At 43.5% G+C, this 288,358-nt stretch overlaps 7 protein-coding genes and 1 pseudogene across 18 annotated transcripts in view; 5 read left to right on the forward strand and 3 right to left on the reverse strand.

Annotated features, from left to right (window-relative positions):
- Positions 1-7,245: 7,245 nt before the first annotated feature.
- On the reverse strand, positions 7,246-13,512 carry LOC135504275 (protein ILRUN-like). Its single transcript, XM_064922677.1, has 5 exons — positions 13,161-13,512; positions 11,601-11,755; positions 11,185-11,382; positions 9,555-9,868; positions 7,246-9,407 (listed from the first exon to the last, which is right to left on the reverse strand). The coding sequence occupies exons 1-5, from the start codon at positions 13,316-13,318 to the stop codon at positions 9,372-9,374; spliced, it is 861 nt and encodes a 286-aa protein (XP_064778749.1). The 5' UTR covers positions 13,319-13,512; the 3' UTR covers positions 7,246-9,371.
- A 4,024-nt stretch (positions 13,513-17,536) lies between these two features.
- LOC135504276 (U1 small nuclear ribonucleoprotein C-like) lies at positions 17,537-20,797 on the forward strand. Its single transcript, XM_064922678.1, has 6 exons — positions 17,537-17,617; positions 18,360-18,402; positions 18,559-18,667; positions 18,795-18,884; positions 19,757-19,867; positions 20,042-20,797. The coding sequence occupies exons 1-6, from the start codon at positions 17,589-17,591 to the stop codon at positions 20,152-20,154; spliced, it is 495 nt and encodes a 164-aa protein (XP_064778750.1). The 5' UTR covers positions 17,537-17,588; the 3' UTR covers positions 20,155-20,797.
- A 198-nt stretch (positions 20,798-20,995) lies between these two features.
- LOC135504277 (bridge-like lipid transfer protein family member 3A) lies at positions 20,996-83,836 on the forward strand. The gene is made up of 21 exons (XM_064922679.1): positions 20,996-21,158; positions 44,901-45,063; positions 46,269-46,307; positions 46,485-46,576; positions 46,753-46,942; positions 57,992-58,132; positions 58,349-58,519; positions 63,019-63,202; positions 63,533-63,619; positions 66,517-66,735; positions 66,952-67,088; positions 68,164-68,305; positions 68,494-68,687; positions 69,012-70,285; positions 70,435-70,598; positions 70,920-71,068; positions 78,106-78,256; positions 80,079-80,335; positions 80,521-80,629; positions 80,766-80,854; positions 81,422-83,836. Exons 1-21 carry the CDS (start codon positions 21,115-21,117, stop codon positions 81,536-81,538), a joined length of 4,113 nt encoding a protein of 1,370 aa, XP_064778751.1. The 5' UTR covers positions 20,996-21,114; the 3' UTR covers positions 81,539-83,836.
- An 898-nt stretch (positions 83,837-84,734) lies between these two features.
- taf11 (TAF11 RNA polymerase II, TATA box binding protein (TBP)-associated factor) lies at positions 84,735-86,546 on the reverse strand. Its single transcript, XM_064922680.1, has 5 exons — positions 86,070-86,546; positions 85,827-85,957; positions 85,636-85,723; positions 85,425-85,521; positions 84,735-85,286 (listed from the first exon to the last, which is right to left on the reverse strand). The coding sequence occupies exons 1-5, from the start codon at positions 86,232-86,234 to the stop codon at positions 85,156-85,158; spliced, it is 612 nt and encodes a 203-aa protein (XP_064778752.1). The 5' UTR covers positions 86,235-86,546; the 3' UTR covers positions 84,735-85,155.
- A 1,329-nt stretch (positions 86,547-87,875) lies between these two features.
- On the forward strand, positions 87,876-203,121 carry LOC135504279 (ankyrin repeat and SAM domain-containing protein 1A-like). 8 transcript variants are annotated; one of them, XM_064922684.1, is made up of 26 exons: positions 87,876-88,304; positions 123,220-123,300; positions 123,480-123,636; positions 124,743-124,808; positions 134,408-134,704; positions 135,667-135,742; positions 135,896-135,997; positions 136,140-136,226; positions 136,389-136,558; positions 138,815-138,877; positions 139,245-139,371; positions 140,444-140,490; positions 141,676-141,793; positions 148,963-149,489; positions 167,975-168,022; positions 170,319-170,388; positions 175,067-175,182; positions 191,230-191,328; positions 191,457-191,603; positions 191,690-192,106; positions 192,212-192,283; positions 192,399-192,485; positions 192,959-193,096; positions 197,055-197,237; positions 198,669-198,769; positions 199,705-203,121. In XM_064922684.1, exons 1-26 carry the CDS (start codon positions 88,129-88,131, stop codon positions 199,718-199,720), a joined length of 3,588 nt encoding a protein of 1,195 aa, XP_064778756.1. In that variant the 5' UTR covers positions 87,876-88,128; the 3' UTR covers positions 199,721-203,121. The 8 variants fall into 8 exon arrangements, with proteins under 8 accessions (XP_064778756.1, XP_064778757.1, XP_064778753.1 ...); XM_064922685.1 differs by having other exon boundaries at positions 201,190-203,121; XM_064922681.1 differs by having other exon boundaries at positions 198,669-203,121.
- Positions 203,122-203,564: 443 nt separating this feature from the next.
- LOC135559333 (uncharacterized) lies at positions 203,565-207,880 on the forward strand (annotated as a pseudogene).
- A 2,062-nt stretch (positions 207,881-209,942) lies between these two features.
- On the forward strand, positions 209,943-220,202 carry LOC135504284 (specifically androgen-regulated gene protein-like). Of its 2 annotated transcripts, none has more exons than XM_064922691.1 (4): positions 209,943-210,113; positions 216,370-216,555; positions 217,749-217,926; positions 218,101-220,202. In XM_064922691.1, exons 2-4 carry the CDS (start codon positions 216,451-216,453, stop codon positions 219,741-219,743), a joined length of 1,926 nt encoding a protein of 641 aa, XP_064778763.1. In that variant the 5' UTR covers positions 209,943-210,113; positions 216,370-216,450; the 3' UTR covers positions 219,744-220,202. The 2 variants fall into 2 exon arrangements, with proteins under 2 accessions (XP_064778763.1, XP_064778765.1); XM_064922693.1 differs by having other exon boundaries at positions 218,104-220,202.
- Positions 220,203-226,410: 6,208 nt separating this feature from the next.
- The window catches only part of LOC135504285 (signal peptide, CUB and EGF-like domain-containing protein 3), a 141,261-nt gene continuing 79,313 nt past the window's right edge, over positions 226,411-288,358 (reverse strand). For 2 of the 4 annotated variants that reach the window (XM_064922694.1, XM_064922697.1), the window contains 19 exons: positions 276,520-276,666; positions 275,483-275,599; positions 258,403-258,450; positions 253,924-254,040; positions 250,232-250,354; positions 240,595-240,711; positions 233,483-233,605; positions 233,237-233,350; positions 233,017-233,112; positions 232,651-232,803; positions 232,196-232,357; positions 231,867-232,073; positions 231,388-231,549; positions 231,066-231,233; positions 230,808-230,969; positions 230,320-230,517; positions 229,809-229,961; positions 229,628-229,707; positions 226,411-229,487 (listed from right to left, as the gene is read on the reverse strand). In XM_064922694.1, the coding sequence (XP_064778766.1) occupies positions 229,335-229,487; positions 229,628-229,707; positions 229,809-229,961; positions 230,320-230,517; positions 230,808-230,969; positions 231,066-231,233; positions 231,388-231,549; positions 231,867-232,073; positions 232,196-232,357; positions 232,651-232,803; positions 233,017-233,112; positions 233,237-233,350; positions 233,483-233,605; positions 240,595-240,711; positions 250,232-250,354; positions 253,924-254,040; positions 258,403-258,450; positions 275,483-275,599; positions 276,520-276,666 (2,600 nt within the window). In that variant the 3' untranslated portion in view covers positions 226,411-229,334. The remainder of the gene's footprint in view (positions 229,488-229,627; positions 229,708-229,808; positions 229,962-230,319; positions 230,518-230,807; positions 230,970-231,065; positions 231,234-231,387; positions 231,550-231,866; positions 232,074-232,195; positions 232,358-232,650; positions 232,804-233,016; positions 233,113-233,236; positions 233,351-233,482; positions 233,606-240,594; positions 240,712-250,231; positions 250,355-253,923; positions 254,041-258,402; positions 258,451-275,482; positions 275,600-276,519; positions 276,667-288,358) is intronic. The other 2 variants (XM_064922695.1, XM_064922696.1) reach the window with 2 other exon arrangements.

Consider the following 288,358-nt stretch of genomic DNA (forward strand, 5'->3'; position numbering starts at 1 on the left):
ATTATGAAGCAAAAACTGTTTTTGATTTTTATTCTAGCAAATGTATTCAAAATAAAAACTGAAATATCACATTTACATAGGGGCAAGAAAAAGAATGTGAAACCTTTGGAATTACCTAGATTTCTGCATAAATTGGTCATCAAATTTGATCCGATCTTCAACAGACAAACATAGTGTGCTTAAACTAATAACACACAAACTACTGTAATTTTCTTGCCTATATTGAATACGTAATTTAAATATACACAGTGTAGGTTAGAAAAAGTATGTGAACTCCTAGGCTAATGACTTCTCCAAAAGCTAATTAGAGTCAGGAATCAGCTAACCTGGAGTCCAATCAATGAGATGAGATGGGGATGTTGGTTAGAGCTGCCTTGCCCCATCAAAAACACTCACAAAATTTGAGTTTGCTATTCACAAGAAGCATTGCCTAATGTGAACCATGCCTTGAACAAAAGAGATCTCAGAAGACCAAAGATTAAGAATTGTTGACTTGCATAAAGCTGGAAAGGGTTACAAAAGTATCTCTAAAAGCCTTATTGTTCATCAGTCCACGGTAAGACAAATTGTTTATAATTGTAGAAAGTTCTGCACTGTTGCTACTCTGCCTCGGAGTGGCCGTCCTGCACAGATGACTGCAAGAGCACAGCGCAGAATGCTCAATGTGTCACGACTTCCGCCGCAGTCGGTCCCTCTCCTTGTTCGGGTGGTGTTAAGCGGTCGACGTCACCGACCTTCTAGCCATTATTGATCCATTTTTCATTTTCCATTGGTTTTGTCTTGTCTTCCTACACACCTGGTTCCAATCCCATTCATAACATGTTGGGTATTTAACCCTCTGTTTCCCCCTCATGTTCTTGGCAGAGATTGTTTGTTGTATGTAGGTGTGTTATTTGTTCTGGTGTGCGACGGGTTTTGCACCCTATTATGTAACTTTTGTGTACTTTGGTTGTCGGAGGTTTTTTGAATGTTTAGCTCCGTTTTTACCAAGTTCATTCTCCTGCACCTGACTTCCCTGCCACCAGCACGCACCGCATTACACAATGAGGTTAAGAAGAATCCTAGAATGTCAGCTAAAGACTTACAGAAATCTCTGGAACATGCTAACATCTCTGTTGGCGAGTCTACGACACGTAAAACACTAAGCAAGAATGGTGTTCATGGGAGGACACCACGGAAGAAGCCACTGCTGTCCAAAAAACATTGCTGCACATCTGAAGTTTGCAAAAGTGCACCTGGATGTTCCACAGCGCTACTGGCAAAATATTCTGTGGACAGATTAAACTACAGTTGAGTTATTTGGAAGGAACACATAACACAATGTGAGGAGAAATAAATGCACAGCACACCAGCATTAAAACCTCAACCCAACTGTAAAGTATGGTGGAGGGAGCATCATGGTTTGGGGCTGCTTTGCTGCCTCAGGGCCTGGACAGCTTGCTATGATCGACGGAATAATGAATTCCCAAGTTTATCAAGACATTTTGCAGGAGAATGTAAGACTATCTGTCTGCCAATTTAAGCTCAATAGAAGTTGGGTGATGCAACAGGATAATGACCCAAAACACAGAAGTAAATCAACAACAGAATGGCTTCAACAGAAGAAAATACACCTTCTGGAGTGGCCCAGTCAGAGTCCTGACCTCAACCCAATTGAGATGCTGTAGCATGACCTCAAGAGATCAGTTCACACCGGACATTCCAAGAATATTGCTGAACTGAAACAGTTTTGTAAAGAGGAATGGTTCAAAATTCCTCCTGACCGTTGTGCAGGTCTGATCTGCAACTACAGAAAACGTTTGGTTGAGGTTATTGCTGCCAAAGGACGGTCAGCCAGTTATTAAATCCAAGGGTTCACATACTTTTCCCACCCTGCATTGTGGATGTTTACACGGTGTGTTAAATAAAGACATGAAAACGTATAATTGTTTGTGTGTTATTAGTTTAAGCAGACTGTGTTTGTCTCTTGTTGTAACTTAGATGAAGATATCAATTGTATGCAGAAATCCAGGTATTTCCAAAGGGTTCACATACTTTTTCTTGCCAATGTAAGTATTCAGACCCTTTACTCAGTACTTTGTTGAAGCACCATTGGTAGCGAATACAGCATCGTGTCTTCTTGGGTATGACTCTACAAGCTTGGCACACCTGTATTTGGGGAGTTTCTCCCATTCTTCTCTGCAGATCCTCTCAAGCTCTGTCAGGTTGGATGGGGAGTGTCACCCCACCACTATTTTCAGGTCTCTCCAGAGATGTTCGATCGGGTTCAAGTCCAGGTTCTGGCTGGGCCACTCAAGGACATTCAGACTTGTCCCGAAGTCACTCATGCGTTGTCTTGGCTGTGTGCTTAGGGTCATTGTCCTGTTTGAAGGTGAACCTTGGCCCCAGTCTGAGGTCCTGAGTGTTCTTGAGCAGGTTTTCATCAAGGATCTCTCTGTACTTTGCTCCGTTCATCTATCCCTCGATCCTGACTAGTCTCCCAGTCCCTGCCACTGAAAAACATCCCCACAGCATGATGCTGCCACCACCATGCTTCACTGTAGGGATGGTATTGACCAGTTGATGAGCGGTGTATGGTTTCCTCCAGACGTGACCAGTGGTGTAAAGTACTTAAGTAAAAATACTTTTAAGTACTACTTAAGTTGTTTTTGGGGTATATGTACTTTACTATTTATATTTTTGCCAACTTTCAATTTTCTATGTTCCTAAAGAAAATAATGTACTTTTTACTCCATACATTTTCCCTGACACCCAAAAGTACTCGTTACGTATTGAATGCTTTGCAGGCCAGGAAAATGGTCCAATTCATACACTTGTCAACAGAACATACTTGGTCATCCTTACTGTCACTGATCTGGCGGACACACTAAACACAAAATGTATTGTTTGTAAATTATGTCTTAGTGTTGGAGTGTGCCCCTGGCTATCCGTCAATAAAAAATAAAACATATAAATATGCCGTCTGGTTTGCTTAATATAAGGATTTTGAAATGGTTTATACTTTTCTTTTGATACTTAAGTACATTTTAGCAATTCCATTTACTTTTGATACTGAAGTATATTTAAAATCAAATACTTTTAGACTTTTACTCAAGTAATATTTTACTGGGTGACTATCACTTTTACTTGAGTCATTTTCTATTAAGATATCTTTACTTTTACTCAAGTATGACAATTGAGTACTTTTTCCACAACTGGACGTGATGCTTGGCATTCAGGCCAAAGAGTTTAATCTTGGTTTTATCAGACCAGAGAATCTTGTTTCTCGTGGTCTGAGAGTTCTTCAGGTGCCTTTTGGCAAACTCCAAGTGGGCTGTCATGTGCCTTTTACCGAGGAGTGGCTTTCGTTTGGCCACTCTACCATAAAGGCCTATTTGGTGGAGTGCTGCAGAGATGGTTGTCCTTCTGGAAGGTTCGCCCATCTCCACAGAGGAACTCTGGAGCTCTGTCAGAGTGACCATTGGGTTCTTGGTCACCTCCCTGACCAAGGCCCTTCTTCCCCGATTGCTCAGTTTGGCCGGGCGACCAGCTCTAGGAAGTAGGAAGAGTCTTACTGGTTCCAAACTTCTTCCATTTAAGAATGATTGAGGCCACTGTTCTTGGGTACCTTCAATGCGGCAGAAATGTTTTGGCACTGTTCCCCAGATCTGTGCCTCAACACAATCCTGTCTCGGAGCTCCACGGACAATTATTTTGACCTCAAAGCTTGTTTTTTTTCATCTGACTTGCACAGTCAACTGTGGGACCTTATAAAGACAGGTGTGTGCCTTTCCAAATCATGTCCAATCAATTTAATTTACCACAGCTGGACTCTAATCAAGTTGTAGAACATCTCAAGGATGATCAATGGAAATAGGATGCACCTGAGCTCAATTTCAAGTCTCATAGCAAAGGGTCTGAATACTTATGTAAATAAGGTATTTCTGTTTGTGTTTTGTCATTATGGGGTGTTGTGTGTAATCAATTTAGAATAAGTCTGTAACGTAACAAAATGTGAAAAAAACAAAGGAGTCTGAATACTTTCCGAATGCGCCCTATTCAGATAAAATAAATTAAATTCCAGCCATTACAATGAGCTTTTCCTCCTATAGCTCCTCCTACCAGCCTCCCCTGGCACACACAAACACTGTCTGATAATTGACTGGGATTGGGCCCTGGACTTGAGGTTAGAGAGACTGACCAGAAATATTGCTGGTTCAAGCCCCGAGCAAGGTGATAAATAAAAATGAGAAGCTGGCTTTTGCTAAACATACATGAGGTGTTTAAGGTGTTTAACAATGTTTATTCTCTTCAACCTGAGGCAAAGACATTACAAAACACATTGATTAACATTGTGATAGTAGGACTAGCACAACAGAACATTAAAGCAAAGCAGTTTTCTGCCAGAAACCAACTCACAAGGTATAGATCCAGGTATTCTCTAAATGTGTTTAAAACCCACTTTCTTGATATACTCAAACTGGGTTTGTGGCATCCAAGATAATTAATTTGACCATTTTCTATTGTCTGATGTGGTCACTAGCCAAACTATGTTTTCTCATGACAACAGTTTGCGGTGAAGTTGAGGATCTGCAACTTTCTGATGAACTGCTGTTAAAAGTGATGTCGCCAGGATAACATGACATTAGGAAATGCAGACTTCCAAAGGGAAGTTTAAGATGCAAATTCACCTCTTTCCCAATCTGTAAATCTTTCTGGAACTTCTACCAATCTTCCATCTACCACAATCATGCCATTCAAATCTACTTGGAAAGTTGTCATGAGTTGAAACTGTCATAGTACCAGGGTATGTTTTTATTTGGAAAGGGGGGCAACTTTAGGTCAAACTATTTTGAAGGGATACAGAGATGACAAGCACGCGCTTTAGAATTGTTTGAGCAGTCTGGCGAGGTTGAGAACTAACTAACCAGTCAGGGTTAGGGGTAAGTTACAGCCAGTGTTCTTGATTAACATACATGCTCAGAGCCAGGGGACAAAGGTATAACACAAGAGGCTAAAGCTTAGCCCACAGAATCACAATGACAAATTAATTGAGGGACTTGTGTGTTCAATCAGGCTATGTGTGAGAGCTGTACTGAAAAGACGGAGACATTTATGAAATGTTGAAAGATCTGTCACAGAAAAGGCGATATCTTTCATTTAAATGTTCAGAGAAATTGTGTAACAGCAATATTGAGAGAGAGCACAAATATTTGCTTAAACAAAAGAGCAATGTTTGTGCAGTGCTGTTGAAATATTCTAAAAGAGCTACCATGTGCCAACACAGTTGGATGAATCATCGGAGTAAGTTAATAGACATATCTAACATCTCAGTGTTGGTTTGATGCCAATGACAGATTATGCCCCTTGCCTATAGCAATTAAAATATTAAAAAACCTGTTATTGAATTTGCCGATGCACAGTTTCAATGGGCTCCACCCTGAAACATATACTTTATTTTTGTAATATATTTTCATTGAAGAGTTGAAAGTGCAGAAGAGTGACCCTGTTACACTAACTAGGTAAATCAACATTGTTTCTACGTCATTTCAACAACAACAAAAATCTATGTGATGATGTTCAATCAATGTGGGAAAATGATTGGATTTGCAAAAAGTCATCAATGTAAGGGAATTTAGTATTTTTAGTCATTAACTTGCTTCATAAATTTGAAGAGCACATGCAATTGATCTAAGATATTACCAAATGCCTTCAGGGGAAAACTGTAACATAGGCAGATTAGCTATGACAGGAGGTGTGGTTCTGGACAATGACACTGCTGTCACATTGACAAAGTACAGTCAATCATCCCTGGGTGCAAATGAGTTTTCTGCCGTTTGTTGCTCAACTGCCCCAATGCAATGAAGTAAATAGTAAATATTTGAAAAATGCAATCATGCAAGCCAGGTTTTCAAAGTCAATCACTGGTTGCAGATGGAAGGTGCAGAAGAGTAACACTGTTACACTGACTGAATCAACGTTGTTTCTAAGTCATTTCAACAACAAATATATGTAATGACGTTTAATCAACGTGGGAAAATGATTGGATTTGCAAAAAGTAAACAATGTCAGGGAATTTTGTCAAAATTTAACGGAAATCAAAACTAACCGTTGAACTGGGTGGGTAACCTCTTCCATCCACTCAACCTCTGATCCAACCTACTATTTCATATTATCATAGTAAGTAACTCATCTTGTCTTCAAACGTATTTTCACTGTCATTATCACGCTCTGCTATAGCCTTCTCCCCTGCTGTCTCAGGTGGATGAGCTCTAAGATATTTACATAATGCTCAAGGTCGCCAACATTCAAATGAGCAGCGTTCCCTGAGGCTGTATGCTCAGCAGATAAACAGAAACTAGTGAACTGTAGCATTTTGGCAAGTTAGCCCCGCAGACCTAATGATTGTAACCAAAAACCTCTTTAAACTGAAAAAGCACTTTGGTTGAAACACCCACCCACCCTGTCCATCAATTATGCCCTGGGGGTTTGACACAGCATACTGTATGTGGAAGCTATCCCCCTTTTCTTCAGTCAGAGCTCTACACTATCCATTCCTTATACCTATGCAGTTTTACCTTACAATAAGGACGTTTATATCCTGGTCTAATTGGACATGTATTGGCTATTCATAAGATTGGCTGACTTTTCAGTCAAATTTGACCATGCCAAAAACATGTAGATCAATTGCTACCTGAGATTCAATCACCCACAAGGTGACTGATGGCTGGGATTAATTTATGAATGAGGCTCTGTTACATTTGGTGCAGGGAAAATAATCCATTATCGTGGAGTGGGAACCTAAACAAAAACCAGTGACCGTCGTCATAACCTGAGTTTAGGACATTTGATTTGGACACCTTATTGACATTAGTAGAGGAAAATGTACAGTTGATGAATGCAAGTTATTCATTCTCAAGTTGCTTGGTAAATATTACAGGCATCCATTTCCACTACCTATACACAGTAAATAAATGTTTTTTTGTCCTTATGCGTCTTTAGTGCATGATTAAAGCTAATCAGTTGAAGAAATTAATCTGGAGAGAAATGTATTACTGTAACAATACTCAAGGCAAGATAAATTAACATTCCAGTTCTTTTAAAAATCATAAAACTGAATATTAACTCTAAAATAAAATACATTTACATTTAAGTCATTTAGCAGACGCTCTTATCCAGAGCGACTTACAAATTGGATAAAAACATTTACTGAGTCTATATATCTAAAGTACGTGCAAAATAAAGACCACGGAGAAATGCCCAGCATTTTGTTTTCAGTGATAATTTAATCATACAAACGTTCGTTCAAACATACAGGAAAAATGCTTTCATATCTTTGCTGACTCTGTCTCATAATTGTTCTGCTGTAGAATTCCAAAAGTCATCCATTCACCATTCTAACCCCTGAAAACTTCACAGAAAAAAAATCTATCATACCCCCTCAAAAAAAGCAATGTATCACTCAATATGTGACATCCGACTGTAAACAAAAAACATACCAATGTGGGGTGTGTCATAAACGGTACCCTATATAGTAAGGAAACTATAAAGGGAATAGGGGGCAATTTGAGACACAACCAAGGAGATTAATGGGCAGTGTATACCTGTTACGACGAGGAGAAACATTTGTCATTAACTTGCTTCATAAATTTGAAGAGCACATGCAATTGATCTAAGATATTACCAAATGCCTTCAGGGGAAAACTGTAACATAGGCAGATTAGCTATGACAGGAGGTGTGGTTCTGGACAATGACACTGCTGTCACATTGACAAAGTACAGTCAATCATCCCTGGGTGCAAATGAGCTTGCTGCCGTTTGTTGCCCAACTGCCCCAATGCAATGAAGTAAATAGTAGATATTTTAAAAATGTAATCTTGCAAGCCAGGTTTTCAAAGTCAATCACTGGTTGCAGATGGAAAGATAACAAAACCGAGGAGGACCACACATGTAGCCTACCAGGCATGTAGTGTTCCAGGCATGAAACTGAAGCATAAAGACAACTGGCATCATAAGGAGCAATAGTAAAATAACTCACGTTTGGGCTGGAGGCCAAACTACTCAGTGCATAGAGATTAGCCAGTTAGTGCAAGTAATTTAAAACATTCTTTAAAATATAGTCTTTAGAGGGACTAACAAAATGAAGGCCTGTATATTTGAATAAATGGTTGAGTTTAACATTGTCTGAACAAGAGGACACTGTAATTGTAATTTCAGAATTTTCTCTCAAGAATAGATTCATTTTCCTGGGCTTTGGAATAAATAATAATGAACAAAAAGAGTTAGAAAATCTGAAACCCTTAAATGAAGCTGTGTCTTCAAGGCAAATGTATAAGATCTTTGGGCAGATAAAACAAAAATGCTTCAAAACAACATAGCTCTACATTCAGCAAATACATTCAACTCAAAATGACCAAACCAAGAAATGACACTGCTTTGCAACATGTGAACTTTTGCAATCTCACAGAACAAAATGATGAAGCCCTATTAAAACAAATTGAACCTACAGTGTGGTGATATAATCTACTTTCCAAGTATTGATCCTGACATGGAGGGTCCTTTGAGTAAATGTTAGTTAATGTTTCTTTTTTTCACCAATTGGTAAGTGAGAAACTGCAATTTTGATAAAGACCTCCCTCCAGTGGATGGATATACTATAGCTCAACTTCAGAGTAACAGAACCAACCAACAATCAAAAGTGAAGCTGCAGCAAATGGGATTTGCATGTGAATAAGCTGTTCTTCCTTTGTTGTTACCAGAAAAACATCCAAAACAATACATTCTTATCAGGCTGCTAAATTTGCTGAATTATTCTCCTGTCCCTAAAAAGTATACACTGTGAAATTAGGATTTTAAAAAGTATGAAAAGAGAGATTACTTTTTTTTTTTAAGTCAGTTTAGGAACTAGAGGATCAGTACGCAAAATAAATGGCTTTTCCTCCCTAGTCTGTCTCTTTCAGGTTGCATAAACCAAGCAAACACACATACCCACTCACATGCACACTCCGACGCAAACACACACTCCTCCTTTCATCACTGTAGTCTCAACAGCATTCAGACATGACAACTAAATAACTAAAAATAAAGACCAGAAAAAAAAACTTGTATCTCATCTCTTTAAAAAAAGATTTGTAGCACTCATTTTTAACTTAACATTCACACATGCATACACTGGATGTGGGATCTTGTTGGTTGAGTCGTATGCTGGGAGAACAGAGCAGCTTTGTCTTCTGGTTTCCGTTTGTGTTGCGTAAAGTGGAGGGGGAACTTTGCATAAGTGTTTGTATGAATCTCAGGATACTCTACCAGCCACAAGTAAAGCCTCCTCCCACAATAGATGTTGTGGATCCAGGAACACAGTGCTGCCTGAATGTGACGATGTTTCCCATGTTTTAAGACTGCCCAAAAGGATAGGGTTCGTGAATACCCTGTGGGTAAAAGATAAAGAAAAATTTTGTGGATATAGATTTTTTTTATAAGTACAAAGTTGTGATTGTACTGATGAGCTATGGTATAATTGAACAATGAAGGGTATCCCTAAAAGGTTTGCAGTTGCTTCACATAGGCGGCCTTACCTGACTGTAAGTCACTAGGTTGCTTTGGAGCCCGTTTGTTGCTATATTCACAGAGTTGTGTGACAGTCCATTTTGCTCTTGCTGCATTCGGTCCGGGCCACCCTCCCAGACGTCCGCGGGGTCCTTGAGGCCGCTATCGTCACGGTGACTGTTATCGTGGGCACCGGCGTGTTTCTGTGGCGAGGCGAAGGGGTTGTAGTCTCCCTCCACGTTGCGGGCAGGCTGGGTGTTGAACTCGGCCTGGAAGGAGGACATCTGCTGCGTCACGCCAAGGAGGCCTCCCACCTCCACGCTGACAATTACCCAGATCACATCTACAGTGGGGAGAGACATTAACACTCCACATTTTTCATTGGTAGAATTGGTGCGCTGAACGTTAAAGCAGCAGAAAATAAGATTTAGATACAGCCTATATGAATTCTACCTCATTTTAAAGCACATATTATGCCCTATAAACTAATATGTAACACTGTAAAGACATTAGTTTATTATAAAAGCTCAAATGTTGATACAAATCCCTGTTATTATTACAAAGTCATTTGTGGAATATTAGGTTTCTGTGCCCCCAAATGTTTGGATATACTGGTAATGTTAGCTAGCTAGCCAATTAGGCAGCATGACTGAACAAAGTGTAAACAAATGATTTATGGTTTATGAATGTAAAATGCATTCCCGGATAATAGGAAGATAAAAAATGTTGCGCCTGTAATATGGGTCAGATCTTTTGACCTCGGGTACGTTTGTTAAATCACTTTTGTCATCTACTCCGATTACAGAGCACTGTCGGTTAAGTGTGCCTGAGTGCAGAATAACTGATTAATTTACGAACCGCAACACACGTTAAATATGACAGGTGTCAGTAAACGTCGGCAAAAATGTTTTCAAATAAATTGCTGCCAGCAGCAGTCACAGTAACTAAAGCTCTAGACAACATGAAAACAGTCTAACCAGCTCTGCTATGGCAAGTAAATTGGTCAGAGTGGGGTGATCTCTCATTTGTGTCTGGAAGTAGATTCCAAGCTAGCCAACTTTAGCCAGTTAGATTTGGCCATTGACTGCCGTTGTGAGGTCAGAATGCTCGGATCAACCCTACTCATCGGCCAGTGTCCAGTGTGCGCTCTGAATGCTCAGAGAACGAAATGCTCTGAATTTACAAACGAACAATCTGAATACACTCCACGTACGAACGGCACAGAGTGCACTCTGACACACTGGAGGCCATCAGCAAGCCGTTTTCACTATAGTAATGTTGCAACCAGGATGCTTTTTGTCTAGGGCACTCGGAAACAACAGTACAGCGAAGCCTTATCATTATCAACAATTATTATCTGGGAGATTTTTTTCCTAGTTGCACAGTGCTCCCAAAATTTATCCTGGTCGCACAGCAAAATATTTTGTCACACTTCAGAGCCCTAATTAGACCTTGAATATATTCAAGTGATGTAAACGCTAACTTTGGTGAATTCAACATTAGACTGCGGTAACTAACACTTTACATTAAAGTATACTTTATAAAGGATGTATAAAAGTTTTAAACGATAAATTAATTTACAGATTATTATAATTGTTTAAATTGTGAACAACAGTTGTGTGCTTATCATTAAGCTGGTTGCCAAATGAAGTTTCTCACCCCCATAGAAGAGTCCGGTGGCTGTGCACATCCTCCACTGGCCCTGGTACATGCCAGGGGAAAGGGGGCTGCGCATCTGTACGCTGACATCAGCCATCTCCTGGGGGTTTAATGAGCGCACCATCACCATGTTCACATGACCAAACTGGTCCCCTCCAACATACTTCAGACATACCCCAGGGGGCCAAGACTCTGCTCCTGCAAGAGACAAATAAACAAAACATGCATGATGAAATTAATAAACAATAACCTCAATTGCCAGCTCCAGTGACTACCAGTAGCTTGTTTGGGATGCTGTTTACTACTAGGATGGAACTTCAAAGCCTGAAAGCTAACAGTAAGGCCTTGTCAACACTGTTGTCAACACTGTCTATGACTGAGTGCAGCTCCTAAAGGTTTTTTTCATTACAACCAACCTGTGTTCTGTATCCTCCACGTCTTAGTGAAGGGCGTGTCAGGGGGCACAGACTCCCCCTCCCCGATCGTCACATCCCCAACAAAAGACATGCATGGTGCATTGATGTTGGGGCTTTCAAAGTCATAGTAGGCTCCGATGGCTGCTTGTAAGTTCCTATAAGAGACGTAACAATTTAGGGAAAGGAATGAATATCAGTTAGTAGAATACAACAATCCCCAGAGGTTAAAAAGAGGGGGAAACTAGAAGCAAAAATCAATATCATATTTTTACCAAAAGGCCTGCTTATTGAACTGGCCAAAAACAGAATGCATGGAGAAAATGTATGGATGACCTATGCTCCTTATGAAATAAATTGGTTTAAGTCAAGTCAGTATGTCAAATATGAATCTCAGCAGTGAAACTTGTATTGCCTCTTGGATCCCTCCCGTGACACACGGATATAATGACAGGGGGCCAAGCCTACTTAAGCCACCACCCCTAAAGGCCTTTACTAACAAACTGGTCAACAGGAATTAAACCAAATATTATAAATATTTCTGAAATTCTCTGACATAAGAGGGTTTTCAAACATTCCTTCCTCATACAATTTGGCCAGATGTCCGAGTGGACATTGACCTTTTGAATTATGCATGTTTGTCAGAGCAACACTACAGAAATCTGAATGTGCAGCAACAAACCTACTGTCATAATATAGCTGTGTGTGCAGCGGTTCTAATTTTAGACAGCTCATTCTGGAAGTGCAATTACTAACTAATTACATTAAAAAACTAATTGTGACACGTTTCCACTGCAGAACACAGTTGTGTGGGGGCAAAGTTTCCACCAGTAACATTGTTGCCCATGAAACTTGATTTGCACCAAGTTGTTACATAACACAGGCTGCAGCATGTTCCCTGACCTAAAGGAGGGTCTTGGAACCTTGTCGTGAGGCAGGCCGTGCTATCAGAGATCCTTGGAATGTCCCTACTCCATTGAAGTTTACATTTACAATTGTTAAGTGTAGTGTTTAGGGTAGGTACGTCCCAAATATCCCGTATAGCACTAGCGATCTTGTAATGACTGGGCACTTTCATGTGGTAAGAAATTCATAGCTGAAAAAGAAAAGCAGAATGGACAAACGAACCTCGTTGGTTGAAGCCTTCTGTTGTAGTTAGTTAGCTAGCTATGATTACTCTAGATAATTATACTAGGCTCAGTTAATTCAAGACATTATAATTAGTCTGACCAAAACACAACTGAACACTGGAAAATAAAGATATGTAATTGACACGTTCCCCTGTATAAAATGATAGAAAATAGACCCAGATTTGATCAATGATTTTTCAACCAAGGAAGGACTATCCTGGCTGTAGCTAATTAGCTAGCATGCAATCCAAATGTCAACCCAATTTAATTACATTTCCCAATTAAGAATATACACGACAATATAGTTTTGTCTCGTTAAATTGTAAATAAAAAAGAAAGTCACAAATAAACCGTGTTGGCTGACTATCCGTCATGCAACTAACAAAATCCTAGTATTAGCAATCACAGAGAGGCCACAATTCCCCGAACTCACCAATTGGTCATGTCCAAGAAGAAGGCGCATCCAGCGGGGTTCAGTTGAAACCCAAGCATTCTCTGAAACTCGGCTATGAGTATGTCCTTATCGGTAGTGCCCATGCAGCTAAATTTTTGCATTAACTCCGGGTCCAGGTCCAAATCCATGCCCTCCATCGTGGATTTCCCTGGACAGAGACAGGGTTCCTTTCCTAATTTAGTCCGAGGCCTCAACCTGTCATAACAAACTCAACAACAACCCAAATGCGCATGTCATTGACAATTATGTGACGACGTCAACCCATGGCCTGTTCAAGATGGTCGATGTAGCAAGATAATCTCCAACAAAAACATCTGAGTATGTATCAGACTGTCCGCGATTTATTTTAGTACACATAATAGATTATTTAATATGTACATCGCTTTAATATCAAACAACATGTGGTGAACACATACACCTTGTATTTTGTAATCGAATCCACGCAGCGCCTAGCTCAGGCCGACCTTCTTGAACTAGGCCACAGTTGGCGTTCATAAATCCACCATGGAGTGCGCTCTGGGCCGTTCGTAAATTTAGAGCGTTGTCAGATTGTTTGTTCGTAAATTCAGATCGTGTCGCTCTCAGGGCGAGCGTTCTGACCTCACAAAGCAGTCAAGCTATCTAGTTTGCGAGATACAATACTTTCTAACACGTGGGTGCGTTCGTAAATTCACCCTGGCTATTTATTCCGATTTCAAATCTGAGTGTGCTAGAGCGCAGAATAACTGATGAATTTACTAACATGCAACACCCGTTGAATATGACCGGTGTTAGTAAACAACGGCAAAAAAAGTAATTCAACTGTTCAACTATTGTCTTTCACTCTTTAAGTCAACTACTCACCACATTTTAAGCACTGCAGTGCAAGCTAGCTGTAGTTTATGCTTTCAATACTAGATTAATTCTCTGATCCTTTGATTGGGTGGACAACATGTCAGTTCACGCTGCAAGAGCTCTGATCAAATCAAATGTATTTATATAGCCCTTCTTACATCAGCTGATATATCAAAGTACTGTACAGAAACCCAGCCTAAAACCCCAAACACCAAGCAATGCAGGTGTAGAAGCACGGTGGCTCGGAAAAACTCCCCAGAAAGGCCAAAACCTAGGAAGAAACCTAGAGAAGAACCAGGCTATGAGGGGTGGCCAGTCGTCTTCTGGCTGTGCCGGGTGGAGATTATAACAGAACATGGCCAAGATGTTCAAATGTTCATAAATGACCAGCATGGTCAAATAATAATAATCACAGTAGTTGTCGAGGGTGCAACAAGTCAGCCTCTCAGGAGTAAATGTCATTTGGCTTTTCATAGGCAATCATTGAGAGTATCTCTACCGCTCCTGCTGTCTCTAGAGAGTTGAAAACAGCAGGTCTGGGACAGGTAGCACTTCCGGTGAACAGGTCAGGGTTCCATTGCCGCAGGTAGAACAGTTGAAACTGGAGCAGCAGAACAGCCAGGTGGACTTGGGACAGCAATGAGTCATCAGGCCACGTAGTCCTGAGGCATGGTCATAGGGCTCAGGTCCTCTGAGAGAGAGAGAGAAAGAAAGAGAGAATTAGAGCGAGCATACATAAATTGACACAGGACACCGGATAAGACAGGAGAAATACTCCAGATATAACAGACTGACCCGAGCCCCCCGACACATAAACTACTGCAGCATAAATACTAGAGGCTGAGACAGGAGGGGTCAGGAGACACTGTGGCCCCATCCGATGATACCCCCGGACAGGGCCAAACAGGCAGGATATAACCCCACCCACTTTGCCAAAGCACAGCCCCCACTCCACTAGAGGGAAAACTTCAACCACCAACTTACCATCCTGAGACCAGGCCGAGTATAGCCCACAAAGATCTCCGCCACGGCACAACTCAAGGGGGGTCACCAACCCAGACAAGAAGACCACGTCAGCGACTCAACCCACTCAAGTAACGCACCCCTCCTAGGGACGGCATGGAAGAGCACCAGTAAGCCAATGACTCAGCCCCTGTAATAGAGTTAGAGGCAAAGAATCCCAGTGGAGAGAGGGGAACTGGCCAGGCAGAGACAGCAAGGGTGGTCCGTTGCTCCAGAGGCTATCCGTTCACCTTTACACTCCTGGGTCAGACTACACTCAATCATATGACCCACTGAAGAGATGAGTCTTCAGTAAAGACTTAAAGGTTGAGACCGAGTCTGCGTCTCTTGCATGGGTAGGCAGACCATTCCATAAAAATGGAGCTCTATTGGAGAAAGCCCTGCCTCCAGCTGTTTGCTTAGAAATTCTAGGGACAATTAGGAGGCCTGCGTCTTGTGACCGTAGCGTACGTGTAGGTATGTACGGCAGGACCAAATTCGGAAAGATAGGTAGGAGCTAGCCAATGTAATGCTTTGTAGGTTAGCAGTAAAACCTTGAAATCAGCCCGTGCCTTAACAGGAAGCCGTGTAGGAAGGCTAGCACTGGAGTAATATGATCAAATTGTTTGGTTCTAGTCAAGATTCTAGCAGCCGTGTTTAGCACTATCTGCAGTTTATTTAGTGCTTTATCCGGGTAGCCGGAAAGTATAGCATTGCAGTAGACTAACCTAGAAGTGACAAAAGCATGGATTAATTTTTCTGCAACATTTTTTGACAGAAAGTATCTGATTTTTGCAATGTTACGTAGATCGAAAAAAGCTCTTGCAACAGTCTTGATATGTTCGTCAAAATAGAGATCAGAGTCCAGAGTAACGCCGAGGTCCTTCAGTTTTATTTGAGACGACAGTACAACCATCAAGATGAATTGTCAGATTCAACAGAAGATCTCTTTGTTTCTCGGGACCTAGAACAAGCATCTCTGTTTTGTCCGAGTTTAAAAGTAGAACATTTGCAGCCATCCACTTCCTTATGTCTGAAACACAGGCTTCCAGGGAGGACAATTTTAGGGCTTCACCATGTTTCATCGAAATGTACAGCTGTGTCATCCGCATAGCAGTGAAAGTGAACATTATGTTTCCGAATGACATCACCAAGAGGTAAAATATATAGGGACAACAATAGTGGTCCTAAAACGGAACCTTGAGGAACACCAACATTTACAGTTGATTTGTCAGAGGACAAACCATCCACAGAGACAAACTGATAATCAATTTGTCAGAGCTAATGGTGGGAGGCTTCGGCGTCTCAGACCCCGTAACGGGAGGAGTAGAGTCCAGAGAAGACTCAGCCTCTGATTCTGACTCGCTGCTGAATTGGGAGAAACGGTTGAAAGTTTCTGTTGGCTGAATGAGCGACACCGGTGGAGCATTCCTACAGCATTTCCTTCCAGTTGTCCGGCTGCGGGAACTGTGTGAGGGGATTTATACTACTATCTGTACTTACTGGTGGCACAGACGGTGTTTCATACTTTCCTACACTTAAATTACCCTTGCCTAACGATTGCGTCTGAAGCTGGGCTTGTAGCACAGCTATACTCGCCGGAAGGCGATCGTTCTCCTGTATATTATGAGTACAGCGACTGCATTAGAAGGCATCATGTTAATGTTACTACTTAGCTTTGGCTGGTGGAGGTCCTGACGAACCACGTCCAGATACTGCGTCCGGAGTGAAAAAGTTGAATGAAAAACGTTGAGCGAGGGAAAACAAGTCTCCAATTCAAACCACAGGTTTTCAATCTGCAAAGGTAGGACAGAAGCCAGCTGTCCTCTAGCTACACTATGACACTACCCTACATAGTGCTGTTAAGGCTACTGGAGACCTTCATTGCAAAACAGGGTGTTTAAAAAAATTATTTGGTGACGTGAATATATTTAGTAAAGGTTTATTTTCATGAAATTCCCTGAGGAGGATAGTATTCCCCTTCCTCCTCTGAGAGCCTGCAATGGTCCCCATTTAGACTTGGTCATTGTACTTGCCCTATCAGAGCTGGTTTTACGGTTTTCATGTTGTCTTGAGGGTTAATGATTAACTGTGTAACTGGCACCAATTTATTTCTGTTTTTTTTTGCTGATGTTTACTGACACGTGTCATAACAACAGGATTCAAGGTCGTTCGTAAATACATCAATTATTTTGCGCTCTGGTACCCTCACACCAGAGTCCTCTGAAATTGGGAAGATTGCCAGAGTGAATTTACGAACGCACCCGCGTATATTGTAGATGTGCTAAGATTATTAGATTTCAGAATTTTTTGCACTGGAAAGGGAATTATTAGAAATGCACGCAGCCTTCACAAGATAATTCAAAATGGCCAATACAGTAATGTATAAAACGTTGATGATTCAGTCAGTGCCCTGCTGGTATAGTTTGTATTATTTGCAACACCTGTAGTGGGGGTGGTGGCGCTGCAGTTATTATGAGGACTCATTATGGCGCACCTCTTTCCTTGAAAAGAGTCGTCGTCGTTTAGTTAGGCTTCCGGTAAAGGGAGGTTTTTAACATATTTCAGTGCATGTTAGCAAGGCTGCTCAAAATGCCGAAGTAAGTATTTATATTTTGTCTCCCTGTAGAGTATTTATTCTCTTTTGAAGGTATTTGACCTTAATGAAGACTGAACATGTAGATCTAATTTAACGAATCGAAGTTATAGTACATTATTAAACCGGCATCAGACATTTCAGCTACCTTTTGTTTGGGTCGTCACTAGTTACCACAGCCTCAAAGTCATAAACCCCGCCTATTTCTACAATTTCACGTTTTCAAATTGTCACGTGCAGAATTACGGTGAAATGTGTTTTTTTTCAAGCTCAAAACCCAACAATTCAGTAACCAATAACAATGTAATACTACAAATATAAGTAGATAAAAAAAACTGAAATAAGAACTCGAGAAAGTATTTATACTATTATATACAGGGTCAGACTTACCATATTTACAATGTTCAGGGATACAGGAGTGATCTCTTCTTACAATTTGACCTTAAACACATCCATAACCACACTGCTAACCTTATGCCTAACCTTAAGACTAAAAATAATGTTTTTGTTTTCACGATTTGACCATCTAGCCAATTTTTGACTTTGGCTGTGTTATCTCTGTTGGCTGGGAAGAAAGTGTTAACCATCATTCATATCTTGTCTGTTTTGTTCCCAGTGATTGAGTTCTATTATGGGGAGCTAATACATTTATTCAGACTTTTCTGCCCAGCTGCATATGTTTTTATACTGTCTGGTTCTGCCTACACAAATTAATCTACCATTCAATATGTCTGTTTATCATCCAGGTTTTATTGTGATTACTGTGATACCTACCTTACTCATGACTCGGTAAGTCTGCATAACATTGCTAGTGGAAGTGTTTCCTGATTGCATGTGGTTGATTCTGTCATTAAGCTGAATGTGATTTTTTTTTTCTTCTCTTCTATCGCCCTGTTATGTATAAGGAATGTTGGTCAACATTGATGAATGTTCTGTGTTTGGCAGCCCTCTGTGAGGAAAACGCACTGCAGTGGCCGCAAACACAAAGAAAATGTAAAAGACTACTACCAGAAATGGATGGAAGAACAAGCGCAGAGCCTCATTGACAAAACAAGTGAGTAACACACAAAAAAAGACTGACCTGTCTTTTACCTTGATGTGTTAAGTCAATACTGTCCTAGGTGAACGGGGCCTGAAGGCTAATATGTCAGGAGCTCTAACTTTGTCATTGTTTCTCTTAGCCGCTGCCTTCCAACAAGGGAAGATGCCCCCAACACCATTCCCAGGAGCCCCACCTCCAGGGGGTGCCATGATCCCTCCACCAAACCTCAGTAAGTGCATCAGTGTCATGTAAAAAGAACAAAAATATAACACAACATGTAAAGTGTTGGTTTCATGAGCTGAAATAAAAGATCCCAGAAATATTCCACATGCACAAAAAGCTCTGAAATTGTGCACATTTGTTTACATCCCTGTTAATAAGCATTTCTCCTTTGCCGAGCTAACCCATCCACCTGACAGGTGTGGCATATCAGGAGGCTGATTAAACAGCATGGTCATTACACAGGTGCACCTTGTGCTGGGGACAATAAAAGGCCTCTCTAAAATGTGCTGTTTTGTCATACAACACAATGCTACAATGTCTCAAGTTGAGGGAGCATGCAATTGGCATGCTGACTCCAAGAATGTCTACCAGAGATATTTCCAGAGAATTTAAATATTCATTTCTCTACCATAAGTTGCCTCCGCCGTTTCAGAGAATTTGGCAGTATGTCCTACCGGCCTTGCAACTGCAGACCACGTGTAACCACGCTAACCCAGCACCTCCACATCTGGCTTCTTCACCTGTGGAATTGTCTGAAGGGGGGGGTGCTGTGGATTATTTCTGTCTGTAATGAAGCCCTTCTCATGGGGGGAAACTAAATTTGATTGGCAGGGCCTGGCTACAGAATGGGGGAGCCACATTTATTTCAATTGACTGATTTCTTTATGGACTGTAACTCAGTAAAATCTCTGAAATTGTTGTATGTTGCACATTTTTTTTCAGTTCACATTTGTTAGGATGCAAAGATCACATCCAAGAGCAACCAAAAGTATTTTCTTGGAAAGCAAATCTTACAGCCAATTTACTTTATATAAGAATATTTTGCTGCTAATGGTCTGAGTTTCCTGGTGGTTATTGTCGTTCATGTGTCACCAATAGATGGCCCCCCACGTCCAGGGATGCTACCAACACCCCAGATGGGTGGTCCTCCAATGATGCCCATGATGGGTGGAATGGGACCACCTCCACCTGGAATGATGGGTGGTCCAGGTAGGATAACCTCAACTCTTATTTCTGTGGTATACATGCTCTTCAGTTGTTTGAGTCTACGTATGCTTCAGTTTGCCAATATTGTTGAGGAAACATACCACTATCTAAATACTATAATCTGAACAAATAAATGATTGAAACTACCTGTAAATGCTTTCTTTCCTACATTCTCAGGTATGCGACCTCCAATGGGTGGCCGAATGCAGATGATGCCTGGACATCACATGATGCGACCTCCCGGTCACCCAATGATGATGCGGCCAATGATGGCACGGCCAGACCGATAAACTCTCCCGACTCCCTCAAACACACCATGGGTTTGTTCCACATGATCAGTAAATCTTATTTTCTCACTTATAAAATCGGTTTGATTAGGGAAATCGATTGTTGAATAAGGTGGTCTCAAATATAAAATGTTTGTCTCTGACAAGTGCCACAGTTTCTCACATATAGCTAGTTCATCGTATAATTATTGGTAACTTAGCGTCAAACTTCTTCTAAGTAGATTTCAAGATGAGGCGCATTACTGATCCTGTGGAACAAACCTTTTGGCAAATCCCTCCACTCTACAACTGTTTCTTGGACTTCACTTTACATAATACTGTGTTGGTTATCTTGCCTTTGCTGTACCATCCATTTTCCCTGGATGGATTTCATTTTTATTATTCTATAGATTTTATAATGTTCCCTCTGCTTATTCCCATTTCCCTGCTCATTGTTATTTTGGTGTCTTGGCAAGTGCCAAAGACAACGGGAAGTTATGAAAATGTTGTTGAATGTGTTTTATCATTCACCTAGAGGTGTATTATAAGGTCTCCCGTTTTATTTTGTTGGCAGGACCAGTCAGATGAGTCAGCAGCAGTTTCTTTTTTACAATTTTATGAGCTTTGAATTTGTTGTATTACGGTCTATTAAACGAAAAGCAAAGTTCTCTGTGGTCGTTAATGTTTTAATCTCTGAACAACACCGTTGTCATTTTTATACCTAGCTCTTTATAAATTCAGCAGGGGGCGCTAGAATGTAATATTTTTGACCCAGGCACCTAAACCCAAGGCAGCATGTTTTTGCTCGCTATGTCTTATGGGAAAAATACTTTTAGACAAATGACTGTGCAATCGTAATGAATGAGAGAAGGCAGCCAGCTGGGCATTTCACTGAAGATAAGAGGGCGTGGAATGTGAAGAGATGCAAATAAGCTAGCTACAAATAAACAATTCAGCTAGCGATCTTATTCTCCCAATACCGCTATGGCAGGAATAATAAAAAAACAAATATTGAAACATTTGTCCAGGTAAGGAAATATTGCTTGCTAGCTCGGCTAACGTTAACCATCTTGATTTGACTGGCTAGCTACGTGGACTAACTAGGTATTTCAACCAGAGATGGCCAAATAACTATTCATTATTTGTAACAGCCAACGGTGTATTTTGTGCTTTATACGTCTGCTGGCAAACTCGCTAGCGAGTAGTGCAAGTCAGATTGATGCATGCCAACAGACGTTTTAGCTATTGGAAGAAGAGATACGAGAGATTCTTAATGTCAGTTACCTTGCATAATTAATATTCCTGACTGTAAAGAAATGAAACCAGTATTGTATAATGTACAGTATAATGGTACCATTTCTCCGGAGTATGACTAAATAAGAGTATGAATGGAACCCATGTTATGTTTACCTTCAAGTGCTCTGCTTGGAACATAACACTGTCAGTCAATTAATAGACGCTGCTTTTATGTAGACTTTTCAGGACCTGACAGCAGTACAGGTACAATCTAAGCTCCTGAACGGGGTTTAAACAATTGTCAAACCTCTGACATCCTTGCTAAGCAATTGAATAAGTGGAAATACTCCTTTAGAGAGAAATTAAGCTCAGGTGATTTCAGGACTATTACTACACTAATATTCCTTGTTTGAGTCAGAAAATAGTATCGGAATCAGACTGGGTCCTTGTAGTTGGTCACACCACACTGGGTGCTTGTGAGGACACATGCCGACTGGGTGTCATTCCAAGTTGGTGCTGAATGGCTGCCAGCCCTTCATCCAGTGTAATTTGTCATCACTTATTACAGTGGTTAGACTAACTTGGCTCTACATCGCACAAGGATTTCATCATGTAATAGAATTAACATCAATCAGTAGGGGCTGGGATATCCCAGGGACCCCACAATACAATATTATCGCGATTCTTAGGTGTCGATACCCCGTACCAAAAAAAAAAACAGGCTTCTGGCAAACCTCTGGCCAGTTTTCTGCAAGCCCATATTTTCTCATGCAAATTAGTTTTGTGGCAAATTTGCGGCGACGTGAACTTCTGGCTAACAATTCTGGGGAAATTGTGGCGAACATACTGTTTGCTGCAAACCCAGTCCGAATATGGAAAATAGATCCGTTTTTTTGGTTACTGTGTGTTACATTTCAATTATATCTACACAGGGGTTCAACTTTGGTTTTAGAAGTGTGGGTGGACAATTATTATAATACAGTTTTTTAAAATCCAATCAGAGCTGACAGCTTGGAGGCGTCCGCATGGTCCAAAAGCACACCATTGTCTCGTTTTGTATCACATGTATCACACAATGTTGTATCTACACAGGGGTGCAACTTTGGTTTTAGAAGTGTGGAGGGACAATTATTATAATACCGTTTTTTAAATCCAGCCTAGCCGACCGCTTGGAGGCGTCTGCATGGTCCTAAAGCACACCGTTCCTCGTTTTGTATCACATTCCGATGATAAAACTGGGGGGGACACACGTCCCCAGTGAAAGTTGTGCCCCTGTATCTATATAAACCAAATCACAACTTTAAATGAACTTGCTTCTCACAGAGAACTAAACATACTAAATATACTAAACAATATGTATTCAATGTCTTAACAGAAGTAAATCCAATACCGCTTGAAATCAGAATGCTAATGAAGAAAAGAGCAGACTGGATATTTCCCAAATAAATTGTTTATTTAATATTTGTATGGAGCTACAACATTTACATGAGAGATGTGGCTGACCGCCTCGATTTGGTCTTATGTAGCACAATTTGAAATTGTTTTTTTACATTGGATGAAGGTAGAGACAGAGCTAGAAAATTGTATATCATACACTGTAGTTGAGGAACAATGGGAAAGTAATTATGCTTTGTAAGTTGATAAACTTGAAACCTCACTTTTGAGAAAATGGCCCTTGAATGTTTTGGTACACCTACTGGAGAGCTCTTTGTCTACACTCATTCAGCATCGTTCACACACTCTTAAGCCTTAATCCCACCTAGGGTTGCACATTTTGGGGAATATTCAGAGGTGAAAACTTTCTGTTGGAATTAACAGGAATATATGGGAATTTACCGGAAATATATGTGCCGACAAAGATGGCCGCCTCGCTTCGTATTCCTAGGAAACTGTGCAGTATTTAGTTTTTTACGTGTTATTTCTTACATTGTTACCCCAGGTAATCTTAGGTTTTATTACATACAGTTGGGAGGAACTATTGGATATAAGAGCAACGTCAACTCACCAACATTACGACCAGGAATACGACTTTCCCAAAGCGGACCCTCTGTTTTGCCCACCACCCAGGACAATGGATCGGATCCCAGCCGGTGACCCAAAACAACGACGCCGTAGACGGGGCAGATGGAGTGGTCTTCTGGTCAGGCTCCGTAGACGGGCACATCGCGCACCGCTCCCGAGCATACTACTCGCCAATGTCCAGTCTCTTGACAACAAGGTTAGCCTTCCAGAGAGACATCAGAGACTGTAACGTTCTTTGTTTCACGGAAACATGGCTCACTCGAGACACGCTATCGGAGTCGGTACAGCCAGCTGGTTTCTTCACGCATCGCGCCGACAGAAACAAGCATCTTTCTGGTAAGAAGAAGGGTGGGGGTGTATGCCTTACGATTAACGAGATGTGGTGTGATCATAACAACATACAGGAACTCAAGTCCTTCTGTTCACCTGACTTAGAAATCCTCACAATCAAATGCCGACCGCATTATCTACCTTGAGAATTTTCTTCGATTATAATCACAGCCACATATATCCCCCCCAAGCAGAAACATCGATGGCCCTGAAAGAACTTAATTTGACTTTATGTAAACTGAAAATCACATATCCTGAGGCTGCATTTATTGTAGCTGGGGATTTTAATAAGGCTAATCTGAAAACAAGGCTCCCTAAATTCTATCAGCATATCGATTGTGCAACCAGGGCTGGCAAAACCCTAGATCATTGTTATTCTAACTTCCGCGACGTATATAAGGCCGTCCCCCGCCCTCCTTTCGGAAAAGCTGACCACGACTCCATTTTGTTGCTCCCTGCCTATAGACAGAAACTAAAACAAACAGGAAGCTCCCGCACTCAGGTCTGTTAAACGCTGGTCCGACCAATCGGATTCCACGCTTCATGATTGCTTCGATCACCTGGACTGGGATATGTTCCGCATTGCGGCGAACAACAATATTGATGTATACGCTGATTCGGTGAGCGGATTTATTAGCAAGTGCATCGGCGACGTCGTACCCACAGCGTCTATTAAATTGTGGATTGATGGCAGCATTCGCGTGAAACTGAAAGCCCAAACCCCTGCTTTTAATCAGGGCAAGGTGACCGGAAACATGACCGAATACAAACAGTGTAGCTATTCCCTCCACAAGGAAATCAAACAAGCTAGGCGTCAGTATAAAGACAAAGTAGAGTCGCAATTCAACGGCTCAGACACGAGAGGTATGTGGCAGGGTCTTGCAGTCAATCACGGACTATAAAAGGAAAACCAGCCCCGTCGCGGATCAGGATGTCTGGCTCCCAGACAGACTAAACAACTTCTTTGCTCGCTTTGAGGACACTACAGTGCCACTGACACGGCCCGCTACCAAAACCTGAGGGCTCTCCTTCAATGCAGCCGACGTGAGCAAAACATTTAAACGTGTCAACCCTCGCAAGGCTGCAGGCCCAGACGGCATCCCCAGCAGTATCCCCAGAGTATGCGCAGACCAGCTGGCTGATGTGTTTACGGACATATTCAATATATCCTTATCCCAGTCTGCTGTCCCCACATGCTTCAAGAGGGCCACCATTGTTCCTGTTCGCAAAGAAAGCTAAGGTAACTGAGCTAAATGACTACCTCCCCGTAGCACTCACTTCCGTCATCATGAAGTGCTTTGAGAGACTAGTCAAGGACCATATCACCTCCACCCTACCTGACACCCTAGACCCACTCCAATTTGCTTACCGCCCCAACCGGTCCACAGATGACGCAATCACACTGCACACTGCCCTAACCCATCTGGACAAGAGGAATACCTATGTGAGAATGCTGTTCATTGACTACAGCTCAGCATTCAACACCACAGTACCCTCCAAACTCATCATTAAGCTTGAAACCCTGGGTCTCGACCCTGGGTCTCGACCCCGCCCTGTGCAACTGGGTCTTAAACTTCCTGACGGGCCGCCCCCAGGTGGTGAGGGTAGGTAACATCAACTCCAACCTGCTGATCCTCAACACTGGGGCCCCACAAGGGTGCATTCTCAGCCCTCTCCTGTACTCCCTGTTCAGCCACGACTGCGTGGCCATGCACGCCTCCAACTCAATCATCAAGTTTGCAGACGACACTACAGTGGTAGGCTTGATTACCAACAACGACGAGCCGGCCTACAGGGCGGAAGTGAGGGCCCTCTGAGTGTGGTGTCAGGAAAATAACCTCACACTCAATGTCAACAAAACAAAGGAGATGATCGTGGACTTCAGGAAACAGCAGAGGGAGCACCCCCCTATCCACATCGACGGGACAGTAGCAGAGAGGGTAGAAAGTTTCAAGTTCATCGGCGTACACATCACGGAAAAACTGAAATGGTCCACCCACACAGACAGCAACGTGAAGAAGGCGCAGCAGCGCCTCTTCAACCTCAGGAGGCTGAAGAAATTCGCCTTGTTACCAAAAACACTCATAAACCTTGACAGATGCGCAATCGAGAGCATCCGGTCTGGCTGTATCACTGCCTGGTACGGCAACTGCTCCGCCCATAACCATAAGGCTTTCCAGAGGGTAGTGAGGTCTGCACAACGCATCACCGGGGCAAACTACCCGCCCTCCAGGACACCTACAACACCCGATGTCACAGGAAGGCCGAAAAGATCATCAAGGACAACAACCACCCGAGTCAATACCTGTTCACCCCGCTATCATCCATAAGGCAAGGTCAGTACAAGTGCATCAAAGCAGGGGTCTGAGAGACTGAAAAACAGATTCTATCTCAAGGCCATCAGACTGTTAAACAGCCATCACTAACATTGAGTGGCTGCTGCCAACAATCAGTGCCTTGCGAAAGTATTCGGCCCCCTTGAACTTTGCGACCATTTGCCACATTTCAGGCTTCAAACATAAAGATATAAAACTGTATTTTTTTGTGAAGAATCAACAACAAGTGGGACACAATCATGAAGTGGAACGACATTTATTGGATATTTCAAACTTTTTTTAACAAATCAAAAACTGAAAAATTGGGCGTGCAAAATTATTCAGCCCCCTTAAGTTAATACTTTGTAGCGCCACCTTTTGCTGCGATGACAGCTGTAAGTCGCTTGGGGTATGTCTCTATCAGTTTTGCACATCGAGAGACTGAAATTTTTTCCCATTCCTCCTTACAAAACAGCTCGAGCTCAGTGAGGTTGGATGGAGAGCATTTGTGAACAGCAGTTTTCAGTTCTTTCCACAGATTCTCGATTGGATTCAGGTCTGGACTTTGACTTGGCCATTCTAACACCTGGATATGTTTATTTTTGAACCATTCCATTGTAGATTTTGCTTTATGTTTTGGATCATTGTCTTGTTGGAAGACAAATCTCCGTCCCAGTCTCAGGTCTTTTGCAGACTCCATCAGGTTTTCTTCCAGAATGGTCCTGTATTTGGCTCCATCCATCTTCCCATCAATTTTAACCATCTTCCCTGTCCCTGCTGAAGAAAAGCAGGCCCAAACCATGATGCTGCCACCACCATGTTTGACAGTGGGTATGGTGTGTTCAGGGTGATGAGCTGTGTTGCTTTTACGCCAAACATAACGTTTTGCATTGTTGCCAAAAAGTTCAATTTTGGTTTCATCTGACCAGAGCACCTTCTTCCACATGTTTGGTGTGTCTCCCAGGTGGCTTGTGGCAAACTTTAAACAACACTTTTTATGGATATCTTTAAGAAATGGCTTTCTTCTTGCCACTCTTCCATAAAGGCCAGATTTGTGCAATATACGACTGATTGTTGTCCTATGGACAGAGTCTCCCACCTCAGCTGTAGATCTCTGCAGTTCATCCAGAGTGATCATGGGCCTCTTGGCTGCATCTCTGATCAGTCTTCTCCTTGTATGAGCTGAAAGTTTAGAGGGACGGCCAGGTCTTGGTAGATTTGCAGTGGTCTGATACTCCTTCCATTTCAATATTATCGCTTGCACAGTGCTCCTTGGGATGTTTAAAGCTTGGGAAATCTTTTTGTATCCAAATCTGGCTTTAAACTTCTTCACAACAGTATCTCGGACCTGCCTGGTGTGTTCCTTGTTCTTCATGATGCTCTCTGCACTTTTAACGGACCTCTGAGACTATCACAGTGCAGGTGCATTTATACGGAGACTTGATTACACACAGGTGGATTGTATTTATCATCATTAGTCATTTAGGTCAACATTGGATCATTCAGAGATCCTCACTGAACTTCTGGAGAGGGTTTGCTGCACTGAAAGTAAAGGGCTGAATAATTTTGCACGCCCAATTTTTCAGTTTTTGATTTGTTAAAAAAGTTTGAAATATCCAATAAATGTCTTTCCACTTCATGATTGTATCCCACTTGTTGTTGATTCTTCACAAAAAAATACAGTTTTATATCTTTATGTTTGAAGCCTGAAATGTGGCAAAAGGTCGCAAAGTTCAAGGGGGCTGAATACTTTCTCAAGGCACTGTACTGACTCAACTCCAGCCACTTTTATAATGGAAAAATTGGATGTAATAAATGTATCACTAGCCACTTTAAACAATGCCACTTCATTTAATGTTTACATACCCTACATTACTCATCTCATATGTATATACTGTACTCTATACCATCCATTTGCCTATGCCGTTCCATACAATCACTCATTCATATATTTTTTTTATGTACATATTCTTATTCATTCCTTTACACCTGTGTGTATAAGGTCATTGTTGTGAAATTGTTAGGTTAGATTACTCGTTGGATATTACTGCATTGTCGGAACTAGAAGCACAAGCATTTCGCTACACTCGTATTGACATCTGCAAACCATGTGTATGTGACAAATAAAATTTGATTTGATTTTGATTAATATTAATACCATTTAAATGTAGATGGTTTTTGCATTGGATATATTTACCATATCATATGGAGACAGAAACATAAACCTTTATCATAAGTAGACAAAATTGCAAAGGGTTAAAAAAACAATTAGTTCTGAATTGAACTTTAAATAAATGAGTTGACTCATCACATGGGATGATTTTACTAAACGACAAAAGAAAGGGAATATTGAATGATCCCCAATGATCCATCGCATCTCCCAAAAACGTTTTCAATATACATCTGTAAAATGATAGTCGAGAAACTAATGCTTTGGTTGTCTTCCTCTCAGGCTTCCATGTCTTCTCCCTAGACCTCCTCAATGTCTACCTCTTGAACATGAGGCCTCATCTGTACTGTCACTTTCCAACCTTGTTGAGGATGTTTCGTTGTCAGCCTCAAATTTGCCTGGATGGCCACCAATTTCTCAACCCTTGTATTGGTCAGCTTATTGTGTGCTTTGGTGTGAGTGTTCCCAAACAAGGACCAGTTCCAATCTGAGGCTGATGTTGGTGGGATTTGGAGGATGATGGAGGCAACAGGGGAAAGAGCCACAGAACCACAAAGTCCCTTCCACCAGGTGGCTGATGAGATATGTTGGCACGACTGCCATATTACAACTCCATCCCAAAGCCCTTGCTTGGAAGTGTACTTCACCAGACTACCAAGATCCTTGCCCTCATCCAGGCCAAGGTGGCGAGACACGGTAGTGATGACACCATAGGCCTTGTTGATCTTTGCACCAGACAGGATGCTCTTGCCAGCAAACTTGGGGTCCAACATGTACGTTGTGGCGTGTATGGGCTTCAAGCAGAAGTCTTCACGCGTTTGGATGTATTTCAGAACTTTCAGAACTTTCCTCTGCTTGGAACAACAGTAATGTGGGCAGGGCAGTATGGATTTCTTCTCTTACATCTGCAAGCAGTCTGAACATCAGACAGGATGGCATTGTCTCCCTCAATCCGTGCAATGGCTACTGCTATAGGTTTCAGGAGTTTCAGGCTGCTTACCACTCTCTCCCAAAATACATAATCAAGGAGGATCCTGGACTGTGATATGGACATTTCTTGGAGAGACTCCTTCCCCTCCAGGAGACTGTCAAACATGATGACAACACCACCCCAAATGGGTGTTGCTGGGCAGCTTCAATGTGGTGCTCTTATTCTTCTCACTTTGCTTGGTGAGGTAGATTGCTGCTATAACTTGATGACCCTTCACATACCTAACCATTTCCTTGGCTCTCTTGTAGAGTGTACCCATTGTTTTCAGTACCATGATGTCCTTGAGGATCAGATTCAATGCATGAGCAGCACAGCCAATGGGTGTGATGTGAGGGTAGGACTCCTACTTTAGACCAAGCAGCCTTCATGCTCGCAGCATTGTCTGTCACCAGTGCAAATACCTTCTGTGGTCCAAGGTCATTGATGACTGCCTTCAGCTCATCTGCAATGTAGAGACTGGTGTGTCTGTTGTCCCTTGTGTCTGTGCTCTTGTAGAATACTGGCTGAGGGGTGGAGATGATGTAGTTAATTATTCCTTGATCATGAACATTCGACCACCCATCAGAGATGATTGCAATACAGTCTGCTTTCTCTATGATTTGCTTGACCTTCACTTGAACTCTGTTGAACTCTGCATCCAGCAAATTAGTAGATAAAGCATGTCTTTGTTGGAGGGGTGTATGCTGGGCGAAGAACATTCAGAAATCTCTTTTAATACACATTGCCTGTGAGCATCAGAGGTGAACCAGTTGCATACACAGCTCAAGCAAAACATTCATCAGCATCTCTCTGACTAGGTTCTTCCATTGAGTAAAAAAACTTCTGATTCCAGGAGGACTTTGAGCTGTTGCTATCGATAAGATGTCTGATTCATCATTTTCACTTCGAATAGAAGTAAGAGGGACTTTTGTCAGAGGTTGATTGTTGTGACTGCAGAGGGAACTTTATGCACTTGGCCAAATGATTCTGCATCTTTGTTGCATTTTTCACATATGATTTGGCACAGAATTTGCAGATGTACACAGCTTTTCCTTCAACATTAGCTGCAGTGAAATGTCTCCACACATCAGAGTGCCCGTGGCATTTTCCTGTAAAGATATTTTTTTTGTAAAGAAAAACAAATACAATTCTATGTACAGATAAATATTTAAGCAGTTAAACAACTCCTTTGTAAGAGACATGTTTTAAAATGAAACATGTATGGAAACAGGTGAATTAACACTCAGTTAGCAGGCTCAAGCAAGCTAAAACCCACATGGTAGCAAAAACTAACTAGCAGGAATTGTTAACAAGTTAGAAATGATTTAAACACACTTTTCCTGGTTACATGAAAAAAAACACTTTGCTGTAGGCTACTATTTACTAGTTAAAAACTCTTTGGGATAGGGGGCAGTATTTTCACGTACGGATGAAAGGCGTGCCCAAAGTAAACTGCCTGCTACTCAGGCCCAGAAGCTAGGATATGCATATAATTGGTAGATTTGGATAGAAAACACACTAAAGTTTCAAAAACTGTTAAAATAATGTCTGTGAGTATAACAGAACCTATTGGGCAGGCAAAACCCGAGGACATACCATCCAGGAATTTGTTTTTTTCACTGTGTTTTCTATTGGTTTTCTAACTAGATGTATGAGGCACCTGGTTGCAGTTCCTCTGGCTTCCACTAGATTTCAACAGTCTTTCGAAATTGGTTGATGTTTTTCCTTTGAGAAATGAAGAAGTATGACTATTCAGAAAGAGTGTCAAGCCAATGATGAAACTGGCTCTCACGAGGACTGCAACAGGATTGGAAGACCCATAGTTATCTCTGCTGCAGATACGTTCATTAGAGTTACCAGCCTCAGAAATTGTAGCCCAAATAAATGCTTCACAGAGTTCAAGTAACAGACATATCTCAACATCAACTGTTGCTAATTTGATGGGTCATGTAATAATCCAGCCAAAGTGGAGTCTTTTGTTTAGACATGTAGTTAGCTAGGTAGGTAGCTAGGTAGCTAAACGATGAACCGATGTAACCCCAACTCGTACTACTACCAAACATTGTCAGTTGTAGTATGAATCTGCAGGTTGCTAAAGCTAACAAAATAGGTTCAATGTTAACTAGCTAACATTAGGCTATAACTAGCAATGCAGATACATTTCTGATTTGAATAATATTACTGCACAGATCATACATGTAATGTTAGCTCGTGAGCCAGCAAGCTAACGTTAGCTAGATAACTAAAAATACGCTTTAACTTGCAATAAATGACTTTGACAAAATTAGAAACTTAAATATGGAAAATGTAGCTAGACTCTTACATGAACGCTTCACGGCAGACTGGAACCATTTTTAACTCCGGTTCACACTGACCATAGCGTGTGCAGAATGTAGCCCATCACTTTTTCCTACTGATTTGTTGATAGCACCTTCTAAATTCAGGGCATCAATGTTGTTGAGAAAAGTAGCAAAAAAATGTTTTTTCTCGATGGCTAACGTTATATCTTTCAAAAACGGTGCGGTATAAAGGACTGTCAACACATACTGTGAACAGCTCATGTTATATACAGAAGCGAGCTACATGGCAGACCAATCCAAACTCCTCTCCCGGCATGTACAGCCCATACATTATCTTCGCCAATTATGGATAGTGGGAAGGTTCCTGTCTTTTTCCATGGCTAAACCAACTAGGCACGTAATTTAACAATTTTATTTGTATTTATGGATTAAATAACGAGTCACAAATGTGAACACTTTGGAGATGTTGATCTTGGGATGTTTTTAAAGGGGCATATACATAATTTACATGAGCCAAGTGATTACTGAGCAATATATTTCAACCAATGGACGTTTAAAAGATAAGATAATTGACAATAAATAATTAAAACAACAAAAACTAAATTGAACCCAGTTCAGAACAATTGCCTTTTTGAGTGGATGTTGGAGATATACTTGTTGAATGGATGCACTGAAATGATCCAAAAACAAAAACAGGATACTGAAACATTTTATATTTTGGCATCTTAAAAGGTAGACTCAGCGGCTAATTGGCGGGTGGGTTTGGCTTTTGAAAAACTGGGTCAGCTGTTATGTTGCTATGCTTCTCACTGAAACTGGCATTCTTTGTATGTTTCAGCAAGGAAATAAAGTTTCTGCCTTGTTAAAATGTGTGGCCACAGTATACACAATTTTTCTCCAGCCAAGCCCTCAACACAATTGATTCAAACTAATTAACTAATTATGATATTTAATCTAGACTGGGGACTTCAAAAGAAACGCAACATAAAATTGAGTTCTGCATAATATGGAAATTCATATTATTTTTCCAAAATGAATAATTGTTAACTGACATCTCAAAGACATGCATGAAGCCTTGACCTGGTGCACATTTCTCTGTCCTTAGTTTGATTAAAGGCCTCAATCTGTGTTTTTGCCTTGTAACTGATGGCTTCTAGAAAGAGAGAAGGAACAACCCATGATCAAGATGAGTAGCTACTAGTTTACAGCAATGAAAGATCGAATTGTTGCAAAGAATGGGCTACATTCATGAGAATAATACATGCATTTGCTTACCTTATCAAGCTTGAAGACGATTCACTCAAAAGTGTTATGAGTAAGTGCACTACAAACATCTTTCCAGGGTGTTGATGCATCCTCCTCCCAATACAACCTCTTTCAACACCATGGGTAGGGGAAGGGTATCCATCTGCAAAAGTGAAGTTTTGCTTTGATGTCAAGTCAGCTCATATTATTGCTACCATAGCTGTTGTGCTAGCTAATATGCTACTGAATGGTGACACTAGCATATTACATGCATATTGGTATTAAAAGACAGTAACGTATTCACCTAAAAATGTAAATGATTAGGGAAATCATTAGTTAGCTAGCTATTACAATAATTGTGCAATAATATAATAGCTAATATCATGTCTAATATCATGTCTAGATAAGCGCCAGTCAGTGACACAAACATATTGAAGCTGGTATCAACAAAATGTGTATCTCTCTATCCCATAAAACATTACATTGCTAACACTATTTTAAAATGTCCAGTGAGTGTTTAACTTATTACAACTTTGGTAGGTAGCTAGATAGATGGCTTGGTTTCCATTTTCCAACAAATCTTTCTAATCCCCTTGATTGGTGTTGGAACTTATGTGTTCCCCAGAAACGGCTTCTGGTAAACTGTTTGCCGCAAGTGGCAATAAATATTGTTGCCACAGATTCAAATAGAATCTTGAGAGAATTGTTTGCTAGAAAAAAGACTCTGGGTGAACTGTCTAGTGGCAATAAATATTATGGTTGCCAAAGGATTGCTGCTAATGGCAAACATTTACAAACTTTTGGCAACATTTTGTGGCACACTATTTAGTTTGCAGCAAGTTTGCCACAAACTTGTGGGAAGCTTGCCGCAACAAATACATTTTTGTACAGGACAATATGTATTGCAATTCTCACGATTTGATATGTATTGCGATTTGATAGTGTGATTTTTCATTACAATTAGATTTCAACATGTTGTTCACCATAAGGCTCCTGAGTGACGCAGCGGCTAAGGCACTGCATCTCAGTTTTAGAGTCATCACTACATATGGCATTGATTGGGAGTCCCATAGGGCGGTGCACAATTGGCCCAGCGTCGTCAAGGCTTGGGGAGGGTTTAGCTGGGGTAGGCTGGGGTATTTGTTGATGTCACTTGTCTAATTGTTTTCTCCCTGCCATACAGAGGAGCTGAAGCTGGGCATGCATCAGTATGATGATTTGGGTATCAGACTTTCTGTGTAAGATTAGATTGGGGCAGGGGTATTCAAGTTTCTTATCTACCTGATAGGCTGCATGCCACTTACTGAAGCCATTACGTAGTCACTTGTCTTTAAATGTAGTCTACAGCTGCACGCCTTTGAATTTTGAGTTGTGTAAACACGTTAAGCTTTTATTTGCAGCAATATCGGTTTGTGCCTAGGTCTCTGACTGTCCTCTGTTTTTTAATGCCTGGCAAATTGTTAATCACTGTCAGTAAGGGCAGGGTTTTTTGTGTTGAAATGTGATGAGCTCATTCAGCTGTATGGGGAAAAGGCTAAGACTGGAGAGTGTGGTGTTTTTGTTCTTAAGACATTGGCCTATTTCCAGTGTGTCAGTCTGACACATTTTGGCTTTGCTCTGTTTGTCCGTTGTGGTGACTGAATAAATGAGAAAGATTGCGTACTAGATGGGAGGAGGTGAATGAGCCAATTTGCAATGGCATTGAGAACATCTAGCCTCTGGATTGCATGCTGACAAATGTTACACTTAAACATCCTTACCTTCTCTCTCCGTTATGGGACAAAATAAATGAGGATAATTTAAGGGCATGGTCTATTCATTGCTACTGCTTTGGTGATTATAGGACATTGTATTCAGACTTTGGAGTAGCTTAGTGAGTTATTTAATCAAAGAAGCAACGTTGTTTTAGACTAGCTTATTTTTATGGGGAAATCTCTTCTGTTCTCTTTGAATGCTCTCTTTGGGAGTGCATTAGTATGACTCATTGCCTGCATTGGGCTATTGTTTGACTGTTTCCCTTACCCCTCCTTGCATACACATTTATAATAAAGGCTTGTCAGAAAACATACCTCTCTCGGAGTGTTACCACCTCACAAAGAGACTACTTTGTGTAATAGTTTGCGTGGCTGGCTGGTTCAGTCCTGTAAGTGTGAGGAAGATGCAGACGCCATGTTTGAGCTTGTCTTTGGTCACTCAGTCCCGTTATACCCACTCAGCAACTCCCCTGCCTCTGGCTTCAAAACTCCCCTTCACTCCAGTAGCGTTGTTGATGTGGCCCTGCTTTGTTGGTAGTGTTGGGAATTGCCAGGGACCTTACTATACAATATTATCATGATACAATATGTATTGCGATTCTCACGATTCTATACATATTGCGATTCAATTTTGCGATTTGATGTTCCAAACCAAGGTAACACGCACACCTTTAGCCAACATATCAAATTGTGTGGACAATATGTAATTTGGAGATTGTTTGCACATTGGGAAAATGTCGGCGAGACATTAGAATAAAATGTTGATGTCTGGCCAACGTATAAACGATGTAGAACTGCGGAATTTACAATGTTTAGATATTTAGATATTCTACATACATCTGCAAGATGTCTTGCCAATGAGCAACACTGTCTTAACGGCATCTTCCAGATTAGTATACTGTATACATTGTGCCAAAGTTGGGCAGACCTACAGTGCCTTACGAAAGTATTCGGCCCCCTTGAACTTTGCGACCTTTTGCCACATTTCAGGTTTCAAACATAAAGATATAAAACTGTATTTTTTTGTGAAGAATCTAAAGGCACGAACCACCACATTTAACCACGGCAAGGTGACTGGGATGTGTACAGTAGGGTTGGGCGATATGGACAAAATATATCATATTACAATTTTTTGAAGGTATTTTACGTTTTTGAATAATAAATGTTCTAAATATGCTTTCTGAGTATCTCATGACCCTAGGGTGGCAACACAAATTATAAGTGATTTCAATGGGGCTTTCTCCATTTATACTATTCAATCCAACTCTAACCAAAAATAATTTTCAGCATTTTCATAAATTTCTGCATTTCCTTCACTTTTATCATAATCTCCATACTGTGTCACGCAGCATGGTATGGGCAAAAAATCTAGGCGTAGTTAATTGGTGTTGGAATCATGGAAATATAATGATTATTCTAATTCTATAGTTGGAATATAGTGGGCAGCACCTTGAATACATTGTTTGACCTGACAACAAATGAATAAGCCAGTGAGGAATTATTGACAGGGTAGGAACCAAAGTGTTGATCAGCGTTTCCAGGTGACCCTAATTAGATGTTACATTTCATGTTTTCTTACTTCATGTAGCTAGCTAGTTAACCAACATATTCATGCTTTGCCTATTCCTCTCTGACAAGTTATCGGTGCACAAACATGCTTATAAAGGTCTATACCAGCACTGGTACCGGGCAGTATAAGCTAACTAGCTACGTTTGCTCTGACTCTCAGCTAACTAGCGATTAGCGGCTAACACAAAAGACAAACTATTAAAGAGTAGTGTTCAGACAATAAGATACACAAACTAATAGTGTAATTATAGAAGACCTGTGGAAAACAGCATGTCACCAACATTGTTGCATCATTTTGATCTTGGAGAGTGAATGGCAAGAAAGTGCTTGTAACTCTGGTTGTGAAACTGCTCTCTCCTTGAGTGACGGGGGAAAGGCTTGGTGTGGTTAGCGGCATGCAGAGGGAGAGACTACTCAAGTAGCAAACAAGTAAAATATATAAACAGACATTTTACATGACGGAGTTGCTTATCACATTTAACAAACCAAACAAATACAAATACCATTATAGAAGGTAAAGTAAAAACTCCAACCGGTCTGTGCATAAATACCGGTATATAGTAAAATACGGTATACAGCCCAGCCCTAGTGTACAAACCAGATATGACTTCCGTAAGGCCGTACGGCCGGGACAAAGTGGAGTCACAATTCAATGGCTCAGACACGACGTACAGTGCATTCAGAAGGTATTCAGACTCCTTGATGTTACAGCCTTATTCTAAAATTGATTAAATTATATTTTTTTCTCATCCATCTATGCACAATACCCCATAATGACCAAGGGAAAATAGGTTTTTAGAAATGTTCACAAATGTATTAAAAAATAAACTGAAATACCTTATTTACATAAGTATTCAGACCCTTTGCTATGAGACTCGAATTTGAGCTCAGGTGCATCCTGTTTCCATTGATCATCCTTGAGATGTTTCTACAACATGATCGGAGTCCACCTGTGGTAAATTCAATTGTGTATATAAGGTCCCATAGTTGACAGTGCATGTCAGAGCAAAAACCAAGCCACTATGCAGAAATCGCTCCGCCATTTCCTGGTTGATGAAGTTGTAATAGTTTGCCTAATTTCAGTTTACAGTTGAAGTCAGAAGTTTACATACACTGAGGTTGGAGTCATTAAAACTAGTTTTTCAACCACTCCACAAATTTCTTGTTAACAAACTATAGTTTTGGCAAGTCGGTTAGGACATCTACTTTGTTCGTGACACAAGTAATTTTCCCAACAATTGTTTACAGACATAATTCCAGTGGATCAGAAGTTTACATACACGAAGTTGACAGTGCCTTTAAATAGCTTGGGAAATTCCAGAAAATTATGTCATGGCTTTAGAAACTTCTGACAGGCTAATTGACATCATTTGAGTCATTTGGAGGTGTACCTGTGGATTTATTTCAAGGCCTACCTTGAAACTCAGTGTCTCTTTGCTTGACATCATGGGAAAATCTAAAGAAATCAGCCAAGACAAAAAATTGTAGACCTCCACAAGTCTGGTTCATCCTTGGGAGCAATTTCCAAATGCCTGAAGGTACCACGTTCATCTGTACAAACAATAGTATGCAAGTATAAACACCATGGGACCACGCAGCCGTCATACCGCTCAGGAAGGAGACGCTTTCTGTCTCCTAGAGATGAACGTACTTTGGTACGAAAAGTGCGAATCAATCCCAGAACAACAGCAAAGGACCTTGTGAAGATGCTGGAGGAAACAGATACAAAAGTATCTATATCCACGGTAAAACGAGTCCTATATCGACATAACCTGAAAGGCCGCTCAGCAAGGAAGAAGCCGCTGCTCCACAACGGCCATAAAAAAGCCAGACTAAGGTTTGCAACTGCACATGGGGACAAAGATCGTACTTTTTGGAGAAATGTCCTCTGTTCTGATGAAACAAAAATATAACTGTTTGGACATAAAGGCCATTGTTATGTTTGGAGGAAAAAGGGGGATGCTTGCAAGCCAAAGAACACTATCCCAACCGTGAAGCATGGGGGTGGTAGCATCATGTTCTGGGGCTGCTTTGCTGCAGGAGGGACTGGTGCACTTCACAAAATAGATGGCATCATGAGGAAGGAAAATGATGTGGCTGTATTGAAGCAACATCTCAAGACATCAGTCAGAAAGTTAAAGCTTGGTTGCAAATGGGTCTTCCAAATGGACAATGACACCAAGCATGCTTCCAAAGTTGTGGCAAAATGGCTTAAGGATAACAAAGTCAAATTTGTGGGCAGAACTGAAAAAGCGTGTGCGAGCAAGGCCTACAAACCTGACTCAGTTACACCAGCTCTGTCAGTAGGAATGGGCCAAAATTCACCCAATTTATTGTGGGAAGCTTGTGGAAGGCTACCTGAAACATTTGACCCAAGTTAAACAATGTAAAGGCAATGCTAACAAATAGTAATTGAGTGTATGTAAACTTCTGACCCACTGGGAATGTGATGAGAGAAATAAAAGCTGAAATAAATGATTTATGCCACCTCTGCATTTATTTCACATTCTTAAAATAAAGTGGTGATCTTAACTGACATAAGACAGGGAATTTGTACTAGGATTAAATGTCAGGTATTGTGAAAAACTGAGTTTAAATGTATTTGGCTAGGGTGTATGTAAACGTCCGACTTCAACTGTACTATATAGAATATGTGTGAAATTCATTTTTGATTTAGAATAGACCATTATCATGCAGCTGTATTGAAACAGGGGCAGCGGGAGAAAATACATGTCATCATTGCACTTAAGTAGTGAATGGAGGACGCTTTTCCACACGTGTTTTTTTAATGCCAGCCAGATAGTCTATACTGCTGTTGTAAGTACAGTGGGGAGAACAAGTATTTGATACACTGACTATTTTGCAGGTTTTCCTACTTACAAAGCATGTAGAGAGAGGTCTGTAATGTTTTATCATAGGTGCACTTCAATTGTGAGAGATGGAATCTAAAACAAAAATCCAGAAAATCACATTGTATGATTTTTAAGTAATTCATTTGCATTTTATTGCATGACATAAGTATTTGATACACCAGAAAAGCATAACTTAATATTTGGTACAGAAACCTTTGTTTGCATATACAGAGATCATACGTTTCATGTAGTTCTTGACCAGGTTTGCACACACTGCAGCAGGGATTTTGGCCCACTCCTCCATACAGACCTTCTCCAGATCCTTCAGGTTTCGGGGCTGTCGCTGGGCAATACGGACTTTCAGCTCCCTCCAAAGATTTTCTATTGGGTTCAGGTCTGGAGACTGGCTAGGCCACTCCAAGACCTTGAGATGCTTCTTACGGAGCCACTCCTTAGTTGCCCTGGCTGTGTGTTTCATGTCGTTGTCATGCTGTAAGACCCAGCCACGACCCATCTTCAATGCTCCTACTGAGGGAAGGAGGTTGTTGGCCAAGATCTCGCGATACATGGCCCCATCCATCCTCCCCTCAATATGGTGCAGTCGTCCTGTCCCCAGAAAAGCATCCCCAAAGAATGATGTTTCCACCTCCATGCTTCACAGTTGGGATGGTGTTCTTGGGGTTGTACTCATCCTTCTTCTTCCTCCAAACATGGTGAGCCAACACACTGACTCAACTCCAGCCACTTTAATAATGGGAATTGATGGGAAATGATGTAAAATATATCACTAGCCACTTTAAACAATGCTACTTAATATAATGTTTACATACCCTACATTATTAATCTCATATGTATACGTATATACTGTACTCTATATCATCTACTGCATCTTTATGTAATACATGTATCACTAGCCACTTTAAACTATGCCACTTTGTTTACATACTCATCTCATATGTATATACTGTACTCGATACCATCTACTGCATCTCTACTGCATCTTGCTTATGCCGCTCTGTAACATCACTCATTCATATATCTTTATGTACATATTCTTTATCCCTTTACACTTGTGTGTATAAGGTAGTAGTTTTGGAATTGTTAGTTAGATTACTTGTTGGTTATTACTGCATTGTCGAAACTAGAAGCACAAGCATTTCGCTACACTCGCATTAACATCTGCTAACCATGTGTATGTGACAAATAAATTTGATTTGATTTGAGTGGAGTTTAGACCAAAAAGCTCTATTTTTATCTCATCAGACCACATGACCTTCTCCCATTCCTCCTCTGGATCATCCAGACGGTCATTGGCATACTTCAGACGGGCCTGGACATGCGCTGGCTTGAGCAGGGGGACCATTAGAAAATGGAAGAAGTTCAAGATGACGGTCAAATCACCCTTGGTCTGGGGCTCCATGCAAGATCTCACCTCTTGGGGCATCAATGATCATGAGGAAGGTGAGGGATCAGCTCAGAACTACACGGCAGGACCTGGTCAATGACCTGTAGAGAGCTGGGACCACAGTCTCAAAAAAAACATTAGTAACACACTACGTGGTCATGGATTAAAATGACCACGTAGTGTGTTACTAATGTTTTTTTTGAGACTGTGGTCCCAGCTCTCTACAGGTCATTGACCAGGTCCTGCCGTGTAGTTCTGAGCTGATCCCTCACCTTCCTCATGATCATTGATGCCCCAAGAGGTGAGATCTTGCATGGAGCCCCAGACCAAGGGTGATTTGACCGTCATCTTGAACTTCTTCCATTTTCTAATAATTGCACCAACAGTTGTTGCCTTCTCATCAAGCTGCTTGCCTATTGTCCTGTAGCCCATCCCAGCCTTGTGCAGGTCTACAATTTCATCCCTGATGTCCTTACACAGCTCTCTGGTCTTGGCCATTGTGGAGAGGTTGGAGTCTGTTTGATTGAGTGTGTGGACAGGTGTCTTTTATACAGGTAACAAGTTCAAACAGGTGCAGTTAATACAAATAATGAGTGGAGAACAGGGGGGCTTCTTAACAAAAATAACAGGTCTGTGAGAGCCGCAATTCTTACTGGTTGGTAGGTGATCAAATACATATGTCATGCAATAAAATGCAAATTAATTACTTAAAAATCATACAATGTGGTTTTCTGGATTTTTGTTTTAGATTCCGTCTCACAGTTGAAGTGTACCTATGATAAAATTACAGTCGTCTACATGCTTTGTAAGTAGGAAATCCTGCAAAATCGGCAGTGTATCAAATACTTGTTCTCCCCACTGTATAAGCAATGTGCCTAATATTAGGGTTGAAAAATATTAAGTTGAGAAATAAATATAGTAGGCCTAGCCTATAGAAAGCTGATGGGATCTTTGTCTTTTTTTTGCGGCCATCACTCTGTTTTCTCCCGCAATTACATAACCTATAGAAATGTTGCGCAACCTGAGCTCTCTGTCTCTCATGTAGTAATTGATTAGATTTTCGATTACATTTGCATTGATGTCAGAGTGGTTAGAGGGACAATAGAGTGCTGAATACCAGGCAGTTAGCAAGTTTGGTAGGCTACTAATTACTAGCAGCAGCAGAGCTTGGAGAAGCCTAATTACCGTTGCTAAACGGTCACGTGGTATTTGACTGCCTTCATGACTCGTGACCACCAGTGGTGGTGATATGGTCACCGCAACAGTCTTTTTGTTCTGTATCTATGTTCTGTATCCCAGTTGTTCATTCTAAATATTCCATTGCCATATTGGCTGGCAATGTTCTTATCCCTTGCTTTCTAGCTAGCCAACTATGGCTAACTTACAGTCACATCAAACAGTGCAGCCAGAAAAACAGCAAAGTCGCTGCATTTGTTTAAGTTGTTTTCTGGAGACAATTATTTGGATACATCTATAACAATGAGCTAATGAAGTGCAATTTCGCCTGGCATAGAACATTTGCTCACTCGTCAGGACACTGTTGTTCAGAGGAGCTAGCCAACAACACATCTAACACACTCACTTCAAACAGAAGCTGGAAAGACTGCAAGCTAGAAGCGCTTAATTTCGTTTACCTTTTATATATTTTCATAAAAATGATGCCAGCTGATTCATGATTTCAACTGGTTGAGAAACGCTGCCTGCCTGTCTTGTTTCGTCCCGACACGTTCATTACTATGGGACAACTGGAGATTGAATTTGAATATTGAAACAATGTTGCAAATGTCAGAAACACAGACAGCAAGGTTTATACAAATCTCCGCTGTTGAAACTAAATGTTAGTCTAAAAGAAATGTGAGATAATGTCCAGATGCTTTTTATAGTGGAGATCAAGTTTATAACTTCCCTGCCTGGGCTGATGAGACAGTGGATTGCGCAGTTAGATGGAACAGAGTAAATAGGCATTTTAACATTATAGATTTAGCCGGTGGTAACCTGTGGAATAGACACCGACTGGAATGCAGTTTTAACCAATCAGCATTCAGGGTTAGATCCACCCGTTGTATAAATGTGTATATACTGTATTCTAGTCATGGCTTATTCTATATAACTACTGCTATACACAACTACTCTATTCATATACTGTCCATACTGCCTATGCACATCATTATGTATGTGTGTTTACTGTATATGTATATACAGTGCCTTCAGAAAGTATTCAGAGCTCTTGACTTTTTCCACATTTTGTTACATTACAGCCTTATTTTAAAATATAACGGTTAAGTAAAAAAATCCTCAGCAATCTACAAACAATACCCCATAATGACAAAGCGAAAACTGTTTTTTAGAAAATTTTGCAAATGTTTTACAAATAAAAAACATATACCTTATTTGAATTAGTACCATGATAGTCTGTGTGGTGTTCCAGACTACAGCCTATCAGGGTTAAATTTCATTTCAATTCTAGTCAATTCAGGAAGTACACTGAAATTCCAATTCTCCTCAGTGCTTTTTCATTGGGAAAAATGTGATTTTGGTTTACTTTCTGAATGTAGGTTACCGTAATTGAAATGGAATTGTGTCACGAACCTCGCCGAGGATGGTGCCTCTTCCTGTTCGGGCGGGGCTCGGCGGTCGTCGTCGCCGGCCTATTAGCTTCCATCGATTCCCTTTCCGTTTGTTTTTGGTTATTGGTTAATTGGGTACACCTGTTTTGTATTAGGGTTTGTTTGTATGTTATTTAAGGGCACTAGGCCCGCTGGGTATTTGTGCGGGCTTGTTTCTTGTTACTCTGTGTTGGATGGTGTTATTTTGTTCTTGTCGTTATTCGCTGGACTATTTCTGTCCTGTTGTTTGGACTGGCAACTTATATACGCCCTGTGTGTTGGCGTGACCGTTTTGTTGCGCTGGTGAATAAATTTGACAAACGACTGAACCCTGCTCTCTGCGCCTGATTCCACCCACCACTCCTAGTTATGGTAACAAATTGACCCAAACGCCTCAGGCTGTTCTTTATTATTTTCACTGCTCTTAAAGGAGAGAAATACCATATTAAAATGCAAACTCAGTATTGTTAAAAGGGTTGAATCCCCAGCTAGGACATGTTGGATCCTGTGTGCGCTGTTTTGAATGAGGAATGTCTTTTATTTTCTTCTCATTATTGAGCAGGGTTAGTGTACACATAAAAGCTACTGGGTGTGCAGGCTTTTGCCCAGCCCTGCTTTAAAGGCTGGAACAAAACCCTGCATACCCTGTAGGTCTTCAGGAGGAGGCTTGGACACCTCCCTGGTGAAGGTCTATTTTCAGTCTTGGACATTTCATCATAGGGTGCTAAAGTGGTCTGTAGGAGTGTTGGGTGGATTGAAAGAGAGAGAGGTTCCAGGCTGTGTGCACTCAGTGGAACAAGGTTCTGAGTGCACAGGCCTAGTCATAATGGAGTAGCTTTAATCTCATTACAGCAGTCTAGTCAGTGACAGACCAGTATTGCGACTGGGATAGAGATTAAGGTATGGTTGAGGGGTGGAGTGGTTCACCTGTTCACCTTATAGCTTAGCGCTCATTAATGTGGGCTGGTTAACCTCGCATAACACTGTTCTTTACAGCTGATGACTGGTAATAGTCAAGCTCCTTTACTGGAAGGCTAATTCAAATATTGTTGGACTGAGGTTGATGCTTTACTCTGATGGTATCTCAGCTTTTCAAATGAAGCCCTCTTGTTAAAGGAATTCTGAGACTTACTACATACCAAAGGCAGCACTAGGCTACTAGAAAAGCCCCTGACAACATCATCTTGAACCAGTGTCTCACTTGACTCAGTAGCATTACAATATGTTACCCAGACAGTGGACTGGTGAGTCAGTCCAGCACTAGAGTCAGACCTCTTGTGCATTGGCATTTAGCTCTGTCACCACCAGCCAAAGCCCAAGAAACACCAGCCTTTGTGTTGGAGTCTGAAATGTCAGGTTTTAGTTAGACGAATGAGTGTGGAGTAAAGGTCATAATTTTCCAGTCTTGGTGAGTGTGGTAGATTTGAACTATAAATGGTCTGTTTGTTGCCTCATCATCTTTTCAGAATACGTTACAGCTAGCTGAACACCACTGCTGTTTCACTGTGTGAGGTTTTGCTCTGGCAAATGACTCAGCAGTTCATTTTTAGCTCTGATGGAGGGTAAGGTCATCGAAGCCAGATGGGGAAAGTCCTATGGTGGGAATCTGGCAAAGATACGGTCTGTACTGCAGCCTGGGATTCAATTAGGCCTACAGCATGAAGCTCACAATTACATCCCACTGCCAATATCACTGCAAAAAGCCGACCTTGGTCAGGCTAGCATCTAATTTTAACCTCATTTACACTGTCCTCACATAGCCTCCGAACCCTCGTAAACCACACATGCATGACATGTAAACTATTTTTGGGGATCAGTCTGGTTTTTATGCCATATTCTTATGCCATCTAAGTGACTCAAACATTATGACAAAATCAATGGGGTCTCCATGCTGACAGTTAGTATAGTATGTCCAGGTTTCATGGTAGAGTTAGTACAGCATGACCAGGTTTGATGGTTTCTTGAACTTACCCCTCTCTCATTCCTTTGTATGAAGGTTCACCAAGAACCTGTCTCCAGACAAGATAAACCTGAGCACACTGAAGGGTGAGGGTCAGCTGTCCAACCTGGAGCTGGATGAGGAGGTGCTGCAGAACATGCTAGACCTGCCTACCTGGTTGGCTGTCACCCGGGTCTACTGCAACAAGGCTGCAATCAGGGTGAGACAACTGTTATTCTTTTTATTTTCTCCGCAACTCCCCAACGGGCTCAGGAGACGAAGGTCCAGTCATGCGTACTCCGAAACATGACCCGCCAAACCATGCTTCTTAACCTGGTAGCCAGCCGCACCAATGTGTTGGAGGAAACACTGTTCAACTGGCGACAGAGGTCAGCCTGCAGGCGCCCGGCCCGCCACAAGAGTCGCAGAGCGCGATAAGCCAAGTAAAGCCCCCCGGCCAAATTTCCTGCAATTATATACATTTTGCCATGGCTTATGCCGTTTTCTTGTGCTATCTGAGTGTCTCAAACATTATAACAAAATCAATGGGGGCTCCATGCCATAAAAGTTTTGGAATTTTAGATTCTCTCTGACTCCTAGTTTTTATTGATGATTGTTAGTTCTCAAAGATGATCTTATTTAAAAAATATTTAGCTCTTTTATCATTTCTACATACTTTATATATGGTTTTAGTTGTCTAAGTTGAACTGACAATGTTTTACCATCCCAATTTTTTTCATATTTCTTGGCGGCAACTATTTAGCAGCGAGGGCCCGCCACTGCTAAATGAATATAGGGGAAACACTTGGTCATATTTGCTGACCAAAAGCAGATTAATATGAAAGCATGAAATCACGACCAGGCAAAACGTATGGTGAGCGGTTTGACAAGACCATGTCATTGGGGTTTCACAGTGTAGCTTTTAGCTACAACAATGAACGCCGCAGAGGGCATAGGCTACATACACTGGCAGCATGGCAGAGATAAGCAGCATTACTGTCCAATAACACTAAGATCAGTGGACACATCTCCAGGCCCACTGCTAGGCTCAGATAACAGCGAAAGAGCAGCATGAGGGGGAAGGACACAAAAGGCCAGAGGCGAGCACAGCACAGCACCACACCGAAGCCCTGAATAACCTGCTCAACCTGTTGTTTAGAAGGATGTGGACAGCAGATCAGATTTGGAATTAGCTGGGTTGTCTTTGTATGGCCCAGATCAGATGTCCCCTTATTATTGTTTTATCTTTAAGATTACTATTTTGAAGCCAGTCTAGGTCGGGTATAAGTCTACAAGGAGAAGCCTAAAAGCACAAGCCACTCTGTGTGTCTTGCACACAGTGAATGATAAACAGTCCAGTAGAACAGTGCTGAGGAAAGTGTTTGTGCCATCCTGACTGGTCCCCTGCTGTTTTGTCTCCATCAGATACAATGGACAAAGTTGAAGACCAGCCCCATCTGCCTGGTATGAATTCTACCCTTTGTTCTATTCCTCCATGAGTTTCTGTCCCGCTCATTCTCCTTCTCTTTCTCCATTTTATTTCTCCTGTAGTAAAGTGTATTGGTTTACTATTGTAATACTACATCCACCCCTGCTGTGCTGAACTATGGTAACTATACACACTTCTTCCAACCCCCGCAGTTCCTGGACAAGGTGGAGGTGGAGATGAGAACGTGTGAGGAGCCCCGTGCACCAAATGGCCCCTCCCCTATTGCCATCACTGCTGGCCAGAGGTAAGCCTTACCTTTTTTGTCTGTTTGGAACCTTTTTGAGGGGAATTTGTGATAGATCCATTTATTTTATACTATTATATACTGTATATAACTGTTGCTCTGGACAGATATAATTTACTGAAAACCCACTGTCTTCGGTCATATTCTCATCTGTCTATTGTTGTGTCTTGCTGCAGTGAGTATGGCTTCGCTGAGAAGGTGGTGGAGGGTATGTCTGTCATTATCAACTCCATCACCATCAAGGTGCAGTCCCGTGCCTTTCACGCCTCCTTCGAGCTCTGGCAGCTCCAGGGTAACAGTCTCAACCCCAAATGGCAGAAGACTGACCTCCGCTACACTCGCATCACAGACCCCAAGAGAGGAGAGGTATGCCCACAAAATAAGGTTTCATGTAGCGGTTAGTACAGTATGTCAAGGTTTCATGTTACAGTTAGTACAGTATGTCCAGGTTTCATGGTACAGTTAGTACAGTATGTCCAGGTTTCATGGTACAGTTAGTACAGTATGTCCAGGTTTCATGGTGCAGTATGTCCAGGTTTCATGGTGCAGTATGTCCAGGTTTCATGGTGCAGTTAGTACAGTATGTCCAGGTTTCATGGTACAGTTAGTACAGTATGTCCAGGTTTCATGGTACAGTTAGTACAGTATGTCCAGGTTTCATGGTACAGTTAGTACAGTATGTCCAGGTTTCATGGTACAGTTAGTACAGCATGTCCAGGTTTCATGGTACAGTTAGTACAGTATGTCCAGGTTTCATGGTACAGTTAGTACAGTATGTCCAGGTTTCATGGTGCAGTATGTCCAGGTTTCATGGTGCAGTATGTCCAGGTTTCATGGTGCAGTTAGTACAGTATGTCCAGGTTTCATGGTACAGTTAGTACAGTATGTCCAGGTTTCATGGTACAGTTAGTACAGTATGTCCAGGTTTCATGGTGCAGTATGTCCAGGTTTCATGGTGCAGTATGTCCAGGTTTCATGGTGCAGTTAGTACAGTATGTCCAGGTTTCATGGTACAGTTAGTACAGTATGTCCAGGTTTCATGATAGTTAGTACAGTATGTCCAGGTTTCATGTTACAGTTAGTACAGTATGTCCAGGTTTCATGGTACAGTTAGTACAGCATGTCCAGGTTTCATGGTACAGTTAGTACAGCATGTCCAGGTTTCATGGTACAGTTAGTACAGCATGTCCAGGTTTCATGATACAGTTAGTACAGTATGTCCAGGTTTCATGGTACAGTTAGTACAGTATGTCCAGGTTTCATGATACAGTTAGTACAGTATGTCCAGGTTTCATGGTACAGTTAGTACAGTATGTCCAGGTTTCATGATACAGTTAGTACATTATGTCCAGGTTTCATGATACAGTTAGTACAGTATGTCCAGGTTTCATGATACAGTTAGTACAGTATGTCCAGGTTTCATGATACAGTTAGTACAGTATGTCCAGGTTTCATGATACAGTATGTCCAGGTTTCATGATACAGTTAGTACAGTATGTCCATGTATCATGATACAGTTAGTACAGTATGTCCAGGTTTCATGATACAGTTAGTACAGTATGTCCAGGTTTCATGGTACAGTTAGTACAGTATGTCCAGGTTTCATGGTACAGTATGTCCAGGTTTCATGATACAGTTAGTACAGCATGTCCAGGTTTCATGGTACAGTTAGTACAGTATTTCCAGGTTTCATGGTACAGTATGTCCAGGTTTCATGGTACAGTTAGTACAGTATGTCCAGTTTTCATGGTACAGTATGTCCAGGTTTCATGGTACAGTTAGTACAGTATGTCCAGGTTTCATGATACAGTATGTCCAGGTTTCATGATACAGTTAGTACAGTATGTCCAGGTTTCATGATACAGTTAGTACAGTATGTCCAGGTTTCATGATACAGTTAGTACAGTTTGTCCAGGTTTCATGATACAGTTAGTACAGTATGTCCAGGTTTCATGATACAGTTAGTACAGTATGTCCAGGTTTCATGATACAGTTAGTACAGTATGTCCAGGTTTCATGATACAGTTAGTACAGTATGTCCAGGTTTCATGATACAGTTAGTACAGTATGTCCAGGTTTCATGATACAGTTAGTACAGTATGTCCAGGTTTCATGATACAGTATGTCCATGTTTCATGATACAGTTAGTACAGTATGTCCAGGTTTCATGATACAGGATGTCCATGTTTCATGATACAGTTAGTACAGTATGTCCAGGTTTCATGATACAGTATGTCCAGGTTTCATGATACAGCTAGTACAGTATGTCCAGGTTTCATGGTACAGTTAGTACAGTATGTCCAGGTTTCATGATACAGTATGTCCATGTTGAATGATACAGTTAGTACAGTATGTCCAGGTTTCATGGCACAGTTAGTACAGTATGTCCAGGTTTCATGGTACAGTTAGTACAGTATGTCCAGGTTTCATGGTACAGTTAGTACAGTATGTCCAGGTTTCATGGTACAGTATGTCCAGGTTTCATGGTACAGGTAGTACAGTATGTCCAGGTTTCATGATACAGTATGTCCAGGTTTCATGGTACAGTTAGTACAGTATGTCCAGGTTTCATGGTACAGTTAGTACAGCATGTCCAGGTTTCATAGTACAGTTAGTACAGTATGTCCAGGTTTCATGGTACAGTTAGTACAGTATGTCCAGGTTTCATGGTACAGTTAGTACAGTATGTCCAGGTTTCATGGTACAGTATGTCCAGGTTTCATGGTACAGTTAGTACAGTATGTCCAGGTTTCATGGTACAGGTAGTACAGTATGTCCAGGTTTCATGATACAGTATGTCCAGGTTTCATGGTACAGTTAGTACAGTATGTCCAGGTTTCATGGTACAGGTAGTACAGTATGTCCAGGTTTCATGATACAGTATGTCCAGGTTTCATGGTAGTTAGTACAGTATGTCCAGGTTTCATGGTACAGTATGTCCAGGTTTCATGGTACAGGTAGTACAGTATGTCCAGGTTTCATGATACAGTATGTCCAGGTTTCATGATACAGTTAGTACAGTATGTCCAGGTTTCATGATACAGTTAGTACAGTATATCCAGGTTTCATGATACAGTTAGTACAGTTTGTCCAGGTTTCATGATACAGTTAGTACAGTTTGTCCAGGTTTCATGATACAGTTAGTACAGTATGTCCAGGTTTCATGATACAGTTAGTACAGTATGTCCAGGTTTCATGATACAGTTAGTACAGTATGTCCAGGTTTCATGATACAGTTAGTACAGTATGTCCAGGTTTCATGATACAGTTAGTACAGTATGTCCAGGTTTCATGATACAGTATGTCCATGTTTCATGATACAGTTAGTACAGTATGTCCAGGTTTCATGATACAGTATGTCCATGTTTCATGATACAGTTAGTACAGTATGTCCAGGTTTCATGATACAGTATGTCCAGGTTTCATGATACAGCTAGTACAGTATGTCCAGGTTTCTAGTACAGTATGTCAGGTTTCAGGTATTCAGGTTTCATGGTACAGTTAGTACAGTATGTCCAGGTTTCATGGTACAGTTAGTACAGTATGTCCAGGTTTCATGGTACAGTTAGTACAGTATGTCCAGGTTTCATGGTACAGTTAGTACAGTATGTCCAGGTTTCATGGTACAGTTAGTACAGTATGTCCAGGTTTCATGATACAGTATGTCCAGGTTTCATGGTACAGTTAGTACAGTATGTCCAGGTTTCAGGTATGTCCAGGTTTCATGGTACAGTTAGTACAGTATGTCCAGGTTTCATGGTACAGTTAGTACAGCATGTCCAGGTTTCATGTTACAGTTAGTACAGTATGTCCAGGTTTCATGGCACAGTTAGTACAGTATGTCCAGGTTTCATGGTACAGTTAGTACAGTATGTCCAGGTTTCATGGTACAGTTAGTACAGTATGTCCAGGTTTCATGGTACAGTATGTCCAGGTTTCATGGTACAGTAGTACAGTATGTCCAGGTTTCATGATACAGTATGTCCAGGTTTCATGGTACAGTTAGTACAGTATGTCCAGGTTTCATGGTACAGTTAGTACAGCATGTCCAGGTTTCATAGTACAGTATGTCCAGGTTTCATACAGTTAGTACAGTATGTCCAGGTTTCATGGTACAGTTAGTACAGTATGTCCAGGTTTCATGGTACAGTATGTCCAGGTTTCATGGTACAGTTAGTACAGTATGTCCAGGTTTCATGGTACAGGTAGTACAGTATGTCCAGGTTTCATGATACAGTATGTCCAGGTTTCATGGTACAGTTAGTACAGTATGTCCAGGTTTCATGGTACAGGTAGTACAGTATGTCCAGGTTTCATGATACAGTATGTCCAGGTTTCATGGTAGGTACAGTATGTCCAGGTTTCATACAGTATGTCCAGGTTTCATGGTACAGGTAGTACAGTATGTCCAGGTTTCATGATACAGTATGTCCAGGTTTCATGATACAGTTAGTACAGTATGTCCAGGTTTCATGATACAGTTAGTACAGTATGTCCAGGTTTCATGTATGTCCAGGTTTCATGATACAGTTAGTACAGTTTGTCCAGGTTTCATGATACAGTTAGTACAGTATGTCCAGGTTTCATGATACAGTTAGTACAGTATGTCCAGGTTTCATGATACAGTTAGTACAGTATGTCCAGGTTTCATGATACAGTTAGTACAGTATGTCCAGGTTTCATGATACAGTTAGTACAGTATGTCCAGGTTTCATGATACAGTTAGTACATGTCCAGGTTTGATGTTTCATGATACAGATACAGTATGTCCAGGTTTCATGATACAGTTAGTACAGTATGTCCAGGTTTCATGATACAGTATGTCCATGTTTCATGATACAGTTAGTACAGTATGTCCAGGTTTCATGATACAGTATGTCCAGGTTTCATGATACAGCTAGTACAGTATGTCCAGGTTTCATGATACAGTATGTCCATGTTTCATGATACAGTTAGTACAGTATGTCCAGGTTTCATGGTACAGTTAGTACAGTATGTCCAGGTTTCATGGTACAGTTAGTACAGTATGTCCAGGTTTCATGGTACAGTTAGTACAGTATGTCCAGGTTTCATGATACAGTATGTCCAGGTTTCATGGTACAGTTAGTACAGTATGTCCAGGTTTCATGATACAGTATGTCCAGGTTTCATGGTACAGTTAGTACAGTATATCCAGGTTTCATGGTACAGTTAGTACAGCATGTCCAGGTTTCATGTTACAGTTATGTCCACAGTATGTCCAGGTTTCATGGTACAGTTAGTACAGTATGTCCAGGTTTCATGGTATAGTTAGTACAGTATGTCCAGGTTTCATGGTACAGTATGTCCAGGTTTCATGGTACAGTACAGTATGTCCAGGTTTCATGGTACAGTTAGTACAGTATGTCCAGGTTTCATGGTACAGTTAGTACAGTATGTCCAGGTTTCATGGTACAGTTAGTACAGTATGTCCAGGTTTCATGGTACAGTATGTCCAGGTTTCATGGTACAGTTAGTACAGTATGTCCAGCTTTCATGGTACAGTTAGTACAGTATGTCCAGGTTTCATGGTACAGTAAGTACAGTATGTCCAGGTTTCATGGTACAGTATGTCCAGGTTTCATGTAACAGTATGTCCAGGTTTCATGGTACAGTTAGTACAGTATGTCCAGGTTTCATGGTACAGTTAGTACAGTATGTCCAGGTTTCATGGTACAGTTAGTACAGTATGTCCAGGTTTCATGGTACAGTATGTCCAGGTTTCATGGTACAGTTAGTACAGTATGTCCAGGTTTTATGGTACAGTTAGTACAGCATGTCCAGGTTTCATGGTACAGTATGTCCAGGTTTCATGGTACAGTTAGTACAGTATGTCCAGGTTTCATGGTACAGTTAGTACAGCATGTCCAGGTTTCATGTTACAGTTAGTACAGTATGTCCAGGTTTCATGGTACAGTTAGTACAGTATTTCCAGGTTTCATGGTACAGTTAGTACAGTATGTCCAGGTTTCATGGTACAGTATGTCCAGGTTTCATGGTACAGTTAGTACAGTATGTCCAGGTTTCATGGTACAGTTAGTACAGTATGTCCAGGTTTCATGGTACAGTTAGTACAGTATGTCCAGGTTTCATGGTACAGTTAGTACAGTATGTCCAGGTTTCATGGTACAGTATGTCCAGGTTTCATGGTACAGTTAGTACAGTATGTCCAGCTTTCATGGTACAGTTAGTACAGTATGTCCAGGTTTCATGGTACAGTAAGTACAGTATGTCCAGGTTTCATGGTACAGTATGTCCAGGTTTCATGTAACAGTATGTCCAGGTTTCATGGTACAGTTAGTACAGTATGTCCAGGTTTCATGGTACAGTTAGTACAGTATGTCCAGGTTTCATGGTACAGTTAGTACAGTATGTCCAGGTTTCATGGTACAGTATGTCCAGGTTTCATGGTACAGTTAGTACAGTATGTCCAGGTTTTATGGTACAGTTAGTACAGCATGTCCAGGTTTCATGGTACAGTATGTCCAGGTTTCATGGTACAGTTAGTACAGTATGTCCAGGTTTCATGGTACAGTATGTCCAGGTTTCATGGTACAGTTAGTACAGTATGTCCAGGTTTCATGATACAGTTAGTACAGTATGTCCAGGTTTCATGGTACAGTATGTCCAGGTTTCATGATACAGTTAGTACAGTATGTCCAGGTTTCATGGTACAGTTAGTACAGTATGTCCAGGTTTCATGATACAGTATGTCCAGGTTTCATGGTACAGTTAGTACAGTATGTCCAGGTTTCATGGTACAGTTAGTACAGTATGTCCAGGTTTCATGGTACAGTATGTCCAGGTTTCATGGTACAGTTAGTACAGTATGTCCAGGTTTCATGGTGCAGTTAGTACAGTATGTCCAGGTTTCATGGTACAGTTAGTACAGTATGTCCAGGTTTCATGGTACAGTTAGTACAGTATGTCCAGGTTTCATGATACAGTATGTCCAGGTTTCATGGTACAGTTAGTACAGTATGTCCAGGTTTTATGGTACAGTTAGTACAGCATGTCCAGGTTTCATGGTACAGTATGTCCAGGTTTCATGGTACAGTTAGTACAGTATGTCCAGGTTTCATGGTACAGTTAGTACAGCATGTCCAGGTTTCATGGTACAGTATGTCCAGGTTTCATGGTACAGTTAGTACAGTATGTCCAGGTTTCATGATACAGTTAGTACAGTATGTCCAGGTTTCATGATACAGTTAGTACAGTATGTCCAGGTTTCATGGTACAGTATGTCCAGGTTTCATGGTACAGTTAGTACAGTATGTCCAGGTTTCATGGTACAGTATGTCCAGGTTTCATGGTAGTTAGTACAGTATGTCCAGGTTTCATGGTACAGTATGTCCAGGTTTCATGGTACAGGTAGTACAGTATGTCCAGGTTTCATGATACAGTATGTCCAGGTTTCATGATACAGTTAGTACAGTATGTCCAGGTTTCATGATACAGTTAGTACAGTATATCCAGGTTTCATGATACAGTTAGTACAGTTTGTCCAGGTTTCATGATACAGTTAGTACAGTTTGTCCAGGTTTCATGATACAGTTAGTACAGTATGTCCAGGTTTCATGATACAGTTAGTACAGTATGTCCAGGTTTCATGATACAGTTAGTACAGTATGTCCAGGTTTCATGATACAGTTAGTACAGTATGTCCAGGTTTCATGATACAGTTAGTACAGTATGTCCAGGTTTCATGATACAGTATGTCCATGTTTCATGATACAGTTAGTACAGTATGTCCAGGTTTCATGATACAGTATGTCCATGTTTCATGATACAGTTAGTACAGTATGTCCAGGTTTCATGATACAGTATGTCCAGGTTTCATGATACAGCTAGTACAGTATGTCCAGGTTTCATGGTACAGTATGTCCAGGTTTCATGGCACAGTTAGTACAGTATGTCCAGGTTTCATGGTACAGTTAGTACAGTATGTCCAGGTTTCATGGTACAGTTAGTACAGTATGTCCAGGTTTCATGGTACAGTTAGTACAGTATGTCCAGGTTTCATGATACAGTATGTCCAGGTTTCATGGTACAGTTAGTACAGTATGTCCAGGTTTCATGATACAGTATGTCCAGGTTTCATGGTACAGTTAGTACAGTATGTCCAGGTTTCATGGTACAGTTAGTACAGCATGTCCAGGTTTCATGTTACAGTTAGTACAGTATGTCCAGGTTTCATGGCACAGTTAGTACAGTATGTCCAGGTTTCATGGTACAGTTAGTACAGTATGTCCAGGTTTCATGGTACAGTTAGTACAGTATGTCCAGGTTTCATGGTACAGTATGTCCAGGTTTCATGGTACAGGTAGTACAGTATGTCCAGGTTTCATGATACAGTATGTCCAGGTTTCATGGTACAGTTAGTACAGTATGTCCAGGTTTCATGGTACAGTTAGTACAGCATGTCCAGGTTTCATAGTACAGTTAGTACAGTATGTCCAGGTTTCATGGTACAGTTAGTACAGTATGTCCAGGTTTCATGGTACAGTTAGTACAGTATGTCCAGGTTTCATGGTACAGTATGTCCAGGTTTCATGGTACAGTTAGTACAGTATGTCCAGGTTTCATGGTACAGGTAGTACAGTATGTCCAGGTTTCATGATACAGTATGTCCAGGTTTCATGGTACAGTTAGTACAGTATGTCCAGGTTTCATGGTACAGGTAGTACAGTATGTCCAGGTTTCATGATACAGTATGTCCAGGTTTCATGGTAGTTAGTACAGTATGTCCAGGTTTCATGGTACAGTATGTCCAGGTTTCATGGTACAGGTAGTACAGTATGTCCAGGTTTCATGATACAGTATGTCCAGGTTTCATGATACAGTTAGTACAGTATGTCCAGGTTTCATGATACAGTTAGTACAGTATATCCAGGTTTCATGATACAGTTAGTACAGTTTGTCCAGGTTTCATGATACAGTTAGTACAGTTTGTCCAGGTTTCATGATACAGTTAGTACAGTATGTCCAGGTTTCATGATACAGTTAGTACAGTATGTCCAGGTTTCATGATACAGTTAGTACAGTATGTCCAGGTTTCATGATACAGTTAGTACAGTATGTCCAGGTTTCATGATACAGTTAGTACAGTATGTCCAGGTTTCATGATACAGTATGTCCATGTTTCATGATACAGTTAGTACAGTATGTCCAGGTTTCATGATACAGTATGTCCATGTTTCATGATACAGTTAGTACAGTATGTCCAGGTTTCATGATACAGTATGTCCAGGTTTCATGATACAGCTAGTACAGTATGTCCAGGTTTCATGGTACAGTATGTCCAGGTTTCATGGCACAGTTAGTACAGTATGTCCAGGTTTCATGGTACAGTTAGTACAGTATGTCCAGGTTTCATGGTACAGTTAGTACAGTATGTCCAGGTTTCATGGTACAGTTAGTACAGTATGTCCAGGTTTCATGGTACAGTATGTCCAGGTTTCATGGTACAGTTAGTACAGTATGTCCAGGTTTCATGATACAGTATGTCCAGGTTTCATGGTACAGTTAGTACAGTATGTCCAGGTTTCATGGTACAGTTAGTACAGCATGTCCAGGTTTCATGTTACAGTTAGTACAGTATGTCCAGGTTTCATGGTACAGTTAGTACAGTATTTCCAGGTTTCATGGTACAGTTAGTACAGTATGTCCAGGTTTCATGGTACAGTATGTCCAGGTTTCATGGTACAGTTAGTACAGTATGTCCAGGTTTCATGGTACAGTTAGTACAGTATGTCCAGGTTTCATGGTACAGTTAGTACAGTATGTCCAGGTTTCATGGTACAGTTAGTACAGTATGTCCAGGTTTCATGGTACAGTATGTCCAGGTTTCATGGTACAGTTAGTACAGTATGTCCAGCTTTCATGGTACAGTTAGTACAGTATGTCCAGGTTTCATGGTACAGTAAGTACAGTATGTCCAGGTTTCATGGTACAGTATGTCCAGGTTTCATGTTACAGTATGTCCAGGTTTCATGGTACAGTTCGTACAGTATGTCCAGGTTTCATGGTACAGTTAGTACAGTATGTCCAGGTTTCATGGTACAGTATGTCCAGGTTTCATGGTACAGTTAGTACAGTATGTCCAGGTTTTATGGTACAGTTAGTACAGCATGTCCAGGTTTCATGGTACAGTATGTCCAGGTTTCATGGTACAGTTAGTACAGTATGTCCAGGTTTCATGGTACAGTATGTCCAGGTTTCATGGTACAGTTAGTACAGTATGTCCAGGTTTCATGATACAGTTAGTACAGTATGTCCAGGTTTCATGGTACAGTATGTCCAGGTTTCATGATACAGTTAGTACAGTATGTCCAGGTTTCATGGTACAGTTAGTACAGTATGTCCAGGTTTCATGATACAGTATGTCCAGGTTTCATGGTACAGTTAGTACAGTATGTCCAGGTTTCATGGTACAGTTAGTACAGTATGTCCAGGTTTCATGGTACAGTATGTCCAGGTTTCATGGTACAGTTAGTACAGTATGTCCAGGTTTCATGGTGCAGTTAGTACAGTATGTCCAGGTTTCATGGTACAGTTAGTACAGTATGTCCAGGTTTCATGGTACAGTTAGTACAGTATGTCCAGGTTTCATGATACAGTATGTCCAGGTTTCATGGTACAGTTAGTACAGTATGTCCAGGTTTTATGGTACAGTTAGTACAGCATGTCCAGGTTTCATGGTACAGTATGTCCAGGTTTCATGGTACAGTTAGTACAGTATGTCCAGGTTTCATGGTACAGTTAGTACAGCATGTCCAGGTTTCATGGTACAGTATGTCCAGGTTTCATGGTACAGTTAGTACAGTATGTCCAGGTTTCATGATACAGTTAGTACAGTATGTCCAGGTTTCATGGTACAGTATGTCCAGGTTTCATGGTACAGTTAGTACAGTATGTCCAGGTTTCATGGTACAGTATGTCCAGGTTTCATGGTACAGTTAGTATAGTATGTCCAGGTTTCATGATACAGTATGTCCAGGTTTCATGGTACAGTTATTACAGTATGTCCAGGTTTCATGGTACAGTATGTCCAGGTTTCATGGTACAGTATGTCCAGGTTTCATGGTACAGTTAGTACAGTATGTCCAGCCTACAGAGTCACTGTATTTGCTTTTCAGGCCAGCAATAAATATCACTTAATTAGGCAAATTGTTCAGCGTTTTATTGGTCATGATTTCCAGCCCCTCTATTTGAGATCAGGAAATGCGTCTGCGTTATCCTTAGAAATGACCTCATTTACATGGTCTCCCTGTTTTTCTCGTAAAGAGACTTTTAGGCCAGTGTACTTGTAGCTCGTCCCATACACTAGTTCCCTAATATGTATATACGTGTGTCTGTGTCTTTGTCTGTCTGTGTATGTTTTGTGCAACTCCCCAGGTTTTGACGTTTAAGGAGATCAACTGGCAGAGTCTGCGTATAGAGGCTGATGCCATAGAGAGTGAAGACCAGGACCTGGGCAGTATCCCACTACGCCTCATTACCAACCAGGGACGCATCCGCATCGCCCTGAAGCGCAGGGTAAGACTGGGCCATGGGTAGGCCAGGAAGGGTGGGGTTTACTTGATGTGACGTTTCCCCAACAGTTTAACCACGTTACATTTTCTTTTTCAAAAGCAACTGTTCTCAAGGTGCTTCAGAGTAAATAAACACACAGTCATTGTATGAATGGAAAATTGCTTCCTCTGTAACATGATTACTAACTAGGTTTCTCCTCTGTCTTTAATCATATCCCAGGTGAAGGACTGTAATGTTCTGGCCTCGAAGCTGCTCTTCATTTTGGACGACCTGCTGTGGGTGCTGACGGACTCTCAGCTCAAAGCTGTCATCCACTACGCCAAGTCCCTGAGTGAGGCCATGGAGAAGTCTGCCCAGCAGAGGAAGAATATGGCTGCAGAGTCTCTACAGGTACCGTCCTCCCGCCTTCCTTTTATATGTGTTAACAACAGCACAGAGTCTGCAGCCTGCACTTATTTTGTGCTACAGTTCTATTTCAAATGTAGCTATATTCAGTGGTGACCCGTCATTCAGGGTAGGTGGGGCAGAGCCTGAACCCAATCTGTTTTGAGCCCTGCATATTTAGCTAAAACAAATAAAACATGTATTTATTCTCCGTGTGCCTGTTTTGGATGTTATTTTGGCATTCATTCATGTCACATATCATTTTGCAAATAATGTAAAAAAATCAGCTGATCGTCCTCACATTGGCAGACCATGTGTAACAACACCTGCACAGGATCGGTACATCCGAACATCACACTTGCGGGACAGGTACAGGATGGCAACAACAACTGCCCGAGTTACACCAGGAAAGCACAATCCCTCCATCGATGCTCAGACTGTTTGCAATAGGCTGAGAGAGGCTGGACTGAGGACTTGTATGCCTGTTGTAAGGCATGTCCTCACCAGAAATCGCCGGCAACAATGTCGCGTATGGGCACAAACCCACCGTCGCCGGACCACCCACTGTGGAGAGAACTGCGGTTGCGGGCGGTGCAGTTGCCGTATCAGGCGGTGATACAGCCCGACAGGATGCTCTCAATGGTGCATCGGTAAAAGTTTCAGGGTCTTCAGGGGCCGAGGACCTGGAAGTTTTTCACCTTCTCCACTGCGGTCCCATCGATGTGGATGGGGCGTGCTCTCTCTGCTGTCTCCTGAAGTCCACAATCAGCTCCTTTGTTTTGTTGACGTTAAGGGAGAGGTTATTTCCCTGCCACCACTACTCCCTGTAGGCTGTCTCATCACTGTTGGTAATCAGGCATACTACTGTTGTATCATCTGCAATCTTGATGATTGAGTAGTAGGCATGCGTGGCCACGCAGTCATGAGTGAACAGGGAGTACAGGAGGGCGCTGAGCACACACCCTTGTGGGGACCCTGTGTTGAGGATCAGCGTAGTGGAGGTCTTGTTTTCTACCTTCACCACCTGGGGGCAGCCCGACAGGGCGGGGTTCAGACCCAGGTCCCCAAGCTTAATGATGTGGAGGATACTGTGGTGTTGAAGGCTGAGCGGTAATGAGTGAACATCATTCTTACATAGGTATTCCTCTTGTCCAGATGGGATAGGGCGGTGTGATGGTGATTGCATCGTCTGGGGCTGTATGCAAATTGAAGTGGGTCTAGGGCAGGAGTGGGCAATTCCAGTCCTCGAGGGCCTGATTGGTGTCACAGTTTTGCACCAACCTCAGCTAACACACCTGACTCCATTAATCACCTAATCATGATCTTCAATTTAGAATGCAATTTGATTAATCAGCTGTGTTTGCTAGGGATGGAATCAGGCACTCGAGGACTGGAGTTGCCCACACCTGGTCTAGGGTGTCAGGTAAGGTGGAAGTGATATGATCCTTAACTAGCCTCTTAAAGCACTTCATGATGACAGAAGTGAGTGCTACATGGTGATAGTCATTTAGTTCAGTTACCTTTGCTTTCTTGCGTACAGGAACAATGAAGAACATCTTGAAGCAAGTGGGGGCATCAGACTGGGATAGGGAATAAATGAATATTTCTGTAAACTGGTCTGCGCATGCTCTGAGGGAGCGTCTATGGATGCCGTCTGGGCCAGCAGCCTTGCGAGGGTTAACACGCTTAAATAAATGTCTTACTCATGTCGGCCATGGAGAACGAGAGCCCACAGTCCTTGGAAGCTGGCCACGTCGGTGGCACTGTGTTATCCTCAAAGCGAGTGCAGAAGGTGTTTAGCTTGTCCAGGAGCAAGACACCGTGTCTGTGACTTGGCTGGTTATCATTTTGTAATCCATGATTGTCTGGAATCCACCACCACTCTCACCTTACCAGGATCCATCTGGACACTCCCAGCAGAGATGATGTACTCAAGAAAGGGGATGGCGGAGCGATGGATCTCTCACTTCTCTGCCTTGATAAACAGCTGGTTGTCCAGGAGGCGTTGAAGAACCTGTCAGACATGGAGCACACGTTCTTGGGGGGAGCGAGAAAAGACAAGGATGTCATCAATGTAGATGAAGACGAACTGGTTCAACATGTCGAGGAGAACATCATTCACCAGAGCCTGGAACACAGCAGGGGCGTTGGTGAGGCCAAATGGCATGACCAAATACTCAGTGTTGAAGGTGGTCTTCTACTCATCCCCCTCCCGTATCCGCACCAGGTGGTAGGCGTTCCGTAGATCCAGATTGGAAAACACGGTGGCCCCCTGGAGCAGCTCGAGGCCGAGGAATGAGTGGTTGCGGATAGCGGTTCTTCACCGTTATGTCATTGAGTCCCTGGTAGTCGATGCACGGGCAGAGAGGACGAATGACATATAAATCCTGCAGCTAGGGAGTCCCCAATGTAGGTGTCCATAGCCTTGGTCTCCGGTCCCAACAGCGTGTACAGTCGTCCCCGGGGCGGAGTGGTGCTAGGTAGAAGGTCAATCCCGCAGTCATATAGTCGGTGCGGTGGATTCGAAGTGGCCCGGGCCTTGTTGAACACCTCCCGAAGGTCCTCGTACTCCACGGGAATGGTGGAGAGGTCCGGGGCACCTTCCGAGCCCCCAGGAAGACGTCCCAGGGCAGGTTGCGCTGACCTCAGACACTGGGCGTGGTAAAACGGACTCTAGCCCATGATGGCACCAGTAGATGAGGGGATTGTGTCGCTGGAGCCAGGAGAATCCCAATACCACGGGAATCTGAGGAGACTTGATGAGCAGGAATTGAATAATCTTGCTGTGATTCCCTGACACCCGTAGGTTGATGGGAGTGGTAATATGAGTGACCTGGCCTATAGAGCGCCTATCCAGCGCTCTAACTTCCATGGGAGTGGAGAGGGGCTGAGTGGGGATGTTCAGCTCGGAAGCCAGGGTAGCATCCAAAAAAACTGTCATCGACCCCAGAGTCAATAAGGACCCGGAGAGTTTTAGACCGGCTTCCCCACAGCAGAATGCCATGAACAGGGGTGCGAGCAAGGGAAGTGGGAAAGTTCTCCATATGACCCACCAAAGTACTCATTCCTACCAGTGAGCCTGATCTCTTTAAAGGACAAGAGGACACAAAATGACCAAGAGTCCTGCAACACAGACAATTCTTAATGTTGATCCTGTATTGCCGTTCCGCTGGCGATAGCCCAGCTCTGACTAGTTGCATAGGCTCGGGAAGCGGTGACTCAGCCGTCTCCGGCGACTCTGGGGGAAGGTCTGGAGGCCTCGGGTTCTCTCGGCAACGGGATCATCGGAGACTTCCGGGACGACTCGGAGGCAAGGTGGAATCCCTGGACGTGCGAGCGAAGTTGAATTTCCTTTCCCTCCGTTATTCCTGTAGTCGCCCATCGACTCGGAAAGCGATGAGGGATTTGATATCCTGAGCAGCAAGCTCGTCCATGACCTCCTCCGAGTCTCTGTGCAGGAACATATTGAACAGTGCTTCCTGGTTCCAAGCGCTCTCCGCTACCAATGTGCGGAAATCCACCGCATAGTCAGCCACACTGCAGGAATCCTGCCGAAGCTGGATTAGCCCCCGGGCAGCTTCTCTCCCGGAGAATGGGGCGTAAAAAAACATTCTTCACCTCTCCCACAAACCCCTCCTCATAATGCATGTAACCCCAAACTGTTCACACCCCATTTGTTAGAGTAAATTAAACATTTTTTGATACTTGATTGACTCAACAAAATCAATGGGGGCCCTCTTGGGGTCGAGGCTTTGCATCAGGATAAAGGTAAGACCCAGATGCAGACCGTGTCGAAGGAATAGGACGGCAGGCAGGCTCAGGGGCAGGCAGAGTGGTCAGGCGGGCGGGCTCAGGGGCAGGCAGAGTGGTCAGGCGGGCGGGCTCAGGGGCAGGCAGAGTGGTCAGGCGGGCGGGCTCAGGGTCAGGACAGGCAAGGGTCAAAACCAGGAGGATGAGAAAAGAGAGACTGGGGAAAAGTAGGAGCTGATACAAAAAAACGCTGGTTGACTTGACAAACAAGACGAACTGGCAACAGACAAACAGAGAACACCTGTATAAATACACAGGGGATAATGGGGAAGATGGGTGACACCTGGAGGGGGGTGGAGACAATCACAAAGACAGGTGAAACAGATCATGGTGTGACATCCTTGGGCACATAATCTGGCCATGGTAATTAGAAGATTTAGATGACTGGTTATTATATTTTACCTACAAAGCTAACATGAGCTAGTTGATCAACTGGACATTTCTGACAGGTTATAAGTAGCTCCATAAGTTCTGTCAGTGAATGACAAACTGCCCATGCATTACCACATTTCAAACTCTAACTACTCTCAACAGCAGTAGCCTAAGGTAAAAGCCTGACTAATTTCCAAAATGTGTTGGGACGCATGGTTGGTATTGACCCCGTTCTGGGTCCGCCTGTTGAGTATGGCTGGTCTAGATATTATAATAGTCTTTGTGATAGTTAAAGATAATAATGGTATGATTTTGTGTTACAGACTGCACCCCCATCCCCTGGTATCCACAATCTATGGACAGACCCTTCACCCCCTCCCAGCGTTGGTGTACCCAGTACCCTGGACCAGTACTTTGATCAACATGACGTCAAAGAGTCCTCCTACCACACCTTCATCTCTCGTCTAGACCTGCACATATGCAACGACAGCTCCTCAGCAGACCCCGGTTAGTCCCACAGACACCCCAAAAATGTCAGTGCACAGAATTAGCCTATAACAAAGGTCAAATAAGGGGTACTTATATTTTCCCTGTTTCACACATGTACAAGTGTGTAACCTGTACAAGTGTGTGGTGCGAAATGGACATTTGTTTTTGCATATCCTACTCCCCCTGAGACACCCTCAGAGAGTATGACCTTTTCTGCCTGTAGAGATCCAATCTATACTTTCTGGTTGTCCTAATACCCTTTAATTAAAACAATTAGGATCTTGATGGTGGAATTTAGTTGTCAGAGGTGAACAAAGCTTTTGACCTCTGACTTCTCATGTCACACAGATGAGCCTCCACCTCCAGGCTCCCAGGGTGCAATGCAGTTGACCTTCCGCAAGCTGGGTTTTGACTACTACCCCATCCACCGGCCCGGTGAGTGTACTTCAGTGTTTCCGCTGCAGTCATTTATATATTGTGCTGTGCTACGGCAAAATAATATGAAACATGACAAAATATTTCTGCCGAGGCGCACTTGGAAGATGATAGAACAGTCCACATTTACTTCTCCTTTACAAACAAAACGAGTAAAGAATAGAAAAACCAGACAACCCCATAGTGGAATAGTTAACCTATTTATCTTGTCAACTTGTTGTTGTGTGTGCTATGTGAGAGAGAGATTCCTTTTGAGCTTTCACGAGTGCCATAGGGAGGGAAACATGCATTCTGACAAGCAGTCAATGCACAAAAATGCAGTCATGGGGAAAACAACAGTTTTAATTAGAGGTCAACCGATTCATCGGCACAACAATCGGTTTTCACAACAATCGGTAATCAGCCTTTTTTGACGGCGATTATGGCCGATTACATTGGCTGACATTGGCCGATTACATCTTTGCTAGAGCAGTCTGACTGAGCGGTGGTAGGTAGCAGCAGGCTCGTAAGCATTCATTCAAACAGCAATTTACTGCGTTTGCAAGAAGCTCTTAGCAATGCTTGAATCACAGCGCTGTTTATGACTTCAAGCCTATCAACTCCTGAGATTAGGCTGGCAATATTAAAGTGGCTATAAGAACATCCAATAGTCAAAGGTATATGAAATACAAATGGTATAGAAAGAATTCATAATTCCTGTGGCTGAACATGAAAGGGGTTCCTTCGTTATTTTACCATTCATGTCTTCCATAGGGTATGTCTTGATCTACTTCAAATAAGGTCTGCATTTCGTGCAGGCTTAAACCGCCTAGGTGTTTTGAAACTCTTGTAAATCTCGCTAGGATAAGGTAATGTTTGTAAACATATGTTAATAAATCCACCCCACAAAAATAATATTTGTTTATATTTAGCCAATATTGATCAGAGTTACCTTGTCCTGTGGATATCTACACAGATATCAAATTGACAAGGTGGTGTAAGCCTACATGAAACACAGACCTTATTTGAAGTGAATCTAAAACTATCCTCTGGAATAAATGAATGAAGGAACCACGTTTCAGATTTTTTTTGTATTATTATTATTTTTTTAACCTTTATTTAACTAGGCGAGTCAGTTAAGAGCAAATACTTATTTTCAATGACGGCCTAGGAACAGTGGGTTAACTGCCTATTCAGGGGTAGAACGACAGATTTGTACCTTGTCAGCTCAGGGATTTGAACTTGCAACCTTCTGGTTACTAGTCCAACGCTCTAACCACTAGGCTTCCCTGGAAGGTGTCATGGGAATTATGACTCACACTTTGGTAGTCAATTCTTACCATACCCATTATTAAAATATGATTTCCTGCATATAGAAATGACAGTTTTTGTTTTCAACATTCATCACAGGTAACTTGTCTTGGATGTGTGCTGAGGGTAGTTTTCCCGTTGGAAGGTGACACTTCACCCCAGTCTGAGGTCCTGCCTTTGAAAAATATCTCCACAGCGTGATGCTGACACCACCTAGCTTCACCGTAGGGATGGTGCCAGGTTACCTCCAGACGGGACTCTTGGCATTCAGGCCAAAGAGTATAATCTTGGTTTCATCAGACCAGATAATCTTGTTTCTCATGGGTTGAGAGTCCTTTAGGTGGCTTTTGGCAAACTCTTGGAGACCTTCAATGCTGCAGACATTTTTTGGTACACTTCCCCAGATCTTTCCCTCGACACAATCCTGTCTCAGAGCTCTACAGACAATTCCTTTGACCTCATGGCTTGGTTTTTGCTATGACATGCACTGTCACTGTGGAACCATATATATACAGGTGTGTTCCTTTCCAAATCATGTCCAATCATTTGAATTTACCACATGTGGACTTCAATCAAGTTGTAGAAACATCTCAAGGATGATCAATGGAAATAGGATGTACCTGAGCTCCGTTTTTTATTTGTAACACGTTTGCAAACATTTCTAAAAACCTGTTTTTGCTTTGTCATTATGGGGTATTGTGTGTAGATTGAGGATTTTTTATTTCATTTAATCCATTTTAGAACAAGGCTGTAACGTAACAAAATGCTTCTCAGTCCTACTTTAAAAAATGACCCCCCCCCCTTCCCCGCAACCTTTTCGTCCCACTGCTACAACATTTTCCAGAGGAAACACTGGTGTACTTCCCCCTTTCTGTCAAGAGACTCGTGCTCCTATTTGTTATAATTAGAGTTCATGTTTATTCACTGCTGTCTAGATAGTGCTCCCACTGAAAGTTCAACCTCCATTCAGACTTCTAGTAAGCCTCATCGACATTCATTCATGCAAACTAATAGCCTGGATGGAGAAGGTTGCATGCCCATTGCTATTATTCTCAGTGGAATTTCTCAACTATAGAATGTATAACGCACCACAATCCCTTCCAGAACTCTGCACTTCACTTCATCGGTACTACTGGTCTGTTACACAATTACAGAAAACCCATTTTAAGGGAGAGCGGATTGGTTTGCTTGCGCAATCATGCAAAATCCCAGATCAAATAGTAAAACAGAATCTTTGGAGAAGTTGATATGTATAACTGGTATGTTTTTTAATATTTTGATTAGTATGAGAGATGGGATTCTTTCAATAATAACCCTGGGGATGCACTGAACCCTATTGTATAACTCTAATGAATGACCTTTGTATGACATAACGTAGGGCTCCCGAGTGGCGCAGCGGTCTAAGGCACTGCATCTCAATGCTAGAGGCGTCACCACAGAGGCTGTATCACAACCGGCCGTGATTGGGAGTCCCATAGAACTTCGTACAATTGGCCCAGAATTGTCCGGGTTAGGGTTTGGCCGGGGTAGGCCGTCATTGTAAATAATAATTTGTTCTTAACTGACTTGCCTAGTTAAATAAAATAAAAATAACATTTGACCTGCAGCTGATGGCTGTCAGCACTGGGAGCGTCACTGTGGAGCAATGGAGGCCCGAGCCCAGTGGGCTTGCAGACTGCTGCAGGAGTTCCAGAGGAGGGTGGAGGCGTCAGGTATCCCTGGTCCACATTCTGAGATCCCCAACCAGGCCAAGGACTCCCCCGCCAAGAGGGCTCACGGTGAGATCCCCAACCAGGCCAAGGACTCCCCCGCCAAGAGGGCTCACGGTGAGATTCACAACCAGGTTATCTTACTGTAGTATGGATCTGATACACCAACAGACAGACCTGTACCTAGTGATGAGAATAGCTACCTTGTGTAAGTTAAGTTATTAATAAGGAAAGAGAGAAGGCGTTGATAGATACTGAACAGGAATGTTTGATGTGGTCTTTTTGTCCTCACTGTGCCATTATCAGGCCCCAATTGTCTCTCTCTTGACACAGATGGACAGCCCAGCCCCCCTGACAGGGATCAGAGCTCCAGGAGGAACTCAATAACACCTCATCCCCCGGGGAATCCTCTGAAGAGGCTCCGCTCTAGCTGTGTGGTGGTACGAATGGACGACCTTGATATCCATCAGGTGAGACTGTGCTTGCTTTCTGTTTTTAGCCAGCTAGCAAGTAGCCTACAGCCTATTGGCAGGCACAAAAATAGGTAATGTAAAACAAACCTAAACTTTCATTACATGTAGCTATTATTAATAAATATGCAGTTGGTTTTCTTTCAGATTAGTTTACAGTGGGGATGTTTTCAACATCATTCTTATTTGCCTTTACCACAACTGGGAAGACAACAGAAATAACATCTCTGCTGTCGCCCCTTGTGAATGTTGCTATTTCATGGACAGGCAAAGTATCATGTCACCAAAAGGTGTGCGTTGCTCCAAAAAATCGTATTCCTCCCAAGTGCAAATCGATGTGCATGAACTGTGTGGACCGCTTAAGATAGGAAATCCTTTTCACCTCGTCATGCTCGACCACCCTAAAAGCATGTCAGCTGTGATGTAGATAACCCCTGCCACCACAAATAAAGCTCAGTAGATTCTTATTATCCAGCCATAGAAGAAAACTGAATTAAAATGCAGCATGACATGATTATGGGTATTTTTGGGTTGAGTTGAAAGTTGTTCCTTTTTTTTCTCTGAAAAAAACAAACAACATTTTTGCATTCGATGATGTATAGCAGGGTTCCCCAATTACATTCAGCCATGCGCCAATATTTCCTTGAACGATCGTCGGGGGGCCGGAACATAGTTAGATAATTTGTACACTGCAAATTGACCGTAAGAAAGTCAAACAGATATCGTATTTGACAAAAACAGAATTATTTCAAACCTATTTACATTGAGATACGATCACATATGCCTGTATTTATGCATGTGAATACTTGGGAACAGATTTAATAAATTGAAATCACTTTGAGCTTGGGGGTCCCAAATAAAATCACCCCCGGGCTGAATTTGGGCCGTCTTACGGAACCCTGGTGTATAGTTAGTACTGCATTGAGTAATTAAGATCCTCGTGAGTTCCGTTCACTCTGACAGTCAGAAAACTCATTACTTCACTCCTGCCGATTGTTACATTTTCGATGTGAGAAAAGCACTTTAGAGATCAATTTCATATGAATCATTATTGCCACCCCATCCCCTCACACAGGTGTCTACAGGGGGACGCCACAGCAAGAAGACCCAGTCCTTAATATCCTGTAACCGCAAGGCCCTGAACCTAGCAGACAATATACCAGCCATCCACCTGCAATTCACTGAGTATTACTTCCCTGACAACCCTGGTTTGCCTGGTATGAGCTGACCACATTGTGTGTTTATAGTAAACTGGTATTATCTTAGTAAATTACTGAAACAGTATTTTCTTGCAGATTCTCTGATTTAATATTCTGTTTTTTTGTGGAACAAAACAAACCATTAGAATATTATCTTACAACAACTGAACAAATGCTCCTCTCTCCATCCCCCTCTCATTCCCCAGTACCCAACACTAACCTATATGCCCAGCTGAACGGCCTACAGCTGTGCCTAGACCCAGCCAGTCTGCTGTGGGTCAACCTGTTCTCGCGGGGCCTGCTGCGTACCCTGGAGCAGGTCAAAGCCTTCTACCAACTCCAGGACGGCAGCAAAGCAGAGGAGCACGTGGACATCCGCATGGACACAGCACAGATCAAAGTGAGATTGAATGAATGAAACCAGGCCAAGTTGTCAGGAGGAAGAGAGCTGCATCGTTGCAGGCTGTGTCCCTTTTAGCAGCAGAGTATTGCAGCTCATTATACAACTTCTAAGTCATTGGAAATGACAAACAGTTAGTGTTGCTCATGAAAATTGGTTGAAAATGTATGCCCTTCACCATTTTGTAATGTGGCTTGTGTCTTTATGATGAGCAGTTTTCTCTCTAGGGGCACATCATGTAAACGTTGGAGTTTATGTTATTGTTAGGTTAATGTATCAGGTCAGTAGATGACTGTTTCTGTGCCTCGCCCTGTCTGTCTGCAGTTGATTATTCCCCTGGAGTCATCCATCATGGACCACCAAGACAGGCCCCAGTCTCTGAACATCACTGTTCCCCAGACGGTCCTCAGCAACACCTGCCACTCCCCACACGGCACCCGGGCCGACCTCAACGCCACCTACAGCAGCTTCTCCACCTGCCACTTCTTCCAGTCCGCTCCCCCCTGCTCCTTCCCCCGAGACCAGAGCGCCTTTCTCCCCCTACCCTCTGCCTTCCTCCAGCACTCCCTGGAGATGGAGCCCCTGCCCTTTTCTGAGATGAGGCCCCTCCGGGCCAAGGACGTCTGGTCCCTAAGTCTCTCCCGCCTGTCCGTGAGCTTCGAGGGGGCACGGAAAAGCAACAAGGGCAGAGCTCACCCCTTCGTGGAGCCTTTCACTATGTCTGTGTGGATATGTCGTCCATGTGCGTTTAAGGGCTGTTCCCTGGTCTCCTCTCCCAGTGAACCAGCTCCTGTAGATCTCAACCATGGATCCTTAGAGCAGGAGAACCAGCTCCCTTCCAACCCTGACCACCACAACCAGGACAGTAAAAAGGAGGCTCCAGTGGCCTCTATTCACTTCCTGGCCCAGGCCATCACACCGGTCAAAGTGTGGCTCAACCACTACCAGTATGTGGCCCTACTGCGGATGAAGGACACCCTGGCCAGGCTGGGGGGCGAGCTGGGCCGGGACACCAGGGACGCTAAGCAGGCCAGGGGCCAGGAGTCTGAGCCCCCTACGATGTGCCTAGCCCTCCTAATGGACTCAGTGGAGCTGGGGCTACTGCTACCACCTGCAGCCATGGATCCAGAGGAAGAGGAGGCCCACACCCCAGGATCTGAAAGCCCCAGCCTGACAGACTCTGACCTCTCCCCCACTCACCAGGCTACATCGCCAGGCCCTCTTGAGGACAGTGGGATAGGAAACGGTACTGCCACCGTCAACAGCTCTCCTCCCATTGAGCAGGAAGTGGATGGTGTGGTAGAGGAGGCCAGCGAGGCAGTAGAGGTCATGGAGGGGGAGACAACCCAGGAGGATGGTCCTGTCCCCTCTCCTCCCTTCTCCCCTGAACACCATCCCTCCCTCCTGTCTAGGGACCCCTCTACCTTCAGCCTGGAGGAAGAGCTGTCCAATGCCCTCACCGCCACCAAGGATGTCACCAAAGATGCCTTTAGTGCCTCCCTGGACCTGACTAAAGGGGCGTTCTCCATCACAAAAGATGCCTTCAGCTTCATGAGTCGTGGGTCAGGGATGAGCAAGCTGTTCACTACACAGGCCAAGTAGGTTTCCCAGCATGCTCTCCTGCTTTGCTGTTGTCATTACACCATAAGGTTAAGGTCTATCAAGTCCATAGTGTCAACTGTATGGATGTGTGGTTTTACTGGTGTGAATGACCATAAAGGCTGTTTTCTGTTTTCTGTTTGTGTAGGGAGCAGCGCCCCGAGGAGGGATGCCCTATGGCCAGTCTGCGGCTCCAGTCCATGAAGCTGTCTCTCTCACAGTACTCATTTGACAGCGCCATCCTGGACGGAAGCCTGCCCGACGACCACCTCTCAGTGGACAGCGACTCTAGTGACAACATTCTCATGGATGGTAACTCCTCATCCAAACTCCACAACATAGATGCATATTGTATCAATATTTTATTGATTTATTCAGATCCCTGTTAGCTTTTGCAGAAGCAGCAGCTATTCTTCCTTGGATCCAGACAAAAACAGAAAACATGACAAGTAACAAAACACTGATAGACAAGAACAGTCACACAAAGACAGAACATTTGAAAAGAAACAGTATCTATCTCGCTAGTAACAGGGTTTCAAAACAATAGTCTGCTTAGTCTTGAATCCCACTGTCAAAGTCTGGCCATAAGTAAGAGTTTTATTTGCCCCTGTGTGTTCTGTTCTGTGATTTCAGAGTCAGGAGTAGAGTCCATGATGCGACCCAACAGCACCCTTGGGCCCATGGACAGTGGAGGCAGCGCTGCCCCGGGGACAGAGGGAGGGTCATCAGCCGACCTGAGCAGCTCCCTGTCCCAGAGCATTGAGGACATCACACAGGACACAGTAGGTCCCACTTTACATACACACACTGTCTAGTGTGACATTACAGAGACCGACAGTAGAGGCATTGTCAGAAATAGGGCTGTTACGGTGACCGTATTACCACCACACTGGCAGTCACGAGTTATGACCGCAGTCAAATTCCACTTGACCGTTTAGTCATGGTAACTAGGCTTCTCCAAAACTGCGTTCTGATGCTGCTGATGGTCATTAGTAGCCTATCAAACTTGCTAACTGCTAGTCGCTAATGACCTGGAACTCAGCGATCTGTTGTCCCTCTAGTCACTCTGACATAAAAGAAAATGCAATCGAAAATCAAATCAAACACTTCATGAGAGCCCATTACTATATTTATTTCTTAACTCTCCTAATATTAAGCACATTGCTTTGCTTTACAACAGGAGTATAGCCTACATGACTGGCATTAAAATGCACCGTGGGAAAAGCGTCCTCCATTCACTATTTATGTGCATAGATTACATTTTCTTTCCCTGCCCCTGTGGTGACAGGCGCATGATAATGGTCCATTCTAAATCAAATCAAATTTCACACATATATTCTTTAGTATATGTAAAGACAAGATTAAATTAAGAATAGTCTGATGGGTGACCAGATTAGCCTATCACTTGTGAATGATGCCCAGCATCAAGAAACAGCATGTCTTTTTTTGTGACTTTTTAGTTGCACATGTCAGTAGCCTTGCCCATAGGCCTATATGTTTTGTTAAGGTTTGGCCAAGTAACTCCAAACGTAGCCTCTAGACCTAGGACCCCTGGAACATGGTTAGAGAGCACAGAGCCTCTAGGCCTAGGAGCCCTGGAACATGGTTAGAGAGCACAGAGCCTCTAGGCCTAGGAGCCCTGGAACATGGTTAGAGAGCACAGAGCCTCTAGGCCTAGGAGCCCTGGAACATGGTTAGAGAGCACAGAGCCTCTAGGCCTAGGAGCCCTGGAACATGGTTAGAGAGCACAGAGCCTCTAGGCCTAGGAGCCCTGGAACATGGTTCGAGAGCACAGAGCCTAGTGAAACATGTTCCTATAAACCCAGGTTTCTCGTGCTGCTATATTTATTGCTCGCTTCTTAAAATTAAGCACATTAATCCACTTTACAACCTGGCATACATAGGCAACGTGTGAGTTTCAAGTTAGGGGAAGCAAATTTTCACCATAAAAAGGAACCTTCATAATAAAGCATTCCAGGCATCATCTCATTTACAGACTTATGTAAGATTTTATTTCACCTTTATTTAACCAGGTTGGCCAGTTAAGAACAAGTTCTCAATTATAACTGCGACCTGGCCAAGATAAAAGCAGTGCGACAAAAACAACAACACAGAGCTACACATGGGATAAATAAACGTACAGTCAATAACACAATAGAAAAATCTATGTATAGTGTGTGCAAATGTAGTAAGATTAGGGAGGTAAGGCAATAAATAGGCCATAGTGGCAAAATAATTACAATTCAGCATTAACACTGGAGTGATAGATGTGCAGATGATGATGTGCAAGTAGAGATACTGGGGTGCAAAAGAGCAAAACAATTAAATAACAATATGGGGATGAGGTAGTTTGGCTGGCTATTTACAGATGGGCTGTGTACAGGTACAGTGATCGATAAGCTGCTCTGACAGCTGATGCTTAAAGTTAGAGAGGGAGATATAAGTCTCAAGCTTGCAGTTCGTTTCAGTCATTTGCAGCAGAGAACTGGAAGGAAAGGTGGCCAAAGGAGGTGTTGGCTTTGGGGATGGCCAGTGAAATATACCTGCTGGAGCACGTGCTATTGGTGGGTGTTGCTATGGTGACCAGTGAGCTGAGATAAGGCGAGGCTTTACCGAGCAAAGACTTATAGATGACCTGAAGCCAGTGGGTTTGGCGACAAATATGTAATGAGGGCCAGCCAACGAGAGCGTACAGGTCGCAGTGGTGGGTAGTATATGGGGCTTTGGTGACAAAACGGATGACACTGTGATAGACTACATCCAATTTGCTGAGTAGAGTGTTGGAGGCTATTTTGTAGATGACATCGCCAAAGTCAAGGATAGTCAGTTTTACGAGGGTATGTTTGGCAGCATGAGTGAAAGAGGCTTTGTTTGTGAAATAGGAAGCCGATTCTAGATTTAATTTTGGATTGGAGATGCTTAATGTGAGTCTGGAAGGAGAGTTTACAATCTAACCAGACACACCTAGGTATTTGTAGTTGTCCACATGTTCTAAGTCAGAACCGTCCAGAGTAGTGATGCTAGTCGGGCGGGCGGGTGCGGGCAGCAATCAGTTAAAGAGCATGCATTTAGTTTTACTAGCATTTAAAAGCAGTTGGAGGCCACGGAAGGAGTGTTTTATGGCATTGAAGCTCGTTTGGAGGTTTGTTAACACAGTGTCCAAAGAAGGGCCAGATGTATACAGAATGGTGTCGTCTGCGTAGAGGTGGATCAGAGAATTACCAGCAGCAAGAGCGACATCATTGATGTATACAGAGAAAAGAGTCGGCCCGAGAATTGAACCCTGTGGCACCCACATTGAGACTACCAGAAGTCCGGACAACAGGCCCTCCGATTTGACACACTGAACTCTATCTGAGAAGTAGTTGGTGAACCAGGCGAGGCAGTCATTTGAGAAATCAAGGTTATTGAGTCTGCCGATAAGAATGCGGTGATTGACAGAGTCGAAAGCCTTGGCCAGGTTGATGAAGACGGCTGCACAGTATTGTCTTTTATCGATGGAGGTTATGATATCGTTTAGGACCTTGAGCGTGGCTGAGGTGCACCCATGACCAGCTCGGAAACCAGATTGTCTAGTGGAGAAGGTACTGTGGGATTCAAAATGGTTGATCTGTTTGTTAACTTGGCTTTTGAAGATTTTAGAAAGGCAGGGAAGGATGGATATAGGTCTATAACAGTTTGGGTCTAGAGTGTCTCCCCCTTTGAAGAGGGGGATGACCGTGGCAGCTTTCCAATCTTTGGGGATCTCAGGCAATACGAAAGAGCGGTTGAACAGGCTAGTAATAGGGGTTGCAACAATTTCGGAAAATCATTTTAGAAAGAGAGGGCCCAGATTGTCTAGCACAGCTGATTTGAAGGATCCAGATTTTGCAGCTCTTTCAGAACATCAGCTGTCTTGATTTGGGTGAAGGAGAAGCGGGGGGGACTTGGGCAAGTTTATGCGGGGGTGCAGTGCTGTTGTCTAGGGTAGGTGTTAGAGGTCGACCGATTAATTGGAATTGCCGATTTAATTGGGACCGATTTCAAGTTATCGTAACAATTGGACACCGATCATGGCCGATTACATTGCACTTCACGAGGAGACTGCGTGGCAGGCTGACTTCCTGTTATGCGAGTGCAGCAAGGAGCCAAGGTAAGGTGCTAGCTAGCATTAAACTTATCTTATAAAAAACAATCAATCTTAACATAATCACTAGTTAACTACACATGGTTGATGATATTACTAGTTTATCTAGCTTGTCCTGCGTTGCATATAATCAATGTGGTGCATGTTAATTTATCATTGAATCATAGCCTACTTCGCCAAATGGGTGATTTAACAAGCGCATATGCGAAAAGAGCACTGTCGTTGCAAGAATGTGTACCTAACCATAAACATCAACACCAATACACAAGTATATATTTTTAAACCTGCATATTTAGTTAATATTGCCTGCTAACATGAATTTCTTTTAACTCGGGAAATTGTCACTTCTCATTGAAACAGCACTTTCGTGTGTTTGCCAGCAGCTCTTCATGACTTCAAGCCTATCAACTCCCGTGATTAGGCTGGTGTAACCGATGTGAAATGGCTAGCTAGTTAGCGGGGTGTGCGCTAATACCATTTCAAACACCACTTGCTCTCTGACTTCGAGTAGTTGTTCCCCTTTCTCTGCAAGGGCCACGGCTTTTGAGGAGCGATGGGTAACGATGCTTCGAGGGTGGCTGTTCTTGTTGTGTTCCTGGTTCGAGCCCTGGTAGTTGCGAGGAGAGAGACGGAAGCTATATGTTACACTGGTAATACTAAAGTGCCTATAAGAACATCCAATAGTCAAAGGTATATGAAATACAAATGGTATAGAGAGAAATAGTCCTATAATTACTATAATAACCTCAACCTAAAACTTCTTACCTGGGAATATTAAAGACTAATGTTAAAAGCAACCATCAGCTTTCATACAATTTCGTGGTCTGAACAAGGAACTTAAACGTTAGCTTTTTTACATGGCACATATTGCACTTTTACTTTCTTTTCCAATACTTTCTTTTTGCATTATTTAAACCAAATGGAACATATTTCATTATTTATTTGAGGCTAAATTGATTTGATTGATGTATTATGTTAAGTTAAAATAAAAGTGTTAATTCAGTGTTGTTGTAATTGTCATTATTACAATAATTGGTATCGGCATTGAAAAATCATAATCGGTCAACCTCTAGTAGGTTTAGCCAGGTGGAAAGCATAGCCAGCTGTAGAAAAATTCTTATTGAAATGATCATTTATCGTAGATTTATCGGTGGTAACAGTGTTTTCTAGCCTGGGAGGGGGTGCTCTTATTCTCCATGGACTTTACAGTGTCCCAAAACTTTTGTAATTAGTGCTCGAGGATGCAAATTTATGTTTGAAAAAGCTAGCCTTAACTTTCCTAACTGACTGTGTATATTGGTTCCTAACTTCCCTGAAAAGTTGCATATCGCAGGGGCTATTCGATGCTAATGCAGTACGCCACAGGATGTTTTTGTGCTGGACAAGGGCAGTCAAGTCTGGGGTGAACCAGGGGCTATATCTGGTCTTAGTTCTACATTTTTTGAATGGGGCATGCTTATTTAAAATGGTGAGGAAAGCACTTTTAAAGAGCAACCAGGTATCCTCTACTGACGGGATGAGGTCAATATCCTTCCAGGATACCCGGGCCAGTTCGATTAGAAAGGCCTGCTCGCTGAAGTGTTTTAGGGTCAGTGTTCGTTTGACCGCGGACCCATTACGGACGCAGGCAATGATGCAGTGATCGCTGAGATCCTGGTTGAAGACAGCAGAGGTATATTTAGAGGGCAAGTTGGTCAGGATGATATCTATGAGGGTGCCCATTGTTACGGATTTAGGATTGTACCTGGCAGGTTCCTTGATAATTTGTGTGAGATTGAGGGCATCTAGCTTAGATTGTAGGACGGCCGGGGTGTTAAGCATATCCCAGTTTAGGTCACCTAACAGTACGAACTCTGAAGATAGATGGGGGGGCAATCAATTCACATATGGTGTCTAGGGCACAGCTGGAGGCTGAGGGGATCTATAACAAGCGGCAATGTTGAGAGACTTGTTTCTGGAAAGGTGGATTTTTAAAAGTAGAAGCTCAAATTGTTTGGGCACGGACCTGGGTAGTATGACAGAACTCTGCAGGCTATCTCTGCAGTAGATTGCAAGATAGCCTACTATTATTCATAATGTAATGAGTAGATTCGATAGTCATAATTTAGTCTAGTAATATAACTCAATCACTGTTTGTAAAAAAAGACTGTTTGATCGCTGAGCGCATATAGCTTAGAGTTGGCCTAGGCTATACCAGATACGTTTCTTCTTTCTTTGCATGGGAAAATGTGGCTTTTTATAAACACATTTCATGCAATTCTACTACACCCTATATGACTGGAGACATTAGCAGAATGTTTTTTAATACAATAAATTACACGGTAGCCTACTCTGGTGACACTGACAAACAGATCAATAAAGACGACGTTGTCCATATAATAGGCCTACAAGATAGGGAGATAGGGAGGCCTACGAGATAGGGAGGCCTACGAGATAGGGAGGCCTACGAGATAGGGAGATAGGGAGGCCTACGAGATAGGGAGGCCTACGAGATAGGGAGATAGGGAGGCCTACGAGATAGGGAGACACAAATGGAATATGGAAACTAGAGGAGGAAATTATTGTCAAAAAAACAAACTTAAGTAGCACTGAATCATCAGTGATAAATAGTGAATATGTGCAATGCGCACTCACTAGGGATATTGCCATGATCTCCACTGGTGCCAATAAGATAGGCTATAAAGTTGTTTGCTCAATTAGGTTGAGAATTTTTATTTAAAATACAGATCAGTCTTTTCTTTGTCTTCTCTTTACAGCAATAACCATTTGCTTTCCAAACAATGTTTTTCCTACGATTTGTATTTTAATTTATTTCTGTATAGACAGGAGTAGGCTATATCATTTTGGCAATTCAATTTACTTTAGGAAAATGGATGCGCTGCCTATGCTTGCATATTAAAAACGTAACCACACGTAACCTCCATTCGCAATGTTTTGTTGTTGTAGGCCACCCATAGTCTGGTGGGTGAGAATATTATCAAGTGCTTGTCGAATTGAGCAGAGCAGAGCTTTTTTCAAATTATCATTAGAGTTGCATCATGCAACCTTAGAATGAATAATAAATCTAAACATCTAATCTAACTGTATAGCATAACTAACATTTGCATCACAACTAAAGTTGCATAAATAACTCCAAATTAAGTATATAGGAGGGCCTGTTTCTCAACACAGAAAAGCTGCCTGTGTTCACTCCCTCGGAAATCATTTGGAGAACATATCCTTTCAATGGATTCTTCATACTATAAAATAATATAAAAATAATGCCATGGAATTCTAAGCAAATGAACTAGTGTAGCCCACAGGCATATGCTATTCTGTTCTTCTGAAATAGGATACATTTTCTTATGTTTCTTTAGACCTGTCTAAAATAAATAATGGATTTATTGTGATGGATTTGTTAAATAGATTAGACTTTTTAAAATGTAGATGTTCCAATGGTCTGCATTAGTGGCTTGTGTGGAAGCCAGGAGATGATAAACATGTTTATGTTAATTAACGGTCAATTAACGTGAGACCAGCAGTTATTTGCATGATAATCACTGGCTGACAAAATTTAAGGACCGCCACAGACCTAGTCAGCACTCTCACTGTATATGCATGGGAGGGATGCTCGGCAATCATACCGTACTTGTATGTTGGGTAATGCATAATTCTTATTGTGGGTAACTACTTGTCCTGTACTGTGCTGTGCAGGCATCTGTGTTGTTGCTGGTGCTCAGTGGTATTGCCTGTGTGACGGACCTGAAGGGAGAGGACCTGGTGGTGGCAGTGGAGGTCCAGCATCTCACCTCCAGACAGATGGGCAACGTAAGGGTCTCTGACCTGCTGGCCAGACAAATTTCAGGTAACCTCAAGTTACGGGAAAAAAACTATGGTTCTATTTCATTCTGGATGACCGCCAGTGGTAGTGCTTTCCCTGGATTTGGATAATAAACAAAGCCTCGTGACAGTCATCCAGAATGAAATAGAACTTATCTAGCTAAAGACACTGCACCTTACTGTAGCATCAGTCTAACTGAACAACTGTCACAAGCCACTGTCACTCAACGTCTCCAATAATAGCTGTTCTTTTTGTTAAAGAATGCTCCCAACCTACTCTTACTTTCTCTCTTCCATCGGTGAATCATTCATACTCATATAGTCACATAATGACTCATGTAATCATCTTACGCTCTCGATCCAATGTTACAACTGAAGACTCAATGCTACTTTTAGACAATCACGTGAACAGAACATCCACTGTCGACCCCTCAGCCATAAACCTGATGCCCCAAAAGGCCATCCAACATCACCTGGACGAACCACATAGATCTTTACGAGCATCTAGGCAACACAAACTAGTCAACATCCTACTCAATGATGGAATTCAAGGCCAGATCCACTGTGGTGGTGATAATTCTGAAGCCTTTCCCATCTCCAACAGCATCAAGTAAGAATGTGTCTTGGGGCCCGGTGCTGTTCAACCTCTTTTTCACTGCCCTCGTCAACCACACCACTAAGGACCTCAACAAAGGCATCTACATCAGATACAGGGATGAGAGTTCAATCTACGACCTGCACAGGCTCAGAGCAAAGACCAAAACACAAGAACATCTTGTCCGTGAAGCCCTCTTTGCTGATGACTGTGCCCTAATCGTGCAAATGGAGGTAGACCTCCAGTCTTTCGCAGACAACTTTGTTGAAGCTTGCAAGAGTTTTGGTCTTACCATCAGCTTAGGAAAAACTGTAGTCTTCAGTCAACCATCACCCCTCTCCAACCCAGTGGTCCACAGCATCCACCTAAGTGGATCTGAGCTCCAGAATGTTGACCACCTCACATATCTGGGAGGAGCACCATGTCCAAGGATGGCTCACTCAACCAATAAATAACTAGCAGAATCCAGAAAGAAAGCCAGTCATTGGGAGGCTGAGGAACAGGATACTAAATCATCACACTTTCCACAAATATGAAAATCTACAATGCAGTAATTGTCACAACTCTGTTGTATGGCTGTGCAACTTGGAACCTGTAAAGTCTCCAGGTCAAACAGCTGGAGACATTCCATACACAATCTTTGAGATCTATAATGGGTATCCAGTGGCAAGACAAGGTGTCCTACCTGGAGATACTGCAGAAATCTAACAGCACCAGCGTTAAAGCTAAGATCATTAAGACACAGCTCCGATGGACCTTCCACACCATCAGGATGCCCCAACATCGTCTCTGAAGAAGGATCTTCTTTAGCGAGCAGCAGCAGGGGCACCATGAGACAGGCCGACCCAAAAGGTGCATAAAAGACAACCTTAAACACAACCTCAATTTCTGCCATATCCAGCCCAGCCAACTCACAGACATCACCTCTCACCGATCCACCTCGCACTCCAAAACCCACACAGCAGTAGACCACTTCGAGAGGGACAGAAACAACCGTCTAACTGCAGCCTGATCAAAGTACCATTCCCGCACAACCGGACCCACAACACCAGCGGAAGCACATGTCTGTCCTTCATGCTTCAGAGTCTGCGCTTCAAAACTCTGACTCCTGAGCCAGTCAAGAACCCACAATTAACCAAGTGACATGCACAAGTCGTCATCGTGGAAACCAACAGACTGGCAGGGATCCATATCTGTGGTACCCATTCTCTGACTATATAACTCACGCTTTCCTTGATGTCCTAATCTCCAGGTGGGTCCACCCTGGGACAGAGACAGGGCTGCAGGTCAGCTCCAGTGGTGGGCATGCGAATAGAGATGGGTCCCTCTGCAGCACGGCACGGTCCCCTCTCTGCGTTGGTAGGTCACCTGGAGCTGGGTGTGCAGGGCTGTCGGGCGGAGCTCCTGGCCTCCACCCTGGCTACCCTGGGGCCCTTCCTGGAGGATGAGCTCAGTGCTGATGTCCAGCCCATGAAGATCCGCCTGGACAATGTCACCATCACTCTGAAGGTCAGCTGGGGGCACAGGGAGACTATGGAACTCTGTTGGGGTCAAATAACATCATTTGACGTGCACCCTATGGTTTTTATATGTGGTAAGACCCCAACAGCGATCCATAGGAGACCGATTGAATAAATGACAGTTAGTCTGTTATCCATGCCATCCATGGAGCTAACCAGTTCATTCCTGTTTAGGATGATGGTCCCAAGATCTACCCGACGGCCCCCCAGACCCAACCTGCCACCTTTAGCATAGACCAGGTGGTTCTGGAGCGCTCTGATGATGGCTTGTTTAGAATCAAAGGTGATTGGGGGAGAGGACACGGACATGCCTTTGAGTATCACTATGATTACAATTATTTTGTCTCTCACTGCTTGATTGATTTGGAATAACAGTTATGAGTCATCTGTTTTTTAAATATATATTGTCGGTCTTGCAGGTGGTGCAGGCCCAGACGCTGCAGGTGGTGCTGTGGTATGTTTGGAGAAACCAGACAGTTCTTGTTCTGTCCAACCACAGCAGAGCATGGTATGAGCTTTCAAAAACCTAAATACTTACATTCGCTATAATCACTGACTCTCTGGCTCACTCACCCATTACAGATTATTACAGGGTTAATGAACTCAAGATAAACAGACAGCACAAGCTGTTAACAAAAACATGATTGTGTTAGAGTGAGTAAGGATTAGGCAAGTTCTCACGACCATGTAAAATGAAAGCGTAGCATAAATGGTCCCTTCAATAGTTGCATTGTAATTACAGTAGCTATATATTATTTTTACCTTAAATGTGTGTGAAACCGTTGATTTAGAAATACAAACTCATAGGGCTTAGCTGGAATGCTATAAGTTAAATGATGGATGATTAGATGAAGGTAAGTCCACAATTCCATCTATCATCTACTTATACAGATCTGTATTCCTGTTGTAATTGTTGTAGTTCTCCTGTTCTTGTTATCTTGTTAAGGCTATGAGGATCCAAATCAAGGCAGCAGGTATTCAAATTATAGCTGAATAGATATCTGGCTACTTGCCCTAGCAGAGAAACGTTATCTAGAAGTGAAAACTAATAAAGCCAACAACATTTTCCCTTCAGAGTCCATCCCTGGGGTCCCAGCTATTGGAGGCTCAGTTGGCCCTCTCTCAAGCCCTCACTGACCGAGAACGTCTCCTCCTGGAGGTCAGGAAGTACGACCCCATGTTTGACCTGTGACTGCATTACTCCCCCAACCAGCAGAGGGCGATATACTGACACTGCATCAATAAGGGAGTAAAGGAACTGAATGAAATGTCTGGACTCAGGCATATGACAATTTGTAAACATCAAAGATGAGCACCCAATGGTGAAATCCACCCTGGTAGTTCGAAAGCTCAAGCTCTTCTAATGAATTGTACAAACAGTGTGTCACTTCCAGAGAACACATAGGGGGCCCTTGTATTAACAAGAAGCCCCACTGGAGTCACTCTTTACACTCTACGGTACATAACAGGCACTAGTTTCAACTGACAATCTAAACATGTTCCCTTCTGCTGTACAAAAGCAGTTTTAATTTAAACCACCATAGAGAATAGTTAACTCATTGTTGGGCTGCAACTCAATTGCCATTAATCTTTGATTTGAAGAACACATGCCAAAATGTGTCTAATAGACTGAGTGGTAAGAGCCCGGAATGCTGATTGGCTGACGGCCGTGGTATATCAGACCGCATACCACGGGTATGACAAAACATGTATTTTTACTCCTCTAATTACGTTGATAACCAGTTTAAAATAGCAGTAAGGCACCCCGGGGGTTTGTGGTATATGACCAATATACCAAGGGCTGTGTCCGGGCACTCCGCAATGTGTTGTACATAAGAACAGCCCTTAGCCGTGGTATGTTGGCCATATACCAAACCCATTGTGCCTTATTGCTTAATTATATGCACTGTGTCTTATATGCCAGAGAACATTCAGAGTTGTAATTGATGTCTGTTGATGATATGTTTTCATGTACAAATCATTCACTGTCAGGCATGCTGTGTGAAGATCACTAGTGTTTTAGGAATCTTGGTGTGTGGGTTTACAAACATCCACAAAGCTTCAAAGATAAAACTGCCTGTCAATGTTAAGTAGGTCCTGTCCATAGTTGTACATAACTGTATAGTTAGGAGCTGGTATCTTAGATGCATTAATGTAACCATTGTTTAGAACCATAGTGTATTAAATAGAAGAGTAGGGAAATAAAAGCACTTTGACTTCAAGCAGTACTGCACTGTATCCATGGAGCTCCTGTGAATGGGAGCACAAGACAAACCTGCATATCTATCCCTTTGATTGATTGGTTGTGTATCAGAGGGTAGGGCAAGCTGTCTCCACACTGTTCAGACTTTTTCAGACCCCAGGTCATTCCCCAGTGTTATCTTTGCATCATAAAAAAAGTATTACATTTTTTGACTGTAAAACTATATTTGTATTCTTTGTTTAATGTTCAGATGACGCATGCCTTTTGAGGAAAGGTTCCACAATTGTTGCGGTACGTTAACTAATTTAGTTTGTTACATGAGGTGTACCCTGCCCTCAGACCGGTATTACTTGATCTCCTGAACTCACTCATCTGCATGGAGAAACACACATTCTAGGCATTTACTAATACCTCACTGCATGGATGAAATGTAGTGTTATTCTTTTGATATGAACTTTTACAGGCATGTAACATGAATTTTTCTTTTTGCAGCTATTGTCTTTTTTAAAATGATTTTCCATTAGACAGTGTAGCTACTAGCCATTTCAAACAAACACTAGTGGCACAGCCATCATATCAAAGAATAGAGATAATGAATCTTAATTGTCTATATATGCACAATATATGTATAATACTAATCATTTTATCTACAGTAAAACTGACAGGTGCATTAATGCCAATTTGTTAATGTATTCCACCCATTGGGTACCTTTCTATTACTATGTAAAAGTTGTGAAGCCTTTGTACTAATTGGAATAATTTCTAGTATTATTTAATGATGTGGTTATGTTTTAATTATATATTTTTGTAGCAATTCTAGGGTATGATGTGGCAGTGACATTAGAAGTATTTAAATGCTATTATTTGTATGTTTTTTGTATTTAGATTAGTATTTGGTCCTGATGAGGGAGAGGAGAGACATTGGAGTAACGTTACTTAGATCCAAGTCACATTCCGCAAAACAAGTGTGAGTTTTGAGAAACTCAAATGGATCAAGAGACTTGTTTGTGTATGTGGTACAGTGCTAACAAGTTAACTCCACAACCCTCAGTTGAGCTTTAAGCATCATACTCTTCTGAGTGGTAGCTTGAGACCTCTGGTGGTCAGAATAATATGCCACTGATTTTCTGGTTGCCTTCCAATATGAATATGAATGACAGTGTTACTTTCTAATTGTGGGAAGTAGCATGAAGCAATAGGAGGAAGTCTGTTTTGCCCATATTCTGAGAGGGAAGTTTTTTTTTATGTACGAATGCCTAAGATTATCAAATAAAAAATAGTCTAATGGTTCAGTTTTTTTCCCATCCTGCATGTTTTGTATTTGAAAATTCCCCCAAGGTCAGTCAGTGTAACAAAGCAGTGATTCCATTCTCAATAATATCAGCACCCCAATTTTCTTGCTGATATTTGCTTTTTGGCATGGCCTTGGCTGTCAGTGTGATGGGGAATGAAATGTACATCCCCAGTTGGAAGGAGGCAGTTATGTTGACTGTGACTAAGTGTGTCTAAAAATCAACCCTCACCCCCTCCTTAGAACCCTGTAAGTACCTCTGTTCACAGCAGGGTGCCCACTCTGCCCCCAGCCAGCTCTCTCCTCACTGCCTGTCAAGTTACACTTCTACTGCATCCCTTATCTTGCTTGGGTTACCATGATGTATGAGACTGGGACACCGGGCACCTCCCTACATGGGCTGCTTTCTCTTCGTCATCAGAATGACTTTGCAAAAATATTATCAATGTTGTGGAAGGAGTGCATGCATTGTAACTGAACTGATTGTTCTTTTGCTCTATACCTTGTGGATTATTTGCACTTAAGTGTGGTATGTTCACTAGAAATTGCACTTGCTTAATGTGAATCACTTAGAGGATCATCCCTGATATTTTCCTGACACTAAGTGGGTGGCCCTCTGACAGTATTATGTAATATTTGTGTAACACTTGCTTAGAAGTCATCACATCATTGAATAAGACTAAACTTGGTTCTGTGAACCAAATTAGTATGTGAAATGTTTCAAAGTGATAAACTATTGAACCAACTTTGTCATTATTTGTGTGCTATCTATATTCAGTGTATGGTGGTGGGTGACTATTTACTCAGTATGGTTGTATTATGCATTTATTGGCCAGTGAGCAGGTTTAAAGTTAGACACATGCACACACAAAATCGTCTTCATCTAACAGAAGATAAATCATTAACAAATGTGTCCTTTTATTTATTGAAATATGGCCTAAAATTATTGACCTGAGGTCTAATAAAATGGTTTAACTGAAACAACATTTTCCCAGGAAGTACTAGAAGTGACCAGTTTTGGATACTTCCATGCTTCACCAACAGCTCAAATAAAATGTATTTTATAACATTGACACAAATCTTGATGCTGTGGTCATTTTATTATTGACCAATAGTATATCCAAGAAATGCCCTCAAATATAACAAAGGTTGATTTTGGAGTTCCTGACAACAGTATACTGCACTTGCCTTCATGGCCAAACCAATGGACATTGGAATAGAGAATGAACATGAAAGTGGTGTGTAAGATGCCACCATCTGAAAGGTGAATACACCACCGCTTGGATCTATCTATAATCAGCAGGGCATGAGTGGCTCAGTGAAAGAGGATGTTCTTGTGCTTGGTGTTGGGGATCTGCTCTCTGCTCTTCAGCCTCCTGACAGCCTCCCTCATGTGCTTGGGCTGCAGGGGAGGCGTGTCCCCCCACTTCTCACACACATCCAGAGCTGCAGGACCAAACAGAGAAGCATGTCAGAGTAGTCAAAATGCTTCAAAGCCTTCGTTGGTGAAGATACAAGACAAACGATCCAGATCTCATATCTGGCCAACTAGTCAATATTAACTCAGTGGTGTCCCTCACTGACCTTCCTCCACTATTTCTCCAGCGAAGACCTTGGAAATACCAGACATGGCGATAACCACATTTTGAGAGACTGAGGATCCTGTAATGGACTGTATCAGCTGTATCAACCAGGTAAAGAAAAGCATACATTGAAATACAAGCATGAGTGAAATGTAATATTAAAATGGAACTGATTCTGATGAAATATAATTACATGTGCCTAAAGGTCTTACCCTCTTGATGGCAGCTTTGGGGAAAGCAGAGCGTCTATACATCTCATAGCGGTTAAGCTGCTCCTCAGAGAAGGATGAGACCAAAACCCTGGACAACACCAGAGGGAAAAATATTAACGTATGAATGCTTGTAACATAATTGTCATAGTGCAGTTACCAAACAAACACAAATTACAGTATCAGAATCTTACTGCATCTTCTGTATCTCATCCTCGTCAACCTTTTGCCGCTTCTCCTTTTTCTTCTCAGGCTCAACTTTTAGTTTTTTGGAAGCTGGTTGATCTGAGGTTCCCTCATCCTCGTCATCTCCAGCAACAGAATCCTTCAGCAGGTCATGCAAAGTAAACAAATGATTGTAGATATATATACTACTATATCTTGAATGTGGATGTAGGGCCAATGTTTCAATATAGTTATTCTAACAAGCCACTTACCTGTTTGTGTTCGCGTTTGAGTGATTGTGAGGAGGAATCTTTTGATTCGGTGTCTGCATCCGAAGTCACAGGCACTTCTTCAGTGTCTTCGGTTTTAGGGCTTTCTCTAGCAGCCAATGCATTCTCAGAGTTGGATTCAGTCTTTATCCTAGCTGGGTCTGCCATAACTCATTCGAAATCTTACCACACCAATATAATGTATAATTATGCAACAGTCAAAACGGAAATGTTTGACTCGAGAAACATCAACAAGTTAGCTAACTGCTAGCAAACAACTCCACAGCCACCTTCGCTCACTTATACTATCCTCGTGACTTACTATCCTCGTGGAATTCTGCATACCACGTTTATTGATAAAAAAAAATAGAACCGTTACTTTAGCAAAATATTAGCTAAAGCGCGAATGAGAAATGTTTTGAAGCATCATTAAAAAACAACATGGAGAACATTCAGGCCGGAAGCTGCTGCTGAAATCAACTTCCGGCTTAAACCCTCTATTGTCCTTTAAAGGGATAGCATTGACAACAATTATATATATGTGGCGGTGACATTAGAAGTATTTAATTATAATATATATATATATATATATATTATAATTCTGTCATTTCTTTGTCATTTGAGAAAAAAATTCACATATTCCGTTATATTTGGTCCAGTGCTTTATGTACAGTGGCGTATTTCCATTCAACTAGTCATACTTGTTACAGTGTTTGTTTAAATGGGAAAGAAAATACTAGGCTCTTTTTTAGATGATCAGTGCTCTAACTAAATGTAATTTGGTAATCGACGTTTTAAACTATATTAATATGTCAATAGCCTCGATAATTAACTTTAAAATAAATTTAACTCTCTGGAACCCATAAGGATATTTTTTGTTTTATGATTGCTCCTTCAGCGTCTCTCAAAAAATGTCAGGAGAAAGAGAGAGTTAGCGTTGGACATGTAACCGAAAGGTTGGGTTCGAATACCTGAGCTGACAAGGTGAAACATCTGTTGCTGTTCCCTTGAGTAAGGCACTTAACCCTACTTTTCTCTAGGGGTGCTAACCTAATATGGCTGACCATGTAAAACAGCACATTTCCCTGCACCTGTCCAGTGTATGTGAAAATAAAACATTTACCTTTATTATTGCACCCCTATGGGAGGGCAGCTCAGCCCAGTCCAAGCTCATCTCTGTCCTGACCACCCAATGGTGGAACCAGCTTCCCCTAAAGCTAGGACAGCAAAGTCCCTGTCCATCTTCTGAATGCATCTGAAACACTACCTCTTCAAAGAGTATCTTAAATAATCCCCCTCCTCACCTTGAACCACCCAGCCCTTTCTATCGCTGACTTTAATGATAGCCACTTTATTGAGGAGGTGTTTTATTTATTTAACCTTTAGACTAGGCAAGTCAGTTAAGAACAAATTTTCATTTACATTGACGGCCTACGCCGATCAAACCCTAAACCCGTGTACTTATTATGCCTGTCATATGTGGTTGTCCCAACTAGCTATCTTAAGATGGATGCACTAACTGTAAATCGCTCTGGAAAAGAGTGTCTGCTAAATGACAAAAATGTAAATGTAATGACCATGTACTGTGCACTTCAGCACTTATATATTTTGTACATTGAAAAATGTTCTGGATGAATTATGTGCTTTTATAGTTGTAGGAATATGATTATTATGTTCTTCGACATTGGTAGTAGAATATAATGGAATACAATAATCACCAACTAAATACAATAATGCACGACTATGAACAAACTGATTGATCGACATCGTCAGATAGGGGCAGTTTTGAGGAAGTGACGCGCGCTTGAGACAGGGCGAAGGAAGTTTCATTTGGCTCTGTGGTGCTTAACTAAAGTTTTCCCCGGAGTCACAGTGGGGGATTAGACATTCTGTGAAATTGTAACGCTGGAGAGACTGATCCAGCGGTGGAGGGAACCATCGTTTTCTTCGGCGTTGAAAGAACAAGTACGTCTGTGAGATTAGTAGAGGACCGCAAAGGATTTTTTCTCCCACTTTCCAACCCCCTCTTTCCCAAATCCTCCGACCCCCTTCTCGATCCGAGATGGGGAAGGAGCAGGAACTGCTAGAGGCGGCGCGCACAGGAAATCTTGCCGCCGTGGAAAAGCTTCTCTCTGGGAAACGACAATCGACTGGAAGTGGAAGTGGATCATCGGGGACTGGTGGAAGCAGCAATAGCAGTGGTCACAATGCTTCGCACCCGCTTTCCAGCCTTCTCAGGTAGGGGAGAGCAGCGGATGAATGGAAGGCAGAGCGAGATGGTTCCGACCGAGAACGGTCGGTGGTCATAAAGTGTGTTGTAAACGGCAAAGCCACATTAAGTAAACAACCCCCCTGATCAATAATTTTATTGTATTTTGCAATCACAGCAGTAGATATTCATTTGCTAATTTGCATCCATGCAGTGGACCCTTGCCATGTTTAATAATAACACATTAACGTTGCATGCGCAATGGAGTGCCTCTTTGTTAGATGATCGTCAGTGCAAAATACATAAATAAAATGCCACATGCAGCAGAAACCTTCTTACGCAAGATATTCATATGTTACCAGTATGCCGTATTGAAAACTCTAGTCCTCCATTTAATCGTAGCTAACTAGTCAATGGTTTTGGTTTGTCTATACATTTTGGACCGTTGTCATTGAGAAAAAATGTCTACAAACGCCCAAACATAATTATAGTATTTTATCATATTGATGCCCGACCCATTCATTCTCATATGCCAAGATTAATTTGGTTCACATAAACCGCGATAAAGGCAATGAAACACGAGCTGTCAGTGAAATGGAACATTCTTCCCCTGGCATTGTTGTTCCATGCCCTCCCGGAGCTAGTCTCTACTAGCAAGTGGGTGGAATGCAGTGTGTCGGCGGCCTGGGCAGTTGCATGCTGTTTTTTACTTGATCATGCAGGGAAAAATATTGGTTTATTTTAACCACAGTCCATCTTGCTCAGGGTTCTTTGTGCTGATAGGATTACATAGGCATAGATGAAGTGAGTGCACTTGAATGCCCACTGAGTGGTGACAATGTCAGAAGTAATAATGTTGGTGGCACCTCTACTACAGCCCTTTCAGGTAAAGGTTGCAAGAGAAAGGGAAACATTGAAAACACAATGACCTAGGCTACCTCAAGCCCTATGAGACTGTCAGTGCCATTTCCACTGGGCTTGGAGTCATTCATTGCCCTGGGACCGGTGGTGCCCTTTTGTCTACTCAGTAACATACTCCAAGGGGCTTTAAACCTTCCATGTTAATGGTCCTTTGCTACTTGGCAAGCTAGCAAAGGGGATGTTGGGTTGGTAAAGCATCTCCTGACCTTAACCTCTTACAGAAAATGCACAAGGACCAACTGCCCACCCATACACAGTAAAGTTTAACATGGAAGAAGATTGGAGGTAACATGGAACTTCCTCTTACTCTCTCAAAAGGTTTTATGCCATGATATGCCTTCCATCTCATGTCTTTGGGTAAGAAACCGTGTTAACCACGGAAAGGGCTTTAATTTGTTATTTTTCATTCTAGGACCAAATAAACCGATGACAATCAGAATGCTGGCGACATACAGGTGCGCAGCAGCCCTGTCAATCAACCTCCTACAGTGGGGAGAACAAGTGTTTGATACACTGCCAATTTTCCTACTTACAAAGCATGTAGAGGTCTGTAATTTTGATCATAGGTACACTTCAACTGTGAGAGACGGAATCTAAAACAAATCCCAGAAAATCACATTGTATTAAGTAATTAATTTGCATTTTATTGCAAGACATAAGTATTTGATACATCAGAAAATTAGAACTTAATATTTGGTACAGAAACCTTTGTTTGCAATTACAGAGATCATACATTTCCTGTAGTTCTTGACCAGGTTTGCACACGCTGCAGCAGGGATTTTGGCCCACTCTTCCATACAGACCTTCTCCAGATCCTTCAGGTTTCGGGGCCGTCGCTGGGCAATACGGACTTTCAGCTCCCTCCAAAGAGTTTCTATTGGGTTCAGATCTGGAGATTGGCTAGGCCACTCCAGGACCTTGAGATGCTTCTTACGGAGCCACTCCTTAGTTGCCCTGGCTGTGTGTTTCGGGTCGTTGTTATGCTGGAAGACCCAGCCACAACCCATCTTCAATGCTCTTACTGAGGGAAGAAGGTTGTTGGCCAAGATCTCGCGATACATGGCCCCACCCATCCTCCCCTCAATACGGTGCAGTCGTCCTGTCCCCTTTGCAGAAAAGCATCCCCAAAGAATGATGTTTCCAGGTTGGAGTCTGTTTGATTGAGTGTGTGGACAGGTGTCTTTTATACAGGTAACGAGTTCAAACAGGTGCAGTTAATACAGGTAATGAGTGGAGAACAGGAGGGCTTCTTAAAGAAAAACTAACAGGTCTGTGAGCTGGAATTCTTACTGCTTGGTAGGTGATCAAATACATATGTCATGCAATAAAATTCTAATTACTTAAAAATCATACAATTTGATTTTCTGGATTTTTGTTTTAGATTCCGTCTCTCACGGTTGAAGTGTACCTATGATCAAAATTACAGACCTCTACATGCTTTGTAAGTAGGAAACACTGCCGATTTTGCAGGTTTATCAAATACTTGTTCTCCCCACTGTATAAGCCTCATCAGGGTGCCTACGTCTCGTGGCTGAGACAAGTGTTTGCTAAAATCCCCAAGGTGATGCATCGCTGTGCTACTCATGCCAGGCTGTACACTACACTGACTGTACTCTAGCTAATTACATTAAACCTTCTTAATCGGAAATTCAGAGATGTCATGATTCAGTCAAGGCTGCCTCCATCCCTGCCTCTCTGTTACTGATCTGTGGGCGGGCATGGACTGAAGAGCCCATTGTATCATCTGTTCTGGCTCGCTTAATCAATGGCTGCCAACCTTCCTCTTGGAAATGATTGGCTAGCACTTGTTGGAAATAAATAAAAACGATGGTCTAACCATTGACTGTTAAAAGCTTCACTACTGCAGCCTGATATCACTCAATTCTCTGAAAGGCTGTGGGCCCTTCAGCCTTTAAAATATACCATTAGCATTGCCTCTAAGTATATGTGAGCTATACAGATTTATTGACATGTTTACCACAGAGAGGCTCAGGGGTAGTGTTTGCTGTTGTATGTGACATTTAATTTAGCACATGTAATGAAAATGTCAATACGTTTAGGGGCATGAATGTGAATTACCATTCGTTTGACAACACTGTTTGTAAGGTTTTAAATGTTATCAAACTCAACCGTTTATCATTTCCAGTGATGAAGACATGGATGTCTCATGGTATGGGGTGGTATGCAAAATTGGTCAACTTTGAACACCTTGACATTCAGGTCAAAAAATACACTTTCTGACCACTTCTTCCATGGGCAAACATACATGGTCATTACATTAAATAAAAATGAATTCTGTCATAAAGTGATTAAATTCAAATGGATTCACCCTAAAGATGGTTGGTTGGTCTGTGTAGTGTGCAGCTTGCTCAACTTATTTTCATGATGGAAAAGCACTAACCTATAGGCTTAGGCCCAAGTCTCTGCATATTCTACTTTCATGTTGCACATCTTCCCACCAGCTACTGGAACACTGACATCTGTTTATAGCACAGGCACAGCATAGGTAGTTGCTCTTCTTTGCATAACGCATGCAACAGTTTCTTTTTATTCCCACATTTACTATCATCATTGGCGAAGGTGTGTTGTGTTTGTGCTGAACGTTTTGCAGTTCTTTCTTTGGAATGGAGCACGTGTTGAGACTTGTTGCTTTTGTAACCAGGCAGGAGCACAGCTTTGCTCTGCAGATTGTCTACTTTTCCTGAATGCCTGAATGGAAAACTCAATTGGACAGACACAAGCCCATCATGTTCAGAAGCCCCACATGTGCTTTGTATTACTCTGAAACAGAAAGATAATTGAATGGAATGGGACTGGCACTGGATGGCATTCCCCGCAGCTATCATGGTAGGAGACAGGCAACATGACCTGCTCCCTGCTCGGCATCAATAACAACCTTTCAGACTGAACAGCAGCAGAGTGGTACCTGATAAGACTTCCTGATCACCAGGTTGGATTCAATGACATTTCACTGTCAATGCCAGAATAACCATGTGCTATTCAGTTTGCATTTCAATATAGTTGACCACCACTGTTTTTTGACTACCACTGCTCGTCCTCTACAATAAACACGTGATTGGCCCTAGGCCAATGGAGGTGCTTTAATCCAGTGGTTTAAGACTAACTAAAGAAGCAGAAGTGGTGAAACAAATGACTGAATCTGAATGTCATACATTAACTGCAAGCTATGCCTTTACAAATAGTGTACTGGACATTTACTGCAACATAATGCCAGGATCTCACTTGGGCTCCATGACCCGTCTCGATCCTGGAGGTCCACAGGAAGAACTCCTCTCCGGAACTTCCTGTACCAGGTTGTCCAAACAGCCCCAGCTGCTGTGGCTGGGCCAGGGCCGGGGTAAGTTGAGTCCATGGCAGGCCAGGGAGAGCAAGAGAGAGCCTGGCCTTCCCACTTATGGGAAATTAACAGAGGAATGCATGGAGGAGCACGAACCGAACTGACACTCACCAAGCTTAGGCCGATGAAGGGCTGTGTATTGTCTCTTAAATTAACAGCAAGCTCCTTTATCCCATTGACACAACATCTAGAACAGCCATTTTTAATATTTTTATGAGTCCTCAAGGACCAGTCTGAGCATTTTCTAGGCTCAATGTCCAAGTGAAGAAAGAGCTGTCAGCTGTAGAAAAGACATTTTTAATACATTCTCTTTTCTCCAAATGGACTCTTTTTATATATATATTTATAAATATATATATTTTTTAATAGTACTATAGGTAGAGATGTAACGATTCACCGATACGCATCAGTCCCCGATGCAAATGGAAGGTCTGGGGGACCCAAACCTATCCAAATGTATCACGCATCGGTCAGAAAATCTTATGAATCGCCTGTTCACTAAATTGTTTTGCTCATATTACTTTCTTTTTACCTTCCGAAAATGCCTAATATTTTGTGACAACTGATGCGTCCTCTTCCTCAGTGTCGAACTGCATGTAACTGTTGACAGTCATTGATCATCAAGTAGTTTTGAATGCTGAACAACACAGGCAATATCAGTAGCCTGGACAAACAGTGCGCTGCTTCACATGCTGACCATGCTAGCTAGCTAGATAGCTACCTAGATGATTATTAATGACTAGGGTTGCACATTTTGAGGAATATTCAGAGGTGGAAACTTTCTGTGGGAATTTATGGAAATTAACGGAAATGCATTACCGTTCAAAAGTTTGGGGACATTTAGAAATGTCCTTGTTTTGAAAGAAAAGTTTAAAAAAATTGTCCATTTTATAACATGAAATTGATCAGAAATACAGTGCAGACATTGTTAATGTTGTAAATGACTATTGTAGCTGGCTTTTTTTTTAAAAATTTATGGAATATCTAATATCTAGGCGTACAGAGGCCCATTATCAGCAACCATCACTTCTGTGTTCCAATGGCATGTTGTGTTCGCTAATCCAAGTTGATCATTTTAAAAAGGGTAATTGATCATTAGAAAACCCTTTTGCAATTATGTTAGCACAGCTGAAAACTGTTCTGATTAAAGAAGCAATAAAACTGTCTTTTAGACTAGTTGAGTATCTGGAGCATCAGCATTTGTGGGTTCGATTACAGGCTGAAAATGGCCAGAAACATAGCACTTTCTTCTGAAACTCGTCAGTCTATACTTGTTCTGAGTAATGAAGGCAATTCCATGCGAGGAATTGCCAAGAAACTGAAGATCTCGTACAACGCTGTGTACTACTCCCTTCACAGAACAGCTCAACACTTTTCGAACCAGAATAGAAAGAGGAGTGAGAGGAACTGATGCACAACTAAGCAAGAGGACAAGTACATTTAGTGTCTAGTTTGAGAAACAGACGCCTCACAAGTCCTCAACTGGCAGCTTCATTAAGAAGTACCCGCAAAATCCCAGTCTCAACGTCAACAGTGAAGAGGCGACTCCGCTAGGCAGAATTGCTTAGAATCTCAGACTGGCCAATACAAATAAAATATTAAGATGTGCAAAAGAACACAGAAACTGGACAGAGGAACTCTGCATCTGCTCCTCCCCTCCGGCGTACGATGTCAGCAGAATACTAACCACTGGTCCTGGCATTCATCATTACAAACACCTGGCACTCATCATTACGCCCACCTGTTAATAATTTATGATTGACACCTGGACTTCATTACCATCATCATTTCCTCCCCTTTATGTCAATCTCTTATGTTCACTCACCAGTTGGTATTATTTTTGTGTACTGGTGTGTAGCCACATGGAATTGTCTCCTTCCTGGTTTTGTTGTTTTATTAAATGTTCACCTGCTTCCCGACTCACAGATCCATTATTACATGAGTTCACGTGGAATGATTTCACTGAACAACAAAATAAATGGAATATCGAATGATCCCCAATGATCCATCGCATCTCCCAAATAAGTTTTCAACATACATCTGTAAAGTCTAGAAACTAAAGCTTTGGTTGTCTTCCTCTCAGGCTTCCATGTCTTCTCCCAGGACCTCAATGTCCACCTCTTGAACATCAGACTTTGAGGCTTCATCTTGACTGTTATTTTCCAACTTTGTTGAGGATGGCTTGTTGTCAGGCTCAAAAAGCTTCATTTGCCCGGATGGCCACCAATTTTTCAACCCTTGTATTGGTCAGCCTGTTGCATGCTTTGGTGTGTGTGTTCCCAAACAGGGACCATTTGCGCTCTGAGGCGACTGATGTTGTTGGGATTTGGAGGATGGAGGCAACCGGGGAAAGAGCCTCAGACCCACAAAGTCCTTTCCACCAGGTGGCTGATGCAATATGGCAGTTGTGCCAACATGTCTAATTTCCATCCCAAAGCCCTTGCTTGGAAGTGTACTTCACCAGACTGCCAAGAACCTTGCCCTCATCCAGGCCACGGCGGCGAGACAAGGTCGTGATGACACCATAGGCCTTGTGGATCTCTGCACCAGACAGGATGCTCTTGCCAGCATACTTTGGGTGTATGGGCTTCAGGCAGACGTCGTCACGTATTTTGATGTATTTCAGAACTGCAGTTTCTGCTTGGAGCAACAGTGAAGTGGGCAGGGGAGTACATGTTTCTTCTCTAACATCTGCAAGCAGTCTGAACATCAGACAGAATGGCATTGTCTCCCTCAATCCGTGCATTGGCTACTGCTATGGGTTTCAGGAGTTTCAGGCTGCTTACCACTTCCCCCAAAATACATAATCCAGGAGGATCTTCTTGATGGGGCTTTCTGTATCGGCAGACAGTGATATGGACATTTCTTGGAGAGACTCCTTCCCCTCCAGGAGACTGTCAAACATGATGACAACACCATCCCAATGGGTGTTGCTGGGCAGCTTCAATGTGGTGCTCTTATTCTTCTCAATTTTCTTGGTGAGGTAGATTGCTGCTATAACTTGATGACCCTTCACATACCTAACCATTTCCTTGGCTCTCTTGTCACCAGTTCAAATACCTTCTCTGGTCCAAGGGCATTGATGACTGCCTTCAGCTCATCTGCAATGTAGAGACTGGTGTGTATGTTGTCTCTTGTGTCTGTGCTCTTGTAAAATACTGGTTGAAGGGTGGAGATGATGTAGTTAATTATTCCTTGCCCACAAATATTCAACCACCCATCAGAGAAGATTGCAATAGTCTGCTTTCTCTATGATTTGCTTGACCTTCACTTGAACTCTGTTGAACTCTGCATCCAGCAAATGAGTAGATAAAGCATATCTGGTTGGAGGGGTGTATGCTGGGTGAAGAACATTCAGAAATATCTTCCAATACACATTGCCTGTGAGCATCAGAGGTGAACCAGTTGCATACTGTACACAGCTCGAGCAAGAGCATTTATCTAACTACGTTCCAAAAAAACTTCTGATTCCAGGAGGACAATGAGCTGTTGCTATTGATAAGGTGTCTGATTCACCATTTACACCTCAAATAGAAGTAGAGGGACTTTTGTCAGAGGTTGCTTGTTGTGAGCACTGCAGGAACGTTATGTACGTGGCCAGATGATTTTGCATCTTTGTTGCATTCTTCACATGATTTGGCACAGTATTTGCAAATGTACATAGCTTTTCCTTCAACATTAGCTGCAGTGAAATGTCTCCACGTTAGATAGTGCTCGTGGCATTTTCCTGTGAAGATTAGAAAAAAATGAGTAAAAAAACCATACAGATAAATATTTAAGCAGTTAGATTAAACAATTCCTTTGTAAGATACATGTTTTAAAATGAAACATGTATGGAAACAGGTGAATTAACACTCAGTTAGCAGGCTCAAGCAAGCTAAAACCCACATGGTAGAAAAAACTAACTAGCAGGAATTGTTAAAAAGTTAGAAATTATTTAAACACACTTTGCTGTAGGCTACTATTTACTAGTTAACAAAAAATCATGTATGTCATATAAAATATATTCACCCCACCCAGTATTGTAATCAAAACTTACCAGAAAGCATGTAGTCCCTGGCTCAGCCAGTGTAGTTGTGTGGGCCCAATAGCATCTCATTAGAATCAGCTATACATGTGATGGAACAATGCACTGTGCATGCAGAGGTTTGCATTTCCATTGAATTTGGAATAGTTTAACCAAAATATGACACTAGACCTAGAATTGCCTTGTGTATCCCACAAAAGTGGTTCACTGTTATAAGCTAACTTAAGTAAAATTCCCAAAATTCCCGGGCTTAACTTTCCCAACAATCTCTTTAAGTTCCTGTTGTCAGACTGCTCTACTTTGTGACGCAATTTAAAACTAACTTGTTGATTTGTTCTGTGGCAGATTCAAAGCCATATTAACTCATTGCAGAATATATCCATAGTCATGAATTAATTAAATTTATTTGATGACAATGCATCTAGTCACCCATCAAACATCTGAACTCCCAACAGTTACATTGATTTAACAAAATCAAAATAGTAAATGATGCAAAGATATTTCTATTATATACAGTAGGGAGAACAAGTATTTGATCCACTGCTGATTTAGCAGGTTTTTCTACTTGCAAAGCATGTAGAGGTCTGTAATTTTGATCATAGGTACACTTCAACTGTGAGAGACGGAATCTTAAACAAAAATCCAGAAAATCACATTTGTATGATTTTAAAGTAATTCATTTGCATTTTATTGCATGACATACGTTTTTGATATATCAGAAAAGCAGAACTTAATATTTTGTACAGTAACCTTTGTTTGCAATTACATAGATCATACGTTTCCTGTAGTTCTTGACCAGGTGTGCACACACTGCAGCAGGGATTTTGGCCCACTCCTCCATACAGACCTTCTCCAGATCCTTCAGGTTTCAGGGCTGTCGCTGGGCAATACGGACTTTCAGCTCCCTCCAAAGATTTTCTATTGGGTTCAGGTCTGGAGACTGGCTAGGCCACTCCAGGACCTTGAGATGCTTCTTATGGAGCCACTCCTTAGTTGCCCTGGCTGTGTGTTTCATGTCGTTGTCATGCTGGAAAACCCAGCCACGACCCATCTTCAATGCTCTTACTGAGGGAAGGAGGTTGTTGGCCAAAATCTCATGATACATGGCCCCACCCATCCTCCCCTCAATACGATGCAGTCGTCCTGCCCCCTTTGCAAAAAAGCATCCCCAAAGAATGATGTTTCCACCTCCATGATTCACGGTTGGGATGGTGTTCTTGGGGTTGTACTCATCCTTCTTCTTCCTCCAAACACGGCGAGTGGAGTTTAGACCAAAAAGCTCTATTTTTGTCTCATCAGACCACATGACCTTCTCCCATTCTTCCTCTGGATCATCCAGATGGTCATTGGCAAACTTCAGACAGGCCTGGACATGTGCTGGCTTGAGTAGGGGGACCTTGCGTGCGCTGCAGGATTTTAATCCATGACGGCGTAGTGTGTTATTAATGTTTTTTTTTTGAGACTGTTGTCCCAACTTTCTTCAGGTCTTTGACCAGATCCTGCTGTGTAGTTCTGGGCTGATCCCTCACCTTCCTCATGATCATTGATGCCCCAAGAGGTGAGATCTTGCATGGAGCCCCAGACCGAGGGTGATTGACTGTCATCTTGAACTTCTTCCATTTTCTAATAATTGCGCCAACAGTTGTTGCATTCTCACCAAGCTGCTTGCCTATGTTAAGGGAATTATTTTATCAACACTTAAGTAATTGAAGCCAGCATTTTCTATTGTTCTATTGGTTTTCAAATCAACTTTCTTTCATTATTCAGCAGGCAAAGACACAATCCTAGTCATATTAGCTACCAATGCTAGTTGGTGCATCTTTAGAGCTCCCCTCTTTCAAAATTTCGAATGGATATTTACATCTATGTCACATGAAACTGCTCACATGGGCTGTGCGCTTTTTAGAATGGTGTGTTCCCGCTAATTGCATTTTGTAAGGTTCGCGTGTAGCCGACTGCCATGTGCGCATTGCTGCGCTTATATTGTGAAGAAATAATAATACTTTATCAACATTAAGCTTAACGTTCTGATCTGTTGCATTATTATTGCATTGCTTATTTTTTGATGTTCAATAGTTGTATAAATTTTGTATCTATCGTCCCAGAACTGTCCCAGAGTCTGTTTGAAAGGTCTCAATTTTGTTTGATCCGCTCTCTCTCCCTCTGAAACTGTTGATTGTTTCTGTCCCATTCTGTGTTGGCTCCTGTAGGCTAATGATTGGTAAGACTGGGGGTGGTCAGGATACAACGAACGAGGCAAACTAGAATTATGACGTAGAAGTATGTAGCTAGCGAGTGCTAGTTAATTTGTTTGTTCTCACTCTACTTGCCATGACTGCCTGCTGCAGCACTCTCTCTACACCAATGACGTGCTCAATTCACACATTTACATTCACAGATGAGGGTTGGATTAAGTTGTTCAAGTAGGCCAACTAAAATATGTAAGCAAGGCATTTAGCCTCTTTTAGTCACCATTAGTAATGTGAAGTCCTTGCCCTGAGTGACTCAGAATTAGCTTAAATCTGCATAAAAACTGCATTTGAAAGAAAAAATATAGGCTAAACAGAAATTGCAGAGTGCAGACATCAGATGAACCCTAACCCGTAACCACAGAGGAAGGTGTGTGTGTGTGTGTGTGTGTGTGTGTGTGTGTGAGAGTGTGCCAGCCAGGGTCAGGTTACTCAGCTGTGGAGGTCTCTTCTGCTCAAATCAGAGTGGTGATCACAATAAGCCTTAAGCTGTAATTGTGAAAGCCACAACGGTTGCAGCAAGGGAATGTGCGACCTCAAATGTTCTTGCAGGGTTTCTGGATGGTCTCTGCGTAGTTTGGACTACCCTTGAGCTGTTATCTCTCGTCAGAATTTTGCCCTGTTAGCAGTGTTTGGGAACCTACTCTAACTTGCTAGCTAACACCTCGAGACAAAATAGCCAATGCCTTGTTTGCACATGTTAGCTTAGGCTACATTTGTTGTTCAATAACAACAAATGTGGTTGCGGTGGGATCAATGATACACATATGTAAACTGATATGCTTGCCTATTTTTTTTTAAATTTTATTTCACCTTTATTTAACCAGGTAGGCTAGTTGAGAACAAGTTCTCATTTGCAACTGCGACCTGGCCAAGATAAAGCATAGCAGTGTGAACAGACAACACAGAGTTACACATGGAGTAAACAATTAACAAGTCAATAACACAGTAGAAAAAAAGGGGGAGTCTATATACATTGTGTGCAAAAGGCATGAGGAGGTAGGCGAATAATTACAATTTTGCAGATTAACACTGGAGTGATAAATGATCAGATGGTCATGTACAGGTAGAGATGGGATGAGGTAGGTAAAAATGGGTGGGCTATTTACCGATAGACTATGTACAGCTGCAGCGATCGGTTAGCTGCTCAGATAGCAGATGTTTGAAGTTGGTGAGGGAGATAAAAGTCTCCAACTTCAGCGATTTTTGCAATTCGTTCCAGTCACAGGCAGCGGAGAACTGGAACGAATGGCGACCAAATGAGGTGTTGGCTTTAGGAATGATCAGTAAGATACACCTGCTGGAGCGTGTGCTACGGATGGGTGTTGCCATCGTGACCAGTGAACTGAGATAAGGCGGAGCTTTACCTAGCATGGACTTGTAGATGACCTGGAGCCAGTGGGTCTGGCGACGAATATGTAGCGAGGGCCAGCCGACTAGAGCATACAAGTCGCAGTGGTGGGTGGTATAAGGTGCTTTAGTGACAAAACGGATAGCACTGTGATAAACTGCATCCAGTTTGCTGAGTAGAGTGTTGGAAGCAATTTTGTAGATGACATCGCCGAAGTCGAGGATCGGTAGGATAGTCAGTTTTACTAGGGTAAGTTTGGCGGCGTGAGTGAAGGAGGCTTTGTTGCGGACTAGAAAGCCGACTCTTGATTTGATTTTCGATTGGAGATGTTTGATATGAGTCAGGAAGGAGAGTTTACAGTCTAGCCAGACACCTAGGTTCTTATAGATGTCCACATATTCAAGGTCGGAACCATCCAGGGTGGTGATGCTGGTCAGGCGTGCGGGTGCAGGCAGCGAACGGTTGAAAAGCATGCATTTGGTTTTACTAGCGTTTAAGAGCAGTTGGAGGCCACGGAAGGAGTGTTGTATGGCATTGAAGCTCGTTTGGAGGTTAGATAGCACAGTGTCCAAGGACGGGCCGGAAGTATATAGAATGGTGTCGTCTGCGTAGAGGTGGATCAGGGAATCGCCCGCAACAAGAGCAACATCATTGATATATACAGAGAAAAGAGTCGGCCCGAGGATTGAACCCTGTGGCACCCCCATAGAGACTGCATGAATGGCTTGTCCACTTTGTGCAATTGAGTGTTCATATCTGTATTTGGGAGAGAGGCAGTGAATCAGAGAGAAGGATGTCGTGATGAGTAATCACTCAGTCATGTCAGCCACTCAGGTGAGCATGGTGTCTCCACATACCATATAGCTCTCTGTCACTCTGAATTCCCAGCATCTGTGTGTCTGGTTTAATGTTAACAACATGACACTACCCACCCAGGCATGTGGTGAAGCAGGAAGAGAATGCTCATGAAATGGTAGTTTAATAGAGTGCCTTGCACCTAGGTATTTGTGGAATAGCTGCCGCCTGTCTGTCTCCAGTAGCTAAGAGCCAAGTTATGAGTTTGGCAAATAGCATGCAGCAAGTGTCACGTTCAGGGGATGGAAGGATGACCTCTGTACGGTCTTTCGATGTTGTCGTTCCACCCAGGAGAGTGAAGTGGTAGCTGGGAAATCCAACACCTGTGTTGGCATTCTTGGAGTATTTGAGTTACGGGTGACACTTACAGTGTGAATTCCAGGCCATGTACGGTTTACGACCAACATGTTTGTCTTGTCAGAGAAAGCACTAGGCTAATAGATGCTGCTGACAGCTCTCCTTTATGCATGATGAATTCCACAGTTGTGTGGAGGGTAGGGGTGGGGGGAAGACAGATACTTCTGTGAAGAGGACTCTCTTGGCCCTGTCATGTACAGTGGCGGATTCTCTTTGCTGTGACCATGACAATTGCTGCCGCTACACATCTCTAAATAGGTTGTTTCACTGCAGAACTGTGATTGCGATTGCTGTTCATCTTTCAAAAAGCAATAGACTGTATGTAAGAAAAAGGCTAATTTAAGTCATTGCCTTAAATGATCATCATTGTGGACTGGGAGCCTAAACAGAATATAACTTGCCCATAATTGGGTTATCAAATTTGATTTTGCAATTTGGGTGGGGGATTTTGGGGTAGTTTCCAGAAAAAAATGCCTTTCCACAAAATGTTTAAATTCCATTGTTATTTTCTCAGCCCAAAATGAGAAGGCAGAAATAGAAACTAATCTTGACAGGAAAACTACAGTGCGTTAGTTCCAAATAAGAACATGGATCCCGACAGAAACCAGTGTTATTTATAGGCTCCCATTGCATTTACTGTGTTAAAACAAACAGAAAAGGCCTCCGCCTCTCCACGATGGGCCTGGTGTTTCACAAGAGAAACAGACTAGAGGTTGACCGATTATGATTTTTCAAATACCGATACCGATTATTGGATGACCAAAAAAGCCGATACCGATTAATCGGCTGATTTTATTTATTTATTTATTTTACGTTTATTTTTATTTGTAATAATGACAATTACAACAATACTGAATGAACACTTATTTTAACTTAATATAATACATCAATAAAATCAATTTAGCCTCAAGTAAATAATGAAACATGTTCAATTTGTTTTAAATAATGCAAAAACAAAGTGTTGGAGAAGAAAGTAAAAGTACAATATGTGCTATGTAAGAAAGCTAACATTTCAGTTCCTTGTTCAGAACATGAGAACATATGAAAGCTGGTTGTTCCTTTTTAACATGAGTCTTCAATATTCCCAGGTAAGAAGTTTTAGGTTGTAGGAATTATAGGACTATTTCCCTCTATACCATTTGTATTTCATTAACCTTTGACTATTGGATGTTCTTATAGGCACATTAGTGTTGCCAGTGTAACAGTATAGCTTCCGTCCCTCTTCTCGCTCCTCCCTGAACCAGGAACACAACAAAACAGGAACACAACAACAACAACCACCATCGAAGCAGCATTACTCATGCAGAGCCAGGGGAACAACTACTAGAAGGCTCAGAGTGAGTGACGTTTGAAACGCTATTAGCGCGCGCTAACTAGCTAGCCATTTCACTTCGGTTACACCAGTCTCATCTCGGGAGTTGATAGGCTTGAAGTCATAAACAGCGCAATGCTTGACGCACAACGAAGAGCTGCTGGCAAAATGCACGAAAGTGCTGTTTGAATGAATGTTTACGCTCCTGCTTCTGCCTACCACCGCTCATTCAGATACTTAGATACCTGTATGCTCAGTCAGATTATATGCAACGCAGGACACGCTAGATAATATCTAGTAATATCATTAGCCATGTGTAGTTAACTAGTGATTATGATTGATTGATTGTTTTTTATAAGATAAGTGTAATGCTAGCTAGCAACTTACCTTGGCTTACTGCATTCGCGTAACAGGCAGTCTCCTTGTGGAGTGCAACGAGAGAGAGGCAGGTCGTTATTGCGTTGAACTAGTTAACTAGTGGGTGGGTTAACTGAACAAGGCAGTTAACCCTAGGCCGTCATAGAAAATATGAATGTGTTCTTAACGGACTTGCCTAGTTAAATAATGGGTTAAATGTTTTTTTTTTAAATCGGCAAAATCGGCGTCCAAAAATACCGATTTCCGATTGTTATGAAAACTTGAAATCGGCCCTAATTAATCGGCCATTCCGATTAATCGGTCGACCTCTAAAACAGACACCTCTAATCAACCCTTTCCGATGTGTTTGTTTGTACGACCCTTCTTTCACCCCTTACAGCCTCAACAGCACTGGAGGACAAATGTGCGTGTCCCTAGTGTGAAATACAGTGACGTGCGCATAATTATTTGAAAATGTGTGTTTGTAACTAGGTCCAGAGACATACAGTAACAGTTTCATCCAGGCATGTGTCCCAGCCCAGGTGACAGGTAGCCTAGTGGTTAGAGTATAGGACCAGTAACCAAAAGGGTGCTGGATCGAATCCCAGAGCTGACTAGATACAAATCTGTCGTTTTGCACCTGAACAAGGCAGTTAACCCACTGTTCTCCGGTAGGCCATCATTGTAAATAAAAATTTGTTCTTAACTGACTTGCCAAGTTAAATAAAGGTTAAATAAAAAATAACGAAAAAGCTCCTGCCCCAGATATTGGGCACACACTGGTTGTTTCAAATAAATGACGTTCAACCAACGTTGAATTGACGTCTGTGCCCAGTGGGTATGGTCTCCCTGGACTTCACTGGCTGGTGTCTCTCCGTCTCCCTCCCTGCTGCTCTCAGCACTCTCCTGCCCACCTGCTGGGACCGCGGCAAGACTTCTGAAAGCACCATCCCCTACTCTCAGACTTCAAACATGTTTTACTTGGAGTCAGAAGAGAAAAATGTATTTCCTCAATAATAAGCCACCAATTATCCTCAGCTCGTTTTAACTTCTGCTTTGCTTTCACTTTCTAGCCTTTGCTAGCCCAGTCTTATTTATTTAGTCTGAGGAAGTCTTTTTTTTAAAATGAATACATGTCAGCGCTAAAATGGTTGTCGTGAACAAACCAGCCTAATCTGTATTCTCCAGAGTCTATTTGCACTTCCCACCATCATGTTGAGGTTTCTTCAGTGTATTCTGGATGTTGGTATGATGACTAATGGTTGACATTTATTTTTTATTAGACACTTCCTTTCCCTGGCCTGATCTGTTGAGATGAAGTAATTCCCCCCACCCCCCCCCCCACCTCTCTTTACGTACAACATACGTCTGATATGGTGCTGTGGCCAACATCCAGCAGCGTAGGGAGGAAACGCAGAGATACGAGATGAAGGCTTGGGTCCTGTGAAATTACTGTCGGCTGATACATAGGGTTTCCATTCCATCGCTGATTCATCATTCAGGACCGGAGGTGTTGCTCTCACATTGCAGCTTTTTATAAAGATATTACATTTTCTCTATACTCAGCCAAAGCATTAGTTGGCAAAATAACTTAGACTTTGCCGAACTAGAAAATACACAAGTTCTTGAGCTATTTCCAGATGGGAGAAGTGGGTCATCGGCATCACTGGGAATTGCTGCTGCCTTGTCCGTCCAGTTGGATTGTAGCTGAAACTAAACAGCAGCTCACTATTTCAAACAAAATGTTGATAGAGGTTATACAGTGCCTTCAGAAAGTATTCACACTCCTTGACTTTTTCAAAATGTTGTTTTTGCAGCCGGAATAAAAAATGTATTAAATTGAGATTTTGAGTCACTGGCCTACACACAGTACCCCATAATGTCAAAGTGGATTCATGTTTTTAGAAATGTTTACAAGTTAATACAAAATTAAAAGCTCAATTGTCTTGAGTCAATAAGTATTCAACCCCTTTGTTATAGCAATCCTAAATAAGTTCAGGAGTAAAAGTATGCTTAAGCAATTACATAATGTGTTGCATGGATAACAAAGAAAAACACTGTCAACCTTTGCCTTGATATCAACTGAGTAGGTGTCAACTTTTGACTGGTTCTGTAGTTACTCCACAATACTAACCTAATATACAATGTGAAAAGAAGGAATCCTGTACAGAATAAAAGTATTCTAAAACATGCATCCTGTTTGCAACAAGGCACTAAAGTAATACTGCAAAAAATGTGGCAAAGAAATTAACTTTATGTCCTGAATACAAAATGCTATGTTTGGGGCAAATCCAACACAACCCAACACATCACTGAGTACCACTCCTCATATTTTCAAGCATGGTAGTGGCTGCATCGTGCTATGGGTATGCTTTTCATCGGCATGGACTAGGTAGTTATTTAGGATAAAAATAAACTGAATCGAGCGAAGCACAAGCAAATTCCTAGAGGAAAACCTTCTGCTTTCCACCAGACACTTGGAGACACATGCACCTTTCACGAGGTCAATAACCTAAAGCACAAGGCCTAATACACAAATACACTGGAGTTACTTACCAAGACGACATTGAATGTTCCTGAGTGGCCTAGTTCGTTTTTTCTTAAATCCGCTTGAAAATCTTTAGTAAGACTTCAAAATGACTGTCTAGCTATGGTCAATAACAAACTTGACAGAGCTTAGAGAATTTTATAAAGAATAATGGGCAAATATTGTACCATTCAGGTGTGCAAAGCTCTTAGAGTATTACCCAGAAAGACTTACACCTGTAATTGCTGCCAAAAGTGATTCTAACATGTATTGACACAGGGGTGTAAAGACTTGTGTAAATTAGGTATTTCATTTTCAATACATTTTCAAACACTTCTAAAAACAAGTTTTCACTGTCATTATGGGGTATTTTTTGTAGATGGGTAAGGGGAACAAATAATATTTTAATACACTTAGAATTCAGCCTGTAACACGCATTCGGAATAAGTCAAGGCATATGAATACTTTCTGAAGGCAAAGCTTACTTGGATTGTAAGATTGTCAGGGATGTGTAGTTACTGCTGTGGCATCTGTTGGGAAATCAGTGTGGGAAATGCCAGCCTGTCTGAGGGACATGCTGAAAGAAAGAGTGACATTTAATTTATGATTTTTACACCTCACCTCTTTCAAATTGTGTTTTTTCCTTCCTTTTTGGTGCCAGCATTTCTTTGTAAAAGGATGTGGGGTTTCTGGTTTTCCTTTGGCCCATTAACATGCTCTGCTATCAGAGCGGCGTGTGGTGTAAGCGGTTTATCCTTGCCTTCTGCTGCATCACAGCTGATGTGTGAAACAGACGCTCACTGAGAGCTGTTCACGTGCAATAAAGACTCAATCGTGATGCCCAGGCTGAACTGTTGCAAAGTATTCTGAGTTATTAACAACTAGCTAAAACTGTCCACTAACTCTACTGAACAAAAATTGAAACACAACATGCAACAATTTCAATGATTTTACAATCAGAATGAGGTTTCCCCCACAAAATGGCTTTATTACAGACAGAAATACTCCTCAGTTTCATCAGCTGTCCAGGTGGCTGGTCTCAGATGATCCCGCAGGTGAAGAAGCCGGATGTTGAGGTCCTGGGCTGGCGTGGTTACACGTGGTCTGCGGTTGTGAGGCCAGTTGGACGTACTGACAAATTCTCTAAAACGACGTTGGAGGCGACTTATGGTAGGGAAATAAACATTACATTCTCTGGCAACAGCTCTGGTGGACGTTCCTGCAGTCAGCATGCCAATTACCTGCTCCCTCAACCTGGGGCATTGTATTGTGTGACAAAACTACACATTTTAGAGTGGCCTTTAATTGTCCCCAGGACAAGGTGCACTTGTGTAATGATCATGCTGTTTAATCAATTTCTTGATATGCCACACCTGTCAGGTTTATGGATTATTTTGGCAAAGGAGAAATGTTCACTAACAGGGATGTTTTTATGCGTATGGACATTCTTGGGATCTTTTATTTCAGCTCATGAAACATGGGACCAACACTTTATGTATGTAGCGTTTATATTTTTGTTCAGTATATGATGGCTAATGAGCCTATACTGCTGAAATTGTATTGATCTCATGGCAAGGATGTTCCCCTTGTCAAAATACATGTTCTTATCCTCTAAAGATCTCCTTGTAAGTGATAGGACTACTTGTCAAGTCAGAGCTTTGTAAGCTTTTACTTATGATGTGTTTTTCTGCTGTATGCAATATTATGGTAAAGCAAAGCGTTGTGTTCTTTCCTGGAGAAATGCAACTTTAAATGGCAGAGATGGAAACCACAATATTAAACAAATCTTTCATGGTCTGAGCAAAATGACTTGCTCAGACATCAGACTTGAATATAAGACCATTCATTTTCAGTGTTGCATCATTATTCCAGTCCCAGACCTGACAGGCACACTTGTCAGTCTTGCCTCAAGCTACTGGTCTTCTCGGATACCGAAATTGAGATTCAAACCGAATTGGATCCACAAAATATTTTTTTGTGGGGATTTTTAGGACGCTGAATCCGCTTTGGCCTGCGATGAGGTTTTTCAATTATATATTTTTGACTATTTTCTACATTGAAGAATAATAGTGAAGACATCAAAACTATGAAATAACACATGGAATCATGTAGTAACCAAAAAAGTTCTAAATATAAATAGAACCAATATATATTTTTGATTATTCAAAGGAGCCACCCTTTGCTTTGATGACAGCTTGGCACGCTCTTGGCATTCTCTCAACCAGCTTCATGAGGTAGTCACCTGGAATGCTTTTCCAACAGTCTTGGAGTTCAAATCAAATGTATTTGTCACATACACATGGTTAGCAGATGTTAATGCGAGTGTAGCGAAATGCTTGTGCTTCTAGTTCCGACAATGCAGTAATAACCAACGAGTAATCTAACCTAACAATTCCAAAACTACTACCTTATACACACAAGTGTAAAGGGATAAAGAATATGTACATAAATGTATATGAAGGAGTGATGGTACAGAACGGCATAGGCAAGATGCAGTAGATGGTATCGAGTACAGTATATACATATGAGATTAGTAATTTAGGGTATGTAAACATTATATTAAGGAGCATTGTTTAAAGTGGCTAGTGATATATTTTACATCAATTCCCATTATTAAAGTGGCTGGAGTTGAGTCTGTGTGTTGGCAGCAGACACTAATGGTGGCTGTTTTAACAGTCTGATGGCCTTGAGATAGAAGCTGTTTTTCAGTCTCCCGGTCCCTGCTTTGATGCACCTGTACTGACCTCGCCTTCTGGATGATAGCGGGGAGAACAGGCAGTGACTCGGGTGGTTGTTGTCCTTGATGATCTTTATGGCCTTCCTGTGACATCAGGCGGTGTAGTTGTCCTGGAGGGAAGGTAGTTTGCCCCCGGTGATGCGTTGTGCAGACCTCACTACCCTCTGGAGAGCCTTACGATTGTGGGTGGAGCAGTTGCCGTACCAGGAGGTGATACAGCCCAACAGGATGCTCTCGATTGTGCATCTGTAGAGGTTTGTGAGTTATTTTGGTGACAAGCCAAATTTCTTCAGCCTCCTGAGGTTGAAGAGGCGCTGCTGCGCCTTCTTCACGACGCTGTCTGTGTGGGTGGACCAATTCAGTTTGTCCGTGATGTGTACGCCGAGGAACTTAACTTACTACCCTCTCCACTACTGTCCCATCGATGTGGATAGGGGGGTGCTCCCTCTGCTGTTTCCTGAAGTCCACAATCATCTGTTTTGTTGACGTTGAGTGTGAGGTTATTTTCCTGACACCACACTCCGAGGGCCCTCACCTCCTCCCTGTAGGCCATCTCGTCGTTGTTGGTAATCAAGCCTACCACTGTAATGTCGTCCGCAAACTTGATGATTGAGTTGGAGGCGTGGGTGAACAGGGAGTACAGGACATGGCTCAGAACGCACCCTTGTGGGGCCCCAGTGTTGAGGATCAGTGGGGTAGAGATGTTGTTACCTACCCTCACCACCTGGGGGCGGCCCGAGTTCCCACATATGCTGAGCACTTGATGTCTGCTTTTCCTTCACTCTGCTGTCCAACTCCTCCCAATCTAAATTGGATTGAGGTCGGGTGATTGTGGAGGCTAGGTCATCTGATGCAGCACTCCATCACTCTCCTTCTCGGTCAAATAGCCCTTACACAGCCTGCGGGTGTGTTTTGGGACATTGTCCTGTTGAAAAACAAATTATAGTCCCACTAAGCCCAAACCAGATGGGATGGCGTATCGCTGCAGAATGCTGTAGTAGCCATGCTGGTTAAGTGTGCCTTGAATTCAAAATAAATCACAGACAGTGTCACCAGCAAAGCACCATCACACCTCCTCCATGCTTCACGGTGGGAACCACACATACAGAGATCATCCTTTCACCTACTCTGCATCTCACAAAGACACAGCGGTTGGAACCAAAAATCCTCTGAACAGTTGATGTTGAGATATGTCTGTTACTTGAACTCTGAAGTATTTATTTGGGCTGCAATCTGAGGTCCAGTTAATTACAGATTTCTGAGGCTCGTAACTGAATGAATTTGTCTTGATGGTTTTTGCAACTGCACTTGAAGAAACTTTAAAAGTTCTTGACTTTTTCCAGGTTGACTGACCTTCATGTCTTAAAGTAATGATAGACTGTCATTTCTCTTCACTTTTTAAGCTGTTCTTGCCCTAGTATGGACTTGGTCTTTTACCAAATAGGGGTGGTATACAGAAGATAGCCCGAACTTGTCACAACACAACTCAGTGGCTCAAATGCATTAAGAAGGAAAGAAATTCCACAAATGAACATTTAACAAGGCACACTTGAGTGCAAAGCTGTCATCAAATCAGTGGGTGGTTACTTTTAATAACACTGTTTTGGTTACTACATGATTCCATATGTGTTATTTAATCATTTTGATGTCTTCACTATTATTCTACAATGTAGAAAATAGTCAAAATTAAACAAACAAAACCTTGAATGAGTAGGTGTGTCCAAACGTTTTGACTGGTACTGTATATATAAACATATTGTTAGGCTATTTCTGGAACTCAATTCTAACTCATTATAATAGCCTAAAATTGTTAGTTCTAAATTAATAGTAGGTATAAAGCCTTGGCCCAGCGTTGTCCGGCTTTGGCTAGGGTAGGCCGTCATTTTAAGTACGAATTTGTTTTTAACTGACTTGCCTAGTTAAATGTAGAAAATAATAATAATTATGTAAAATCCACAAAACCAGAGTATGAGTGAGTAATCTTTATGCTGACAAATATCAAACTTGACTAAAGTCATTCAACATTAGTTAACAAAATAGCATATGGGCCTACAAAATAAGCCAATCCTCAACAAATAAGTAATATGTAAACTAGCACATTTTATAAATGAAACAAATACATTAAATAGCTCAGGCCTTCAAAATATGGGCCAAGAGCAGCACCAACCTTTTTCCCTTCTGTATCCAAATCAAATCAACGTGTATATGTCACGTGCGCCGAATACAACAGTGAAATGCTTACTTACAGGCTCTAATCAAATCAAATCAACCAATATTGCGGAGAGAAAAAAGTATATGTGTGTGTGTGTGTGTGTGTGTGTGTGTAGGTAAGTAAAGAAGTAAAAACAACAGTAAAAAGACATTTGAAAATAAGAGTAGCAAGGCTATATACAGACACCTGTTAGTCAGGCTTATTGAGGTAGTATGTACATGTAGGTATCCTTAAAGTGACTATGCATATAAGATAAGCAGAGAGTAGCAGAAGCGTAAAAAGAGGGGTTGGCGGGTGGTGGGACACAATGCAGATAGCCCGGTTAGCCAATGTGCGGGAGCACTGGTTGGTCGGGCCAATTGAGGTAGTATGTACATTAATGTATAGTTAAAGTGACTATGCATATAAGATAAGCAGAGAGTTGCAGCAGCGTAAAAGAGGGGTTGAGGGGGCACACAATGCAAATAGTCTGGGTAACCATGTGGTTACCTGTTCAGGAGTCTTATGGCTTGGGGGTAAAAACTGTTGAGAAGCCTTTTTGTCCGAGACTTCGCACTCCGGTACCGCTTGCCATGCAGTAGTAGAGAGAACAGTCTGTGGCTGGGGTCTTTGACAATTTTCAGGGCCTTCTTCTGAAACCACCTGGTGTAGAGGTCCTGGATGGCAGGCAGCTTTGCCCCAGTGATGTACTGGGCCGTACCCTCTGAAGTGCCTTGCGGTCGGAGGCTGGTAACAACATCTTCTTCCTGTCCCACAACGAGCTATAACCTGTTTCACAGAGTGTGCACTGCGCAGTGGCTCGTGTTCATAAAGAGAATATGTCGTTTTGTCACAATGATATTTTCACACATTTGGTTTGATGAAACCAATAATTTTAATAGAATAAAACATAAATATGTGAAATTTGCATTTATGTTGTTTAGGAACTAAAGTTTTCAAATATTATTTTGGATCCTGTTGGCATTTCACATACAGTATTTTCACACAGGTCCGAGGACGTGGCCACAGAGCTGGATTCAACCTGGGATCAGAGGGTTAACTACAACATTTTGGATCTGACCCGGGATACGACCAGGTTGAATTCTAAATGTTGTATTTCTCGGGTATTCGGATTCGGATAGATCCGTGAAGACCTCATGCTTCTGTATTGTACACACCCGAGCTCATTAAGTCAATGTGATTGAGTATAATCCACTGTAGGAGCTAGGACATTGGCAGGTAGAGAAGTGTCAGTCTCTCTAATGGGGACTGGAGGCTGTACAATACAGGTTGGACACTCACTGAAAGGCATGCTGAGCTACTGTTTGGCAAATGGTGCATCTGGTCTCAATGTTTGGCCGGCAGTCTTCCTTCCACTTAATTAAGCCCTATTGCCCTGGCAGTGCCCTGGCCCCCGCCATGCGCCATGCGCCCTAGGGCACTGCCTCGCCCCTAATCCCTATCTGTGTGGTCACACTGCTTAATTGGACTGAGGACAAATCTGTTTATTTGACAGATCTCAGCCTCACCTGGTCTTTCCTCCCAGCAGCACAGCATCTAAATCCCTTTAGTCCCAGTGGGACTCCTGCTTTCCCTTTCCACTGCTCCATTCACCTCACCAGCTGTTCTTTTAGTTGTCATGTTGTAAAATGGAGTTTTTTTAACATTAGCTACCACCTTGAAAACCAGAGGGTTGTTTGGCTCACAGTACTCTAGATGCTGCTGTAGTGGATCCTGAAGAGACATAGACAAATGGCAAGTAGAGGGCAGCAACAAAGGCTACAAAAGGGATTTCCTTTCAAGTTTTTAGGAGAGTGACACAGAGGAAAAAGGCAATAAATGGGTTCCATGAAGATGTCTTGTGCATCCTTGAGTGGCTTCAGCAGTCCTCTCCTTATACATAAAGATTGCAAGAAAGAGGGAGAGGAATGGTATTATTATCATTTGTCCTCTTAGTCGCAAGGCTTTGTGCAACGCTGAATTACAGCCTGTAGAATCTCTTTGACTTCAGCCTCGTCAAGTTGATATTCCCCCAGGGAAATTAAGGATTAGCTCTTTCCTTTCAAAGTGGAATTCCCTCAGTCCAGTTGTTGGTTCTGAATCGCTCTAGCTATAAGAGGATGAAGTGGATTGTCAAGTGCCACTACCTCATGCCCTTGAGTTCTGCCCTACTCAGATGCTCAGGGGAGGTGGTGAGCCTTACCCAAAATCCTTGTTCACACTGCAGGCCTCAATGCTCAATTTAGTTTTGTTTTTCAAAATACATTTGAAACAAATACTGACTGTCCAAACAGCACGTTTCAAGTGACTAAATCAGATTTGTGTGTGTTCAGACAGCAGTCATTTGCTGACACAGCTACTCCAGCTGTCATAGTGACGGCGGGTGTGTGCACAGTGGTGTAGGCTGATTGGTGGTGCTCATGTTCCCCATCACTCAGAAGTTATGTAGCAAGCTACGGTGACAACAATGCCTGCTGTGGACGTGTCCCAATTGCTTTGAATGTTCAAAATCATAGTGTAAGAACACTTTTAAAGCCTTTTTATTTGTAAACAATTAACAACAAGCTAGCTAGCTTCCACGTCATGTTCTTGTCAAACTGTCAACAGAGTAGCTAGCAAGCAAGAAGATATGTCAAATAACAGTCTATGGCCAGGAATCAGATTTGTATTTGACTGTATGTGGCTTGAAATATCCGATTTCCTTTTGGCTGTTCAGACTGCGGGAAAAATAACCGATTTCAAATCGGAAATGCAAAAAAAATAGTGTTTGAGTCATTTCAAACTGCCAATGTGAACAAAGCTTTAGAGGTGGCAGGAGAAAGGCCTCTTGTCGCCACGCTTTAGGCTTCATTTCACACTGCTTCCAGTCATTGTCTCTATTGCATACTATAGGCTAACAGCCCTGCATACTTCCAGTCATTGTCTCTGTTTCATACTATAGGCTAACAGCCCTGCATACTTCCAGTCATTGTCTCTGTTTCATACTATAGGCTAACAGCCCTGCATACTTCCAGTCATTGTCTCTGTTTCATACTATAGGCTAACAGCCCTGCATGCTTCCAGTCATTGTCTCTATTGCGTACTATAGGCTAACAGCCCTGCATACTTCCAGTCATTGTCTCTGTTTCATACTATAGGCTAACAGCCCTGCATACTTCCAGTCATTGTCTCTGTTTCATACTATAGGCTAACAGCCCTGCATGCTTCCAGTCATTGTCTCTATTGCATACTATAGGCTAACAGCCCTGCATACTTCCAGTCATTGTCTCTGTTTCATACTATAGGCTAACAGCCCTGCATGCTTCCAGTCATTGTCTCTGTTTCATACTATAGGCTAACAGCCCTGCATACTTCCAGTCATTGTCTCTGTTTCATACTATAGGCTAACAGCCCTGCATGCTTCCAGTCATTGTCTCTATTGCGTACTATAGGCTAACAGCCCTGCATACTTCCAGTCATTGTCTCTGTTTCATACTATAGGCTAACAGCCCTGCATACTTCCAGTCATTGTCTCTGTTTCATACTATAGGCTAACAGCCCTGCATGCTTCCAGTCATTGTCTCTATTGCATACTATAGGCTAACAGCCCTGCATACTTCCAGTCATTGTCTCTGTTTCATACTATAGGCTAACAGCCCTGCATACTTCCAGTCATTGTCTCTATTGCGTACTATAGGCTAACAGCCCTGCATACTTCCAGTCATTGTCTCTATTGCATACTATAGGCTAACAGCCCTGCATGCTTCCAGTCATTGTCTCTATTGCGTACTATAGGCTAACAGCCCTGCATACTTCCAGTCATTGTCTCTGTTTCATACTATAGGCTAACAGCCCTGCATACTTCCAGTCATTGTCTCTATTGCATACTATAGGCTAACAGCCCTGCATACTTCCAGTCATTGTCTCTGTTTCATACTATAGGCTAACAGCCCTGCATACTTCCAGTCATTGTCTCTGTTTCATACTATAGGCTAACAGCCCTGCATACTTCCAGTCATTGTCTCTGTTTCATACTATAGGCTAACAGCCCTGCATGCTTCCAGTCATTGTCTCTATTGCATACTATAGGCTAACAGCCTTGCATACTTCCAGTCATTGTCTCTATTGCATACTATAGGCTAACAGCCCTGCATGCTTCCAGTCATTGTCTCTATTGCGTACTATAGGCTAACAGCCCTGCATACTTCCAGTCATTGTCTCTGTTTCATACTATAGGCTAACAGCCCTGCATACTTCCAGTCATTGTCTCTGTTTCATACTATAGGCTAACAGCCCTGCATGCTTCCAGTCATTGTCTCTGTTTCATACTATAGGCTAACAGCCCTGCATACTTCCAGTCATTGTCTCTATTGCGTACTATAGGCTAACAGCCCTGCATACTTCCAGTCATTGTCTCTATTGCGTACTATAGGCTAACAGCCCTGCATACTTCCAGTCATTGTCTCTATTGCGTACTATAGGCTAACAGCCTTGCATGCTTGCAGTCATTGTCTCTATTGCATACTATAGGCTAACAGCCCTGCATACTTCCAGTCATTGTCTCTATTGCGTACTATAGGCTAACAGCCCTGCATACTTCCAGTCATTGTCTCTATTGCGTACTATAGGCTAACAGCCCTGCATACTTCCAGTCATTGTCTCTATTGCGTACTATAGGCTAACAGCCTTGCATGCTTGCAGTCAGACTTGCGTATGTAATCAAGCAGGCAGCACGACCAGAGCAGTTTTTTGAGTTGGCTATGCATTATTTGAAGTAAATTGTTATGTAAAATCTATTTCTAATCTGGGACAGCAACTAGCGAGCGGACAGTTTTTGTGTATGTATGATGTGTTCAGTGGGCATGAAACTGGAAATGTGCACATCCAGTCAGTCCAAGGCAGTACTCTTCGCTACTTAGCTGAGGTGCATTGCCGGTGTGGAGGGATTTGCATTGGACCTCTAGAGTGATTTCCTTCCCCTAACAAAATTCTATCCTTCACCATCATATCCTCCTCACTCACTCTGCTAGTGTAGCTTCAGCCTGTACCACCGGCATCCTTATCAATTATGGCTGACTGAGATGCCTTTAGAAGGCAGGCCTATAGGTCCATACAGGCCTGTAATTGGGGTTGACTGTATGGGAATGACTGGACTAATGCACAGTGAGTGCACAAAACATGTCCATGAGATAGACTGACAAGGTGAATCCAGGTGAAATCTTTTATCCCCTATTGATGTCATTTGTTAAATCCCCTTCAATCAGTGTAGATGAAGCTTAGGAAACTGGTTAAAGGATTTTTAATACTTGAGTCAATTGAGACATGGATTGTCTGTGCCATTCAGCTGGTGATTGGGCAAGACAAAAGATACAAGTGCCTTTGAACGAGGGAGGGCAATAGGTGCCAGGCGCTCCGGTTTGAGTTTGTCAAGAACTGCAACTCTGCTGGGTTTTTCACGCTCAACAGTTTCCCGTGTGTATCATGATTTATATATATATTTTATTTATTTCACCTTTATTTAACCAGGTAGGCCAGTTGAGAACAAGTTCTCATTTACAACTGCGACCTGGCCAAGATAAAGCAAAGCAGTGTGACAAAAGTCAACAACACAGAGTTACACATGGGATAAATAAACGTACAGTCAATAACAATAGAAAAATCTATATACAGTGTGTGCAAATGGAGTAAGGAGGTAAGGCAATAAATAGGCCATAGTAGCGAAGTAATTACAATTTAGCAAATTAACACTGGAGTGATAGATGTGCAGATATGATGTGCAAGTAGAAGTACTGGTGTGCTTTTGCTATTTTACTGGTGTGCAAAACAGCAAAAAAAGTCAATTAAAAACAATATGGGGAGGAGGTAGGTATTTCGATGGGCTATTTTATAGATGGGCTGTGTACAGCTGCAGCGAATGGTGAGCTGCTCAGATAGCTTAAAGTTAGTGAGGGCGATATGTCTCCAACTTCAGCAATATTTTAAAATGTATTTATTTATTTTGCAATTTGTTCCAGTCATTGGCAGCAGAGAACTGTAAGGAAAGGCGGCCAAAGCAGTAGTGGGTGGTATATGGGGCTTTGGTGACAAAACGGATGGCACTGTGATAGACTGCATCCAATTTGCTGAGTAGCGTGTTGGAGGCTATTTTGTAAATGACATCGCCGAAGTCTAGGATCGGTAGGATAGTCAGTTTTACGAGGGTATGTTTTGCAGCGTGAGTGATGGAGGCTTTGTTGCGAAATAGGAAGCCAATTCTAGATTTAATTTTGGATTGGAGATGCTTAATGTGAGTCTGGAAGGAGAGTTTACAGTCTAACCAGACACCTAGGTATTTGTAGTTGTCTACATATTCTAAGTCCGAACCGTCCAGAGTAGTGATGCTAGTTGGACGGGAGGGTGTGGTCAGCGATCAGTTAAAGAGCATGCATTTAGTTTTACTAGCATTTAAGAGCAGTTGGAGGCCACGGAAGGAGTGTTGTACGGCATTGAAGCTCGTTTGGAGGTTTGTTAACACAATGTCCAAAGAAGGGCCGGATGTATACAGAATGGTGGCGTCTGCGTAGAGGTGGATCAGAGAATCACCAGCAGCAAGAGCAACATCATTGATATATACAGAGAAAAGAGTCAGCCTGAGAATTGAACCCTGTGGCACCCCCATAGAGACTGTAGAGGTCCAGACAACAGGCCTTCTGATTTGACACACTGAACTCTATCTGAGAAGTAGTTGGTAAACCAGGCGAGGCAGTCATTTGAGAAACCAAGGCTGTTGAGTCTGCCGATAAGAATGCGGTGATTGAAACGTGTCGAAAGCCTTGGTCGATGAAGATGGCTGCACAGTACTGTTTTTTTTGTTGATGGCGGTTATGTTATTGTTTTAGTACATTGAGCGTGGCTGAGGTGCACCCGTGACCAGCTCTGAAGCCGGATTGCACAGCGGAGAAGGTACTGTGGGATTCGAAATGGTCAGTGATCTGTTTGTTAACTTGGCTTTTGAAGACTTTGGAAAGGCAGGGCAGGATGGATACAGGTCTGTAACAGTTTGGGTCTGGAGTGTCACCCCCTTTGAAGAGGGGGATGACCACGGCAGCTTTCCAATCTTTAGGAAACTCGGACGATACGAAAGACAGGTTGAACAGACTAGTAATAGGGGTTGCAACAATGGCGGCGCATAATTTTAGAAAGAGAGGGTCCACCACCCAAAAGACATCCAACCAACTTGACACAACTGTGGGAAGCATTGGAGTCAACATGGGCCAGCATCCCTGTGAAACACCTTTGATACCTTGTAGAGTCCATGCCTCAATGAATTGAGGCTGTTATGAGAGAAAAAGATGGTGCAACTCAATATTAGGAAGGTGTTCCTAATGTTTGGTAAACTCAGTGTATGTGACACTATATAGGGAAGGATGAATTTTCCAGTGTCTCTTCTTTGGCCTACAGAGCCTTGGCCTGTATTGTTCTGAAAGCTAGAATGCAGACACTTATTTAACGGGACTGCTCCGACTGGGTAATTGCAGGCTGCTCTCAGAGCTATTATGGGAGATTTATTTTAGGGGGCAAAAGCGGCCATTACAAAACAAGAGGGTTCTCATCAGAGCGATGCTCCTGTGGAGCTGTGCAGGGATGAAGGGAGCATTCTGTTTCCTGTGTCCTCTTACTGCCTTGTGCCCCCCTCTCCAATGGCCATGGTGATCAAATCAAATGTATTTATATAGCCCTTCGTACATCAGCTGATATCTCAAAGTGCTGTACAGAAACCCAGCCTAAAATCCCGTGTAGAAGCACGGTGCCTAGGAAAAACTCCCTAGAAAGGCCAAAACCCAGGAAGAAACCTAGAGAGGAACCAGGCTATGTGGGGTGGCCAGTCCTCTTCTGGCTGTGCCGGGTGGAGATTATAACAGAACATGGCCAAGATGTTCAAATGTTCATAAATGACCAGCATGGTCCAATAATAATAAGGCAGAACAGTTGAAACTGGAGCAGCAGCACGGCCAGGTGGACTGGGGACAGCAAGAAGTCATCATGTCAGGTAGTCCTGAGGCATGGTCCTAGGGTTCAGGTCCTCCGAGAGAGAGAAAGAAAGAGAGAAATAGAGAATTAGAGAGAGCACACTTAAATTCACACAGGACACCGAATAGGACAGGAGAAGTACTCCAGATATAACAAACTGACCCTAGCCCCCCCGACACATAAACAACTGCAGCATAAATACTGGAGGCTGAGACAGGAGGGGTCAGGAGACACTGTGGCCCCTTCCGAGGACACCCCCAGACAGGACCAAACAGGAAGGATATAATCCCACCCACTTTGCCAAAGCACAACCCCCACACCACTAGTGGGATATCTTCAACCACCAACTTCCCATCATGAGACAAGGATGAGTATAGCCCACATAGATCTCCACCACGGCACAACCCAAGGGGGGGGGCGCCAACCCAGACAGGATGATCACATCAGTGACTCAACCCACTCAGGTGACGCACCCCTTCCCAGGGACGGTGTGATGTCATCATGTTGTCACTATCATCGCCCCAGCCATTAGACCTTTCTGAGATTGAACATGTCAGCATTGTTAAGTATGTAAGTGTGTGCATTGCGTGCCTGTCTTCAGTTTCTTTTTTGTTTTCAGCGTTGATGATATGGATTAATGTTACGTCACGTGAACATCAATGTTCATCTTTTAATCTGGCACATTCCAGGGGTTTTATCATAGATCGATGACATGGTTGCATGGTGGTGCAGCAGCATCATCCTCCCTACTGTTGGTAGAATCCCTCTCTTGGTTCCATTTCAGTGCTCTCATCTCCTTTTCATTTATATTCACGAGATCCATCCCATCTCTTCTCTCTCTCAGACCTTTGTTTTTCCAGTGCTAGGCTGGATTTTCTTTTCAAATTATTTATTTTAGGAAGTGCTCAGTGCTCAGTGTGCAGTCAGATCCCATTGTTACTGTTGACCTGCTGCTGGCATGGCATGCTATCCTCCCAGCGCCCAGGCTTCCTTTGCCTGTTTAATTACTCCCTCTCTCCATTTCTCTCTTTCTATCTGCTGATTAAAAGAAACAAACCATCACAGCTGACAGCTGAGTTCAGCCTTAAGTGTATGAGAGATCTAGGCCTATATATATCCTCCAGTCCAGACCCTTCAATTCAAGCAGTGGAGGATAGAATGAAGTGAGTGGTTGATAATTACATTAATGCATAGGGGTGGATTTGGCGCATGTGCACTTTGTCAAAAACAATACATAGATTATTTCCAGACAATACCATTTTTTTGATTATAAAAAAAAGAAAAGAGGGAAAAAAGGGCTTTTTTTGGAAGAGCATACGGGGCGGCATGGCAGTAAACGATAGTTTCCCAGCAAAACTCCATATTTGGTGAATAATGAAACATTTTGACATTATTACACTTGCAAAGGTGTGTAATGGGAAAATGAATGGTAGTTAACTGGGCTAGAGAGGAGACTCGTCATTCATTGTCTCCTCCTCTACCCAGATAGGGGTTCAATGCGACCCCTGAGCACTAATTATGCGCACACCGAAATGAGGTGCTTTTTACATGACATGTTTTTGCATATTCATTGTTGGACATAAAAGACTGTTAAAAACACCAGGAAATCAGCTCCAATTGATTTTGATTTGGAAATCTGTTCCCAAGTATTCACACGCAGAACCCTATAGGGCAGGGTTTCCCAACTCGAGGCTCACGGGTGGTTTTATTTCAGTTAAACATACAGAACCAGGCAAATATTTTGACACACCTACTTATTCCAGGGTTTTATTTTATTTGTACTATTTTCTACATTGCTGAAAATAGCCCATATTAATATATGTAGCCTTAGAAATAAGGTTCATGAAATCAATAACTTGCTCACATCAGATAACATTCATATTAGCCATTTCTGAAACTCACTTAGATAATTAATTTGTTGATACAGCAGTAGCAATATAAGGATAACAACATCTATATGTAACAGTTTAGCTTGTGTCCCTCTCCTCGCCCCTACCTGGGCTCGAACAGGGACCCTCTGCACACATCAACAACTGCCTCCCACGATGCATTGTTACCCATCGCTCCACAAAAGCCGCGGCCCTTGCAGCGCAAGGGAAAAAACTACTTCAAGGTCTCAGAGCGAGTGACGTCACCGACTGAAACACTATTAGCACGCACCCCGCTAACTAGCTAGCCATTTCACATCAGTTACATATAGAAGAGACTGAAATACTTATGGGGGAGGTATTGCTGTATATATTTAGAGACATATCCCTGTAATGCTTAGAGAAGATTTTATGTCAAGTGTTAATGAAGTGTTGTGCTTGCAGGTTCACTTGGCACATCTACAGCCTTTTCTTTTGGGGTTTTGCTATAGGCCACCAAGTGCTAACAGTCAGTATCTAAATGATATGTGTGAAATGCTTGATAGTGTATGTGATGTAAACAGAAAGGTCTACTTTCTTGAGGACCGGAATATTAACTGGTTTTCATCAAGCTGTCCGCTCAAGAGGAAGCTTATTAATGTTACCAGTGCCTGTAATCTGGATCACAATATTAATCTACCTACCAGGGTGTTTACAAACACTACAGGAACAAGATCATGCACTTGTATCGATCACATTTTTACTAATACTGTAGAACCTTGTTCTAAAGCTGTATCCGCACCTATTGGATGCAGTGATCACAATATAGTGGCTATATCCAGGAAAGCCAAAGTTGGTTCAGATGGACTTAGGTTGGAGTCATTAAAACTCGTTTTTCAACCACTCCACAAATTTCTTGTTAACAAACTATAGTTTTGGCAAGTCGGTTAGGACATCTACTTTGTGCGTGACACAAGTAATTTTTCCAACAATTGTTTACAGACCAATCATTTCACTTATAATTCACTGTATAACAATTCCAGTGGGTCAGAAGTTTACATACACTAAGATCACTGTGCCTTTAAACAGCTTGGAAAATACTATGTCAGGGCTTTAGAAGCTTCTGATTGGCTAATTGACATCATTTGAGTCAATTGGAGGTGTACCTGTTGATGAATTTCAAGGCCTACCTTCAAACGCAGTGCCTCTTTGCCTGACATCATGGGAAAATCAAAAGAAATCCGCCAACACCTAAAAAAAAAATTGTAGACCACAAGTCTGGATCATCCTTGGGAGGAATTTCCAAATGCCTGAAGGTTCCACGTTCATCTGTACAAATGATAGTACGCAATTATAAACACCATGGGACCGCACAGCCATCATACATCTCAGGAAGGAGACGTGTTCTGTCTCCTAGAGATGAACGTACTTATGTGTGAAAAGTGCAAATCAATCCCAGAACAACAGCAAAGGACCTTGTGAAGATGCTGGAGGAAAAAGGTACAAAAGTATCTGTATCCACAGTAAAACCAGTCCGATATCGACATACCCTGAAAGGCCGCTCAGCAAGGAAGAAGCCACTGCTCCAAAACCGCCATTAAAAAAAGCTAGACTACGGTTTCCAACTGCACATGGGGACCAAGATCGTACTTTTTGGAGAAATGTCCTCTGGTCTGATGAAACAAAAATAGAACTGTTACACCAGCTCTGTCAGGAGGAATGGGCCAAAATTCACCCAACTTATTGTGGGAAGCTTGTTGAAGGCTACACGAAACGTTTGACCCAAGTTCAACAATTTAAAGGCAATGCTACCAAGTACAAATTGAGTGTATGTAAACTTCTTACCCACTGGGAATGTGATGAAAGAAATAATACTATTATTCTGGCATTTCACATTCTTAAAATAAAGTGGTGATCCTAACTGACCTAAGACTGGTGATTTTTACTAGGATTAAATCTCAGGAATTGTGAAAAACTGAGTTTAAATGTATTTGTCTAAGGTGTATGTAAACTTCCGACTTCAACTGTAGTCATTGGCCCAGAATTTCCACATCAGTGCATACCAACTAACTAATACCAGTAAGAAGGTAAACCTACTGTATGTAGAGATTGTACTGGACCTATAGCCTATAGGCCTATTTCTATTTTTTATTTTAAATCTGGCCCGCAAATTGCTGTTGACAAACAAATCGGTCAGAAAACAAATCTGTGCAGCCATAATTATTGCCCACCCCTGTTCTATGTGGTGATGTAAAAAGCCTTCACGAGTGTAGGGCATTTCAAGTCTTTTCAGTTAGCCTATTCATTCTGCTTAGTTCACCTAAAAGAGCCGGCTCCAAACAGCTCTACCTTCAGTTGCCATGATTCTGTTAAATATACATGGGTGGGGCGGGGCAAAGACTGGCTTCTGCCTGGGGCCTCCAAATCACTAAGTCTTCCCCTGGTGACACCAACTTTACTGCCCTCCTGCTGTGTCATAGTGTGGGTGTGTGTACATACCAACCCCATCCGTCCTCTGCTGCCTGGTGCTGCTGGCTTGGCCCATGCTTCCTCATTCCTTTCCCTCTCACTCAGTGCTGTGGTTCAATTCCTCAGGGAACGCCTCTCACCTGGGTGTGAGCTGGCCTGGGCTGGGCTGTGAACCTGGGCTGGGCTAGGCTGTAAACCATGGTACACAACTTATAATGCAGCATGACTGCCAATGACACTGAGGGGCTAGGACCTGCCGTTTTGATCGGCAACATGTCACAATGTTTGCCTTCTGAACTTGTCTCTCTGCTCACGCTAGCTTTAGGCTCTTCCCTCAGTTGCATTTTACTGTTATATGATCTAATATTCCCTCTCTCTCTCTCTCTCTCCCCCACAGTATCTGGCGGGGTCCTAATGTGAACTGTGTGGACAGCACTGGATACACTCCTCTACACCATGCAGCCCTAAACGGACACAGGTAGATCTAGAGCTAGCTCTGCTCTGTTGTCATGGGAGTTTAGATTAACTGACAATGATGTGCCTGAGGTCAGCTAGTGGGAAATACCATATTTGTGTGGTTAATATTGATATAGTACACTGTCATCAGCCTACATAATGTTCAACTCTTCTGACAGTGTCTGCCTGTCCATTCCACAGTGAAGTTGTGGAGTCACTGTTACGTAACGAGGCCTTGACCAACATCGCCGACAATAAGGGCTGCTACCCCCTGCACCTGGCCGCATGGAAGGGGGACCAACGGATCGTCAGGCTGCTCATTCACCAAGGCCCCTCACACCCCAAACTCAACGAGCAGGTCTGACTCCTCCCCCCGCTAAGTGTGGCTCCCTTCTTCTCACTCCATCTGTTCCCCTGATACCTCGGTCTTCCTCTGCTCACAGCAGCAGTGGTTTTTGATCTGATCTGTGTAACAGTGTGATGGAAGGAACAGGTCGAGTGCAACACCACATAACCCTTCACTATTTCCCCTGTTAACTAGAGTCAGTGAACGTTAGTGTTACACCCAGTTCTTGTCACATGGATGGACATCTATCCTATACAACTCATCATTCATATACAGTGTCGACCTCCCTATGCTCATTTCTATAGACTGTATTTTTAACTGGGTCCACTGTGGACCGTGTTCCTCGCCTCGCTCTGTCAGTGGTTTGCAAATACCATTTGCCGTTTTTGAGAACATATATATATATATTTTTTAATACAAATGAAAGTAGGGCAGGGCTTGTTCATTCAGTGCAAGACCATACACATTAACTGCATTGCGTCATGAGTTTGACTGCACTAATATTTGTCTTGAAGTGACTTGACACCAGCCAAGTGAATGTGTCATGTTTGAACTAATGGATTGTTCTGTTTGATATGTAATGTGTTAAGTCCAGGCATGGTGTGTCGAGACTGTCCACTGCGTAACCACCAGCAACACCTTCAGTATTTACCTTGTCCTGTCTGTGATCTCGTGTTTAGTATCTTTACCATTTTGGCAGAAATGACTCATTATGAGGCAATTGAACAAAATCAATCATAGCCATAGAGCCAAGATCCCATTGATAAAGTACGACTTCCCAGTAGTACTTCCCAGTAGTACTTCCCAGTAGTACTTCCCAGTAGTACTTCCCAGTAGTACTTCCCAGTAGTACTTCCCAGTAGTACTTCCCAGTAGTATTTCAGTTTATTAGTCTGTCACTGGAGCCATGATATTGGAATAATCCTCTGATTCATTGCCAGTTCATTTTGTGTCATTTCTGTCAGCCATCTCTATGCCTGTTCATGACATCTGTTTGTTCATTAACTCAACTTTGTCCATATTTCTGTTAATTTATTTTGACTCAGCCTTGCAACTGACTGTCATGCATTGCCTGTGTGTGAGTGAAAAACCATTGCTTCATTTTTCTTCCCTCCTAGAGCTCCTCTGTAGAGCACAAAGAGTTGAAACGCTGTGGGCCCTTTGACCTGCATATTAATGCCAAGGTGTGTACTCAGCCAGCCAGGCAGACAAACAGACAGCTGCTCAGAAGGCTGCTGCCCTCTTATTCTCCTCCCTGCTTCCATTGTACTCACACAACTAGTTGCACACAATCTCTTCGCCATGCATGGTTTTGATGCTTGGGTTTGATGCATGGTTTTGGTGCTTGGGTTTGATGCATAGTTTTGATGCTTGGGTTTGATGCTTGCTTAGCTTGCACTGGCAGTCTGTTGGAGAGATAAGGGGACTTGCTTTGACCTTTTCTGGGTACATTTCTTGTGATTTCTTGGGGTTCTCTCTAGATACTTTCACCTGGTAACTGAGAAGAATTGGAAAGGTGGATTTGCAATGTTATTAGTACTACTGCAGTTGTGTTCCATAGTCAGTTTTCCTGTTTATAAAGTCACGTGATGTTGAAGGACTCTGATGAATGTCTCTTTGGGACCGTCCTCTCTCATTAGTTGTAAATATGAACAAGGCAACAGTAAACATGTCTTCCCCACGAATGATGCAGCCCCCTGTTGGGCAATTGAGATTATGTGTGACCACAGATTATCCATTATATTAACCAGATTGAAGTGGCCACTGTAACAATTAAAAATGTGTTCTTAAAAAATGGCATTTAGCAAGATCAGGTGGGACCATTCTAGCCAATGAGAGGGCAGATATGCTTGTGAACAACAGGCATAACTCTGATATAAAGTGTTTTTTCTAAAAGTTGTCTGGCTGTCACGTGTCCTACCTATATCCGTACACTTGTAACAACCTAAGCACTGTGAAACTTCTATTCGATTAAATAAGCCACACCTAGCAAACAAGCCATTACATTTTTTGTTAACCAAATTTGACACTCATTGACCTCCATACAAAACGTCCTCGCTTGGTGAGCAAAAAAACCTTTAAAAAATAAAGAAAGAAAAAAACCTGTTGGAGAAGACAGATTTTGGTCCTAGTTATCCCTCTCGCTTCCTCTCTGGTGTGACAAATTTCAGTTAATTACTATAGCTCCCGCCTTGGGCCAATCAGTGTCATTTTGTAAATGCTGGATCTCTATGGCTGTGTTTCCCAACCCTGGTCCCCCAGTACCCCCAACAGTACACTGCTCTATGGCAGAAACACTGCTCTATGGCAGAAACACTGCTCTATGGCAGAAACACTGCTCTATGGCAGAAACACTGCTCTATGGCAGAAACACTGCTCTATGGCAGAAACACTGCTCTATGGCAGAAACATTATTCACCCAAGTTTTGTAAAAATGGGGCCATTGCTGTCTGAGAGATCGCGTGTGACTAACGTATGAACAGATGGACGGAGACCAATCCACAGTCCCCTCCCCGATTTTATCATAGGGAACAATTAGTCCCTTGGGGACAGAACCACAACATAGAATAGAATGGATGTGATTTCAGTGACAGGTGTTGCGTGTCAGTCATTTCTGACCTGTGTGTTTTCCTTGGTGTTTCTCTCTACATTTGACCTTGTTCTAGACGTGTATGTGCTCATGCTTGTCTAGGGTCATTACGTCCTACTGTATGTGTAGAAGCCACATTCACGCGTAGACAGTCAAGCTCAAGTCAGAGTTTTCCCCCTGGAGATTTTGAATTATTGAACCGTTAACACTTCATCAAGCTTACTGACAGAGGCAATGTTACCTTCACATCAAATTGAGGCTAACACCATCACTGGAGTGTTGAGAGGTCAAAGCTTGTGTTTTGAGGAAAGCATCTGGAAATCAAACTATTTTTAAAATGGTGTCCCATTTCCTCAGTGCTAACTCAAGCCTCTTAGCTTCGGTTGCCTTAAAGCGACATGCAGCATGTGTTTACCAAACACTGAATCCTCATTACATGTCCTCTAGTGCTGTATAATTGTTGCTCCTCTTAATGCAAACGTTTAGGATGTGGTTTAGTTGACAGACTGACCATTTGACGTCTGTGGGGGTTAGCTTCTCTGTTGCTTTTGGAATACAGCAGTATGGGGTCCAATACCTGGCCACAGCAGACCTAAATAATGGATAAGCTGTTATGAACAAATCAGAAACATGGATGGATGCAGGCTGGATGGATGCTCTGGCAGTGATGGCATCATGTGACTGTGGATCTCTCTTTGGATCCCCCAAAAGGGTTACTAATATCTCAGTGTTGTTGTAACAACCAGAGAAATGTCTTCCAAGGAGAGGGTGCTTTTCTGTGTACCAGTCTCTTTGTATCAATGTCAGGCAGAGTGTGCTCTCTGCTCAGTGTGTGTGTGTGTGTGTGTGTGTGTGTGTGTGTGTGTGTGTGTGTGTGTGTGTCTCTCTCTCTCCCTCTATCTGTTTTTCTGCTTTTGAGTCTGCGCCACTGTGGAAGAGAGCAAGGGATGTTGTCATGGCAACGGTGTCACGGCTGATTGGTCTTGCAGCAGCAATGACTGACCCAGTGGAACACTCAGCAGGAGAGAAGATAGGGGTGTGTGTCATGGAGTTAGCTAGCTAGAAATGGAAGGGGTGGTTGTGGGCAGAGGTTTATGGGGGAGGAGGGGGCTTTAAGTGCAGGCTCTCCCCCTCAGGGAAGCACCATAGCTCAGCTTGGACACAGCTCAAACAGCCCCTCTCTCTCTGTCCTCCTGGCCTTAGTGCTGCCTAGCTGTAATGTTCATTAAGCGTTGCTGCAACGTTCTCCCAGTGTTACCATCTCCAATGGGCCTGCCACTTGATGATATTCCGATAGTGCCCCAATTGATTTGGTAACATTTGATTTGGAAGGAAAAGTGATTTATCATGGAAGCTTGATTGTAATATACAAATAAAATATAACACTTAGTCATCATTTCTCTGCTTATTGTTATTTCCCACCTCCTATTTTAAAAACAATTTCTTCCATCGAAAAAGCCTGGTGTCTGATAGTGGTATTTTCAAGAAACGTGCGGTACTGCTCTTGAAATATGTCAAACCTGCAAGTCTAACAGTCCTCTGTCTCCAATATAGGTCACCTGCCTAACAAAATGTACTGTACCTTCAGATGGTTGGCTGACTGTGGTAAATATCAACACAGTCATGCAACCAGCTTCCAAGCTTTATACTACACAGAGGGAGAATGAGATGGCAGTTGCGCGAAGTGAAATGCACAGTGTAATACATCCTGTACACACTGCTTGCAGTAGGCTAACAGTGCCCTGAAAATAACACCAGAGAACCTAAAAAGTGAACCGTGTGAAATTTCAGACAGGCTGCGATTCACACCAGGTATGAGAGCTAATATTGAATGACAATGCAATGTGCCTTTAAAAAAAAAAAAGATTTTGCCTTCTAATTGGATGGGCCAGCTTGTCTGAAGAGTAGGGATATTTTTTAAATGTTTTTATTTAACCTTTATTTAACCAGGTAGGCCTGTTGAGAACAAGATCTCATTTACAACTGCGACATGGCCAAGATGAAGCAAAGCAGTGAGACAAAACAACAACACAGAGTTATGCATAAATAAATGTACAGTCAATGACACAATAAAAAATCTATGTACAGTGTGTGCAAGTGTAGAAGAGTAAGGAGGTAAGGCAATAAATAGGCCCTAGAGGCAAAATAATTACAATTTAGCATGAACACTGGAGTGATAGATGTGCAGATGATGATGTGCAAGTAAATATACTGGTGTGCAAAAGAGCAAGAGGATAAGTAACAATATGGGGATGAGGTAGTTGGGTGTGCTATTTACAGATGGGCTGTGTACAGTGATTGGTAAGCTGCTTTGACAGATGATGCTTAAAGTTACAGAGGGAGATAGAAGACTCCAGCTTCAGCTCCAGATTTTTGCAATTCGATCCAGTCATTGGCAGCAGAGAACCGGAAGGAAAAGCAGCCAAAGGAAGTATTGGCTTTGGGGGTGACCAGTGAAATATACCTGCTGGAGCGCATGCTACGGGTGGATGTTGCTATGGTGACCAGTGAGCTGAGATAAGGCGGGGCTTTACCTCGCAGAGACTTATAGATGACCTGGAGCCAGTGGGTTTGGTGACAAATATGTAGTGAAGGCCAGCCAACGAGAGCATGCAGGTCGTGGTTGTGGGTAGTATATGGGGCTTTGGTGACAAAACGGATGGCACTGTGATAGACTACATCCAATTTGCTGAGTAGAGTATTGGAGGCTATTTTGTAAATGACATCACCGAAGTCAAGGATCGGTAGGATACCCTCGTAAAACTGACTATGTTTGGCAGCATGAGTGAAGGATGCTTTGTTGCAAAATAGGAAGCCGATTCTAGATTTAATTTTGGATTGGAGATGCTTAATGTGAATCTGGAAGGAGAGTTTACAGTCTAACCAGACACTTAGGTATTTGTAGTTGTCCACAAGTCAGAACCGTCCAGAGTAGTGATGCTAGTCGGGCGGGAGGGTGTGGGCAGCAATCAGTTGAAGAGCATGCACTTAAGAGCAGTTGGAGGCCTCGAAGGAGTGTTGTATGGCACTGAAGCTCATTTGGAGGTTTGTTAACACAGTGTCCAAAGAAGGGCCGGATGTCTACAGAATGGTGTCGTCTGCGTAGAGGTGGATCAGAGAATCACCAGCAGCGACATCATTGATATATACAGAGAAAAGAGTCAGCCCAAGAATTGAACCACATGGTACCCCCATAGACTGCCAGAGGTCCAGACAACAGGCCCTCCGATTTGACACACTGAACTCTATCTGAGAAGTAGTTGGTGAACCAGGCGAGGCAATCATTTGAGAAGCCAAGGCTATTGAGTCTGCCGATAAGAATGCGGTGATTGACAGAGTCAAGCCTTGGCCAGGTCGATGAAGACGGCTGCACAGTACACTCTTATCGATGGTGGTTATGGTATTGTTTAGAACCTTGAGCGTGGCTGAGGTGCACCCATGACCAGCACGGAAACCAGATTGCATAGTGGAGAAAGTAGGATACCCTCATAAAACTGACGGTGGGATTCGAAATGGTCGGTGATTTGTTTGTTAACTTGGCTTTTGAAGATTTTAGAATGGCAGGATGGATATAGGTCTATAACAGTTTGAGTCCAGAGTAGCTTTCCAATCTTTGAGGATCTCAGACGATACGAAAGAGAGGTTGAATAGGCTAGTAATATGGGTGGAAGCCTGCGCATTCTCATTGGCTTCAGCTGAGCACCTGTGTCCGGCTCTGTCGACTGCCACACATCAGATCCGACACCAACCCTTTTTCTCCATCATATCTCCTTAAACATTCCTACATACATCCATGCAAGCTAGAGCCCCTCAGAAGGGCATCTGTCCATTTTGATGGACAGCTTTCTTTTCCTTCATCCTTTATGCATAATCACATCCAGCATATGCTTGATTTTCTGCTGTAGATGGAGTTGTTGCTTGTGGCCAGTGGAGGAGAAAGCTACCATCTACTTTCCTGATGATTTAAACTGTTCGCCACATACTTCAGTCTGATACTGCCATCGTTGAAGTCATTTGTGGTGATGTCAAAATGAAGGGTGTTGTACAAAACAAAGTCATCAGCGATTGGCTCATCTCTAACAAGTCAAAGTAGCAAAGCCAATGACAAATTTTCAAAACGCTGCTTTACCCACTTGAATTCTGGCTCTGGAGAAGAAACTAGCGTCCGTGGGCGTTAGAATGCGGTGATTGACGGAGTCAAGCCTTGGCCAGGTTTGGGTTGCCTGGCTACCCAATCTGCTGTCTTCAGTTTCCAGGCATTTGAGATGAGCTTGCCTCTGTGTGGACATGTGAGAAACAGGGATTTACAAATATGTGTGCATACTACGAATAGTCGCGTGCAGCGTTTGGGCAACCCTGTGGCCACAACAGCTGCTTGTCCCTTGCCCCACCCCCCTTAACCAGAGGGCAGAGCATGACGTAACCCCTCCTATTCCTCGCTCCGCCAGCCCAGCGAGCACATTACATGCCAGAGGTCACTAGTCTCTCCTCGTTAGCATCTCAGCCAGTAGCCCTACAGTACATACAGTCGGACTGCAGCACGTTTCTTCTCTTCCGGAATTGGAACATTCTAGTGTGAGTGTGATTGGCATCACAACAGTGCAGAAGTTAGGCATCATCTCCAGATGTTCGTGGTTAGTGTTCTGTTCAGATTTAATCTGAGAAAGCACTTTAATCTGAGTGTGTTTGAAACGCACTGGAGTCTAGATTAAGATGAAGCTATCATGCTATTTTTATAAAAATAAATTAAATGTATAACTTGGAAAGTCAGTTTAGAACTAATTCTAATTTTCAATGACGGCCTCGGAACAGTGGGTTAATTTAAAATTGCCTTGTTCAGGGATAGAACAACAGATTTTTGTCTACTCGCGGATTCGATCTTGCAACCTTTCGGTTACTAGTCCAACGCTCTAACCACTAGGCTACCTGCCGCCTATTGTGCATCTACCACTGTTGTTCACACAGGCTTCATACTGTGTACTATCCTGGATTATATCATAGTGTACTAATCCTTCTCTTGATTGTAGCTGCCATCACATCAGTCAACTCTCCAATGTGGATGACCAGGACAGGAGTGTATGTGTGGCCATCTACTTTCTTATGTTAGCATTTGAACAGCTGTTGGTTTGCAGGCTCACGTGGACCCCTGTGCAGTAGGCTAGTGTGGAGTGAAGGGGGCGTCACAGGAAAGGTCTGATTCACGCTGCTCACCCTACGCTTTGCTCTGCTGCTGCCCAGAGAGGCCAGCCGTGGCTAATATGATCAGATGTTGTCAGACTCAAAGCCACGGAACGAACCACACTGGCCACACCACTGAGACAGAGAGGAGGGGATCCTCTGGAGTCTCAGACTTCATTGGTGATGATGTGGTTTTTGGTGTCTTATTAAAACTAGACACGGATCATGTGTTCATGATATGGCAAATATGTCTCTCTTTTTGCCATAAATCTTGAGGAAGTCTTGGTTTTTGCAGGTGGAATTCAATCGACCATAATCCGAGCAGTTAGCCAGCGCACATAGAGGTTGAAGCTGGTTTCTATTTGGATATTGTTATTGCATATTTATCCAGGCTGTGCAAGTAAACCTGTATACCCAAGGCTATAAAACCCAAGGCTATAAAACATGTTCCTCTGAAGTAGCCTGCATCTAACAGTTGAGAGTTGAATCTATTAAAAAGCTTGTGATGACAAAACAGTTGACGGTGCGTCACAGATGCGAGACACCATGCTCCTTTGTGTGTGGTCGTTTCATGCTCCTTTGTGTGTGGTCGTTTCATGCTCCTTTGTGTGTGTGGTCGTTTCATGCTCCTTTGTGTGTGTGGTCGTTTCATGCTCCTTTGTGTGTGTGGTCGTTTCATGCTCCTGCAGCAAACTGGGAAAGAGAAACAGAGATGGACAGAGAGAGGGAGACTGAGAGAGAAACAAAGATCAAACCTTAATTTAGACCAAAAACACAGAGGATAAGCAGGAAGGAACAAATCCCAAACCTTGACTGACAAAACCTTAGCAGGTTTGTGGTTTATTTCCCTAACAGAGGCTTTTTGTTTTGGAGTGTTCTTCTGCTCCGTGGTCTTTGTTTAGTGTAGCTCACACAGGGTCAGACCAAGCCTTTCTCAGCCGGCCTCTCTCTCTCCCCGTCTTTCCAGAAAGGCAGGTGTTGATTGTACATTTTTATTTCTCCTCCTTTCTTTCAGCTCAAGCTGTAACCTGTTTTTGCCAGTGTAGTAAGACCTCTCTCTCTCTCTCTCTCTCTCTCTCTCTCTCTCTCTCTCTCTCTCTCTCTCTCTCTCTCTCTCTCTCTCTCTCTCTCTCTCTTCTTCTCGCTCTGTACCTTGAACAACACAGGAGTAGTTACCTACTGATCTTTGTGTTAGTCAGAGGGGAGGGGCCAACACCTGTCCTGGGTGCCCTGTAACCTCCCCCCGACCCCCGTCTCCATGATCCTGCCTCTGATGGCAGAATAAAGACTCAGCTGGCACCTCACCCTCCAGGGAGCAACCCAACCTAGCACACAGTGTGTGGGTATTCTCCTGCCAGCTGTCGGCTGCTCCTAGGTGTCTGTGGCATGTGTGGCATGACTGGCACTCCGGGCATGTTACAGACTGGCATTGTTGACACACCCTGGTACACAATTGTTGTTGACTGGCACAGAGTGGCTAGCCTTGGGGGAGGTTATGGTTGGTCTCTTACAACAGTTATTCATTCATTACCTTTAGGTTTGTACTGTGTTTACAAACTGTCAAACCTGCATGTTGTACACAGCATACGGCTAATGTTGTCAGCCCACTTGAGTTGACACTGGAATGACCTGTGTGTTAGCTAGTGTTCCCAGTCTGCCCTTCTCGGAATATGACCTAGAATATGACCTAGCCTTTGTGATGAATCTGAGAGAGAATGTAGTGTCATTACATATAAATTGTTCTGAGTTGGATATGCGTTGGTTATTAAGACCATTGTTTTGTCTCCGCTGATGTATCAGGCTGTATTGTAATCTCCCTCTTCTGGCTGCTGGTGGGAGTACTTGGTAATGAGAAGTAAGGAATGGAGATTTGAACACAAGTCCACTCTACTGAATATGCTGCTGACACAGGCTAGATATGATGTTTGTGATTATGTTACAATGTCAACATACATCTGATCATCTCCCAAAGTATTCTGATAGTATCTCTGATATTCTCTCCATATGATATAGAGATGACATTTGGCTACAGAATATGCTGCAACTCACTCTGCATCAACTTGTTATGGGCGGGTTTTGTGTATAAAAGCTGTGTTTGTAATGCTATTGATTTAATGTTGTTCGAGTGAACATATAGTTTTGATCCTTGCTCTATGCGCTTGGAGAATCTCTTTTTTTTAAGTATATATATTCCATCCGTTTCACTCATAGTATGTATCCCTGTGCAGTCAGAACTTTGACCTCAGGATTGCCATCATCTCTGTTACTAGCCAGTTCCTCTGCCGCTGTTCTGCTCTCAGGACCATAGATTGTATTGACGTATGAGCCGTGTCTCTCGAGCACTATCTCGCTGGGTCACCCTGGTAACGCATGCCTCTGCATGTGAAGCACTGCATGGATCACACTCACGACACTGTCAGTCACCACACCACTCAACTCTCTCACACTGGTTGTCACCCCTACCTCTGTCTGCACGAAGCAGTTACTTAAACAACCAAGCAACACATGACATATTGTCATCACAGAAGTGTCTTTCCTTATTATCGTGGCCTTTACTAAATGTCAACAGATTGTCCTTTCGTCACATTTACAGCAGGTCATGCCCTATAAGAAGCAGGTGTTAGACAGTTCTACTCAACAGGGACTGTTCCCAGTCATGACTTCAGTCCCCACCCCCCAGCATCCTCCCAGCATCCCTTTCTCTCAGCTAGCCAGCGCTTTCCTTGGGCCTCATCATCCTGATTGGTGCTCTTCAGTGACCTTTAGACATACTGGCTAATATGGTGGTTGCTAAGCACGGATTGGCTTAACCGACGTGACACAATCATGAGTCCTCAAATCACTGCTTTCTGGAAGCTGGACCATGACTCACTTAATGCTCCCTCCCTTCTTTCCTCCCTCCTTCCCAATATCCACCCCCACCTCTTTCTCTACTTCCTCTATGTGGATGCTCACCCCCTGCCTCCCATCCCTCCCCCTTTCCTTTCTGGTCCCCCTTCCTCCCCCCTCCAACAGAACAACGACAACGAGACCCCTCTCCACTGTGCCGCGCAGTACGGCCACACCCAGGTGGTGCGTCTGCTGCTGGAGGAGCTGACCGACCCCACCATGAGGAACAACAAGTTTGAGACGCCGCTGGACCTGGCGGCGCTCTACGGCCGTCTGGAGGTGGTCAAGCTGCTGCTCACCGCCCACCCCAACCTGCTCAGCTGCAACACCAAGAAACACACGCCGCTGCACCTGGCCTCACGTAACGGTCACCTGGCCGTGGTGGAGGTGCTGCTGGACGCTGGCATGGACATCAACTATGAGGTGAGGACTGAAGAGAACACTGGGTCTGTTGTCTCTCCTGCCTGTTCAATGATCAGGTTCAGTGTGTTGTTGTGAGAGCGTAGTTATGTGGATATATAGAGACTGAATGTGTCCATAATGTTACGTTGTGTACACACCTTTGCAGAATTTAGGCCTACAAACTCATAGGCTCTTGACTCAAACCTCTTGAGCTCTTTATTTAGACTAAAGAACCAGTGTTTTATTTGATTTAACCTTTATTTAACCAGGAAAAGCCAATTGAGACCCAGCGTCTCTTTTTCAAGGGAGACCTGGCCAAGAAGGCAGCAACAATCAATACATTACATAATTAAAATATACAACAACACAACATAATCCAGCATAAAAAAGCATTTACATTCCTCCGTAACAGAGTTTCCCATCAATATTTGACTGTTTAAGGGGGCTTTTGGCCCTCTTCTTATACCAGACTGTGTCATACATCAGTCGTGTCCTACCTCCACTTCCCTCATCTCTGCTCTGTGGCAGGTCTGGGCCACCAAGAATCCTTCAGGTCTTGCGTCCTGCGGTTTCCATTAGCATGGCGCAGCGAGCTGGAAAATAATCTAGTTTGATTCCTCAACCAAATAATTTGCCATAGCAAAACACACCGGGGTTGGTGTCCGGCAGCGGATGAATAACCAAAGCCAAACTTCTATTTCACGCTGATCAAACCTGTCCTGTGTATTCAGGAAGTATACTGCTGGTTTAGCTTGAAGCTGTATGCCCTAGCTGACCAAGATGAGAGGAATCAGAATCAAAGCTTGGTGGCGGTCTAGATAGCAGGTCTTCATCTGTTCCTCTCAGCAGGGAGGGTTCGGGTTCGAGATCTGACCTCTGCTGTTCTGTATGTTGCTGACCTGGAGTCTACTCTGATGTCATGTTTTGTTGTTGCTCAGCCACAGCATTGTTTTGATTATGGTCTGTTTGTTGCCTCTCTGCAGACGGAGAAGGGCAGTGCCCTCCATGAAGCGGCACTCTTTGGGAAAACCGATGTGGTGCAGAAACTTCTGAGGGAAGGTCAGACACTGACGTCTCCATTTAGTCAACATGCTTATAAGATACAACACGTTTCAACCCGCTGAATAATGCAGATATAACCCCCTGCTCGTCTCTCTCTCTTCTCCTAATCCCCTGCTCTGTCCTCTGTGTCTCTTCCCCGTCCTGCTCCAGGGGTTAATGTCAACATGGTGGACAACAAGGGCCTGACTGCGCTGGACACTGTCAGAGAGATGCCCTCTCAGACGAGCCGGCAGATAGCAGCTCTAATTCGGGGTAAGAAAAACAGACATAAATGGTTCCCTATGGGATTATAAAGAAAGATGACCTTACCTTAACCACAAACTGATTTCCCAAAATGTTTTTTTCTGACTAATGATATTATTTGAATGACCTTTTCTTCTTTATCTCTCTGCAGGTCATATGTCAGGAAATCCCCCTGTTTTGGACTTGCCTCCTCCCCCTCTCCCTCCACCTAATGAGAGCCCTAGTCCGAGGAAAAAAGGTATGTCGTATCTATACAGAAAACCTAAAGTGAAGTGAGCCGTTAGAGGATATGGTGTTAACGCGTAACCACCAGCCAAGGCTCTCTACCTGTGTGATGCTGTGCATTGCCACCTGTATTTGTATGAGTATCAATATGTGTGTTAAAATGTGTGTGTTGTAGGTGAGATGGAGGTGGTGAGTGCACTGCTCTCGGGGCTGGCCCCGGGGCCTGAGGAAGAGAGCCCGTATGAGGCTCTGTTTGAGGCCACCTCCTGTCATTCTCTAGACAGCCTGGCTAGCGGGAAGTCATCCGACAGGGACTCTGGACGGCCTGACAGTGAAGCTGGAAAGGTTGGTCTGGAACTCTGCCTTCCACCACAGAAACACACAACATGTGACTCAAGAAGTTTGCGTGGCTGGGCATCTAAAATATTTTTTCTCCACTAGAGGGCAATAGTTCTCTGCATTTAATTGTTGTTGAGTGGACTGGATTTAGAAATGATGACAGCATATCTCTTTATCACTAGAAAAGCCTGGGACAATGATGAGTCTTTTGGACGTCAACATTCTAACAGTCTAATTAAATACATTTCATATAATAATTTGGTTGTGTTTATGAAGGTCTTACACGACGAAAGACAATGTATTTCAAAGTACACAGTAGCATTTTCATTAGTTTATGTAACTCTAGGCTATGTGTACAAATGAAAACCACTAAAACACCACAATTCAATTGTTAAAATCCATTAAATAAAAAAAATCGTTATTAATTTGTTAAGGACCATTATGAAACTAAGAACAGAATGGCATATTTTGAGTTTAAATGTATTACTGTACTTTGAGTGTTGCGAGTGCTTGTAGGGAGTTTATGGAATCGCCATCATTCTGCCAAAAAGGCCCGCGAGGGTGTGGTATGTGGCCAATATACCACGGCTAATGGCTGTTCTTAGGTACAGTGCAACGCGGAGTGCCTGGAAGCAGCCTTTAGCCGTGGTATATTGGCCATGTACCACAACCCCCTGTGGTATATTGTCTGATATACCACAGCTTTCAACCTATCAGCAACCAGGAGCCAAACTACCCCGTGTATAATTTGAAATAATAGAGCTCAAGGGTTCATTTCTAAGAGTGATTTGGAAACTGCAGAATCTGCTAGACATCAAAACATCTTACCTGCTTGTGACCCTGTAGAAGTTTGAAAAAGTAACTTTTTGGCTCTCTGTTAAACTGCCCTGTTCATCAGATTCTTCATATATATATATATATATATAGATATATATATATATATTGGGGCGGCAGGGTAGCCTAGTGGTTAGAGCGTTGGACTAGTAACCGAAAGGTTGCAAGTTCGAATCCCGAGCTGACAAGGTACAAATCTGTTGTTCTGCCCCTGAACAGGCAGTTAACCCACTGCCGTTGAAAATAAGAATTTGTTCTTAACTGACTTGCCTAGTAAAATAAAGGTAAAAAAAATATATATTGATACTATTCACACCCATCAGACTATTGTCTTAAGCTAACTCTTAAGCTCGTTATATGTGTGAAATTAGTTTCGATATACACTCACCGGCCAGTGTATTAGGTACACCACCCCATTCACAAAAATGGATCGCTCCTACAGACGGTGAGTAACATGGCCGTGGCTTGCTATATAAATCAGGCAGACAGGCATTGAGGCATTCAGTTACCTGTTCGATTGAACATTTGAATGGGAAAACGAGTGACCTAAGCGACTTTGAGCGTGGTATGATCATCGAGTCCAGGCGTGCCGGATCCACTATCTCAGAAATGGCCTCGACAAACAAAAATACAGCTTGTTGATGGGAGAAGTCCAAGGAGAATGGCAAGAATGGTGCAAGCTAACAGGCTGACCACAGACAAATAGCTGTGCAGTAGAACAGTGGTGTGCAGAACAGTATCTTAGAATGCACATCTCGTAGGTCCTGGTCACGGATGGGTTATTGCAGCAGACGACCACACCGGGTTCCACTCCTAGCAGCTCCGGTGGGCATATGATCACTAACACTGGACCATTGAGGAGTGGAAAAACATCACCTGGAACATCACAGCGAGTTCAGTTTACTTGAGTGGCCAATGCAGACCCCAGACCTCAACCCACTAGAGCCTCTTTGGGATGAGATGGAACAGGCTGTTCACAGCTTGAATGTACCTCCGTCCAAATTGCAGCAATGGCGTGATGCCATCACGGCTGCATGGAGGTAAAGGGGTGTCCGACCCGGTACTAGATGGGTGTACCCAATAAACTGGCCGGTGAGTGTAGTGCCATTGAATGAGGGTAAGCATAAAAAACCAATGTCCTCTTAAAACGGCTTAAAACAAATTCTGCTTGTGATCAAGATGAAAATAATTACAGTGTGTTATCTAGACTTACTTAGGAAAAGTACGTGGGCGGGGGGAGGACATGACTAAAATGTATAATTAGAAAAGTACATTATTTTTGCGTCCACATGACACGCTCTCAGCTTTTCTAGTGTTAAAGCAAAAATCTTTGTTTGCTCCAGTTCAGCCAACCTTCTACAGTACTTCAAGATATGTGTCAAGCTAATGTCTGAGTCAGTGATTTCGTTCTCTGTTTGTCAATTACAGAAAGACCGGCTGGCTCACCAATCCCAACCTGCCCCAGGCCATGTAGAGGAGCTTAGCTCAGAGGTCAGAATCTATGGTCATTAAAGCTCTGTTTTGATGGACCATGTTGTACTGGTTGGGTTAAATGCGGAAGACTCATTCGGTCGAAGGCATTCAGTTGTGCAACTGACTAGGTATCCCCCTTTCCATTACTTTTGGCCAAAGCAATCAATTAGTTCCTGCTAGTTTTGTGTGTAAGGAACGAGCGAAGGACTGTGTGGATGACCGTAAGGTCTAGTACAACCATGAGAGGGCACTGTGGAGTGACTTATCTCACTGTATGAGTCCTCAGCATCACAAGACAGTCTGAGATTAATGCTGCACAAGCCTAACAGAGGTGGTATGGGTGTTCTGTACTGTGCTGACCCTGTCTCCCATCTCTCCCTCACAGGCCCTATTCACTAACAGCAGCATCGATGAGAGGGGGAAGACTGAGGAGGAGGATCACACTTATGAACTGCTGCTGTCCGCCCAGACCAAAGTCCCCCAGTCCGCACTGGACCCCCCATCCCAGAAAGGTGCACACTTAGACAGGACAAGGGGTGTAGAAAGTGATTTGGATTGGATCAAGGATGATATTCAAATCCCTTCATGATTCCTAATTGATGGAATATGATGTGTGATGATAAAACACTGCACCCCCAGCCTGAAGAATAAGGAGCACTTGCAACCTCTCCCCCACTCCACCCACATGCCCCCTCCCTGGTGCTTTGCAAAGTGTCACCCCTCATTCCTAGCAGCATTACACCAGGGATGGAAAGGAGAAGGGGTCAGTTTTCCAACCGCTCCCTAAACCCCTCCTGCTTCCACTCTGTCTGGTTGTAAACCCTTTACCCAAATACAGCTCAGGTTTAACCTCAACAGCATCAGTAGGAGAGAGCTTGGAATATGCTAATGTGTGATATCCTACTCAGGATGGTCATAGCTGTATCAGAGGACTCATTCCTTAGCTTTGGCTTTTGAATGACGGTGCGTTTCATTGGATTAAATGGGATTTAATTAACAGCACATTGGAGTCCCTGTCTGTTGATATGAATGTTTTTAAACCGTCCCCCAGGCTTTCTGTTCTGTCACATTCCTAATAAATGAATTGTGTGTCACTAAACAGTGTCATAGAAATTAATGTGGAGAGCCTGATTGCTGATGTAATCACTTCCCCTTTTATTTTGATGAATGACTAGATGTCCAGCCCTTGACTTGCGTTCTCTGTTATGTTGTTAAGATGTTTAATGGGTTGGTTTGAGGAAGGCTAATCTTTGCTGGCTGCTTAATTGTCTGCTCTTCTTTCTGTTTTAAAAGTGTCTGTCTGAGTGTCTGTCTGAGTGTCTGTCTGAGTGTCTGTCTGAGTGTCTGTCTGAGTGTCTGTCTGAGTGTCTGTCTGAGTGTCTGTCTGGCCATTGTCTTCAATACTACCCACAATACCATGTGCATAAAACATGAGCTTTATTATACTTCCCTTTCCTATTCACTTTGCATAATATCATCCCTGGCAGTCTTGAGATTGAATACATTGAATAGAAATTAAATATGATAATTGTACTACCTTACTCATGATGACCTAACTAACTGCTGTCTATCCTGCCTCCCCAGATGGGAACACTACAGTCAAACAGTCTTCCAACAGTCTCCTACCTCAGGTATGACCTGCATCTCCTCTCATCCCTCCATCTCTCCCCTCATTCCACCATGGCTGCCATGCTGCCTGTCATCTGACTCATCTGTGCTCTGGAACGCTGTGTGATTACTAAGATGTTATTTACCTCTAGTAGCTGCATATCAGGGCACCAGGTAACCTAGCAGTTGGAGCATTGGGCCAGTAACAGAAAAGCCATTAATAGGAAAAATCTGCCGATGTGCCCTTGAGCAAGGCACTTAACCCTGATTGATCATGTGGCCGTGACCCCACACTCTAAGGGTGTCTCAGGGAGATTAGGATATGCAAAAAACACATTTCCAATTCATAATTATGATAATGCTCTTTTCTCCTGTGTCACACACTGCTTACACAGAGAAAGACATGGACAAAGACCTAAATAAAGGTCCCTGGGCACCTCTACGTTCTGCTTTGACATGAAATCGAACCATGGCGTCTGACCTTTTCCCCAAAACATTTATTTTTCCACCATGGTACTGTTCCATCCTGCAAGGATGAATATCTTACATCCAGGTACTTCATCAGGAAATATGTCTCCCTGACTGAGGTCCTCTGTCAGTCTGTGTCTCTGTTTAGTAGCCAACCCTGGCCACCGGGACTCCTGGAGAGTTCCAGCCTCTCTCCTCCCTCTCTCCGCCTCGCTTTCCTCTCCATCTTTTAATTCCCCTTCTCCTATCCCCGTCTCATCGAATGTAACTGGAGGGCCCTATAAAGCTGTCTTTTCTATTTATTATCCTATCATATCTATTTATACTGCCTTTTTATTATACAGTTAGCTGCCACAGGGTTTTATTTGCATTGCTCTCCCCCCTCCTCCCACAACCTCATCTCAAATCTGGGTTTTTTTTTCTGAGGTTCTTATTTGGAGCAACTGTACCTTTGCTGCCTCATTTTTTTCCCAACGAGTCTCTGTGTGGCTGACTGGCTCGCTGGCTGAATGGCTGGTGTCCTCTGTGTTCTAATCAGCAGCCTGCCATCTGAGGCGATCATCCATATTAGGAATGATGATGCACGGCAACGTGGAAGCAATCACTGGGACGCTTTCTTAATTTAATATCATAGTGTGGGGCTAATTCAGGCTGTGCTAATCGTCTGCTATGCTGTGATGGTGGTTTTAGTTGGGATTGACAGCTGTTAGTGTGCTCATCTCTCCTCTGGTCTCCTCCAGCAGCAGAAGCCCACTGCCCCTAGTGACCTCAGACCACCAGGCGAGACGGACAACACTCTGAAGCTCCCCGGACCTTCTGTGGTTGGCCCTGGACGGACGGGACTCCGCTCCACTGGCGGTGAGTTCCACCCTCTACATGCGCTACCTACTGGATGGCAGTCCCAGGTGGGAGAGATGTGCTTGTTTCTAAGCTCCACATTGACCATAGATGCAGTAAAGGGCAACGTTCCCTCTAAGCTGCGCGTGGGCGTGGGCACACAGCTCCCACGGGACTGCCAAGCAGAAGAAATATCAGCCTGCAGAGAAGCGCGAGATTGAACTTCACTTAACTTTCTAATTTTCCAATTTAGTTAACACTGTCAACGTGTCCCTCTATTGTGGGAATTGCCAATATAAGCCAACTTCAATGCAACAAACTGAAACGAAACCAGACTATGCAAGACTTTAGTATGCAAAACTAACTATGCAAGAGACTTTCTTGTAGGCACCGGAGTAGGATTCTATTGCATTGACAGGCAAGACTCAGCCCATACTATAAAGACCAGTGCTGCTTAACCGATCAGAGCTGCAGTATACCTATATGCAAATAGACCGTTGCCATATATGGATCTGTGCCATTCCTTTGAACTGGACCGTGTTTACACCATAAGTGGTGGTGAGTAGATGTTTGTTTTGAGATCAAAGCGAGAGCTGCATGTAGCCACGTGTGAACATTCGTTCATATTCTTTGCTAGTAAGTGAGTTTTTAGCCTAGTTATATCACAGCAATGGGGGAGTGGTTGCTTCCTACAAGACCACAAAACATGTCATTTCTAGCCATCTTTGAAAAGTGAGTCAGGTAAAGAGCATTTATTTTTCAGTCTTAAAGGGACAGTGTTGTATTTTGAGACAAGCTTGAATAAGCTAAGTAGCCAGTAGGCAGAGGGTAGCAATTTGTCTGATTCTCTGTAACAATGGTATCGTAATAATAATTAACTTTATTTTGTCAAGTGTTTTCTTGCCTAAAACAACACATTTTCAGTCACCTCCTTGTCTGAATGACAAGTGGATTAACAGGTTAATGTTAAACCCTGCATAAGTGTCACAGAATGTAGGTCTTACATTAAATACCACACATTGGCTGCTACTGTAGGCTGAATGATAGAACAGCTATTTCCATGTTAAAATGTTATGGGATAAATTTTCTCCAGTATTTTTGATAGTGGGCCGCTATGATAGGCCTACGTTATGATCAAATAGCCACAGCAGCCTACTGTTATAACTGTAACTCAAAGCGGGTACAGCCTAAGTGTTCACAATAAACGCGCGCCAGAAGTTGCACAGAATTTTCACAAAGTTCAAGTTTGCGCTCAGCAGACCTGAAATTTGCTCAGTGCCGGAAAAAATTGGAAATGCCATGGGAACGTGTGGAGGAAAGATGCCATTGGGGAAAGATCTCAAATGTCCTCATTGCCCCCCAGCAAAATGATCCTACATTTAGGCTGTTGTTTATATGTGTATTTCACACTATGTTGAGGTAAACATTGGAGGATAATGCTGTATGGATGTCAACCCCAATACATTTTTTGGGGAGATTTTCACAAATCAACTGCATTACATTTAAAAACGACTTTGACTACCACCACTGATTTCGCTAGGCTATCAGTTTATACGAACACAAGTTACCATTTAGCAGTCACTTCTTCTAAACCTGAAAAGATCAGATTTGTTAAATGTGCTCCAATCCAACATCCTTCTATCCCCATGGTCCCAGATGTCTCACTGCTATACTCTAGTTACAGATACTGGGTTACGAGCAGCTCTGTGCTCTTCTCTGACTCCGAGGAGCCAAAGGAGACAGGACATTTGCTTGAGAAACACGCCAGACTTGGCCGAACATAACCCGTGCATGTCGCTGTAACTGTAATGTAAGAAATGCATTAGCATCTGACTGCAGAGTGAGATTGCTAGGGTTGGATTAGTGCTGCCTGGGAGTGTATGATTGGCATTCCAGAGGCCCAGCAGCTCTGGGCCTGGATTAGGCGTGTTTAGATCAGGCTGAATTGACATTCTCTGCCAAGCCAGCTGAAGAAAACTAATCTGGTTTGTTACATGGAACAGAATTCTTGGTCAGATTTGACCATACACTGTATTATTATCTAAGAACCTCCAGCCTACTTACACTACTAGAAATGCAACGTTGTACACTTTATGCATTGGTTGGAGATTGGACAATCTTTATCTTATCCTCTTCCATCTTGCTGCCTAGTTCTTTGTTTATCTTGCTGCGTTTGCCCGTTCTCTCATACGAACACCATAGCAGGCTCATGCATATCCAAGCAGGGCATAATCATGCAAACACAGACACATAGCGACACATAGCTAAGCATGCTGTGTCTGTGATAGATGTGTGCTGTTTGGGGACTGTGTCTGTGATAGAGATGTGTGCTGTTTGGGGACTGTGTCTGTGATAGAGATGTGTGCTGTTTGGGGACTGTGTCTGTGATAGAGATGTGTGCTGTTTGGGGACTGTGTCTGTGATAGAGATGTGTGCTGTTTGGGGACTGTGTCTGTGATAGAGATGTGTGCTGTTTGGGGACTGTGTCTGTGATAGAGATGTGTGCTGTTTGTCTGTGATAGAGATGGACTGTGTCTGTGATAGAGATGTGTGCTGTTTGGGGACTGTGTCTGTGATAGAGATGTGTGCTGTTTGGGGACTGTGTCTGTGATAGAGATGTGTGCTGTTTGGGGACTGTGTCTGTGATAGAGATGTGTGCTGTTTGGGGACTGTGATAGAGATGTGTGCTGTTTGGGGACTGTGTCTGTGATAGAGATGTGTGCTGTTTGGGGACTGTGTCTGTGATAGAGATGTGTGCTGTTTGGGGACTGTGTCTGTGTCTGTTTGGGGACTGTTTGGGGTCTGTGATAGAGATGTGTGCTGTTTGGGGACTGTGTCTGTGATAGAGATGTGTGCTGTTTGGGGACTGTGTCTGTGATAGAGAGAGATGTGTGCTGTTTGGGGACTGTGTCTGTGATAGAGATGTGTGCTGTTTGGGGACTGTGTCTGTGATAGAGATGTGTGCTGTTTGGGGACTGTGTCTGTGATAGAGATGTGTGCTGTTTGGGGACTGTGTCTGTGATAGAGATGTGTGCTGTTTGGGGACTGTGTCTGTGATAGAGATGTGTGCTGTTTGGGGACTGTGTCTGTGATAGAGATGTGTGCTGTTTGGGGACTGTGTCTGATAGAGATGTGTGCTGTTTGGGGACTGTGTCTGTGATAGAGATGTGTGCTGTTTGGGGACTGTGTCTGTGATAGAGATGTGTGCTGTTTGGGGACTGTGTCTGTGATAGAGATGTGTGCTGTTTGGGGACTGTGTCTGTGATAGAGATGTGTGCTGTTTGGGGACTGTGTCTGTGATAGATGTGTGCTGTTTGGGGATGTGTCTGTGATAGAGATGTGTGCTGTTTGGGGACTGTGTCTGTGATAGAGATGTGTGCTGTTTGGGGACTGTGTCTGTGATAGAGATGTGTGCTGTTTGGGGACTGTGTCTGTGATAGAGATGTGTGCTGTTTGGGGACTGTGTCTGTGATAGAGATGTGTGCTGTTTGGGGACTGTGTCTGTGATAGAGATGTGTGCTGTTTGGGGACTCTAATATAAACAGGTATGCCCAGTCCCTCTCCATTACCATCTGAAAGCAGCTGCCTCTCAGGGATTGGGATTAGGGCCCTGCTCACACTCCCTGCTACTCTTAACCCCCACCCCTTCACATCTCTCCCCCATCGAGGCTGTGTGTGTGATGGAGACATGCCTTGTCAGCAGCAGCATAGAGCAGGCAGAGCACCTGTCACACACACACACACTGCCTTCCTCTGAAGGAAGGAATCACAGAGGATGCCCAACAGATTCCACATGCCTCCTGTTTCACAGGCATCTAACATCACAGTGCCCTACTCTCACGCACAGTCAATTGGGTGTAGAAGAGATTTCACATACTGAAAAGTGATAAAGTTATCTGCCATAGACATATCTTATGACTAGCAGGTTATGTGGCCTTGGACAGAGTGAACTCACACAGGAGAGGCTAGCATCACTAGATAGATGATAGCCTGCTAAATTCTCAGTGCATATATTTTTGCTAGCTTGACTGTAGTGAGAACCACAGCTGTGTTTAGTGGTTTCTGCCTGCTGTGGGACCTGTGGAGAGTGGAGCACACTGCCCATCCTGGCCTTGCACTTGGCCAATAGTGAATGACTAGAATTGGGATGTTCCCGAGCACCCAAACAGACTAATCAATGTATGTCAGTTTAACATCAACACTGTCCATTACAAAGTGCTGTCCTTCTCAGTTTCTATCACATATACACAGGTTCCCCACTAACGTATAACGTCAATTGAATAATTTGGACTTTTCAATTAAGAATGAGGTCAGAATCTCAATAGTTTTGCGCCTGTAGTTTTAAATGTCACTCTAACACATGACATACAGAGCTAAAAATGCTCTCCACTCTGGGTACAGAAAAGCAATTTCCCCAGGGGCTGTAAATAAATAAATACATACTGTCTCTCTGTGACATCAATGCAACAATAACTGTAGAATTAACATGACATCACTGCTTACAAGGCCACCAAATGAAACACACACACACACACACACACACACACACACACACACACACACACACACACACACACACACACACACACACACACACACACACACACACACACACACACACACACACACACACACACACACACACACACACGTGTTCTCTCACCAGTGACCTCATCCCTCCATAAAAGCAGTGTAAATATCCATATGTCTCTCATTGGGTTACTGAGTATCTCAATGTTTCCAGCCCCGGTCGGACCGTTGGATCATGGGTGTTGTAGTCTGGGTCCTGTTGGTTGAACACACTAGGGGATTGTTGAAGGGAGCCATAGTGATTTGCTCATTGGTCATTCACACTCTCCAGCTGCCAAGGACAGGGTGGGTGTTTGGCTGTGGTCTCTCCATATGTTTACACACAGACACACAGACACACGCACACACACACACACACACACACACACACACACACACAACACACACACAGGGTTCATATCACACACACACACACACACATATCACACACACACACACATCTTTCCATCTTTCCAAATTGAGTAGTAAGCAGCTGAGCGTAGATGGGCACAGGGCGTTGGTACTCTGCCTCACTCTAAACGGCCTGTAAGCTAAACAGTGCATAGAGCAAAGTGTACCAGCTCCTAGTTGAACTGTATTCATCACTACCAAGCTGACATACAGGGTGGAGTAACTATTACTATTTCACCTGGACAGATATTCATCTCTAACGGAGCTCTTTTTAGAGTTGAATGTATTGTTTTGAGATCAGTTTGAATGACTGAATGGTATTGGAAACACTATGTCCTGTTGAGAGAGAGCTTCATTAGAATGCTTGGAGTAACTGCAGTCTTTTTTTGTAGCTGTCTTTTTCTCTGAAGGACAAACTAAAACACACTGAAGGGGCCACTGCCCCGCTGTGACGTCACTGACACTGTCCCAGTTTCCCTGTCACCAAACACCACAACCCTCTCACCGGAATTGGCAATGAGGACACACACAGGGCAGCACGACACAACCCATTTTCCAACACACACACACACATGAACAATGTGTCAGAAGCCTGATTATCAGGATGGTGGCTGAGACAGAGTGGATGGAGTGATCCCAGAGTTACAATCCCAGAGATGCAGTCAGCGGCTAGTGAGTTGGGACAGGCAGGCAAAGAGCTCACACAGCTACAGCTCTACGTAGCTTTGGTTTACACAGCTCCGGCTCAGGGAGAAGTACAAGAAGGGAGGGACAGAGGGGAAGCTTGACAGGCAGAAGGGGAACAGAGGCACAACCTGGCTCAACTCTCATCCGGTGGTCGATTTGATGGTGGAAAAACAGGCTTGGGTGTCAGTGTCTCCTTCAAGGGGGAGAGAAAGAGGGCCTGTTGTTGTGAGGGGAAAAGCATATTGTTTTCAACCGGATTGGCTGTACAGGATCTGTAAGCAGAGATTGGTTTCATGCTATAGCTCGAAGCAGAAGAAGTAAGTTCCTGTTTGTTCTTGTGTTTCTGTCTGTGTCCGTGTGTGCGTGTGTCCGTGTGTGCGTGTGTCCGTGTGTGTGTGTGTCCGTGTGTGTGTGTGTGTCCGTGTGTGTGTGTGTCCGTGTGTGCGTGTGTCCGTGTGTGCGTGTGTCCGTGTGTGCGTGTGTCCGTGTGTGCGTGTGTCCGTGTGTGCGTGTGTCCGTGTGTGCGTGTGTCCGTGTGTGCGTGTGTCCGTGTGTGCGTGTGTCCGTGTGTCCGTGTGTGCGTGTGTCCGTGTGTGCGTGTGTCCGTGTGTGTGTGTGTCCGTGTGTGTGTGTGCGCAGATTCTGCAGAATGCTTGTTGTCTTGCTCCCATCCGGTTTCTTCCTTTGCTGATTTCCTGTGAGGATTCCTCAGTGCTGTATCATTTCTGTGGAACTTGACCTCAAACAGGGGCTGCTGCTGGTTATCTCAAAGGGAGTGAGACACACACAGAGACAGGCAGGGATGGAGGAGTGGGAAAAACTGGCAGAGCATTGAGTAATGTAACAAACCTCCAAACATCCAGAGAGATGGCTGCAAGCTGGGATTGGAATTATCTGTCTTCCAGTGCTTCGGACAGCATTCTGGAGGTCCGTCTCTCATTATGTCTCATGCTCAAACAATCACAGATCTGTTTCTGGGGCTGTGGGGACGTTGTTATTAGTCCTGCTAGATATCTACCTTCAGTCTCAGTCCAGCCTCCTGCCTGCCTTGACTCACTACTCCTTACTCATTACTCCCTGCTCTTTAGTCTCCCCTCCTAACTTTCCTGGTCTCATCTCTACAGATAACTCCCTGCTCTTTAGTCTCCCCTCATAACTCTCCTGGTCTCATCTCTACAGATAACTCCCTGCTCTTTAGTCTCCCCTCCTAACTCTCCTGGTCTCCTCATCTCTACAGATAACTCCCTGCTCTTTAGTCTCCCCTCCTAACTCTCCTGGTCTCCTCATCTCTACAGATAACTCCCTGCTCTTTAGTCTCCCCTCCTAACTCTCCTGGTCTCCTCATCTCTACAGATAACTCCCTGCTCTTTAGTCTCCCCTCCTAACTCTCCTGGTCTCCTCTCATCTCTACAGATAACTCCCTGCTCTTTAGTCTCCCCTCCTAACTCTCCTGGTCTCATCTCTACAGATAACTCCCTGCTCTTTAGTCTCCCCTCCTAACTCTCCTGGTCTCATCTCTACAGATAACTCCCTACTCGGCCAGGACCTAGTTGCAGTACCTGAAGTGTTCACAGGCCTCTTGCACGGCTCCTCGCCTGTCTTTGACTGTCAGGTGGAGCCCCTCAGCAGGCTGCCAGGTGGGGTACTGACACAGTCCAGCCAAGGCCAACAGCCGGCGCCAGCTCCAACGGTACCCACCAAAACAACAGAAGCTCCGCCTCTGCCTCCTCCAAACATCAACATGGCTGCCATCCTGACAGACTGTGACCCCAAAGCCATCTATGCCACAGTGTCTAAGGGGGTGCCCAGGGACAGAGACAGAGACAGGATGAGGGACTTTGGGTCTGGGGCTGTGCCTGCTGGCAGGATGCGTCCCCCTGGGGACCTGAAGCTGGCCCGCAGCCTCTCCAAGTCGGACTCGGACCTGCTGGTATCGCCGCCTAGCGAGGAGGAGGGAGGGCTGGGCAGCCGGAGTGAGTCCGTCTCCAACTGCAGCGCAACCAAGAAGCGGCTGGAAAAGTCGCCCTCTTTCGCCTCTGAATGGGACGAGGTAAGACCCTTGCTTCACTGTTCTGTTAGACATATGTTATAATATGGTGTTCTGTATTCATAGTTTATACACTCACCTGGGTGAGTTCTCAGGGATGACTTCTATACCATCACCATATAGTATTACAGGTGAAAGGACACTACATGGTCACATTATAGCCCTCCTCATGGAGCTGTTGTCTAGTTATCGAGGGGTTAACCTGTAGAGTAGAATGACATCATGGAACTGTTGTCTAGTTATCGAGGGGTTAACCTGTAGAGTAGAATGACATCATGGAACTGTTGTCTAGTTATCGAGGGGTTAACCTGTAGAGTAGAATGACATCATGGAACTGTTGTCTAGTTATCGAGGGGTTAAGCTGTAGAGTAGAATGACATCAGAGAGCTGAGAGACTCGGGAACATTAGGCCTGCATGAGTGAGATCCACACACACCCCTCTCTTTAGCCATGTTTTCTCATTCATATCTGCGGTTTTTCTGCCCCTAAACTATGTATTAACCCTGCTGAAATAGAAGCCAAACCCGCTCTATCACTGTAGTGAGATGTTAATATTCAAAATTGTATATAGCCAGCTATTCAGAACTGAAACACCCTGTCTGAGGGGCCGATAACAAAGAATAAAGAGCCAGGGAGAGGAGAGAGATTAGAAGTGACTGAAAGATGGGGCTAAAAAGTGAGGAGGATCTGAAAAAGAGGATAGATAGGCCTAGACAAAGAGTTGGAAAGTGAGACGAGGAGAGCGGAGGAGAAGGTCATTGAGTGGCAGCTCTATCCTCCCTTCAGGACTGACCCCGCCTCCTCAGGTTGCCATGGTGTTACACTCCAACCTAATCTGGGCTCCCCTGGAGATGGGCAACTGTTTTTAGGGTTGCCTTGAACACACACACTTTTCATTCAGTATTCTAAAATAGAGCCATTTGGAATAAGTGTTATCCACAGCGTTGCTTACGCGTGTAACTGCACAATTATGGCATTTTGAGATGCAATCTGCATGGATTGTTAAATCCACTTTAAATCTTCCACTATTTACATCCTTTGTCTGCGAACTGGCAGTGTAATGACTCCACATGACTCGATTCCCCTATTATGTCTGTGTCAGAATCAGCCATGATGCATTTGTGATGCCGAGCAGAGGGAGTCAGCCAGGGGCTCAAGTAACAGGCTCTCCACAGTGACCAGATCGCGTTGCTCTGCGGTCAGTCGGTGTACTTTTACACAACCCTATACCAACAGGCACTGAAGCCGTGATAACGGGAAAGTTGGAGGTCGATATCCTGGTTTCTCGTCTCTGTGGTTAGCATGCAGGTGGCCAGAGCAGAGCCTGCCTGTGTGCCCGACCTTGTGTCCTACACAGAAGTATGCTTTTAGATGACCCCTCTCCCTGACCTCTCCAAGAGGGGTGGTGGAGCAGGAGAGAATTGTATTTTTGTTCCATCAGCCAAAATAATTGATAATCAACCCAGAGTAGAACCTTTTGTGCCCCACCTTCACCTCAGCTGAGAGGAATGACAACAAGAGCTAGGCTATAGCTGTATCCAAGTTAGCACTTTATTCCCTATATAGTGTAATACTTTTGACCAAGGCTCTGTATAGGCCTAGGGAATAGGGTGTCATTTAAGACGCACAGCTCAGACTCAGCCCCAGTAGTGTAGTTGTGATGACAGCTGTAGAGAGGAAGTGGATGGACAGTCCGTAAGTGTGACACGCACCACCACTCAGGGAACTGAATCACAGATCATTATCTCAATAGCCTGTTTATTTGAGCCATTGATGCCTCTCTTCAACACAATAAACACGCTATTTTATCTACAAAAGGCTATTACATTCAATGCAAAGGGAATGTATTTATTTATATACAATTTATTGGCATGGGAAATATATTGCTGAAGCAAGTGGAATAGATAATAAACAATCAAATTAACAGTGAAAAGTTTTAAAATAATAGACATTTCAAATGTTATATTATTGTCTATGTGCAGGGTTGTAACAATGTGCAAATAGTTGAAGTACGAAAGGGAAAACAAATACCACTCTGTGGTAGCCCATCTGTGGTATGCCATCTGTGGTGTCCCATCTGTGGTATGCCATCTGTGGTATGCCATCTGTGGTATGCCATCTGTGGTGTCCCATCTGTGGTGTCCCATCTGTGGTATGCCATCTGTGGTGTCCCATCTGTGGTGTCCCATCTGTGGTGTCCCATCTGTGGTATGCCATCTGTGGTATGCCATCTGTGGTATCCCATCTGTGGTATCCCATCTGTGGTATTCCATCTAATAGATATGGGAGTTAAGTCAAAGCTTTCCTTAATTTTGTGTCAGTCACAGTGGTCAGGTATTCTGACACTGTGTATTCTTTGTTTAGGGCCAAATAGCATTCCAGTTTGCTTTGTTTTTTGTTTAGTTCTTTCCAATAAATCTTTTCGTTTTCTCATGATTTGGTTGGTTCTAATTGCGTTGCTGTCCTGGGGCTCTATGGGGTGTGTTTGTTTGTGAACAGAGCCCCGGAACCAGCTTGCTGAGGGAACTCTTCTCCAGGTTCATCTGATCTTTTAGGTGGTTGTCTTTTCTGGATTTTGATAATTAGCTGGTATCGTCCCAATTCTGCTCTGCATTCATTATGTGGTGTTTTATGTTGTACACAGAGAATGTTTTTCCAGAATTCCACATGCAGATTTTCAGTTTGGTGTTTGTCCCATTTTGTGAATTCTTGGTTGTTGAGCGGTCTCCAGACCTCACAACTGTCGAGGGGAATGGGTTCTATAACTTATTCTATAAGTATTTTTTTTGCCAGATCCTAATTGGATTGTTGGATTTTATGTTCCTTTTGATGGCATAGGCCCTTCTTGCCTTGTCTCTCAGAAGTTACCTGTGGTGCTGATGTTTAGGCCAAGGTATGTATAGTTTTTTGTGTTCTCGAGGGCAATGGGTGTTTAGGTGGAATTTGTATTTGTTGTCCTGGCAACTGGACCTTTTTTGGAACACCATTCATTTTGTCTTACTGAGATTCACTGTCAGGGCCCAGATCGGACAGAATCTTTGGAGAAGATCAACGTGCTAATCTAGGCCCTCCTTGTTTGGAGATGAAAGCACCAGATCTTCAGCTAACAGTAGACATTTGACCTCAGATTCTAGTTTGGGTGAGGCTGGGTGCCTGCAGACTGTTCTAGTGCCCTTGCCAATTTGTTGATATATACTATATGTTGAAGAGGCTGCGGCTCAAGCTGCATTCCTGTCTCACCCCACGACACTGAGCAATGAAATATGCATTTTATTTGTATACATGGATTTAAGGTTTTTCTTCAGCACCACTTTCCATCAATGTATATAGCAGATCCTTATTCCAAATAGAGTCAAAAGCTTTTTTGAAATCAACAAAGCATGAGAAGACTGTGTTTGTTTGTTAATTAGGGTGTGCAGGGTGAAATATGTGGTCTGCAATACAGAAAAGTGTTAAAGTCAATTTGACATTTGCTCAGGAAGTGTAGGTGTCTGCTGTTAATGATAATGCAGAGGATTTTCCCAAGGTTGCTGTTGATTTCATGGTCACATTTCTCTCCACTTTTTGGGATTTGGGTCATCAGCCAGAGCTGAGGATGATGTTAAAGAGTTTAGCTATAGCCAATTGGAATTTGTGGTCTGTATATTTTAGTTCAATTTGGATACCGTCAACTAGGGATACACCGATATTACATTTTTGGCCGATACAGATGACCCATATTTAAAATTTGAGCAGCCTTTTAAGCATTCTAGTACAGTTAAATAGTTGAAAAACACACACACACTACACATCCTGACCGAAAACTTATTTTGTTGGCATTTACATATGTCCCCAGTAAAACATAATCAAAACCTATTTCTTTCACTTACTTGCTGTGCTGTTTCATTGTTAATTTGTTCAGTCTCAAACAGGATAAACCCTGTTTCTTGTCTGCATCGAAGTAGCGGTCCTTGTACCTTGCATCGAGAATGGTGGCGACACAGTTGAGGCTCAGAGAGAATGCCACCAAATCGCTTGTTCACAGTCTCTAGTAGAGTACATTTCCAAGTTAACCCAATGGTTTGTGTTGACATTTTTGTTGAGCAGGCGTTTCAATGACATGACAGAGGGTATCACGTCTGCTGCAGACACAGTTGAGCTTATTCCTCCAGTCAGTTGTTCGAATGGAGCTGGGAGTGTTCATGTTGACTTGTTTCAAACATGTTCTCAAATGCTATTGAAATAGCTGCAGCGTTATGAGAGAACCAGCACATTCTTGAGCATGCAATGCGGCTTTCCTCAGTACAAAATCCTCGTCGACCCTCTGTGCTGTCAGACTAATAATGCTCATGGGGTTGACATCACTGGTCCAAATGTCAGTCGTGAAGCTAATAGCAGTGACGCCCATAGCAAGTAATGTTAGCTCATGGATGTGAGTTTAAAAAATACTGTGTAACTCCGGTAGGGCAACAGCTGAAAAACAGCGCCTACTTGGTAGTGTGTGCCGGTGCTCGACCAGTCGGCAAAAGCCAACATCACCCACGACAGAGAACGGTTGATTGTCAAGGGCAATGAATGCTATTATCTTGGCTTTAATGGATTTCGTCTTTGAGTTGTCTCCCTGTAATTTTATTACTCTTTCAAATAATTTGATTTGCTCGATTTGTTGACTGCTCGATCCACACGGCAGACATTGTGGGCTAGGTTAGGGAATGCTGTGTTGCACGTGTAAAGCTATATTTTTTTTGCCAATGTTGCCATTTTTAGCTCAAATCGGCTGATTCCGATATGCTTACCGATATATTGTGCATCCCTACTATCAACACCGCAGACCTTTTTGGGTTGGAGGCTTTGTATTTTGTCCTGTAGTTCTTTCAATGTAATTGGAATAACTACCAGTCTATTTATTTTATTTCATTTATTTTATTTCACCTTTATTTAACCAGGTAGGCAAGTTGAGAACAAGTTCTCATTTACAATTGCGACCTGACCAGGATAAAGCAAAGCAGTTCGACACATACAACGACACAGAGTTACACATGGAATAAAACAAACATACAGTCAATAATACAGTATTAATAAGTCTATATACGATGTGAGCAAATGAGGTGAGATAAGGGAGGTAAAGGCAAAAAAAGGCCATGGTGGCAAAGTAAAAACAATATAGCAAGTAAAACACTGGAATGGTAGATTTGGGGTGCAAAGGAGCAAAATAAATAAATAAATTAAATACAGTAGGGAAAGAGGTAGTTGTTTGGGCTAAAATATAGGTGGGCTATGTACAGGTGCAGTAATCTGTGAGCTGCTCTGACAGTTGGTGCTTAAAGCTAGTGAGGGAGATAAGTGTTTCCAGTTTCAGTGCTTTTTGTAGTTCGTTCCAGTCATTGGCAGCAGAGAACTGGAAGGAGAGGCGGCCAAAGAAAGAATTGGTTTTGGGGGTGACTAGAGAGATATACCTGCTGGAGCGTGTGCTACAGGTGGGAGATGCTATGGTGACCAGCGAGCTGAGATAAGGGGGGACTTTACCTAGCAGGGTCTTGTAGATGACATGGAGCCAGTGGGTTTGGCGACGAGTATGAAGCGAGGGCCAGCCAACGAGAGCGTACAGGTCGCAATGGTGGGTAGTATATGGGGCTTTGGTGACAAAACGGATTGCACTGTGATAGACTGCATCCAATTTGTTGAGTAGGGTATTGGAGGCTATTTTGTAAATGACATCGCCAAAGTCGAGGATTGGTAGGATGGTCAGTTTAAAAGGGTATGTTTGGCAGCATGAGTGAAGGATGCTTTGTTGCGAAATAGGAAGCCAATTCTAGATTTATATTTGATATGGGTCTGGAAGGAGAGTTTACAGTCTAACCAGACACCTAAGTATTTGTAGTTGTCCACGTATTCTAAGTTAGAGCCGTCCAGAGTAGTGAAGTTGGACAGGTGGGTAGGTGCGGGTAGCGATCGGTTGAAGAGCATGCATTTAATTTTACTTGTATTTAAGAGCAATTGGAGGCCACGGAAGGAGAGTTGTATGACATCTATAACACTCTGACAGTGGGAGAGAGAGGAAGGGAAGATTGTTTCACTTTTGTATCGAGACTCCAGTCATAACATTCTGTTTGTACAACTGTAAGACATATTAAATGTATTCATTCAGCAGTTAAATTACTTTCATGAAGCTACTGGTCAAATGTTATGCTGTGAACTTCATGAATACATCTGTGTCGCAGCTGTCGTCAAGGGCATTCGCCTTCTAAATAGATGCAGTTCATTAGAAGTTGCACATAATTAACTTTGTCCCATTACTTCAAAGTGCTCTGTCATTCCAGTCCCCTCCTGCAGGCACAGTGTTAGTATTATCAGTGTGGTTCTTCTCTCTGTTGTAGAGCATTCAGTCCCAAGTGGGTAATGGGGTCACCAGACTGGAACAGCTTGCCGACTTGAATCTTTAGTTTCCCTGCTGAAACGTTCAGCAATATGAGGATACTTTATACCCTCCTGATGATACTGTAGGTACTGGGACTAGCCTACATTATGAGTGACACAGGAGCCAGATCCGACTCTGTACACTGTAATCACCAACAGCTTGATTGAACACCTCACCTTATGAAGTCCTGGAGCTGGAAGATGGGATTCGGCCTTTCCTAGAGGCTGCCTGTGGATTAAGTCATGATGCAGTTGTGTGGCGATAGGAAGAGGAGATGCCACTCCACAGCAGCTCCCTACTGATCAGAGCCGCACCAGCTATACTCCTGCAGATGTTATTTCCTGGTCGGCTCATCCTTATTATACAGTCTGTCTATTCTATGTCTATTCTACAGTTAGATATTTAGATCTGATTTGACTGAGCTTAATAAGAATGTCACGTTGCAAATCACAACAAAAAAGGTAAGGCAAGGATGTAATGTAAACTGAACATTTTGTGTAAATTGAAATCTCGTTACACTGCTCTCCTTAAATGTCCGTCAATGAGAATAGCCTCAATGGATTGGGTTGCATAATGTAGGAGTTGAACCTAAGCAGCTAAGGAAAGAAGAGAGTTAAATAAACTTGGAGACTAGTGTTCCATTGCCTGTGGCAGGATCTAGTCACAGAGCAGCTAAAGATCCTGGAACTAAACACCTCCCTCTGCAACTGGATCCTGGACTTTCTGATGGGCCTCCCCAGGTGGTGAGTGTAGGTAGCAACACATCTGCCACGCTGATCCTCAACACTGGAGCCTCTCAGGGGTGAGTGCTCAGTCCCCTCCTGTACTCCCTGTTCACCCACGACTGCATGGCCGGACACGACTCCAACACCATCATTAAGTTTGCAGATGACAGTGGTCGGCCTGATCAGAAAAGGAAAAGGAGGACCTAGCACACCCCCATTCTCATTGACGGAGCTGTAGTAGAATAGGTTGAGAGCTTCAAGTTCCTTTCTGTCCACATCACCAACAACATAGAATGGTCAAAACACACCAAGACAGTCGTGAAGAGGGCACGACAAAACCTATTCCCCCTCGGGAGACTGAACATATTTGGCATGGGTCCTCAGATCCTCAAAAGGTTCTACAGCTGCATCATCGAGAGCATCCTAACTGGTTGCATCACTGCCTGGTACGGCAACTGCTCGGCCTCTGACCACAAGGCACTACAGAGGGCAAGCTGCCTGCCACCCAGAACCTCTACACCAGGCGTCAGAGGAAAGCCCAAAAAATAGTCAAAGACCCCAGCCACCCCAGTCGTAGACTGTTCTCTCTGCTACCGCATGGCAAGCTGTACCGGAGCCCTTTGTCTAGGACCAAAAGGCTTCTCAACAGCTTTTACCCCCAAGCCATAAGACTCCTGAACGGGTAATCAAATAGCTACCCGGACTATTTGCATTGTGTCCCGCCCATCTTAATCTTTTCTTTTTATTGGCAAGTCTGAGATGAGGCATAATCTTTGCAACTCTGCCTAGAAGGCCAGCATCCCGGAGTCGCCTCTTTACTGTTGACGTTGAGACTGGTGTTTTGCGGGTACTATTTAATGAAGCTGCCAGTTGAGGACTTGTGAGGCGTCTGTTTCTCAAACTAGACACTAAATGTACTTGTCCTCTTGCTCAGTTGTGCATCAGGGCTGTTCAATTGGCAATTTCTTTAGCCTTGATTTCTCAGAACAAGAATAGACTGATGAGTTTCAGAAGAAAGTGCTTTGTTTCTGGCCATTTTGAGCCTGTAATCGAACCCACAAATGCTGACGCTCCAGATACTCAACTAGTCTAAAGAAGGCCAGTTGTATTTCTTCTTTAATCAGAACAACAGTTTTCAGCTGTGCTAACATAATTGCAAAAGGGTTTTCTGATGATCAATTACCCGTTTAAAATGATCAACTTGGATTAGCTAACACAATGTGCCATTGGAACACAGGAGTGACTGTTGCTGATAATGGGCCTCTACGCCTATGTAGATATTCCATAAAAAATCAGTTGTTTCCAGCTACAATAGTCATTTACAACATTAACAATGTCTACACTCTATTTCCGATCAATGTTTTTTTAATGAACAAAAAATGTGCTTTTCTTTAAAAAACAAATACATTTCTAAGTGACCCCAAGCTTTTGAACGGTAGAGAACATATTACCTCAATTAGCCCAAATAACCGGTGCCCCTGCACATTGACTCTGTACCGGTACCACCTGTATAAGCCTCGCTACTGTTATTTTCACTGTCATTTTACTTTTTTTTTTTTTGTATTTCTTTACTTATCTATTGTTTACCTAATAGCTATTTTTTGCTTTAAAATTGCACTGTTGGTTAGGGCTTGTAAGTATCCATTTCACTGTAAGGTCTACCTACACCTTGTATTCGGCACACGTGACAAATAAGCTTTGATTTGATTGATGGAGTTGTGTTCTTGTGTGACAGAATCTAAGTTGGTACGAGGAGACCTTCTGTTGTGTTCATTTACGTACTGCAACCTCTTAAGTGCCCTGACCTGTTTTGAGTACTTGTACTTCCTATGAGTAGTGGCAGCATTGCTTCATATTTGAACGTTTAAAAGACCATCTCTTTTTTTCTTCACACACCTTTCATGTAAAGGTTTGACGGTTACCAGAGATCTCAGTTCCTATAACGCCCATTATTGCCGCCTTGTCTGTATTCACAGACTCCCTGTCGCTCTCTCTGTCACCCCCTCAGCCTGAAGGTTGTCAGCTGGTCAGGTAGGATCACTTATTGGTGTAGCAGACAGTGTATCGGTGTAGCAGACCGGAGAGTTGACAGTTTTCTCAACAACCTAGCAGAAGTGAATGCTAATGCAGAAATCCTGAGCTGCAGAGTTCAAGATAACAGCCAAACGTTGCCTTTCAACGCATCACTCGGATTGGCATGTAGCCTGTCAGTGATGCGTATGTGTGTGTAAGAGGGAGTACGGTATGCAAGTTCTTTCCTTTGGCAAGAAAAAGTTCATTTTCAGATTTCATTTATGTCCTCGTTTTCATGACTTTTCTATTTCTTCTTTTTTTTGTCTATTGAATAGGTAATAGGGCTGTAATGCTCAGTCACCTAGGAGGGGTTGCCCTGGGTTACATTATACCTAACTCATTACCCATTGGACAGTTTTCTTAAAGGTCTAATGCAGACATTTTTATCTCGACATCAAATAATTTCTGGGTAATGATTAAATACCTTACTGTGATTGTTTTCAATTAAATTTGCCCAAAATAAACACATTGCTTCTTTGCAAAGAGCAATTTCTCAAGCTGAAACTCTGTTCTCGCACTGTTTTCAAGAAAATCTCAAGTACTCGGTCTGCACCATTGATGGAATGTTTAACAAATGAAAGCAATATTAAGCAAAAGTCTGTTTTCTAACTTTCCCCATCCTTTGTTTTAGTTATTTAGAAGCCTGTGAATATCCTCTGTAAATAGGTCAGTTTTTAAAGTGTAGCCCTTCTCTATTTTCTCTATCCCTCTCTTATCCGTCTCTCCCTCCCTACTGTTGCTGTGAGGAGCAGCCAGCCTGGCTGCGGGCGGCCATCTTGCTGGTCACGGCTGGCTGCTCTGGAACACTCTACTGAGCTGTGTGACAGCGTGTGGACGAGGGGGTCCCAGGGCACCAAAAAAAAGCTATTTCATTGTGTGCCTGGGTCTGCTAACTCCTCCTTTTCTCACACCCTCTCCTCTTTACACACACAGCCTGCCTTTACAGACGAGGAGATGTTTACTTGCATGAGGTCTTGGCCTGCGCATCTGCATTTAAGTGTGTGTGTGTGTGTGTGTTATGTTGTGTGTGTTTTAAAGCCCATGCTAATGCAGGTTTGTCTCAGTCTTAGGATCATACTGAACATGACAATCCAGGGGATACATTGTTTGGGCCAGTTAGAATTGACCCACAGATGGGAGGGGATAGAGAGAGAAGAATTAGAGCGGGAGAGCGACACATAGACAGAGACTGAGAAGAAAGGATAGTCATCTAACAGCCCACTTCACTTTTGCTTCGTTTCTTGTCCTGCTCCCCACGGATCCCATGGCCACTATGAAGCCAGCTTTTGTGAGTATATTGATTATCTTTACACAGTGTCTTTCAATTTTCCATTAATAGAAATGATGTTGTAGTCTACCTCTTTCTTTTAGGATATTTTTTTCATTAATATTGTAACATTTTCTTTTCCATCTTATTAACTAAGCCAAGGATGGTTTCCTACTTTAGCCAACCTCATTGATCAAGACTTCTGCCTAATCTTCTGTGGCATTTTAAACTCCACAGGCTGTTTTTTGAGAGTATATCAATGTTGCTATTATTGTTTTTCTGTATCTGTTAGCACTCTGTTTGTTTGGAGAGGGTTAAGCTCTTTTCCCAGATTCTCCCTCTGAGAGAGGAGATGGCCTGAGACTCTGTAGAAATAAGAGAGTTAAATCCCCATGCTGTGGGTTAGGACCTGCTGCTGGGAACAAACCAAACTCTGTGCGGTGTGTCATCGCCTGGGGTGACCAACGGTGGGTCACTCTGGGGCAGTTGGTGGAGACTATTGATTGTGCTGTGTACCAGTGTCAGTGTCGATCCCGTGGCACCTGTTCAGAGGGTGTTGTGTTAGTGTTTAGGCCCTCTGAATGGCCTCTCCAGGCCGTGCTCTCGGAGCCAGCTTGCTAATGTGAGGCTCGGCTCCTAGATCTGGGCACGCTTTCCATTTGGAAGACCTTTATTTTACCTCCAACACACTCTGCCAGTTGGCCCTGGGTCTCGGTGCCTAAGGGCTCTCTCTGTCTTTGTCTCTCTCTCTATCACTCTCACTCCATTTCCATCTCGCTCTCTCTTCCTGAATTTTTTATCTCCATCACTCTGACTCCAACCCACTCTCTCCTCAGCTGTTGACCTTTAACACCCCCCTGACCTCTGACCTCTTCTCATCCTATCAGGTCGATAGTGCCCATAGACACTAGAGAGCCCCTCTCACAATGGATGTGTCTCTAGGACCTATATATGGATTAAAACCTTCTCTCTTGTCTCAGCTCTGTGTTTGGTTATGAGTATCTATCCCAGTGAGAAGCTTCCTTGGCTGTGTATGTAGGCCTATAGGCCGTACCTTGAGGAACCACCAGGCCGTCATATCCTCTGCTCAGATCAGGATGTATTTACTTAGTCTCACAGTATATTAGACCTGTCTGTCACAGCCAGCCAACTGCAGCCTTGAAAGCTGATTCTTATGTTGGATGAAGGGTGCCAAAATATCAAGGTTGAATGGTGCTAGCACCGTGTAGTGTGTGTGTGTGTGTGTGTTGGGTGCATATGTGTACCTGTGTGTGTCGGAGCACAGCTTGGTGTGTAATACAGCTGTGTGATGTACAGTAATCAATCATTTCTTCCGATTGGCACCTTTCGGGTCCCATATGCTCGGAGGAGGTGTATTCAGGGTATTGTCCTGAATCACAGGCTGGTAGACCATTACAGAGAGGTACAGGGTTTGGCAGTCAGGTTCTAGAGGGGGAGATAGAATCCAGACATCCATGAAAGAATGGAGCATAACATTACTCTAGCAGTTTCCCCTGAGAGCCACAGCTCCTAGCCAGATTACCAGACAGCAGTGTATAGCACAGCCACTCAGACAGACAGAGGATGCTGGCTGGGCTGTATTGTCCAAAACTGCTCATTACTGGGAACTGATGACACTCAAGGGTTTTATTCTGCAGGCAAACAGAGAGCCTATAGATCTGAATGAAGGCCACACTGGGCAGGCCACACTTAGAGCTTTGTGTAACTACTTTACAGGAGACCTAGCATTCCTCCACAGAGTGATAATTGTCCCAACTCATCAATCTCTCCGTTTAATTGCAACATCAGGTTTGGAAGGGAAGCAATGCAATGCCATTTATGGACACTAGAGTGGAGCTAAATTATATTTTACACAAGCTATAAAGAGATATTTAGAAAATAATGTACTCATCCTGTGAGAATGCCAGTATTAAGGAAGGTATCCTTATGGACCTTTTTGTCTTTTATTCGGCATGATATATGGTTATGACATCCATTGTTATAGTTATTTTATTTATTTCTCATTCCCAACGCTCCTCCTCCCCGAGAGAGTTCTACATAATAGACCTGTCCTGTTTGAAAATAAACATCCCTGCTCATGAGTGTCTAACACACATTCGGAAAGTATTCAGACCCCTTGACTTTTTCCAAATGTTACAGCCTTATTCTAAAATTGATTAGATTAAAAACAATCCTCAGCAATCTAAACACAATACCCCATAATGACAAAGTGAAAACAGGTTTTTAGAAAACATAAATACCTTATTTACATAAGTATTCAGACCCCTTGCTATGAGACTTGAAATGAAGATCAGGTGCAACCTGTTTTTATTGATCATCCTTGAGACGTTTCTACAACTTGATTGGAGTCCACCTTTGGTAAATTCAATTGATTGGACATGATTTGGAAAGGCACACACCTCTCTATATAAGATCCCACAGTTGACAGTGCATATCAGATCAAAAACCAACCCTAGAGCTCCGAGACAGGATTGTTTATAGGCACAGATCTGAGGAAGGGTACCAAAACATTTCTGAAGAACACAGTGGCCTCCATCATTCTTAAATGTAACAAGTTTGAAACCACCAAGACTCTTCCAAGAGCTCTCCGACCGGCCAAACTGAGCAATCGGGGAGAAGGGTCTTGGTCAGGGAGGTGACCAAGAACCCGATGGTCATTCTGACAGAGCTCCAGAGTTCCTCTGTGGAGATGGGAGAACCTTCCAGAAGGACAACCATGTCTGCAGCACTCCACCAATCAGGCCTTCATGGTAGAGTGGCCAGATGGAAGCCACTCTTTAGTAAAAGGCACATGACCGCCAGCTTGGAGTTTGCCAAAAGGCACCTGAAGACACTTAGACCATGAGAAACAAGATTCTCTGGTCTGATGAAACCAAGATTGAACTCTTTGTCCTGAATGCTACTAAGTGTCACATCTGGAATATATCTGGCACCATCACTACGGTGAAGCATGGTGGTGGCAGCGTCATGCTGTAGGGATGTTTTTCAGCGGAAGGGACTGGGAGACTAGTCAATATCGAGGCAAAGATGAACAGAGCAAAGTACAGAGAGATCCTTGATGAAAACCTGCTCCACAGCACTCAGGACCTCAGACCGGTGCGAAGGTTCACCTTCCAACAGGACAACGACCATAAGCACATAGCCAAGACCATGCATGAGTGGCTTTGGGACAAGTCTGAATGTCCTTGTCCAGCCAGAGTCCGGGCTTGAACCTGATTGAACATCTCCGGAGAGACATGAAAATAGCTGTGCAGCAATGCTCCCCATCCAACCTGACAGAGCTTGAGAGGATCTGCAGAGAAGAATGGGAGACACTCCCCAAATATAGGTGTGCCAAGTGTGTAGCGTCATACCCAAGAAGACTCAAGGCTGTAATCGTTCCTAAAGGCACTTCAACAAAGTAATGATTAAAGGGTCTGAATTCTTATATAAATGTAATATTTCTGTTTTCCTACAAACCTGTTTTTGCTTTGTCATTATGCGGTATTGTGTGAAGATTGAGCGTAAAAAAACAACAATTTAATACATTTTAGAATAAGACTGTTACGTAACAAAATGTGGAAAAAGTCAAGGGGTCTGAATACTTTTCGAAGGCACTGTACATAGATAGGCTATCTATAATGGGGGAGGGATCTGTCATTCCATGGCGTTTTCATTGTAAATAGAACAGTGCCAGTGACATGGAGGGGACTAGTTAAAGAGGAGGGAGGGGCAGAGCGAAAAGAGTGGGATCAAAAAGCTGAGTGAACCCCCCCTATTCCACAGATGGTTCAGGCTAAACCCTCTTGTCCCCTTTCTTTTGAGCATGCATGTGCCTCATCCTTAGTGAGCACACAGAGAGGAGAGCCAGTATGGAGGCTGCCAGTTAAGGCCGATATGGAGAACCAGCAGATGGTGATGGGAAAGGTAGTTTAGTCCCATCTGTTTCAAATTAGGCTACCTGAATGAGTCAGCCAGCGTGCCAGCCAGCTTGTCGCTTGCTGTCATAGTCCCATTTGCAACCTGTCGCATGTTTTTACAGGTTAAAATGTGTTTATGCTTGTTATGCTATGTTCATTTCTGTTGGTGAGCAAGTTTCAAGTTATTGTCACATGCCACAAGTACAGTGAAATGCCTTTCTTACAAGCTTTTTCCCAACAATGCGGTAATTAATATCAGTAGTACTATAAAGTAGAACAAAAACACGAGAAAGAAAAACACAAGAAGTAAGTAAGCTATATACAGGAACAGTTCCAGGGTCAGTGCCAGTAAGCTACAGTACCAGTCAAAAGTTTGGACACACCTATCATTCCAGGATTTGTCTTTATTTTTTATATTTTCTACATTGTAGAATAATAGTGAAGACATCAAAACTATGAAATAACACATATGTACTCATGTAGTAACCAAATAAAAATATATAAAAATATAAAAATATATTTGAGATTCTTCAAAATAGCCACCCTTTTCCTTGATGACAGTTTTGCCCACTCTTGGCATTCTCTCAACCAGCTTCATGAGGTAAAGTAGTTACCTGGAATACATTTAAATTAATAGGTGTGCTTTGTTAAAACTTCTTAGGGCTGCAATCCCGTTAACGGGATCGATATGACAACAGCCAGTGAAAGTGCAGGGCGCCAAATTCAAAACAACAGAAATCTCATAATTACAATTCCTCAAACATACATGTATCTTATACCATTTTAAAGGTAATCTTGTTGTTAATCCCACCACAGTGTTCCATTTCAAATAGGCTTTACAGCAAAACGCCACAAACTATTATGTTAGGTCACCACCAAGCCACAGAAAAATACAGCCTTTTTTCCAGCCAAAGATAGGAGTCACAAAAGGCACAAATAGAGATAAAAAGTCATCACTAACCTTTGATTTTCATCAGATGACACTCATAGGACTTCATGTTACACAATACATGTATGTTTTGTTTGAAAAATTTCATATTTATATAAAAAAATCAGTTTACATTGGTGCGTTACGTTCACTAGTTCCAAAAACATCCAGTGATTTTGCATAGCCACATCAATTTTACAGAAATACTCGTCATAAATGTTGATGAAAATACAAGTGTTACACATGGAATTATTGATATACCTCTCCTTAATGCAACCGCTGTGTTAGATTTCAAAAAACTTTACGGAAGAAGCAAACCATGCAATAATCTGAGAACGGCGCTCAGGAAAAAAAAAATATTTATCCGCCATGTTGGAGTCAACAGAAATCAGAAATAACATTTTAAATATTCCCTTACCTTTGATGAACTTCATCAGAATGCACTCCCAGGAATCCTAGTTCCACAATAAATGTTTGATTTGTTCGATAATGTCCATTATTTATGTCCAAGTAACTACTTTTGTTTAGTTAGGAGTTTAGTACACAAATCCAAACGCTCGTGCAGGTCCAGCCGAACGTCGGACGAAAACTTCAAAAAGTTATATTACACGTCGTAGAAACATTTCAAACTAAGTATAGAATCAATCTTTAGGATGTTTTTATCATAAAACTTCAATAACGTTCCATCTGGAGCATTCCATTGTCTGTAGAAAAGCCATGGAACGCAAGTCGCTCTCATGTGAAATGCACGTGACCAGGACCTGGCTCTCTGCCAGACCACTGACTCAAAGAGCTCTCATCCGGCCCCACATCACAGTAGAAGCCTCATTCAGGTTTCTAAAGATGGTTGACATCTAGTGGAAGCCCTAGGAAGTGCAACAACCAATATTCAATATTCAATAGGGCTGAGTTCAAAAACTACAAACCTCAGATTTCCCACTTCCTGTTTGGATTTTTTCTCAGGTTTTTGCCTGCCATATGAGTTCTGTTATACTCACAGACATCATTTAAACAGTTTTAGAAACTTCAGAGTTTTCTATCCAAATGTTCTAATAATATGCATATATTAGCAACTGGGACTGAGGAGCAGGCCGTTTACTCTGGGCACCTTATTCATCCAAGCTACTCAATACTGCCCCTGCAGCCATGAGACTTTAAAAGTTCATTTGTGGAATTTCTGTCCTTCTTAATGCGTTTGAGTCAATCAGTTGTGTTGTGACAAGGTAAGAGTGGTATACAGAAGATTGCCCTATTTGGCAAATGACCAAGTCCGTATTATGGCAAGAACAGCTCAAATAAGCAAATAGAAACGACAGTCCATCATTGCTATAAGACATGAAGGTCGGTCAATCTGGAAAATGTCAAGAACTTTGAATGTTTCTTCAAGTGCAGTCGCAAAAACCATCAGGCGCTATGATGAAACTGGCTCTCATGAGGACCGCCACAGGAAAGGAAGACCCAGAGTTACTTCTGCTTCAGAAGACAAGTTCATTAGAGTTTTCAGCCTTGGAAATTGCAGCCCAAATAAATACTTCAGAGTTAAAGTAACAGACACATCTCAACATCAACTGTTCAGAGGAGACCTGTGAATGAGTCCTTCATGGTCAAATTGCTGCAAATAAACCACTACTAAAGGACACCAATAATAAGAAGAGACTTGCTTTGGCCAAGACACACGAGCAATGTACATTAAACCGGTGGAAATCTGTCCTTTGGTCTGATCAGTCCAAATTTTTGGTTCCAACCGCTGTGTCTTTGTGAAACAGATGATCTCCGCATGTGTGGTTCCCACCATGAAGCATGGAGGAGGAGGTGTGACGGTGTGGGGGTGCTTTGCTGGTGACACTGGCAGTGATTTATTTAGAATTCAAAATGTATTTAGAATTCAAGAACACAACTCAAGAACACTTAACCAGCATGGCTACCACAGCATTCTGCAGTGAATGCAGAATTGCACTTAGTGGGACTATCATTTTGTTTTTCAACAGAACAATGACCCAACACACCTGCAGGCTGTGTAAGGGCTATTTGACTAAGAAGGAGAGTGATGAAGTGCGGCATCAGATGACCTAGCCTCCACCCAACCTCAACCGAAATGAGATGGTTTGGTATGAGTTTGACCGCAGAATGAAGGAAAAGAAGCCAACAACTGCTCAGCATATTTGGGAACCCCTTCAAGACTGTTGGAAAAACATTCCAGGTGAAGCTGGTTGAGAATTCCACAAATTAACTTTTAACAAGGCACACATGTTAATTGAAATGCATTCCAGGTAACCACCTCTTGAAGCTGGATGAGAGAATGCCAAGAGTGTCCAAAGCTGTCATCAAGGCAAAGGGTGGCTACTTTCAAGAATCTTAAATATATGACTCGTACTGTATATACAGGATCAGTTCCAGTATCCGTTCCAATACAATATTTGCAATGTGCAGGGATACTGGAGTGATAGAGGTAGATATGTATAGGGGTAAGTTGATTATGCATCAGGATGTATGATGCACAGAGTAGCAGCAGCATATATGATAATTGTGTGTGAGTGTGTGTGTGTAGAGTCAGTATGAATGTGTGTTCTTGTGTGAGTGCGTGTGTAGAGTCCTGTGAGTGTGCATAGTGTCAGTGAAAAATGTTAATAGAAGGGTCAAGGAGATTTCCGGGCCTACCTTCAGCTCCAGTATTGTTCTAAATGGAAGAAACGACATGAAACAGTTTTTGACACCTGGAGAGTAAAACCCTCAGTAAAACGAGAGCTATCTCTGACGGTACTGCATGGAGAGGTGTGTGGGTGTTTCTAATAGAGCGGTGTCCTGCAAGTGGAGTAATACGCGCACACACACGCGCACAACCACACACTTCAGCTCTTTAAATGATCAGCCGGATGGCTGCATGATGCTGGTTCATAGTTTACAACATCAAAAAATGTAATTCTGCAATGATCTAATATGCATTAAGATCTGGGCATCGCTTATCAACAAAGTATTCTCACAATTGCAGTTTGTTTCTTGATGCAGGATGTTCTCCTTTTCAATGAGGATGTTTGTCATGGAACTTTGTTTTATGTTTTCCATTTTGAATGTTCTTCAAATGTAGGAGGTCAGGTCTGGTCTCTCACATTTTGCTCTGCTGGGCCAAAAAATGAGAATGTGAAAATGAAAACCAAACAACAACCTGACTCTCTCCCAGCAGATACCTCCCACACTACCTCCTCGGAGATCTCAGTCCTCTGAAAGTGTAAGAGAGCACGTCCTTCATATATCTCCGTTGGTGTTTGTTTTGGTCCTGTGGTACTCTTCTCTTTCTGGTGTGTGTCTTTCCTTTTCTTCTTGGTCCTACTTATTGATGGAGGTGAATAGGATTGTTCTTTTTTGGGAATAACCTTTCTGTGAGACTCTTGTTACTCTAACAATCTAACCTTTTTAGTCTGTTGTTCACTGCTTTGTCTGTAAGGCAAGACACCTACCTAAGTAGGCTCCACTGCTTGACCTAGTCAAGTCAACTTCTTTTATTGCGCCAATTGTTAGTTACCTCTTCTCATGATGATTTAACCGTGATCACTCTGAACGCTAATTTCCACTATCTTTTTTTGCTGGGAAATATACATAGACTGACTGCTCACCAAGTGTCAAACTGACTACGGTATCCAGTTAAAGTCATTTCCAAGGTAGCCCTCTCATGTGGAATTGGGACAAATGCATTTCATTCTCCTCCTTTTAAATGTAAGGTTACATAATAGAGGCCAGGCCTGTTCTTTGTGCATTGACCTGAGAATCTGGCAATCACATTTCATTATTCTGGTCCGATGTGTAGAATGTGGGATTACTTCCCATCTCTTCCTTTTAGTTCTAGTGGTTGAGAATGGTAGATAGTATTATTAAGTTGTTAACAATAGTTTATATAAGGCGTCCTGCTCTCCTCGTGCCTCCAGGCAGCAGCATGCAGTGTCTACCAGAGGCAGGGCTCTACATTGTGACCATTGTACTTGCATATGCGCCTAAATATTTTCCTCTGCGACCTGGAATTTTAATTTAGGGGCACCAGTGCGCCTAGAAAAATGTAAGGATTTTTAGCTTTAATATCTCAAATATTTGCCATTGTGCTCCTAAATCTTGTCTTGCATGTCTTTGCATGCGGCAAATTTTTTACTTAAGCGCACAGGTGCTCCTTGTAGAAAAGGTCAGCGTAGAGCTCAAATCAGACATGCTGACGCAGAGTGGTCCATAGCTAGTCTCTGCACTGCATCAAACCTCTCACCTGGATAGAGACCAGGCTTTTTCATAAACTATAAAGTGCTCTAGGTCGGGAAATTCCATTGCTTTTAGAGTTTTAGCCTTTTTCTTTACAACTGTGCAAAAGCACTGCTGACATTTACATCAAAACCTTACAATTATTCCTGTGTGAAATGACATCTCTCCTTGAAAATGATCACTGATTGAATTAAGTGTTAGTCATGTGGAACAGCCATCTGTTCCAAACTAAAGGGGCCTCATGTAAAGAATAGAGCCCGTCTCTCATGACGGAGCACATTTGTCCTGCAAGTGGAGACTGAAGTGTTTGGGGGACACTGATAGTGGCTGACAGCTCTGACAGCAGTGTTTGTTGGTCGACTGTCTCTGCCCTGGGTCCACAGAACTAGAATGGGGGATTCTATTTCTCCTGTTGAGTCGGCCTATCTGGTGTGTGACATTTTTAATCTTTCTGCTGTATGGCCTGTTGATACTGCTGCTTCGCTGTTGAATGAGTGTGAGGGAGATGGGTTTGGGACAGGTGTGTGTGTGTATGTTTCCGGTCTTATGCGGATTCGTGGTGAATTATACCTTATCAGAGTACCTGAGCATCATCTATAGTTGGATGATGGATGAGATTGGGGAGGTTTGTTCTGTGTGTGTTAGAGGCATTCTTCGTTGGGGAATAATCAATAACAAGTCCTCTTGGGTTCGGGTCGATTGCCATATTTCTGTCGTATATTTAGAAAGGAGAAAGAAGGAAACAGAGTTCTCTGAAGTAGGGAAATAATAGCTAGATCATATGCAGCCCCAGTTCTTTTCCTCTCACGAAATGTGTGTTCTTTCCTGTTGAAGTCTGATTCCGTTTGACATCAGGTACTGTAAATGAATTAATTAAAGAATGGCTCGCTGGCTGCTGCTGTAATATCGAGCCTAACTACATTGTTACAATGCTTTGGCTGCAGGCTGCAAAGGCTCATAAGACAGAAATGTTGAAATTAAATGAATTAGACTTCCCTGCAGTCCCTCTAAAAATGAAGTTGTAACATGATACTCAGATGCGTAGCCATTTTTGATCAATTCTTAATAACATTTCTATGTATTGGTTAGCCCATTCTCTTTTCACAGCCCCCGGTCTCAGACAAGTCTGGTCAGCAAGATGATGCATTATTTAACGGTTCATTTACAGTTACTGTACTGCAGTGTGGGATTCAATGCATGTGGGTAACTATTGTCCCTTTGGTGAGAGGTGTGGCAGCCATCTTGTCTTTCCCTCTGACACTCTGCTCTGTTCCTCTCCTCAGATTGAGAAGATCATGACACTGATTGGAGCAGGCATCGATTTCTCCAGAGACCAGCAGTACGCTACCCCAGGTACGGTAAGATGACAGTCCCCTGACTCAAAGCATTTTATGTAACTTAACATGCAGTCTTATCATAGCATATGCAATGCATCCACTTACTCTGCTTTGTGAACATGGTACAGGTTACATTTCCCCTGTCACTTTCATTTAAGAACATCCCAACCGAATGTCAACTTTTATTTCCCTGGTCTACTATTGAAACTCTCTCTTTCTGGTCAAGACTCCCATGATCCATCTTTCCAAAGTCCAGCTTTGTATTATCTTTCCTATAGTCAGTTCTGCGTGTTGTTGGGTATAAAGAGAATCAATACATTTGATAGTTTCTTTCCTCTAGGTCTTTATCTTCCTTTACCATCTTGTGTAATCCCAGTTAGAATGGTGTGCTCTGTGATTCCAACAATGTGTCCCTGGTGCTATAAGGTAAAACCTTTTCATTACACGCCTGGCTGTTTTGGCCGAGATAATTCAACAAGTCAATTTCTTTCCAGTATGTTCCATTTCACTGCTTTCTGTTTTCTCCAAAACCATGGCCATTAGTCTTAATAAAGTATGTAATTCAGTTGGCATTGTTGTTCACGCCTTGGCATCCTATTTGTGCTTGTGTGTGTCTTTTAGTCATTTAGGGGACCCACCACCACCACTTCATGTGTATGTTGTTTGGGCTTTGTAATGGTCCCTGGAGACCAGTCATTTGAGCCATGTGAATAGCTTCAAGCCGGGGAACTGAAAGATACTGTAAATGCATGAATCATGATACCCACACTGACGGCATAGAGGGAAGGGGCATAGCTAGTCTGAATGCATTCAACCAAAATTTGTCTTCCGCATTTAACCACCAACCCCTCGGAATCAGAGAGCATGTCGGAAGTGATAAATGGGTTGATGTTAGTGATGACTGAGTCAGACACACAAATGTAAGGATTTTAGCTTTAATATCTCAAATATTTGCCATTGTGCTCCTAAATCTTGTCTTGCGTGTCTTTGCATGCGGCAAAAAAAATTAAGTTAGGCGCACAGGTGCTCCTTGTAGAAAAGGTCAGCGTAGAGCTCAAATTAGACATGCTGACGCAGAGTGGCCCATAGCTAGTCTCTGCACTGCATCAAACCTCTCACCTGGATAGAGACCAGGCTTTTTCATAAACTATAAAGTGCTCTAGGTAGGGAAATTCCATTGCTTTTAGAGTTTTAGCCTTTCTCTTTACAACTGTGCAAAAGCACTGCTGACATTTACATCAAAACCTTACAATTATTCCTGTGTGAAATGACATCTCTCCTTGAAAATGATCACTGATTGAACACAAATGTACCATCCGGGTGGCAGCTGGCTCTTTGAATAGCACACGAGGGACCTGTTATAATAGTGAGTGACCAGAGATTACATTAGTACCAGTGAAGGACATGGTCATATTTTGAATATAGATTAATAGTTGAGTTTATTCAGCCATTGTTAGAAATTACTTTCAACAATTCCCAGTGTGTTCTATGTAACCTAAGTAGAAGGTTTACTGTAAGGACATGAATCCATTGGCTCACACTGTGGCTGTCCTTGGTTTAAGGCTGTCTCAGACACTGTTTTCTGACCCAGATTGGTACACCACTTCTGCCAAAATGTCTTCACTGGGGGTCCGACACTGTACCCCCCACTCGCTGGTTTTGCCCTCGATTCCTTTGTGGCAGCAGGACAATATGGCTAAATTTGGAAGGAACCAAGTGTATTTCTGTACATTAGATTTACTATAGACCCATTTTAACAGATATCTGTGCAGTCACAGAATGATGTGCACTGAATATACCACCTACGTTAGCCCAAAGTCTGCTACTCTCCTGTAAAGCTGTCCTTTAGCTTGTAAAGCTGTCCTTTAGCTCTGATGGATAGTCACTCAGGGACCAGGGGACTGTGGGAGTGAACCAGAAGCATGGCCTCCATTCCTGTCAGCCTCCTCCTCCATCCTCCTCCTCTGCTCCTCTGCACAACATGCTGCTTCTTTACAGTCACAGAAGGAAGATGAACCAGCCTTGAACGTTAAGCCCACGGCGATGTTCCAATGAAGAAAGAGAAAAAAGGAAAACCGTTGGCCATCTCGTTATTGCATTCTGGCAGTTTTTCGCTTGTTTGTTGTGGTCTGCATTTGGAGTGAGCTGTTAAAATATTGAGAGGCATGTATTTCAGGGAATGAGCTCATTTTACCTTGCAAACTTGCATTAAGGCAAGAATAAGGCAAGAATAAGGCAAGCCCGCTGCAGTAAAGCTGTTGCCCAGGACGGCTCTGCTGCGCTCTGTGGGCTGCTTGGGTTGTTAACCTTCCTCTGTGAGCCTAAATCAACTAAAGCATATTTTCCACCAGCCACACCCCTTAGCACCATCTCAATGAGTTGGCTGTCATGGGATCATGGGACCTGCTGCTAGGAAAGGCTTCTTTGAGGAAGGCTGTCTTTCTGTTGCACACCATGTGAAAAGACTGTTCTGTCTTCTGATCGAGTTCAGTGTATTCCTTCTCCACAGTGGTGGTGGTAGATAGCGGCGGAGCTCTGAAGTTCCCCATTGCTGGTCCCTATAGAACCTGTCCCAAGGCCCTGTCCTATTCTTCTCTGCTGGCAGATGGAGAGATATAGAAAGAAAAAAGAAAGGGATGGTGATCAAAAGATCAGGGACTAACAGAGGACAAGTGAAAGCAGTGAGGGACAGGGTTCCCTGTAGCTGAAAGGAATGGCAGCAGCTCCCACTCAGACAATGAACATCAGCCCTGTGGTGTCTCAGAGAAAGAGAGAAGGAGAGAGTGGAGAGAAAGGGAAGGGGAGGGAGTAATGGATGAAGAGCAAGCGAGTTGGAAGTCGGGAGTCAGAGTGAGCGAGAAAGAGAGCGAGAGAGCGAGGAATCTCAGGCAGCAGTACTGTGAACAGTCCAGACAATGGAAGGACACCACCTCGAGCATCTCTAGGATTGTGTGCGGACCGTCCGTTTGCCTGAACACCTTGAGTGGAGTATCTGAGTTAAAGCAGAAAGGAGCCTGCCGTTAGACTCGAGCAGTGACAAACAGACCGTGTGCCTGAACAACTGCAGTCTCAAAGCTTTCATGCCGGCAGCATAGGAGTTTAACCTGGAGACTTGCAGCAGGTCTTAAAAGCCGCATGAAGTAGTGGACTCTGGATACTTGCTAGATTTGTTCCTAATCTGAAGTGTAGTGGCTGTGGACAGGACTGAAGTGTGTGTGTGCTGTGAGGACTAACATGTGTGTGTGTGTGTACAGTATGTTCTGTGTATTATGACAGGATCAGAACTCTGGGTTCACTCTGACAGGACAGGGTCAGGGGTTGTAGTAGCGTTTCTATAGGTTAACAACGTATTGATTGTAATATAGATTGTTTTGCATTAGATATCTCTGTATTGATGACTTAAATCTACTGTATCTATTACATCATTTCGGAACAGAAATAACTGATTCTCAAGATTGGCCTGAAAGCAGTGAGTGCCCTAATTTTTTAATATTGAAATAATTTGCAGTTAATTTGAAGGATACTAGACCAACTGTTTGAGTGGTGATGGCAGATGGCTGCACAGGGGGACAGATTATTTTTGCTGGAAAGTTTTAATATCCAGCTGTGAGTTAAATGAGTGATGTTGATTCCAAGTCATGCAAGCGTGTGACCATTTACAGCCTAAATCGTTAGGATTAACTCAAAGGTGCATGTTTTGAGTTAGCTTTGATCAGAAGGAGTTACTTAATGTATTAGATTAAATTGTTTACAGGTCCAGAGTGAATGCCCCATCTCAGCACTTACCCACCCCACTCCAGTGTCTTCTGTTTCAGGAGTCACATGTAGACATTCAGTTCATTCTAAGCACAGCTAGTAACCTTGATTGATTCATCATAGCCATCTAAAGCTAATTACTGTCACTCTGTTTTCAATTATCACTGCGGTCTGTCGTTCCTCTCTGCCACGCTGGGTTTCCTGATTCACACATGTAGTCCAGGTGGGAGACTCCTGCCTGGCGTGTGATCTGCTGACCGTGTGGAGAAGTGGCGAGAAACTGGGATGGGCCACGGATGAACTGTCTTAATCGTTCGTCTCCTGCTGCTCCATGCAAGTTCTAAAGAACTTTTCACTGGGAGAGAAACCCCCCAACTGCTGTGATACGCTTCTCTCTCGTTTCAGAGATCCTCTCCCTCATTAACAACTGGAGCAAATCAGCGGGAGGAGGAATCAGCAAGCTTGCAACTTTAGACAGAATAGCCTATTTCCTGTTTCAAGGGAACCCATCTTGTGTAAATAGAATGTAGTATATGGACCATTTTTGTCTAAGCAGGAAAATGTTACATGTGTGGCTGTTCTCGACCCTGTTGAATGTATTTCTGTTTTTGAGTGCTTTTGAGCTGGTAACCAGAGCAGAGTGGACAGAGCATTCTAGCTGTTAACTAGGAGAGGGGACCAGAAGCCCCTCGCCCCCTGAGACCCAGTGGTCTTTAACTCGATCCCAGGTGAAAGTGGTTTGGCCCCCGCCATTGTGCGGGAGCCACTGCCTGCCCACTGTGGTGCCACCGTCACGCTGTCTCCCCTGCCCTCGTGGTGCTGGTGCACTCGGTTCTGCTGGCCCAGGATGATGTGGCAGTGCCATGTGTCGTCGTCAGAGTGCCGCTGCTACCGACTCAAAGGCTTCTCCCTGCTCAAGCGCTTCCCTCTGTCTGCAGGTGGGGCGGTTGGGCGGCTGCTGGATCAGCCCGTGGGAGACTGGCTGGAACACGTGGGGCTGCCGCAGTACGAGAGCAAGCTGCTGCTCAACGGCTTCGACGACCTGCACTACATGGTGAGTCAATCTCACACACACACCCCTCCTTCCTCTCTCGCTGTCTCTCTCTCTCGCTCTCTCCTTATCCTCTTAAATTGTACCTACCTCTCACTCCTTTGTGGGCTAATCTGGGGCTGTCTCACCCCTGTCTTCCTATCTCTCTGCCTCTTTCTCTCATCTTCTGGGACTCTGTCTATTCTTTTGTTCTGCCTGCCTACCTCCTTTCAAAGTCAGTCAGACCTCAGAGAGTCAGTCTCCTCTTCTTCCTTCAGTTGGTATTAATCAAGTATCGATGCAGCCATCCATTAGCCTTAGCAGATCCCATTAGCTTTCCCTGTAAATTCCAATTTACTGAAACCCCCCCTGAGATCCCTGCCTCCCCCTTTCATTCAATCACATGTTCCTGATTCTCCTCTGTGCAATAAGACCCAGGTCCTCAAGGGGTCCTGTCCTTCCTTGTGTGATGTCTTTCTCAGAGATCTCATTCACGCCAGGAACTTTTTGAAGAATTGCCGTTTCACACAGGTTAAAGCCTATGTTGCGTAATTGATTGCATCATTGTGTTTCATGATTTAAGCTTCATCTTGAAAATAATTGAAAAGGGTGTTTATGTATGTAATGTCACCAAATATTCCATGCAATTTTCCTCATTGGATAATTGAATACAGTTAATCAGATTACATGTGTGGTACAGTGTTGAGGCATGCATCATCTCATTGGAAAGGTCACCTTTTAGCATTGCCCTTCTGACAGGACTGGAGCAGTTGGTTGGTTTGATGCTTGGATGTTGATTTATTGGGTCCCCTCCTCTCAGTGGCTGTCTGATTAGATGATGTTCTCGTGGTTGGTGACATTGGCATCAAATCCCCTTTAGTGTGATGTTCCTGTTTACTAAATTACTCTGTAAACGAAATTAACGAAAGCATTTAAAGATGAAAATATCAGTGAACCCCCTCGGCTCCCTCTCTCTCTCTCACACACACTATTTCTAACACACACACACTGACAGTCAGTCACAACTGCTGTGAATAAATGACTGTTAAATATTTCCAAGGACAGTGCCATGATTAATAAAGAGCCGCAGCCAAGAGCACACCACAGCAGTGCAGATGGAGCCGTTATGGTTTCAAAGGTATATTACTGGAAACTTTACCAGTAAATGACCAGCAGGTGTATTACTGGAAACTTTACCAGTAAACTACCAGCGGGTGTATTGCTGTAAACATTACCAGTAAACGACCAGAGGGTGTATTACTGGAAACTTTACCAGTAAACTACCAGCGGGTGTATTACTGGAAACATTACCAGTAAACTACCAGCGGGTGTATTACTGGAAACATTACCAGAGGGTTTATTACTGGAAACATTACCAGTAAACTACCAGAGGGTTTATTACTGGAAACATTACCAGTAAACTACCAGCGGGTGTATTACTGGAAACATTACCAGTAAACTACCAGAGGGTATATTACTGGAAACATTACCAGTAAACTACCAGCGGGTGTATTACTGGAAACTTTACCAGTAAACTACCAGCGGGTGTATTACTGGAAACTTTACCAGTAAACTACCAGGATCTTGATATCTTTCAAGGATTTTATGTAATCTTTCACAAGACATCAAGTGGACCTTTTGGGTTCTTGAGACTTTCACAGGTGTCTGTAATTATCTCTAGCCCACTGTGTGGCCTTATCACAAGTAAAATATTTGAAATAATTAAATAACATGATTTTAAGGATAACATATATTGACAAAGCGGTAAGACGTTATCCTAAATATAAACCATCAACTCAGTGAATACCATTATTTTTTATACACACTTTTATTTATTTCACTATGTCAATATGTATTTGTTGTCAATGTTTTGGCATCCAACTGGGGGTAGTTGCGAAATAACTCAATAGTTGGAAGAGTTGCAGAGTTAATAGAAAATAATGGGATTGTTAAGATTTTTTCATTAATTAGGCTATATTTTAATTTACCATATGGTTTATCTACTAGAAATTCATGGACAATATGGACACATATAAACAATGAATACTATATATGAATATATATTTTTTAAAGTTATTCAAGTATACATTACCAAAGTTATGATAGATTGCCATAGATTTTCTGTTAATTACCAAAATTACAGAACATTTCTGTAACTTTGGTAAATTATCGGTAGCTTTGCAACCCGAGTCAGGGTTGAGCGAGGGGGACAAGGAAAGGCTTAACACTCAAGAGGTATCTAGGCTCTGTGCCAAACGGAAAGCTGCACAGTACACAAAAAACCTATTCAGCCTGTTCACAAGTCCAACACAACCTGTGTTATCACGTGTGTTTGATGCCATTATTACTGTTGGGAGCCCCATTGTGCCTAACTCACCTTACAGCTGCTCAGCCAACACTTCCACAGTCTCACATTCTTTCACTCACAATCAGTTGACTGCCTGAGTACCAGCTGCTGCCTCACCATAATTGAACTGTATGTCAATAACTGGTGGGTTGGTGTTATTGTGGTGGTTGCCAGGCCGACAAGGGTTATCCAGCCCCTGGTGTGCTGTGTTGTTGTTTTCCAGCCATGATGGTTTTTAGCAGCTTCAGTAATGATTGATGGAGGAGAGGATGGAGGTTCCTGCTGGCCAGGCAGAAGAGTAGGCCGTTGGGCCGGGAGCTGTAAATTAAAGAGCCATGTTGTGTCAGAATGAAAATGTCCCTCCTCACCTAGGCTTAACTCTCTATCCTACACACACACACCTTCCCTGAAACATTCACCTCTCAAGAGAGTTAGTGTCTCTGTTCTTCTGTCTGTGTGGGCTTGTGAGAGAATATTTAGAGCCTACTTCCCCTCTTAAAATATCTACAGTGACAGTCACAGGTGCTGAATGTGTCCTTCCCCACAAATGATGCATCATTTGAACACTCAGAGTGTTGGTAAAGGGATGCAGTAGCAGCACTTTCTGTTTCCCCAGGTCTTTCCTCACTTCTCCAGACAGTGAAGGTCAATGGGAAATGTTGATTGTTTACTATGGTTACAGTCAATTCCGTTAGCGGGCGGTCATCAATTGTAGCCTACTGAGTGGGCCTCTGAGAACAGAGAGAACAGACTGCCTTCCCTTGTTCTCTCTCCTTTTATTCCCTGGTTGTTTGTATCCTCCCTCAGTGGTTTAGATGTACCCTTGTACAACAGACACTAACTAAACTTTGTGTATAATTAACGCCAATCTGATGTATTATCCAGCTCTGCGGTGTACTTTGGATAAAAGTCAGCCTTGGCTTCAACACAACCTTGGAGACAGCAGCCTGACCAGGAGCAGCTTGGCCTGGGTTTATGGTCCTGACCTGCCCTTGGCCTTGTCTATACTGCCACTTTGGTTTAATGGCTGAATGGACCAGCTGTGTCAGAGTGGATACGCTACATGAAAATGCACCTGCTATGATTATCTTTAATGAACTACTACATCATGCAGCATACTCTGCATATGCCAGTGAATTGCAGATCCTTCTCCAGTGGGATTTTAAAGGGCTGAGTTGTTTACATTTTCTCTCACCTCCTGATTGGTTTATTTCTCTGGGTTTCTGCATGGCTCTGATCTTCCTCTCCCTTCATTCTCTCCATCCTCCTTCCCTCAATCCTCTCCAAAGGATGGCACTGCCAATTTCCTACCTTTTTTATTAGGCTCAGATACCACCTGCTTTGCCCAATTCTGTCGGAGGATTTGGATAAAAGCAGGAACTTTTTTGTAGCATTTCTTCTTGTCAGATATTTCAGCAAATGGTGACCTTTTAAGAGTTCTCAATTTGTGCCTGGAAATAACTTTCCTCGTGTTACTTTTCTAACCACCCGCAGGAATCTGTACAGTCTTTCAAATGTGTGTGGACTGGTTTGTAATCGGTCAAGCATTTCCAGCTTGAGACACATAGAAGCAAATGTAATATTTTGGGCCAAGGATGTGGCAGCACTGGGCCTACAACAAGTGCCATGGTTGCTAAGCACCAGTGACTCTACATCCCTCCCTATGCACTATGAATATCTGATGTGCACAAATCATCAGCGAGGCATGGAGAGAGTGTGTGTATGTCCAAGCTCTTCTTCGTGTCTCTGTATTGGTTAAACCTTGTGTGTATATATATCTGCTCGTGCCAACAGTACTGGGCCTATATCTGTTGCCAAATTTGGAAGGAAGATGATGGTCCTTGCCAAAAGTAGACAGATGAACCCCTTTATACTAATCTTCTGGTCCATTACCAGTAGGTTTTGAAAGCTGCATAAGCTCCTCATATACCCTTCTCATTAATAAACCTTCACAGCACTGAGTCACTCTGCCACATGTCTGTCAATGGGGTACAAAAACAGACTCCACACACATTGTGTGTGTGTGTGTGTGTGTGTGTGTGTGTGTGTGTGTGTGTGTGTGTGTGTGTGTGTGTGTGTGTGTGTGTGTGATTAACACCTCTATTCCAGCTATCTGACAACTCACAGCTTTTGGGTTCAGCTGCTCAAAGAGTCTGCTGTCAGAAAATAATTAAAATACATTTTAGTCAGTGTTCCCCCCCATCTTCAATTCCTATTGACTACACAAAAAATGCATGTGAAATGAAATGATGGCAATCTGAGAACAACCCATCTGAAGATTTTACCCCTGGCTTTGGGGGAGTCAGTGTTGTGTCTTAATGTATGTTGTACAGAGCGGCCTTGAAGTTTCCTAATTAAACTCAATTTATTCCAGCAGTCTGAGTACTGTGATGTCTCCTTGGCCCTCAAGCTGCTCCCAGCACCAGATCAATACGATAACAGTGATTGTGTGGTCGGATACGAGTGAAGGAAAGCCCTTTAAAAAACATTACGAGATGCGTTTCTATATCAGATCATGACTCCGTATTCCTGCTTCCTCAACCAGGAATAACCCGTGACTCGCTTCTGTTGAGAAATGATCATCAGAATCAGATTATGCTTTGCTAGCGCTGATTGGAATATGTTCCAAGACTCTGCTGATAGCATCAACAAGCTAAGCACCTCTGTCACTGGCATCATAAGGAAATGCATTTGCGACGTTGTCCCTACAGTGAATGTTCGCTGCTTTCCCAATCAAAAACTCTGGATTAAAACAGATTGGCGCTAAACTAAAGGACAGGGCTACCACACATGGGGCCATCGCAGACCACCCCGAGGCTACGGCTGGGGACTGGAACAAGTACAAGAAGTCCCACTATGACCTCCGCAGAGTCATCAAATGAGCAAAAGGGCAATATAGGAAAAAATTGGAATCCTATTACACAGGCTCTGACGCCCAACGCATGTGGCAGGGTCTACTGTCCATTAAGGATTACAAAGGAAGACCCAGTCGTGATCTACCAAACGAACTCAACACATTTGATGCACGCTTCGACAATTAGAGCACAATACCGTGCGTGAGGGCCACCACCGATCCAGGTGATCTCGCTCTCTTAGGCCGACTTGAGTAAGGTCTTTCATCAGGTCAACACTCGCAAGGCCACGGGGCTGGATGGTATTCCAGGGCACATTCTCAGAGCATGCGCAGATCAGCTGGCAGGCATATTCAGTCATTTTCAACCTTTCCTTGTCCCCGTCTGTAATCCCCACAGTTGACCACCATCATCCCTGTTCCTAAGAACTCGAAGGCTTTCATGCCACAATGACTACCGCCCTGGAGCACACACATCTGTAATCATGAAGTGTTATGAGAGGCTGGTTATGGCACACACTAACTCCACCATCATACCAGACACCCTAGACCCACTCCAATTTGCATACCGCCCCAACAGATCCATAGATGACGCAATCTCAATTGCTGTTCACACTGCCTTCACCCACCTAGATAAGATACTGTGCCTATGTGAAAATGCTGTTCATTGACTACAGCTCAGTGTTCAACACCATTGTCCCCTCCAAGCTCATCACCAAGCTCAAGACCCTGGGACTGAACACCTCCCCCTGCAATTGGATCTTGGACTTCCTGACGAGCTGACCCTACGTAGTTAGGGTAGGCAACATCACCTCCGCCATGCTGACCCTCAACACGGGCGCCCCACAGGCGTGTGTGCTAAGTCCCCTCCTGTACTCCCTGTTCACCCACGACTGCATGGCTATGCACAACTCCAACACTATAATCAAGTTTGCTGATGACATGACAGTGGTAGGCCTGATCATCGGCGATGATGGCAGTGTAGTGCCAGGACAACAACCTCTCCCTCAACATCAGTAAGACCACGGAGCTGATCATGGAGAAGGCAAGACAGCATCTCTTCCCCCTCAGGAGGTTGAAAAATTTTGGCACAAGCCCTCAAATTTTTCAAAAGTTCTACAGCTGCGCCATTGAGAGCATCTTGACTGGCTGCATCACTGCTTGGTATGGCAACAGCACCGCCCTCAATCGCATGGAGCTACAAAGGGTGGTGCGGACAGCCCAGTACATCACTGGGGCCAAGCTCCCTGCCGTCCAGGACCTCAATATCAGGCGGTGTGAAAGGAAGGCCCAGAAAATTGTTAAAGCCACCCAAGCTATAGACTGTTCTCCCTTCTTCTACAAGGCAAGCGGTACCGGTGCATCAAGTCTGACACCAACAGGCTCCTGAACAGCTTCTATCTCCAAGCCATAAGACTGCTAAATAGCTAACAGAATGTCTACACAGACTATCTGAGTTGACCCTTGTATTTATTTTGATCTTTGCACGGCCTCTAGGCACACTCACGGGACTCTGCACACTGACACTCCAACACACACATAACATGCATACTTTTATTTTTATTTTACCTTTATTTTACTAGGCAAGTCAGTTAAGAACAAATTCTTATTTATACTGACTCTACGCACACACACTCACGTACAATCACGTACAATCTTCATTTATCTGCTGCTACTCTGTTTATCTTATATCCTGTTGCGTACCTTACCCCGATACATATCTACCTCTATCACTCCAGGATCCCTGCACATTGTAAATATGGTATTGGAACTGACCCTGTATACAGCTTCTTACTTTCTCATGTTCCTTTTATTTTTAATTTCTCTTGTGTTTCTACCTTGGTATTTTTTTTAGTGCTACATTGATATTGATTACTGCATTGTTGGGTTTGGAGCTGGCAAGAAAGGCATTTCACTGTACTTGTGCACATGGCATTAAAATGTGAAACTTGAATCTATATTGACCCAGAGAGAGAAGGAGTGGAAGAAGCAAGCAAGAATCCATCTGTACTCAGCTTGCTGTCAACTGGACTGGTAATGCCTGTCGCAAGAAACGGACACCTCTTCCTTGTACATAAATGACTACTCGAACTTCAAAAGCATCCTACTAGTGGCAGGCGGTACTGTGATAGAAACGAGACTGAGTTAGCATTCTCTTATCTTCGTTGAGGCTCCCGCTCTGTTGGTGAGACTTCACAGCAGTAGAGTGTGTGTTCATCAAGGCAGCCAGGGAAAATGTATTTCCTTGAAGTCTCTGAGATCAGCAGAGAAGTCGCAGGCAGGCGCACTGTACCGGTAATGATTGCCCAGGGAAGAGGCTCCGACTCCTGCTCGGCTTGAAATCAAACATCACAATGATGCCAATGAGCAATATCAGAGGAGAGGAGCAGTTAATACGCCAGCCTGTGTGATCCTCACAGTCCAGTCTCTCTCTTCTATTCTGTTTGGTTTGGCACAAAGTAGTCGCGTAATGGACACACCACAGCCTCTAATGGGAATAATATTTCCATGACCTATTCTTCGGAGGCGGGTTATAGTGAGAATAAATGACAGAGAGAGGACAGACTAACTGCCACACCCGGTAAACTCGGGGATAGCGGAGGAAGGGCCTAATTGATTTTTACATTGTTGTGTGCGTTGAGCTATTTAAAAAGGATTAGCATTAAGTCAGAAGGGAATTTCTTGATTGTGGTCCATTTGTCAAAACATTTTCACAATTTACACACACAACCCCTCGAGCCCACCACTCACTCTTTTCTACGGTTGGCAGAGCATAGACTGGCTGATGGATCATACCCACCTAACTGCCTCAGTCCCCCAGGCTCATGGCACAAGACTGTCTGGAGCAGTCGTATTCCAGACTGAGCATGTCCCCTTCAGTCCGTGGTGCTGTAGTCAGCTCTATGTAATGTATTCTCACTATATTCTGCAGCGCCTGCTCTGGAAGAGGTCTGATTCTCCCAGAGTTCCCAGTCGTCGGAGTCTGATTAAGACTGTTTATCACAAGTTCTCTTGCAGTTTGTGGCCTTGGTGGGTTGACCGATGAACGCTTATACAGCAGGGATAGGTTGGGGTGAATGTTGCATTTTGTCTCATGGAGAATTTCCTCCATTCAATTGCTTTTCATCAGAAATGAGATAATCCATTTAAAGTTTATTTTGTCATTGAGGCAAAGGCCCTTCTCTAGTCTCTGTGGTAACTGGTGTAGATGTGGGGTGGGGTTCTCAGAAGGCATTTAGTATGAGTGTCAGGTTCAGAGAGATGCATTCAGCCAGAGATGAGGGATCTATGTGTGTCTGTGTTGGTCCTGGAAATCACTCTGTCGACATGGACGGCAGCCTCTGACGCCATTAGTGAAGGACACTAACACTGCAAACACACAAAATCTTCCAAACATAGTCTGCAATAGAAAACAACCTTATGAATGTATTATGAATGCTATTACACTGTTGAATAACTCCCCTTTTACGTCTTGGTTCCTCACGATGGCCTGATTTGAAAATAAACAGATTTGTATAATTTACCATTGCCTTGCACCATGTTGCCTCGTACCTCTCACTGACTCCCCAGCCCAGCAGTAGAAATGGAGCAGTATGTGCTCCATAGTGGTCTTTTGTTATACCTGTTGCGTAACGTAATTGAATCCTGGTGCTGACGGATAGATGGGGCTGATGTGAATGGTAGCTACTCCTCCTTTAGTATTTCATACACAGAAAGAGCCATAGTCTCGTCTGCACCAGCAGCAGTGGTACCGTCTGTGCTCCAAACTCTAAACACGCCAAGGAAATGTGGGCAGCTGGCTTCATTCCCCTCATCATTGTATTGTTCAGCTCTAAATCATCAGCTGGAGAGATGACTGAAGTGATCAAATAAGGTGTGAGTGTAGATGTCCCCAGAGCTGTCATTCCACTATGAGTTATTAGAGGAATAAAGGAGACACAATGAGCCGTTGTCTAAACGTTTCACTGTATTTCCTCTTCTCATCTCTCTCTGTATCTTTCTCTGTATCTCTTTCTCTGTATCTCTCTCTGTATCTCTCTCTCTGTATCTTTCTCTGTATCTTCCTCTGTATCTTCCTCTGTATTTCTCTCTCTGTATCTCTGTATCTCTGTATCTTTCTCTGTATCTCTCTCTCTGTATCTCTCTCTCTCTGTATCTCTCTCTCTCTCTCTGTATCTCTTTATCTCTCTTTATCTCTCTCTCTCTGTATCTTTCTCTGTATCTTCCTCTGTATTTCTCTCTCTGTATCTCTGTATCTCTCTGTATCTCTCTGTATCTCTCTCTCTCTCTCTCTCTCTGTATCTCTCTCTCTCTGTATCTCTCTCTCTCTATCTTTCTCTGTATCTCTCTATCTTTCTCTGTATCTTTCTCTGTATCTCTCTCTCTGTATCTTTCTCTGTATCTCTCTCTGTATCTCTCTATCTCTCTCTCTCTGTATCTCTCTCTGTATCTTTCTCTGTATCTCTCTCTGTATCTTTCTCTCTCTGTATCTTTCTCTATATCTCTCTTTATCTTTCTCTCTATGTATCTTTCTCTATATCTCTCTTTCTCTAACTTTCTCTGTATCTCTCTCTCGCTGTATCTCTCTCTCTCTGTATCTTTCTCTTTCTCTAACTTTCTCTGTATCTCTCTCTCTGTATCTCTCTCTCTGTATCTCTCTCTCTGTATCTTTCTCTCTGTATCTCTCTCTGTATCTAGATATCTCTCTCTCTTTCTCTGTATCTCTCTCTCTGTATCTCTCTCTCTCTCTCTCTATCTTTCTCTGTATCTTTCTCTCTTTCTCTAATCTTTCTTGTATCTCTATCTCTCTCTGTATCTCTCTCTGTATCTTATCTCTTCTCTATGTATCTCTTCTCTCTGTATCTGTATCTTTCTCTGTATATCTCTCTCTTATTTCTCTCTGTATCTTTCTCTTTCTCTGTATCTTTCTCTGTATCTCTCTCTCTGTATCTCTCTGTATCTGTATCTCTCTCTCTGTATCTTTCTATTTCTCTAACTTTCTCTGTATCTCTCTCTCTTTCTCTAACTTTCTCTGTATCTTTCTCTAACTTTCTCTGTATCTTTCTCTCTATTTCTCTGTATCTCTCTCTCTGTATCTTTCTCTCTTTCTCTGTATCTTTCTCTAACTTTCTCTGTATCTCTCTTTCTCTGTATCTTTCTCTGTATCTCTCTCTTTCTCTGTATCTTTCTCTCTCTTTCTCTGTATCTTTCTCTCTTTCTCTGTATCTCTCTCTTTCTCTGTATCTTTCTCTAGATCTCTCTTTCTCTGTATCTTTCTCTAGATCTCTCTTTCTCTGTATCTTTCTCTAGATCTCTCTTTCTCTGTATCTTTCTCTCTAATCTTTCTCTGTATCTCTCTCTCTCTCTCTCTCTAACTTTCTCTGTATCTCTCTTTCTCTGTATCTTTCTCTGTATCTCTCTTTCTCTGTATCTTTCTCTATATCTCTCTTTCTCTGTATCTTTCTCTGTATCTCTCTTTCTCTGTATCTTTCTCTGTATCTCTCTTTCTCTTTCTCTGTATCTTTCTCTGTATCTCTCTTTCTCTGTATCTTTCTCTGTATCTCTTTCTCTGTATCTTTCTCTGTATCTTTCTCTCTTTCTCTGTATCTCTCTCTTTCTCTGTATCTCTCTGTATCTTTCTCTGTATCTCTCTTTCTCTTTCTCTGTATCTTTCTCTGTATCTCTTCTCTGTTCTCTCTCTTTTCTCTCTCTTTCTCTGTATCTTTCTCTGTATCTCTCTCTTTCTCTGTATCTTTCTCTGTATCTCTCTTTCTCTGTATCTCTCTCTGTATCTTCTTTCTCTGTATCTCTCTCTTCTCTCTGTCTCTTCTCTCTCTGTATCTCTCTCTGTATCTCTCTGTATCTTTCTCTGTATCTCTCTGTATCTCTCTCTCTCTTTCTCTGTATCTCTCTCTCTTTCTCTGTATCTCTCTCTCTCTTTCTCTGTATCTCTCTCTTTCTCTCTCTTTCTCTGTATCTCTCTTTCTCTCTCTTTCTCTGTATCTCTCTCTTTCTCTGTATCTTCTCTCTCTCTCTCTCTTTCTCTGTATCTCTCTTTCTCTGTATCTCTCTCTTTCTCTCTCTTTCTCTGTATCTCTCTCTTTCTCTGTATCTCTCTCTGTATCTCTCTGTATCTCTCTCTTTCTCTCTCTTTCTCTGTATCTTTCTCTCTCTCTCTCTCTTTCTCTGTATCTCTCTCTTTCTCTCTCTTTCTCTGTATCTCTCTCTTTCTTTCTCTGTATCTCTCTTCTCTATTCTCTCTCTTTCTCTGTATCTCTCTCTTCTCTTTCTCTCTGTATCTCTCTCTCTCTCTCTCTGTATCTCTCTCTCTCTTTCTCTCTCTTTCTCTGTATCTCTCTCTTTCTCTGTATCTCTTTCTCTTTCTCTGTATCTCTCTTTCTCTCTCTCTCTCTTTCTCTGTATCTCTCTCTTTCTCTCTCTTTCTCTGTATCTCTCTTTCTCTCTTTCTCTCTCTTTCTCTGTATCTCTCTCTTTCTTTCTCTCTTTCTCTCTTTCTCTGTATCTCTCTCTCTCTTCTCTGTCTCTCTCTCTGTATCTCTCTCTCTCTTTCTCTGTATCTCTCTCTGTGTATCTCTCTCTGTATTGCTCTCTCTATGTACCTCGCTCTGTATCTCTGTATCTCAATCCAAGGGGCTTTACTGGCATGGGAAACGTGTTTACATTGCCAAAGCAAGTGAAGTAGATAATATTCAAAAGTGATATTAACAATAAACACAAGTTACAAAATAATAAAGACATTACGAGTGTCATTATGTGTATATATACAGTGTCGTAACAATGTGCACATGGTTAAAGTACAAAAGGGAAAATAAATAAGCATAAATATGGGTTGTATTTACAATGGTGTTTGTTCTTCACTGGTTGACCTTTTCTTGTGGCAACAGGTCACAAATCTTGCTGCTGTGATGGCACACTGTGGAATTTCACCCAGTAGATATGGGAGTTTATCAAAATCGGGTTTGTTTTCAGATTTTCTGTGTAATCTGAGGGAAATATGTGTCTCTAATATGGTCATACATTGGGCAGGAGGGTAGGAAGTGCAGCTTAGTTTCCACCTCATTTTGTGGGCAGTGAGCATATAGCCTGTCTTCTCTTGAGAGCCATGTCTGCCTACGGCGGCCTTTCTCAATAGCAAGGCTATGCTCACTAAGTCTGTACATAGTCAAAGCTTTCCTTAAGTTTGGGTCAGTCACAGTGGTCAGGTATTCTGCCACTGTCTACTCTCTGTTTAGGGCCAAATAGCATTCTAGTTTGCTCTGTTTTTTTGTTAATTACTTAACACATTGGAAATAATTATCTTTTTGTTTTCTCATGATTTGGTTGGGTTTAATTGTGTTGCTGTACTGGTGCTCTGGGGTCTGTTTGTGTTTGTGAACAGAGCCCCAAGACCAGCTTGCTTAGGGGACTCTTTTCCAGGTTCATCTCTCTGTAGGTGATGGCTTTGTTATGGAAGGTTTGTGGATCGCTTCCTTTTAAGTGGTTGTAGAATTTAACGCCTCTTTTCTGGATTTTGATAATTAGTGGGTATCGGCCTAATTCTGCTCTGCATGCACTATTTGGTGTTCTACCTTGTACACAGATGATATTTTTTGCAGAATTCTGCATGCAGTTTGTCAATTTGGTGTTTGTCCCATTTTGTGAGTTCTTGGTTGGTGAGCGGACCCTAGACACCACAACCATAAAGGGCAATGTGATCTATGACTGATTCAAGTATTTTTATCCAGATCCTAATTGATATGTCAAATTTTATGTTCTATTTGATGGCATAGAATGCCCTTCCTGCCTTGTCTCTCAGATCGTTCACAGCTTTGTGGAAGTTACCTGTGGCGCTGATGTTTAGGCCAAGGTATGTATAGTTTTCGTGTGCTCTCGGGCAACAGTGTCTAGATGGAATTTGTATTTGTGGTCCTGGCGACTGGACCTTTTTTTGGAACACCATTATTTTGGTCTTACTGAGATTTACTGTCAGGGCCCAGGTCTGATAGAATCTGTGCAGAAGACCTAGGTGCTGCTGTAGGCCCTCCTTGGTTGGTGACAGAAGCACCAGATCATCAGCAAACGGTAGACATTTGACTTGAGATTCTGGTAGGGTGAGGCCGGGTTCTACAGACTTTTCTAGTGCCCTCACTAATTCGTTGATATATATGTTGAAGAGGATGGGGGTAAAGCTGCATCCCTGTCTCACCCCATGGCCCTGTGGGAAGAAATGTGTGTTTTTAGCCTATTTTAACCACACACCACTTTCCATCAATTGTATAGCAGACCCTCAAGCCAAATTGAGTCAAAGGCTTTTTTGAAATCAACAAAGCATGAGAAGATTTTGCCTTTGTTTTGGTTTGTTTGTTTGTCAATTAGGGTGTGCAGGGTGAATACGTGATCTGTCGTACAATAATTTGTTTAAAAGCCAATTTGCCATTTGCTCAGTACATTACGTTTTCACTGAGGAAATGTACGAGTCTGCTGTTAATGATAATGCAGAGGATTTTCCCACAGTTGCTGTTGATGCATGTCCCACAGTAGTTATTGGGGTCAAATTTGTCTCCACTTTTGTGGATTGAGGTGATCAGTCCTTGGTTCCAAAGAGCTAAGGATGATGTTAGAGTTTTAATATAGCCAATTGGAATTTGTTGTCTGTATATTTAATCATTTCATTGAAGATACCATCAACACCACAGGCCTTTTTGGGTTGGAGGGTTTTTATTTTGGCATGTTGCTCATTCAAGGTAATTGGAGAATACAGTGGGTTCTGGTAGTATTTAATAGTTGATTCTAAGATTTGTATTTGATCATGTGTACGTTTTTAATGTTTGTTCTTTGTTGGAGAAGTGGTTTACCCATACATCTCCATTTTGGATAGATAATTATTTGTATTGTTGTTTGTTTAGTGTTTTCCAATTTTCCCAGAAGTGGTTAGAGTCTATGGATTTTTCAATTACATTGAGCTGGTTTCTGATGTGCTGTTCCTTCTTTTTTCATATTGTATTTCTGTATTGTTTTAGTGATTCACCATAGTGAAGGCATAGACTCAGGTTTTCCGGGTCTCTATGTTTTTGGTTGGAGAAACCTGTCTTTCTTAGATTTTTGCATTCTTCATCAAACCATTTGTCATTGTTCATTTTCTTCGGTTATCTATTTGAGATTTTTAGATTTGATAGGGAAGCTGAGAGGTCAAATATACTGTTAAGATTTTATACTGTCAAGTTTACACCTTCACTATTACAGTGGAACATTTGTCCAGGAAGTTGTCTAAAAGGGATTGAATTTGTTAGTGCTTAATTGTTTTTTGGTAAGTTTCCAAACTACATTGCTTCAATCTATAGTATTTCTTAATATTACTCCGTTCCTTTGGCTTTGATCCCTCATGATTCAAGTTGACTGTGATTTTGCTGTGATCTGATAGCCCACTGACACTCCTATCTCTCTCGCTCTCTCTCTATCTCTCTCGCTCTCTCTCTATCTCTCTCGCTCTCTCTGTACCTCTGTATCTCTCTCTGTATCTCTCTCTGTATCTCTCTGTATCTCTCTCTGTATCTCTCTCTCTCTCTCTCTCTCTCTCTCTCTCTCTCTCTCTCTCTCTCTCTCTCTCTCTGTGTATCTAACCTCTTCCCATAATCCTAACAGTGGAAAATACCCGAGTCATGATCTTCATCCCTGCACATGCTCAGGTTAATACAGTAGAGCCAAAAGAAAGTGCGCACACACACACAAAATCCCTGGGTATCTGCCTTCCTGCCATGGCTGAGCCACAGTCCCCATGACTAATTTCACCCCTGTATATATTACGCTGTGTAACACACCCACTGATGCCCCCTCCCTCCCACTCCCTTTGCCCCTGCAGGAACGCAGCTTGTCACCTCCTGACCCTCCATCCCACTGACAGGGCTCATGCACAACACTGTTGCAGGGTCCATAGAGCTTTACATACATTTCTACTAAGTGTGTGCCAGCAGCAACTTCCAAGTCAGTCATTTGAGTAATGGCTAGTAATTCCTCTTTCATTTGACCACGTCAGGCCAATAGAAGGACCCATCGAGTGACCCTGATGAATGACACTCGGCGGAGGGAGGCTAACCTTCGTGGTCAAAGTCGTTTAGTGCTGCCTGCGGTTGTCGACTCAGTAGAACTCTGCTCTTCCCACCTTGCTCCTCCCTGTCCCCCTCCTGAAGTTCCCTGATTGATCCAAGAGGATTAGCCACCCATTGTTCCTGCCGGCTGTCTCAGCCTTGGAGATGGTATTGTGTGGAACTGTAGATATTTTTGTTTTTACCTTTATCTAACTAGGCAAGTCGGTTAAGAACAAGTTCTTATTCACAATGACGCCTAGGAACAGTGGGTTAACTGCCCTATTCAGGGGCAGAACCACAGATTTGTTTTTTACCTTGTCAGTTTGGGGATTCGAACTAGAATCCTTTTGGTTACTGGCCCAACGCTCTAACCACTAGGGTCCCTGGTGCTTGTCCCCCTCCCTCCCCTTTCCTCTCTCATCCACTTAAATTACATTTACTAGAGGGATGTATTGACGTTTATTTCAGTGCTGTAGAGAGAGGAGAAGGGAGAAGTGCTTGACACTCCAAAGAAATGGACCCCTTATTTTTGCAATGGCAGCATTAGGGGAGGCAGCTCACTAACCAACCATGTGGGTGTGTCTTTGTCTGGGTCTGGTTTGCCTTTTAACACTAAGATGCTGTGTTAGAGTTCTATTGACAATATGAGAAAACCCTCTCCATTGAATTATTGTGTTATCAAATTCCCTGTCCAGTTTACACAGCTAAGCCCGTTACGGCAACATTGAAGCCATGTTAGTATGGTCACTGTGATGTCATTTTAACCCAATCAGTCCTCTCTGTTACAGGGCAGTAATGTGATGGAGGAACAGGACCTGAGGGAGATAGGCATCACTGACCCAGGACATCGAAGGAAGATCCTGCATGCAGCTCGGTCCCTGCCAAAAGTGAGTCTCGCCAAACTCCTGACTTTAATGAGTTCCCCTATGGCCCCATGCAGTAGCTCTAGCGAGTGTCATCAGCCCTGACTATGTGGGGAGTGGAGTGATCAGTGTGTGACTGTCTCCCCCTGCAGGTGAAGGCCATGGGCTGTGACGGAAGCATCTCTCTCTCCTCCTGGCTGGACCTCCTGGGCCTGCAGGAGTACCTCCACAACTTCCTGTCCAGCGGATACCGCAGCCTCGACTGTGTCAAGAACCTGTGGGAGCTGGAGATTGTCAACGTGAGTGTGTCTCTCTGAAATTGACTTTGAGAGAGCACATTTTGAAATAGTTTGTTCAGTGGTTAGGACTGTTTTGTATCTTCCAGGTACTGAAAATCACCCTGCTGGGACACAGAAAACGCATCATCGCCTCGCTGGCAGAACGGCCCTATGAGGAACCTCCTGTCAAGCCCCCCCGCCTGTCCCAGATCAGGTGTCAGGACCTGGTATCCCAGACCTCCTCTCCCATCAGTCACATGGACTCCTACGCGGGTCGTTCCATGGACCCCCTCCTGCCGTTGGGGGAGCCTGGGAGGAGGAAGGGGCCTGACCCAGCCTACGATGTGGACCCCCACCGGCCCCGCAGTGGAAGACACCGCTCACATGAGAGGTATGAGGAGTGGCATCGGGAGCCCCGTCTGACCCTACGACCCCCCAGCCTGGCAGCACCTTACACCCCTGTACAGAACTGGCACCACCAGCCTGAGAAGCTCATCTTTGAGTCCTGTGACTATGAAGCCAATGTAAGTGACACCTTTTCCTGCAGTAACTCACTAATGTCTTTCTTTAATATATATGGTATCTCACTCTGTATTACTATATTAATGTTTCTCACACTCAAAATCCAGTACCTGGGATCTATGCTCATCAAGGAGCTACGTGGGACAGAGTCCACCCAGGACGCCTGTGCCAAAATGAGGGTAGTTCACGCCTTTAACTACTACTCTAGTCTCCTCATGTTTAGAGAGACATCATTCTCTATCTCTGCTGAAAGGACCCAGACTCATTTCCTCCTCTCTCCACCCCCCCCCCCAGAGGTCGACAGAGCAGATGAGGAAGGTCCCCACCATCGTCCTCTCCATCACATACAAAGGGGTGAAGTTCATTGACGCAGCCAATAAGGTTGGTTGGCTGGGTGCCCCTTTTTCACCTTGGACCTGATCTGTACGGCGATGTCTGAAAACTAGATACACACACACACACACACACACACACACACACACACACACACACACACACACACACACACACACACACACACACACACACACACACACACACACCTGTCCCAGCCAGGGAGACTAGACACCAGGGGAGGAGGAGGCTGCCCAGCATCACATCACATTGATTCAGCACCACCCTCTCCCTCCTTCATACTAAATGTCACCCCTGTCTGTTAAGTGTATCATATACATGACAGATAGGCCTTTTTTGAGGGGTCACAGGGTAGAAACTTCTGTGGCGCCATTGCAATTAAGAACGTATTGACATGTTCTTTCATAATGAAGATGTGAATGTGATCTTTATTGATGTCTCTGTGACTATACATACAGTATACTCATTGTAGTGTCTTGTTGGACACTCCTCCAATACAGAACATCATAGCTGAGCATGAGATCCGGAACATCTCGTGTGCGGCCCAGGACCCAGAGGATCTGTGCACATTTGCCTACATCACCAAGGACCTGCAGACCAACCACCACTACTGCCATGTGTTCAGCACAGTGGACGTGGTGAGAATACCTGCCTACACAATCATCACTCCAGCGTGCAGTGACTTGACTTCATTATATGTTATACTATCGTATTCGTTTCAGAATATGTCCAAACTATTGCCGCACCACAGCACAGTACATATACAAATATCTTTCAGCTGTAGGTTCCGGTCCATACAGAATGGTCTGTGATGTCCTCTCCTCTGTCCTCATGTTGGTTCCTTCCCAGCCACCTTTTTTAATCCTCAGAGGAGATGTGATTCTGATTGGCAGCAACAAAGCATCACTGTTATCTTTACTCTCCAGACCAGCTTATCTACCTGTGAGGTTTCACACTTCAGCAACGCTTGCTTGCCTTTTTCCGATAGTCATGCTGCTAGGTGGCCATCACTGAACTGCCAACCTCCACCACGCCGTTCCTCCTGAGAACTGATTATTTGTCTAAACCAGGGTTCCCCAATAGGCAGGCACCCATGTTTTCTGAGTGGATCTTTAGGGGGGTATATAATTTTTTTTTATGTTGGACATTATTAAGGACTGTAAAATCACCAGGAATTCAGTGATATTAATTTGGGAAATCTGTTCCCTAGTATTCCCACGCATAAATAGAGAGGCATATTTGATCATATGTAATCAAGGTTTGAAATATGTTCTGGCCCACCAACCATCTGCTCAAGAAAAAATTGGCCCGTGATGGTGATCGTATTACCGCCACACTGGTGGTCACGAGTCATGACGACAGTCAAATTCCACATAAACCTTTAGTCACAGTAATTAGGCTGCTCCAAGCTCTGATGCTGCTGATTGTCATTAGTAGCCTACCAAACTTGCTAACTGCCTGGTATTCAGCACTCTATTGTCCCTCTAACCACTCTGACATCAATGCAAATGTATTCGAACATTTAATCAAACACTTCATGAGAGTCCGTGAGCTCATGTTGCGCAACATTTCTATAGGCTATTTAATTGCATGAGAAAACAGAGTGATGGCCTCTTAAAAAGAGGAGGATCCCATCTGCTTTCTATAGGCTAGGCCTACTATATTTATTTCTCAACTTTCCTAATATTAGGCACATTTGGTTCTATTTACAACAGGAGTATAGCCCACCAGGCTGGCATGAAAATTAACCATGGGAAAAGCGTTGTCCTTTTGCTATTTAAGTGCATAGATGACATGTATTTTTTTCCCCGCTGACCCTGTTTCGATACAGGTGCATTATAATGGTCCATTCTAAATCAAACCAAATTTCACGCGTATATCATTTAGTATATGTAAAGACCAGATTAAATTAAGAATAGTCTGATGGATGACAATATTAGCCTATCACTTGTGAATGATGCCCAGCTTACGGCAATAAACAGTGAATCCTGTGCAAAGAACAAAGCAGAGCTCATACCTTTTTTCAAATCATAATTAGTAGTATCATGCAGCCTTAGAATCTTTTAAAAATCAAAACATATAGCCCAACATGTGTATCACAACTAAAGTTACATAAATAACTCTAAATTAAGCAGATAGGAGGACCTGTTTCTTTGTTAACCACTCAACACAGAATGGCCACATGTGGACACTCCCTCAAACCTTTTGGAGAACATATCCTTTCTATTGTATTCAAGTATGTGCAATTGTATTTGTCATGCTATAAAATAATGCCATGGAATTCTAAGCAAATCTTGTCTGATAAATGAACTAGTGTAGCCCACAGCCATATGGCACAGCCAGATCAGGACCTAACTTAATGTGTGGAGGGGGGGGGGGGGTGTAGTTCCCAGTTGGGAACCTGTAGGCTCATGGCGATAAGGACAACTCAGAGTATGCTATTCTGAAATAGACTACATTTTCATCGTAACATGTTTCTTTAGACCGGTCTAAAATAAATAATGGATTTATTGTGAAGGTGTAGGCTATATTAAATGGATTTATTGTGAAGGTGTAGGCTATATTAAATGGATTTATTGTGATGGTGTAGGCTATATTAAATGGATTTATTGTGATGGTTCAGGCTATATTAAATGGATGTATTGTGATGGTTTAGGCTATATTAAATGGATTTATTGTGATGGTTTAGGCTATATTAAATGGATTTATTGTGATGGTTTAGGCTATATTAAATGGATTTATTGTGATGGTTTAGGCTATATTAAATGGATTTATTGTGAAGGTGTAGGCTATATTAAATGGATTTATTGTGATGGTGTAGGCTATATTAAATGGATTTATTGTGATGGTTTAGGCTATATTAAATGGATTTATTGTGATGGTTTAGGCTATATTAAATGGATTTATTGTGATGGTGTAGGCTATATTAAATGGATTTATTGTGATGGTTTAGGCTATATTAAATGGATTTATTGTGATGGTGTAGGCTATATTAAATGGATGTATTGTGATGGTTTAGGCTATATTAAATGGATGTATTGTACTTTTTAAAATGTAGATGTTCCAAAGGTCTGCATCAGTGGCTTGTAGGCTGTGTGTGGAAGGAGATGCTAAATGTGTTTATGTTTTTTAACGGTCATTTACCGTAAGACCGGCAGTTATTTTCTTGACATTCACTGGCTGACAAAATGTTATGACCGCCACAACCCTACCCACGGCTGTGTGTAACTCTAAAGCTTTTCACATTTAATACTGTAGGGGTCATCTAAGGCCACTGACAAACTACTACAGTGGCTGGTCCAATAGAAATAACATACCCATTAAAGTCAATGGCTGTTTTTCTATGGCAGGTCCCACTTTTCTGAGAGGTCTGCTGTTGGCCCTGTGGCTTGTGTTGTACTCAATAGGGCTGTGAACTGAGTGGCCTCAGGGGTAATGCAGTAGACTGATGACTATCTGAGATGAGGTGAGGTGGGGGAGTGTAATAGCCCGGAGATGTGATCAGAGCTTTTAAACAGTATTGACCAGGCTGCTATCGGATGCCACAGGCTCATTTTTCACCAGCCCACACAATGGGACGGATATCAGATCAAAGGAAATAAACAAAGAGAAAGTTCCTCGGAGACAGACTAATAATCAGCCTTCTGTTTTTCTCAAGCTGGAGTTGTTTTGTTACTTAACTTTACAAGAATATGTTGAACAGAGCCAATCAGGTGGTGTCTCACTGGACTGGGTTGAGCTTCCCATGGTGTTGTATGTGTCAGGGACAAAGAGTATCAGAGGAAGCTATTAAAATCCATCTTTCTCAGAACAAATGGAGGGATTTTTGGGTGTACAAATAAATACACACATGGACCCCCCTCAGTGTTTTTGTCTCTGGTCCCGAGTGCATGTTCACCTTCAGCTGCACCTTTCAACTATGTAGAATCTGAGTGTTTTAATGTGATGCAGCTCCAGCCTCAGTGGGTTGCAGTAGCATGTGTTTGCAGTCAGGCGACAGAGCGAGAACCGCTTGCTGTCTCGCTACACTTCCTCTCTACCTGACTGCTTTCTCTGCCATTCAATTAAGTCGGTTTACAATGTTGTACAGGCAAATCCACTTTAGAGTAAAGTATTCGATGCCATTGTATGACTGAGCATCTCTCCTGGGTCTTTGGAGGAGACTGTCCACTGAGCTGAGATTGTGGCTTGTTGTGTCTCATCCACTCAATGTGTATGCTTTTAAATACTGTACATACTTAGAACCCTGACTTGTCTTACCTAGGAATTATAGATGCACCATATGCCTGTGTTTACTTTCATAATGACTAAGAGTCCGTCTGCTGTAGAGTGATGCAGTAACATTATATTCAGGTGCACTAGTGCTTGTCTGTCTGTCTGTTGACACATAACTTAACATAGCAGGCGTAAAAGAAACACCCGGAGGGGATCCCCACATCCATTTTTCAGGGGAAAAGGAAGCTCGGTTGAACATACTGTATCCCTGAGAACCGGATGTTTCTGGTTTCCCCCAACCCAACTGAGGGTGGTTGATATGGGAGACGGGAGGAGGGAATAGAATGCTGAGGAGGATTCTCTCTCCTCCCCCTCTGGTAGAACCTGACCTATGAGATTATCCTGACGCTGGGACAAGCTTTTGAGGTGGCCTATCAGCTGGCTCTCCAGGCCCAGAGGACCAAACAGCACCAGGTCATCCCAGCAGGACCTGGGACAGAGGTCATCGAGACCAAATCCAGCCGGCCCGTTCCTAAACCACGGGGCAGCGTAAGAAAATTAGGGGTGAGTTTGTCACACGCAAACATTTACATTTTATTAATTTAGCAGGCGCTCTTATCCAGAGCAACTTACAGGAGCAATTAGGCTTAAGTGCCTTGCTCAAGGGCACATTGGCATATTTTTCACCTCGACGCCTCAGGATTCAAACCAGCAACCTTTCGGTAACTGGCCCCACGCTCTTAAAACCACTTGGCTACCTGCCGACACACGCTCACACAATTCTCTCATTGTGAATACATTGTGAAAATCTGCCAGTAGCAACACCCCATTAGCATTAAAACATTAAGCGATCGATTGCTACTGAATGATAATGTTACAATCACACAGCTGGGAACATTCATTAGATGTAACAACCAGAATGTGTGTTCACACACAATCTCATCCTGCCTTTAATGGGAATGGTGTGATTTTTGCTTGGCATGAAAACCACACAAAACAGTGATGTACTGATGTTATTGTAGGGGAGCGGGGGGTTGATTCACCACAGCATGGGCACATCACTCCCATCCCTCTCATCGGTACACACACCTCAAATCACACAAACTTCTTGTGTCCCCCATTAACCAGGGTCTTGTAAGAATCTGTCCCTACCCTGTGTCTCTGTCTCTCTCTGTCTCTCTCTCTGTATCACTCTGTATCTCTCTCTCTCTTTTCTCTCTCTCCCTCTCTTGTTGTCCATTCACTTCCTGGCTGTCCTGTCTGTCTCACCCAGGACTCTCCTCCCCAGCTGGACACTCACTCCTGCTGTTACTGTCACACCTGCACCACCCACCGTCCCTCCTTTCTTCCGCTGCACCACTCTGCCAGCCCTGCCGCCCAGGTGCTGCTCTTTCTCCCTCTCCTCATCCTTTCTCTCCCTGCATCCTTCTATCATCTACCCTTTCTATATAATGTTACCACTTTGACCCCCCCCACCCATTACAATTCTCACATTTTCTCTCCTCACCTTCAATCCATCCACATGACTCATTTATCTCTCCTCTTCACACCTCATTCTCTATGTTTTTGTCTCAACGGGGCTCCTAACCTGGGATCACATTATTATTATTTCTTTCAGAAGATTACATTTTGAAACACCATCAACTCTGTTGATTGCTGTGTTCTTTACTAGACCCCTTGGTAGTTGTAAGACCCTTGGGCGCCCCCTAGTGGTATGAACATTCCAGGTTGGTAATCACACTTTTGATCTGGTGATGATGATGTGCTATAGCTTTTCCCCCAGTGGTTCTGCTGTTCATATTTTCTTAATCACACTTACTTAGTACAATGATTCATAATTTCCTCTGATGATTTCTCTGATTTCACAACGCTTTCAGGGAAAGGAAATTATGATCTCAGAATGACTAACGTAGCTCAGCACACCGATGTTTCATTTGTTGGCTCTCTCACCCTAAGACTTGTATCCTGTCTGACCCCCCCCTCCTACCCCTACAGGTGGACCCGTTGGAGCTGGTGGGGGACTCCCAGTCCCAGGGCAGTGCCACATGGCTGGTGGACCCCGTTCCCAAGGACTCCAAGAGGACCATCAGCACTAAGTACGAGACCACCATATTCTGAGTAGACCTGCCTCCTCACCTCTCCTCTCCTGACCTTTTACCTTGGATCTGACCTCCTAATCTACTGTTCCTTTCCTCCTCTCCTTCTCCTTCTGTGTGCCTTTCAATGTGACGCTGCCTGTCTCCACTCCAGGCCTGACCCCTGCTCTCCTGTCTCCCTCCACCTCCTTTCCTCTCCCCTGCCAATGTTGGACCCTGCTGTCTGAGAGGTTCAACCCCCCCCAGTTAGTCTACCACATGTTCCTTCTGCTCTCCTCGCCACTGCGCTGTCTTCCCACAACCACAGCCCTGACTGTGGGGACTAACTGCTACTGGAATCTCTCCTAACTGGAACACTCACCTCTGTCTTCCCTCTAATGAATTAGTCCTGCCAACTACTGGGCCCTGAATCCTTCCAACCTTCTCTATGATTGTGAAGCAATCATCAACCGTTCCCCAGGCATTTACTGTAGTTCCTCTTGCCTTTATGACCAAGAAGCATGAGACCTTATCCTTCCACAACATTCCCTCTGTTTCTTTTTCTCATGAACACTGTGCTTCCTCACATTCACATTGGCACTGCATTAGCCCTGCTTTCAATTTTGTAATGTATGGTGCTGTTATTTGTAGCATTTACCAATGCTAATAGGCTCAGTGGCATTATCTGACAGATCCAGTACAGTAGCTGTGAAGTGTGTAAGACAGCAAATGTAATCCACAAGTCACTGATTAAGTTTGTTAAGTGGTAGCGATCTTCCATTCTTCCTACAGTACCTTCTCACCACTCTAATTTACCTCTTACTCACAAACTACTATCCCCCAAACTCTCTTAGAACAATCCTTCATTTTTCCTTCTATATATCCCTCCTTTCTTTTTCATTCCTTTTACTCATCAATCTTGTTTTCTCCTCTGGGTGCTTTTCCTGCTCTACCAGGCGACGGCCACTGTGAGATGCTCTTGAAGAACTTTCCCTCCTTGTTTTCTGAACAATAATCTCCTGACTCCAGTGTTCAGAAAAAAATCTATGATTCTCTACAGCCGAGGATCAACTACCTGGATGAACATTGTTTTCTCGAAGAATCTGTAAGAGACCGGCTGTTCCATTGTTCTAACTCTACACACATTAGTAGGAACATTGCCTGTTTCCCTGCAAGGGGATGGATGACAACCTTGTTGCACAGGACTAAACTCTAAACTCATTCCCCCTGGGATTGGTCCATTTGGGTTAACAGGGGGAAGGGCACGTACATGCGTATCCTGTCAGACTTATTTACATTCTTTGTGTCGGTTTACCGGAAACTGTCTGGGAAAACTGTCCCTCTGTGTCAGGCTGCCAAAGGAGGCTGGAGCCCAGCACTGTGATAGGAGATCTCTATTGGGAACTAATGGAGTTAACATTGACAGGGCCTTTTGTTAGGGAACAACGGTGCGCAGGATAGGACACAGAGGCTCACACAGAATATAGTGTCTTACGTAGAGGAGCTCACTGTTATAGACAGACAGCCTAGTGGGACATCTATTTGAGCATGCCTTTCTCTGTTTATGACTGAGATGACTTTGATTTAATATCTAGTGCAATCCTAATTTGGAGTGTCATGAGCACTTTTTGTGAATGCTTGGACGCTGGGAAAATATTGTGTGCATCCAAGATGAAATGAAGAGAAATTGAATTGACTGTTCATTTAATAGAGTAAGAACCAAAGAGATGCCGAAATGCGTGAATTCTGCTCTAGCCAGCCGTAATAGACCTGGGTGATGGTCTTAGGGTAATAACTCAGCCTAGCTGGTACATCAGTCAATATACAGCTGATTAGTGCCAGTAACCTTAATGACGAGGAAGAGAGCTCATTAAATCTCTGTGGAGAGGAGAGGTTATATGAAATACATAAAAAAATAAATATATATATATATATACCATTGTTCACAATCCAAGCATGTCTTAATGGACTGAAAGAGGAAGGCATTAGGTTGGCAAGGCACTGATTCTACATATAGACATAATACAAGTACATTACTTACTGTTGCTGTGCTAGGTTCAGCTCATTAAGTGTTCAAATCACTGTTCACATCCATCTAAAATTCAAACTCATTGCCATATTCCAAATAGTGTTAAGACCCAATCAACCCACTGTTGAAACTTAAACCCAGCGGAATGGGGGACTTCCCTTTCCTTCTTTTCCTTTTCAGAGCTCATGTCTTGATGTTCATGTTGTCATTAATGGATGTCTGTCTGTTTGATTTAGAATCCACCCTGCCTCAGTCAATATTCAGAGTGCTAACACTGAAGCGGCAGTTGATCATTATCTAGAAAAATCCATAATTTTTATATCTCCTCCGTTTAGTTTTCAGTTGGCTCCGTCATGTTTTTACATTATTTTAACCCCAGTGCTGTGTTGGTGTGTATCTCCCTTCCATGTAGCTGACTACCATGACCAGACACCCAGCCAGAGTGAGAGGTCAGGGGTGCCCAGACCAATGGTATTTTGTTGTGGGGCAGGATGCCCTTTTGGAACCAAGAGAAAGGTCAAGCCCACTTTCCATGCACCCCTCCACCCACTGGGGGTTTTGCTTGCATACACCAGGAAGGCCCTACCTGCTCTCTGCCGCCCCCGGCCCTCTCCTCATCCTCCACTTCTTCAGCTCCAGGGGTCAGCGCTGTAGCTCTGTAGCAGACAGACAGGAAGTCAGCTATTGGCTTCTTCCACCCTGTCCTGTCCTTTGACCACTGTGACTGACTGCCCCCAGGTAGTAAACCGAATCAACCAACACCCTCACTGCGTCCACTTACATATACTGAACAATGGACTCAATATGTCAAAACCTGGTCAGTTAACTAGAGCTCACAAAGGTGGGTGTTTGTTTGGTACGTGTCCCTCTTTCATTGTGAAGCACTCAACTTCAACATCCCTCATCTGTTTTTGGTACAAATGAAACATGTTTATCCTTTACAGGCCTGTGAATGCTGTTCAGACAGACAGGGTATTCTATTTATGGGTGCGAGAGTGACAAGTTCCCAGTTGTTTTTTTCCAAGACATTTTGTGACTTGTTTATCCATTCCATGAGAGGTGAAGATGGTTGCCTCCTCTAGATTGGTGCCTCAAACAACTCCTCCTCAGAGAGGCCTTTCCCATACACTTAAATGTGTCTTCACTGAGGACTACGCTAACCTACTCTTTACTCTGACAGTGATAGTAATCAACATAAATTATAGATTTTTGAGCAGGGAAAATTGAGATCCTACCTGACTATCTCAATGCAATGCCTATGGGAAATGAGAGACATATTTGGGAAGAATTGGGTAAAATGATTACCATGTGAGATGCAGCAGTACACTCACAAGGCTCTCCTGTCCATCCATCCAAGCACCAGGTCAGCGACATCAAAGCATCTCTTCCTTATTTTCATTTCCTCATTCATAACATACAGAACTGTGATAAATAATGGAATAGTGTGCGGGAGGAATTTTGGACTGCTGTTAAACTGACACTAGAGATCATATTTAAACAGGGTGAATGGCTTTTATTTGATAAAAATAATAATAATGTATTGTCTTTTTGTATGTTTTAACTGTCCTGATGCTGGATACTATATGACCAGGCTGGTGTTGGGAGGTAGTCCTACTAATTGCATTTTATTCCCCCTCACTTTATTTCTGAATTAATTTTGAACTAGTCAAACCACAAAACCAGTAATGTACGATTTTAGGTACAATAATGTAACAAGCATTTTCTCCCCACACGCTGTCTCTCCTGGTACTCTGTGGGCAGCTAGTGATGAACCTCTGTTGGTATGTTGACTAGTTATGGTACACTCAATATGGTACACTGGCTTCAACTGGTTGATAGCACCTGCAGCCATCAACCTGGTCCCATCTTCGCATTTGCACATTTACTAAGGATCATCGGTAGTACAATGTGACTATTCTGATGATATTGATGATGAGAACAATATTGGATTGTAAATTAATCTCTAGCAGTCTGTATTTTGATACTTGAATGATTTTGCTTTTATAGATATCTATATATGTATCTATATCTATATATCTATATATATATATATATGTATATGTGTATATATATAGATATATAGATATATATATGTGTATGTATGTGTGTATGTATGTATGTAATTTTTTTTCCACATTTGTCGTAAAGAGAAAAAGGACTGTGTCTTATAAAGTTCAACATATCATGATACCCAACGATTGAAAACAAACAGAGAAAGAACTTGGAGCGACCGCACTAAAGAAACAAAAAAAAAAGATTGTAAATAATCTTGGGCTTCCAGTCTTTTTATGATTATTATTTTTCATAATTGTACAACTAATAAATGAAGAGATGATGAACCAGATTCCTGATTTATTTTTTTCCATGACAATCATTCAGCCATGAAGAGTTGCATAGTACTATCCTTTACATTTGCATAGTCCCAGACAGGCAAAAGGTAATGGTGATGATACTGTAGTATGACAAGCCAACATGAACAAGTCTGGGCAAGAAAAACAGACAGGCTTGACGGTGCATCTTTTGAAGCAGCTGATTCACCAAAATGAATTCCTCATTGGACTAAGTTGGTAGTGTTAACTGAGGGCCGGGGGGGGCCTAGGATCGAGTTTGTGAAACCCTGGCCTCTATACCTGCTGGAGAATTTGTAAATGAAGCATTAAACCTGCATGTTATTTCTCACCTCTTTCAACTGTTAATGCAGGTCAGGTATTTTGATTTGTCATAAGTATATTCACTGGTGGGAAAAGTACACAATTGTCATACTTAGTAAAGATACCTTAATAGAATATGACACATAAAAGTGAGTCACCCAGTAAAATACTACTTGAGTGTAAGTTTAAAAGTATCCAGTTTTAAGTATAGTTAATTATCAAAGGTAAATGTAATTGCAAAAATATACTTGGGTATCAAAAGTAAAAAAGTATTCTTTTAAATTCCTTAAGCAAAACAGATGTCACCATTTTCTTGTTTTTTTATTTACGGATAGCCAGGGGCACAATCCAACACTAAAACATAATTTAATGAATCCGCCAGATTAGAGGCCAGGGATGTTCTCTTGATAAGTGTGTGAATTGAAACATTTTCCTGTCCTGCTAAGCATTCAAACTGTAATGAGTACTTTTGGGTGTCATGGAAAATGGTGTAAAAAGTACATTATTTTCATTAGGAATGTAGTGAAGTAAAAGTGAAGGAAGTCAAATATAAATAGTTAAGTATAGTACAGATACCCCCAAAAAACTACTTAAGTAGTACTATAAAGTATTTTTACTAAGTACTTTACACCACTGAGTATATTATTGCAATTTAGAGTCCACTGCTAATAGTTACTAATGGCTCTCTAACCTCACAGGTAAAGGTCCCCACTCTTTTGGTGTTAGCAACACACATACTTGGAGAGACATACAGTTGAAGTCTTGAAGATATACAGTTTACATACACTTAGGTTGGAGTCATTAAAACTTGTTTTTCAACCATTCCACAAATGTCTTTTTAACAAACTATAGTTTTGGCAAATCGGTTAGAACATCTACTTTGTGCATGATACAATAAATTTTTCGGACAATTGTTTACAGACAGATTATTTCAATTCTAATTCACTATCACAATTCCAGTGGGTCAGAAGTTTACATGCACTAAGTTGACTGTGCCTTTAAACAGCTTGGAAATTTCTGATTGGTTAATTGACATCATTTGAGTCAATTGGAGGTGCACCTGTGGATGTATTTCAAGGCCTACCTTCAAACTCAGTGCCTCTTTGCTTGACATCATGGGAAAATCAAAAGAAATCAGCCAAGACCTCAGAAAATAAATTGTAGATCTCCACAAGTCTGATTCATCCTTGGGAGTCATTTCCAAATGCCTGAAAGTACCACGTTCATCTGAACAAACAATAGTACGCAAGTATAAACACCAAGGACCAAGATACTGGAGGAAATAGGTGCAAAAGTGTCTATATCCACAGTAAAACAAGTTCTATACCGACATAACCTGAAAGGCCAATCAGCACGGAAGAAGCTACTGCTCCAAAACCGCCTTTAAAAAAGCCAGACCACGGTTTACAACAGCACATGGGAACAAAGATTGTTATTTTTGGAGAAATGTTCTCTTATCTGATGAAACAAAAATATAACTGTTTGGCCATAATGACCATCGTTATGTTTGGAGGAAAAAGGGTGAGGCTTGCAAGCTGAAAAACACCATCCCAACCATGAAGCAAGGGGGTAGCAGCATCATGTTGTTGGGCTGCTTTGCTGCAGGAGGGACTGCTGCACTTCACAAAATAGATGGCATCATGAGGTAGGAAAATGATGTGGGTATATGGAAGCAACATCTCAAGACATTAGTCAGGAGAGTTAAAGCTTGGTCGCAAATGGGTCTTCCAAATGGACAATGACACCAAGCATACTTCCAAAGTGGTGGCAAAATGGCTTAAGGACAACAAAATCAAGGTATTGGAGTGGCCATCACAAAGCCCTTACCTCAATCCTATAGATAATGTGTGGGCGAACTGAAAAAGCGTGTGCGAGCAAGGAGGCCAACAAACCAAATTCAGTTACACCAGCTCTGTCAGGAGGAATGGGCCAACATTCACCCAACTTATTGTGGGAAGCTTGTGGAAGGTTACCCAAAACGTTTGACCCAAATTAAACAATTTAAAGGCAATGCTACCAAATACTAATTGAGTGTATGTAAACTTCTGACCCACTGGGAATGTGATGAAAGAAATAAAAGCTGAAATAAATAATTCCCTCTACTATTATTCTGCCATTTCACATTCTTAAAATAAAGTGGTGATCCTTACTGACCTAAGACAGGGACTTTGTACTAGGATTACATGTCAGGAATTGTGAAAAACTGAGTTTAAATGTATTTGGTTAAGGTGTACGTAAACTTCCGACTTCAACTGTACTTTCCTGAATTCTGTGTTATGTCGATACTAGATAATGTTCAGATGGGCTACTATGATTCCAATGCATGGATATGTATCTCCTAAGACCGATGGGATCTCAGATGAAGCCTTTGAAGGAGTCGCTCAGAATACGTTTTGGGACGTGTTCTTCAGCATGAGGAAGCAGGCGTCTTTCTTACTGCACCACTTTAATAACCCTTTGTTTGTTGTTGCCTAAAATGACATACCCAAATCTAACTGCCTGTAGTGAAATTAATGTAGGAGACACAGCAGGGGCTCAAACTGTAGAACCTAGTTCCTACATTTGAATATGAAAATAGATTTTATCAACCAAAAACTATGCTACGTTTTCTCTCTGGGACCCTCAGGATGACAAATCAGAGCAAGGTTAGTTGCAAGTACATTATTTACCTTCAGAGTGAATGCATCAAACCAGTTGCCTTGATTGTTGTTGTGCACTCTCATCAAAAAATAGCATGGTATTTTCACTGTAATAGCTACTGTAAATTGGACACTTCAGTTAGATTAACACAAATTGAAGCTTTCTGCCCACGAAAGACAAGTCTATGTCCTGGAAAGTTGGCTGTTACTTACAATGTCATTCTAGTCACATTAGCGCACGTTAGCAACAACCGTCCCGGTTTAGGTACACTGATCCCGTAGAGGGGAACTACACATCAGGTGAGCAAACTGTAATAAACAGATTCTTCTCTGTTTCCGACTAGCTGGAAATCTAGAACTTTTGCCTCAAATATTTGTTCTTTACTTTTACTCCCTAATTTATTACAGGAAAATTTGTTAATCAGAGACATTGTGGTTGTGAATTGTTGGACAACAACAAGCAGGGCCAAATCATGATAAAGGAATCTTTCAATGGATTTGATGGTGCTCTGAACTTCAACAAACTGCAGTACCATCCTAAGTGGCCCGAACTTGCATTTAATCAACATAGGACATTGTACATTCAAATGGGCCCTGGAAAAGCTTCAACTCTCCATTTGCATTAAAACATTAAAATACTACCTGAAAAAAGGGGAGATGCTTGTGATGAGAAGAAGTTTGTGGACATACCATTGTCTGTTATTCCATGTGTAAAAAAAACCCATTAGGAATACAACAAGAGCAAATCTATAGTGGATCCATTGATACACATTTCTGAGCTGAGAGAGAGAGACATCATTTCACCTGTACAGCCATTCATCTGTCTGGACAACAAGTTGGATGTCAGTTGGGGTAAAAAGAAAAACCAAGGGGTGCCCTGAGATATCATCAGATTATGTGCTATTTAGCAACCACTATAGTCCACCTCTAGTCCACTGCCTGGTTGCCATCTCTGTTCAGCTTTTACATTCCTCTCCTGTCATTTGCCAAAGTCTTTGATAGGAGTTGCAAGTGGAGTGTTGGCTAAAAAGACTGGTACCCAGACTAGTCTAATCTAGTCTTTTCTAGAGGTTACAAATTACAGTTGTTCCAATAATAAATACAAGTATTATATATATATATTATAATACTTTGTATTTATTGACACATCCTGATTCTAGGCCCAGATAGCGTTTCCATCCTTGCAGTCGTCCCGGTGGTGGCAATGGTATTATCCTATCCTTTATTGTCTTTGGCATGTGGAAGTGGAAACGCACAGGTGTGATGGGGTTAGAAGTAGAGAATGGTGGTTACAGATGCAGACAAAGTATTTGGGTGGTGTTCATTTCTGTACTTGGAGTGATGTATATTAGTTGAACGAATACAATGATTGCTGCAATAAGGCTGCACTCTTCCGGTGGCGAATGGCCTAACATGGACATATCTTCACGTTTACAGGATGACTATCTTTAATGTTAAACATCTTTATCAACAATGTAATTAGTGGCCGATAGAACACGTCCCATTGGTGACCTACCTGTGTCAATGTGTTGTTCTTTCCTCCATTTTATGGACCTACTTACTCTGCTGCCAAGGTTACCGGTAAGTATGTTAGAATGTATGTTTACTTTGTTCCTATTGTATCATTGTGGCGTGTACTCAATCATTCCTGTCCATTACTACTCATATCATAAGGAGAAGAATGCAATGTTTTTTAATTTCTCTTCCAGAGACAGAACAGAGCAACTCATCTTTAGAGATGGAATCAACAGTCTTGATACAGCTGTACTCATACCATATTATGGTAATACCATCTCTGATGGAGGTGAAATGAAGTGAACGATGGTCCCTTTTTTTCAATAAGGAAAATGAAGAAATCCACAACTAATTGATGACATGATGACTCCTTGCTATCCCCAGTCCACCTGACCGTGCTGCTGCTCCAGTTTCAACTGTTCTGCCTTATTATTATTTGACCATGCTGGTCATTTATGAACATTTGAACATCTTGGCCATGTTCTGTTATAATCTCCACCCGGCACAGCCAGAAGAGGACTGGCCACACCACATAGCCTGGTTCCTCTCTAGGTTTCTTCCTAGGTTTTGGCCTTTCTAGGGGGTTTTTCCTAGCCACCGTGCTTCTACACCTGCATTGCTTGCTGTTTGGGGTTTTTGGCTGGGTTTCTGTACAGCACTTTGAGATATCAGCTGATGTACGAAGGGCTATATAAATACATTTGATTTGATTTGATTTAATTGAACAAGCAAGCTTTGCACTTCTCTGTTGTTATTTAATGAGACTTGTTATATGGCCAGTAATAATTGCCTAAACTTTGTAAGTGAATTGTGTATACACTCCTCTACGTATTTATTTGGACAGTGAAGCTGAAACTTTTAATTTGGCTCTACACTCCAGCATTTTGAATTTGAGATCAAATGTTTCACGAGGCAACAATACAATACCTTTTATTTGAGGGTATTTTCAAACATATGTTCTACCGTTTAGAAATGAAAGCACTTTATGTATCTAGTCCTCCTTTTTGAAGTTGTCATAAGTGTTTGGGCAACTTTACCTATGTGTATTAAAGTAGCCAAAATTGTAGTATTTGATCCCATATTCCCATAGTAGTACGCAGTGACTACATTAAGCTTGTGACTCTACAAACTTGTTAGGTGCATTTGCAGTGTGTTTTGGTTGTGTTTCAGATTATGCTGTGCCCAATAAAAATGATTGGTAAATAGTGTGTGGAAATACGTGCTATTATGGAACAGCAGGGTGCACCATGAGACATGTCAATAAAACAGCTCAAATGTGTTATTCATTATTTGATACACAAAATACAACAACAAAAAATGACATGTATAGTACATGTTTTTGTTTCTATGAGCCTATTTGCTAGTAATCTGTTTGACATTATTTATGTTAAACAATGGGCAAAATGATCAGCCCTGTAGTGTGTAGTAGTACGCTCCATAACCTTGTATCAAACATGAGTGTGGCTGCTTGTCAGGTCAAGTGCTTTCAGAACTAGGGATTCATAGCTCTAAAACTGAACCACATATAGAAGCACAAGACTTCACTCTAGTTAATTAGTGACTGGCTGGCTGGGCCTCGTGTCAACATGGCTAACAATGCCATACCACTATTTCCCCAAAGAGATCTCTCTGTTTACCATGGCTTTATTAAAGCACTCTTGCAAAATGCTTGATATGTGTTTGTTGATACTTAATAATAAGTGGAAATTCAGGTTGCACAATGCCAAGACAAACATTGATTTTCAATATTTGAGGAACGGGATTGCAAACACATAACATATACCTCACTCCTCATACCAGACTCATTAGCAGGCACCTCTATTCATGGCCGGAACAGCACCTTAACTATCAGTGTCTATTTCAGGGTAGAGCCGGGACAACTGTCATCATCATCATGCAAATATGAGATGGCATCACTTTTTGTTCCAATGGAAATAGTATGCAAATTCTAGGATTTTCATATATATGCTAAAGACGTCAACCTGCTTTCAGTGTCAGAAAAGACTTGTCATCACAAGAATTGATCAAATCGACATGCTATTTTTGGAATGACAGCAATGTGAGTGCAGTTCAGTTCATGTGCGTGCAATAAAAATCTATATCATTCATAAAACAATTTCAACAACGATTTGAACAAGATATAAGAAAATTACAATTATGAATCCAGGTTCCGAATTTAAAATTGTATTATAGTTTTGGTTCATTAACCCTGTAATACAGAATCATTCGATTTGAAATGTGGGGGTGTTCCTCTGTTACCCCATTGGTTCTTCCAGAAACACGGTCGATCAAACATGTGCTGATTGGCCACAAAGATATTATGGGGAGGGACAAAGTGAGCCTCGCGCGCTCACCTGGAATTCAACAACGACTGCCAGTCTTCCGCACTGCTTTAGTAAAGGCTTATTGCATAGTTTCACAGAAAAACGGCATTGTATTTCAATAGGTTTGGATAATTGTGACGATAGCGCGTTTCTTTGAGTGCAAATGCACTTTGTGGACAGTGAATAGTATTATTCTACTGCTCTCAGGTACGTTGAACTTTTTATACTTTTATTCTCTTTCGAAGTATTTTTCCTCTGAGAAACTGTTTTTATGCTTTCAAGCATGATTTGACACATCAAATCAAATTGTATTTGTCACATGCTTTGTAAACAACAGGGTATGTTTCGTTAGAATTCTATGCGATGTGTAGATTATACACAGTCTGAGGATACACTGGTATTGGTAATGGAACAGGAAACTTTACTGTACAGTTGTTTTTATATTATTACGTCCAAAGTTTGACTATTGGCCCCGTTGTGAATGTGCCTATCTATACAGAGGCATAAAAGAGCCTAGGCTACTATATCTAATATGTTTTGCACGGCTGTGATGATATCAGGTGCCTGCCATGGGATATATCTCTCTCATCTCTCATGACAGACACAGATGTTCGTTCACACTGCTGTGGTCATGTTATCTTATGGTTCACTGCTATGGTTGAGACACCACCCTGGAAGACAACAGAAAAGCACTGAGTTGCCATTCAGTTGGTCAATTATGGGAGAGAGAGATTCAGACAGGTGGGAAAGTTTTCCACAAGAAAGATGATTGACACAATTCAACATCATAGTCACTGTCATATGGGGACCAGACCAAAAGGCAAGCTCTAATGTGGACTATAGATTAGTGATATGTGCCAATGCGTACTTGAGATTTCAATGTTTGCCAATCAATAAAACTATTCCCAAAGCCTGGACATTGACATTTTAATGGTGCAGACTGAGTGCCAACTGCCAAGCTAAACATTAATGGAATATTTCTTCATGCATGTACTCTGTGCAGGTTGGGAGTTGCACAACATGGTGTGGATGTCTGTTATGAACCTTTATTTACTGTAAATGATTAACTAGTTCTTTACTTAACCATTACATGCCCAGGTTAGTCTTTTTGAGATCAAATATATTTTTGAAGCGATACCTGGTCCAACCAAGACAGCAGCAATGCTTTTGCTCAGCCTGTCCTTCATGTCACAGGACATACTTCACATTTCTCTCTCTGGCCTCTTTTATCGCCACAATAAGATCACTGTCACTCATTGAAATGGAACCTAAGGCAATCCCCTTCCTGAATCCCAGGGCTTTCCAGCGGTTCAAAGTGCACTGAAGATCAGGCCATACAGTGGGTACCGTGCTACCGTGCTACCCCTTTCATTTACAGTGCACCTAATCAGCTCTCTCTATTTCCCCGTCTGCTTTGTAATTTACTTGAAATACACAGAGGTACAGTCTTAGAAAAAGTTGCTATCTAGTGAACCCTTTGAAGGACCCTTTTTGGGTCGATGGACAACCCTTTTCCCCAGAGGATTCTATACTGAACAAAAATATAAACAAAACATGTAAAGTGTTGGTTTCATGAGCTGAAATAAAAGATCCCAGAAATGCTCCATATGCACAAAAAGCTTATTTCTCTCAAATGTTGTGCACAAATTTGTTACATCCCTGTTCGTGAGGATTTCTCCTTTGCCAAGCTAATCCATCCATCTGACAGGTGTGGCTTATCAACAAGCTTTTTAAACAGCGTGACCATTACTCAAGTGCACCTTGTGCTGGGGACAATAAAAGTCCACTCTAAAATATGCAGTTTTATCACACAACACAATGCCAAAGATGTCTCAAGTTTTGAGGAAGCATGCAATTGGCATACTGATGCAGGAATGTGCACCAGAGCTGTTGCCGGATAAATGAATGTTAATTGCTCTTATAAGCCGCCTCCAACATTTTAGAGAATTTGGCAGTGCGTCCAACCGGCCTCACGACCGCAAACCACGTTTATGGCATTGTGTGGGCGAGTGGTTTGCTGATGTCAACATTGTGAACAGAGTGGCACATGGTGGCACTGTGGTATGGGCAGGCATGAGCCATGGACAATGAACACAATTGTATTTTAATCTATGGCAATTTGAATGCACAGAGATACCGTGACGAGATCCCGAGGCCCATTGTCGTGCCATTCATCTGCCGCCATCACCTCATGTTTCAGCATGATAATGCACGGCCCCATGTCGCAAGGATCTGTACACCATTCCTGTAAGCTGAAAATGTCCCAGTTCTTCTATGGCCTTTATACTCACCAGACATGTCACCAATTGAGCATGTTTGGGATGTTCTGGATCTATGTGTACAACCGCGTGTTCGAGTTCCCGCCAATATCCAGCAACTTTGCACAGCCATTGAAGAGGAGTGGGACAACTTTCCATAGGCCACAATCAACAGCCTGATCAACTCTATGTGAAGGAGATGTGTCTTGCTGCATGAGGAAAATGGTGGTCACACCAGATACTGACTGGTTTTCTGATCCACACCCCTACCTTTTCTTTAAGGTATCTGTGACCAACAGATGCATCACTATATTCCCAGTCATGTTAAATCCATAGATTAGGGCCAAATTAATTTATTTCAATTGACTGATTTCATTATATGAACTGTAACTCAGTAAAAGCTTTGAAATGATTGCATGTTGTGTTTATTGCCCTTGACAATCAACCGCTCTCTGTCATGGATGATGTTGGCTTTCACCGACTGGTCGAGCACCTTGAGCCCTGGTACACACTACCAAGTAGGTGCTATTTTTCAGATGTTGCCCTACCGGAGTTACACAATATTGTTGAAACGCACATCCTTGAGCTACTTGCTATGTGCGTCACTGCTATTAGCTTCACGAATGATACTTGGACCAGCGATGTCAGCCCCATGAGCATGTGGGATTTCATACTAAGGAAAGCCGTATTGATCAAGAATGTGATGGTTCTCATACCGCTGCTGCCATTTCAATGGCATTTGAGACTTTGAAACATGAACGCACTAGCTAGCTCCATTCGAACAACTGACTCGAGAAATAATCTCTTCAACTGCATCTGCAACAGACGTGATACCCTCTGTCATGGCATTGAAACGCCTGCTCAAAACTGCAGACAGACCGTGGGGTTAAAACTTGTAAAAGTCCTTTACAAGAGGCTGTGAACAAGCGATCCGGTGGCATTCTCTCTGAGCCCCTTTACTGTGTCGCCACCATGCTTGATGCTATGTACAAGGACCGCTACTTCGATACAGACAAGAAACAGGGTTTACATGAAATGTTAGACACAGCTGGACAAGCTGGAAATGGACACAGTGACAGTGTCCCCCGAGGTAGAGAGGCCACGGACAGACAGAGCTGAAACTTCACTGCTATACATGAATGATGAAATCCTGGTTGAGACTGAACAAATGAACAACGAAACAACGCAGCAAGTAAGTGAAAGAAATAGGTTTTGAATATGTTTTACTGGTAATGGGGACATAAATGCCAACAAAATAACTTTTTGGTGTGTGTGTGTTTCAACTATTTAACTGTACTAGAATGCTTAAAAAGCTGCTCATATGTTAAATATCGGGTTTCAGTATTTTTTTTGGCAAGGAAAATATTGTGTATCGGCCAAAAATGTCATATCTGTGCATCCCTAATTTAAATCACTAATACAGTCTAATCATTTATCTGTGGAGCTAAAATCCTCTGGTGACACAGAAATGTAAAGCTGTGTATCGTCTGCATAGCAGCGAAAATCAATGTTGTACTTACTGATAAAGCTGCCAAGGGGTAACATATACCAACTTAACAGTACCGGACCCAAAATCGAACCTTGTGGAATGCCACATGTGATATGAATTTCCTTTGAGCTATGTTCACCAAGGGTGACAAAAAAAACTCTTGACCAGTTAAATAGGTCCTAAACCAATTTAGAACTGGACCGGAGAGGCCAACCCACCTCTCCAGTCTGTCCAGAAGCACATCATGGTCAACAGTGTCGAATGCAGCACTTAAATCCAAGAGTACAGAGACAGAGCTGTTTGGCATTGGTGTTGGCTCTAAGATCATTTACCACTTGAACTTAGGCTGTTTCTATTGTGGTGGCCTGAAAAACAGATTGGAATTTTTCAAAAATACAGTTGGCACTGTTTTTAGCTGTTTGAAAACCTATCCAAGGAATACCTAGGATAGGATAAAGTAATCCCTCTCACCCCCCCCCCTTAAATGATTTAGATGCACTATTGTAAAGTGGCTGTTCCACTGGATGTCATAAGGTGAATTCACCAATTTGTAAGTCGCTCTGGATAAGAGCGTCTGCCAAATGACTTAAATGTAAATGTAATTTCTTGAATGGAAGGTTGGAGATTGGCCAACATTTGCTAAGAGCTGAAGAATCTAGGGAGTCATTAACAATAGTTTGCACTTCTTCAGATTTGCAATTAAAAACTGCTTTGAAGAAGGTGGTTGGATAAGATGGAGAAGGCAGGTACAAGGCTTAACTTGATATCACTTTCCTGAGTATTTCTGTGTCAACCAGGGGAAATAAATCTATAGTGTCTTTGCAATGGTAGGCTACAGCACATATAATCAAACCAATATGGGTCCCCCTATGGGACTGCCGAAGAACCCTTTTGGAACCCTTTTTGTAAGAGTGTACGTCAGAGCATAGGGCACCAGCCAGGGCGGTTAGTTAAATGACAAAACATGTTTTCTAGGAAGCAGGTAAAGTCACATTCCTAGGTGTATTAAAGCTTTGAGGTTGGTGCAGTGAGGTTGTCTCTCCCACTACAAGCCTGGTTGCCGTCTCTGTTTAGCTATTTTGTACTCCGTGTCCTTGACAGGAGTGGAATGTTGGCTAAAACGACTGGTATCCAGACTAGGGAGGGGCAGGTCTGGGACATTTTCTCTCTGTCTTTTGCTCATAGTATTATTATGTCTCGTTTGGGTGGGGCAGGAAGTAGGTCTAAATATGAGCACTAGACTAAATGGGAAGGAGGGAGCCCTGGGATACTGTGTGAACTAGAAAGCCCACTATTTGTTGTTGCCAACACCGTACTGTGTGGCCTATATTGACCCACATGTTTTGCTACTGTCAACATGCCCATATTTCCATTGTTATTGACTTGCTAAAGGTGCAGGTAGACTCAGATACATGTCATTCTGAAAAGCAAAGGAAAATTCTGTTTATTGGAACCATCCAGGTGAGGGGCTGAAAGGAAAACTCCTTAAAGAAATGGACATTTCACTTGCAACTCCCTTGTTAAATAACTTCACAGCTACAGAACAGAGCATTTTGCATTCAGTTGGACCTTATGACGTCTAAATGTGACATTGTTGAGTGGGGCGATATTTGGCAATTGCTTATATTTGTGTAATCAAAATGACATGGGCTCAATTGTCCCAACCCTTACCCCATGCAAATCGGCAGCGTTGAGTTCCTTTTTGATGGATCAGCAATAGTCTGGGTGTTTCAGTGGAAATCGAGTTAATGATGTACCGATGACTCATTTTACAATGACTTAAATGGAAATTCACTATCATTACTGTTCCTCTCTGCTTCTGTATGAGTAATCAAATGATAGAGGGTAATAAAACAGTTGCCATTGACACTGGCACTGAACCATCTGAATGTGTTGAACTACTGTATAGGCCTATGTCTGGATAAAACTGAATAGTAACTGATGGTAAATGTAATTTGATATGTTTTGTTCTAGTAAAACTGCCCAAAAATACCTGCTATGCATATTTATCACCACTAGTACATCTACAGTATTTTAACTACAGTGTAAGCCTAGATGTCAACAGGTTGTTGGTGGCATGACATGGTGTGGCATGTTGGTGATTAGGTTCACACAGTGCCACTTGGTACGGTTTAGTAGCTTTAGTGAGTAAGTGGCCGGGTTACAGATCTTTATCCTCTTCGATCCCTGTGGAGCATAAGGCCACAACAAGACCCCGCCATATGCCGGATGCTCCTTTGCAGTTTAAAGATATAGCATGAATCAAAGGCTAATAATCAGCTGTCCTTTACTCACTGCTTGAGCTTTGTCCACAGCTTTGTCAGTGTATCCCTCTATTGGATAAGGGCACATAGAGGCTAAATAGGGAGACAGTATTGGTGATGTAATAATCCTGCCTGTAAGCTGCTGGCTGGCGTACTATTGTCCCTCCTGTACACTGATATACTGTACTGTATTAGAGACGTGTAACAGAATTCCTGTTTGTTGTAAAACTCTACCATGATATCACTGATTAAATATCAGTGCTAAGAAAAGACATGGTTTAAAAACATGAATAAGAGTATGTAACATACGTGTCCTAGTCTTTACCATGGGCTGTAATAGAGAAATACCACCATTTCCGCTCGGGAAGCTCTGCTAAATGGAGCATCATGATGATGTAATGATTTTTGCCTCGAGCGTTAAAACTTCTTCTCTCCTTCCTTCTTTTTTTCAGTTACTTCCCCATCTGGAACCATCTGTGACTTTCAGCCAATTAGCAGAGGCCCCCTGAACCCCTGGCACCTGTCCCTGTGCCATGCCGAAGAGTGACACGTGGCCGGGCAGCGTTGCCATGGAATCCTTGATCAGTATGGACAGCACTGGGAGCTGTGACAGTGTGGTTAGCATGAACTCTGGCTTTGTGAGTGCTGCCATAACCCTAGCCTTGCCCCTTTTCACTTCAACTGTTATTAGCACTCGCTGACCAGGAAAATGTTTGAGACCCTGGTTTTACCAGTTTCTAGTTTATTTAGTTGATGTGCTGCCCTGCTGCCTTTGTGCTAAACACTTAGGGGTACTTTAGAAAGGATTTAAATGACAAAAGGTCAAATTGAAAGGCCTTTCTCACTCCCATCTTAGATTTAATATTGACTATTATAAATCGGCATGTTCAATCAATCAATATATTTTATAAAGCCCTTTACAGATACCCAGCCTAAAACCCCATAGAGCAAGCAGTGCAGATGGATAGGCACAGTGGCTAGGAAGAACTCCCTACAATGCAGTGTACAGTAGATAGGGTTCAGAGCCACTGTCTCCCAATTATAAGAGTCAGTGAGCTGCTGGGCTTGTTTCATGTTGGGGGGTGAGAGATTGTAAGAGTCAGGAGCTGCTGGGTTTGTTTCATGTTGTGGGTGAGAGATTGTAAGAGTCAGTGAGCTGCTGGGCTTGTTTCATGTTGTGGGTGAGAGATTGTAAGAGTCAGTGAGCTGCTGGGCTTGTTTCATGTTGGGGGTGAGAGATTCAGATGTTTGTTCAGAGAGAGAGAAATAAGAGAGAGAGAGAGAGAGAGAGAGACTGCTTTGAGGATGATCAGAACCTAGTCTGTTTAGTTCAGAGCTGTTCAGAGGCCACTCACTGAAATCCACTGCAATACATTCCTCTGGCAATGCAGTATAGGATACAAGCTAGCCAGGAGCAGTGCTGTGGTACATTGTCTTTCCATCGGTGTTGATTGAAAGGTAAATGTCATTTTGATCATCTCTGTGTCTCCAGTCTCACTGGGCCTCAATGTAATGTTCAGCCTAGCTGAAAGCAACAGAGAGACTGAATAAACACTGACTATTAACAACTGAAAATCAAGGCAAAATTGGGCCTCACCTAACATTATACAAGGATATAGTGTACACAGACATTCCTGGCATACATCTCCACATAGCTATGTAATCTTGATTGCAATGGTATCTTTATTCTGAATCTGTTTGTTCTCTACATTTGCAGTTTGTCTACGTTTCCGTGTTTCTTCTTTGTGTTAATTACGTGTGTATGTGTGTATGTGTGTATGTGTGTGTGTGTGTGTGTATGTGTGTGTGTGTGTGTGTGTGTGTGGTGCAGAGTGATGACAGTCTGGTGCACCTCTCTGCTGAGGAGCGGGCATGCCTCATGTTTCTGGAGTCCACCATTGAGTCCCTGGAGATGGAGGAGGACAGTGGCCTGTCAAATGATGAGCCAGACCCCAGCAGCCTGGCAGCCAAACCTGGCCACCTCTCTATGGGACAGGCCAGATTGGAGGGTGAGTATCACCAAAAATATTTTGTTCATATCTATGTTGTTGTTTTATCAGGAATTTATCATGCAGTAGACTAACAAATGTTTCCAGGTTTTGGGTCATGATTGTGCGAGCCAAGCTTAGGAACTTGTGGGAATTTGACAGTAAAAATAATTGCTGTTTCTGCTTGCCTTCTAGAAGTATCAGAACTCCAGCATTCTGACTCAGGAAGGGATCAGAAGTCCTTTCTGAACTGCATAGTGCCTACACCACTTAGAGTGGCAAATAGCCTTGCCAGTATCCAGCTCAAAGCCCCAGGTTCTGCCACCCAGCCCACTGCTCCAGCTGCAGCAATTGAGCCTAGAGCCCCAGCCCCAGTAGTAGCAACCCAGCTCAATACCCCAGGGGCATTTACTGATCTCAAACCTCCAGGGATAGTCACTGAACCCACATTCTCAGAGGTAGTCACAGAACGTAAAGCTCCAGAGATAGCAACTGTGCCGAAGTCCCCAGAGTTGATGACTGACATCAAATCTCCTGGGTTGGACACTATTTCAAAAGTTCCGGTGTTGTCCACTGAGTCTAAAACTCCAGAGTTAGCTGCAGACCCAAAAGCTTCTGCCTCGGACACGACCCCATCCTCAGCCACCTCAGATAATTCTGTGGACAACATGCCTAAAGGAGTCTCTGTAGACAGCAAGTCTGTAAAACGGCAATCTAAGGTTCACTCTGAGCTGGATCTGAAGCTGATTCCCCCTCCCTCAGACTTTAGGGATGATGAGCCAGAGGAGGAGGGTGAACTTCCAGTGCCTGCAGTACTCAGAGTTCCACTAACCTACAGTGAGCTGGAGCAACTACGCAGGAGAGCTCCACCAGCCTCGCCTGGAGCCCAACAGACACCACCTTCTAAACCTCCTGTTGATCTGCCTGTACCTGTTAGTACCAACTCACCACCCTTCCACTCTGAGGCCCTAACCATCCCCATTCCTGAGACCCTGGAAACAAAGAACCCACCTGCCGTGGCCCCTAAGCCCAAGAGGCTTCCATCCAACATCATCCAGAAGTCCCACAAGTCAGATAGTCACCCAGGCCCCCCTCTCTCCTTGCCCATTGACAGGTCGATCATTGACCCCCAGAAGGTGCGTTTGGAGGCTCTACGGAAGCTCGGGCTCCTGAAGGGTGCGGATGGAGACTCAGGCCCTGTAGTTTCACCCAAATCCCGGAAGTCATGGGCACCCACTCCCTCTCCACGCAGCCCAGATGCCACCCAGACCCAAGCCCCAGCCCAAATCCCTACTACTTCCCCAGCCACTACCCCTGGCCAAGTCCCAGCCACTATCCATACCCCAATCCCAGTGCCTGCTGCAGTTGCTGTCCCAGCTACCACAGTACCAGCCCGAGGCACTACCCTTGCTCCACTTCCAGCCCCAATCCAATTTAGTGACAATGCCAAAGCTCTGCTCTTGCCCCTTACAACCCCTCCTTCACCACCCAAGCATATTCCCCCTCCCGTAAGGGTCAAATCAGCCACTCTGGAGCGCTCCAGCATGGGCCAGAGAAGCTACATGGCCAGCAATGCCTCCCTCAGGGCAAACCAGGCTCCCAGTGTCCCTTTGTCCCCCAGAGACCAGCGTAACTCTAGACCCCGCCCGGCCTCCCTAGGAACTGGGAAAGACTTCATGAATGTTCAGGGTGAGGCCTGCCACCCCCAACCAGGTCATGGGGAGACTCAGAACAAGCTGCCCCGCTCCCATGGTATCAGTGTGCTGATCTGCCCCAACAGCAAGAGTGGAGAAGACCGACGAGAGGCCTTGAAGAAGCTAGGACTGCTGAGCGACTGAGGGAAGGGAGAGGGGAAATGGAACTGCACCATTATGAAATCCATATGAGGGGTGAGGTCTGAGGAGGAGGAATGTCCTTAATATGGATTCTGTATAAAAAAGCCCTCTTCTAGTTTTGACACTGAAACTTATGGGAAGATTACTCTCTCCATAACGCCTTCTTTGAAGCAACATGCAGAGAGCACTATTTGTTTGTTTGTTTGGCTTTACAGAAACCTGTATATTTATGGAGTGTATTTTTGCCTTCTTGCTGCACAGAAATGCTGTATGTACCCTAAGACTGGCTTTCATGAATAACCTGTATCATACTACTATGAGATACTACTCTAACTACAGTTTGCAGTACAGTGAGTATGTATGTATATTCCCCGTGAAATGTGTTAGGCTGTTTGTGAATCTAATTTGACATTCAGTAATTTGATCATTGTCTATTTTCTAAATAAAATATAATACACTTTATGGAAGGATGTTTGTGTGTCATTAACTCGTTCATAATATATACAAAAATATGTGGACACCCCTTCAAATTTGTGGATTTGGCTATTTCAGCCACCATTTTCTGTTGACAGATGTATATAATTGATCACACAGCCATGCAATCTCCATAGAGAAACATTGGCAATAGAATGGTCTTACTGAAGATCTCAGTGACTTTCAATGTAATAGGATGCCACCTTTCTAACAAGTCAGTTTGCCAAATTTCTGCCCTGCTAGAACTGCCCCGGTCAACTGTAAGTGCTGTTATTGTGAAGTGGAAATGTCTAGGAGCAAGAACGGCTCAGATGCAAAGTGGTAGGCCAAACAACCTCACAGAACAGGACCACAAGTGTGTCTCTTCTCGGTTGCAACACTCTGGAAACTGTCTCTGGATTCAACGTCATCACAATAACTATTCGTCAGGAGCTTCATTAAATTAGTTTCCATGGCCGAGCGGCCGCACACAAGCCTGAGATCACCATGCGCAATGCCAAGTGTCGGCTTGAGTGGTGTAAAGCCAGCCACCATTGGACTCTGGAGCAGTGGAAACGCGTTCTCTGGAGTGATGAATCATACTTCACCATCTGGCAGTCCGACGGACAAATCTGGGTTTGGCAGATGCCAGGAGAGTGCTACTTGCCTGAATGCATAGTGCCTACTGTAAAGTTTGGTGGAGAAGGAATAATGGTCTGGAGCTGTTTTTCATGGTTCGGGCTAGGACCCTTAGTTCCAGTAAAGGAAAATCTTAAAGCTACAGAATACAATGACATTCTAGACGATTCTGTGCTTCCAACTTGGTGGCAACAGTTTGGGGAAGGTCCTTTCCTGTTTCAGCATGACAATTCCCCCGTGCGCAAAGCGAGGTCCCTACAGAACAGCTTTGGGAGGAATTGGAAAGCTGACTGCTAACCAGGGCTAATCGCCCAACATCAGTGTCCGACCTCACTAATGATCTTGTGACTGAATGAAACCAAGTCTCCGCAGCGATATTTGAACATCTAGTGGAAAGCCTTCCCAGGAGAGTACAGGTTGTTAAAGTAGCAAAGGGGGACCAACTCCATATTATTGCCCATGATTTTGGAATGACAAGCAAGTGTCCACATACATTTGGTTATGTAGTGTATGTTGTGCTCTTATGAAGAACAATGCACAACCCTTTGTGCTGTGTTTTCAAATGGAGAAGAAACCTGATGGTATATTTACAGTCAGGGATGTGCCGTTATAACTTCTCCTTTCACATATCTTTTGACATAAACATTGACAGTATTGGTTGTACTTAATTTCCCAAAGTTCCTCTAATTCCTAAAAAAATGTGGAACCATGCCAACCAGTGGAAAAATGATCTGATTTGCTCATATTATTTTGTTTGGTGTAGTGATTGGCAGTTGTAAAGGAACCAAATTATAAGGTAGAGAAAATGTACTACTAGCCTACAGTACAGTACATGGAAGCTTCAGTAGCCAGCCAGTAAGTGATAGAAATCTGAAATGTGGTTTGTGTGGTTTTAGGTGTGACACACATCAAAAGTCATTATACAAACTGGTTGTTGAGCAGCAATATAGGTCTGTAAGTGGTTGGCAGATGACTGAAATACTGTTTGTCTAGTTGAGAGAGAGCTGGTTCCTAAAATTGTATCCCCTTTTAAAATACCATCAGGTTGGGTTCATATGGTTTCTAATAATTTTCTGTCAAAACTCATCATACTCAACTCAAAATGATGAAGTATAGCATTTAGAATAAGTGGCTCATTAAGGCCTAGATTTCGTCAGATCAAGCATTAACCGGCGATAGTCTACACCCGCATAGCTGATGTTTTGGCAGTGTCGGGGGTAACGGTTGGTGTCGGGGGTAACGGTTGGTGCTGTCAAATTGGTGAGCAGTTGTTCTTGACCATTGTCACAAAGCCACACCCGTCCCACTTGTGTTAAAGTTTACAGTGAGAAACTAGGCTAAATAGAAATAATGAAGCTCAAATTGTAAAATGATTAAACACAATAGTGAGGATTCTCTCAGCCTAATTGAAGTGTAGATTATATCTCACATTCCAGTGTTAGAACTTGTAATCAAGGCTGCATGGGATTTATATTAATGCGACTCTGTGCATCCAATGGCAATGTCCGCTTTAGATACAGCCTAAAGCTGCTTGTGGATTTGACAGCTCTAACGCAGTTCCACCTCCGACACCATGAAAACATCAGCTATACAGATGTTGGCTAAAGCAGATCTGACTGAAACGGGTGTTCCCAATGGCAGGACTTACTAAACCATGTCAATGGTTTGTTTTGGAAAGAGAGAATAGACCTTGATACACTTTGTATACACTTTGTATATGACCTCTTCACATTAGACAACACTTTAACGTTATGAGTGGGGTGTAATGCTTGTAATATAATGAAATGCTTGGTCCAATGGATTTTAGTTGTGAAACAGAAGGTAACTTGTAGGCTACAGATAGAACAGGACATTGTTGATACGGGCCCTTCAAAGTAGAGGAATGTTAATGGCTGTTAATCTGTCAGCTGCATTGGGCTTTGTCTACTGTGAGTGTCCCCAATACAGGCCCTGGTTTGTCATGTCAACACGTATACGGTCAACAAATTGGTGTCACAGCGGCAGTGTCAGCAGTTCATATTAATCCTTGTGTGCTGCAATGACCGTTCTATTCTATTGATCTCTGTGTAACCGTTGTGTAGCCTTAACATTCTGTATACTCCCCTTGTCCTAAGGGTAAAAAATGACCCGCCTTCACTAAACCCCTAAAATAAAGCAGCTAAATTGAATTTTAAACCCCAAATCTTTTTTTCTATGAAGAAACAACCTGTCATTCATCCCAAACTTTGTGAATATCTGGGTTTTCCCTCTTCACAATTCAGGAAGACTGCATTTAATCAGTGGACAATATATTACAACACACCTGTCATCATTGTCTTCTTTACTTGGTTCAGATGACTGAAATACTGTTTGTCAAAAATGTTTTGACGAGAGCAGTAGTATAGTCTAAGAAAGTAGCAGAAATGTGCAGAAAAGTTGTGACTGCATTTTATTGAAAAACAATAACAGTCTTGAACTTTTTGGTTCATATGATATATTCTTATATACTGTACAATTTCTGTCAAAACACTAATTTTTTAACCACCACCCACAAGGTGTATCAACAACAATAAATACAAATAAAATAAGACAATAGATACAAAACAAAATGAAGAATATAAATCAATCAACTGTAATTAGCATTTAGGAATAAGTGGCTCAGATGTATTTTACAGGCCATAGATTTGTTTTACAGCCCTTCTTTCAAGCATCTGCACCAGCTGCAGCATCAGTCAAGATTCAGCCCCCTGAACAGCTTTCACCAGCACTGCAGATGTTTTGGCAGGCGCTCCCTTCTTTGAATGTGTGGGGTTACAAGTGCCTTTTCAGCTGCTTGCTTGTTCCTCTTAAGGCATTAGGGTTGATCTTGTTCCAAATCAGTTGCATTCTATGAGGACACATCAATGATGTTATGGAAGATGACCAGGGGCCAAGCAGTCATCCTCCTGCAGCTGTAAGTTCCAATCACCTTGTTCAGGTTGTCCACCTCCTTTGTTAAAGTCCAGGATGATGGCTGGCTTCCTGTCCTCACGATCACTGATCTCAGCTGTTTTGTGCAGTGTGCTCAGGAGGACCACATTGTTGTTCCTCTTTTGGGGGGTAAGAAACTAGTGTGGTGGTGGGGGTGAAGGCAAACTTTGATGAGAAGGCCTTTCTCCCCCTTGTTGTGAGGAGTGCAGGGGGGAGCTCAGGCTTGTTCTTTCTAACTGTGCCAATCATGGTGATCTTCCTATTCGGGAGCTACTGGCTGAGGTAACAGGTGAAGAAATTGTCACACGTGACATTGTGCCTCCTCAGTTCATCTGTCACATCAAGCACAGGCCGCATCCCCTGGTTCTTCTCCAGGCCTCCACTGGTCGGCTTCCCTGTGTAGACTTGCATCTCCCAAGCGTCGCTGGATTATGCGTCACAGGCCACCCATATCTTGATGCCATACTTTAATGGCTTGCTGGGCATATACTGCCAGAAAGGACAGGGACCTTTTGACAAGTGAGATAACTATCAGTAATTAGTATCAGTGTTACAGAAAACAATCACATAAATCAATGATATTACAGCAATACATAATAAAATGAACAGTGGAAATCACTTACATTACAGAATGGAACCAGTTGCTCATCCACTGTTACTTCCGGCCCAGGGTTGTAGAGGTATGGCAGACACTCCACCCACTTCTCCCAGACCTCTCCTATGGCCGCCAGTTTGTCTCTCACACGTCTTGCAGGTCTTGACTCACGGTTATCAAATCGTAGCTTTCTTGAAGCATTCGTGCTTCTACACCTGCATTGCTTGCTGTTTGGGGTTTTAGGCTGGGTTTCCATACAGCACTTTGAGATATCAGCTGATGTACGAAGGGCTATATAAATTGATTTGATTTGATTTGAGAAAGTGTGAAAGACTTTCAGTGGCATCGTGGCACAGAACATCTCCCTTCCCCTCTCTGCATCCCAGAGACCACATGTAGCCTCGCCTCGGGACCTACACACACCGCTAAGATTAGCAGCCCTATGTAGGCACGCAGGTCACAATCTGATCTACGACCTTTTGGGCACTGAAACATGCACTCATGGCTTCTGCAAAGAGAGAACTGGGGGGACTGTCATCCGCAGCACCTTTATAGCCTCTGACTGCATTCCCCATTAGTAAACAATGCTTTCAAGAAATATTTATTTTTTCTGAAATGTAGTTTATTTTGTCTGAAATTGTTTTTATTTTGTCTGTGAACTTGAGTCATGTGTGGGGTCGTGGGGGGGGGATGCACAAGAACATTTTAGTTTTGTCTGAGTTCAATCGGTAGCACACAATCTCAATTTCTCAATGTGTGTTTGTGTGTGTCTTTGTGGTTTTTGTGGTGTGCAAATGGTTTTATAACTACCGGGTCAAAAATAACCCAAAGACAATCTTTGTACCCTGGTGGTGTACAGCTTTCATGGAAATATGAACAAAGGCGATGTTTCACTTTTTCTAATGTTGGGGTCACTCTAGGAAAGTCAGCAAATTTCAAGTTGAAAAAATATAATTTAGGGGCTTTCTCTTCTGTTCAACATAGTTTAAGGGTCTTTTTTTTTTTTTTTACCTTTAAGACAACACAAGGGTTAGTATGACTTGATTTAATATTGTATCATTTAGAAACATTATACATGGTTTAAAAACTTGTTGTACTTCTACAGCACTGGATATAATCTCAGCACAGTTTGGGATTAAATTGATGCTCGAATGATTTCCATTCCAGTTTCAAGGGTGAGTCAGAAAGACCAGTACACAAACCTAATACACAAAATAGTACCCGACACACCCCTAATCTGCTCCAATTGTTTTTAAGAGATGGTTAATGTCTAGCCCCGTTTATACCTGGTGCTAACATGGGTCCTTTGTCCTGATCTTGTGTACATTCTGATTGTGCCCACATTTCCAGAAATGTGTTGTCTACACATAGTATTTTAAATGTATGTTATCTGTCCACTGTGTCTGTATTGTGACCAGATATCCTGGTACCTTCCTTTAGGCACATTATGTCACAGCTTTTCTTTCAAAATAAGATATGTTCTTTTTTGTAAGACACATATTGATATAATCAGTCAATGCAGCAACTTGTCAATGATTTTAGAGGGTGGAATAATTATGATTTAAATGGTTTCTCTGTCCAGAGATGTCTATACAAGGCATGTTTGACTACCTTTGGAGGTGGACAGGAGGATCTGATCAGAATCAGATCACAATGTGTCTTTTGATTGTCTACACCTGACTAAAAATGTTGGCACATTCAGAATGTGGACAAGATCAGGACAAAGGATGCAAGTTAGAACCAGGTATAAACAGGGATTCTGAGATGTCCTCCTTAGTCTCATAAACATATTTAAAGAAAAGGGCTACTTTGACATCAAATAATATTACAAATTAAACTCAATTACAGTATGTTTATTTTGAAGTGTTTTTGACAGAAACAAGCTCATAATCTTGTTTCATTTCATCTCTGTACATACTTTTTAATATATTTTTGTTGTACAGTTGATAAAGGTACATGCACGTGTGCATCTTCATCCTCATGGGTTGAACACAGTAGGCGAGCATTTAGAGAACAAACGAGAACTACAAGAAATGTAAGAACAGCAATTCCATTCATTTAAAAAGACAATACAAAATCCAGACATTTTTACATGAGCAATAACAATTTTCAAGTGCAAATACCATTATCAACTCTATGATACATCATAGCAAACTCATGTAAAAAAAACAACAACAAAAAACATCTGGTGTGTTCAGGCTGCAGGGACAGAGGGATGAAGAGAGGGAAAGGATGAGTTGAGACAGGTGGAAGCAGTGAGCGCTATCGAAATGTTGGAATTTAAAAAAAAAACAGGGTGGTATAAATACTAATGGCAACTTTAAAACAAACATTCAAAAGAACACAGCTATGGCAGATGTTCTGTGATGTGTATTAAACAGTTCCTTCTGATTATGAGGTCTGCATGGCTAGGCCACGCTTGTCTTGCAATTTAGCAATGTGGTCAAAATCCTTTTCTCTTGTCCAGAAGCACCTGTGCTTACAACTATCTAAAGGTATTGTACAATAGCTTTTACCATTTACACGGTTTATTTTCTCTTTTATTTACAAAAAAAAATCTAAAATAAAATTATAACAGAGTTTCCAAGGGAAATCCCTTATATTTAAGAGCCGTAGCTAACATGTTGATTCTTCTTCAACAAAGGTTTGAGTGTATGAGGATTACTTGTTATCATTGTCATTTGTTTTTACATTGCAATAATTCCATTGTAATAGTATTGCATTGATCAACTATATTCGTTTTTCAACATTATTGTAGTGGGATGCTGAATATAAAGTAACTTCATTCAAAACCCTAAATAACGCCAGTCACAATTTTTAAAAATGAGTCCAAGAAAAGACAATCCTTTGTTAGGTTTTGACAAATATTAACATTGTTTTTTAGTATTTCTTTGGACACAAAGAGAGGAGTAGCACAATGGAGACTTCATTCATTGCACTTATACAACAAAGGTAGGATGACAGGCACTAGATCTAGTGCATGAGATAATAACTAGGCTTTTGCCGTGTGGACAGTCTTTGGAAGAGCTGGTCTTATTGGGACAGAATCTGACGTGGGTGTTTGGGGAAAAGGGGGCTGGTGTGGGGGGGGGGGTCATTGGATTAGGGAAAGGGTGAAGAGGACATGGAAAGAAAATAGTTTGGGGATCCTGCTCAAGTTTATTTAGATTAAAAAGGACTCAAACCGTGTCAATTTTTTTCTCCATTATTTACAAGATTGAAAGAATAACATTACAATCAGTTGGTAATCCATGGATGAAGAGGCAAATGTGATATGACTTTCAACTTACATGAGGACTGGCGGTAGAATTGTATTTATACTTATGATGCATCTCTCTGAACACAACATTCTTTTATATTAATGCAATGGACTATTAGTGTGATGCGAGCACAGAAAGACGACTTGAAATTGAAGAATTAAAGTGACCTTTTTAAGAGAAGCAGCAAGCGTATGTCCCTCATAGACATTTCTCTGTCTCTCTCTCTCACAGTTGTGTCCAATAAAGACGTTTTCTGTATCACAGAACCTTGCCCTTTAATTAAGATGTATCTCTGTCTCTCCCTCACCAGTCATGGACCATAGAGACATTTATCTGTCTCTCCCTCACCAGTCATGGACCATAGAGACATTTATCTGTCTCTCTCCTCACCAGTCATGGACTATGGAGACATTTATCTGTCTCTCCCTCACCAGTCATGGACCATAGAGACATTTATCTGTCTCTCTCCTCACCAGTCATGGACTATGGAGACATTTATCTGTCTCTCACTCACAAGTCATGGACCATAGAGACATTTCTCTGTCTCTCTCTCTCACCAGTCATGGACCATAGAGACATTATTCTGTCTCTCTCCTCACCAGTCATGGACCATAGAGACATTTCTCTGTCTCTCTCTCTCACCAGTCATGGACCATAGAGACATTATTCTGTCTCTCTCCTCACCAGTCATGGACCATAGAGACATTATTCTGATTTTCATCTGTGATTCTCACAAATCTAGTTTTCTATTTATTTTCCAAAATGTCCATCACCTTCTGGATTTTTTTTTATAAACTACAATTTATACACTTTGTATAAGTTAACTTGGATATAGACTAACAGAAAATATCTGTAGGTAGGCAACAGACAGTTATACAATCTGGACAGATGAAAAAAACATAGAATAACTGTTTTAACAGTAATACCTTAACAAGAAGTTGCTCTAAGAGCTCAGATATAGTAAGGCTTGAATGTTGTGGAATGTAACTATGACATGAAACTGACAGGTCCTTCTCCTTGAGGACTGCTTATGGAGGATATAGATATACAAAAGGTTATTCATTTATCAAAACAGACTCATCCTGTCATGGTTAAAGCTGGAATTCAAGTGAAAGACTATTTATTAAAGCACGTTTACGATAACTCTGTTCCAGCTCAAAACAAATGTGACAAACATATTGCCCTTACATCATTCTTCCTGTTTGACATAAATGCCTCTACCGTTGTCCATTTAGTCAACAAACAGACAACATGCGTCATCTGAAATGCACACGTATCCTTCTAATTATGGATTGCTGTGAAAATGACAGACAAGGCCATCTATGTTATATGATAATAGAAACAAGAATGACAACAGCAACAAACCAAAAAATACAATGACACAAACATATTGGAGTCGTGATAAATATTCAGAAAGAAGAGATGGGCAAGAAAGCCTGTACTGTACTTTGACTCAAGTTGGTTGGCTTCAGATACTGCATGGTTTTGGAGAAATTAAAATGGCATACAACTAAATACTGCAAAACAGATTGAGTATGAGACTGCATAGTGAAGTGTGTCGTCAAAGCCTACAGTATGAAAAAATAGAAGAAAAAAATAGTTATTTTTTGTCAACTTGTTAGAAGTCCTGTGAGAGTTGTTTGGCCTGTTAGAGGGGGGCGGGATCTGGTCCTTCAGGGGCGGGGTTTGATGTGTAGACTACTTATATGGTCGCAAGAAGGCGGAGACTTTGCTGCTTATGAGGCGCAAGAAGGAGTGCGGCAGCATCTCGCTGAACTCCCGAGTGGTGTACTTGAAGTAGTTGTTTGGGTGGGCCAGCACGTCGAAGAGAGTTTTAATCAGCTTTTTATCCTGTTAGGAAGAAGAGAACAACACAGCACACTTTACTGAGAAGTATTCAAGTATACAAAATTATTTATTCAGACAATACCTGACTTGAACATGGCCCACTGAGTGATGCAGTAGTATGTATCTTAGCAGCAGACACTAACCTTTAGGATTTCTTGATGGTTTTCAGAGGCATAGAGTCTTCCATCTCTGACAATGTCCTCTACAAGCTGTTCATAATCCTCTGTGAATCCACAAAAACACATGATACAGTAAACACCTCAGAATCTGAAGACTTGCCCCCTCTGTTTCCTCAGTGGGTTTCTGTGGTGGGTGAGAGTTTACCGTCATAGGTGACATAGGGGATCTGGAAGCCTCGGGCACTGTTAGCCTCATTGGACTTGAAGTTGATCCAGAGTCTGCGGGAGCGGGCGGTGAAGGCTATAGGTCGCTCGTACGTCTGACACGTCTCATAGGTGGTGATGGATGTGGCCGACCCTGGAAGAACAGACGAGATACAGAGAAGATTGACAAAATACTTTGCACATTGGGTATGCAGGCACTCAATCTCAATCTGCTCTTATGATAATTTCCTCAACTTGAAAGCTTCTCAAGTAGACGCCTTAAAAACTAAAACCTTAAAATTGAACTATGTATAGTACAGCATTTGTTGTTTGAGTATTTTCAGTGTTTATTGAAACCTAGATCCAATCTCTATAGAGTGGATTGATATTGTGGAACACCCCACTGGGTTGAGAAGAGGCTGGTGATGGGAGGACGGCTCCTAATAATGGCTGGAATGTAGTGAATGGAATGGTATTAAACACATGCGCTTGGTTATATGAGAGGTGCTTACAGTTCTTCCTCATAACCAGTACGTCTCCACACTCGTCCTCTGAGGGCAGGAAGATCTCAGGCACCACCATGAGGATCTTGCGCTTGTTGGGTGGGTTGATGATCCAGATACATTCCACATTAGCTGGGTAGTTTCCGGGGTAGTTGGGCGACTCAATGTAACCTGTGAACTCTCCCATCTCTCCTCTGCATTCTCGGTCTAATGTACACACACCACACACCACACACCACACACCACACACACAATAATAATAAGTTATTTATATTTCTATTTGGCTTGGTAGATAAAATAAATAATTACATTTGTTACGTGTGGACCAATTCCCTTTAGGGTAGTTTATGCAACCTGGATTTTTAATTTAATATTCATAGAAAAGGAATGCAAATTAAGGCTCAAGGCTACATTTTTGAAAGTCCAAAATAAAAAGTGATTCTGTCAGAAAATGCATTCTGTATGCAAATAGCATGTTTATACAATCAGGAACGTACTCTTGCACTGAGAGACACTGGTGGCCCCATCAAAGTCTGTAGTGGTGTTACCAGGACAGGTGATGCAGTAGTTCTGTCTGAACTCTGTCTGGTAGCTGCCCAAAGGGCAACGAATACAGCGGTGCACCGTAGTGTTGTAGTAGTGGCCAGGGGAGCACTGAACTGCAGAGAGGAGAGGGACACACACATACGCACACTTACAAACCAAATCTGAGGTGAAATAATATTGATGGCACAGGATAATATGACGTAACTGACCTTTGACCTCACAGTCATGGAAGGAGCTGGACCCCTCCCGTTTGGTGCTCAGCCCCCCTCCGCAGGGAAAGCATAGGGTCCGTCCCAGGTCAGGCTGGTAGGATCCAAACGGGCATGGCTGGCATGGCTGAAACCCATCACTGGAGAAGTAGCCAGTAGGACACTGACCTTGATGTAGACAACAGTAACAAGACACTTTCAGTCAAATAGAGATGTACAGTACCCTGTGCTGCACTTCACTATAGGTTACTTTACAATGTTGGCACATGCAGACATATGAATGGATAATTAGTGCAGTCTGCCATCAGGGGTGTGTATGTACCTGCACAGGAGGAGATGTTGCGTGCCCCGGCAGGTCCATGCCCATCACTGCCAGGGCACAGGTCACAGGCCAGCTGCCCCTCCCTCTCCTGAAAGGTGCCAGGTGGGCACTGGATGCATCGTTCCTGTTCCCCTTGGTAGTACGATCCTGGCAAACATCTGACTGAGAGAATAGCCAGGAGGGGTCTGGTGAGAGAGCTATACAGTACATGCACTGACGCCAAACACTCCTTGCTCCAAACTAACTAGCGCACCACAGCTCTGGAGATGTTTTTGTATTCAGTACATGAGACTATAGGAATACATAAGTACACACGAGTCATAAATAGTCCTGAGAACCTATGTCAGTTTATGGTTTGTGTCACGACAGTGTCTTGACTGTTTATGCCATCTGTGATATAATAACATTTTCGTACAGAATCATGGTCTGCATGGTAACTGGTGACAGAGAAAGATGGCTGCCAAACTGGTCTTTCTTACCACAGCGTCCGCTGTCCTTCTCCCGTCCTGGACCACAGTTCTCGTGGCCTGCTGAAGCGACCTGGGGCAGCTTCTGGGCCACCTCGTACTCCAGCCCAGCCACGCGGATCAGGAAACGCTCCTGATTGATCGACTTCTTCAGGGCCTTGATGTATGTCTTCACTTGCTTCTCCATGCGCTGGCGCAGGCAACTCAGGTTACAGCTTCCTATGAGGGAGAAGGGACAGTACATTAATTCATTGAGCAATCAAAAATGAATCAATCAGTCAATCACAGTGTCAGGGAGGCATATCAAAGCAGACATCTTGTAAATCTCAGTACTGATTGACCTGTGGTGTCTCCTGGCTTGACCTCCGCCTCGAGCTCCAGGGTGATGCGTGTCACTTCTTTGTTGGTGGGGTTACGGACACGACGCCCTTTGGCCTTCTTGGAGGAGTCACATTTGAGGTTGACAAACGTAACCAGGCAGTTATTGCAGGGCTGTCCACTTCCTAGAGACACATTATTGTAAAACAACATTGTAAGTTACTGGGTGTCAACATCCATGCTGGGTCTTTCATGGGTTAGGGGTGGGGTGGTTGCGTTGGTCTGTTAGCAGCATATGTTAGACAGATTACTGGCTTCATTGCACATAATCACAGTGAGGGTTACTATGTAGCAAATACACAGAGACCCACTTACCTACAAATTTGCTGTTGAATATGCACACACTGAATATGAGACATACAGAAAAAAAGAATGCACTGTAGTTGAATTGTCAGTTTTTTTGTAAGGCCATCATTACCAAGGTCTGGAATGTAGGCCAGATGTGGCCCCTCACCTGGCCCCAGCGCTCGGCCCCTGTCCTCAGCCCTGCCTGTCAGCTTGGGGTGCAGGTGGCACTTGGCATCTTTGATCTTGAAAGAGGCGGTCTGCTTCACTGGAGGGGCCCCTGTTTCTACAGGCAAACAGAACAGTGCAGGTGGATGGGTGTAGAGGAGGACCACACTACAATAGAACCATTCCGTCCACAACAGTTGCATATATGCAGTGGCACAGACAGGAACAATATACAAACCCATTGATACTGACCACAACCCCTAACCCTAACCCTAGCTACATCTGCAACCTTCTGCCTAAGTCCTAAGAATGCCTCTGTAGGACACTGTACCTATGCAGCTCGGACTGCTGCTTGTGTTCAGCCTGGCTGGGGATTTGCCTCGTAGGATGGGGATGCCACAGCTCACTGTATAGCTGCTGTCAGATTCTGTAAATGATTCAACATATCGTTACAGCTTCAGTCAGAAGTAATTTAAATCAATAGCACACAATATTTGAGATAGAAACTGTAACAATGTGTATTAACGCTGATATTGTATGGATGCCTCTACCTGCCAGATAGTGAGCCTTGGAGGTGCAGGTGAGGGAGCAGCTCTCTTTCTTGCCGGTTTTACTGCAGGTCAGAGTGGTCTTGGGAGCTAGGCCAGGCAGACATTTCACCAGCTCTGAATGAACATAAAAACACCATCACAATCATACACTACTCATCAATTACAACATCCTTTCCATGACTTTGGAACCAAGCCATAATGTGTGTTTCTATGTCCAGACCACCGGGTGGTGGTGTTGTTACATACCAATGCAGTCCTTCCTGTTCCAGTGCAGCTTGTATCCAGTTGGACAAGTACACTCATAGCTGCCCTGAGTGTTGACACAGCCATATTTACAGCTACCGCGGTTTATACTGCACTCATCAATATCTGCAGAGGAAAACGGACAGTTATGACCATGTACAGGTAAACTTGAGTAAATACTTGAGATAAAAACTTGAGATACAAAATACTTTGAAACTCAGTGCTGAGTTAATTAAGCAATTAAAACATCCCAGAATGCTTAGGGTTATGTATAAAAATGCCCAGTTGCTCATTATTTTGGCTACCATGGCAAGAAGAAATACATATCTCAAAAGGGGTCTCAAATGAGAATGGGGTATAAAGGGTGTGTGTCTCAGTCACCAGATCTCAACCCAATTGTAACACTAATGAGAGATTCTGAAGTGGTGGCTGAGACAGCTTTTTCCACCACCATCAACAAAATGGAATTTCTCATGGAAGATGGTGTCACATCCCTCCAATAGAGTTCCAGACACTTTTATTATCACAGTTACCTGTGTCTAGACCCAGCTACCAAAACACTCATTTGAGTGGAAATCCACAAGGCAACAATTCAACACATCAAACACATAGACATACAGTACCAGTCAAAAGTTTGGACACACCTACTCATTCAAGGGTTTGGAATGCTATTCCAACAGCCTTGAAGGAGTTCCCACATATGCTGAGCACTTGTTGGCTGCCCTTCCTTCACTCTGTGGCCCAACTCATCTTAAACCATCTCAATTGGGTTGAAAATAGTAAAAATGAAGAAAAAACCTTGAATGAGTAGTTGTGGCCAAACTTTTGACTTGTACTGTATGCACACTCACTCACTCACTCACTCACTCACTCACTCACTCACTCACTCACTCACTCACTCAATCAGTTCTACTGTCAGTGATCACGTCTACAAAATATGAATGTCTGTTTTTATAAATAGGCCTGATTTTTCATTTGAATCCAGGACGTGATATCACTGCTTTGCATTTCCCCTTGGTCAGAAACTTCTCTTCCCACCAAAATTCTCTCTCTTTGGGAAGAAGAACACTTGGAGGGACTTTACAGAGCCAGAGAGGAGTAAATGATAATAACTTTTTAACACACATAAACCAAAACCAAGGCAAGGCGGTGTGGCTCGGTGCTGAGGATGAGGAGGACAAGGCAAGACAGTGTGGCTCGGTGCTGAGGATGAGGAGGACAAGGCAAGACGGTGTGGCTCGGTGCTGAGGATGAGGAGGACAAGGCAAGGCGGTGTGGCTCGGGCCTGAGGATGAGTTGGACAAGGCAAGGCGGTGTGGCTCGGGCCTGAGGATGAGGAGGACAAGGCAAAGTGGTGTGTCTCTGGGCTGAGGATGAGGAGGACAAGGCAAGGCGGTGTGTCTCTGGGCTGAGAATGACAAGGCAAGGGGGTGTGGCTTGGTGCTGAGGATGAGGGGGGACAAGGCAAGGCAGTGTGGCTTGGGGCTGAGGATGAGGATGAGGAGGACAAGGCAAGGCGGTGTGGTTTGGTGCTGAGGATGAGGGGGACAAGGCAAGGCGGTGTGGCTTGGTGCTGAGGATGAGGGGGACAAGGCAAAGGGGTGTGGCTCGGTGCTGGGCCAAGCCAAGCTTAGTGACAGGGACACCAGGAGAGAAACACAGATAATAACAGTGATTGATGATGTGGCCTGCTGATAGAATATCGATTAGCTTGATTATTCAGCGTGAATAAAACAGCCTGCAAGCCTCCACTGCTCTTTCCCACCATGAAGAGGATGACTACATCAATAGTGTTTGGCTGGGGTTGTGTTGTCACAAAGCAAAGGAGATGCATCTGTCTGTCAAGCTGCTTGTCTGAAGAAATCTGACCTTCACCTTGAATAACTCCATTTAGAGTTTTTCTCAATTGCTAAAACACGATTTCTGAAATCTTGCTCCATTTCCTGAAAACATTAAACGCAAAACCTCATCTTCAAGCAGTATTTACATAACCTCTGCCTTCTCTTGCAAAATGAAACATTCGCCTCAAAACAGTTTTACCTGTGTTCAAAATCAAACACTGCTCTCAAATCCTAAACAAAGTGATCAAAATTATATTCACTCTCAAGCAGTCAGTAAACAATACACCGAAAAATAGAAAACACATTGTTCAAAACATACAATTCTCAGGGTGAAGTACATTTTTAATCTAAAAAAATATTCATATTTTCCAGTCATTGTCTTTTGATGAACGAAAACATGTTCTATCATAGTAGCTCAAAACTGATCAGGAATTACTCCTCTGCTTTGCTCTTTGCAATTTTGTTTTTTGTTCTTCCTCCTCCTTGTACGCCTATTTTTACAGTACCGTACCCTGCATTTCACAAACTTGTCCTTTGTCTTTGTGATACTGTAATTCTTGTTCTTTGTTGATATGAACCTGCAACCAGTCAAAATCTATTGAGCAGTCAGTACTGTTAATAAATGGAAAGCACAATGTTCAGGGCCATACAATTTTTCCATTGTACAGTATACAGCCTACAATGCACTGTACTACAGTATCCATTCTCAGACTTTCTCCTTCCCACCTTCAACAACCTGTTTGCTCTCTGAACTGGTTTATATTGGTTGTGTCGCATCATTTGAAACAGGTTAAATCAATTTTGAATGGTTGTGTTCAATCAATGACATATGTTCTTTATTTGTATTTGATTGTTGCCACTTGTGTTTACCAGTATGGATGACATGTGCATTAGAGTGCAGAATGTGTTGTGAGAATGAGAATGTGTTTAGAGTTTTGCTGAAAAGTCTAAGTGAGATCTGCAAATAGTGTTTTACCATGTGAAATGGTTTAAGGTATTGACAACAGACTGTGTTTTACCATGTGAAATGGTTTAAGGTATTGACAACAGACTGTGTTTTACCTTGTGAAATGGTTGAAGGTATTGACAACAGACTGCATCATTAGCTAAATGAGTCCAGGCAACTGATAACTTTGTTCAGCCAATGGGTTTTAATGTTTTAGCAATTGAGAAAAACTGTAATGAGAAAGAGAGAGAGAGAGGGATAGAGAGAGTGAGAGAAAGAGAGAGTGAGAGACAGAGAGAGTGAGAGACACACACAGAGAGAGAAGAGAGATAGATAGAGAGAGAGAGAGAGAGAGAGAGAGAGAGAGAGAGAGAGAGAGAGAGAGAAAGAGAGAGAGAGAGAGAGAGAGAGAGAGAGAGAGAGAGAGAGAGAGAGATTCAGTTGAAGAAATCAACTCATTCATCCCAGAGGCCAATGTGGGATTGGAGAATAAGAGTGGAGAGTCAAAGAGAGAGAGAAGAAAAAGACATTCAGATTGACATGAATGCTGACCTCATGCATCATTATTGTCTGTGGATGATATCATCCGCTGGTGTCAAAGGCATTACTCCAACTCCAGGGGGGAACGAAAAGAAACATGAAAATGAGCTAGCTCACCCGCCGGCTCTTGCTTTCTTCAATAGGCATCAATACCTGTCATCTCCCTGACACGCAGACACACATTCTTCTGCCCCAGACTCCAGTGAGACTGAGAGGCTGTAGAATAGGCTAATCACAGTTTGACTGTGAAGGTCAACAGTAAACAGAGGGCACCATGTCTGTAGAGAATGGGGTACATTGTCTTCTTAAAAACTTCTTAGGCCTTGGGGGCGGTATTCGGAAGTTCGGATAACTGACGTGCCCAAAGTAACCTGCCTGTTACTCAGGCCCAGAAGCTAGGATATGCATATAATTGGTAGTATTGGATAGGAAACATTCCAAAGTTTCTAAAACTGTTAAAATAATGTATGTGAGTATAACAGAACTGATATGGCTGGCAAAAACCAGAGGAGAATCCATCCGGAATTAGGTCACCACCTATTCAGACACTTGTCTATGGGATATTCAAAGGAAATCCTCCCAGATTGCAGTTCCTATGGCTTCCACTAGATGTAAACAGTCTTTAGAAAGGGTTTCAGGCCTGTTTTTTTATTTAAATGAGCTAGAATTTGTAGTTTTTCAAGGTGGCTATCATTTGGACTGTAGTCTTGTGGCACGCGTGGATGAGGGTGCGCACTTCATTATTTATTTACGGTATTGAACATACTATTCTCCGTCTTAAATTGTATAATTTCTTTACATATTAGGGTACCTGAGGATTGATTAGAAACGTTGTTTGGCTTGTTTGGACGAAGTTTATTGGTAACTTTTGGGATTGCTTTGTCTGCATGTTGAACAAATGGAATGACTTTTTGGGGATATAAAGAAGGACTTTATCGAACAAAACTACCATTTGTTGTGTAGGTGGGACCCTTGGGGTTGCAAACAGAGGAAGATCTTCAAAGGTAAGTGATTTATTTTATCGCTATTTCTGACACCTCTGCTTGTTAGGAAAATGTTTTTAAAGATTTTATGTGCAGGGCGCTGTCCTCAGATAATCACATGGTATGCTTTCGCCGTAAAGCGTTTTTGAAATCTGACAAATCTTAACAAGAAGTTAATCTTTTAAATTATGTATGACACATGTATTTTCATGAATGTTTCATTTTAACAATTATTTTGTATTCTGAATTTCGTGCTCTGCAATTTCACCGGATGTTGTCGAGTTGGGGCGCTAGTGTCCCACCTAGCCTTAAGAAGTTTAAGTCTACTCAATGCTTATCAAGTGATTGTAACCAAGTCAAATTCAACACATATATAAGTCGTATTCTAATGATATCTAATATCAACTTGGTTTTATGTAAACAACATATTGATTCATTCAGATGGAATAATCAGACAGTAACATCTACTCTACAGCTAGCGTACCACCTCAATACATGCCTCTCTCACTTTAACGCCACAATGTAACTCCACCATGTGGTTTTCCTAATGCCTCAGTCAGGGTAGTCTCTCTCACATGTCAGCTGAAGCCAGTGATGACAGGCCTCCACAGCAGGTCACTGACCTAATCGGGGTTATTTAGGGTGAGTCCATTGTTAAGCACTGAGCAGCAGTCTCTGGCGTGTTTGGCAGCTATATTTCAACTGATAAACTACGGTGGGGAATAACACAACCTTGGTTACTGCTGTGGAAGAGGAGGTGCAGGGGAAGCAACATAAATCTCAGGGTTATCTAACAGTTCCGACAGTGTAGACTAGAAGAGGGAGGGAGAGTCGTTCATCACCAGTAGGACTTTTCTAGAATGGCACACAGATACACACACAGCTCTTATGCCAGGCAACTATTCTGCCCTCTCATTCACACATATTACATTCCATGTGCTGGAAATATGCTATCATAACATTTCTGCATTGATAGACCTGTCAAAACGAACAAGAATGGAGAAGAAATAATTGGAAAGCTATGTGTTTTGTGTGTGTACATAGTCTGTCTCTCTGTCTCTCTCTCTCTCTCTCTCTCTGTGTCTTTTTCCTCTCTCTCTGTCGCGCTCTCTTTGTCTCTATTTCTCTTTGTCTCTCTCTCTCTGTCTCTCTCAATTCAATTTCAATTTAGGGGGTTTATTGGCATGGAACACATATGTTAACTTTGCCAAAGCAAGTAAAGTAGATAATAAAAAAAGTGAAATAAACAATTTACAGTAAACATTACACTCACAAAAGTTCCAAAAGAATAAAGACATTTTAATGTCATATTATGTGCAAATTGTTAAGTACAAAAGGGAAAATAAATAAACATAAATATGGGTTGTATTTACAATGGTGTTTGTTCTTCACTGGTTGCCCTTTTCTTGTGGCAACAGGTCACAAATATTGCTGCTGTGATGGCACACTGTGGTATTTCACCGAATAGATATGGGAGTTTATCAAAATCGGGTTTGTTTTCAGATTTTTTGTGGCTCTGTGTAATCTGAGGGAAATATGTCTCTCTAATATGGTCATACATTGGGCAGGAGGTTTGGAAGTGCAGCTCAAATTCCATCTCATTTTGTTGGCAGTGAGGACATAGCCTGTCTTCTCTTGAGAGCCAGGTCTGCCCACGGCGGCCTTTCTCAATAGCAAGGCTATACTCACTGAGTCTGTACATAGTCAAAGCTTTCCTTAAGCTTTGGTCAGTCACAGTGGTTAGGTATTCTGCCAATGTGTACTCTCTGTTTAGGGCCCAATAGCATTCTAGTTTGCTCAGTTTTTTTGTAAATTATTTCCAATGTGTCAAGTAATTATCTTTTTGTTTTCTCATGGTATGCTTGGGTCTAATTGTGTTGCTCTCCTTGAGCTCTGTGGGGTCTGTTTGTGTTTGTGAACAGAGCCCCAGGACCAGCTTGCTTCGTGGCCACTTCTCCAGGTTCATCTCTCTGTTGGTGATGGCTTTGTTATGGAAGGTTTGGGAATCGCTTCCTTTTAAGTGGTTGTAGAATTTAACGCCTCTTTTTCTGGATTCTTATAATTAGTGGGTATCGGCCTAATTCTGCTCTGCATGCATTATTTGGTGTTTTATGCTGTACATGGAGGATATTTTTGCAGAATTCTGCAAACAGAGTCTCAATTTGGTGATCGTCCCATTTTGTGAATTCTCTCTCTCCTCTTTCTCGCTCTGCCTCTTTCACTCTCTCTCTCTCTGTGTCTCTCTGTCACTCTCTCAATGTCCTACACCTCCTCTGAGAGACCCTCTGCTGAGAGGTCTCTGGAGACAGCATCAGATTAAGACCCATGAAACACAGACCATCAAAGGACCGCCGAAACAGCCTGATGTGCTCAAACAGGTCCCTCCCTCTCTCTACCCTGCAGATCTAGCACACACCTGTCGTCTGGAACTACCAAACCTCTACCACCCTGGAATAGATTACCTTTACCACAGCATCAAGCACGTCCTCTTATAAGAGTTGTTTGTTTTAGTGCAACAGGTGGAGCCATTGGTGCTACTGTGTTCTACTCATGTCACAAAATCAAGGCTAAATCAGTCTTCCTCCAACTCAGAATTGCATCAGCATTAGACTGACTGGTCTGATGAGCAATATGGAATAAGGAGCCATACAAACAGACTACACAAAATACAGCTGGTATAGAAACTAGATGAAGTAATGCCAATGAATATTCAAGTTACGAGGGATAACGGTCTAGAGAAGTGTGGTGGACTGGGTGAGTAATAGTGTACAGAGCCCTGGAGAGGGGGGATAAGTGTCACCTTACCTCCACAATGTGCCAGACCGTAGAGAACATAGCCTTTATGACAGAAGCACTGGAAGCTGCCGGGGGAGTTGACGCAGGAATGGTCACATGCCCGGTCAAAAGAACACTCGTCAATGTCTGGGAAGAGGGAAAATATAGAGAGACATAGGTATGAATTCACATTATTCACTTACACTTCTTACAACTCATTTAAGATGTTATAATGACAAAAAAACACTATTTATGGCAGCTTGGATTAGTAATAAATTGCAATGCGACCTGGCAAATAACAAACGTTTTTGAAAATTGAAAATCATTTTGTTTGGAATGAGACATTGGTTGACAGTCTGAGCAGGAGAATGTTTCCTCTACTGATAACAGGAGCTTTGGCCCATTTTTCAATTCCAAACTACCTGTCGATCATTTCCCCATATCACTGTTTCATCCTCTAAAAAAAATACAATTTAATGAACGTTCCCTCTAGCTCACTATCTTGCAAACTTCTCATTATTTTGTTCTGAAGCCAATTGGAAATAATTTGTCTGAGAAGCATAGAGTCATGAATATGTCTGTCTGAAATAAATAGCCCCATACCACTCCAGCCAACTTCCCTGCCCCCTGCCCCCCACCCAGCACTACATTGTTACTTTCTCTATCTGTATTCCCTGCCCCTTCCCCCTGCCCCCTGCCACCCAGCACTACATTGTTACTTTCTCTATTTGTATTCCCTCACCCTGCCCCCTGCCCCCTGCCCCCCACCCAGCACTGCATTGTTACTTTCTCTATCTGTATTCCCTGCCCCCTGCCCCCCACCCAGCACTACATTGTTACTTTCTCTATTTGTATTCCCTGCCCCCTGCCCCCTGCCCCCACCCAGCACTGCATTGTTACTTTCTCTATCTGTATTCCCTGCCCCTTCCCCCTGCCACCCAGCACTACATTGTTACTTTCTCTATTTGTATCCCCTCACCCTTCCCCCTGACCCTGACCCTGCCCCCTGCCCCCACCCAGCACTGCATTGTTACTTTCTCTATCTGTATTCCCTGCCACCTGCCCCCTGCCCCCTGCCACCCAGCACTACATTGTTACTTTCTCTATTTGTATTCCCTCACCCTGCCTCCTGACCCTGCCCCCTGCCCCCCCCCCACCCAGCACTGCATTGTTACTTTCTCTATCTGTATTCCCTGCCCCTGCCCCCTGCCCCCTGACCCTGACCCTGCCCCCTGCCCCCCACCCAGCACTGCATTGTTACTTTCTCTATCTGTATTCCCTGACCCTGCCCCCTGCCCCCCACCCACCCAGCACTGCATTGTTACTTTCTCTATCTGTATTCCCTGACCCTGCCCCCTGCCCCCCACCCACCCAGCACTGGATTGTTACTTTCTCTATCTGTATTCCCTGACCCTGCCCCCTGCCCCCCACCCAGCACTGCATTGTTACTTTCTCTGTCCGTATTCCCTGACCCTGCCCCTGCCCCCACCCAGCACTGCATTGTTACTTTCTCTATCCGTATTCCCTGACCCTGCCCCCTGCCCCCCACCCAGCACTGCATTGTTACTTTCTCTATCTGTATTCCCCGACCCTGCCCCCTGCCCCCCACCCACCCAGCACTGCATTGTTACTTTCCCTATCCGTATTCCCTGACCTTGAGCTAAAATAAAAAATCCCAGACATTTTCCAGAAAACATTTTTCTCTCTTTGAGGGAGCGTGCAATTAGCATGCTGACTGCAGGAATGTCCACCAGAGCTGTTGTCAGAGAATTTCATGTTAATTTCTCTACCATAAGCCACCTCCAATGTCGTTTTAGAGAATTTGGCAGTATGTCCAATCGGCCTCACAACCACAGACCACGTGTAACCATGCCAGCCCTCCACATCCAACTTCTTCACCTGCGGGGTCATCTGAGACCAAAGTGGGTGGGCCTATACCCTCCCAGGTCCACCCATGGCTGCGCCCCTGCCCAGTCATGGGAAATCCATAGATTAGGGCCTATTGAATACATTTTTATTGACTGATTTCTTTATATGAACTGTAACTCAGTAAAATCATTGAAATTGTTGCATTTGCATTTATATTTTACAAATGCGTCATAGACACAGCCAATGAGTTTTCTACTTGACAAGCCCCTTGTAAGAACACCTCCAACTAAAGAAGTGGGCTTGGGTTAAGATTAAACGCCATTTCACGCCAGACAGGGAGTCTTCAGTGTGTTGAGAGGAACACAAGCTGATGTCGAACATTTCAAACACCCGTAAAAGGTTTTATTACTGCAATTTGGCATAAAGAGGAAATATTCATTCAGGTAAAGAATTGGAAGTGATCTCCACTTTATGTTCACATTGTGAACTCTCTTTCACAATACCTTGAATGGAATCATATTTCTGTTCAACACTGGGCTACTGAGGAAGAGATGCTTCTCATATAATACCACATTGGTTTATTACTTTGGGGCTCAGTAGAGCTTTAAGGGGCAGTGCAGTTACACATTTGATTGTACATTTTTGTAATGATATTTCCACACTATGAGGTCGAAATTGTCTAAGAGCTGTTTGAATGAAAAATCCTGGAATTTCAACATGTGTGATGGAGTTTTTGACCCAAATCATGAAATCCCAATCTTATCATATTATATATGCATGTTATTTGCATAAGTATCCTCCTACTTTGAATGGGTAAATGGGTTTTGACTAAATGGGATACAGCATGTCAGATTTTACTTTTCGTAGCAGGTTAAGATAACGTATGCAGCAGGTTAGGAGAATTAACGTAGCAGGTTAGGTGAAATAGGTTAAGGTTAGGAAAAGTTTTGACGGCAATTTGACAAAAGCTGTATCCCTTCTAGGGTAAGCTGGGTAGGCTCTAGCTGTGTATGTATATATATTTACATTTGTATCAACACACCAACACGATCAGACAGAGCATTTCAATGGCAAAGGAGGCTCATGGAAATAAATTATAACATTTTTATTTGGAGTTATTTTCATGAAATAAAAACACACAGCGATTCATTAGTCATACAGTGATGATTTAAAAATACAGTAATGATTTTTTTTTAATCTAAAATGTAAAGACTGCATAGGGGCTTTAAGAGCTAACTTTTACATAGCTGTCAAAAATAGAAATTAATTGGCATCTAAATGGCATAATTTGTTTAGTTTGAAAGAACTCCTCTGGGATATTGGGATGCTAGCTAACATCTCAGGACTGGGGTTGACTGGGTACATGCTTTGCTGCTTGGACATACTCTATCCAGCTCTGATCAATATGATTGAATGGGAAGAAGCAACCTGTTGCGTTGTATTGTACTACACTGTACAAAGTAAGGGATGGGCTTGGATGTTTCAAGATGCTCGATGTTCGGTGTTTACCAGCAGGTAAGGTGAGGTATGCAGTGGTTGGCAGGGCTTGAGACCCATGGTGTACGTGCAGATGAGGAACACACTGAAGGAACAGTGGCTGCAGTTTTTTTAACACAACACAGGCAGAAACCCCCTTGCTTGCTCCCTCCATCTGAACAATCTCACATTTCTACAATTGTGTTATTTATGGGGTGCCAGGCATATGACTGCATAAGATAAAATAAAAAATAAAAAAACAAAGCCACAGGTTTCTTCCTCCAATCCTCCTCCGTAGCAGCAATTACGCTGACTCACGCTGTGCCAAACTGGCCTACGAATCCCCCCACCACCTCCTCTTCCCCCTCAGCTACAAAAAATAACAATCCTTCAGAGCAAATACATGTTACAACAATAGAACGGTGAAACAATGCCTGGCAGAGGCTGTTTACACAGAGTAGATAAGGCCGTGATGCTCCTCCTGGGGGAGACCTAGTAGGATCTGATAAGGGCCCTCCGACAACGCCCTCATAGGGATTAGCAGGGGATGGGGGGTGGGTAGGGGGGAGGAAGGGTCGAGGAATGCCTCCAAGCCCTGGACCGGGCCAGACATGTCGCGTCTTGATTGATGGGCCGTGGGCCGCTGACAGCTGGGAAACACAGTGTCCGTTCAAAGCAAGATAAACGGGGTTGTGGAGTTCAGTTTATACATCCCAACACCTTACCACAGTATGCACTTTGTGTACTGTAGTAGGTTCTTCTTTTTACCGAACAGCACAGCCACATCTCTAATAAGTCAGGATTTATTAGGATTGTTTTTACAGCTATTTTACTCACGTATGGCACTGTCTTCAGGTGGTATAGATAAGAGCGTTATTTGGGCTTAGCACATTTCCCTCTTCCTTTTTTCTCCCCAAAGTTCCAAAACAACAATGGCCAGCCAGGCCAGATCTCAGCTAGCTAGCGTGGGAGATGGTCCCTGCTGTAGTCACCCAGCTGGGTCTTGGACTGAGGAGGTGCTGACCACACACCACTTACCTAAGAATTATACTGAACAAAAATATAAACACAACATGGAACAATTTCTAAGATTATACTCAGTTACAGTTTATATGATGAAATCAGTCAATTGAAATAAATGGATTAGACCCTAACACAGATACAGATTCCAGGGAGCGTTCTCCGAGCATGCACAGAACAGCTGGCACCCATATTAATTTTCAACCTCTCCATGTCCCAGTCTGTAATCCCCACATGTTTAAGATGAGCACCATCCTTCCTGTCCCCAAGAACTCTAAGGCTTCATGTCACAATGACTACCGCCCTGTAGTACTCACTTCTGTAATCATGAACAGTAGTGGAGAAGGTGGAAAGTTTTAAGTTCCTCGGCGTACATATAACGGACAAACTGAAATGGTCAACCCACACAGACAGCGTGGTGAAGAAGGCGCAACAGCGCCTCTTCAACCTCAGGAGGCTGAAGAAATTTGGCTTGTCACCAAAAACACTCACAAACTTTTACAGATGCACAATCGAGAGCATCCTGTTGGGCTGTATCACAGCCTGGTCTGGCAACTGCTCCGCCCACAACCGTAAGGCTCTCCAGAGGGTAGTGAGGTCTGCACAACGCATCACTGGGGGCAAACTATCTGCCCTCCAGGACACCCACACCACCCGATGTCACAGGAAGGCCAAAAAGATCATCAAGGACAACAACCACCCGAGCCACTACCTGTTCACCCCGCTATCATCCAGAAGGCAAGGTCAGCACAGGTGCATCAAAGCTGGGACCGAGACTGAAAAACAGCTTCTATCTCAAGGCCATCAGACTGTTAAACAGCCATCACTAACATTGAGTGGCTGTCACGACTTCCACCGAAGTTGTTCCCTCTCCTTGTTCGGGCGGCATTTGGCGGTCAACGTCACCGGCTTTCTAGCTGCCACCGAACCATGTTTCATTTTTCCTTTTGTTTTGTCTGTTTACACACCTGGTTCCCATCTCATAATTATGTTCCTTATTTAACCCTCTGGCTTCCCTTTCTGTTTTGTGCGTGATTGTCTTTCGTGTGTTGGAGTTCGAGTCCTGTTTTGTCCTTGTTTTGTAACGGGATTTTTGTTACGTTCTTGGATTGAGTAAATACAGTGTTTTTTTACTCTTACCTGTGTCCTGCGCCTGACTCCTTCGCTATCTTCTAGATAGACTCTGACAGTGGCTGCTGCCAACATACTGACTCAAATCTATAGCCACTTCAATAATTAAAAATTGGATGTACTAAATGTATCACTAGTCACTTTAAACAATGCCACTATATATAATGTTTACATACCCTACATTACTCATCTCATATGTATATACTGTACTCTATACGATCTACTGCATCTTGCCTATGCCGTTCGGCCATCGCTCATCCATATATTTATATGTACATATCATATTAATTCCTTTACACTTGTGTGTAAAAGGTAATTGTTGTGAAATTGTTAGATTACTTATTAGATATTACTGCATGGTCAGAACTAGAAGCACAAGCATTTCGCTACACTCGCATTAACATCTGCTAACCATGTGTATGTGACCAATAAAATTAGATTTGATTTGATCTACGAAGTGTTATGAGAGGCTGGTTATGGCACACACTAACTCCACCATCATACCAGACACCCGAGACCCACTCCAATTTCCATACCGCCCCAACAGATCCATAGATGATGCAATCTCAATTGCTCTTCACACTGCCTTTACCCACCTAGATAAGATACTGTACCTATGTGAAAATGCTCTTCATTGACTACAGCTCAGCGTTCAACACCATTGTCCCCTCCAAGCTCATCACCAAGCTTTGGACTCTGGGTTTGAGCACCTCCCTCTACAACTGGATCCTGGATGTCAACACAGGGGTGTGTGTTTAGTCCACTCCTATACTCGAGGTTCACCTAGGACTGCGTGGCCACACATGACCAACACCATCATCAACTTTGCTGACATCACGATGGTGGTAGGCCTGATTACTGGCAACGATGAGTCAGCCTACAGGGAGGAGGTTAGTGACCAGGCAGAGTAGTGCCAGATCAACAGCGTTCCCTCAACATCAGTAAGACCAAGGAGCTGATCGTGGACTACAAGGGGGGGAGGACTGCAGTGGAGTAGGTCAAGAGTAGGTCAAGAGTGTCCAAATCACTAAAGACTTAAAATGGTCCAAACACACACGCACAGTCGTGAAGAAAGTGTGACAGCGCCTCTTCCCCCTCAGGTGGTTGAAAAAGTTCAAAGCTGTATCATTGAGAGCATCTTGTCTGGCTTCATCACTGCCTGGTATGGCAATAGCACCACCCTCGATCTCATGGCGCTACAGAAGGTGGTGCAGACAGCCCAGTATATCATTGGGGCAGAGCTCCCTTCCATCCCAGACATCTATATCAGGCGATGTGGTAGGAAGGTCCGGAAAATCGTTAAAGACTTCAACCACCCAAGCCATAGACTATTCTCTGTGCTTCCACAAGCGGTACTGGTACATCAAGTCTGGCACCAACAGGCTCTTGAACAGCTTCTATCCCCAAGCAATAAGACTGATAAATAGCTAACACAATAGCTAACACAATAGCTACACAGGCTATCTGAGTTAGCATTGTATCTTTATTGACCTATTTGCATTTTTGCACTGTATCTTTGCACACAGAGAGGGCCATACACACTCACAAACACTAACTCCATCATTAGCTCACTCACACATACATTTATACTGACTCTACACCCACTCACATACAAGCTGCTGCTACTCTGTTCATCGTACATCCTGTTGCCTAGTCATCTTACCCCTATACCTTTCTACCGCTATCACTCCAGTATCCCTGCACATTCTGAATATAGCATTGGATCTGACCCTGTATACAGTATGCTTACTTACTTATTGTGTTCTTCATATTTCTTTTTATTTCTTGTGTTTTTCTAGTATTACATTGTTATTGATCATTGCATTGCTGGGTTTTGAGTTTGAATTTCACTGTACTTGTGCATGTGACATTAAAAACATGAAACTTGATATGCATCTGTTGGTCACAGATACCTTTAAAAAATAGGTCGGGGCGTGGATCCGAAAACCAGTCAGTATCTGGTGTGACCACCATTTGCCTCATGCAGCGCTAAATAACTCCTTCACATAGAGTTGATCAGGCTGTTGATTGTGGCCTGTGGAATATTGTCCCTCTCCTCTTCAATGGCTGTGCAAAGTTGCTGGATATTGGCGGGAACTGGAACACGCTGTCGTACACGTTAATCCAGAGCATCTGAAACATGCTCAATGGGTGACATGTCTGGTGAGTATTCAGGCCATGGAAGAACTGGGACACTTTCAGCTTCCAGGAATTGTGTACAGATCCTTGCGACATGGGGCTGTGCATTATCATGCTGAAACATGCATTTACAATTGTGTTTGTTGTCTGTAGCTTATGTCTGCCCATACCATAACACCACCGCTACCACGGGGCATTCTGTTCACAACATTGACATCAGTAAACCGCTCCCCCACACGATGCCATAAACGTGTTGTGAGGCCGGTTGGACGCACTGCCAAATTCTCTAACACAATGTTGGACGAGGCTTATGGTAGAGAATTTAACATTAAATTATCTGGCAACAGCTCTGGTTGACATTCCTGCAGTCAGCTTTCCAATTACTTACTCACTGAAAACTTGAGATATCTGTGGCATTTTCGGCACATTTTAGTGTGGCATTTTATTTAACCCAGCACAAGGTGCACCTGTGTAATGACAATGCTGTTTAATCAGCTTCTTGATATGCAACATCTGCCAGGTGGATGGATTATCTTGGCAAATGAGATGTGTGCACAAAATCTGTGAGAAATACACTTTTTGTGTGTATGGAAGATCTCAGGGATCGTTTATTTCAGCTCATGAAAAATGTTGCGTTTATATTTTTTCAGTATAGTATATTGCTGATGATGTTAGGACATTGGATAAAGGTGTCCACTCAAAAAAGGATCTGCACAAAAAACATGAATAAAAAATGGCCAAGCACTATATTGACAGTTACCTATCAAGGAAATACAGTAAGATCATGTGGGACTACCTAACCATGATATATTGAGGAACAAAACATCTCTTCTCACACTGTAAACAAACAGTACACTAGAATAAAACTATAGACCTGCTAAAATCCCTGTCTCCCTGCATTGGACCAATCAGTCGGTCAGTCAGTCAGACAGTCACCCATGTATAGCAGACACCCAGGATTACTGCAACAACCTGACAGCAATTTAGAGAAATTAATCTTTTCTCTCTTCTTCTTTCTTTTCAGTTGTCAGGGAGCGCAGGAGGGATAGGAGCTGGCGGAGTAAACTAGACGGATGAGTCTGTAGCCAGCGTGGCGCGGTGTAGCACGGGGTGCAGTAGAGCGTGTTGGCCTGACAACGCCTCACTCAACAAGAGGCCAGCTTTATCAACACCCCTCATCTGCAGACAAAACAAACAGTTCCTGACAATCTCCACACTGTTCCCAAGTAGCTCCCCAGAAATACAGCACAACACCACCCTTCTCCTCTCAGCTCGGAATATTCCCAAGACCATATGGCTGAGTTGGTTGGAGGGAACATTAAAGATGTGTTATCTCCCTTGGGCCATATTGTATGTGTTAAATGTGAAACACTTTGGGTAAAAGCATCTGCCAAATTATGTAAATAGATTCCAAATGAGGGGAGAAAGATTCCTGCCCCAAATAGTCAGGTTGATGTACCTTTACATGCTCTAATACTCTAATACTCTATACAGTGAGTTGAACAGCATACTTGGTATAGATGTGCATGTTTAGGATGATGTGTTTCAGTGTTAAGCCCAAGGCAGGTCCCTGATATGCACCAGCCTTGACACTGATGGACAAGGCACATCGTCTATTTTTCCACTCAGAATGTCAGTTAGCTCAGTTCCATAGTTGCATGGTTCCGTAGTTCTGCATGGCACACTCTTTATTTGTTCTGCAGCTGGCTCCCCCGGCTCCCACTGAATCTCAGAAACAAACAAGACAGATAGAGGCCTGGTTCTGCAGCTTCCCTCAGCGTGCTGAAGCCAAAACAATTAGGGAGGAGGAAGTCAATGTATTATTATCATGAATATGCTATTACCTTCCAATTCACCTCAGTAACATGGTGAATAAACCTGCTGAACTCATAAACATCTGAAATCTATGTCATTAGCTGAAGGGCACACAGAACAGGTAGTGGTCACTGGGACATTGGATCATGAGCAGTATGACCAGGTCTTGTTAGGTCTGTTTTCTGACTGATGATCGGTTGGAGGGATGGGCTCCTACCTTGGCATGTCCTCTCATTGGTCAGCAGCTTGTAGCCCTTCTTGCAGCTGCACTCGAAGCTGCCCACTGTGTTCCGACATACGTGATCACACCCCCCGTTGTTCAGGCGACACTCATCAATGTCTGCGGACAGAAAACACATACAGTACATAGCATTCACTTTAACGCACTGACAGGGAGAGAGAGAGATGGGGATGGGAGAGAGGGAGAGGGGCAGAGAGAGAGAGAGGAGGAGGAGAGAGAGATGGGGATGGGAGAGAGGGAGAGGGGCAGAGAGAGAGAGGAGGAGAGAGAGATGGGGATGGGAGAGAGGGAGAGGGGCAGAGAGAGAGGAGGAGAGAGAGATGGGGATGGGGAGAGAGGGAGAGGGGCAGAGAGAGAGAGAGGAGGAGAGAGAGATGGGGATGGGAGAGAGGGAGAGGGGCAGAGAGAGAGAGAGGAGGAGAGAGAGATGGGGATGGGAGAGAGGGAGAGGGGCAGAGAGAGAGAGAGGAGGAGAGAGAGATGGGGATGGGAGAGAGTGAGAGAGGGAGAGAGAGAGAGAGAGAGGAGGAGAGAGATGGGGATGGGAGAGAGGGAGAGGGGCAGAGAGAGAGAGAGAGGAGGAGAGAGATGGGGATGGGAGAGAGGGAGAGGGGCAGAGAGAGAGAGAGAGGAGGAGAGAGAGATGGGGATGGGAGAGAGGGAGAGGGGCAGAGAGAGAGAGGAGGAGAGAGAGATGGGGATGGGAGAGAGGGAGAGGGGCAGAGAGAGAGAGAGGAGGAGAGAGAGATGGGGATGGGAGAGAGGGAGAGGGGCAGAGAGAGAGGAGGAGAGAGAGATGGGGATGGGAGAGAGGGAGAGGGGCAGAGAGAGAGAGAGAGGAGGGAGAGAGAGATGGGGATGGGAGAGAGGGAGAGGGGCAGAGAGAGAGAGAGGAGGAGAGAGAGATGGGGATGGGAGAGAGGGAGAGGGGCAGAGAGAGAGAGGAGGGAGAGAGATGGGGATGGGAGAGAGGGAGAGGGGCAGAGAGAGAGAGAGGAGGAGGAGAGAGAGATGGGGATGGGAGAGAGGGAGAGGGGCAGAGAGAGAGAGAGAGGAGGAGAGAGAGATGGGGATGGGAGAGAGGGAGAGGGGCAGAGAGAGAGAGAGAGAGGAGAGAGAGATGGGGATGGGAGAGAGGGAGAGGGGCAGAGAGAGAGAGAGAGGAGGAGAGAGAGATGGGGATGGGAGAGAGGGAGAGGGGCAGAGAGAGAGAGGAGGGAGAGAGAGATGGGGATGGGAGAGAGGGGAGAGGGGCAGAGAGAGAGAGAGAGGAGGAGAGAGAGATGGGGATGGGAGAGAGGGAGAGGGGCAGAGAGAGAGAGAGAGGAGGAGAGAGAGATGGGGATGGGAGAGAGGGAGAGGGGCAGAGAGAGAGAGGAAGAGAGAGAGAGATGGGGATGGGAGAGAGGGAGAGGGGCAGAGAGAGAGAGAGAGGAGGGAGAGAGAGATGGGGATGGGAGAGAGGGAGAGGGGCAGAGAGAGAGAGAGAGAGGAGAGAGAGATGGGGATGGGAGAGAGGGAGAGGGGCAGAGAGAGAGAGAGAGGAGGAGAGAGAGATGGGGATGGGAGAGAGGGAGAGGGGCAGAGAGAGAGAGAGAGGAGGAGAGAGAGATGGGGATGGGAGAGAGGGAGAGGGGCAGAGAGAGAGAGAGAGGAGGAGAGAGAGATGGGGATGGGAGAGAGGGAGAGGGGCAGAGAGAGAGAGGAAGAGAGAGAGAGATGGGGATGGGAGAGAGGGAGAGGGGCAGAGAGAGAGAGGAGGAGAGAGAGATGTTGGGAGAGAGGGAGAGGGGCAGAGAGAGAGAGAGAGGAGGAGAGAGAGATGGGGATGGGAGAGAGGGAGAGGGGCAGAGAGAGAGAGAGAGGAGGAGAGAGAGATGGGGATGGGAGAGAGGGAGAGGGGCAGAGAGAGAGAGAGGAAGAGAGAGAGAGATGGGGATGGGAGAGAGGGAGAGGGGCAGAGAGAGAGAGAGAGGAGGAGAGAGAGATGGGGATGGGAGAGAGGGAGAGGGGCAGAGAGAGAGAGAGGAGGAGAGAGATGGGGATGGGAGAGAGGGAGAGGGGCAGAGAGAGAGAGAGGATGAGAGAGAGATGGGGATGGGAGAGAGGGAGAGGGGCAGAGAGAGAGAGAGGAGGAGAGAGAGATGGGGATGGGAGAGAGGGAGAGGGGCAGAGAGAGAGAGAGGAGGAGAGAGAGAGATAGAGGGTAAGGATGTGATGTGTGTTTGATGGCTGAAATATGCATGTGTGATGACTCTGGGGCCCAGGCAGCAGGCGAGAACAGCTGAGTGGAGATCCATCCCAGAAAGAGAAGAGAGAGTTGCACAAGGAAAGTGCATTAGAGATTTTCCCTTAGGGCCAGCATTAAGACGAGTATGATCTGGGTCCACATGTTGTTAGAATAGATCACAGCTCTTACAGAGACAGCCAGGGCAGAACTATGTCTCAGCGGCACAGCCCGACACAGCTCGACCGTTCTTTTCATTGTCAATAACCAATCAATACATCACATGGCTCACCAGGGCCTGGCAGGTTGGATAATGTTTCAGATTAAATCTTAAATGAGGCGTTTGTTTCTTGAAGGAGAGTTCAGTCCATCATCTGGTTAAAATAAATGCCTCAGAAATGGAATAAAATAATAACTCTCTCTCTCTGTCTCTTTGTCTTCTCGTGCCAGTGCTCTCTGAGGTTGTTTTCCTTTTGTTTCCTCTAAAACTAAACTAATAAAATCCAATGTACTTTTATCAGAGTTGTTAGCTTTAACGTTATGAGCACTGGAGGGGAAGCAGACTCCTATTCTTGGCTTCTTGGCAGCATCAAAAGTCTTGAGTTTCTACACAGAGCTCTTCTGCTTCTTCTTTTCTCTCTCTGTCTCTTCTTCTAGGTTTTCATCTTCCCAAAATGTACTCCTAATCTAAATGCTTCTTACTCCAATGCTCTTCTTTGCATACATTTACAAAAGCTTTTTGATAAGTTTTGAGAAAATTAAGCTATTTGTGTTTAACAGCAGTAACAGGATATGGGCAGCTTGACAAAAGGATGTGCTGCCAACGCAGTACCCATTACCTCAGGGTTATGGTCATACAAAATATATACACAGCATTAAATTGTTGGCATCCTGTTGTGAAATTGTTAGGTTAGATTACTGGTTGGTTATTACTGCATTGTCGGAACTAGAAGCACAAGCATTTCGCTACACTCGCATTAACATCTGCTAACCATGTGTATGTGACAAATAAAATTGTATTTTATTTTATTTGATAAGGCCTGGGCTACCCCTCCATCCCAATGTGAGAGCTCTGAAAGAGACAGAGGCAGCCAATAAGACAGAGGGGAAGAGGAAGGGCAGGGGAGGGAGGCAGAGTAGGGTGGCAAGGTGAGGTCAGGTGAGCCACACCTGGGGAACCAGACAGCGGCAGTCCTACGCGCCTCAACAAGCCCACAATGCCTCCCTGATTAGTGTCTGTTAGGTCCCTGATTCCCGTGGCCACTGTGACTGTGGACATAATGTACATGGAGGGCTGTGGGGGTGGAAGGGGGGCCAGTAAAGGAACCAGCAAGATAAATCAAAAGGAAAACATAGAAAGAATGATTGATCTGCAACCAGGTGATTGACAGATGATTTTTGTTTGATAGGGTGAGGTGAGAAGGTGTGTGTGTTAGGTTACCTTTGCAGGTCTTGCGGTCTGGCTGGAGAGTGAAGCCTACAGGACAGCTGCAGCGGACTCCGGTCACAGCATCGTGACATGTGCTGTCACAGCCACCATTGTTCACTACACACGTCTCTGCAGAGAGAAACATACATCACAGTTAGACACACACACACACACACACACACACACACACACACACACACACACACACACACACACACACACACACACACACACACACACACACACACACACACACACACACACACACACACACACACACACACACACACACAGGGATTTTATAGGTGGTGTAACTGTTCCCAAAGCCGGTTGCTTGTTTAAAAGATGTCTATTAGTGTACAGTGTAGTTTCAGAGAGGATAAGAACAAGACAAATAAGAGACATGAAGTGCTGAAGTAGTTTTCTCCTGTTTTCTCAGGGGAAGTGGACAAAGAAGACAGAGTTAGATAATGCACCGGACTAACAACAACACTATGGAAAATAAAGGATCAGAGTACTAAGAGCATAATGCAAGACAAAACAAATGATTGTGTGCATGTTTAGCTGCTCTTGGGAGCAGTGAGTTTTTAAAAAACACCCCCTTTCCTCCCCCAACTTCCTCACAGGACATCAACCAACTCCTCTCATGAGGACAAACCAGCTCTTCCTCCAGACAGTTGTGGTCAAAATATATATTTTTTACTCTGGCTTTGACAAGAGCTCCCAGGCATTTTGGGGATAAAAAAGCAATTTCGCCAGGCCAGTCCGTGCGTTAGAAAGATTGATTTGAGGAATGGAGGGTGGTCAGTCAGGGAAAGAAGGGCAGCTTGGCTGCCAGGCCATGCCTCATGACCTCATCTACAGACGCTGACACATTTCACGTAGGAGATAGGAGATTTTTAACAAATCGCAGAAGAGAAGAAATTTGATCACATTTTAAAGAGCTTGGTGTCCGTCTACTGTTACATTCTTTTGGCAGCCTTCACCAATAGCTTCAAACACTCTGGAAAAATAACACCATTAAAAAACTAAACCTCATATTCAATATCTTGCTCTAAGGGCAGCTGATCACTCACAGAGAAGCACGTTGCATCACTTTTCCTCTAATAAGCTGAGGGATACCAGTCGGCAGTTAACTCAAAAATAAGTCTATTAAAGACCCAAGAACCTATCTCATAAAGAGCACCGGAACAGCTGGCCTGGCTGTGGGCTTCATCACAGACTGCTGAGAGGGTTGAGACTGGTATGGTATGTGCTTCCTCCACAGAGGAAGCACAGCTGCCCAAATCTCCACAGAGAATAACTTTATATTTTGGGGGAATACCTAGGCTAACATGACATTATGCTGCAGCGAGCAGCCATGATGAGGCAGACCAACCCGTCAAGGATCATAGATCAAGGAATTCTATCTAAGTGGGAGAAAGTGTTTAAGCATTTGTTGCTTGTTTCACTTCTGGTGACAGACAGTGGTATCACAGCAACACTGTGACAGAGACCCCAGGCAGTGTTCTGCTGGTATGGGCCTTCATGGGCCTGGTTCTGGCTGTAATTTAAAGACGATGGCTCAGCCATCCTGTGAAAGTCCAAGGGCTCTGCGCTGGGGTAGAGAGAGAGAGAGCATTCCTAGTGAACCACGGTAGTGTTGTGTGGTGATGAGTGGCACAGCCTGTGTGTTTCTCCAAATTGCACACTGTCTGTGAGGCACAGAGAGTTGGCAGGCACGGTGATGCAAAACTGTCACGACATGCCTCCAAAATGCTTAGTGGGGCAGTTATCACACAAAACAGTAATGATCATGTGTTAAGAGGGTAAAGAAATGATTATGGCTTGCCAAAATAGAAGAGAGCGACACAAGCCCTGGTATGTGTGTGGGTTAGGTCTTCTGGATGAGGACCAGCCACGTCCACAGCTGTGGACAGACCAGCCACGTCCACAGCTGTGGGCAGACCAGCCAAGTCCACAGCTGTGGGCAGATCAGCCACGTCCACAGCTGTGGACAGACCAGCCACGTCCACAGCTGTGGGCAGACCAGCCAAGTCCACAGCTGTGGGCAGACCAGCCAAGTCCACAGCTGTGGGCAGACCAGCCACGTCCACAGCTGTGGGCAGACCAGCCAAGTCCACAGCTGTGGGCAGACCAGCCAAGTCCACAGCTGTGGGCAGACCAGCCACGTCCACAGCTGTGGACAGACCAGCCACGTCCACAGCTGTGGGCAGACTTTTGTAAATTGTACAACTGGAAAAGCTCTGATATGTACAGTGTTGATCAATTCCATATGTGGATGTAACGCACAGTACACCTCTCTCCCTGAAGCAATAGCAATATGTTGTCATTTGACTGGCAAATTACACCTATGTGGTGATAAGCTTTGGTTGTTTGCCAAGGGGCGACATACCTCTAGCTGGCTGCTAAATAAATACAATTGACTGGGTGGACATAGACAATATGTCCTAAGTGGTCAATGCTCTCCAATTGGACAGTCAAACAAAATATTTCATAAGCATGTGCATAGACACACACACACACTCTCTTCCAAATCCAAGCATCTGAGTTCACCTAGCAGTAGACATGCAGTTAGAATTGGGTTATTATGAAAATAGTACACAAGGTTATATGGAAAGAAGGAAAATAATGTAGCAAATACATTTTCAATAATCATTTAAAAAAAAACAATAGGATGATGACAACCCCTGAAAATGGTCTGCAAATATCCTCTACCACCGCAGCTTTGAAAGCAACCACAGGGTGAGCTTTTGTCAGGCTTGGCAGTATCGATTTCTGGGCTCATTTAGGGAATCTCTTTGAGCTCTGTTTGAGCTCACTGAAACCCCGGCAGAGAGCACGAGAGACCATGGTAACAACTTACTTTTACTATTAGTTTAGACAAAAAGACTTTATCACTCTTAAAATACCTTGAGAATGAATCTCCTTAGAGAATCCCTCTCTCTCTCTCCCCCCTCTCTCCCCTCTCTCTCTCCCCCTCTCTCTCCCCCCTCTCTCCCCTCTCTCTCTCCCCTCTCTCTCTCCCCTCTCTCTCTCCCCCTCTCTCTCCCCCTCTCTCTCCCCCCTCTCTCTCCCCCTCCCTCTCTCCCCCTCTCTCTCCCCCTCTCTCTCCCCCTCTCTCTCTCTCCCCCTCTCTATCTCACCCCCTCTCTCTCACACCCCTCTCTCCCCCTCTCTCTCCTCCTCTCTCATACCCTCTCTCTCCCCCTCTCTCTCTCCCCCTCTCTCTCCCCCTCTCTCTCTCTCATCAGGTTCCCCCACTATTTGGAGCTTTGTAATTAAGTCATAAATCTCTCTGATATGCAGTGGTCTGATTCATTTATACAGATTTATCTTCTTATTTTTCTTGGCATTTCTGTCAGATCATAACAGCATCATTTATCAGCAGACAATTTGGGTTGAAGTGCATTTTTCATGATTTGAATTGTTATGTAATAATATTTGATTGTTTCTCAATACAATTGATCATACTATTGTGTTTGATGGAGAAAGAGTGACTCTTATATACTATGCACCCTCTTAAATGTTCAGATAAATCTTCAAAGAAATATAAAACCTGCACTGTACATTTCTCCAAGTGGAAGTATACATTCCACACTATGTAACGGGATACATTTACAGCACATGATAACTTCCAAAATACGTGATTCTGTGCATCCAGAAAGTTGGATGGTATAGGCCTACATGAAACTTTAGAACAAAGAGGTATTCTGTGTTCTGTCTATTGTGTGGCTGACTGTCATGTCATGGCCATGCCTCTGGCTCCCTCTCAAACACTAATACTCTGTGATAGCATTTCAGAACCGGCCACGGATATCTGCTCGGCACAGGGCTTAATTCCCTCCATGGCAGTTGTATCAAAACACAAATAAACCACAGGCTCCTTCCTTGGCCTGTTTCTAAACAGCTATCACAGTAATTGGAGAGGTTGAGGACTTTGAGTCAGGTTATTCACTTAGCCCAGCTATTACCAGCACATCCATTTACAGCTATCAAAAGATAGGCATAGAACGTTTATGAAAGGGTCAGACAGAACAGATTGACTAAGGATTAAAGTTGGGAAGGGCTGTTCTGTGATACAGAACCAGGAAGTCCATTCTAAAGCCTCTATATTGTAGTGTTCAATAGATCCCATATATATCTTACCTGTCTTTCATTTTCCTCAAACTGTGTTGTGCTGGTAAGATGAAGGCTTCTTCCTAATACAGCAGCGTTGTTTTGAAAAGGCAAGGTTTGACATGGGCATCCACCATTGTTATTGAAAGGGCATTCGCAGAAGGACAAGGAAAGTGGGAAGGTGTCAAAGGTCAGGGGTCAGAGAGGGATGATGCCCCTTTGGGAGGGGTGCAATGTGTGTTAGGTTAGTTAGTTTCCCCCGGGTCGGTCGGCCTTCAGCCCACACCCACATAGACGTATGAAGGGGCGCAGTGAAGAGTCAGATGGTCAGTGGAGCCCCCAGAGAGAAACCAGAGGAACAGAGATATTTACCATTGGGGAACAGCTGTGGGGCTGCCTGGTTCTGGAGACTCCTCTCCCCTGCACACACATACACATACATTGCAAAAACACTGCTTTAGTGCTCCAATTAGGACCATGGGCCAAACATCGGTGATGTCATCATGAGAATAATTTTGTATGTATATAATACTGTACATTAGTGGTACACTTTTCACTGGAATTGCCCCCATTTCTGGGCTGGTTGACTAAGCAGGCGTATTCATGAAACACATCAAATAGGTCATCTATTTCTACTGGATAAAACGCCCAGAGGAGTTTCAGAAAACCATTGATTTATCACAAGGGCAAAACTATTGATACACAGCGTTATTGATAATGACTGACCAAAGAATGGTGTGTACTTTCTAAATCAAACCAGAAAATGGCTATGATAGATCATTCTCTAGAAGAAGAGGGTCCCCTCTAACGACAAAGGCAGAAAGAAGCCACCATGCACATACAAGAGCCACGCATTCAAGAGTTGTAGGGTAACGCCAGGGGTGTCGCTCAGTTAGTTCAAGCTCTGCAAGCCATTATAGCAGGTCGTTAGTGGTTAGTAAGAAAAGGCAGGTCAGAAACACTCAGATTCACCCTCATGCTTTGCTAGCAGGCATTTGGGGTATTTAAAAAAAAGCGGAAGTTGTGACGTCACACAGCATGGTGCTACTGTTGTGTTATGTTGTGTGAGTGTGACACTACTCTCCTCGACGTGCTTAGAATCTCTTATTCGTCTGATGTCATTCAGGGAAATGAGGGATCACACAGTTCCATATCACTCTCTGTTTTCATAGAATCGCATGAGAACCGTTGACGATTCTTTACCTCAGTGAGGAGACGGCACGCACAGCATGCACTGTTTACATCTGCTGTCCCCATTATACCAACATGACTGCATCCCAACATGCCCCAACAACCATGCCTCTAGGCCACACCCCCAGACAGAAAGACAGAGCAACTGTCAAAAGCATTCAAATGTACAACCACCATAACAATGGATATAGGCTGGGTTTCTGTACAGCACTTTGTGACATCAGCTGATGTAAGAAGGGCTTTATAAATACATTTGATTGATAAACAGTATGGACCACCTGAAAAGTTAGTACAGTATGTAAGAATGGACATACAGTATGAACCACTTGAAAAGTTAGTACAGTTGGTAAGAATGGATATACAGTATGAACCACTTGAAAAGTTAGTACAGTATGTAAGAATGGATATACAGTATGAACCACTTGAAAAGTTAGTACAGTTGGTAAGAATGGATATACAGTATGAACCACTTGAAAAGTTAGTACAGTATGTAAGAATGGATATACAGTATGAACCACTTGAAAAGTTAGTACAGTTGGTAAGAATCGATATACAGTATGGGCCACTTCAAAAGTTAGTATGTATGTGTGTGTGTGTGCGTTTGAGCAAGTGGAGTGTGTGCACTCTCCACACATACATTTGTGTGTGTGTGTGTGTGTGTGTGTGTGTGTGTGTGTGTGTGTGTGTGTGTGTGTGTGTGTGTGTGTGTGTGTGTGCGCACGCTTGTGAGTGTGTATGACAGGGACAGCATAAATGTTGATATGCTGCACCATGCTAATTTTATGTGTGTGTTTTTCCCTATATATGGGCGCTCTACTGATACGGAAATGTACAGCATATAAAAGTAAATGTCTTGAGACTTGCACTATAAACTCTAAACCCCCAACAACGTACTAAAAGTGATAGATAGGAAAGATGAAAAGGCAAACCGTTTCAAATAAAAGAGGCCTGCGTCGTTGCCCGTTATTGTTGAATAGTAATTGAGTTTGTGTAGAGAGACGGAGACAACAGAATGAAGATGTGGTAAAGTGCACATGAAACACCACCCTTAATGGATATTCCACTAAAACTACACACTGTTGGCGTACCGACAGTGTGTAGTTTTTAATGGGATATCCATTAAACAAAAATCCACCGTGTGTCACGACTCCCACCGAAGGTGGCTCCCCTGCCTGTTCGAGGGTGGCTCCCCTGCCTGTTCGAGGGTGGCTCCCCTGCCTGTTCGAAGGTGGCTCCCCTGCCTGTTCGAGGGTGGCTCCCCTGCCTGTTCGAGGGTGGCTCCCCTGCCTGTTCGAGGGTGGCTCCACTGCCTGTTCGAGGGTGGCTCCCCTGCCTGTTCGAGGGTGGCTCCCCTGCCTGTTCGAGAGTGGCTCCCCTGCCTGTTCGAGGGTGGCTCCCCTGCCTGTTCGAAGGTGGCTCCCCTGCCTGTTCGAGGGTGGCTCCCCTGCCTGTTCGAGAGTGGCTCCCCTGCCTGTTCGAGGGTGGCTCCCCTGCCTGTTCGAAGGTGGCTCCCCTGCCTGTTCGAGGGTGGCTCCCCTGCCTGTTCGAGGGTGGCTCCCCTGCCTGTTCGAGAGTGGCTCCCTGCCTGTTCGAGGGTGGCTCCCCTGCCTGTTCGACGGTGGCTCCCCTGCCTGTTCGAGGGTGGCTCCCCTGCCTGTTCGAGGGTGGCTCCCCTGCCTGTTCGAGGGTGGCTCCCCTGCCTGTTCGAGGCTGGCTCCCCTGCCTGTTCGAGGGTGGCTCCCCTGCCTGTTCGAAGGTGGCTCCCCTGCCTGTTCGAGGGTGGCTCCCCTGCCTGTTCGAGGGTGGCTCCCCTGCCTGTTCGAAGGTGGCTCCCCTGCCTGTTCGGGCGGCGCTCGGCGGTCTACTAGCCGCCACCGATCCCCTTTTCCTTTTCTGTTTGTTTGCTCTTATTGGTTGAACCTGTCTCTTATTTTGTTTCTTGATTCATGTCTATTTAAGCCTGTTAGGCCCGCCTAATTTTGTGCGGGATTGTTTTCCTGTTAGTCAGGTTGTGCGTGCTGTGTTCCTGTCCGTTTGTGCCCTGTGTTTGGGTTGGGCTATTTTCTGTCGATTTTTCGCCCGTTGTTTTGGCCGTTGGTTTGGGAAATCCTAATAAAGCCGGTTTCCCCAGTATCCTCTGCTCTCTGCATTTGACTCTGCACCCACCACTCCAGGCGTTTGTGACATCGTGCTGTTCATATTGCCAACTAATCTTGGTCAACAATGGTTTAGTTGGTCTTGTTCCAGTGTCATTAATGGGACTGAGGGCATTGAAGTGGAAGCCCGGTTCAATGAAACTACTGTAGTTTAGTATGTATATTGAAGCTAAATGAACAGAAGACTCTAACTTACATAAAGATTGCTGTGGTTGTTTTGTCAACCATCATCCTCCACTACCACTATAAAAAATGTAAAAAAAACCCTCTCCCATCCTTATTTGGTGACATTTTCACTGAGGAAATGTATTTTCACTCGGAGTCTCCATCTTCCAGTCTGTCCTGTCTGTCTGCCTGTAGTAATGTTCATGCCTGGCTGAAGCAGTCCCAATTGTCCTGTCTGTCTGCCTGTAGTAATGTTCATGCCTGGCTGAAGCAGTCCCAATTATCCTGTCTGTCTGCCTGTAGTAATGTTCGTGCCTGGCTGAAGCAGTCCCAATTATCCTGTCAGTCAGCCTGTAGTAATGTTCGTGCCTGGCTGAAGCAGTCCCAATTATCCTGTCAGTCTGCCTGTAGTAATGTTCATGCCTGGCTGAAGCAGTCCCAATTATCCTGTCTGTCTGCCTGTAGTAATGTTCATGCCTGGCTGAAGCAGTCCCAATTATCCTGTCTGTCTGCCTGTAGTAATGTTCGTGCCTGGCTGAAGCAGTCCCAATTATCCTGTCAGTCAGCCTGTAGTAATGTTCATGCCTGGCTGAAGCAGTCCCAATTATCCTGTCTGTCTGCCTGTAGTAATGTTCATGCCTGGCTGAAGCAGTCCCAATTATCCTGTCAGTCTGCCTGTAGTAATGTTCATGCCTGGCTGAAGCAGTCCCAATTATCCTGTCTGTCTGCCTGTAGTAATGTTCATGCCTGGCTGAAGCAGTCCCAATTATCCTGTCTGTCTGCCTGTAGTAATGTTCATGCCTGGCTGAAGCAGTCCCAATTATCCTGTCAGTCAGCCTGCCGTCAGGGGCTGGTTTGGCGGTTTGTTTATTTTATTGTGGTTTTATTAACTAATAGCCCCTCAGATAGATGGATGGCACTAGCACTAAACCGCAGAGTGGGCTGCTACCACCCCTCCCTGTCCCCCGTCTCTCCCTACTCCAACCCTACCCCCAGAGCCTGATGAGGGAAACCCAAGACCCTAACTGCCTGAGCGCTCCCTAATCTGTCACATCAGGCACACATGTTTTCGGTCTTGGTAATGGCGGCTCAGACATCTAGTTTGGCCACAGCGGGCTTTGTGGAGTCCCGGCAGCCTCGCTAGTGTACGACAGTAATGATAGGGTGGCTGACCAGTCCTTGACATGGGTCTGCATCTCATCAGCACCGTGGTGGAGAGGGTAGAACCAGACACACTGAGCAAACATGCCAAGCAGCGTCCTACAACAGCCAATTAGCCACCAGCCAACCAGCCACTGAAACCAGCCAACCAGCCACCCAAACCAGCTGACCAGCTACCGACACTTTAGCAAACCAAACCAGTCAACCAGCCATCCAAACCAGTTGTGCTGAGCGATTAGTGCTTTTTGAGGTCGGTTCAATTTCGGTTCGATTATTTTTTAAATAATCACAGTTTTTATTCATCAAATGCATTATGTGGGTTGAATGCTGTAACAAGACAGAATAAAACGGGTAATAAAAGTCCCATGATGGTAGTGACCGCCCATTACTGCTTATTACTTATTAACTATTTATTCACATGACTTTACTTTAATAAAATATTTGTATTATTTTACGGTTTTATTATTTCATTCTAAGTCATCATCTCATCTCTATAGAGCTGCTGTCTGACTAAAACACTATTATGTAGTTCTTCAAAGTAAATAAGGCTTACTTTTACGATACCTCTCAAAGCAACTGATTTATATCCCTCTTGTACGTTCACTCTTCTCTCCAACTCTGTCAACGAGGTCTGGTCAAGTAAGCGGGCGCGCAATAGATTATGGTCATTGTAGTCAATGACCACATTTTCTGCTCTATGTAGAATATTGGCCTGTTGGAAACTACAACTACTATATCGCACAGTAGGGCTTGATCTGATTTTTCTCTACAGAAACTGAGTATCGAGCTCACAGAAACTGAGTATCGAGCTCACAGAAACTGAGTATCGAGCTCACAGAAACTGAGTATCAAGCTCACAGACACTGGGCATAGAGTTCACAGAAACTGAGCATAGAGCTCACAGAAACTGAGCATCGAGCTCACAGAAACTGAGCATAGAGCTCACAGAAACTGAGTATCGAGCTCACAGAAACAAAACGTACAAAATGGAATTCAAATAATGTAAACGACATCAATTAATTACAGTGCATTCGGAAAGTATTCAGACCCCTTGACTTTTTACACATTTTGTTACATTACAGCCTTATTCTAAAATTGTTTTTTTCTCCGCATTAATCTACACTCAATAGCCCATAATGCCAAAGCAAAAACAGGTTTTTAGTAATTGTTTAAAAGGTACTACAATTAAAAAACTGAAATATCACATTTACACAAGTATTCAGACCCTTTACTCAGTACTTTGTTGAAGCAACTTTGCCCTGATTACAGCCTTGAGTCTTCTTGGGTATGAGGCTACAAGCTTGGCACACCTGTATTTGGGGAGTTTATACCATTCTTCTCTGCAGATCCTCTCAAGCTCTGTCAGGCCTCTCCAGAGATGTTCGATCGAGTTCAAGTCCGGGATCTGGCTGGGCCATTCAAGGACATTCAGAGACTTGCCCTGAAGACACTCTTGCGTTGTCTTGGCTGTGTGCTTAGGGTCATTATCCTGTTGGAAGGTGAACCTTCGCCCCGGTCTGAGGTCCTGAGCACCCTGGAGCAGGTTTTCATCAAGGAGCTCTCTGTACTTTACTCCGTTCATCTTTCCCTGAATCCTGACCAGTCTCCCAGTCCTGCCTCTGAAAAACATCCCCCCAGCATGATGCTGCCACCACCATGCTTCAACGTAGGGATGGTGCCAGGTTTCCTCCAGACATGATGCTTGGCATTCAGGCCAAAGAGTTCATTCTTGGTTTTATCAAATCAAAATCAAATCAAATGTTATTTGTCACATGCGCCAAATACAACAGCTGTAGACCTTAATGTTAATTGAGGTAATATGTAGGTAGAGGAAAAGTGAATATGTATGAATAAAAAAAGAGTTGCAGGAGCGTAAAAATGGGGGTTGGGGGGAAAATGCAAATAGTCCGAGTAACCATTTGATTAGGTGTTCATGAGTCTTATGGCTTGGGGGTAGAAGCTGTTAAGAAGCCTTTTGGTCCTAGACTTGGTGCTCCGGTACCATTTGCGTGCGGTCGCAGAGAGAACAATCTATGACTAGGGTGGCTGGAGTCTTTGGATTTTTGGGGGGCATTCCTCTGACACCCGATGGTATAGAGGTCCTGAATGGCAGGAAGCTTGGCATCTGTGATGTACTGGGCCATACGCACTACCCTCTGTAGTGCCTCGCGGTCGGAGACCGAGCAGGTTCCATACCAGGCTGTGGTGCAACCAGTCAGGATGCTCTCGATGATGCAGCTGTAGAACTTTCTGAGGATCTGAGGACCCATGCCAAATCCTTTCAGTCTCCCGAGGGGGAATAGGCATTGTTATGCCCTCTTCTCGACTGTCTTGGTGTGTTTGGACCATGATAGGCTCCACTACAGCCCCATCGATGAGAATGGGGGCGTGCTCGGTCCTCCTTTTCCTGTGGTCCACAATAATCTCCTTTGTCTTGATCATGTTGAGGGAGAGGTTGTTATCCTGGCACCACACTGCCAGGTCTCTGACCTCCTCCCTATAGGCTGTCTCATTGATGTCAGTGATCAGGCCTACCACTGTTGTGTCATCAACAAACTTAATGATGGTGTTGGGAGTCGTGCCTGGCCGTAAAGTCATGAGTGAACCAGGAGTACAGAAGGGGGCTGAGCACGCACCCCTGAGGGACCCCCGTGTTGAGGATCAGCATGGCAGTGTCACGACTTCCGCTGAAGTTGGTTCTCCTGCCCGTTCGGGCGGTGCTCGGCGGTCGTCGTCACTGTCCTATTAGCCACTACCGATCCCTTTTTCGTGTATCTGTTGGTTTTGTCTAATTGGTTTCACCTGTGTGTTGTTTAGTTTATTAGTGTCTGTATTTAATGTAGGTTGTCCCGCCCTTGTTTTGTGCGGGATTGTTTATTTTGTCATTCATTTTGTCTGTCGGTGTTTTGTGTTTCCTATTCTCTGGTTAGTCTTTATCCTGTGTTGGATAATTTTCACCCTGTGTATATTTGGGTTGACCGTTGTTTATTTTGTTCACCGGAGAATAAACTTTATATCGCTATCTGCTCTCTGCGCCTGATTCCACCCACCTTGATTAGACGTGACAGAATCCCGCAACACCCATGGAATCAGCAGGAGCAGCAGCGTCTCCTCTCTCATCGATGGAAGAGAGGGTCCTCCATCATACCAGCATGCTTCACCGGATTGGTTCTGCTATGGACCAAATGATGGAGAGAATGGATCGATGGGAGAGGAGTGGCCTCCCCACCTCATCTCTACCAACCCCTTCTCCAGCACCTCCTGTTTCTGCGACCACATCTGGCTCTGGGGCTCTTCGGCTGACACTCCCACGGGAGTTTGACGGATCGGCGGCTGGGTGCCAGGGTTTCCTCCTTCAGCTGGAACTATACCTGGCTACCGTGCGTCCTGCTCCCTCTGGAGAGGAGAGCGTGTGCGCCCTCGTCTCCTGCTTGACTGGGCGAGCCCTCGAGTGGGCCAACGCAGTATGGAATGGTCCGGACTCGGCTAAGGATAATTACCCAGAGTTCACCCGCCGATTCCGAGCTGTTTTTGACCATCCACCCGAGGGTCGGGCGGCGGGTGAACGACTGTTCCACCTGTGTCAGGAGACGAGGAGCGTACAGGATTTTGCCCTTGAGTTTAGGACTTTGGCAGCAGGAGCAGGATGGAACGACAGGGCCTTGATTGATCATTTTAGACGTAGTCTCAAGGAGGACGTCCGCAGGGAGCTGGCATGTCGGGACACCACATTCACACTGGATGGACTTATCGATCTGGCTATCCGTCTCGACAACCTGCTGGCTGCTCGCGGGCGTTCGGATCAGGTCCTGTCGTTTCCAATCCCCAGCCCCCCTGTTCCTATCCCTATGGAATTAGGAGGTACGGCTTCAAGGGGGCCCGGAGGAGGAGTGTCCTTCTGCACCAGTTGTGGTCGACGAGGGCACACGTCCGACCGGTGCTGGAGGAACTCGTCTAGGAGTCGGGAGGACAGGCGGAACACTGCTCGATCACCCCAGGTGAGTAAGCACCAAACTCATTCAGAGCTTTTTGTCGGTCATGTGTTTGTATTGATTTCTTTCCCTGGTTTTTCCCCATCTCTACAGCATAAGGCGCTAGTCGATTCAGGCGCAGCTGGGAATTTTATGGATCGTGGGCTTGCGTTAAGGCTAGGGATTCCCCTGGTGTCGTTAGATCGACCTTTCCCCGTGCACTCCTTAGATAGCCGACCATTAGGGTCAGGAGTAATTAGCGAGGCTACGGTGCTGCTGGACATGGTAACGCAGGGTAATCATAAGGAGCAGATTAGCCTGTTTCTTATAGATTCACCTGCGTTTCCAGTGGTGTTGGGGGTTCCCTGGTTAGCTCAACACAACCCGGTGATTTTCTGGCGACAGGGGGCTCTTAAGGGGTGGTCAGAGGAGTGTTCAGGTAGGTGTATAGGAGTTGCCGTTGGTGCGACCTCGGTGGAGAGTCCAGACCAAGTTTCCACCGTGCGCATTCCCTCTGAATATGCTGATTTGGCTATCGCCTTCAGTAAAGAGAAGGCGACCCAATTACCACCTCATCGTCGAGAGGACTGTGCGATAAACCTTCTGGAAAACACTGCACTTCCTAGGAGTCATGTGTATCCATTGTCCCATGAGGAGACAGTTGCGATGGAAACATATGTTTCTGAATCGCTGGGACAGGGGTACATTCAGCTCTCCATATCACCCGTCTCCTCAAGCTTCTTTTTTGTGAAGAAGAAGGATGGAGGTCTGCGTCCGTGTATTGATTATAGAGGTCTAAATTCCATCACAGTGGGGTTTAGTTACCCACTACCTCTCATCGCTACGGCAATGGAATCATTTCACGGGGCGCGTTTCTTCACAAAACTGGACCTGAGGAGCGCGTATAATCTGGTACGTATCCGGGGAGGAGATGAGTGGAAAACCGCATTTAGTACTACTTCTGGTCATTATGAGTACTGCGTCATGCCATACGGGTTGAAGAATGCTCCAGCCGTTTTTCAATCCTTCGTAGATGAGATTCTCCGAGACCTGCTCGGGCAGGGAGTGGTAGTGTACATTGATGACATCTTGATCTATTCTGCCACATGCGCGGAGCATGTGTCTCTGGTGCGTAAGGTACTTGGGCGACAACTGGAGCATGACCTGTATTGGAAGGCGGAGAAATGTGAGTTTTTCAAACAGTCCGTTTCCTTCCTGGGGTATCGTATTTCCACCTCCGGGGTGGTGATGGAGGATGATCGCGTTACAGCCGTGCGTAATTGGCCGACTCCGACCACGGTGAAAGAAGTGAAGCGGTTTTTAGGGTTTGCCAATTACTACCAGAGGTTTATCCGGGGTTTTGGTCAGGTGGCTGCTCCCATCACCTCACTGCTGAAGGGAGGACCGGTGCGCTTGCGCTGGTCAGCAGAGGCGGGCAGAGCTTTCAGTCATCTGAAGGAGCTGTTCACCAATGCGCCCGTGTTGGCGCATCCGGACCCCTCTTTAGCGTTCATAGTGGAGGTGGATGCGTCCGAGGCTGGGGTTGGAGCCGTGCTGTCCCAACGCTCAGGCGTGCCATCCAAACTCCGCCCGTGTGCTTTCTTTTCGAGCAAGCTCAGCCCAGCGGAGCGAAACTATGATGTGGGGGACTGGGAGTTGTTAGCTGTAGTCAAGGCTCTGAAGGTGTGGAGACATTGGCTTGAGGGGGCTAAATACCCTTTTCTCATCTGGAATGACCATCGTAATCTCGAGTACATCCGGGCAGCTAAGAGACTAAATCCACGTCAGGCTAGATGGGCCATGTTTTTTACTAGGTTCCAGTTTACCCTCACATATCGGCCAGGCTCCCAAAACACTAAAGCTGACGCACTGTCTCGCCTCTATGATACCGAGGAACGGTCAGTAGAGCCAACTCCCATCATTCCACCGTCATGTCTCGTGGCATCGGTGGTATGGGAGGTGGACGCTTAGATAGAGAGGGCCTCACGGTCAGAGCCGGCTCCTCCTAACTGTCCAGTTGGGACCAAGTACGTGCCGAGGGTGGTCCGGGACAAGCTGATTAGGTCGGCTCATACTCTTCCCTCCTTGGGCCATCCTGGTATCAAGAGGACAGTGCAGAGTCTGAGAGGGAGATACTGGTGGCCCACACTGGCTAAAGACGTGAGATTTTATGTCTCCTCCTGCTCAGTGTGTGCTCAGAGCAAGGCTCCTCGGCACCTGCCTAGAGGTAAATTACAACCCCTCCCCGTTCCACAACGGCCGTGGACACATTTATCGGTGGATTTTCTTACCGACCTTCCCCCGTCCCAGGGAAGTACTACGATCCTGGTCGTTGTGGATCGGTTTTCTAAGTCCTGTCGTCTCATTCCGTTGCCCGGTCTTCCTACGTCCCTGCAGACGGCTGAGGCTTTGTTTACCCATGTCTTCCGGCACTATGGGGTGCCTGAGGATATCGTCTCTGATCGGGGTCCCCAATTCACGTCCAGAGTGTGGAGGGCGTTTATGGAGAGACTGGGGGTCTCGGTTAGCTTAACCTCAGGTTTTCACCCCGAGAGTAATGGGCAGGTGGAGCGCGTTAACCAGGATGCGGGCAGGTTTCTGCGGTCCTATTGTCGGGACCGGCCTGGTGAGTGGGCAAGGTATGTTCCATGGGCCGAACTAGCCCAGAACTCCTTACGCCACTCCTCTACTAACTTGTCTCCTTTTGAGTGTGTGTTAGGTTACCAGCCGGTCCTGGCTCCATGGCATCAGAGTCAGACCGAGGCTCCTGCGGTGGAGGAATGGGTACAGCGCTCCAAGGACACCTGGAAAGCCGTTCAGGACTCATTACGGTTAGCGGGAGAACGGCAGAAGAGGAGCGCTGACCAGCACCGCAGTGAGACCCCCGTGTTTGCACCGGGGGACAGGGTCTGGCTCTCGACCCGAAACCTGTCTCTCCGCCTGCCCTGTCGGAAGCTGGGGCCGCAGTGTGGGGGGCCGTTCAAAGTCCTGAGGAGAATAAACGAGGTGTGTTATAGGTTACAACTTCCTAGGTATTACCGTATTAACCCCTCGTTTCATGTGTCTCTCCTTAGGCCGGTGGTGGCTGGTCCCCTGCAAGAAGGTGAGGTGCCTGAGGTCCCTGAGGTCCCTCTGGACATCGAGGGGCTCCCGGCGTATACAGTTCGAGGCATTCTGGATTCTAGACGCCGGGTGGGGGCCTACGGTACCTCGTGGACTGGGAGGGGTACGGCCCGGAGGAGAGATGCTGGGTTCCGGTGAGGGACATTTTGGACCCTTCCCTCCTGAGAGATTTCCACCGCCTCCATCCGGATCGCCCAGCACCTCGTCCTCCGGGTCGTCCTCGAGGACGGTGGCGGCACGCTGCGGGAGCTGCGCGTCAGGGGGGGGGGGGTATTGTCACGACTTCCGCCGAAGTTGGCTCTCCTGCCCGTTCGGGCGGTGCTCGGCGGTCGTCGTCACCGTCCTATAAGCCACTACCGATCCCTTTTTCGTGTATCTGTTGGTTTTGTCTAATTGGTTTCACCTGTGTGTTGTTTAGTTTATTAGTGTCTGTATTTAATGTAGGTTGTCCCGCCCTTGTTTTGTGCGGGATTGTTTATTTTGTCATTCATTTTGTCTGTCGGTGTTTTGTGTTTCCTATTCTCCGGTTAGTCTTTATCCTGTGTTGGATAATTTTCACCCTGTGTGTATTTGGGTTGACCGTTGTTTATTTTGTTCACCGGAGAATAAACTTTATATCGCTATCTGCTCTCTGCGCCTGATTCCACCCACCTTGATTAGACGTGACAGGCAGTTGTGTTGTTACCTACCCTTACCACCTGGGGGTGGCCCGCAAGGAAGTCCAGGATCTAGTTGCAGAGGGAGGTGTTAAGTCCCGGGGTCCTTAGCTTAGTGATGAGTGTTGAATGGTAAGTTGTTGTCAATGAACAACATTCTCACATAGGTGTTGCTTTTGTCCAGCTGGGAAAGGGCACTGTGGTGTGCAATAGAGATTGCATTGTCTGTGGATCAGACCAGAGAATATTGTTTCTCATGGTCTGAGAGTCCTTTAGGTGCATTTTGGCAAACTCCAAGCGGGCTGTCATGTGCCTTTTACTGAGGAGTGGCTTCCGTCTGGCCGCCCTACCATAAAGGCCTGATTGGTGGAGTGCTGCAGAGATGGTTGTCCTTCAGGAAGGTTCTCCCATCTCCACAGAGGAACTCTGGAGCTCTGTCAGGTTCTTGGTCACCTCCCTGATCAAGGCCCTTCTCCCCCGATTGCTCAGTTTGGTCGGGCGGCCAGCTCTAGTAAGAGCCTTGGTGGTTCCAAACTTCTTCCATTGAAGAATGATGGAGGCCACTGTATTCTTGGGGACCTCCAATGCTGCATACAATTTTTGGTACCCTTACCCAGATCATTGCCTCGACACAATCCTGTCTCGGACACAAACTCTACGGACAATTCCTTTTTGCTCTGACATACACTGTCAACTGTGGGACCTTATATAGACAGGTGTGTGCCTAATGTCCAATCAATTGTATTTGCCACAGGTGGACTCCAATCAAGATGAAGAAACATCTCAAGGATGATCAATGGAAACAGGATGCACCTGAGCTCAATTTTGAGACTCATAGCAAAGGGTCTGAAGACTGTTTTTTTATTTTTAATACATTTGCAAAAATGTCTAAAAGCCTGTTTTTGCTTTGTTATTATGGAGTATTGTGTATAGGTTGGTGAGGATTTTGTTGCATTTAATCCATTTTAGAATAAGGCTGTAACGTGACAAAATGTGGGAAAAGTCAAGGGGTCTGAATACTTTCCAAGTGCTGTGAAGTTGTTTAAAAACTGAAAAATATCTGACATTTTGGTTAATCGCTCAGCACTACAAACCAGCCAACCAGCCTACACACAGCCTCAGTTCACTTTCAAAATGACAAGCACTGAAATAAAAATCATTCTACACAGCCTCTATTTAATTAGTTAATGTCAACCACAACAAATAATATTAACACTTCAATGAAGGTTAAGGTTGGGTTTCAGTGTTACATCAGTGAGGAGTTGACCCTAGGTCAGAAAGAGGTTGGGTTTCAGTGTTACATCTGTGAGGAGTTGACCCTAGGTCAGAAAGAGGTTGGGTTTCAGTGTTACATCAGTGAGGAGTTGACCTAGGTCAGAAAGAGGTTGGGTTTAGGTTACATCAGTGAGGAGTTGAGAAAGAGGTTGGGTTTCAGTGTTACATCAGTGAGGAGTTGAGTTGACAGTGTTACATCTAGGTTCAGAAAGAGGTTGGGTTTCAGTGTTACATCATTGAGGAGTTGACCCTAGGTCAGAAAGAGGTTGGGTTTCAGTGTTACATCAGTGAGGAGTTGACCCTAGGTCAGAAAGAGGTTGGGTTTCAGTGTTACATCATTGAGGAGTTGACCCTAGGTCAGAAAGAGGTTGGGTTTCAGTGTTACATCAGTGAGGAGTTGACCCTAGGTTTAGAAAGAGGTTGGGTTTCAGTGTTACATCAGTGAGGAGTTGACCCTAGGTCAGAAAGAGGTTGGGTTTCAGTGTTACATCAGTGAGGAGTTGACCCTAGGTCAGAAGGAGGTTGGGTTTCAGTGTTACATCATTGAGGAGTTGACACCAGGTCTGAAAGAGGTTGGGTTTCAGTGTTACATCAGTGAGGAGTTGACCCTAGGTCAGAAAGAGGTTGGGTTTCAGCGTTACATCAGTGAGGAGTTGACCCTAGGTCAGAAAGAGGTTGGGTTTCAGTGTTACATCATTGAGGAGTTGACCCTAGGTCAGAAAGAGGTTGGGTTTCAGTGTTACATCAGTGAGGAGTTGACCCTAGGTTTAGAAAGAGGTTGGGTTTCAGTGTTACATCAGTGAGGAGTTGACCCTAGGTCAGAAAGAGGTTGGGTTTCAGTGTTACATCAGTGAGGAGTTGACCCTAGGTCAGAAAGAGGTTGGGTTTCAGTGTTACAAGTTGACCCTAGGTCAGGAAGAGTTGGGTTTCAGCGTTACATCAGTGAGGAGTTGACCCTAGGTCAGAAAGAGGTTGGGTTTCAGTGTTACATCATTGAGGAGTTGACCCTAGGTTTAGAAAGAGGTTGGGTTTCAGTGTTACATCAGTGAGGAGTTGACCCTAGGTCAGAAAGAGGTTGGGTTTCAGTGTTACATCATTGAGGAGTTGTAGGTCAGAAAGAGGTTGGGTTTCAGTGTTACATCAGTGAGGAGTTGACCCTAGGTCAGAAAGAGGTTGGGTTTCAGTGTTACATCATTGAGGAGTTGACCCTAGGTCAGAAAGAGGTTGGGTTTCAGTGTTACATCAGTGAGGAGTTGACCCTAGGTCAGAAAGAGGTTGGGTTTCAGGTCAGAAAGAGGTTGGGTTTCAGTGTTACATCATTGAGGAGTTGACCCTAGGTCAGAAAAGGTTGGGTTTCAGTGTTACATGTGAGGAGTAGGTTGGGTTTCAGTGTTACATCATTGAGGAGTTGACCCCATCATTGAAGTTGACCCTAGGTCAGAAAGAGGTTGGGTTTCAGTGTTACATCATTGAGGAGTTGACCCTAGGTGAGGTTGGGTTTCAGTGAAGGTCAGAAAGAGGTTGGGTTTCAGTGTTACATCATTGAGGAGTTGACCCTAGGTCAGAAAGAGGTTGGGTTTCAGTGTTACATCAGTGAGGAGTTGACCCTAGGTCAGAAGAGGTTGGGTTTCAGTGTTGAGGAGTTGACCCTAGGTCAGAAAGAGGTTGGGTTTCAGTGTTACATCATTGAGGAGTTGACCCTAGGTCAGAAAGAGGTTGGGTTTCAGTGTTACATCAGTGAGGAGTTGACCCTAGGTCAGAAAGAGGTTGGGTTTCAGTGTTACATCATTGAGGAGTTGACCCTAGGTCAGAAAGAGGTTGGGTTTCAGTGTTACATCAGTGAGGAGTTGACCCTAGGTCAGAAAGAGGTTGGGTTTCAGTGTTACATCAGTGAGGAGTTGACCCTAGGTCAGAAAGAGGTTGGGTTTCAGTGTTACATCATTGAGGAGTTGACCCTAGGTCAGAAAGAGGTTGGGTTTCAGTGTTACATCAGTGAGGAGTTGACCCTAGGTCAGAAAGAGGTTGGGTTTCAGTGTTACATCATTGAGGAGTTGACCCTAGGTCAGAAAGAGGTTGGGTTTCAGTGTTACATCATTGAGGAGTTGACCCTAGGTCAGAAAGAGGTTGGGTTTCAGTGTTACATCATTGAGGAGTTGACCCTAGGTCAGAAAGAGGTTGGGTTTCAGTGTTACATCAGTGAGGAGTTGACCCTAGGTGAGGTTGGGTTTCAGTGTTACATCATTGAGGAGTTGACCCTAGGTCAGAAAGAGGTTGGGTTTCAGTGTTACATCATTGAGGAGTTGACCCTAGGTCAGAAAGAGGTTGGGTTTCAGTGTTACATCAGTGAGGAGTTGACCCTAGGTTTAGAAAGAGGTTGGGTTTCAGTGTTACATCAGTGAGGAGTTGACCCTAGGTCAGTTGGGTTTCAGTGTTACATCATTGAGGAGTTGACCCTAGGTCAGAAAGAGGTTGGGTTTCAGTGTTACATCATTGAGGAGTTGACCCTAGGTCAGAAAGAGGTTGGGTTTCAGTGTTACATCATTGTTAGGTCAGAAAGAGGTTGGGTTTCAGTGTTACATCAGGAGTTGACCCTAGGTCAGAAAGAGGTTGGGTTTCAGTGTTACATCATTGAGGAGTTGACCCTAGGTCAGAAAGAGGTTGGGTTTCAGTGTTACATCATTGAGGAGTTGACCCTAGGTCAGAAAGAGGTTGGGTTTCAGTGTTACATCATTGAGGAGTTGACCCTAGGTCAGAAAGAGGTTGGGTTTCAGTGTTACATCAGTGAGGAGTTGACCCTAGGTCAGACAGAGGTTGGGTTTCAGTGTTACATCATTGAGGAGTTGACCCTAGGTCAGAAAGAGGTTGGGTTTCAGTGTTACATCAGTGAGTTGACCCTAGGTCAGAAAGAGGTTGGGTTTCAGTGTTACATCAGTGAGGAGTTGAAGCTAGGTCAGAAATAGGTTGGGTTTCAGTGTTATATCAGTGAGGAGTTGACCCTAGGTCAGAAAGAGGTTGGGTTTCAGTGTTACATCATTGAGGAGTTGACCCTAGGTCAGAAAGAGGTTGGGTTTCAGTGTTACATCAGTGAGGAGTTGACCCTAGGTCAGAAAGAGGAGCTATGTATGGCTGCATAGGGGGATGAAGAAGAACCAGGGGAAACACACTGTCCAACGAAGCAGGGAGAGACAACAGAACAAAGCAAATGCAGCCGCATAGAGAGAGAGAGAGAGAGAGAGAGAGAGAGAGAGAGAGAGAGAGAGAGAGAGAGAGAGAGCGAGAGAGAGAGAGAGAGAGAGAGAGAGAGAGAGAGAGAGAGAGAGAGAGAGAGAGAGAGAGAGAGAGAGAGAGAGCGAGAGAGAGAGAGAGCGAGAGAGAGAGAGAGAGAGAGAGAGAGCGAGAAAGAGAGAGAGAGAGAGAGAGAGAGAGAGAGAGAGAGAGAGAGAGAGAGAGAGAGAGAGAGAGAGAGAGAGGTGTCACAGCTGTAGATTGCAGCACCACCAACACCAGCAGAGAATGGAAGCATTTTATATTTTGTGTGTGAGAGAAGAAGCAGCAGTAGAGACTTGGACATAAAATAAGGTACTTGTTTATCTAAGTGAAAGGAGTTGCATGCAGTCATTATGAAGCTCAACATTGCCTCTGGAGTATCCTGGTAATGTGTGACTAAGGCTGTGAAGATGAATGATTCAGTACATGCAGATCACATCCTTTACTCAGTTCTCCTCCACAACCCATCAAATGTGAGCTGACTCACCTACACATGTCTTTTCATCAGTTTGCAGGGCAAACTTCATGTGACACGCACATCTGGGGCCGTGGTCCGTCTCCTCACAGATGTGCTGGCAACCCCCATTGCCGTAGTTACAGGTCACTGCCAAGGAGCACACAGTTAAAGCAATAGGAACATGATGTACTGTCATCCATGCCTGGAGGTGTGCTGTGACATCATCACCCTCTCAACCTCAGTGTGATAAAGATGTTTAGAAACTCCTCCCGTTCACACCTTGGTATGAAGGATCTCACACCACTAAACCGTCGCCTACTTAATGGAGCAGAGCTGACTGACTTCAGAGTTTCATTCTCACTAGAAGACACTAGTTCCACTTTGGAATACTGGTTCTCCAGAGTGACACAGAAAAATTGGAAGGTTCATAACTGTTAAAAAGACGAATCTGGGTGTCAGTTACACTGTGAGTTCGTGGTGTGTTGAGTGTCGACATTAGCACTCTGAATACACCTGTGATGACAGACCGCCATCCAGTCTGCACAACACTATCCCTGTGCCTTTTGGCCTTAACCTGGGCTATAGCCCAAAAAATGTAGACTCCTAAACACTTCTCCAATCATTATTCCAACATAGGCAAATCCCCCATCAGCCCCGACCCCAGCCCTGAAAGGACGAGCCATGTTGCAAGGCAACAGGAAGTGTGTGGTGTCCATCACCGGCTCTTTCTCAGAAACCTGCTACCCACTCCCTTACACCAGTTCTGTCGGTTATCTTATCGGATGCTATAAACCATTTAGTGTGATAAACTGGCAGTAACATTTGGAAACAATCACTGTAAAATGGCTTTGTTTCTGATGCTGTGTGAAAATCTGTTGGATGTGTCTGTTGGATGGTAAGTATCTTCATAACCCTACACAATGTACACGTTGGCACCACATAAACCATGTATTATCATGTTAGAAACCTATGTAAGATAGAGTAGATCATCATGTAGTGCCAATGTGTACATTGTGTAGAGTAATGAAGGTGGGTAATGTGGGTTGATGGAGGGGGTTCACACTTACACTTGCAGTCCCTCATGTTCCTGGTGAGCTGGAAGCCAGGCCTGCACTCGCAGGCGATGCCTCCCTTTGGTGTCTCCCGGCAGATGTGAGCACAGCCATGGTTCTTATCCATGCAGGTGGGGCTCTCCTTGGTGCCCTCTGGTCGCTCTACAGTGAGAAGAACATGAGTTAGAGGTGACCTGATCAGAGTTTCCAACACGTACTAGGTACTAGTCCTTTCCCCGATGCCACGCCCCCTTACATGACTGAATACACACACAGATGTAAATCTCCAGGGTGGATGATAGCCTGTTAGAACACACTGCATTGTGTCAGGCTATAAAAACTAGCCCGTCTAAAGAGGGGATCAAACTCCCACCAGGAGCTGATCCTGCAGTCCTGTAAGCATAAATGAGGTAATCCCTAACAAACAGAGGTAGACATTTTAACTCGCAGACAAATTCTTCAAGCTTCGAGGCAAGAAGGGCTCGGTCGGAGCGGAGAGGCCTAAACAAACACACCTACAATATTTCCAGCGGTTTACCACACTCTAACCACGATGCTTTGGTTCAGTTAAAATGGGTCCGTTTTCTGTGGATGCATGGATCCGTTATGAGTCTAAACACAACAAAGGGATGCTTTTGTTGGCCTCCATTATATAAAGTCATCTCACAATATCTGAGTGTTTTAGCGATTCTAAGTTACTCTCAAAGTGCCATGCAGATACATCATTTTTATCTCATGTATAAATGTATGAAAGTCGCTTATTCAACACATCCGTAACTCAAGAGGATTCCATTCCAGGTCTCACTTGTGTTATAAATTATAACAGGAGTCAGTGGCACATCTGTTATGCCACTATGTATTACGTGTGACACCTTTAGGGATCAGAGCTGAGATTTGCCTCCATGCGATGTGAGATAATGTCACTATTACAGATGCAGTGACAAGCCCCAAACCTACTGTCTCATTAAAAACCAAACCCATCTCTCATCCCCCACCCCTCTTCCTCTATGTGGTGAGCAGACACAGAGGTTGACTTACAAATGGCACCCTATTCCCTATTAAGTTCACTACTTTTGACTAGGGCCCGTAGGGCTTTGGTCCATAGTAGTGGCCTATGTAGGGAATAGGGTGCCATTCAGGATGCAACCCAGGCAGGAAGATGTCTCAATGGAGACTCACTGGACCTGCTGACTCTCAGAAGGATGTTTGGGTCTACACTTCAGAGCTGTATACTGTTCTAGTCACACACATGAATATTGTAAATCTCCTTTTTGATTGCATGTGTACATGCATGTAAGCACATAAGGCCAAGGGCCCCACGTCGTTCTCACAGGCCATATGAAAAAGTATGTACAAACTACTGAACGTTGCTTTGGGTAAAGGTGTCTGCAAAACGGCATATTATTATTATTAGTAGTATTATAAATGACATGTCATAGAGGACTGCACTTTTCTGTACATAGACAATCATTCTACAGTGTGTTCATGTGACTGCCCTGTGGACATATGGGAAAATGCTATCTGTATGTGTAAATGTGTTGGCGAATCATGGCAAAGAGCCAGAGCCTTGGATTATCCTCAATGACTTATTTATGTACTTTAACACCTGCCTGAATAGGCTTCTTTTATTTACACCCTCTTGTTTTCCACGTGTTCTGCCAACAAACTGCACCGGCCCTTTTATTTCCTTTCACTTAGTACGGTAGGGCTGATGTCAAAGAGACAGATATATTTCCACCTCCTCTCTACTTTTTGTCTAGTTGACGAATCAAGAATCATAGGCGATGTTGATGTCTCGCATTAGTGCTGTCCATCACCTCAAGCCTGTTAAGAGGTGATAGGATGTCAGGCTTCAGCCCTTCTGACAGGCTTCTCTGCTTGTGCTTTCTTGATCTGTAAAAAGGGGTGATGGCGAAGGCAGAAAGATGGGAGAGTCTGAGCAATCAGACATTGAGTGCAAAACAGTCCTAGGACAGAGGGTCACCTCTGAACAAAAACACCATTCCACCACCACGGCCACTGAGACAGTAAATACAGGGACAATGACTGGAGTCCACTGACCATATAACAACACACCCTCTTTAAGGAGCAGCAAACCTCAGGAGGTCAGTGCGAGGGGAAACTTAACGGTCCTTTCCCACTGCTCCGTGTCTGTCTGAGGGGAGGCGAACCCAACACACAGACAGAGGGATAGAGTTTCCCACTTGGCAGCCCTTAAGAGACTCAAGTTCACTTACCAGGGTCACAATATGCATCCCCCAAAATCCCCCCGCTCTCTCCCACCTAGAGTATATGAGACCCCTGTCCCCTAATACCGCAGACTCATCCATCAATAGCGGTTGGGGCTAGGGCCAAAACCTGGCCCTGCTCTCTCTCTGAGGACCTAGAAAAGCCTAAGTGTTGACACAATAGCCCTTTTCTCCCTGGCCAAGCTATGGAACCACACTTTGTGGTTCTGTTCAACTGGCTGCCAAATACCGACATTTTTTATTATTACTACTACAGCTATTATAATTTATGCGGGGTCTCTTGTTGAGAAATGAAATATAAATAAATAATAGCGACGTAGAAAGAAAAAAACGGCCCGTGGAGAAGTGAGCTGGGGAAAGTTGTGAAGCAACGAATAGGACTGCGGATTGCAAACACCGCCAGTCCACTAAAACAAGCCTTTGACCCATGAAACATAACTTTATATGTAGAAGCCAATAAAAAATATCACAGGGCACTTTATAGACTGCTGGATAAGCAATATCTGTTAAAATCATGGAGCCAGAGGGGAACCTTCCAAATGGTTACCAGGGGACAGACTGGACATTTGTTCTCACACAATTGAACATGGACAGCGATCATCGGAAACTACTGACTGCACCGATGGAAAAAATAACACCCGGCAATTAGATGCAGAGAACAGCATGAAAGAGAAAGCTTTCCCCCAGAAGCGACAACAGCTACAACAGCAGTATTCAACCAAGACAGGTCGTGACCTGCCCACCAGACACTCAGGAGAGGCTTGTAACTCAAGGACTACTGCACTGCAGTGCCACCTCAGCAGCCCAAAGCTAAAATACTGCCATCTATAATCCCCCTCTCCCTCCCAGCTCCAGACACAATAATGTTCAGGCTCAAGGCTAAGGCCTTTAAAGTGCACCGGAACACAGTAAAATAAACAAAAACAAGGCCATTTGGAGACTTCTCAAGAGCTTCCAATAATACAATAATTTTCTGTGCAACTTTGACAATTACAGTACAGGGACACTTCCCTGCAAAAAAAAACCTCTCTAAAGAGAAATAGTAGAGGACAGGATATAATGAGTGTAGAAATAGGCCTAGACGTGCTGCCTGGAGAATGCTTCTGTTTGTCTCAATGTTCAGACCCCATCAGTGACCACAGTTACCCCCCTCTAATGTGGTCCTTTAGATTCATCTGGAACTAAACACAATGTGCCTTCATGGGTCATTCTACACTAACACTCGTTCCTCTTATAGCACTTCATTAACACTGCCAACTAAGTGGAGCAATTTAGGAAATTGATATTACTACCTGTATTATACAACAGGTTGTAAAACGAATAGGGTACAATCATACCCCTGGAAAGTTATAGTAGGATTAAGGCAGTCTTTTGTTTATGTAAATTATTTATTTGCAAATGTTTTGCAGGATGAAACTTTCCACCTTTGGCAACAATATTGGCTACGATCCCATGTGGAAAGTGACACTCAGCTAATGAAGAAGAAACACGTTATATATTGTAGTCCCCAATTCTCACTGAGGTGGAGACAGTTGGGCGCCTGGAACAAAGCCTCCTCACCAGCGCTTCCCAACAACATGAGGGCCTGGTCAGTAAATTTTAGGGCCATGTATTGGAAAGCTCTCCCTCACCCTCCATTTGGCATATCTGACCATAATTCTATCCTCCTGATTCCTGCTTTACAAGCAAAAATTAAAGCAGGAAGCACCAGTGACTCTGTCAATAAAAAAGTGATCAGTGATGAAGCAGATGCTAAGCTACAGGACTGTTTTGCACAGACTGGAATATGTTCCGGGATTCTTCCGATGGCATTGAGGAATACACCACATCAGTCACTGGCATCAATCAATAAGTGCATCGATCAAGTCGTCCCCACAGTGACTGTACGTACATACCCCAACCAGAAGCCATGGATTAAGGCAACATCCGCACTGAGCAAAGTTGAAAGTTGACGCTTTCAAGGAGCCGGACCCTAACCCGGAAGCTGATAAGAAATCCCGCTATGTCCTCTGACGAACCATGAAACAGGCAAAGCGTCAACACAGGACTAAGATCGAATCGTACTACACCAGCTCCGGCGCTTGTCGGATGTGGCAGGGCTTGCAAACTATTACAGACTACAAAGGGAAGCATATCCGTGACATGGGCCTACCAGACGAGCTGAATTACTTCTATGCTCGCTTCGAGGCAAGTAACACTGAAACATGCATGAGAGCATCAGCTGTTCCGGACGACAGCTGTTCCTCTCCGCAGCCGATGTGAGTAAGACCTTTAAACAGGTCAACATTCACAAGGCCGCAGGGCCAGATGGATTACCAGGACATATACTCAGAGCATGCGCTGACCAACTGGCAAGGGTCTTCACTGACATTTTCAACCTCTCCCTGTCTGAATCTGTAATACCAACATGTTTCAAGCAGACCACCATAGTCCCTGTGCCCAAGAACACTAAGGTAACCTGCCTAATTGACTACCGACCCATAGCACTCACGTCTGTAGCCATGAAGTGCTTTGAAAAGCTTGTCATGGCTCACATTAACACCATTATTCCAGAAACACTAGACCCACTCCAATTTGCATACCGCCCCAAAAGATCCATAGATGATGCAATCTCTATTGCACTCCACACTGCCCTTTCCCACCTGGACAAAAATAACACCTATGTGAGAATGCACCATAGTGCCCTCAAAGCTCATCACTAAGCTAAGGACCCTGAGACTAAACACCTCCCTTTGCAACTGAATCCTGGACTTCCTGACGGGCCGCACCCAGGTGCTAAGGGTAGGTAACAACACATCTGAATCCTGGACTTCCTGACGGGCCGCACCCAGGTGCTAAGGGTAGGTAGCAACACATCTGAATCCTGGACTTCCTGACGGGCCGCACCCAGGTGCTAAGGGTAGGTAGCAACACATCTGAATCCTGGACTTCCTGACGGGCTTCCGCACCACCCAGGTGCTAAGGGTAGGTAGCAACACATCTGAATCCTGGACTTCCTGTGCCGCACCCAGGTGCTAAGGGTAGGTAACAACACATCTGAATCCTGGACTTCCTGACGGGCCGCACCCAGGTGCTAAGGGTAGGTAGCAACACATCTGAATCCTGGACTTCCTGACGGGCCGCACCCAGGTGCTAAGGGTAGGTAGCAACACATCTGAATCCTGGACTTCCTGACGGGCGCACCCAGGTGCTAAGGGTAGGTAGCAACACATCCGCCATGCTGATCCTCAAACATGGGAAAAAGGTTGCATGCTCAGTCCCCTCCTGTACTCCCTGTTCACTCATGACTGCGGCCAGGCACGACTCCAACACCATCATTAAGTTTGCTGATGACTCAACAGTGGTAGGCCTGATCACCTCCTGTAGGGAGGAGGTCAGAGACCTGGCCGTGTGTTGCCAGGACAACAACCTCTCCCTCAACGTGATCAAAACAAAGGAGATGATTGTGGACTACAGGAAAAGAAGGACCGAGTATGCCCCTATTCTCATCGATGGGGCTGTAGTGGAGCAGGTTGAGAGCTTCAAGTTCCTTGGTGTCCACATCACCAACAAACTAACTTGGTCCAAGCACACCAAGACAGTCGTGAAGAGGGCACGACAAAACATACTCCCCCTCAGGAGAGTGAAAAGATTTAGCATGGGTCCTCAGATCCTCAAAATGGTCAAAGACTCCAGCTACCGCATGGCAAGCGGTACCAGAGTGCCATGTGTAGGTCCAAGAGGCTTCTAAACAGCTTCTACCCACAAGCCATAAGACTCCTGAAAAATCTAATCAAATGGCTACCCAGACTATTTGCATTGCCCCTACCCCCATCTTTACGTTGCTGCTACTCTCTGTTATTATTTATGCATAGTCACGTTAATAACTCTATCTACATGTACATACTACCTCAATTACCTCGACTAACCGGTGCCCCCACACATTGACTCTGTACCGGTACTCCCTGTATATAGCCTCCACATTGACTCTGTACTGGTACCCCCTGTATATAGCCTCCACATTGACTCTGTACTGGTACCCCCTGTATATAGCCTTGCTATTGTTATTTTACTGCTGCTCTTGTTATTTATTTATTTATTTTTTTGTATTTTCCTTAAACTGCATTGTTGGTTAAGGGCTTGTAAGCAAGCATTTCACTTTAAGGTCTACACCTGTTGTATTCGGAGCATGTGACAAATATCATTTATTTGATTTGATTTGAAGAGTCCCACACGATAGATTGTAAAGTGATAGGACATGCTGGGGTTTTATAGGCGTAGTCAGTCTAGGTGTTTGGGCTGGTGACAGGAAGGCTGGTTGTATGACCCCCAGATTACGTCATACAGGACAGAAGCCCCTGGAAGGGAGAGGGAAGCCCCATGGTCTTGACATGGCACCACTGGGATAAGGGCCTAAACATGGAGCCACCAGGCAATTAAAGCAGCATTCCTTCCTCATAGATAATAGGCCATTAAAACTTTTAACAGGAGGATAAAGATGTCAGAGTCGGAAAAGGCGGAGAGGGAGTCTGGACCGGGCCGAGGTGCGATGGGCTGGGAAGTGACAGGGCGTCCAGTGGGTCCATGTCACGGCACAGCGCCGTCCTGATGGCAAGCAGATGCCCCCAAAGAGAGACGACAGAGCCATCCCACTGAGCCAAGCGCTACTGTTTGGGCCCTTCTGACAACCGTTGGTTCCCTTCAGCTCCCGAAGGCCTAATAGTAGAAGCAGCAACATTCCCTCACTGGGAAGAGAGACAGGGCATAAATGGTCTCAGCCAGGGAAGGTGGCAGTTGATTGTGGAATATTTTCCTACAGGATACATCTGCATGTCTGTGGTTAGGATGACAGGCACCTGAGCTACCAACAAACCTAATGACATGTTAATTTACATTCTATAGCTGTGTTTCCAAAACAATCCCTGCATAGTTTCCTAATGATCCTAACTATGGTATAGGCAAGTGGTATAAATACTTTTGCGGTAACAGACTAGATTAGACTTGATTTATTATGTGGCTGTGCTTCTCTACCTGTGGGTGCATATATTCTCTATTGTTGCTGTTGACGTTGTTGTTATTGTGGTTGCTCTTATCATTGTTTCTATTGAAGGTGTGTATCTCTTTGTGTTATTTATTGTATACAGTATGTGCATTTCTGTGTGCATACTGTGTGTGTGTGTGTGTGTGTGTGTGTGTGTGTGTGTGTGTGTGTGTGTGTGTGTGTGTGTGTGTGTGTGTGTGTGTGTGTGTGTGTGTGTGTGTGTGTGTGTGTGTGTGTGTGTGTGTGTGTGTGTGTGTGTGTGTGTGTGTGTGTGTGTGTGTGACTGCATCCATCTACAGCATATATGTGTATATTCTGCGGCACCTGCTGTGGGACATGCCCCTCTCCCCCCACTCCTCCTCTCATCACTTCAAGGTCACCTCTCCTCTCCCGGCGGACCAAGCTTATCCATTATCCCCCTCCCCCGACAGAGAAGAACACAGAACAACATAAAGCTACACACTGCAACAGAAGGATAGCATGCCTGCACAAACAAGGAAACACACTCTCTACACTCTCTCTGTAATAAAAAGAGATATGTTATTTCAAAGCCACATTCTTCTTTAAATCAAAGGTAGACCAGAGAGGAGAGGGAGACATGATTCATGCTGGCCCTCTGGGTAAAGCAATGACAGAAAAGCGTTAGTGGAAAAATCCCACTGGCACTAAGGCAGTCCACTGCGGCATGCTGGCCCAGCTAGCTTAGAGATGGCCTTCAACAAAACCACACTATGAAAAGGGATGTCTGCCACAATAGAAGTATGGAGGATTCAGCAGTAGGGCAGCCAAAATTTGCTAGAGCCCAAGCCACTGATGTACAGCAGGTATATATTTGTTCAAGTGTGGGGAGCCATGGGGCCTATGAAAGCCCAGTCTAGACAAAGAGGTGGTAGCAACTGAAGGTAATTTAGAGACAGAGAGGAGAGCGAGAGGAAGGGAGAGAGAGGATGAGAAAGAGAGAGGGAAAGAGTGAGGGGAGGAGGAGAGAGCATGAGGGGGAGAAAGAGGGAGAGAGAGAGAGAGAGAGAGAGAGAAGAAGGAGAGAGAGAGAGAGAGACAGAGAGAGAGAAAGAAAGAAGGAGAGAGAAGGCAGAGGGTGGGGGGATGAGAGAGAGAATTTTAAAGAAAGAGCAAGAGAGAAAAAATATGAAAGCGGGAGGGAGAGAAAAAGACAGCGAATGGAGAAGAGGTGGAGTGTCCTGAACTGTAGGTGTGCCGAAGAAACAGTCTTTGATGCTGGACTAATGGTGAGACTTAATAGGTAGCCCAGAATAGGAAAATAGCCTAGTTCTACGGTCGGGCTGCAGAGCAATGGTGTAGCCACTCCTGCACTTGTAAAAACAGCTCCGTGGCCAGCATACAGCCAGACAGGCAAGCAGACATGCTGAGACACAGCTCCAGGAACGACAATACAAGCCCTTCAAAGTAGGGACACCAGACAGGAGAAATAGAGGCTTTTCTTTTCACACGACTGCCATAGCCAGCCATGGCATGCCCTATTATATAACAAGGATACAACATGATGTGTCAATGCTTTCAGAAAAGAAGCAGAAATAGAAAATAAGACTGTCCCAATAACAGTAATAGAAAGTCCCGTGTGCAATGTATAAAACAAGCACCTGATACTCTCCACGGCAATGCAGATAAATTAGTGATAGAAATTAGGGAACATTAGTTGCTACTTTGTTAAGGAAGTGTTTTACATGTCCCCTAGTGATCACTGCCACCAATCTCAGCTTTTATCATACTAAACGAATGTAGCCGGCGAGCTGCAGTGAAACAGCAAAACTAACTAAGTATATGATGGTACCATGTGTAATGGATTCATCACATTGACTGCAAAATTCTATGAACTGCTGTAGTTACGGCTGGACATCATGCCCTGAAGTACACATGGCGTGTTCTGCATCCGAATGCTATAATAGAATGTATCTCAAGAACTGGGCCTAAAGCTAAAGTCAATTAAAAACTTGTGTGTGTGTTTGTGTGTGTTCGGATCCGTCTGTATGTGTGTGTACACACGCGTCTGTTTGTGTATGCGTGTGTGTGCGCGTGCGCTCGTGTGTATGATAGACAAGATGAGAGACACTGCCAGCAAGTCTCATTGCAAAAGGGCCACAACCCCCCCCCGGGAAGCTAATGAAAGCTCCATCCACAGGAAGAGGTTTTCAATGGCAAAATAAACATTTCCAGGAATGGCAAGGATACTCATGTTCTACAGTTAAGGAAAGAGATTATTAGAAATTAATTGGTTGTACACTTGGTCAGGTAGTTGACTAGAAATGGCTGGATGTGAATTTAGTGGTAAACGTCCAACACACTTCAAGAATATAGCAAATTGAGTGGTATTTTTAGTGGATACCAAACTGCTCTCAAGGCCCTCTCCAGGTGATCTCTCTAAACCTGATATACGGAGACTACATTGAGTTCAGTGAACAAGTATGTGTGAGTGTCATTTTCTATTTTTATATTTAAACCAAACCATCAGGCGCTGGATCACGCTTTGCCTAGGCCTGGTGCCATGAAGCACCTGTCATCAGTTTGATTGTGTGATTGGGAGTGTGAGGTATTATTCTAACACTCATTAAAAGTTCTATCACTGTTCTCGTCTGTAATGAGTTCCCACAGAACATCTGCTCCAGGAGATTATAATTATCAGTGTAGGTATAGAAATATAATGAGGTGGGTGCTTATATTTGTCCTATTTCACAAATATGTATTATACATGTCTGATTTGGAAATGTGTTTTTGCATATCCCAACTCTCCCTGAGACACCTTCAGTGGGGTGTCCCTCTTAGTTACTGGCCCAAAGCTCTAAGCGCTAGGTTACCTGCTGCCCACAACAACCACTGCGATGGGCCGGGAAGTTAAGGCTTATACAGTGGCTTGCGATAGTATTCACACCCCTTGGCATTTTTCCTATTTTGTTGCCTTACAACATGGAATTCAAATAGATTTTGGAGGGGGGTTGTATCATTTGATTTACACAACATGCCTACCGCTTTGAAGATGCAAAATATTTTTTTATTGTGAAACAAACAAGAAATATGACAACAAAACTGAAAACTTGAGCGTGCATAACTATTCACCCCCCCCCCAAGGTAAATACTTTGTAGAGCCAACTTTTGCAACAATTACAGCTGCAAGTTTCTTGGGGGATGTCTCTATAAGCTTGGCACATCTAGCCACTGGGATTTTTGCCATTCTTTAAGGTAAAACTGCTCCAGCTTCTTCAAGTTGGATGGGTTCCGCTGGTGTAGAGCAGACTTTAGTCATACCACAGATTCTCAATTGGATTGAGGTCTGGGATTTGACTAAGCCATTGCAAGAAATTTAAATGTTTCCCCTTAAACCACTCGAGTGTTACTTTAGCAGTATGCTTAAGGTCATTGTCCTGCTGGAAGGTGAACCTCTGCCCCAGTCTCAAATATCTGGAAGACTGAAACAGGTTTCCCTCAAGAATTTCCCTGTATTTAGCGCCATCCATCATTCCTTCAATTCTGACCAGTTTCCCAGTCCCTGTTGATGAAAAACATCCCCACAGCATGAGGCTGCCACCACCATGCTTCACTGTGGGAATGGTGTTCTCGGGATAATGAGAGGTGTTGGGTTTGCGCCAGACATAGAGTTTTCCTTGAAAGACCAAAAAGCTCAATTGTAGTCTCATCTGACCAGAGTACCTTCTTCCATATATTTGGGGAGTCTCCCACATGCCTTTTGGTGAACACCAAATATTTTTTTCTTTTAGCAATGTCTTTTTTATGGCCACTTGTCCGTAAAGCCCAACTCTGTGGAGTGTATGGCATATTTTATTTATTTATTTCACCTTTATTTAACCAGGTAGGCTAGTTGACAACAAGTTCTCATTTGCAACTGCAACCTGGCCAAGATAAAGTGTAGCAATTCGACACATACAACAACACAGAGTTACACATGGAATAAACAAAACATACAGTCAATAATACAGTAGAACAAAAGAAAACAAAAAGTCTATATACAATGAGTGCAAATGAGGTAAGTTAAGGAAATAAATAGGCCATGGTGGCGAAGTAATTACAATATAGCAATTAAACACTGGAATGGTAGATCGGGAGAAGATGAATGTGCAGGTAGAGATACTGGGGTGCAAAGGAGCAAAATAAATAAATAAATACCAGTATGGGGATGAGGTAGGTAGATGGGCTGTTTACAGATAGGCTAAGTACAGGTGCAGTGATCTGTAAACTGTTCTGACAGCTGGTGCTTAAAGCTAGTGAGGGAGATGTGAGTCTCCAGCTTCAGAGATTTTTGCAATTCGTTCCAGTCATGGGCAGTAGAGAACTGGAAGGAAATTGGCTTTGGAGGTGACCAGTGAGATATACCTGCTGGAGCGCATGCTATGAGTGGGTGCTGCTATGGTGACCAGTGAGCTGAGATAAGGTGGGGCTTTACCTAGCAGAGACTTGTAGATAACCTGTAGCCAGTGGGTTTGGCGACGAGTATGAAGCGAGGGCCAACCAACGAGAGCGTACAGGTCGCAATGGTGGGTAGTGTATGGGGCTTTGGTAACAAAACGGATGGCACTGTGATAGACTGCATCCAGTT

The sequence above is a fragment of the Oncorhynchus masou genome, chromosome 18 (genome assembly GCF_036934945.1).
Source record: "Oncorhynchus masou masou isolate Uvic2021 chromosome 18, UVic_Omas_1.1, whole genome shotgun sequence".
NCBI classification, from domain to species: Eukaryota; Metazoa; Chordata; class Actinopteri; order Salmoniformes; family Salmonidae; genus Oncorhynchus; species Oncorhynchus masou.

Excerpts from the sequence above, each read along its gene's own strand:
- LOC135504275 (XM_064922677.1), bottom strand. The coding sequence starts at position 13,318 with ATGGAGGGCATGGATTTGGACCTGGACCCGGAGTTAATGCAAAAATTT. Across the intron at positions 11,383-11,600 it reads GTGGAGGATACAGAACACAG|GAGCAGAGTCTTGGCCCCCT; the intron begins GTTGGTTGTAAT and ends TGTCTCTTGCAG. Across the intron at positions 9,408-9,554 it reads ACCTAGTGACTTACAGTCAG|GGTATTCACGAACCCTATCC; the intron begins GTAAGGCCGCCT and ends TTTTACCCACAG.
- LOC135504276 (XM_064922678.1), top strand. The coding sequence starts at position 17,589 with ATGTTAGCAAGGCTGCTCAAAATGCCGAA. Across the intron at positions 18,885-19,756 it reads GATCCCTCCACCAAACCTCA|ATGGCCCCCCACGTCCAGGG; the intron begins GTAAGTGCATCA and ends TGTCACCAATAG. Across the intron at positions 19,868-20,041 it reads TGGAATGATGGGTGGTCCAG|GTATGCGACCTCCAATGGGT; the intron begins GTAGGATAACCT and ends CTACATTCTCAG.
- LOC135504277 (XM_064922679.1), top strand. The coding sequence starts at position 21,115 with ATGGCAGGAATAATAAAAAAACAAATATTGAAACATTTGTCCAG. Across the intron at positions 46,943-57,991 it reads CAGACCCCAAGAGAGGAGAG|GTTTTGACGTTTAAGGAGAT; the intron begins GTATGCCCACAA and ends GCAACTCCCCAG. Across the intron at positions 58,520-63,018 it reads TGGCTGCAGAGTCTCTACAG|ACTGCACCCCCATCCCCTGG; the intron begins GTACCGTCCTCC and ends TTTGTGTTACAG.
- taf11 (XM_064922680.1), bottom strand. The coding sequence starts at position 86,234 with ATGGCAGACCCAGCTAGGATAAAGACTGAATCCAACTCTGAGAATGCA. Across the intron at positions 85,958-86,069 it reads TCAAACGCGAACACAAACAG|GATTCTGTTGCTGGAGATGA; the intron begins GTAAGTGGCTTG and ends GACCTGCTGAAG. Across the intron at positions 85,724-85,826 it reads GATGAGATACAGAAGATGCA|GGTTTTGGTCTCATCCTTCT; the intron begins GTAAGATTCTGA and ends GGTGTTGTCCAG.
- LOC135504279 (XM_064922681.1), top strand. The coding sequence starts at position 88,129 with ATGGGGAAGGAGCAGGAACTGCTAGAGGCGGCGCGCACAGGAAATCTT. Across the intron at positions 135,998-136,139 it reads GATAGCAGCTCTAATTCGGG|GTCATATGTCAGGAAATCCC; the intron begins GTAAGAAAAACA and ends ATCTCTCTGCAG. Across the intron at positions 192,107-192,211 it reads CCTGTGACTATGAAGCCAAT|TACCTGGGATCTATGCTCAT; the intron begins GTAAGTGACACC and ends CTCAAAATCCAG.
- LOC135504284 (XM_064922691.1), top strand. The coding sequence starts at position 216,451 with ATGCCGAAGAGTGACACGTGGCCGGGCAGCGTTGCCATGGAATCCTTG. Across the intron at positions 216,556-217,748 it reads TTAGCATGAACTCTGGCTTT|AGTGATGACAGTCTGGTGCA; the intron begins GTGAGTGCTGCC and ends TGTGTGGTGCAG. Across the intron at positions 217,927-218,100 it reads GGGACAGGCCAGATTGGAGG|AAGTATCAGAACTCCAGCAT; the intron begins GTGAGTATCACC and ends CTTGCCTTCTAG.